Source organism: Callospermophilus lateralis, chromosome 2 (assembly GCF_048772815.1).
Source record: "Callospermophilus lateralis isolate mCalLat2 chromosome 2, mCalLat2.hap1, whole genome shotgun sequence".
NCBI lineage: Eukaryota > Metazoa > Chordata > Mammalia > Rodentia > Sciuridae > Callospermophilus > Callospermophilus lateralis.
Window position 1 is genome coordinate 207,045,963 of NC_135306.1, and position 284,300 is coordinate 207,330,262.

Consider the following 284,300-nt stretch of genomic DNA (forward strand, 5'->3'; position numbering starts at 1 on the left):
GCCCAGGGTCCCTCCCTGGCTCCCACTGCCTGGGCCTAACCCCAAGGTTCCTTTGACTTGCAAGACCTCTGTAAATCCCTCCTGACCTGCTTCCTGTTCTCTTTCCCCAGACCTATGGTCACCCTGACCTTGTCCTCCACCACCTGCTTTCCCTGGCATGCCCACTCCCACCCAGGTCATCTGCCTGTATGTCCCCCTCCCTAACTGCATCAACTTGCCTCAGTTTTGACTGTTTCTTACTAGCTGTGTGATCTTGAATAAAGCCTCTAGCCTCTCTGAGCTGTTGGATTGATGTGAACAATATCTGTCCTTGTTTGCTGCCTCCCTAGATACCCAGTATCACTCAGGGCATGGACCCCAGTAGGTATTATCACCTGCACTTCACAGAGAAGACCAGGAGAATCAGAGAGATTACATCACCTAGCCAAGGTCACCTGGCCAACACGGCTGCACCTGGTGTCTGAATGCTTTATGGGCCTCCATTAACTGAATTGTAAAATGGGGATAATACTGATTGGAGCTCCCCAAATGAACTCTTTCTAGATAGTCTGCCTCCAGCCACAGGCTCTGCTGAAGAGTGGATTGGTGAGGGTGGGGCATGTCAGCAGTCCCTAGGCCCTGGGATTGATCCAACCCAAGCTGGGCAGTTCCCCTGCCATTTGATGTTACAGCTCAGAAAGCCTGAGTCAGTGAGGTGGAAGGAGCCCAGGCCAGCTGGGGCTTGTGGACGGGGCGAGAGTGCAGAGAGATGCTGAACTTGGTAAAGGCAGCAGGTGCTCAACTCCTGGGGGTTCTGCCCTTTCCCTCCCCCAGCAGCCAAGCTCTGCCACATTACCCAGGGTCATGGACTTCCTCAGGCAGCCCTCTAGTGCTGGAATGGTGGGCCCTGACCAACCCCACACCAAGAAACCCCTGTCTGAGGTGTAAGCCGTGAGGACTGGCATTGTGGCATGGTCCTTCCAGGCCCTGTAAGACTCAGCAGTCACTTCTGCCACTCCATCTCCCACTTCCTGCACACATCAAAGTCCCACTACGGGGTCTCTTTGCCAGGCCCCCAGATTGTTCACCTTATTGTCACCTGCTGTTTCTTAGGCGGTGTGTGTGTGGGGGGCAGTTTCATGGGACCTGGGAGCCGCCCTCTAGGGCTCTCTGGTGTGAGTGACAGTGCTGTCCCTGGCAGGCAGCTCCAGCGCACCTAACTCAATTGCCCAGGTTCTTCCAGCTTTTGCCGGGTTGGGTTTTGGGGGGATGCGGAGAGTCCACAGGTACAGGGCAGTTATTTGCAGTGGTACGAAGTGAGCAATCCTCCTTGCCCCAGGCAGTTCGGGGGCAGGGATCCTGAGGTCCAGGACCTGGTCCTCACCTGAAAAGGGAACCTGGCGGGGAAACGGGCCAGATCATCAATCTGGAAGATGACTTGTGTGTCAATCCTTCCTCCAAATAAAAGGGACCCCGCCCCCCTCGCCCCGTTCTGTGTGTCTCCCCTCCCTCGTGAAGGTGGGGGGCCCAGCTAGAGGCATTCAGCAACTCCACATCTAGAGCCCACTTCCGGGGTTGCCACCTGCTCGGATACAGTGACCGCGGGAGGTGACCCCCTAGTAAAATGCGGCCGCCGAGAATGCGGGCATCGATCCCACCCCCTCTAACATGCTAAGCGAGCGCTCTGCCTCTAGAGCTAATTCCCCAGTTCGGGAGCTTTTCGCACTGTCGCTCACGTCACCACCGGTCTCCTGGCGCTCCTAGCCCCGCCTGCCGGCTGCCACCTCGTCACCCCATTGGTTCCACTGCGCCCCGAGTTCCACCGCCACGATTGGTTTGGCTCAATTTAGTTTTAAAAGACAGTGGCCACTCGGATTGGTGGTCCGAAGCGTCCTTCAAGCAGAGACCCCGCTGTTGCTACGGCGTTGGTTGGGGTACTCAGACAGGCTTCTCCCGATTTCTGATTTGTTTCTCAGACTCCTGGGTCCTCGAGGTTCCGGATCCGTCAAGTCCATGGGAAAAGAATGCGACCCTCGCGCTTGACTGACGAGGACTCTCACCCAATCAAAGTGGAGGCAAGGGAGCCGCTGGGCGACCCAATAGGTTGTGGGGGGCGGGAGAAGAAGGCCAATGAGCGTGGGCTCGGGGGCGGGGTCAGGCCCGCGATTGGCTGTGAGGCGGCCGAGGGAGGGCGGGGGGAACTCAAGGCCTGCTTGATACGTCCGCCATTTTGGGCGCTGCGCTGATGGTGTCGGTGAGCGCTTTTCCCGCCTGAGCGCAACTAGCGGCGGGTCGTGGGCACCTCCAGGTAATGGGGGTGGGGACGGCGGAGGGGGCCGTGGCGCGGGGTGCGCGAGCCGCGTGGGCGGGCGGGGGGTCCTCGGCCGGGCCCGGGCGGCGCGGGAGGGAGCGTCCCGGCCCCTTTCCCCTCCCCCCCGGAATTCGCGGCTCCGCGGGCCCGGGAGGCGCGGCGCCGAGCCCTTCCCCACGGCCTCGGCGGCTCCTGTCAGCCGGATCCCGGGCGGGACGCCGGGCGGCGAACTTCGCGCCGAGGTGACGTGCGCGGCCTTGGGCGCCGGCCGGGCGAGGCGCGCCGGGAACCGACTCCGGCCCGTGCCTGCGGCGTCGTCCGCCGCTCGGCCCGCTGCGCCCGGCCTCCTACCAGCCGGCGCCGGGCCGCCGCTCCGGCGGCCTGGGGAGCGCGTCCGGGCGAGGCGGCGAGTCGCCGGGGCCATTGTTGCACTCCTCCGGGAAACAAGTTTTGTGGGTTTCCGTGGGTTGGGAGCGCGCGGCACGCAGCCTGGCGCGGGGTCTGGGTGGCCTCCTCGCGGCTCCGGCCCCGACGTGCAGCTCGCGGTGGGCCCGCCCCGGGCCGCCCCGGCGAGTCGGAGCCCGCGGCGTGGTCCTCCTCGCGGCCCCGAGGACCTCCCTCTTAAAGAAGCCCATTCAAACTTGGAGCCCGCCGCTCGCTCGAACTTGGTCTTTGAGCTGTGGTGGACGGAAGGAGTCCCCGGGTGTCCCCGGCCCCGACGGCCTCCCTCAGGGCTCGCTGTCAGGTCCCTGGTGCTCGACGTGTTCTTTGCGGGCACGGGTACAGCTTTGTTTGTTTTGCTTTTACGCGAGGGGGCACTTGGGAGTTTCTTTCGGCCTCGCGGCACCCTTGTTGATGTTGCCCCACTTTGTTTAGTGAAGTTTACTTCGATTTTCCCTCAAGGTCATGTTGCCGATTGGCAGCGAGTGGGAAAGGGACTCCAGAGTTTCAGCCACAGTAATGTGCCTTAAGTAGCAAGCCCAATATGCGCTGTCAGTGGTGCCTTGAAGCTTTTTCAATCTGGAGTTCCAGCGCCTGGTTCAAATCTTGGCCTAATCACTTTGTAGCTCTGTGACCTTGGGCAAGTTTCTCAACCTTTCTGCTTCCTCTGTAATGTGGGAATAAAAATGTGTCCATTTCAAAAGTGTGTTCCAACAAATGCACATGTTACACATGTGTCTGGATATATATGTAAATGAGTTAGTACATGTAAAGCAAGTAGAACTGTACCGGGCACTAGAATCAGCTCAGTAATTAGTGGTTTTTATTACTAATTTAAATTTGGTTTTTAAATGTTTAAGTGTTTAAGAACTGATTCTTGGTGACTGTCTTTGTAAAGCTCTGGGTAGAGGCTGTGGATATAGCTCAGTTGGTAGAGTGCATGCATAAGGCCCTGGGTTCAGTCCCCAGCACCAAAATCAATCAATCAATAAAAGCTCTGTGCAGTTTAAGGGTCACTTGGACTGCAGGAATGAACTAGGAGTTGTTACCATTTTTTGACAAGACAGCTTGTTGAAAAATCATTAAATTTTTTTTACTGGGGTAATAAGTGGTGGCACTTAAGAATGTTTTCTATAGAGGTGGTTAAACACAAGCCATCAAGAACTGGACTATTTTTCATGTACTTCTGAGTGTGATTGGCCCCCATATCAGTAACTTTAGGGTTTCATAGTGTTTTCCTGGTTGTTGTTGACAATTGAAAGCTGCTATGTATTGAGATGCATATTTCAACTAAGATACAGGTTGAACATTCCCTAATGTGAAAGTCCAAAATGCCCTGAAATCTGAAACTTTGAGAAACTGATTTGAGGCTCAAAATTTTGGATTTCAGAGCATTTTTGATTGTTCATTTTTGGGTTATTGGTGCTTAAAAAGTTTTGGAGTTTCAGTTTTTGGAATAGGGATGTTTAACCCATAAAATCTGGGCAAATACTCCAAAATCCAGAAAAACAAAAAATCCGAAACTTTTCTGGTCCCAAGCACTTTGGAGAGGGATATTTGGTCTGTAGTTCAGGAAATAACTTGTTCTGAGTGTATGCTCTGGAGGCTATTCTGCATCTCTGTCTGGTCAGGGAGTCTAGAATATTTAACGAAGAGGTCTGCTTGTTTAGTCATCTAAACTCAGGATTTTAGTGCCTGCCCTGTGCTCTTGGTACTTGAAACTGTACTTGCTCTTCCCTTAGTGGTAGTTGATTGTGATATGATTTGCTTAGTTGCACTGGGGAAGTGTATTTTGATAGAGTGGGTCTTAAGTAGAGATGAGCATCTTGCTGGTGTAATTTATGCAAGGACAGGAAGAAAATTTTTGAGTTTAGAAGATAAGCTTTTATGTAAAGTATAGCAAACCAAACCAGTTAATTAGCCTCAGTTAACTAATTGAAGAACTGAGAACTGGCCTGTAGTTGGACAGGTGATTTTTGCCTCCCAGGAAACATTTGGGAATGTCTGGAGACATTTTTAGTTACTACTCTGGTGTGCTTCTAGAGGGTAGAGGCCATAGCTACTGTTAAACATCCTACAGTGCTAGGACACCCTCTCTCCAACAGAATTATCCAATCCCAACCTTGGTAGTGTTGAGATTGAAAAACCCTAGAAAGATGATGGACTTGTCTGGGATAGAATCATTTGGGACATTTTATGACCATGGATACTGGACTTCACCTCTGGAAATTTGTGGAAGGATCGAAAACTTAGTTTTATTATTTATTTATTTATTTAAAATATTTATTTTTTAGTTAAGTGGACACAATATCTTTATTTTAATGTGGTGTTGAGAATCGAACTCAGTGTCTCATGCATGCTAGGCGAGCACTCAATCACTGAGCCCCAGCCCCTGCCCCTGCCTGAGAACCTAGTTTTAAAAAGCTTCCTAGACAATACGGAACTGCTGACTGGTTTTACAACCACTGTTCTATACCATAGAGTTGAGGTACTGTGAGATACCTGATCCTTTGGGTGATCTGTGAGCTCTGTCTTTGGAGTACCTAGATCCTGCCTTGGAGGTTGTTTAGTTGTGGAGAGAGATGGTGTACATACATACTTTTTGAGGTGCCTGAAGAATGGATTTTAAATTAAATATTAGATGAATTGATTTTAAAATAATTTTGAAACTTTTTGTTTTTTTACTCTTGAAAACATATTACCATATTATGCTGAATTTAGCAGAACTGTCAGGTTAGGGCTTGCTCTTATTCTGGATAACCTTATGCTACTAAAATTTTTGAGTTTCATATCTTTTTTTTTCATATTTTTTAGTTATTGATGTACCTTTATTTTTTATTTATATATATGGCGTGCTAAGGATTGAACCCAGTGCCTTACACATGCTAGACAATTGCTCTGCCACTGAGCCACAATTCCAGCCCCATGAGTTTTGTGTCTGTTATCCTCATCTTGTCACTCAGCTGTCAGGTCTGTTTCTAGATCCCAAATCCAACTTTTTTTTTTTTTTTTTAAATACCTTTCCCCAGAGAGTTATCCCTGGATCAGTTTGCCAGTTTTGCTCTTTGAGGGAGAGAGGGATATACAATAAGTAAGCTTAACCTTTAACACAGTGACTGTGCTGGTTAATAAAGAAACTGGACTCTGACCCAGAAGGAGGATTTTTTTTTTTCCTCCTGGGGAGATGAAGTGCAGTAGTAGAGAGAGGAGCAGAGATTATTTTCTTGCCATACTTAAAATTTAGATTTACTAGCTTGCTGAAAGGAAGAATTTAGGATGAAAACTATACAAGCTATGCTAAATTGTTAATATTTGGACATATAATTTGGATATATAAAAGACAAGGTCATGGAGTCCACCCTTCCTTTTTTTCTGGGGATGGAGCTTGGCCTTAAGCATTGCTAAGAAAGCGCATCACCAGCTGAGCCACACCCCCAACCGATGGAGGCACTTTCTGATTTTTCATTGTGAAGTTTGGCCTGTTGTCTGTGTTGAACTACAAGTATATGTTGACTTCATATACTTCTAATCTTCATCTTTTTGATCATCCAGTAAATTGAGCCCTTACTCTGCCAGAGGGGTTCACTGATAAACAAGCCCTTAAGGACTTGCAGTCTTGGGGGAGAGGCACACAATTACAAAGTAGACCATTTCCAAAGTTTTTTAGGATTATGTAGTTGGCACTCAGTATCTCCGAGTTTTGCATCCTCAGGTCCACATGTGTGGGCTCAACCAGCTGTGGATTGAAAACAGTTAAAATAAATTCCAGAGAGTTCCAAAAAACCAAATCTTTTAAATTTATTTTTTATTTTTTATTTTTAGGTGGACACAATATCTTTATTTTATTTTTATGTGTTGCTGAGGATTGAACCCAGTGCCCCGCACATGCCAGGAGAGCGCGCTACCACTTGAGCCACATCTCCAGTCCCCAAAAACCAATCTTAAATTTGCCACAGGCATGAAACTTCACCGAATCCATGTGAATGAAGTGTAGCCACTAGTCACTTTGCTCATCTTCAATTTTTCTCCAACACTTGTTTGAGCATTGGTTTTGGGTATCTCTTGTTTCCTCTAGGGTTAGGCCTAGGATGGTTGTATCTGAACTGAATGTGTACGGATTCTTAATTCTTGTTATTCCCTAAGCAATATAGTATGACAACTATTCATATAGCATTTCTTTTGTATTAGTTATAAATAACCTAGAGATGACTTAAAAGCATTCAGGAAGGTATGAGGTTATATGTAAACACTGGCATTTTACATAAGGGACTGGAGCATCCTCAGATGCTGGTATTTATTGGCTCCAAGAATGGGAGTTGCTGGAACAAGTCTTCCCTAACACTGAGAGTGTTAGTTGCTCTCAGTGAAAGACTCTAGGGCCACATGGAAAAGAGATTCTGTTTATTGATTGGTTGGCTAATTTCATTAAACTTCGGGTAGTTGAGATTGCTAGAAATCTGGCAAAATAATAAAATACTTGCCCCTCCCCCCTTTTTCATTTGTACTAAGTGGTAACTTCGACTTGGTTTGGTGTCTTAAAAAATGCCATTCCAGGCCTGGGGTTGAGGCTCAGTGGTAGAGTGCTTGTCTAGCATTTGTGAGGCGCTGGGTTTGATCTTCAGCACCACATACAAATATAAATAAATAAAAGAAAGTTATAAAAAATGATAGAAGAATAGATTTACTTCCATGCTGGTGAAGCTGCTTGGTAATGAAAAATAGGGTCTAAGTTTATTGCTTCATATAAGTTGTCCAGAGATCAGATTTGAAACAGTGGTGACTGTGTGATTCTGGAGCCATCAGAAGGCTTCAAGGTTCTTGCTAAACATCTTGAACATCCTGAAATGCATAGTGCTGGGTGTGGGGATGGGTTTTTTCCCTGTTGCAGTGTGGATCTGGGCTGACTGGCAATTGTTTTTGTGCCCTTTGACTTTGCCTTAGATTCTATTGTATTGGAAGCCCTTTTCTTTTACTCTCATTCCCTCTCCTTTATTTTTCTTCACTGGGAGAGAGATAGCTACTAGATAGATTGATAACCAGTTTAATGCAGGGTTTGAAGGATTACAGACTGACATCTGGATTACAGTTAGATTGGTTAGATGGTGAAGACTTCTTATTATTATGCCTAACTGGGACATTTTATGTTAAGGAATTGGCAAAGAATAGAGGCTGTTGACTGCCTGTGTGTGTTTGTTTGTGTGTGTGTGTGTGTGTGTGTGTGTGTGTGTGTGTCTGGGATTGAACCTACCAGCGCTCAACCCCTGAGCCATGTCCCCATCCCTTTTTATATTTTATTGAGAGACAGAGTCTCTGCTGAATTGCCTAGAGCCTTGCTAAGTTGCTGAGGCCCGGGACCCTCCTCCCTAAGCCTCCAGAGCTGCTGGGCTTGTAGGCTTGTGCCACTGTGTCCAGCCTTACTTGTCATAGTTGGCTAGTATTGACCTGTTTTAGAAGTATCAGTGAAGATAATACATTTGACTGAATTTATACAAATAAGGTTTGATAGGTTCTGAACATCCGATGTAAGGAGGCGCTGATGTTGTACTTTTCAGTGCTTCTTGTACCTTAGAAGTCAACTGCCATGAAATTTGTCCTCACAGGAAAGATGAGTGAAAGATTTGGTTTTAGAATGTTAGCAGAATTAAAAGGCTTCATAAATAAGAGTGTGACTGAATGCTGAGTCAGACTTGGAGAAAGCTGAGTGCATTGCTAGTTGGAGCTTTGGGTTCCCTGTACCCGGAGGTAAATCTTAGCAAGAGTACTGGTAGCAGAGACATACTGTGAGAAGAGGGGAAAGGAGAGCTTGCCTGAGAACACATGGCATCTGAGACTAATCAGGACAGGTAACACTAAAGCACGCTCTACTGTGGCCTAGTAGGTGGACCTTGCCTGATGACTTTGGCTAGGCCTTCAGTCCCTAGATGAGGGCAGTGGTAGGAGGAACGTTGCTAAGGAACAGAACTTAAAAGATCATGGATACTTGGAAAATTTATGTCATGCTGAAGAATAGACTCGGAGACAGCAGAAATCACAGTATTTAGGTGATCCCTTAGGTGTGTACTGCTGCACAAGACCACAGTTTGTGTTGCAAGAGTGAAGTCACAGCTGTGTATCACTGAGAGTTAAGAACACATGGTTAATTCCTAATTGCTTTTCTTTTGATGGTAGTTCTTGTCAGTTGTCTTTATGTGGTGGATGAGGGGATAGTGACTCCTGGTTTTGTTTTGTTGACATAGAGATACCAAGGGTTTCTACTGACTTTGGACCATGAGCAGGTCTCATTTGCCTGTCGTTTGTGAGTGAGACTCCTGCCCCTTCACTCTGGAATGATCTCTTTTCCCATTGTGGATTTCTTATCCTTGCTTCATTGCATAACTGTAGGTGGATTCAACAGTCATGCATTTGGCATCTATCAGAGGCATAATATTTTGCTGCTAAGGTACTACCATGTCTCTGTTCTTAATTCCAAATATATTTTGGTAGTCAGGAGTGCCCGGGTTACAGCCACTGTGGTGGCATATGGCCTGTAATCCCAGCAAATTGGGAAGCTGAGGCAGGAGGATCACAAGATTAGGCCAGTCTCAGCAAATCAGCAATTCCCTGTCTCAAAAAAGCAAAATGCTTGGGGATGTAGCTTTAAGTTCTGAAGGAGAGACATGGAATATTATGGATCATAGAGAAACTTTGAGGGCTAACTAGTTGCTCTGGGGAAGTACAGGGTAATGGCGATTTTGGTGGAGGGAGGTTTTGGAGTGAACATTTATGTGCAAGGTTTTTTTTCCTTCAAATGATTATGTTATATACATGTTTTATTTCACATGTATGTATATATTTCTGGCACCTTGGATATTGTACAAATAACTCTTTGCTGTGAAGTCACATGTTATATAGAATGTTTTTTCAGCATGCCATGGTCATATGTGCCTTGAAAGATCAGTCAGTATGTTAGCAGATGATTGAGCCCTTTTGATTTTGTTCTTAGTATCCTTACACATTCCATACTGTGACCAAATAGTTCTATTGAGATCTGCAGATTTTTTCTGCAAAGGGCCAGTTGGTAAATATTTGAGGCTTTGCAGGCCAAATAGTCTGTGCAGCTCCTGGGTGGGCTGTGTGTGTGAAAGCAGCACAGCCAGTGTGTAAACTGAGGAAGGTAGCCATCTTCCTGTGGAACCTCACAATCTAAATAGGTGGTGGGCTGGATTTGTCTGTGGCCCATAGTTTTCCAGTACTCATTCTAACCTTTTTCAAAAATTTGAATATTTAGTGAGATAATATATTCAAGGAATATATATTGTATGCAGATATTCTTAAAAATTAAAACTGACAATTGTGTACCCACTGACTAGATTAAGAAATAGAATGTCGTCACTGCCTTTGGTTCCCTGTGCCACTTTCTTGTCTGCCTTCCTCTTTCTGAGCTCCTTAAGGCATTTTATTTTTAAGGCTTTACTTTTATGGTGGTGTCGTCTATGAGTGTACCTTTGTTTAATAAGTTTTGCCTCCTGTTAAACTATACATAGTGAGTCACTTTGTTCTGTGACTTTTTTCCTTTTCAACATTGTTTTTGGGATCCATACATTCAGTTGTTTGAGTACTGTGTCTTGGGTACTGTTCTAGTGCTGGGTATGTTAGCAGTGAGAAAAGCAGACAGAAGCTGGAGCTTTCATTTTAGTGGGAGAAAGACAATTAACAGGTGAGTGGAAGGTTCAGTTGCTATCTGGTGATAGAAGTAGGGAAGAGAAGTAAAGCAAGGGAAGTGGGTGAGTGGGCTGTTTGCAGATGAAATGCAGTGATCAGGTAGGCCTTGCTGAGAAGAGGTCCTGTGTAGAGGTGAGGGTTCAAGCCCTGGGCCCACGGTGGAGGCAGCTTTACAGGCAGAGGATAATTTGTTGGAGGGGCTCTAGGAGGCCAGTGTGCCTGGAGGCAAGTGCCCACAGGCTGGTAGGGTGGGTCTCCAGGCCTAGGCCTTTGTAAAGATTTTGTTATTTTCTTTGAGAGGGGAAGTCAGAGTTTTGAGCAGAAGTGTGACATGGTATGGTTTCTTAAAGGTCCCCCTGTAGCTGTGTTAAGAATAGCTGTCCCTGTACTGCTGGAAGGAGGCTAGAGGCTGTGGCACTGATCCAGCAGAGCGTTCATGGCAGCTTGGACTGAAGGGGAAGGGGGTAGTGTGAAGTGGTTGGATTTTGGATCCTTCTTGAAGGGAGAGCAGACAGGATTTGCTGGCAGATTGGGTGTGGGTGTGAGAGAGAAGTGAAGGATGATACCAGGAATTTTTGCTCACAGTGGGAGTTGCCATTTGTGAAGAAGACTTTTGGAAGAGCAGGTTTTGGAAGTAAGATCAGGAGTTGGGTTTTTTTTTTTCTTTTTTCTTTTATTTAAATATTTTATTAGTTGTTGATGGACCTTTATTTATTTATATGTGGTGCTGAGAATCAAACCCAGTGCCTCACACATGCTAGGCAAGCGCTTTACTATTGAGCCATAATCCCAACCCCAGGAGTTGAGTTTTGGACCTGTATAGTTTGTAAAGCTTTTAGAGAGCAGGCTGGAGATGTGTAGGATGAAGGTCTCTGGAGTTCAGGGGAGGGTTCTGGACTGCTGATAGCAACATGAATCTTCCATGTTTAGATGACGCTGCAGTCTTGAGGCTGAGCCAGGGTGCCGAGGAAAGGAGTGCCCAGAAAGAGCAACCTTGGAAGTAGGAGGAACCAGGCAAGTGTGGCAGCAGTGAAGCCTGGGGAAGAGTCCCCAGAGAAGTGGGAATCTGTGCTAGATGCTACTGCCCTAAGGTCCAGTGTGGTGAGGGCTAAGATTTGTCCCCTTGTTACCGCTTCCCCAGTGTTGAAGAATAACACCAGAGAAGCACGCCGGGGCAAGGTCAGAGTGGAAAATTAGAAGTTTATTAAAGGACAGCAGAAAAGACTTCTCCAGGAGGAAGAAGGGGACCCAAGAGATGGAATCCGTTGAAGGGTGGATGTGTTCCCCTTTTTATAGTTTTCGGTGATGGAATGTAGGTGGGAAGGCCCGAAGGGTGAAGGGTTGGGACACAGGTGGGCCAAAGAAGTAATCTGGGCACTTCCGAGTCAGCATCTTCAAGTTTGCTATTCATTAACATTTCTTTGGGATGGGCTATCTTCAAATCTGTTGGGGGCTGTTTCCTGGACTTCATTAATATTCCAAGAGTTGCTCAACTTTTCCTGAAATTCATTTTCAACATGGCCTCCATTTTAGATTTCACTCAATATTAGACCCAATTTACCTAACTACCTGACTGCCTAATTTTAAATCTGGCTTCACCCTGGCATTGGTGGCAGGGAAGTTAAGGATGACCATGAGAGCCTTCCCAGGCAGCGCAAGAAGGCCTGAAGTCGGGGATGGAGAGAGGAGGACTGCAGACACTGTTCTGTCAAGGGGGGTTGTCACAGGGATGAGGGGAGACTAGGTTTTGTTGTGATGGGAGAAACCACAGGGTTTTGTCATTTTGGTGGGAAATGAAGTAGGAAAGGTGACACTTGCTGGAGTCTGGGTCTTGAGAAGACATCAGGGACTAGACTGCCGGCCCATGTAGAGAGTTGGTGTCCATGGGTTTCTATGTGAGAGAAGGGAAAGCAGATGCGGGGCGGTGGAGCAGTGGAGTGCAGGGGCATTTTCTTTCCTGTTTTGTTTTTTTCCTCTCAGTGAAAGTCTGGAAAAAATTCTCGCCACTCAGTGAGGATGAGGGGGAGTTGGAGTGAGCCTGAGAATGAGGAGAGTGGGGATAGAAAAGATGTGAATGGGAACCAGGCCTGGTGGTGCACCTCTGTCATCCCAACAGTTTAGGAGGCTGAGGCATGAGGTCATAAGTTGGAGGCCAACGTCAGCAATGTAGCAAGACCCTGTCTCAAATTTAAAAAATAAAACAAAACAAACCCAAAAAACCTGATGATGTGGCTCAGTGGTAAAGCATCCCTGGGTTTTGTCCCCAGTACCAAAACAACAGTAGCAGGAATGGGTTAGCAGGTAAGGTGGGTAGGTGACCTGCCTGAGCAGAGTGGCCCCGAGTTGAAAAGCAAGACAGCACAGCTCTGTTTCCCTGGAAGCCCAGCATGTGGTTCTTCATTTATGGGGTTGTGGTTTTCCAAGCAAGAATGGCAAAGCAAGGGAAGGGTGGGAAGAGAGGGCCTTAGATGTGAAGTTTGTCCACAGTGACAAATAGAACTGCAGTTTATTCCTTTCCACTTTTGTGTTATATTTGAGGCTGACAGGGTCTCATTTTATTTGCCATCTTGTCATTGGCAAATAGGATTGTTTCCAGTGAGGGAGAAGGCTGCTGTCAACAATTGCTAAAGTACCTCTCCAGGTTGTAGGCTTTGGAGAGAATTGCAGAGTAGTGGGGTATCTACCCCTTCCATTTTGTTTAGGAGATGATGCAGCTTGTTTCTCTAAGCAGTTGTGTGGGATTCCACTGCCAACAGTGCTCATGTACAGTTCTACCAGCTCTTGGATTGTCAGACTTTTTTTTTTTTTTAAAGTTGTAGATGGACAAAATACCTTTGTTTTATTTACTTGTTTTTTATATGATGCTGAGGATTGTTTCATACAGACTGTTTCATACTTGACAATTTGGTTGTATTTTTTGTGGTACTGGGAATTGAATCCAAGGGTTTCTGCATGCTGGGAAAGTACTCTGAGCTACTTCTCCAGCCTTTTTAATTTCGTTTTGAGACAGTCTTGTTAAGTTGCCAAGGCTGGCCTCGAACTTGGGTTCCTTCTGCTGAGCCTCCCAAATCTCTGGGATTATAAGTATGTGCTGGGATTATAGGTATCTGAAAAGTTTATATACAGGTTAATTTCATATCCTTGGAGAAAAAACTGCCCATATACTTTGCACATTTTATTTTTATCTTTTCTCTGATTATTAATAAAGTTGAGCAGCATCTTGTATTTTTCCTGGCTATTTGAATTTTTTAAAATATATTTTTAGTTTTTTTTAATTGTAGCTGGACACAATACCTTTTATTTATTTATTTTTATGTGGTGCTGAAGATTGAATCCAGCGCCTCACAGGCGCTGGTGAGCACTCTACTGCTAGGTGAGCACTCTACTGATGAGCCACAACCCCAGCCCCGGCTATTTGTGTTTTTGTTTTTGTGAAATGTCTGCCCTCTCACACTATTGTTTGTGTAGTTTTTCTTAATTGTAATAATTCTTAAGTATTATGATTGATTTTTATTAATTATTTGTGCGACAAATACCTTTTCCCATTTTGAGGCTTATTTTTACTGTATTTATAGGATTTTAAAAGATGATGTTTATTAAAAGCGTAGAATATAAAAGTACAAAAGGAATTGGGTCCTTTTAGTCCTCTTTCTAACCTTCCTTCAACTGAGATAGATGAGTAAACCGATTTTTTATTTATAGCTTGTTGTTTTTTATTATTTTTTATTTTTTGATGGGGGGTGGTACCGGGGATTGAACTCAGGGGCAGTCAATCACTGAGCCACATCCCCAGCCCTATTTTGTATTTTATTTAGAGACAGGGTCTCACTGAATTGCTTAGCGCCTTGCTATTGCTGAGGCTGGTTTTGAACTCGAAATCCTCCTATCTCAGCCTCCCGAGCAGTTGGGATTACAGGCATATACCACCACACCTGGTTATCTAGTTATTTTTTTAAAGTTTTATGTTTTTTTCCCCCTCCAAGTTGTGCACATCTTTTTTTCTTAATGCTTTTGTGTATGTTTGGGAGGGGGGTACTGGGGATTGAACTCAGGGGTGCTCTGTCAGTGAGCTCCATGCCCATCTCTTTTTATTTTTTTATTTTGAAACTGAGTCTTGTTAAATTGCCTAAATTGGCCTCAAATTACAATCCTACCTCAGCCGGGATTATAGGTCTCTGTCACCATGCCTAACCCTTACACATCTTTTGTTAGATTTATTCTTTGGGTATGTTATAGCTTTTGTGCTATTGTAAATAATGTTTTTAAAAGTTAAATTTTCTTTTTGCTGGGAAATGTAAGTATAGTTGACTTATATTTGCTTTTACATGCAGTAACTTCCTCAATGTAATAAATGGCCTTTGGGCTCTTTTAGGGTTTTTATGTAGATACTCATCTCATTTTTTAATAATAACATTTTTTTTTTCTTTCTCAGTAATCCTTAACTGTAAATGATCTTGCATTCTAGGCCTGCTGCGCTGCTTGGGACAGCCATCACAGTGGAGAACATACATGGTAATGGCAGGCACCATTGTCAGCAGTTTCAAAGAAAATGGTTTCATTTTTCACAATTAAATGTGTGGGTACTTTTTCTTTAACAAGTTAAGAATGATAAAAGTTAGTCATGGTAGTGGTGCATGCCTGTAATCCCAGCAGTTTGGGAGGCTGAGGCAAGGGGATCAATAAGATCAAGGTCTGTCTTAGCAATTTAGGGAAACTGTCACAAAACAAGATTTTTTGTTGTTGTTTTTTGAACTAGGATTTGACCTCAGATGCTCTACCACTGAGCTATATCCTCCGTTCTTTTTATTTTATTTTTAAAAGTTTGAGATTGTCTGGCTAAGTTTCCTAGGCTGGCCTCAACCTTGTCATCCTCCTGCCTTATCCTCCCCAGGCTTGCTCCACCATGCCCTGTACTATTTAACTTAAAAATAATGTTTAGATGATTAATTTTTAGCCTTTGTATGTGCTTTTATATACTTATATGTCACCCATATTTGAATAAAGTAGTGATTTCCTTTTAAGTACCACTTTTAGCTGTGGTTCATAAGTTTTGCTATGTAGAATTTTATCTTTTAGGTGGGAATGTGTTCATGATTTCTGTTATGAGTTCTTCTTTGTTTTTTTTTTAATCCTTGTAATTTTTTTATACCTTGTTTTTATTTTTATGTGGTGCTGGGATCGAACCCAGTGCCTCACATGTGCTAGGCAAGTGCTCTACCACTGAGCCAGGACCCTGGCCCCTCAGTCTTTGTTATTGATTGCTAACTTACTTTGTGTTAAGATGTGTCTAATGTTGATTTTGATTCTTTGAAGTTAGTTGAGGTTTGTTTCAGTACTTGGTTTGTGATAGATTTTCTTCAATATTCTGCCTGTGTTTAAAAGAATGTTTCAGGTTTTAAGGTGACGGTTTTTCATGTCTACCAGATGAAACACATTCATTGACTTCACATTGACAATAATATCCTTAACTAGTTTTGCCTGCTTGTTCTATTAGTTATGCACTGGAGGGGTTGTTAAATTACTTGGTATGGTGGAAGATTTGTCAGATTCCTGTAGTTCTCAGTTTTTGCTTTGCTTCTATAAGTTTAGAATTTTTGAATTACCAGTGACTTACAGTTGGTCATTCTGTAAATCTTTGTCTCTGAGCATGTTTTTTTCCTTAGGGTGAATTTTGTCAGATACCACATTGCTATACCAGGTGACTTGATTGGTTAGTGTTTGCTTAAAATATCTTTTTCTGACCTTTTGCTTTCAAGTGTTTGTTTTGTGACCTTAACTTTTAAGATGTGCCCTTGAAAGTAACTGTATTGTGGTTTGTAAATTGATTCTAAATTGGTGAGTTACTGCATTTACATTATTTGGGATTGAAATATTTGATTTATTTCTATTTTCTTATGTTGTACTTTCTTATATTGTACTAACATGACTTTTTTTTTCTGTTTTTCTTATCTTACTTTATGTATTGTGGGATTTTTTTCCCCCTTAAATTATATACTACGTTTGATGGTAATCTTAGATATTTTAGATTTAGAACCTAGAGTTATCTAATATCTTTACCATTGTAAGAATCTTAGCATACTTTACACTTACACCAGGTCCCAATTTGTTTTCTATTATTGGCCTGTTTTCATTGGTGCACTTAAAATCCCACAAATTAGGCCTTTTTAAATTATCATTCTTGAAAGTCGGTGTTTCCTGATATCTGATTTCTGATGGAGGAGTGTTTCCCTTAGCACTTTGGTGGTGTTTCTTTTTCCATTGTTGCTGTTGAGATCATTTAGAAGTTAGTTGTCAGTTTTTCCTCTGTAGGTAATACCTACTTTCTAAGTGGTTTCCCATTTTAAAACTTTGCTCTCTCTTCCTCAATTTCACTAAGAATTATTTACAAAAAGATTTTTATTTCTTACACTTCCTCTGCCTGAGGATTGGTACATTTCTTCAATTAAAAAAAAATTTTCAGCTGTATATTGTTTTGATGTTGTCTCTCCAGCTTTTTCAGTTACCTTTTGCTGGTACTGTTTAGAACTTTCTTGTACCTTCTCACTTCATCTTCTATGCTTTATTTAAAAAAATTAAATTTTTTTAATATGGAATGCTTCACAAATTTCCATGTCATCCTTGCACATGCTGATCTTCTCTGTATCATTCCAATTTTAGTATATGTGCTGCTGAAGTGAGCACTCTATGCTGTTTTTAACGTTTTTCATTGTTTCATCTTTCCATGTTATCTTCAAGGGCATTTTTTTCCAACTCCATCTTTGGTTTTAACAATTCTCTTTTCAGCTCTGTCCAATTTGTATTTTATCAATTGACCAAGTTTAATTTCATTCTTTCATTCATTACACCTTTTATTGGTACTATGGATGGAATCCAGGGGAATTTTACCTTGAGCTATATTCCCAGCTGTTTTTGTGTATTATTTTGAGACAGGGTCTTGCTAAGTTGCTTAAGGCTTCACTAAGTTGCTGAGGCTGAACTTAGAATCCTTCTGCCTCAGCTTCCCAAGGTGCTGGGATTACAGGCATATACCGCCGTGCCTGGCTCCATCGGATTTTTAAATTTTTGATAAATTCGAATTCTTCACCAAGTCTGCTTGTTCTTTATTGGTGGTCTCTTATTCTGTAAGTATACTTCTTATAATGTGTTGTTTCAACAATATAGACCATATATTCTACAGGTAATACTAGTGTTTTCGTACTTTCTGGCCTGGTTTTTGTTTGTTTCTGGAAGCTTATTTCCTCTTTTATTTTTGAGATTGTGGTCACAGTTTATCATGTTCCAGTTCAACAGAAACATCCTAGCTACAGTTTTATCAGTGTTCAACAAGTATTTATTGAGCTCCTGTTATGGACAAAATACTGTCTGGATATTTAATATTTATCAAAGAATAAAATGGACAGTACTCCATGCCTTCATGAAGCTTTGCTTCTAGTGAACCTTCTGGGATAAGGATGGAGGTGACTAAGAATTTTCTCCTTGTTTTTATCATTCCAGTTTTTTCTTTTTAATATTTTTTTTAAAGATGTTGATGGGCCTTTATTTTATACGTTTATTTATATGTGGTGCTAAGGATCGAACCTAGTGCCTCACACATGCTAGCAAGTGCTCTACCACTGAGCCACAAACTCCAGCCCCTCAGTCCAGGTTTGCATTTCAAGAAACACTTTAATATCTTATTGTGTTTGTGTGTGTGTGTGTGTGTGTGTGTTTGTGTGTGTGTGAGAGAGAGAGAGAGAGAGAGAGAGAGAGAGATAGATAGATAGATAGATATGAGGATTGAACCAGAGAGAGAGAGAGAGAGAGAGAGAGAGAGAGAGAGAGAGAGATAGATATGAGGATTGAACCCAGGGGTGCTCCATCACTGAGTTACATCCCTAGCCCTTTTTATTTTGAGACAGGACCTTGGTAAATTGCCCAGGCTGACCTTGAACTTGTGATCCTCCTGCCTCAGCCTTTTGAGGTCCTTGGATTACAGGCATGCACCACTGTGTCCGGCCTTATCCAGGGTTTTAAGATGTCTGCCCAGAGTGCTTCTCATGCTGACCAGGCTAGCAGATATGTTTATTATTTTTAGGTTGCTGGTGTTATCTGCCAGTTTGGATTACTCTTTTGGAGTCACGCTATCTCTGAGTTACCAAGTACCAGATAGATGTTTTAAATAAGTATCAGTATTTAAGAAACTTTAAAAACAATAATAGAGGATTTTCATTTTGTTAAAAGCTAGCAAATATGAATGTTTCCTTTAATATGAATTGTTCCTGTGTTGATGAAGAATTTCTTAGATTTTCTTTTTATTTATTTTTATGTGGTGCTAAGGATTAAACTCAGTGCCTCACGTTTGCTAGGCAAATGCTCTGCCACTGAGCCCCTTTCTTCGATTTTCTACTCTTTTACATTAGTTAGCACATTTTTATTTCCAAAAATAGGAAAAATTTCAAGGATAATTACTGTTTTGAAATGGGATCTTTTGATTACTAGAAAACATTAATATGACCTTTATATATGGACTCCAGCCAAGTACAGAATACCAAAAACAATGTGGAAAGGGGATGCATGTCAACATAGATTATGAGTCCAGTTGATTTTGAGGAAATTCAGAAAAGAAGAGTGTGAAGGGGGTGGAAAGGACTGTCTTATAAGAAAGACTTTTTTTAGGGCTGGGGTTGTGGCTCAGTGGTAGAGTACTTGTCTAGCATGTGTGAGGCACTGGGTTCAATTCTCAGCACTGAATGTAAATAAATAAAATCCATTGACAACTAAGAAATTAAAAAAAAAAAACAGTCTTAACTTTGACTAGTAAGTTAAAAGGAGGCGAATCAGGAACAGAAGCTCCATTGAGGGACCTAAAGGTGTGCAGATTGGGGCTAGTGGTAGAACTCATTTGGTGACAGTTGGCAGCAGGCCCTGTAAGTTCTGGTGCCACCCTGCTTCTGCCATAACTTTCCTTGAGGAGGGGTAAGGGTTGGTGCTGGTATGAGCTGCTTTGATCCTGACTTAGTATCTTCCAGTGGAGCCAAGGATTTTGAAATACATAGGCGGCATAACTTTTTTCACCAGACTTTGAAAAGCAGAGTTTAATAATCTTTCAGGGTGGAAGAGGAAAGAATGAGAATGGATTATAGAAGATATGGGTTAGAGAGGGAGGATTAAAAACAAACATTGCTGGGCATGTTTGTGTCTACCCCTTGATAAAATCAGAGAGGGCCATTCCTGCGTTTACCATGCTATCAGGAATAGTTTTTCCCTTCTTGACATTAGTTGCTAGTTTTAGTTAGCTTTTGTATCACTGTGACCAAAATAACTGACAAGAGCAACTTAGAGGAGGGAAAGTGTTTAGGGGCTCAAGGTTTCAGAGGTCCTGTCCATAGATGCCACCTCCATTGCTCTGGAATCAAGCTGAGGCAGAGCATCATGGGGACAGAAGGAAGCATCATGAGGAAGAAGGCTTCTTATTAGCTCATGGCAGCAAGGAAGCAGACATGGGGATGTGTGTGACGGGTTATACCCCTAATGACGGACCTCCTTCACCCATTCCCCACCTGCCTACAATGACCACCCAGTCAGTCCATTCAGACTGGAATGGACTGATAGGTTACTGCTCTCATAATCCAATCATTTCACCTGTGAGTATAAGTGCACTAACAGGAGCTTTTGAGTACCTCATATCCACATTGGAACACTAGTTAAGTGTCTTATGTTTAGTTTAAACCTGCAGCCTATCATTGCTCACTTAACCTACCCTTCAGATCTGGTAAATGTTAGTTCTGTTTTGCTTGGGAATGCCTGCTAGTAAGCTGTCGTTTGTGCTTGATTCTTTACATGTTATTTTTTTTAACTCTTTATTCCTTTAAGATGTGTGTAGGATATTCCTCTTTTTTGTTTCCTGCCTTCCCTCTTCTCCTCTCCCTCCTCCTCCATCATCTTCATCTTAAAAGATAGAGCAGCAGCCTCAGGAAGGGAGGCAGTTTAGCCATGGTGGTTAAGAGAAACACTACTTTCTCTATATGCAAAAAATAGGAATGGTATTGAAGTTCACCTTTTCCTATAAAAAATAACTTTGCATAATTTGAATTTGTGACCTTTGTGTTTTCCCCCCTAGGTATTCTAGTGTCAGTCATAAATTGTCACAGAATTGCTGGTAAAGGCCAAAATGACTGTATAATAAATAATGAATATAGCTTTTTATGGCTTTGGCTGTGAAATCTTGAGTTGTAGGATACTGTGAAATTTTATTTTTTATTTCATTGTCCTTTTTCTGTTTGGGACAGAAAGTTGTAGCTTTTAAGAAACTTACTCAAGTACTAGGTGATAAATTTATTTTGGGGGAAAAAACAGAAAGCTAAAATCTCTTCTGATCACCTTTTCCTGGTTCATTTCCCATCTTTTGCTGATACTAATTTAAAACACATTTTTGCATGCTTATAGGTATATCTGCTTATAGGAAAAATGTAGTGCTGGTTATGTGTGTTTTATAAAAATAACTGTGTCCAATATGTTATATATTGATCTACTTCATTCTTTTTTTTGTATACTGAGTGTACATATAGCCTTTCCCATATTAGTGAGCTTTAGATTTTTGTTGTTATCACCAGCAATTTTACTTGCTTTTAGTTTGATATAAAAAATTATTTGTTTTTAGAATCCTTTAAAACTACACTGTTTAGTGTAGAAGTAAAATACTGTTATTAGCTGAGTTCTTTTGGTTTTTGTCCTTGCATTTAAAATACAACTGTTGAAGCAGTGGGGAGAAAACTTTTCTCAGAAAGCTTTTCTTTCTCCCTCCTGAAATGAGATTGACATCGATTTTAAGTGCTATTATAAATGGTCAGTCTTTAGCAAGTCTTTTTTAAAATTGTCATTAAATATATAACAAAATTTACATTTTAAACCATTTTAAAATGAACTGTTTCTTAGACCAATTTTAGTTTTACAGTAAAACTGAACAGGAAGTGCAGAGAGTTGCCATACATATTCTTATAACATCCCCTCATATCAACATCCTTCATGAGAATGGTACATTTCTTCCAATTGATGAACCTACGTTGATAACATTATTGTCCATAGTTTATCTTTTTGGTGGTGGGTGGTACCCGGAATTGAACTTGGGCAATACCCCCAGCCCTATTTTTGTATTTTATTTAGAGACAGGGTCTCACTGAGGCTGCCTAGCACCTTGCTTTTGCTGAGGTTGGCTTTGAACTCATGATTTTCCTGCCTCAGCCTCTGGGATTACTTCTGCGCCTGGCTTCCTCAGCCCCTACCCCCCTTTTTTTGGTATTTTATTTAGAGATAGGGTCTTGCCGAGTTGCTGAGGGCCTCACTGAATTGCTGAGGCTGGCTTTGAACTCAAGATTCTCCTGTCTCAAGTTTCCTGAGCTACTAGGTCTACAGGTGTGCACCGCTGAGCCTGGCCCCAGTCTTTTTTACTTTAAAATAGGGTCTCTCTAAGTTGCCTAGCCTGACCTCAGACTTTCAATACTCCTGCCTCAACCTTCTGAGTTGCTGGTATTACAGGATCACTCAAGAGTGGATTTTTACAAATATGTTAATGACATGTATTCACCATTGTAGTACATTGTAGTATCACACAGCATAGTTTCTCTGCCCTAGAAATCCTCTGCTCCAATAAGTTCGTTCATCCTTCCAACCTCTAGCATTTATTGACCTTTGTACCATCTTTATATTTTGCCTTTTCCATAATGTCATGTAGGAATTTTTTCAGGTTGGCTTTTTTCATTTAGTAATATGCATTTAGATTTTCTTTTCTTTCTTTCTTTTTTTTTTTTCTGATGGTACTGGGACTTGAACCCAGGGGCATTCTACCACTGAACTACATCCCTAGGCATTTTTATTTTATTTTGAGGGAGGGTCTTGCTGTTCTAGAACTTGTGATTTTCATGCCTCAGCCTCCCCAGGAGCTGAGATTATAGGTCTATGCCGCCTTTTCATGGCTTGATAATTATTTCTGTTTCTTATTTCCCTTTTTTTTCGGGGGTGGGAGGCAGGGGGCAGATACTCAGGATTGAACTCAGGGGCACTCAACCACTGAACCACATCCCCAGCCCTATTTTATATTTTATTTAGAGACAGGGTTTCACTGAGTTGCTTAGCGCCTCGCCTCACCATTGCTGAGGCTGACTTTGAACTCAAGATCCTCCTGTCTTAGCCTCCTGAGCTACTTGGATTACTGGTGTGTGCCACTGTGCCCGGCATAATTTCTTTCTTTTTAGCTTGAATAATAATACATTATCTGGGAGTGCTAAAATTTTTTCACTTAGTTAACTGAAGGACATCTTGGTTGCTCCATGTTGTGGATAAAGATGCTTTTAATCAGTGTGCAAGTTTCCAAAAAGTCTGTACCATTTTGAATTCCCACCAGTGCTGAGTGAGAATTCTTGTTGCTTCACATTGTTGTCAGCACTTGGTAGTTTATTTTGACAGTTTTAATAGATGTGTAGCAGTATCTTAGTATTTTAGTTTTCAGTTTCCTAATAATGTGTTGAACATGTTTTTGTATGCTTATTTCCATCAGTGTATCTCCTTTGGTGAAAGTATCTATGTCTTTTGCCAGTTTTCAGTTGGGTTATTCATTTTCTTACTGTTTTGTTTTCAGAATTCTTTGTATTTAACTGTTCATGAAATGCATCATATTTTTATCAGGATTGCATTGAATTATATAGAGATAAACCTTCCTATCCACAAATGTTATGTCTCTCCAGTTGTTTAGTTCCTTTGATATCTTTTATCAGAGTTTTATAGTTTTCCTTATATTTATCTTGTACATGTTTTGCTATTAATTTTAGTTTTATTTATACTTATTATTTTACGTTTGGGTACCAGGGATTGAACTTGGGCACGCGGCCACTGAGCTACATTCCCATCTCTATTTTATATTTTATTTAGAGACAAGGTCTCATTGAGTTGCTAAGTGTCTTGCTAAGTTGCTGAGGCTGTCTTTGAACTCACGATCCTCCTGCCTCAGTCTTCCAAGCCGCTGGAATTACAGGTGTGTAATTCCGCCACCGCTTCTGGCTATTTTGTTAGTTTTATACTTAAGTGTTTCATTTGGGGGTATGCTAATGTAAATAATAATTTTGTTGTTTTATTGAAACAGGGTGTCCTTGTGTTGCCCAGAAATTCCATACCTGCTTGTAACTCCTGGGCTCAGATAATTCTCATGCCTCAGCTCCCATTTAGCTAGGACTGTAGGCATGTGCCATGGTACTTGGCTGTAATGTGTTTTTTAAATTTCAAGTTCCATCTTAATTGTTGTATATAGGACCTTTGTATATTAACTTTGTATCCTGCAAACTTGGTACAATCCCTTTTTAGTGCAGGATGTTGTGTGTCTACATTCTTTTGGATTTTTTACGTAGATTATCATCTTACCTGTGAACAAAGTTTTATTTCTTTCTTTTGGATTTTGTATGTAGATGATCATCTTACCTGTGAACAAAGTTTTATTTCTTTCTTCCCAAGCTGTATAGTTTTAATTTTCTTTTCTTGTCCTATGGCATTAGTTAGGATTTAGAGTACAGTGTTGAAAAGGATTGTTAAGAAGTATTTCCTTTGCCCCATTACTGATCCTAATGGAAAAGCTTCAAGTTTCTGACCATTAATTGTGATGTTACCTATAGATTTTTGTAGGTATTATTTAACAGGTTGAGGAAGCTCCCTTCTATTCCTAGTTTTCTTAATTATTTCTCCTCTTCCTTGTTCATTTGCTGTTGTTCTTGTTGCTGGGGATCACAAGGGCCTCCTGCATGCTAGCATTCTGCTACTAAGCTATATTCTCAGCCCCTCTATTCTTAGTTTTCTGAGTTTTTATTGTAAATGTTTAGTGGATTTTGTCATATGCTTTTTCTGCATCTATTGATAGGATCATGTGATTTTTTTTTCTTCTCTAGCCTGTTGATGGATGGATTAAATTAATTGATTTTCAGATGTTAAAGAGAGCTGAGGTAAGTAATTGGTTGTGGTATGTAATTCTTTTTATACATTGTTGAATTTGATTTCCTAATATTTTGTTGAGGATTTTTGCATCTATGTTCATGAGAGAGATTGATTTGTACTTTTCTTGTAATATCTTTCTCTGATTTTGGTATTATGATAATGCCGGTTTCATAGAATGAGTTAGAGTATTCTCTATGCTTCTTTCCATCTTCTGAAAGAGACTGTAGAGAATTGATATAATTTTTTTCCTTAAAAATTTTGTTGGATTCACTGGTAAACCCATTTGGGCCAGGTGCTTTTTGTTGTTTTGAAGTTCATTAATTACTGACTCAATTTTCAAAAATAAATATAGGCTATTGTGTTTTATTTATTTAAGTTTTGGCAGATTATCTCTTTTAAGGAATTATTTTATTTCATCTAGGTTATTAAAATTTTGAGCATAGAGTAGTTATTTCTTTATTTTCCTTTCAATTTTCTTTCTTCTTCTTCTTCTTCTTCTTCTTCTTTCTTCTTCTTCTTCTTTTTTTTAATGGTGCTGGGGATCCAACCCAGAGACTTGCGTACAGTAGCACTGAGTTACATGCTCAGCCTCTTACTGTTCCTTTAATGTCCATGAGAAATGTAGTGATTATACTGTGTTTCATTCTGATGTTAGTAATTTTTTCCCTTGGTTAGCCTGGCTAGAAACCTATCAGTTTTACTGTCTTAAAAAAAAAAAACAAAAAAACAAAACCCTTTGGTTTTGTTGATTTCCCCCCCCCCCATTAATTTCCTATTTTTAATTTTATTGACTTCTGCCCTAATTATTATTTCTTTCCTTGTTTTTACTTTGGAATTAATTTGATGGACTTTTTCTAGTTTCTTAAGGTAGAATCGTAGAATATTGATTTTAGATTTTTATTTTCTAATATGTGCATTCAATGCTGTAAATTTCTAGCTAAGCTTTGGTTGCATCACATGGGTTTTGAAAAGTTGTATTTTTGTTATCATTTAGTTCAAAATGTTTTTTCTCTCTTTTTTTTCCCTTTTGAACCATGTTATATAGAGTATGTTATTACTTAATCTTCATGCATTTAGGGATATCCCCATTTATCTGTTTTTGATTTCTAGTTTGGTTTAATTGTGGTCTGAGAGAACATTGTATGATTTCTATTTTAAATTTGTCAAGGTTCGTTTTATGGCCCAGAATGACATCTATCTTGGTGAACATTCCATGAGAGTTTGAGAAGAATATGCTGATCTACCTGTTGGTGGTGGGTGAGACCATTGTATCCAGTTAATTAATGGTGTTGAGCCTTACTGATTTTTTTACCTGCAGGATTTGCCCATTTCTGATAGAGGGATGTTGAAGTCTCTAACTCTAATAGAAAATTCAAGCACTTACCACTGAGCTCCCCTGTGTCCCTTTTTATTTTATTTTGAGATAGGGTCCCACTGAGTTGTCCAGACTGGCCTTGAATTTGTGATCCTTCTACCATGGCCTCCTGAGTAGGTGGGATTAAAACAGGCCTGTGCCATCCTGACTGGCCTTCCTTGTGTATTTTGACACGGATAGTTACATGCACATTAAGGATTGTTGTTTTCTTTAAGTATTCATCCCTTTATTGTTATGTAGTATTTTTTTTTTCTTTTTTAGCTCAGAAAACTTTTCCTGCTCTGAAATCTGCTCTATCTGAAATTAATATAGCTGCTCTGCTCTTTTGACTAATGTTAGCATGACTTATTTTTCTCTATCACTTTACTTTTTTTTTTTTAATTATTTTTTAGTTGTAGTTAGACACAATACTTTATTTTATTTATTATGTGGTGCTAAAGATTGAACCCAGGGCCTCGTACATGCCAGGCGAGCGTTCAACTGCTGAGCCACAACCTAGCCTCTATCACTTTATTTTTAATCTGTGTGCATCTTTATATTTGGAGTGGATTTCTTGTAGCTTTTTTTTTTTTTTTAAATCTACTTTATCTATCTTACTTAGTGTACTTGGACCACTGACATTTAATATAGTTATTAATATAATTAGGAAACATCTACCATATCAATTTATGTTTTTGGTTTTTTGCCCTTGTTTTTGTTAATTTTTATTTTCATTAATGCATTTTTATTTTGGTAAAATGTGCACAAATTTGCTGTTTTAACTACTTTAAGCATATTTTATTTATTTTTTTAAATTTGTCATTCCTCTGGCTGAACATGGTGCAGAGTCACACCAGGAGTGTAATCATATATATTTATAGAGTAATAAGGTTCTGTCTCATTCTGCCGTCCTTCCCATCCCACAGCCCCACCCCTCCCCTCATTCCCCTCTGCACAATCCAAACTTCCTTCACCACCACCCCCCATCCCCTATGGATCAGCATCCACTTATTCAAAAACATTTGGCCTTTCGTTTTTTGGGGGTTTGGCTTATTTCACTTAGTATGATGTTCTCTAGTTCTATTGATTTACCTGCAAATGCCATAATTTCATTTTTTTCTTTAAGGCTGAGTAATATTCCATTGTGTATATGTACTACATATTCTTTATCCATTCATCTGTTGAAGGGCATCTAGGTTGGTTCCATAGTTTAGCTATTGTGAATTGAGCTGCTATAAACATTGATGTGGCCATGTAATTGTAGTTTGCTGATTTTAAGTCCTTTGGGTATAAACCAGGGAGTGGAATAGCTGGGTCAGATGGTGATTCCATTCCAAGTTTTCTGAGGAATCTCCATACTGCTTTCCAAAATGGTTGCACCAATTTGCAATCCCATGCCCATGTTTTTTGTTCCTGTTTTTGTTCACAATTTTTCTGTCTTTTGTGATTCAATCAATCATTTTGATTCCATTTTCTCTGCTTTCCTAGCATATAAATTAAGCTTTTTTTCTTTTTGTAATGGTAGTACAAATATATAATATTCCTGGTTCTTCCTCTTTCTTTAACCATCTTTGTTGCTCATTTCATAAATAAACATTAATACCAAAGCACACATAATTGAGGATATTATTGTTACTTTTATTTTGGACAAATTTACCTGCTATCAATTAAGAATAAGGAATGAAAAGATTTTGTTTTATTTTTGTTTGTTTCTTTTAGTTGTTGTTGGACACAATATCTTTATCTTATTTATTTTTTATATGGTGCTGAGGATCAAACCCAGTGCCTCACACGTTCTAGGTGAGCATTCTACCACTGAGCCATAACCGCAGCCCCTGAAAAAAAAATTTTTAAACCTGGTTCATTGTCCAGTGCTCTTCTTTTTTTAATATGTAGAATCAGTTTTATGACCTATATAATTTCCTTCTCTGAAGTACTTTTTTCAATATATTTTCTTGATTTTTTTTTCTTTATTCCTCCTACAATTTGAACAATAATTTTGCAGTGTATAAGTTGGTTTTGTTGTTGGTTTTCTCACAACCCTTTAAATGTTTTTCTCCATTCTCTTGCTTGCATGGTTTCTAAGAAGTATATAATTCTTACTATGTTCCTCTATTGATAAGGTGTGCTGCCTGACCCCCAGCACCCTTTTTTGGGCTTCTTGCAAGAGTTTTTCTTTAATTTTCTGACTCTTGACTATGATATGCCTAGGTCTAATTTTTGGCATAATTTGTTCTCTTGAGTTCCCTGGACCTAAGATTTGGTGTCTTGACATTAATTTGGGGAATTTTCTTAGTCATTTTTGGTTCAAATATTGCTTCTTTTTCTCTCCCCCCCACCCTTTCTGTCTGGGCACCACCTCGTGGATGTGTTAACAGATTTTGTAGTCATTCCTCAGTTCTTGAGTATTTTGTTTGGTCCCCACCCCCAGCCATTCTTCCTCTTTGCTTTGCAGTTTTGAAAATTAGTAGTCATGTCTTCAATGTTAAATTCCTTCTTCAGCTGAATCTAGTCCAGTCTCCTAATTGAGCCTGTTGAAGGCATTCTTGATTCCTGTCAGTGTTTTCTCATGGACTTTATCTCTGCTTTTACATTATCCTTCTCTTTTTAATGTGCTGTCTTAAGTTTTTGTACTAAAGCCTTTATCACATTAGTCTTGGTATTAAGAAACTTCTTGTGTGATATTTCCACCATTCCTGCCATCTGTGACTCTGGTTCTGATGCTTTCTCAATTTTTTTAGACTGTGGTTTTTGCCCTATAGTATGCCTTCTAGGTTTTCATTGGAGGGCGAACCCAATGCTTTTGGTAAAAGGACCTGTGATAAATAGACCTTTAGTAGTGTAACCAGTGGGGTCTGGAAGTATTCTATAAGGTTGTGACTAACTAGTTCTTAGTCTGTTGGTCAGCCAGTGGCCCTGGTCTGTGAACTCGGCCAGCATTAAATCTGCCCCCGTACCCTGCCATGTCTGTTAGGCTCTGGTAAAATAGTTTTCATTCTTTCTTTCAGTACTGATAATTTAACCCAGGGGTGCTCTACCACAGAGTTCTATCCCCAACCCCTTTTTACTTTTCATTTTGAAATAGGGTTTTGCTGAGTTGCTGAGTCTGCTCTCGAACTTGTGATTGTTCTCTCTCAGCCTCTCAAGTCTCTTAGATTACAGGCATGTATTCCCATGCCCTGCTCTGCTCTTTTTTCTCTTCCCTTCCCTTCCCTTCCCTTCCCTTCCTTTCCTTTCCTTTCCCCCTTCCCACTCTCCCCTTGAGATGACGCCTTGCCATGTTGCTCAGGCTGCCCTTGAACTCCTGGGCTCCTGATTTTCTTACCTCAGCCACCTTAGTAGCTGGGACTACAGGTATGCACCACTGTTCTTATTCACAGCTACAAAATCACTTTCTTGAGGACAGGTCTTATTAAAAACAAAATGCTCTGGTATATTTCAGTGCTCTAGAATCATATTCCATACTGTTTCCTTTTCTCCTTTCCCTGCCAAAAGCAAAAGGTGACCTTTCTCCTGGAGGTAAAAGCACGGGACCTTCTGTCACTGGGTCTCCCCTGGAGTTTTTAACCCTAAGTTGTGCACACAGTTCATTATAGCCTCCAGCAGTTAATTATAGTTCTTGTTTTCTTACCTTTCCTCCTCTGGCAGGGTGTGATGCTCCAGATCTGCCTTACTGTCTCTCCAGTATGGTGAGGTGGGCAATAAATAGCCTTTTTACCTCAGGTTTTTGTTTTTTTTTTTGACAGAGCTAAGAGTTGTTGGCTTTTATGCTCAGCTTTTTACTTATTGCTAAGAGGGAGTGGTGACTTCCAAGCTTTTAAGTTGTGGACTGGAAACCAGAAGTTCCATGTTAACTACTTGAAGAGTATGCAGCTCATTGGCATTAAGTACATTCACACTGTACTGCCACCCAACTCCAGGATGTTTTTCATCTTCCCAAACTGAAGCTCCATACCCAGTGAACACTGACTCCTCATTGCCCTTTCCACCCAGTTGGTGGCAACCACCGCTCAGTCTGTTTAGGAATCTGACTATTTTAAGTACCTCATGTAAGTGGAATCATGCAGTATTTGTCCTTTGTGACTGGCTTCAAGCATGTCTTTAGTGTTTGCTCCATGTTGCAGCATATGTCAGAATAGCTTCCCTTTTTAAGTTTCAATTATATTCCATTGTGTGTGTGTGTGTGTGTGTGTGCGTGCGTGTGTGTGTGTGTGTGTGCGCGCGCTGACCCATTCATCCATTGATGACACTACAGTGCTTCTGTCTTTTGGGTAGCAGGGAAAGATTGCTGTGAACATGGATATGCACATATCCCTTTTGGGGAGGTATATCCCCATAAGTGAAATAGCTAGATTATATTGCAATCTTTTTCCCCCTTTTTGAGGAATTGTCAAACTTTTTCTGTAACAACTGGTCTACTTTACTTTCCCGGTGCATTGGGGTGCCAATTTGTCCACATTAGTGCTTCTTTTTGATGTACAAAGGTATTCAAAGCACTATTGGTTGCTTAAATATTTCTGGTAACAAAATCCAGGAAAGAGTTTTCTTTGTCTAATTTCCAAATTCTGTGATGCTATATTTTCCTGCCTACCATTTTTGACTTCTCCTCTTTAATTTTGTTCCAGGCCCCTTTCACATTTTGTTCTTCAGCTTTTCTTATTTTCCACACTACCCCTTGGGAGAGCTCTGCTTTCAAGGCCCAACTGCACATGTGTACCTACGATGCTCACATCTGTCGTGAGCCCTGATGTTCTTCTCTCTTCTCAGTTTGAGTGCTTACTAAGTGTTTCCACCCATGCTCATTCTATTCCCAGTCAGTTACGACCCTAGTAAAGTAGTGTTAAGTGCTGCTGAACTTGAATCCCAGTGCTGCTAAACACTAGTTTTTTGATCTCTTAGTTTCAGTATCCTGTCTTGCATGGTAAGAGTTATTATGAAGATTATCTAATAGTTCACGTATTGTTTATACATAGTTCATCATACATGGATTATGGATGTATATCCATTACTATTTATCCTTTGTAAAACAGTTTTTTTAATATATATATATATATATATATATATTTTTAGTTGTAGCTGGACACAATACTTTTATTTATTTATTTTTATGTTGTGCTGAAGATTGAACCCAGCGCCTCACAAATGCCAGGCAGGTGCTCTACCGCTGAGCTGCAACCCCAGCCCCCCAGTTTCTTTTTTGATAAATTTCTTTTTAAACACCATGAGGTATTTTTATTTTTAAATCTTGTGTATCATACTGCTTTTTTAAAAACTACTACCCATGTACCGTGTATGTACAGTGTATCAGCAGTAGATGAATGTACCATGGTCCCATAATTCCCTCTCAATATTAATTAGTTTTTTAACTCTTTGTGGTTTGTTTGCTAAATCCCTGGATATTAATACCTGTGGATTTTTCACTAAGACTATTAATGAATAATTAGTGAAATGCTAAACATTTTCAGGTGTTGGCTTTCATTTGATTTCTCCTTGGAAGAGTGCTGTGTTTAGATCGTTGGACTGTTGCCAAGTTTCAACTGTTTCATTGTTCCCACTGGGCACTAAAAGTGACCCTCTGGGGTTTTGAAAGGGCTTCATTTTCATTCCTGTACTTTATCATCACTCACCTCTTGTGTGTACATTTCACAAGTCCTCCCAAATTTTTTATCAGAAAAGTTTGTTGCCATGTAATAATGGTTTAATTAGTTGATTTCTTAGACTTGGTGTTTTCAACTATTACAGGAGATAAATCAGATTTATTCAACAAATGTTTAAGTGCCTGGAAAGTGCCAGGTACAAAAATTTAAAGAACTGCCTGGCACATATGAGGTCCCCTGTAAATAGTAGTAGTTGTTGTGTAGCTCCATCTGTGGTATAGGGTTTATTTTTAACATTTTGGGAGGCACCACTATGGAGAAAGAAGTGTGCCATTTCAGAGTCCTGACATAGCCATTTCTTCTGATATCTGGGTCAATTAATATCTCTGTAACTCAGATTGTTGCCCCCCCCACCAAAAAAAAAAAAGAACTTCCATGATTATTGTGAAGTCCTTAAAAAACAAACATTTCTTAGCTTCTTTGTAAATATAGATTGTATCATCCTTTTATTGAGAAATAATACACATGCTGTAGAGTTCACCTGCTCAAAGCATACAATTTGATGTTTCTTAGTATATTCACAGATTTGTGTAACTGTTTCCAGTCTCCTAGAATGTTTTATTTTTTTCCGATTTTTTTTCACTTGTATATGCATATCCATGTTCACAGCAATCTTTCCCTGTTACCCAAAAGACATAAGCACTGTAGTGTCATCAATGGATGAGATCCTACCTCAAAATAAAAAATTAAAAAGACTGGAGATGTACCTTAGTAGTAAGCACCTCTCCAGTAACCAAAAAAAAGGGGGGAGGTGAGACAACTCGGGGTGGAGAAAATACTTACAAATCACACAACTGATAAAAATTAGTGCACAAAGTATTAGAAGAAACTCTTGCAACCCAACAATAAATACAACCCAGTTTTTTAAATGGGCAAATAATTTAAGTAGACAGTCCTCCAAAGACAGAAAAACAGTCAATAAGTATAACAAAAAAAGATCCTCAATCACTAGCCCTCAGGGAAATACAAATCAAAAACTACAATGACAACACTTCAGACACTATTATCAAAAGACACACTTTTGGTACATTATGGAGAGAATAATCCTCACCAGCAGCTGGTGGGAATGTAAAATGGTACAGCTACTCCAGAGAACAATCTGGTATTTTCACAAAAGGTTAAATAGAGCTACCATGACTGAACAATTCCAATCATTCATATATGTATATACTCAAGAGAAATGAAGACATATGATGACAGGAACTTTGTACACGAATGTTCACACCAGCACTATTCATAAAAGCTAAAAAAATCACAAATATCCACCAACTAATGAATGAATAAACAAAAGGCAAGGTTTCCATACAATGGGTATTATTTGGCACCAAAATAAAAGAGAAATAAAAGATGTACTAATACATGCTACCACACAGATAAATCTTAAAAATATTGATAGTGTTAATAGGCTAGTTACAAACGACCACATACTACATGATTCCATTATATGAAATGTCCAGAACAAATATGTAAAACACAAAGTAGCCGGGTGCAATGGCTCACACCTGTAATCCCAGCAGTTTAGAAGATAGAGAGTTCAAAGCCAGCCTCACCAAAATCGAGGCACAAAGCAACTCAGTGGGACCCTGTGAGCTGGGAATATGGCTCAGTGGTCAAGTGCCCTTGAGTCCAATCCCCCTTGCTCAAAAACAAAAAAGTATATTAGTGGTTACCTCTAGGGCTGGGGAGACAGAGAGAAATAGGAGTGTAAAGAATACAAGGTTTCTTTTCAGAGTAATGAAAACATTTTAGGATGGGGGCTGGAGTTGTAGCTCAGCTGTAAGGCACCAGTGAGGTGCTGGGTTCAATCCTCAACAACACATAAAAATAAGTTGCTTAGGACCTTCCTAAGTTGCTGAGGTTGGCCTCAAACTTAGAATCCTCCTGCCTCAGTCTCCTGAGTTGCTGGGATTATAGGCATGTACCACTGTGCCGGGCATCTTTTCAATTCTTGGTGATGTCATTGAAGCAAAAAACAGTATAACTTAATAAAGTACACATTTATGCATTATTTTTCTTTTGTCTCTTGTGTTTTGGTGTCATATTTAAGAAGGCTTTGCCAAATCCAAAGCTGCAATTTTAGTTCATGTTTTCTTCTAGGAGTTTTTTTTTTAATATATTTTTTTAGATGTTGATGGAACTTTATTTTAACATTTATTTATATGCAGTGCTGAGGATCGAACCCAGTGCCTCACACATGCTAGGCAAGCACACTACTACTGAGTCACAACCCCAGACCTTCTTCTAAGAGTTTTGAGGTCATTTTCAAGTGGTTTTGTTTCTTTGCATAAATAACTTCAGATACAGTCATTGTTATTGTTACTTATTATGAGATACTGAGGTGCAGGTGTTCATGAGTGACCTGGATTGTTTGCTCTGTTATGCTCCCCATAGTATCCTGTGTTCTCCATAGACTTTTCTCTTATAAACTCTGGACGTTGTTATATGTGACTTTATACTCAAGGTAAGCACCTTAATATGGACTCAGAGTAGAAGAATTAATGTGTCAAAGGTTGTATAGAGCCACAGGAGGCTGAGGAAGAAGGACCACAAGTTCCGAGCCAGCCTTAGCAACTTAGCAAGACCCTATCTCAAAACAAAAAATAAAAAGGTCTGGGGATGTGTCTTGGTGGTTAAGAGCACCCGGGTTCAGTCCCTGGTACAAAAAAAAAAAAGAAAGAAAGAAAGAAAGAAAAAAGGTTGTATAGATTTTAACACCTTTTGATATCTATGATGAGAAAAATTACTCCAGTTTTACTTTTAGTAGCTGTTTCAGCCAGTTTTATATTAAAGTTTTATGTTGTTCAATACCTAGTAAGAGTTGAAATTCACAGTAGCCTCAAACATCAGATTTCTAATTTAGGCAAATTAGCATCCAAATAAGGTCTACCCACTTTTTATTTGAAAAGTTTTTTTGGGGGGTGGGTGGGTGTGGTGCCAGGGATTGAACTCGGGGGTACTCGACTAGTGAGCCACATTCCCAACCCTATTTTGTTTTTGTTTAGAGACAGGATCTGAGTTGCTTAGCACCTCGCCATTGCTGAGGCTGGCTTTGAATTTGTGATCCTCCTGTCTCAGCCTCCCCAGCTGCTGGGATTACAGGTATGCACTATCACATCTGACCCATTTTTTAAAAATCTGTAGTTTCCCCATTCATGCCCTGCTCCTTACTATCTGTTTATGGAAACCTTGACTGTTCTGTGGTGTTTCCACAGTGTTCTCTGACCTCAGTTTCTTGTATACTAATAGTTGGGTCTTGAGAAAGTCAGTTTGTCCTCCGTCCCTCCTTTCTTCCTGCCTCCCTCCCTCTCGTACTGAGACCTGAACCACTAAGCTACACCTTAGCCCTTTTTATTTTTTATTGAGACAGGTTCTCACTAAGTTGCTCAGGCTGGCCTCCAACTTGTGATCCTCTTGCCTCAGCCTTCTGAGCAGCTGGTATTGCAGGTGTGTGCCACTGGCCATTACTTGAGGTGATTTCTTAAACCGATGTTGCTTCTTTGGTTGTGATCTTGCTCCAGAGATGGAATGTGTAGCCAAACTGAAAATTTTTAAGGGCTTCCAATCTAAATCACATTGAAATTTATTTAGATCTGAGTTGATCTATACTTAAGATGCCGGCTCTTCATTTTGGAATGCAGTTTCCACATTGTTTCTGGTCCCTTTTCAAGGCCACGTGTCAGTGCATTTTCTGTAGGGAGACCACTAAAACTTGTCATTTTGAGTGAGGTATGCCCTCTTTGGTTGTTTAAAGTGGTGCAAGGCCTAGTCAGCAGGGTCTCTTTTTTCCTTTTTCTTTTAAGATGAAGACTTACTGTGTTGTCCAGGCTGGTGTCACATTCCTGGACTCAAGGGATCTTCCTGCCTGGACCTGGTATGGTCCAAGTCTTGTCAGCTAAACAACAAACTTTGCCTGTTTGTCATCTATTTAGAGTTGATGACCTCATACTGCTGTTTGGAGTTGATGATCAGTGTTTTAAGGATTGATGATTCAATATTCTTAAGTTCTTTTCCGGCCATCTTAGATTTCTAGGTGTTCTCAATGTCTGTCTATCCAAAAGAAACTTCTGTGATGAAAATTTAGAAAAATTAATGACAGGGTGTTTAGCATGAACATTAAAGAAGCAGATGTTATTTCTTTAAGGGTATGTATATCCAAATGTTTTCTTAATTCCAGTTTTGTATTAAAAGTATTATTCAACTTAATTAAATTTTTAGTGTTTTGCTTTTATGTGAGTATATATAAATGACATCAACTTTTGGCCTTTACTTCAGTTGGCAAACATCTAGGTGCCCACCCATTGCCAGGCGCAGTGCTTTCTGTGCTTTGGTCATACCTGGTTAACGAAGGTGGACAAGATGCTGGTGAAGGATGCAGTGAAATGTTCAGGGCAGTGTCAGTAGAGATACAATACAAGTTGCATACATAATCTTAAATTTTCTAGTAGTCACATGAAAAAAATAGAGGGCAAAAAGTAATTTTAATTTTATATATATTGTTTATTTCAATATACCCAAAATATCATTTCAGCATGTAATCAATATGAAGAAATTAATGAGACATTTTCACTGTCTTTCTTAGTCTTTGAAATACACTGCATGTTTTATATTCATAGCACATCTCAATTCAAATTAGTCAGTGACTGCCACAGTAGATCAGAATGTTGTCATCATCATTGTTGTAGATCAGAATGTTGTCATCATCATTATTGCTGTCTGATTAAGCACCCAAGTAGAAAATGGCTTGGAGGGAATGAAAGGAGAACAGAGATAAGAGGAAGGTGAAGTTTTGATGCGTTGGACTGGTAGGGCAAAGAGGAACCAGGGCTGCTCTCCAAACTGTCTTTCATACTTGGGGTGTGCCTTTTACTGAGATGGGGAAAACTTGTTGAAGGAAAGGTTTAGTTGGGTGGACAATATGTGATGGGAGCCTAGGTTCTCTTTGGTGATATTAAATATGATATGCTTGTGTGACATTGAAGGGGAAAGTCTCTAGTAATTGGGTACCTGTGAGTGAAGTGCAGAGACTTCAAACTACTGGCTTGATAAATTTGGCTCTCAGTTGTGTTCATAGAGGTGTGTGTGTGTGTGTGTGTGTGTGTGTGTGTATAAAACTCATAGAAATGGCTTCATTTACTTAAAAACAAACAAACAAACAAACATGTTTTTAGTCTCCCCAGAGTTTGTTTTATTTGCTGGGGAAACTGTGAGTAAATGATGTGAATTTACTCCCAGCCAACTTGGAAGAGTATCCTAGGGATTGGCCATATCCTGGTCAGCTTTAGGGAGTCTGCAGGAAATATTCACAGTCCCTACATTATCAGTTGTGGAGAGGAGAAGAGGGACCCTCCAGGCAAGGAGACTGAGAAGTGGTCAGAGAGAAACCAAGAGAGTGGCTGTTCAGTGGAGCCAGCCAGGGTGATGTTTAATAAGGAGAATCTAGAGAGGACTGCATTGAATCCTGCTGTGAGTGAGGTTAAGATGAAGACAGAAGAATTTCATTTGGATTTAGCCCCATCTGAAGGTCATTAGTGACTTGAAAGGGCTGTTTGAGTTGATGGTATAGAAAGGTCCAGATTGTAGTAAGCTGAAGCGGGAATGCTGTCAGACAAAGAGCTCATTTTCTTATTTTTAAGTAACCACTACAAATCATTGAGAAGACCAGTCTAGTAGAAAAGTGGACAAAGGGCATAAGCACAGTTGGCAGAAAAGTGAAGTGGCCCTCAAACACATGGACGATGCCTGACCTCACCCATAGGAGTAAAGCAAGATATCATTGCTGTGGGTGTGGGACCAGGTGTTTGCATATTGCTGCTGGGAATGTGGCTTGTGTGCCCTCCATGGAGTTCCGATTGGCCTCATGCAACTCATGAGAAGTGCATATCCTCTTATCCAGTGATTCCGCTTCTGGGAACTCTGGCATTTTTTGTAATAGTGAAAATTAAAAAGTGAATGGTTGTCAGTGGTGGCCTGGTTTAGCCAGCAGTAAAACAAAGGAAAGTACATCCAATGTAAAACATATCTTCTTTGCAAAATGATTTTTGGAGTCTTTTCTATCATGCTATAAATCAAGTTTTTTGAGGGTGATTCCCCTCCCCTGTTTTAAAGATTGAGAAGCATACTGGTGGGTCTGATATAGGCCACAGAAGCTCTGTAGCAATGTGTCTTTGAAATGAGGTGTATTGAGCTTGTTAGTCGTTTTTGCTTGACCCTTCTACCTTTTAGCACTTTGTACATAAATCTTTGGTCCACATTCCTTTCTCAGGTACTTGCTAAGATGGTTTTCAGGGGATTCTGCTGTTGTATATATGTATCAGTTACACAATACAGGAAAGGGAGATGTGGAATAGCTACGGGCTTTATCTTACTGAATCTATAGCCACATCAAGAGAGCATCAGGTTTTGCTTGGTTTGACTCAGTGATGAAGTAAGCAAGTGTCTGATGCTATTTGAGAACCTGGATGTTGCAATGGGGATTATCCTGCACCCAGTGTCAGGCTCACTGGGGGTGGGGCCAGGGGAGGAACAACTCAGACCTCTGTGAGCTGTAAGTTCTCATACGGTTGTATGAGAACTTGCACAGGATTCTGTCTCTGCTGACCTTTGTGCAATTTGGTCTTCTTTAAAGATAGCAGTGTATTTATGTGTGGACTAAAGCAAAAAAAAAAAAAAAAAAAAAAGAAGAAGAAAGAAAAAAAAACTAGGCACATCCAAATAGACCACAAACTAGTTTCCCAACAGAGTACATTGATATTCTACAACTTCTCTATTATTGGAACTTTCCACTGTTCAGATTTTGATTAACTTAAGAATTTGAGGCTATAGTGTTGATGGATTAATTTTTTTTTCTTTATTTCTTTGATTATTCTGGTTTCCTTTGTAGTTTTTTTTACTTCTTAGATCTGTAAGAATGAATAATTTTAAGATTTGCATGAGTTAAGTAATCATGAGTTAAGTAATCATTTGGTTTAAATCTCCCATTTTACAGGTAAGAAAACAAGTTCAGAGAGAGATGACTTGCCATACACATATTGACTGAACTATCTAATTCAGTATCTACTCACCATTAAGTTGGGTGATGTGTGGAGGGATGATATCTTTATATTGTCAGGTTAAGGTACCTACAATCATTTTAAGGAAAATGTGGTTTTAATTACACCGCCACTCTTACAGTGAAGATTATTACTTTATATAATACACTAGTTCATTCAGAATTGTGGAGGTATAGTTGAACTTTATTATTTATTATTATTATAATTTTTTTTTTTAGAAAAATTGAGGCCTCTAGAGATGTGAACTTACTTGTCTGGGATTATAGAACATAAACATTTATTTTGTGCTTAGTTTTTTTTTGGGGGGGGGCATGGTTTACTAGGGATTGAACTTAAGGACACTTGACCACTGAGCCACATCCCCAGCCCTAGTGTATATATATATTTTTAAGAGACAGGGTCTCACTGAGTTTCTTAGTCTCACTGAGTTTCGCTTTTACTGAGGCTGGCTTTGAACTTGCGATCCTCCTGCCTCAGCCTCCCAAGCCACTGGGATTACAGGCGTGCACCATTGTACCCCGCCCGGTGTTTAGTTTTTATGTGAATCAGAGCAGTGATAAATAGTAGACTTTGTATGATTATGTATTTTATATGAGCTATCAGTGTGGCTATTTAGTGTAAATAGTTAAAAATAAACCAATTTTAAAATTCAGTTCCTTAGCCTTACTTCACCTCACCTTTGAGGTGCTCATTTACTATGTGTAGCGTGGTGAGTAGGTACTGAATTAGCTCAAGTCTAGAGTAATTATTTATGTGTGTGTGTGTGTGTGTGTGTGTGTGTGTGTATCTCTTGAGAATTTTAGAATGCTAAGGGTGTATACCAAGGCATACGATTGTGACTAAATTGTCAAAGATCATATTCAAAACCAGGAGCAAAAACTGAACTCTTAAGTTTGTGATGTTAATATAGCTGGTTTTGACTTGGGGTCTCTCTTTGTCAATGTTTCACCCATTTTTTTTAAGGACATATGAAAATTTTAATGTTATTTAGCTATCAATTGACAAATAAATAGAAAAATAAAGGTCCACTGATAAATTATAATTGTATATGTTTATGGATACAAAGTGATGTTATGATTTAGTAATATGCTGTGGAGTAATTAAGCACATTAACTAATATATTCATCTTCTCAACACTTAGTACTTTTTGTGTTTGAGAATATTTATAAACAGTGATTTTTAAATGTAAGTTACCGTTTATTGTGTTCACTATGGCATATGCTATCTCAAAGAAGGAAATGTGTCCCCCCTGTCTAATTGAGGCTTTATACCCTCTGTCACCTCCCAACTCCCAATAGTCTCTCTACTTTTATCTCTGATCACTTGGTTGCCAAGATGCCATATACGAAGTTTTGGTGTCTTTCTTGACTATTGTTCTCTGGATTATAAAATTTCAGCTTTCACCTCAAATAAAATTTGAGTGTGTACCTCAGCTGAACTAACATATATAGCTTGGTGATTGAGGGTGTGTTGTCATTTGTATCATGCTGTGCACCCTTGCCCATTGTTGTTACAGCAGGCACAGGTGGTTCTCTGGGCTTTTACTTTGGATGCTAATTTTTCTGTTTATGACTTGGCTCCATTTTTTAAAAAAAAACATTTTTTAGTTTAGTTGGACACAATACCTTTATTTTATTTATTTTTATGTGGTGCTTAGGATCAAATCCAGGGCTTCACATGTACTAGGCGAGCGCTTTACTGCTAAGCCCCAACTTGGCTCCATTTTAATACCAGTTTAGATCTTCAAGTATGCCTACAGTAATTGGAGTGTCCATTAGGGTGCATAGCCTGACAGTCCAACAAAATAAAATTGAACAACAAACCAGGTGCCAAAGTCCGTCCTTAGAGTACTTTACATATAGGACATTACCTTCAGAATGTGGCAGTATGGGTTTACCTTGGATGTTCTGAACTTTATACAGAAGTATTTTTACATTCTTGGTCTGATGATTTAAAAAATTTATGGTGCATTATAATTATATATAATAGTGTGATTCATTATGGCAAATTTATACATGCACATAACATAATTTGATCAATTTTATTCTCCATTCTCTTCCCTTTTACTTTGGTCTTCCCTCCCACTGATTTGATATGGTGGTTTTTGATGAATGGTTTAGAAACCTTGGCATTCTTGTCTTGATGTTTCTTCCCCTAAGCCCCCACTTTTTATTTTTATTTTTATTTTTGGTAGTACTAGGAATTGAATCCAGGGGCTTGTTACCACTGAGCTATATATCCAGCCCTTTTTTACTTTTATTTTGAAATGGAGTCTTGCTATATTGCAGAGAATGACTTTGAATTTGCCATCCTGTTGTTTTGGGAATAGCTGGGATCACAGACATGTGCCGCCATGTTCTCCTGGGCTTTTTGTTGGTGTTTCCAAAATTGGCTGATAGTGTTACCAATTTTATTTTGTTGGAAGATTCTGCTGAAGACATGGAAGTTTAATTTGTTTAGGTTGTATCTCCCAAATATGGATGTTTGTACAATTAACATTTTTAAAAAATTTTAGTTTTGCAGTATTGGGGATTGAATCCAGGGTCTCACATGCTAAGCAAGCAGTGAACCACACCCCCAACCCTTTTAAATTTTGTTTTATGACAGTCTCACTAAGTTGTCCAGACTGGCCTCAAACTTGTAATCATCCTGCCTCAGCTCTCAAGTGCTGATATTACAGGGGTTCACCAATATGTCCAGCTGTGCAAATCATTTTTGATGATTTTTGTATTCAAAATTTTGTGGATGAGGGCTGGGGTTGTAGCTCAGTGCTAGGACACTTACCTAGTATGTGTGCAGCACTGGGTTGGATCCTCAGAATCATGTAAAAATAAATAAATAAAGGTATTGGGGCTGGGTTTCTAGCTCCGCGGCAGAGTACTTGCCTAGCATATGTAAGGCTCTGGGATCAATTTTCAGCAGCACATATAAATAAATAGAAAAATAAAGGTCCACTGATAGCACCTTCATTTTTTTTTTTATATTTCTGTAGTTATGTCCATCTACAATTAAAAATGTTTAAATTTATTTTATTTTTTTAAAATTAACAGTGTGCTAGGCATTGAAGATAAAATGGTGACCAGGCCTTCATAAAGATGGATTATCTTCCCTCCCTGTTATCTTTGGTCTTTTAAGACTTGAGTGTTTTCAAGAACACGTATGAGGACACTTGTAGCTGGGATGGTTGGGATCCACATTAAGATGACACTGATCAGGATGGTCTGGCTTAGGGATTCCTGATGCTAGTAAGAAGTAGGGTTCCTTGCTTTGGTCCATCGCCTGTCTTTAACTGAGTGTTCATTTGTAGTCATGTGTGACATATGACATAAGGAGAAAATGTGTTCTCATATATGGTAGCTGTGGCTTTCTTTGAATTTGTACTAGCCGGGATATTTTGGGGTTTATATTAAAACTTACATAATAGCATAGAGAGCAGATCATTACTGCCTTTTTTCCTAAACTGAGTAAAGATAATAACTAATACTAGAATTGAAAAGCACTTGTCCAGTACTAACACATGCTTGGGTTGCTCCCATGGTTAGCTATTGTGAATAATGCAGTGTGAACATAGGTGCACAAATATCTCTGAGATCCTGCTTTCAGTTCTTTTTGAGTATAGAATCAGAAATGGAATTGCTAGGTCATAGCAAAATTTTTGTTTGGTAATTCTATCTTTAATTCTTTAAGCAATCAACATACTGCTTTCCACATAGGTGTTTCATTTTTATTTTACATTTCTACCAACAGCACACAAGGTTTCTGATTTTTTTTTTTTTTTTTTTTTTTGCGCATCCTTGCAGACACTTATTATTTTTCTTCTTCTTTTTTTTGGTGTTGAGGATGGAACCCCAAGGCCTTAGGCAAGCACCACCACTGAGCTTCACCCCGTACTTTCATTATCTTTGTTCTATTTTGTTTTTGAGAAATCTGAAACTATTCAGATTTTTTCTTCTTTTGGGAAGACCCGGTCTCTTCTTTATACCTTGGGTCAGAAATTTCATGGGGGATGTTTCTTGATGTGAGTCTGTTTCAGAAACTTTGGGGAATTATTTCTTCAATTTTCCTCTAATCTGTTTTTCTGTTCTCTTTTTTATCTTCCAATCTTTTGATTCAGTTCTTAATTTTTTCTGTGAAATTTTAAAAATTTCTAGGACTCTTTCATCTTTTTACCCTTTTAAATAGTATCCTCTATATCTGTCTAAGGGTATCAAATATTATTTTTCTGTTCTCATGAATTACTTTTTTCTTCCAATTTTCTGTTTGTTTTGTTGCTTTTCATGATAGAAGCTTTCTGGAGGTGTATGTAATCCTTGGTTTTTGTTCATGTTTGAAAGTTAAGGATACACAACAGAGAGAGTTGAATTATGTGGTATTGACATTCTTTCTCAGTGTTATATGCTATAAAAATGGCAGAAAAAGTGACAACACCTGGGTTGAAAAAGTTGACAGTTCTTGCCTTTGTGGGCATACTTAGCTGTTAGTTCTTCATTTCTATGTAACATCCTCTATTAAAGGAACTGGAACTCCTTGGAGAAATGGCTGATTTCAAAGCTGTGGCAGAGAATGTACAGAAGGAATCCGGAACATGTTGTTATGAGAGGAAATAAGAAAGTGCTAGAGAAGTATGAATAGCACACATGAGCCTGCTTGAAAGGACTCCCACAAGCCAAATCTGGGGCAACTTGAACATAAGAATAAATAACGATGCTAATAAATAAGAATCTTTGAATGCATACTGATACTGAAGTCACGAAAGAAAGAAAGTGTGGAGTTAGGAAAGCAGCTTTCTGAAGTTCGAATGACACCCAGTACATGCAGAAGGAGCAGTAGACTGCAAGTGCCCCTTCATGTTGTTGTGGTGTTTGTTGCCAGGAGGAATAAAACTACTGGATGAATGTTCTAAGAACAGTCTGTAAGTGTCTTCCTACAGAACACTTAACTAAGGAAAAATGCTTACTTTAAAGTGAAGAAATCTGGCAAATATCTTACCAAGTGGTCAAAATTACCACTTGTAATGGGTGGTATGGAAACAAAGCTTGGTTTCTGTAGTGTTTCTGTGAGAAATGCATAACCTTTATTCTTTACAGATGCTAGTGAATTGAAGGAGAGAATTGCTGAAGAACTGTGTGAGATGAGGAAGGAAAGAGCTGTGGCATCAGTATAGGCCAGAGGACTGTGGACTGTGTAGTCCCTATTCAACAGTCTACATGTTAAATCCCATTAAATTCCTGATTTTGTGACCTCAGTAGCTATGTGAGAGAATACCCTGCTCTTGGGAAATAGTCTTTGGAGGCTGTGAGGGTAAAGGGCATTTGACGGCATAGCTCAGTGACAAAGCACCTGCCGGGGATGCAGAGTCTGGGTTCAGCCCACAGCTGAGATGAAGGAGTGTGTGTGAGTGAGTGAGTGAGTGAGTGAAAGCAAGGGGCTGCAATGGCTGCAGTCACCCTCAGATGTCTGGGTGGGCAGTGACTTCAGTGACACATCTAGGTCAAGAGGCTTTTTGAGTGGCTGATTAGAAGCTCCATTCTTGGGTGAGGCTCACTGGCTTGACCGTGACAGCATTGATACCTTGGGTTTGGTGCCACAGGACAATGTCTAAGTCTTTGCTCTGTGGTTCACACATGGCAAGCCCACTCCCAGCTGGGCAGGGATCTCCCAGTTTGGAGAATGGTCTTTCAGCCTGTGTTCCTCTGCTGGTGTGGGAAGTCAGGAGAGGGTGAGATTTAAGAAACCACTAAATAACTTTCTTCAGTACTACTTCTCTTACTTTCTAGGTCCCCTCCAATTTTGTTTTCTTCTCCTAGTCTTTGTGGATTATGACTTTAAGAAAAGAAAACAAGCAAACAACCAAATGACAGAAACAGTCCTTTGCTAGAGTTTAGACCTTATATAAGCTCTTTTTTCATTCTTTACCCAGTGGTCCCTATTATGCATTTGCATACTTTTACATTTTAGAATGAGCAGTTTCTTAGCATGAATGATGTAGACCTAGTGTTTCCTTTATTAGTCTAAGTGAATAAACTATGAGCAATTTACAGACCCCTTTTCCAGAAGAGTAGATTATATCTTAGCATAGGTCAGCCCTGGATTCACAATGGAGGAGAAGAGTTTGATAGCTGGGTTTTCTTTTGCCATCTCTGGGAGTGTGGACCACCGTGCTGACAACACTCTGCTAGGAGCCTGTGATTGGATCAGCCTGCAAGTGGGCAATGAGGACGGTTGTGAGCAGTGTAAGAAATGATTGCAAATTGGCTCTTTGAAGGTCCTGGCACCATGAAAATTTTTTAGTTTTCTTTTTTTTTAATATTTATTTTTTAGTTCTCAGCCGACACAACATCTCTGTTTGTATGTGGTGCTGAGGATTGAACCCGGGCCGCACGCATGCCAGGCGAGCATGCTACCGCTTGAGCCACATCTCCAGCCCCAGAACCATGCAAATTTAAACACCAAATTTTGTGCATGTGGCCATTTTGGGAAGTCCATAACTTTACCAGATTCTTAAAGGGATCTAGAACCCTAACACAGAATGACTATCATGAATTACCTATGACAGTAATGGTCTTGTTTGTTTTGGGATGGTGAGACTGGGATCAGAACCCAGGATCTTTCACTTGCTAGGGTGGCACTCTTCCATAGAGTTAGACCACGCAATAGTACAGTGTTTATCCTACTGTAAATTTGTTGTCTGAGGGCTCCATCAGTGCGTAGTAGATATTTTCTTAGAATTTTAAACAGAAATTCTATTTTCCAGAAATTCAACTTTGCTTTTCCAAATGTATGTTTAAAAATCACATAACTGGTAAAATGGTTGGTTTGGTTGATCGGTTGGTTGGTTGGTGGTATTGGGGGGTTAAACCCAAGGGTGCTTTACCACTGAGCTATATCCCCAGTGCTTTTTTGAGACAGGGTCTCGTTAAGTTACTGAGGTTGGCCTTAAACTTGAGATACTCCTGCTTCAGCTTCCTGAATTGAAGCTATCACATCTGGCTAAAATGTTTTATTTTTAGAATTAAATATACTTCTTTTCGTTTTCACCTATGTTTGTTTTTGGTTTTGTTACTTCATTTTGTTTGTCTTAACAAGTATTTAGTATTTTTGCTTATCTTGATGGGAAGTTTGGAGTTGAGATGAGAATGTAGTGTAAATTTTATGGAAGAAAGGCATTAGATGAACAGCATTTTTCAAGTTGCCTTATAGACTTCATCTTAGAGGACTTCTAATGAATATAGTTTTCACAGTTTGAATCTTTCTGTAATGCTAAGTTGTATATGAAATGCCTTGTAAAATAATTTATATTCCCTCTCTCTGTAGTATTTGGTTGATTGAGAATGGATTTGTCTACAGCTGGACAATGACCTTAATGTTCTACTCCTGATAAAAGATGTAATTGTTATATTAGTTGGGGGGCATGTAAAGGAAAATTCTTTTAAACTCTGTTTTGTTGTTTTAAAGTATGGTGACTTCATAGCCAACCTTATGTGGGATAAGAATGTCACTAATGTTTTCATAAAATAAAGATAAGGGTATGTATTTTCTTCTTCACTTAATGATAGTGCTGCCATAGTATCTGTACTTAGTTCTGGGTTATTGCTCAGCGTGGGCTGAAAGCCTGGGTAGGAAGATGACAGAACCTTTTCCCTTTGTTCACATAGAAAAATTTCAATTAAGTACAACCTTTTAATTCTCTGAAGTATAGTTCTATGGGAATCAAAACCCTGAGCCAGTGTCTTTTATTGGCAGTTATCATCAGACCAAAAGAGAACATATGTGGTTATCTGCTGCTGCTGCTTCCTCTTCTTCTTCTTTTTTTTTAATAGGAGCGCTTCTGTTTCATACCATATCCCACTTTATTCCTGCTACCCTGCTAATGCGGTAAATTGGAAGACAGCTGTCGCCAGGAAAACCTGTAATGGGCAAGGAGCCACAGAAGAGAAAACTTTTCTTTTAATTTTTAACCTTGGTTTGAAAAGGTAAGACCATTAAGATCATTAGGAGTTTTATTCCATAAATTATAACAAGAAAAGCAATATTCTCCAGGAGACCCTGGAACCTAGGTGAACCAGTTCTAGGGCAGACGTTGGAAAGCTGTGTACATTACAGTTCTGTGGTGTTTTAGAAGTTAAATAGCAGCCTCTGTGGTTTGCTTTGATAAATCTAGGAATCTACAGAATTCAAGGGATTCCCGGATGCCAGGAGGGTTTGAGCTGAGTATGAAGTTAGGAGCAGCCAGGTCTGACAAGCTGAAGAAGGATGTGAAGAGAGTGCTGATAGAGATCTGAGACCCAGGCCACTGCTGCCAGGTCATCTCACTCGGGGTGTGTGTGTGTTTTCTTGTATACCAGCCAAAGGACTTTTGGTTTCTAGGCAGTACCTGTCTCCATTTGGATCCTAATTGCTGCCATTTTGAAACTTTTTATTGGAACTTAACTTTTTGTTAGAGAATTTTGCATATTTGACATTTGGCTCAGTTGGCATTTAACAGGAAGTCATACAGTAGAGAGCCCTTTGTGGGGTCATGCAAACATACTTAATCCAGCTTCATTATGACTGTTGCATCTCAAGGAGATGGACACAAACATTGAAGCCCCCACCTTTCAGAACTGCTAGTTCCAAGCCTTGCAAGTTTTAGTCATTTCTTACTGCTGCTTTTTCTTCCTGATGATCAGTTACTTAGCAAGCCCTGAGAGTTTTGCCCTACTGGGGACTGTTGCAACTGTTCTTTCTGTTGATTTCCACTATTCTGAAGCTACTTCAGGCTTTTTTATTACCTTAGGAGATCCTGTAAATTTTTTTTTTTTTTTTTTTGCTGTAACAGGTCTCTGCTTCTAATCCCTAGGTGAGTTTTTTTTCCTAGGCATGAAGAATGCCATTTTGTGTATGACCTCCCTGCCCCTCACAAAATGATCCTGCTCAGGGCTGAGATTGCAACTCAGCGGTAGAGTGCTTGCCTAGAAAGTGCGAGGCCCTGGGTTCGATCCTCAGCAGCACATAAAAATAAATAAGAGAAAGGTATTGTGTCCAATTATTCCCTAAATCTCTGACTTATTGGCAAAATTCTTCTCAGCAGTCAGATAATCTTTGGTTGCCATTGTCTCTTTTAGTTTGGTGGTCTCTGCATTTTCCTTTGGAACAGGATAAGGTATTACCTGACTTGATGTAATACTGCCAGCATGGTACAGTCTGCCCAGAATAGGCTAGGATGGGATTAATATCTCCCATGATCCTGGATATGGTTCATTTATTGCTATGTATTTTTTTCTAATATTGTTTTAGTTGTACATGGACACAATACCTTTATTTTATCTGTTAATTTTTTTTGTGGTGCTGGGGATTGAACCCAGTGCCTCACACATGCTAGGCAAGCGCTGTATCACTGAACCACAACCCCAGCCCATTTATTGCTATATTCTGAAGTTACTTTATTAGTCATATCATAATACAACTTTGTTGAACTTACAACCAGCTAAAATCTGAAGATTTTTTCTTTTACTTTTATCAGTTTTCTTATGCCTGTTTTCTCGCCCATCTTGTTTTTAAGTTTTTTCTTTCTTTTTTAATCTCAAAAGGACTTTATGATGGGTATAGTAGTGTTGCATGCCTATAATCCCAGTGGCTTGGGAGGCTGTGGCAGGAGGATTGCAAGTTCAAAGCCAGTCTCAATAAAAGCGAGGCACTAAGCAACTCAGTGAGACCCTGTCTCTAAATAAAATACAGAATAGGGCTAGGGATGTGGCTCAGTGTTTAAGTGCCTCTGAGTTCAGTCCCTGGTAACAAAAGTGAAAAAGAAAAGAAAAAAAGGATGTTACATTTATCCATGTTAAAGACATTTTTCTTAGTTTCATCATGCCCAGCAGTATTTTGAATGTTGAATCTGTTATTGAACATTAACTACCTGACCTGACTTTGTTTTTTCTATGTATTTTAACCTTTCTGTAGTTCAGTACTAATGGAGCAGCTGGCCACAAGGGTTGAGTTCCTCCTGAGCCACCGCCCAGGCTCTTCAGCCATCTTGTGTGTGAAGGGGTTCTCTACCCCATGTAGGCAGACATGTGGTTCCGTTCATGATCTTGTCCCCAGAGCCACTGGATTATAAGATGATTTCTGCCATTGCAGTCACATTTTTGTGACCAGTTTTCCAATTGTGTAGGCTGAGTGCACGTGCAGGCTGGCCTGCCATAGACAGGGAGGGTCATATTCTTAGTTGCTACTTTGGTGGATTACCCAACAGCTGTTCTCATCCTGGTCTGATGGAGGCAGTGTGGTGTGATGAGAGGAGCATATTCTTTGGAGCTGGTTAGTCCTGGGTTTGAGATCCCATTCTGGTCCCATATCTACTACCTGTGGTCTTTGGTTAGGTCATCTCACCCAGCCTTTTTAAAAATTTTTATTTTTTTGTAGTTGTAGGTGGATAGAATGCCTTTATTTTATTTGTTTATTTTTATGTAATGTTAGGGATTGAACTCGGTGTCTCACACAAACTGGGCAAGCGCTCTGCCACTCAGCTGTGGCCCCAGCTCTTACCCAGCCTTTTTTTTATATTTCATTTAGAGACAGGGTCTCACTGAGTTGCTTAGTGCCTCACTAAATTGCTGAGGCTGGCTTTGAACTTGCAATCTTCTTGCCTCAGCCTCCTGAGCCACTGGATTACAGGCATGTGCCACCATGGCTGGCCATCTTACAAGGGTTGTGAACTATCTAAGTGTATGTGAAACCAGGAACCCTGGAGTTTGGCAGCATTGTAGGTACTTAAAAATTGGTAGCCACGATTAATCATTAATCATGTTTCCATCTTCAGTAGAAAGTCACAATGTTAAGACAGATAATGTTATTGTGGAATAGTTAGAGTAGACTGAAGATGGTTTTTCATAAAAAACTTTAAAGACCATAGGAAATATTCAGTTCTCATATTTTTTGCTCTGAACTTTTATTCCTGTGCAGTCTCAACAGTTCATGATTGGACTATAATTTTCATGCCTGTTAGGTTGCATACTATACAGTAATCACAAAAGAAAGCATAACATCTGAGCCACATTCCCAATCCTTTTTGTATTTTATTTTGAGACCAGGTCTCACTAAGTTGCTTAGGACCTCGCTAAGTTGCTGAGGCTGGCTTTGAACTTGCAATCCTGCTTCAGTTTCTCGAGCTGCTGGAATTACAGGCGTGCACCACTGTGCCTGGTGAGGTTGATGGTTTGTTGGTGCTAGTCTAGGGACTGTTGAGACAGCCGAAATACTTAATTATGTATAAGCTGATCCATTTGGCCAGACAAGGAATTTTGATCATAATAGCTAAAGCTAAAAACAGTGCCTTATATATTGTTTTAGTACTGAGCCTCAAACCCAGGGCCTCACACATGCTAGTAGGCAAGTGCTATACCATTGAGTTACATTCCAGTTCTTTTTTAAAAAAATTTTTAGACAGTCTTGTTAAGGCTGGTCTCAAACTTGTGATCCTCTTGTTTCAGCCTCCCAAGTAGCTGGGATTATAGGCATATGCCCTTTCTGTTTTCTCATATAAAATTGGTTATTCCAAAATAAACTTGATTGTTAGCTCATTTTTTGTTTTTTCTTTTTAAATTTTTTGCCATGTTGGGGATGGGTCTCATGTACACGTGTATGCCACCACACCTGGCTATTTAAAACATTTTTGAGGGTTGGGGATGTGGCTCAAGTGGAAGTGCACTAGCCTGGCCTGCATGAGGCCCAGGGTTCGATCCTCAGCACCACATAAAAATAAGATATTGTGTCCATCTAAAATTAAAAAAAAATAAAAATTAAAAATTAAAAAAATCATTTTTGAGACCAATATGCCAGTTCTGTCTTCTCTTGTGGTATTGGTTATAATTCCAAAATTAATGTGATAGTATTCTCTCTCTCCCCCCTCCCCTCCCCCCTCCTCTCCCCTCCCCCTCCCCCTCCCCTTCCTCTCCCCTCCCCTCCCCCTCCTCTCCCCTCCCCCTCCCCTCCCTCTCCCCTCCTCTCCCCTCCCCTCCCCCTCCTCTCCCCTCCCCCTCCTCTCCCCTCCCCTCCCCCTCCCCCTCCCCCTTCCTCTCTCCTCCTCTCTCCTCCTCTCCCCTCCCTCCCCCATCCCCCTCCCCCCTCCCCTTCCTCCCTCTCTTTTTCCTTAGTTTGTAAAGGCAAAGTCCATGATGTTTGCACAGTGACAGAATTGCCTAATGGTGTTTCTCATAACGTGACCCTGTGGTAGGGTGCATGAGTATAATTCAAGCTTTCATAACGAGAATTTGTAGAGGAACATATTGTTGTGCTAAATTTAATGTGAACTACTTGACAAAAGTAAGTCTGGATTTTTCCAGGTTGCCAGTTGGCCTTTCTCCCTCCTTCCCTCCTCTCTAAAAAGAGAAGAGGTCTCTCTTTTGCTTTTGCTGGCCTAGAACTCCTGAGTTCCAGCGATTCTCCTGCCTCACCCACTGAAGTACCTGGACTGCATTGTGTGCATGTCACTAAAGTGAAGTGGATAAGATTATCCCTTTTTCCTTGTTCTTAGCATCTCAGCAGTGTATTTGACCAAGTATTTGCTTTCTGAGCTTTGTATATTTTCCAGGAGATTTAGAATTCCAAAGGCAAGCCATAAACTTATCTCATTTGATACCAAGGTGCTGTTTAGAAATGAAGAAAAAGCGAAAACTAGCCTTTGAGGAAGAGGAATCATGGTTGACACTGGAGGAAGAATGGCCATTAGTATGAAATTTCAAATGATGACCTTGCTTTTCAAAGTAAAGGCCATTTCAGAATCTTACCGACTTCTCTTGATGGTCCCTCTAGGCTGTCACGTGGTTGGACTCTGGCCTGTGCCCTCCTCTGCCTGTGCCCTCTGTGTAGGTGGCTTAGTGCGGCAGACAGTGCCCCCAGCACTCCCTCAGTAGTCTTTCCATTAGCTGCTGCCTTCGAATCCCACATGGCAGTCACATACCCATTTCTCTGTCTCTTCTCCTTTGTAGGAACACATCTGAGGAGAGCACTTGGCACAGCTGCTGTGGAATCTGCTGTCTGCTCCTGTTCTCAGTTGTTTCTGTGTGGTTAAGACCCTTCATTTCGTCTCTGTCATAGATGGTGTACTATCCATCTCTCTTAATTAGAACTCTGGTTCTGTCTCTGCTTCTGCAGCAGTCCTTTGGTGTGTGTGCTAGCGTTCATGCATAGCTCTCTGAGACCTGATCTGGCATTGCCAACTTATTCCTGTCATCTGGTCACTTCTTCTTGTCACCTGGTCCTTGGGCCATCTCCCTGCTGTGAATTTCTTAAGGCTTCTGGGTCTTCTGTCCTCTTTGCTTTCAGGCAAGTCCTGGAATACTTGATGCTTCTCTGTCACCCACCAAATCATGTCTACATGTTGAGTCTGCACTTAGACTTCATGACTGATGAACTCTTTTGGCTGGGCTCTCCTCCATAGAGCTTCTTGCTGAGGAATGAGCTTGGAGGTTGTGCTTCCTTTGTCTGTCTTTTCTGTTTTCAATTTTACTGTGTTTTTCAAGGTGGGGAGGGACCAGTTGGGTGAACACTGCTACTTAAAAAGCACCTATTGTTTAACAAAGCACATATTAAGTGGGGCTGATTCCTACTGTTCTCAGCCAAAATATCAAGTATCAAAGAAGTAACAAATGAAAACTGGGAAAGATACTTGGGTGGCACAAAGCTGATTGCTTTTGACATGTTCTTTGGAAATAGTGGCAGAGCAAATAAAATGAAACTGGCTCTAAGTTGTTTTGCCCTCTAAAGAAATTTAATTGTTTCTAGCAGATACACTGGTGTTTGATTTTAATTAGTGGGGGGGAGGTGTGAGCTTGGGTAGTTTTATAATATTGATTTTAATTAGTGGGGGGGAGGTGTGAGCTTGGGTAGTTTTATAATATTGACACCTTTACTAAACATGGTCTTTCTAGTTGTCTTATGGTCTTTTCCTTTCTTACTTTGTGATAACTACTTTCAAAGGCAGGCTCTTTTTACTTGTTTTTGCCTCTTGTGAAAATGACATTTCCCTGGCATGGAACTTTGCTATCAGGGGGGAGAGTTTATCATTAACTTACAACACCGAGAGGTGGCCTGCCATCATAGTGACTCTGCATTCTTCTATTTATAGATACTTTCCTCCCTGTCCTGTTAGCTACAGGCTGCTTTCAGCACAGCAGTAGCAATCACCACACCCTTCTTGAGTTCAACTCTTCATTTGGATCTTGCCACACTCTTCACAAAGTTCCCTTTCCCTGCATGTGTGAATCAGATTCTAGGAAAGTACTGAGACTCAGTTGTCTGAACATGGCCTGAGTGGAGGAGCCAGCAAGAACAACCCTGCAGTAGCTCGGTTTGTTCAATACATGCTGTTCCCAGCCTGTTTGTAAACTCAGCCAGAGGTCTGGTGTAACTGTGTCTGCTGCTTGTGGAGTAAGCAAGTTGTTTTGGATCCTAAGGGAGGCCATGAGGACTCAGTTTTCCCAGGATGAGTAAGGATTCTAGATCCACTCCCCCCCCGCCCCCCCCCCCACCATTGATCAGATGTCATTATTTCCCAACGTGTTTGAAGGGCCTGAGCATTTTTTATTCCTCTTTTTTTTTTTAAGATTTATTTTTTAGTTATAATTGGACACAATATCTTTATTTTTATGTAATGCTGAGGATTGAACCTGGTGCCTCACGCATAGTAGACGAGCGCTCCGCCTCTGAGTCACAACCCCAGCCCCTCCTCTTTGTTTTTGAGTTAGCTTATAAAATAGAATAAATTCTCAGAGACATGTATTTATTTTTATTTATTTTATTTTTAGAAAGAGAGAGAGAGAATTTTTTAATATTTATTTTTCAGTTCTCAGCGGACACAACATCTTTGTTTGTATGTGGTGCTGAGGATCGAACCCGGGCCTCACGCATGCCAGGCGCACGCGCTACCGCTTGAGCCACATCCCCAGCCCAAGACATGTATTTATTTTTAAATTTGACTAGTTTAATCTAAACCAGTAATGACCCAGCTGTATCCCTCCTTATTCAAGATCTAGCCTTCTCCATTATTTCAAGATAAAGAATGAAAACTTCCTTTTATTGCTATACTATCCTAGATATTAAAGGATGAGAAAGTTTGGTGGGGGGTGATGGTTGGTTTGTTTGGTACTCAGGATTGAATCCCAGATGTATTTTACCACTGAGCTACATCCCTAGCCCTTTTTTGTTTTGTTTTGAGACAAGGTCTTGGTAAATTGGTAAGACTGGCCTCAAATTTATGATCCTCCTGTGCTGCTAGGATTATATGCATGAACCACTGTACCCAGCTAGTTTTTTGTTTTCTTATGATTTTTTTTTTCCATTGAAAAAATTGTCAGCCTGGGTTGTTGTATTTTAAGAATATACATGATTTCTCTCATATGTCGTTAATTTATTATTATTATTTTTATTTTTTTAAAAGAGAGTGAGAGAGGAAGGGAGAGAGAGAGAATTTTTTAATATTTATTTTTTAGTTATCGGTGGACACAACATCTTTGTTTGCATGTGGTGCTGAGGATCGAACCCAGGCCGCACGCATGCCAAGTGAGCACGCTACCACTTGAGCCACATCCCCAGCCCTGTATCGTTAATTTGAAGGAAAGGGAAAATGTAGTTCATAACATTTCCCTATCTAGGCCATATTGGCCCTTCTGTGAAAATGTTGTTAATGATTAACCCAGACTGTGGAAATAGATGGGGGGACCATTTTAATATCAAGAGAGGGGTTTTGAACCATGATTGTAGAATAAAATTAAAGCTGCTCTGTGTAAAGCCATAGCCACTACCCCTGTTTTAATCTTGAGCATTTGAAAAGTGAGCAGTCCAAATTGCAACTTGCTAGCTGGGCACAGAGGCACACGCCTATAATCCCTGCTGCTCAGAAGGCTAAGGCAGAAGATTGCAGGTTCAAAACCAGCCTCAGCAACTAAGTGAGTCCCTAAGCAACTTGTTGAGACTCTGTTTCAACATTTTAAATTGCATTGCTTAAGGGTAAAATACACACTGGAGTTTCACCAGTTTTCTTTCATTTTTCTTTTTCTTTTTTAACCTTGGTTTTTGTTTCTATTTGAGGGTTAGTTTTTGTTAGGACAAGGTCTTGCTATTGGTGAGCTGTAGTGATCCTCCCACTTTGGCCTCCCTTGGAACTGAGGTTACAGGCACGCAGCAACCACACAGCTTTCACCTGCTATTTCTGCTAGGTAGGCCTTGCTTGGGTGATACAAGGAGCTAGTGTCATTCTGAGAGAAAGGGCCTCTGGGGAGGACTGAAAAGGGATTGGGATATATAGGAATTTTAGCATGAATAACATGTGCTCACATGCTTTTGTGTACATAAAATCATGTAAGGTGTGTATTTCAAAAATATTCCCTTCATAGAACATTTTAAGAAATACTATTAAAAGTTTCTGATACATTTTGAAGTCTTGGTCTTTCCCATGTGTTATTTGGGCAGAAGCAGCTGCTTCTCCTATTTTTGTGCTGTTTATTTGTTCTCCATATGTTTAGGTAACTGCAGCTCTTTAAACTGGAAATACACATTGTATTGCAAATCTGGCAAATGATATCAGATATTCTCTTTGAATTTGGAATCTTAAAGATTCTGGTGGGACCAGTCCTGCAATGTTATAGACTGATTTAGCATCATGGGTGTATGACCTGTGTAGTCTCACAGGGCCCCACATTTAAAAGTGCTTGCTTTAATGCTTTGCTATTGATATCTCAAAATTCATCATAATCTTTCAGTCTTTTTTTGGAATTTTGGAATATTTTGTTCTGGCCTAGCCAGTCCTGGGTTACAGGTATTTCAGGTAGACTGGAAACTGGAGGCTTAGCAGAATATATTTGCTCCTTAGTTGGATAGAAATTTACTAAATTTAAGCACAGCAACTTCGTATGGCAGTGAGATTTTTGAATTTGAAATTCATTAGACTTCTTCCTTGTCATTCTCATATTTGCTGCTCATTTGTTGGTAGGACCACAAGCAGTTCTGTTTCCAGGGAAACTAGTACATTCTCATGGTACATAACTTTAGAATGTTTTTGGGCCTCTGTCCTTTGGGGGAAAACCCACTAACATAAGCTTATCCAGAGGGAGTTGCTGAAATAAATAACACAGTTGCTTAGTATATTTTTCATGGTTATGTAAATATTTGATATGCTTACTGCAGTTTTTGAAGGTGAAGACTAAAATGATCCTTGGTCATTTCTGTGTGAGTTAAGTTGCTCAGCAGTGGTTTAACGAGATGACATCAGTAGCATCTGAGAGCCTGTTAGAGAGACAGAATCTCAGTCTGGAGCCCTGCTGTACTGAGGAAGAATTTGAACACTATTTCAAAACCCTGGGCTGGTTCCTGTGCCTTTGAAGACTTGGAAAGCTTTGCCTTAAAGCCCCCTGATGGCACTGTTGTCCATGTTTACTGAGTGGTAGCTTCTGTTTGCCAAGTGCTTATAGGTCCCAGCTGCTCATTGCTATCACCAGATGATTTGGTGAGGTATTGAGGTTGATGGCTTTCCCAGGGCCTCTGAGTCAGCCAGTGGTTGACCTGGCAATGGAATCCAGGTCTGTTTAGATTGGGGGTAAGTGTTTATTTGATGAAAACAAGTGATTAGAGGTTGTTTGCATAAACTAGTAGCACCCCTGCTCTCTATTAGCAGTCTTCTAGTGAGTTCTGTGGCAGTACTGATGTTTTGTTATACCTCTTTCAGAGGCAGGGGAACACTTTTTCTCCCAGGGACACATACTGCTTGAAAATAAAGGGACTCTGCCCCAGTTTTCACTCTGGGGAAGGTTTTGATATCATAAAAGTATTTTAATAGTTTCAGAGGGTCTTTCATGAATATGCTTGATCTGAGGTGAATTTTATTTTGTCCTACTTTGTGTAGGATGTCATTTTATTTTGTCCTATTTTGTGTAAGATGTCATTTTTCACTAGTCTGAAGTTACTAGTCTGATGATTTCTAAACAGCAGAGGTCATCCTCTGTGGCATCAAGTAATAGGTGATGCCTAGCCATCTGCTCCCTTAAACTTCCAGCCCCTTTGAAAAAAAGCTCATTTTCAAACTTTGTCATCTAACTTAATAAGACAATTCTAGGATTTTGAAGAAAGATGGAGGATGATTTGGTTTCACCAAACTCTTTTGTTTTGTTGATTGGTTTATTGTATGAATTAAATATCCCTAAATCCTATATAACTGTAGTTTAGGGCATGCATTTAAAGTATATTCATTTTTACCAAAGCATGCTTGTTTTATGTTCCTACTCTCTTAGACTTATAAATCTTAGAGTAATATTTTTTATTTTTTGTCTTTTATTTTTTTTTAATGTTTATTTTTTATTTGGCGAACACAACATCTTTGTTTGTATGTGGTGCTGAGGATCGAACCCGGGCCGCACACATGCCAGGCGAGCGCGCTACCGCTTGAGCCACATCCCCAGCCCAGAGTAATATTTTTTAAAGGACTTCATTTGACCTCAGTGCAGGCAGTTGAACTTTGTAGTTGCTTCTTTCTACTTCAAAGGCACAAACAGAAGCAAGGGCCAAGTCAGGAGTAACTAATTTACCAGTGTCATTTGTTTCCAGTCACTTGCTGTTTGGCTAAAAGGTAAAATACATACTGTTTACAGAGTCTACTGTGGCTTACATTTTGATTTTGAGTTAGTCGTATGCCAATATAAAGAACTCACTGTGGAAATGTCATTTTCAGAGTGTTGGGATTTGGAAAAAAAAAATGCTATTTTAGCTTAGGATAATTGAGGAAAAAAAGGGAATTAGTCATTTATTAGTTGCTTAAGGGGAAAAAAAAAGTTTCCTGGTGTTTAAATCTTGTGCTCAAAATAAGTGTAGTAAAACACAAAGTCACAGGTGGGTGAATGGAAGGCCTGGGTCATCATGTGGGTCAATCAGCTGGAGCACAAGGCCATGTAAGGATGGCTCTGCTGCTGGGAATGTTGCTCCAGCTCATTCCAGCAGCCTGGGCACAGTGCTAAGATTGGCAGGCAATTTTCTACCAAGTGGCAATTTGGGACCAATTTCATTCTTAAGGGCCCTTTTGGTCACTGTTATCCAGCTAGACGGAAAGAGTGTGGAGGTTTTATGGTTCATGGTACCTTGGAGGAAACCTGTCCTCCTGTTGTAGGCAGTTGGGAACTGCCTAGGCGAGTGCTCCAGGGGAAGAGTAGAAAATGCTTGCTGTCTGCATGAAGGTGCAGAGGTGAGAGCTGTGGGTGGCTTCAGGAGAGGGCAGAAAGCAGGTGTCAGTGGGGGCTTCTCCCTTTGGAGCAAAAGTGGACATCACATTTTTCTGTAAAGGATCCAGTAGTAAATATTTTAGACTTTGCAATCCACAGATGGTTTCTGTCACATAATCTTTTTTTTCTAAAACAACTCTTTAAAAACGTTAAAACTATTCTTAACTGGAAGGTTGTGGGTTGGATTGGGTCTGGGTTTGCCAACTCCTTAGTTTATTATGATTAATTAATTATCCAGTATTTATTGAGTTTCCTTTATACAGTTAAGATTTTAGAAATCAAGTTTTTACTGTTGGTAGATAAATCATGTTGATTCATATTATAACTATCTGGTTTATAGACATTTTTAGTTCTTACTTGATTAACATATCTTGTTTTAGGTAGCTAGTAGTATTTTATTGAATTTGCTTTTTTTGATGTTTTTCTTAGTACTTTTCATAATTCTTTGCCTTTATGTATAGGATCACAAAAAATAAAGACTTAGTACTTTTTAAATGAGATCAACTTTTTTTAAAGTCTTCAGGTCAAATTTTTAACTATGCCTTGTTTCTGACTTCATGTGTAGAATGTATCAGATTACTAGAAATTTGACATTCAGACTTGAGTTATACTCTGACCTGATAACACTGGACATGTGTATGAAAGTGTTTCAATGTATGTGGTATCATTATACCTTTATATGAGGACCTTTGTTTTGCTGAAGTATTTAAAATAAGTCAAATGAAGTAGTTGATCTGCAGACATCCTAGGACCAAAATATTCATGATGAGTTTTCATGATGAGACAAGGAGACCTGATATAAATGATTAGTTTTTTGGAGGGGATTCTTCAAGGTGATTTTGCTACTTAGCTAAACTAGAGCCTTCCTCTCACTTATATCCTTACAAGATGGCGCAGGTTAGTTCATGCTTAGAGTCTGTCAGCCAGCCAGGGACACACATGCTCCTGTTTCAGGACAGTATGCTGCTCAGGGCTCATTTAGTCATTGCAAGTTCTAATACTAGGTATGGGGAAGAGTGATTAAAAATACATTTATTAAAAAAGAGTTTGATTTTTAAGAATTCACAGATAAATGAGCTGCGTTACTTTGGCAGAAGCTTTGTAGATGGTATTGATAGTATTACTTTGTGTCCTCCAAAAAGGGACAACTTCTTTCCTTCCTTTTCATAGGAATGTATAACAGGGTTCACCCCTTGCCTCAATTGTATTACCTTTTGGTATCCTTTTGTGTTTCTTTTTTCTGTTTGTCAGTTTTACTGGGATAAGATGGCATGAAAACTTTTTTTTTCTTGCCATTTCCCACAAATCTGAACACAAAAAGAAATTTATGTCCGAGGTTTATGTCCACTGACCTTTTCCCCAAAATTCCTTTCCTGTTACTGGTATGTCATCTTTGCTCCACTTCTTTAATAATTGTAGAAGCCAGGTTACTGTTTCCTTCACTAGCAATAGCCTTATAGGGTGCCCTCCTGCTCCCATCCTGAAGGTTGCTTGGTAGCATGTGAGTATAGCCTCTATGGGAATTGTGCTTCTCCAGCATGTTCTGTGATGTTGTCTGCACATAATTACCAGCCTAATTACTAGGAGGAAAGAGATGGCTGTGCCTCACACTGTAGGCCCCTGCTTTGTGTTATCCCATGGAGCTTCTTGTCAAATGGCAGCCCCCTTGTGGATTCTTCTTGAGTGAGGTGTTGAGAGTCTCAGCTGGGTGAACCAGTGTGGCGGCTACTCATCTGAAAACAGTTATCAGTGCTGTTGCTACTAATTGATTGAGTATATTGCCATGTCTCCATGAAAGTACGTACAGATTTTTTAAACAGATGATTTATAATGCTCTTTATATTTCATGGTATTTTCATCTAAAACTTGTTTGTTACAGAGCTTTTTTGTGCTTCCTTTAAACCATCATATTTTGAATACTATGATCATATACTTACCAGTGAAGTCCAGTGTTCAGCAGCCCATCGTGTGAAGTGGATATGCCTTTGCAGATCTGGAGTAACATGCTTTGGTGTAGTTTTTCTTTTTTAATTCTGGATTGATCAGATTGACCAGCAGTGTAATTAAGTTTTGCTCTCTATGATCTCTATTGTTTAAAAAATTATCTGGGGGCAGATGTTCATGAGTGCATCAAATCAGGATAAGTTCCTACCTGAACTAATATGGGTAGATTTTGTAAAATATATATTTAGAAAAATACGTGTGCTTTTTTCATAGGTTATGACCTTCCTTTCCTTTACCGAGGACTCTTGTTAGTCCCCTGTGAATATGGGCATGCTTTTTTGGTGATGATGATAATGGGGACACTGACGGGGAGGAAGGGAAGCACCAGAAGATGCCAGGGTATTATTGATTGTGGTTATGTGGCATAAGTATGTCTCACAGGTTTAGGAATTCTGCAGTGAGCATCTTTGACAGATAGTAGTGGCTTTGAAATGGTCCTATTCCTATTGAAGACTTTGATTCTTGCAATCATCTTCTTACCTGTGGGCCAGAAGTAGCCTTTGAGGTCACCTCATCATAGTAGCCATTAGATTGAGTTGTGGGCCCCCTGTTCATGTTTCCATTTGTAACAACTGAATGCCCCCCTCCTTTTTTTAATTCTTTGTAACTTGAAGAAAAGAAACATGTTTTCCTTGTGTGTGTGTGTGTGGGGGGGGAGTGGAGGAGATGAACTGGCATTGTGGAGTGAATATTTTAAATTTGATTGTCAAAAGTGTTTTTCCTAGTAACCTCTGGTTCTTCCGGAGTTAGGTTCAAGTTTTTAGTTTCTATATTAACAATTGCACAGGTTTTATCATTTTATGATTTCAGGTTCTTTCATGAGCTGTCAGAGGCTAAAAGTGTGGGTTTACAGTGGTGATTTAATTTCTTCATACTCCAGGGTCCTAGTTAGGCCCCATCACTTGTCATTGGTTCCTGAAGACAGTACTTCTGTGTGAGAATGTGTTCTTTGCCCTTCAGGAATGGCTTACTTTCTGCCTTTCCCATCATTAAATTTCTGGCAAAGTGTGGATGAGTTGCTTTTACAGGTTAAGAATACTCCAGGTTTTTTAGCTTAGAGCATTTTCAAATCAACTTTTTTTTTTTCTTAAAAAAAAAAAAAACATGAAAAAAAATTTTTTTTTTGAGGGGGGGGAAATCCTGCCAGTGTTATTCATTAAAAAAGCATTTTATAGGTTCAGTTTAAAATTTATTTTACTTAGATGTGAGCCAAGTTGGCATTTTAGATTGTAAAACTGAACTGAAATTTGAAGTATGGAAAGTTAATATGCAAAGTTGAAATTTTATGAACTACTCTCTGCATTTTGTTTAGACCAGCATGTTTTGGAAATTTGATCTTCACTCATCATCCCACATAGACACACTTCTAGAAAGAGAAGATGTAACACTGAAGGAGTTAATGGATGAGGAAGATGTTTTACAGGAATGTAAAGCTCAGAACCGCAAACTTATAGAATTTCTGTTAAAAGCAGAATGTCTCGAAGATTTAGTCTCATTCATTATAGAAGAACCACCTCAAGACATGGATGAAAAGATCAGATACAAGTAAGAAAATTCAAACTTCTCTTTAGGGTGGGATTAAGTGAAGTGGGGATAGAAGATTATAGTTCTTGCTGTCCAAGAATCCCCTAGAGCCATTGTAGCCATTGGCAGAAGGTTATGGTGGTCAACAATGACAGGCATAGTGGGACACGTATAATTCATTCTATAACTAAGTTCAGCGCATCAAAGAAGTCTAACGATGATTGTTCTGAATTTTACCCAGAAGGTTTTGTGGAAGAGCAATGTGTTTTATAAACAGTGATGACCAGTTTCTTAAAATAGTAAGACAATTCAAGTAAGTATTTTCCCTACTTAGTTCTTAGTTTAGCAAAAGGAAATGGTGCTCCCTTTCCCCTGTTAGTTATGACATATGATGGGACCCTGAACTTTGACAGTTCTATTTCTTCACCAGTGTCTTTGATAGGAAGCCAGAGGTTATGTGACTCCCCAAGATCACACAGCAGGTCTGAGTTGGAGCTTGGGTTGTGATGAGCATTGCTGATACAGTAAAGGCTGACCTTCTGTTACCTGAAGATTAGGGCATGGGTCTTGGTGAACCTTAGCAAAGCTATATTTAAACAAGTGGCCCTACAGATAACTCTAGTGGAATTATCTACTCATTACTGGTCTAATCTGCTTACAAACAGAAAAAAGAACACATTAGAGCAAGAATCCTTTATCACCATTGCTTATAACACTTTTATATATATCCCTGGAAACCCTTTGTGAGTAGGCATGTTAGTATTGGATTTTGGTTATTTCTCCATATCCAATGTTAGTGAAACATTTGCTCCCTGTCCCCAGAAAACAGAGAACCTTCAGGAAGAAAACATTGACATACATTAAGTAAACTTAATGGAACAGGAAGAGTCATGGCCCCCACTCTGCCCTGCTTTTCAAGCATCTGTTATTTTCTTCTTGGGAAGATTATGGCATCAGGAAAATAGTACCTGTAAATGCCTTCAAATTGCCCGTGGCTTGTATTTCAGGGATGTCATGTTCTCTGCCAGCCATTAAGATTGATATGTAGGATTTACTGAAGGCCTCTAATCAGAAATCAGTGCCTTAATAAAGAAGAAAGAAATCTAATACTAGACACACTGTCATCCCTCAAAAGATAGACACTTTGCTTTTTTGGAATTCCTTCCACGGTGAAGTAGCACATGAGTGAGCACTGCCTGCCTTGTGGCTTGTCCTTGCTGGGATGCTATGGATTCTAGAGCACAGGCCTGTGATTGGGCCACCTGGAAGGAATATAACCCTCCCTTGGTACAAGCTTTGAGAACTCTGGCAAGTGGCTTTCCTATCTCGGGTCTCGGTCTGTTTCCTCACGAGCTGAATGGAGCTAATAGTTCTTTAGCTGCAAAAAGAGTAGGCATACGGTATGTAAAGTTCTTAGTTCAGCAAAAGGAAACAGTACTCCCTTTCCCCTGCCAGTTATGATACATGATGGGACCCTGAACCTTGACAGTTCTATTTTTTCACATGTCTTTGAGGATGGGAGATCAGATGTGCCTCCCTGAACACATGGACCCTGGATGTTCTGGGTAGTCCCATTTGGAAGGGACATGATGAGTTGGGCAGAACAGTACACTGCTGTGCATCGGCCTAGGCAGAGCCACCAGCACAATGTATGTGCCTTGGATGACTCAGACACCTAGATTAGCATAGAGCGGTTTTTCAGGTGGGATGGAAAACATTTTTAGGATTAAAATTGATTACAGTCATCTAAGAAAGTTTGGGATTTTATAGTGTTGGGATGATAGAGTGAATATTGTATTGGAATGACCCACACTAGCACAGTTTTTGTTGGATAAGTCCTTGGAGAAAAATAAACAGGATAAGATAGGCCTGCCAAAGGTGCAGTGTGGGAGGAGGGAGTTCAGGAAAGTCCTCATTAGGAAGGTGCCAGTTGGTCAGAGCCATTCAGAAATGAGGGGTTGCCATGTGGGAAGTTGGCAAGGGACATCCAAGCAGAGGGAGTAGCAAGTGCAGAAACCCTTAGTTTACCCCAGGAACCACATGGCAGCCAGAGAAGGGGCAGTCTCACTAATGGAGGAGAACAGGAGGAGAGAGAGGGATAGGGATGTGTTCATAGTGGTCCCAGACATAGGCCTCATGGAGCTACTGGGCTCAGTCAAACCTTTACTTTATCCAGGATGAGATAGGAAGGATCAGAGGGTTTTTTTGTTTGTTTTATTTAAAGATGGACGCATTATTTTATTTATTTTTTATGTGGTGCTGAGGATTGAACCCAGTACCTTAAAAATTCAAGGCAAGTGCTCTACTGCTGAGCTATAACCCTAGCCTCAGGAAGTAGTATTAAGCAGGAAGTAGTATTGCCAGACTTGGCTTTCCAGGGTCCCTCTGCCTAGGACCCTAGACCATGGAGAACAGGAGTTGGGGGCAGCCTGTTAAGAGGCTACAGAGATTAACAGAAAAAGATCTTAGTGGCTCAACTGGGGAGGATGTTCAGATTCCTGATGGACTCTATGAAGTTAGAACTGAAAGGGCCTCTTCCCAGTATAGGGTGGCAGGGGAAGGGCCAAGAATATTGAGGCTAGATGGCAGAGAAAGGTTAGGCATATGGCTTTGACCCTGTCAGGTTTGAAATGCCTGGTCAATATCAGGTGGAGACAAGGGGTAGCACCAGGTAGTTGAAGAGATCACCTACAGAACTGAGGCAGAGGGAAGGCTCAGAGAATGGAGATAAAGGCCAGTGGCTGGACCAGAGTTCCACACAGGGACTGAGGAGTCACCAGATGTAAGAGGAAAACCAGGAGGGGCTCCCACCCTGTCCACAGGCAGTGGACTTCAGAGAGGAGGGAGGGACAGTGGCTAGGTGCTGTTGCTCCCAAGACTCACTGGAGTTAACAGTGTGGAAATATGGGCCTTGGTGCATGCCCTTTGATGTGACTGAGGGGGAGCAGAGACCAATCCTCCAGGCAGGCTTCTCTGGTGGGGGTGGGGAGAAGAAGTGGTGGCTGAGGCAGGAGAGATGCTGGGTAGCTTTGTTCCATAGGTGACATGGAGATGATGAATGGAGATGATGGTGTGTGGGTGTCCTGAAGAGAAGGAAGGATTGTAGAGCAGGTGGGAGGTCAAATGGAGGGTGACTCCAGGAGCAGGGACTGCCCCCATGCAAGGGGGAGGAGGGGTGCAGATGTAGGTCAGGTGGGTAGGGCTGGTCCTCTAGCTGCTTCTCTGTTTTCATTACAAGGAAGAGAGGTTGGGGGCACTTGCCCAGGGTTGGAGTGGAGGGCACCTTTGGGTGCCTTAGAGATTTATTGAATGTTACGGAGGGAGGGAAAGACTAGCCCCAGCCTATCTGGAACCAGAACTTGGGCTTCCATGTAATGCCCACTCCACAATACACTCTTCTTGAGTAGCTCACACCTCTGTGTCACCTATGGAACGTGAATAGCTCCAAGGTGCCTTGTCTGGCTGTGGAGCTTCTGCTCAGAATCTGAGCACATCCAGGTGTAGGGTTTGCTGTCAGCTTGAGTCTGCTACCTTTTATTAATCTTTTATTTGCCAGTAAGTTTCACTTTGGGACAGTTGAGACGGTATATCCCTCACAGCCCCTCACAGGAGCATTTCTGCAGTTATTCATTAAATATTTAAATTACTTTATGCCAGGCCCTCTGGCCTGTTTGAATATATTATGCTCCTCCACAGGATAAGGATCATTGCCATACTATGATGAACATAGAAACTGAGGCACAGAGAGGTTAACTTGCTTAAGGTATACGCTTGTGAGTGTGGAGATAGAATTTGAACTAGATAGTGTGACTCAAAAGCTATAACTCTTAACCACTGAATTATCCTACCTGGGAAGAAGTGTATGAAATGTCCCCTTTGGTGCCTGTGCCATAAAGTGAGGGAGACTTTAATCGAACCATTCCCTACAGAAGTTTGTTATTTGGAAATGTGATCCTCATGCCCACACATCTGCCAGGGATGTTTTCGTCCTCCTCCAAGAGTTCATTTGTGGACGTTCTCATCCTGTTTAGTCGTTTGGCCTGACTGGAGACCCTCGGGGGTGCTGTGGCTGGTGGTGTGCTGCTGGTTGCTTCTGAGTCAGGCACCTCACATCAGCCAACTGTCAGCTTGCCTTGGATGCCTCAGGTGTGTCACACACTTACTTGCTCTCATCATGCAGCCACTTTTGGCTGTTTTGTCACCTCCCTGTCCTGGTCATTGAGCTTGCCACTCCTGGTGAGTAGTTGAGGCTATGGCTCTTGGCTCCTGATAAGGAGGAACATTGGAGTAGATAGAGATCAGATAGAGCACTGTTTGGAAGAGTTTCCACTGTGACTTTTGACAGCAAAGGAGAAATAGTGGTGGTGGAAGGAGTGAGTGGAAACCATGGCTCTCTTGTCTGTTTTTCAGAGTGAGTGGTCTGGTGGTAAGAAGCATGGAGGTGCTGCAGGCATTTCTAAAGCTTTGGGGTCTCTGGAAAAGCCAGAAGTTGTTGCAGAGCAGACGTCCTGGTGCTTTGGCGCGCGTGGGGGGGGGGGCTGTCTCCTGCTGAGTAAGAGAATAGCAAGAAGTGACAGTGAGCTGGTTTGGTGTCTGTACCAATTCCTAAAGATGGAGCAAGGCTCGGGTGGAGAGCATGGCATCTGTATGCATCCCACCTTGTAACAGAGGTTTCCTATTGTCCTGCTCAATGTATTCTCTTGAGATGTAATACAAGCTTAGCACTTGGCAGCCTAACAACAACTTTGTAATATCATTTGCACCCCATCTAAAAATGGAGATGGCCAGTCCAGGTACCTGCAGTGTGCCTTGTCATTTTACTAGGTGCTATGTTCAGCACAGTTTCCCAGAATCCAGTGGCCCTCACAGCCCCTTGTGTACTGTGCTGCTTCTGTGCCAGAGGAAGCTGCTGAAAGCTGTACCTCTAGCCTCTGCCCTCAGTGATAATTGAGAAGATCCACCCCTGCAGTGTGATTTCCCTTGGTTTCTTGAGTCCTAACGATGCTTTAGTTTTATAGGGCAAAATGTGTTTTTATTAAAACTTGTTTTAAAAACAAATTTTAGACAAAGTAGAAAATTTATTATAATCTAGAGTTTGGATAGAATTTATCAAAATGATTTTCTAATTCCCAGTAGATGATTTTGTTGTCTTTGCAAACTGTTGGGAAGCCTTCCTGCTTTGTGTTTTATTTAACGTAAATAAACTGTTAACATGATATGATGTCCTATTCTTCTAGGTATCCAAATATATCTTGTGAGTTGCTCACTTCTGATGTCTCCCAGATGAATGATCGATTGGGGGAGGATGAATCCTTGCTAATGAAATTGTACAGCTTCCTCCTGAATGATTCCCCTCTGAACCCACTACTTGCTAGTTTCTTCAGCAAGGTGCTAAGTATCCTTATCAGCAGAAAACCAGAACAGGTAAATACTGTTTTTTAAAAGGTAAGTATTAGGGCCACTCATTTTCTAGATGATCCCCAGTAGTGTTATTGCTGTAGTGTCCTGAGTTTGCCTTAAGTCCAGGTTCTACATGAGAATATTTTTAAGCCTTAAGCATTCTGAGCACTCCCTGACTTAACACTGATTTATATATTAATGAATGTTTCTCATGTGATACATTCTAAGTATCTCAGATCTCTCTTAATTTGTTAGCACACAAAGATTTTCTCTTTTGACAAGTACTTGGAAGCCTGAGAATACTGGTACCCATTTGTGTATATAGCCCTGTGGCTTGTAATCAAGCAGTGGAATATGTGAATGATGTCCTAGTAGCCCTGGTTGCTTTGTTTGGTTTGTCCCCCACCCCAACTCCTCACAATTTTATCACAAATAAAATTTTAAAAGCTTTCCCACAAATGTGATTGGTGATTGACTTTGTACTAAATAGTGATTCACTTTGATTCTAAGAATCTTAAACATTCAGCTTGAGACATCTGAATGCAGATGGACATGCAGCTCTGCAGCTTTTGTCTAGTAGTGCTGTCACCTCCCCTCCTCCTCCTCCTCCTCCTTTTTTTTTTTTCATTTAATAAAGGCTTTATTTTTCTTATAGGGAAAATATGTAGGCACATACCAGGAAAAAAAATCGAATTCACATTTATTAACAATCATTGAAGTAATACTTTCCAAAGTAATACATTTTGTAGACCTTATTTTTTTCCCCAGATATTTTATCTAAGAATTTCTAAAGCATTTCCTAATTAGACCCCATAATATGCCTATAAAGCAGGAACTACATTTTTATGAACTTGCTTAAAATTTTATTGAAATAATAGTCATTTTTTTTTACAGTAAAAACATTTTTTAAAAAAGCAACTGTCAACAAGATTCACTGGCTCAGTTACATCCACTAACTGAAAGAAGAATAAATCTTTGAATATATCACCAATCAGAATCTGTTACTGTACTGATTTTAGGAGGTTTGAGTCAGTTCCAGTGCAGAAATAAGGCCAAAGCATTTCTGTAAAATCATCAAAGTATAGAGAAGAGCTCTATCATCGATATTAAAGGAATCCTCTCCTCGTTCTTCTCTCTCTCCCTTTCTCCCTCTCTCCTTCTCCCCCCCCCTCCTTAATTCATATGTATTTAGGACTTTGATTCCATGTATCTCATATATGCAGTGGTTCTGCAAGTGTCATCCCTGAATCCTCAGTGTCACCTGGGAATTTGTCAGCAATGCAAGTTCTCGAGTTTCTGAATCAGAAACTCTGGGTGGTGGTGGGGAGGTGGCCAGCAACCCAGATGTTTGGGTCTTTTTTTTATTTGTTTTGTTTTTGCAATACTGGGGGAGTGAACCCAGGAGTGCTCTACCACTGAGCCACATTCCCAGCCCTTTTTATTTTTTATTTTGAGACAGGGTCTCGCTAAGTTGCCCAGCTGGCCTTGAACCTGGAGTCCTCCTGCCTCAGCCTCCCAAGTCAAGTGGGATTTCAGATGTGCACCACCACACCTAGTATCAGTTTGGGTTTTTAGTTGGCCTTCCAACTCAGCTCTGATGCATGCTAAAATTTGAGTACTATTTCTCTAGTGGACCTTGGTGTGAAAAAGGATTTGTTTACCAGTTCATTTATGGGAATAGATGCACAAGAACAATCAGAGCCTCAGATGCTCAATTACAGACTATGATATTTGTGTCAGAGTTGCAGCAGAGTAGGGGTGTGATGACGTGGGGTGAAAGTAGTCAAGCCTGGTGACCTTCATGATAGAAAACAGGCTCTGGTGACTTGTCCTTGCTATCAGCACACATGGAGGGATTGGAACTATTTTGGGCCCAGCATGTTCTGTCCTATGCCAAGGCAAAGTGGACACATGTTTTATTTTAGAAAGATGGTGTCATTTCTCCATAGGATAACCTTCCTAAGTATATTGGAAATACTATTCTTTTGCCCTAGATAATAATTCCAAACTGAGGTTTGCTCATACCGATTGTCTTCCATTTTTGCCTTCTGTTGAGACATAAAAGTAATGCTGGCTGTTTTAGGAGAATGCGAACCATCTTGTCACTCTACTGCTTCACTTCTCCTCATTTCTGTACCATTGGGACCCAAATCATGACCCATGATTTTCAGTGTGCATAAATTGTAGGGTGACAACCCACAAGATGTTTTGGAGCTCTGAGTGTTTGTATTGGCCTTGAAAGTTAGACATGCCCTTTGTGTGGCAGTGATGGCATGTGCCGGTGGGGAGAGTACCCTGTCACCCTGTTGCTCATTGTAGTTCTGTGCAGAACCCCTTGAATGATAATGAGAGGATTTGACAGCCCTTGGTCTTTTAGCTTCACAGAAAGGTCAAATGGGGATCCTCTGTCCTTTTGAGAATTACAAGTGTAGATAAAGGCATGACAATATTAGTCAGGTCTTGCAGCATAGGTAATGACAAACATTCAGTGGCATGATCACTAAAGACATTTTCCAGCTTATAGAGCAGGGCACAGCTGTAGGACTTCAGTGTTGCATGGTAGAACACCTCCTGGCACCATCTGTGGTACATTTTTGTCCTCACTGTGCTGCCCATAGTGGTGGTTGGCATGCCTTTAGGCTTCAAGTTCAGTGCTTTTGCCATTGAATCATGGAAGGTTTTGGTCACATGACTTTTTCTTTCTTTCTCCTTCACTGTTCTTTCAAATAACTACTGAGACTCGAGTGGTGTCAATAAGTCACTTCTTGAAGGTTTATGTCACAGTATTGTTTGGGAAGCAGAATGTGATAATCAATCCTGTATTTGTGCTTAATTGTGTAAAGCTGTTGTTGTTGTCATCTCTGATTACTATACTCCTCATGCAGGATTCTGGAAAGCCTGTGGCTTTTACAGGCTGAGATTGAATTGCAGGACAGCCACCTTTTTGCTCTAGAAGATACTTAACCTGCTTGAATGTTGGTTTTCTTATCTGTTAATCTTATTCAATCTCCAGCCACTGAGCTTAGTGAGATTCTCTGGCAGTAGCTGCCACACCGGGCCACGCTGCTCCTGGGATATATGGTAGGGTTTTGGAAGGTGGTAGATGCACACAGACAGGAATCAGAGGGCACAGAGAGCTCTACAGGGCAGGACAGAGCCCTCATTTCCATTACTGTTTCAACTTGCCTCGGCATAGCTACTCTCAGCCTCCTATCAGCACCCTTGTGTTAATCAGGTGAATTGCTGAAGTGAAATCCAGTCTTATAGCAGGTGAGTTAGTTACTTTGAAGTAGAAATCCTTATATTTTGAATTGTTTTATTTACTGGAGTATAATTAGGATTTTGAATATTCTGTAGTTTAGTGTTAAGTCTAATAAAATTGATTTATATCCATAAACTATAAAATGGTTAATTTTTTTTTTGTGCTCTTTATAGGACTGGTTTTTTTAGTACTTTTTAAAAAAATTTGTTTTTTTTTAATCCCTATTCTTTCAGAATTAACAAAGAAAATAAATAGAAATAAGATTCTGTTATATTGTATTTGCACTAAGAGATGAGTACTAGTTAAGGAGCTTTCTCCTAAGGGTTTGGAACATTAGCCAAGGTTTCCAGTTTGACACCTAATTTCTGACCCAGCACTTACTTTCCTTAGCCTAAAGTAGTGGCAGAAGTTTAGAGGGAGTGTTGATCAGTACTTAAAACATTCTCAGATTTGTAATTCCCACATTACATGTCGTTCCATATTTTACGTGTTCTCCCTCTAGATTGTGGATTTCCTAAAGAAGAAACGGGATTTTGTAGACCTTATTATAAAGCATATAGGAACTTCTGCCATCATGGATTTGTTGCTCCGGCTCCTGACATGTATTGAGCCTCCACAGCCCAGGCAAGATGTGCTGAATGTGAGTAGAGTTCTGAGCTGCTGCTGACCTGGTTGGGTGATGGTGTGGGCCCGGGCTGTGAATGCTGGGGGTCCCTGGGGATTGGTCACAGAAGATTGTCTGGGGCACTTGGGGACAGGGAAGGAATTTTCCAAGAAAGAAAGAGGTTGACATTTTGTAGGGTTAGAATTTAAGAGATGCCCTTTCCTTGTCTGTGGGACATGGTGTGTGAGCAGTTTTTTCCCCTTTGCAGGTCTGTATTTTGTGAGGGTGACGAGGTAGAACGGATTGAGACTGACAAAGCGGGGTCTGGTGGTAGGAGTAGAAGTGTCAGCAGTGTGTGCTCTATGGCTTTCCTGAGAGGATAGACAGGCCTGCTTCTGAAAGTTGGAATGTAGAGGTGTACTTAGGAGCGTGGCCTAAGGAAGTCAGAGATCGCGTGGACGTATGTTAAAATGTAGACAGATGGTGACTTTAGGATGTGTGTCTCCTGAACCGGTGAATGTCTTAGGTGGGATGGGGTCACTCATACTGAAAACAGGCTTCTCCTGGATGCTCCTTTGTCCCATCTCATCTGACTGTTCTTTATTCCTTTATCCCCCTCCCCTTTTTCTGCCTCCTGGAACCGTTTCCTAATCCATTTCATCTCTTAATACTTACCCTGGAACCTTAAAACTTGCTCATTTCACAGAAATGAGATTTATTGAAAATGCTGTTTTAAAGACACAGGAGGATCTGTGAGAGGAAGGTCTGTCAGGCATTGTCCAGGGTGGAGCAATCTCTGCTGAGGTGGGTGGGCATGCGTTTGTAGTGATGGGATCAGGGCTAGATCTATTGAGGTGACCCACTCCCTGCAATCACTATGGGGAAACCAGCTGAGTGCACTTAGTGGGGGTCTTGGGACTTGCCTGCGGGCAGGGGCCTTAAATTGGGAAACCTAATTTAGGCCTCTTTTCTCAAAAAGAGGTTCAGAATTTTGGGAAAGACTAAGAGGAAGGGGGAGGAGGGTCTTTTTCATGTTAGATCATTATAGGGAAATTGGATTTATTTCTTTGGCCACTTCTGGGTTGAATTTTGGAGTCCATTTCCAAAAGAATAAATGGGCTCTTCTCGAGGTGCGGAGGGGGGGGGTCAAGTGGCTAATAAAGGCACAGGTTGGGGGAAGGTTAATTAGAAACTTCTGAATGTCTTACTTTGATTTTGGATCCTGAGTGTGTGTGTGTGGGGGGGGGGCGGGGATTAGTCTAAAAGTGGGCTTGGAATGTAGGTGCTTATGGGTAGTTATATGGGGTTAGGCTCCAGGTCTGATGAGTTCTCCTTCAGGGCTCCTAGCTTCTCCAAGGTAGTCAGAAGTGCCCCTCCCACACAGGTATTTGGTGTCCTCTGTTTTAGGACATCACCTGTGAAATGTAGAAATCCATGTATGTATGTAGAAATCCATAATCTTGGGTCTTCCCCTCTCAGCCAAATCAGAATCTGCATTTGAGCAAGATTTCTAGGTGACTCGTGTGCACATTTTAAATATTTTTTTTTATGCACTCCTTTTGGTGGACATAATATCTTTATTTCATTTTTATGCAGTGCTGAGGTTTGAACCCAGTACCTCACGTGTGCTAGGCAAGCACTCTACTACTGAGCCACAACCCCAGCCCCTGAAGTACAAAGTTGGGCCTTTCCCTTTGTGCTGCCTGCCTAATAGCTTTTGTGTGCATTTTCTTTTGATATATCCTTCCTGGGGAACCAGAGATGTTATCAGGGTTTCTTCTCTGGGCAAATTGTATTTGGTTTCTTGCTCCGTGCCTCCCACCTAGTCTATTTCCCTTTAATCAGTGGGATTTTTTTAGTGGAGTTTCTAGATGGTGAGCTGCCTTTATATATGCTGTTTCAGTTCCTTATGGAACTAATACTAAGCCAGCTGGGTTTTTTGTTTGTTTCTTTCCTTTTTTTTTTTTTTTTTGCCATTATACATGAGCTCTCTCTTTTTTTTTTTTTTTTTTATTCTAACACTCTTCATAGTTTTATTCATTGCATTTCATGTAGCGACTAAGAAGAGATTGTTAGCATTGTGCTGGTGACTCTTTGCCAACATGATAGGGCAGATGAACTCTGATTCCATGGTGGCTTCACTGCCTAGCCCCTGTATTTCTTGAAGTGGGTTTGGTTTTGGAATCTAAAGGGCCCATTTTGTTCATTCTGTTTTTTCTTGACCCAGAAGCTTGATATTAAGTATGGCTCTTATCAGTTTTTCTGAAGCTAAGAACACATCTCTCTTACACAAAGTATGCACATTCCAACTTTCTTAACCCCCTCAACCCAACCCCTGCCAAAGTAAAACCCTTTGAATTGAGTGTCTAGGTGCTACCCCATGGCTGGAGATTATGTGGGTACTGTAGATTATGTGTAGATTATATAGGTACTGTAATTTGGGGTGTTGGCTGGTGTTCTTGGTTACTGTTAAAATAATATATTCACTGGCATTTTCCTTGGGGGACTTTTAATTTTCTGTAGTGTTCAAAGTCCAGAGAAACCCGTAACATTCTACTTAAAATGTGATGGATATTTCCAAGTGTGTTAATCTTCCTTGGGGCTTGAACAGGAGTCGCTCATTGCTATGATTGCTTCTACAATGTGTTTTGCAGTGGTTAAATGAGGAGAAAATCATCCAGAGGCTTGTGGAAATAGTTCACCCATCGCAAGAAGAAGATGTAAGTTCTCTTATGTGCCTATAAATTTGATTTTAAAAAATACAGGCAGTATTTATTTGAGCACAGAACATACTTGTTTGTATAGCCATGAAGATAACAGAGAAGGGGGCAGAACAGGCATTCCTTTTTTTTTTAATACCAGGAATTGACTCAGGAACACTAACCACTGAGCCCTATTTTGTATTTTATTTAGAGACAGGATCTCACTCAGTTGCTTAGCACCTTGTTTTTACTGAGGCTGGCTTTGAACTTGCCATCCTCCTGCCTCAGCCCCCAGAACTGCTGGGATAATCTGTCATTCTTGTGTTGACCGTTTTATAAATAATTTTACATTTTGCTTGAAGCCAGAACATTTCCAGAAATATGATACGGCAGGCCCCCGGGTTTCATGCTGAACCTGCTCCCTTGGTTACAAACCTCTTCTGTCCACACTTCCTTTTCTTGTATACCTGTTTTTAATGCAAACAATGTATTCATTTCATCCAGTCTGACTAAAGTTTTGCACTTAGCAGTATCTTGGTCACCATCATACCCTTTGGTAACTTTGTTGTTTTCTTCCTGATCCTGGACTTAATGTTCCAATGGATTTGGCCTTTGCCTGGATGCTAAAGATTGTCTTGGCATTGGAGCTTACAGACCGAGCCCTCTGCTGAGGAGTCACCTGTCATGACACAATTGGTGTGTCTCTCTGAGGTCTGTAAAGTTGTCACCTCACTTATCAGGCCAAGCCATGTGAGACTGCCCGTAGTTGACCCTTCCACCTACAGAGTTCCTTCTGTCCCATCATCATTTCCCCATAGGGTGATGCAGGCTGTGTCGAGAAGCCTCTAGGTTGCAGATTGGAGCAGGGCAAAGGAAGAAGTGCATAGCCAGAGGGTATTCACTTCCCAGAGGTGAATTTTCTGTGGAATTTAAATGGATCTAACTGCTTCTACTCTGGTCCATTTAAAACCTTTTGGTACCTGGAGTTTATCCTAACTAAGCTTTGAAAAGGAGTGTCACCTCCTCCTCATTTCCTCTTGGGCTGTTCAGTACATGCTCTTTTATAACATCTGTTGTTGTTGCCAGAATTGGCATTCTAACCGCATCCCTGCATAGACCTGTGCTGTGTGCTAAGGGAGTACCCCTGGGCTAGAACTCCTGCGTGGGGGCTAATAGGGTGCTGAGCTCTCCTGCTGTGGGTCTGTTGTTGCAGGAACACTGTTCTCACACATTGGAAGTGTGGCCACTCCAGAGTATGGTGAGCAGTGAAAAGCAGGGCCTGTTCCACTCTAGGAGTAATTTCTACAAACAAGGTCTATGGCACAACCTGATTGCTTAACAGGATATAAGACATGTCAGCGGGGTACAGGAGATATTGATAAAGGAAAATACCAGTTCTGCAGCAAGTCTTTGAGAAAGACAAAGCACTGCCGACTTCAGCACCTCCCTGCCTTACTCTGAAGAAAGTTGGTTTTGCCTTTGGACAGACTTGCTGATATTCATGTTTTGTGTTAAGTGATAGATTGCAGGTTGAAGCTGCACTGACCAGTTACTGTTCATCAAGGAGTGTTAGGCTCCTGATTCCAGTGGGAAGGTTTGGCGATCCTGGTGCCTTACCCCCTCTGCTAAAGTGGAACAGCACTCACTGTGAGCTAGGCTGTTTCACATGCTAGAGTGTAACGCATGTGGATCCTGAGATTTCAGAACTTCCCTGGAAGGCAGGCAAGCCCACTCTGCACTGCGAGATATAGTTTAGTGCTCTTACCCATTGGTGTCTTACTCAAAGTTGTATTTCCTGTTGTTTGAGGAGTTTTTTTTTTTTTTTTTTTTTTAAAGCTAGCATGTCCATGTGTTGATGCTGATGAAAGTGTGTTTGGGGAAGATGTTCTTTCCAAGTGTTTAATTATGGAGCTTCTCCTGGTCAGAACTCGAATCACATGTGCTGCACCTAGCAAGACAGCAGTGTCCAGCACTGTAAAGGAAAACCCCTCAGCCTGAATAGCAAGTGCTTACATTGAGCTCCTTTCCAGATTGACTTCTTGCTCATGGAAGCTTATGGACAGTGTTAATTTGTGTTATTTCTTAAGAAATCCACCCCCCCCCTTTTGCTATAAGGTTAACTTCCAACAGGTTCATAACTAAAATTGTACTTTCTTTCTTTAGCGGCATTCAAATGCTTCACAGTCACTTTGTGAAATCGTTCGCCTGAGCAGAGACCAGATGTTACAAGTTCAGAACAGTACGGAACCAGACCCCCTGCTTGCCACTCTAGAAAAGTATGTTTAAAACTCTGTTCTCATTTTTCTTAGTGGTGCTGTTTGATGTGTTACCTCAAGAGTGACTGATAAGTGAAGTATTCCTCCTGTTGGAATTGTGTCCTGAAAACACCTGTGGTGGTAAGAGGCAGGAAGCCTGCTTCTCATACAGCCTTTGTGGCACCCAGTAGAAACCCACAGGGGATGAAGGTGAACGAGTGACCTTTATGTGTAGACTTCGAACTTGTCACATGTGTAACATAGAAGTCTACAGAGCCACCCTAAGATACGATAGTCACATCAAAGCTGTAGTCAACACCTCCAGGAGCTTTTGATGAAGAATAGTCTTGGGTACATATGAATTTGACCCGTTTTAATTGGCAGTTTCTCAAGAAGATTTTCCTAGGGTTTACTGTCCTTGGGCTGACTAGGGGCGACCTGAACTCTTTCCAGATTGGGGTGATATTATTTCATATTTTTTTTTTCTGGAAGAACGTTTACTGTCAACATGTGCAGACATTTGACCTGCATCCAAACAGCTAATAGTTATATTAATAGAGTGTTAATTTAATAATACTATTCCAGTTATTCATCCAAAATGGGGAAATATATTAATAGGGGGCGACCTGAACTGGAATAAGTATTATTGTTTTGTTGTGAACCCACAGGTGCTTTACCACCAGGCTATATCTCCAAACCTTCTTTTTACATATTTATTTATTTAATTACTTAATTTATTTTGAGGCTGGGTCTCAGTAAGTTGCCCTGGCTGGCTTCAAACTTGGGATTTTCCTGCCTCATCCTCCCAAGTAGCCAGGATTACATATGTCCACTATTGTGCTTGGCCATACGTACTCCTTTTAAACATACAACACCTTCTACGTTCAAATCTTTAATATTATTCTTTAGATTGAACCTTCTAAAAGTCCCATTTAGGTTGGTTAAAAATATTGAATATTAACAATTTCATATTGTATACTACGTTGCTGTCCAGTAAACATAAAAGCCACATACAATTTCAATGCTTTTATATAAAAGTCTTGAAATCCAGCATGTATTTTACACTTAGCACATGTCAAATCAGATGAATTCAGTTGGTGGTCACATGTAGTGAGTGGCCTGTGCAAAGTGAACCCAAACATTGGACAGCGTAATAGTGATCTGAGTTCCTCAGGCCACCACAGCTCTCCATCTACACAGCTTTATTTGAGCCAAATGTATGAGCCAGAGAGCCATTGGGGTTCATGTTTCTGCTTGCTTTTGTAATTAAAACTCAGTCAATGGTAAGTTCTTGAATGAAGATAAGTATATGCTTATTATTTGTATCATGCAGTATTAAAGTAAATTTTCTCAAATACAAGGACCTGATGAGTCAGTGGCCCTGTGATGTCACCAAATAAAATCTCCAATGCACTTGGCAGTGGAGAGACCATCTCTCATTGTGCTTCCCACAGTCTCATAGGGAATGGGAATCAAACCTTCCATCTCCTGGTATGTTCTCACATTGTGATGGTTCTTTTATTGTCCATTGATTATGAAAAACACAGTGACAGAAGACTTCTTTGAGTTTAAGAAACCCTTGTTAATCATCATGGCATCTGTATATATTTAGTAAATACATTATATAATAATGTAAAGTATCTATTTAAATTAATTATTTCATAACAGTGTAGATGATTTTTAAACCAATCTTCTGGTAGTTTATAATACACAAATGAATTGCCTAATTCTGTGTTACAATGGCTAGGAGCCCACAGATGGGGTACTAATATGTGGATGAATATAAGTTTGTACTCATGGTTGAGTTTGAAATGAGCTGAGGATAAAGAGAATGGTAAAGAATGTGGTTAAGTGGGCTAAAGTGTTTAGTAATCAACATTTAGTCTGGGAGGCAGTCTGGGCTTAAATGAGTGCATTCCATTTAGTAGCTCTGGAAAATTTTGGAGTTCAAATATTCTTTATGTGAGTGAACAGTTATTTTTGGATTGGACTATATGTGTCTTTATCCCATTTGAACCAATTTTTTTTTTTTTTTTAAGTGGGTCTTTTCTGTGGCCACCTATGTAAAAACAGAAGCTAGGAGGAGCCATTACCCCATAGATAGGGTAAAGAACCTAGGTGGCTTCATGCATAAATTATTGGTGTTTATCCAGTAACTCTTGTCTTTTAAAGCAGAAAAGTGAATATATTCTCTCGTGTAAATAAATGCTTTTTTATCTAAAGAATGTGAAAGCATTTCCTTTTACCTTGTTTGATAAGTTTAGTCTTTTTGGTTTATGGTTTTCTCTGTATTTGAGGATATTTGTGTTTAGGTAAGACTCCAAATATGGCATATCCACTGTATCGTTGCAAGGTTTTGCTGTGTTGTTTTTTTCCATCACCAATTCTTTCATGAATAAGGCAGACTTCCAATTTGATGTAGCCGTGAAATGCTCAGGCCTTTTAGCCTATAACTTTAGGTCTTAGCAGGTGTGGAAGTGTGACATTGCTGTCTTACAGAAAGAGTGCTCTTGCTGTTGGATGAGGAAAATGTGGACAGGTACAGGTGTGTGCTCCAGTACCCTCCACCTGGAGTGAGCCACCATTTGAAGAATGTACATATATACTGTAGAAGGCAATCTGTTTTCCAGTGCACAGTTCCTGACCTGCATAGATTCTATAGACTTCAGTGTCTTGTGTGACATTTACAGTACTCTTGGCTATTGGTCTTCCAATCCGTTTTAGTGCTGCTCTGGGAGTGTGGGTCTGAAATTGACTTCCTGCAAGGGGACCCTCTGAAGTTAACATTAGATACCAGTTTTGTTTGCTTCTCCCTAATAGAGATTCTTTCTTACTTGCTGCCTGAGTCTGGAAAGAGATGGTTAGTGAAACTGATGTGCAGTGCAGTGAGTACAGCGATACCTTTGGATGTCTGGCAACTTTCCAGATGAGTAGCCAGGGACAATCTAGCTATGTGTCACATTTATAAGGGAGATCCTTCTCTTAATTCACATAGATTTGGAAAATTACTGAAATATATTAAGAAGTTTTCTTGGAGGGTATCCATTATAAATTGGAAGTACCAACCTTTATGTCTTCCATTGGTTGTGATCTTGCATATGAGAGAGAGAAGTGGAATGGGAAGAGCCTTCAGAGAATGCTTTTGGGGCAATAGGTTACCAAATTTTAACTACAGAGTAAAAGGCAGTGATTGATGTTCTCTTTTACCCATTTTAGAGCTTTCTTAATTCTGCATTCATACTTTTGTGGGAAAACATTTATGATTTCTAATTTGCTGTTTTGAAAAGTGTTCCTCCTTATGTGGAGGTGAGGCCTTCTAAGTTTTTTTTTTTTATCTCCCTCAGCTATCACCACCACCTTCATCTGAGCCGGAGGTGACATCCAGCCTTGCAGTACTTGTTGGTCTCAACAAGATTACCAAAGTGACACAGGGCCCAGATTATTTTGCTGGGGGGATTGGGTAGGAATCAGTAGCTATGAGAGTGGTATTTATAATCACAAACACTTGCCTCCCTTAATAAGTATATCAAAGTAAATTATGTGAAACAGAGATGCCCATGTGCAGTAAGCCCTTCTTGAGCTATTGTGTGACATGATGTTGCAGTCAGTGCATTACTGTTGATTTGTTTCCCTAGGCAAGAAACCATCGAGCAGCTTCTATCAAATATTTTCCATAAGGAGAAAAATGAATCAGCCATAGTCAGTGCGATCCAGATTCTGCTGACTTTGCTTGAGACACGGCGACCGACGTAAGCTGTCCTTTTATCATATGAAGCAATCCATGTTGTTTTTAAAAGCTAAGTTAAGGTCTTGGTAGATAAGTCACAGTAGCATGCTCTTGAGTGTCAGGTGCTGAATCTTCTGTGTGAATGATAATAGTTATAGGATTGCTGTGTATTATGGGGGTGCAATTGAAAAATGTGGTTTGATAAATGTTATTTACTAGCATTATTTAGACTCTAGTTATTTGGGTTTTATAGTACTTAGAAATATTACTGAAATAAAAGCTATAGTAGGCAAATCAAAACCATGGATAGTGGCTCAAACACTAAGTAGCATGTTTCTTGTTCATGAAAATTATAAGTGGGTGTTCCTGGATGGTGGGCAGCTCTCCTACAAGTGTTGATTCAGGGACTGTTTGCATTTCCTGATTCTTTCTGCAGATCCTAACTTTGGGTTGTTCTGGGTTTTACCTGTGAGGGTGCTGCAGTTTCGGAGGCTGGTTAAGAGAGATGGACAGTTGGCTAAGGTTTTAAGGAAAGATTTCTGCTGCTAGGTATTTCACAATCAGAAGTATAGAATGTTTTCCATATGTGTAGCTTCCTGTCCCTGGACCATTCTTTAGGTATGTGTTTTGTTACTCTTGACAGTTTTCTCCAGTGCTACTGCACTTACTTTTTGTCACAGTTTTCTAATTGCTCTTGGAGCAAGAGAACTTGAAGAGGCATGTATGTGTAACTATTTGGGAATATATGGTTTACAGATTGGAATTTTCCCTACCTCACTGCATGCATGCAGTGAACCAGGGGACATGAAGAGATGGAGAGTCTGCCCTTGGCATGTGGAATCTTTAGCCATCTAGATTTTTTATTTATTTGTATGTGGTGCTGAGAATTGAACCCAGTGCCTCACACATGCTAGGCAAGCGCGCCACCAGTGAGCCGAGCCACAACCCTAGCCCCAGTAAAGCATAATTTAAGTCATATAATCAAGAACTTTAGTTTCATTAATCAAATGGTGCAAGACTGCCTTGCTGCTCATGCTGTATCACTTAAACAGAGCACAGAAGACAAGAATAAAATAAAAAACAGAGGAAAATTTCTGACCAAAAGGAACTTTGGTCCTCACATGAGAACGATTTACAAAATACCAAGCAAGATCAAGTTTTAAAATAAGACTCAAATCTTAGCTTTATCCCGATAAAATTTCTGAATCCCAGGTGAAAAGAAGTCTTACAAATGTCTGGATAAGGAAAATAGGCTACTTGTAAATCCAGTCAATTGCCAGGCTTCTCATGTGTAAGCTGAATAAATATTGGCATTTAAGGGCACGGCTGTGAGCCCAAGGCACTCTGGATGTACAAAAGCAGAAGAGGCATTTTCACCCCCGTGGGAACTCAGTGTTCCATCTTGTGCTGTTCCTGGGGTACAGTTACTTAATGAGGACTTCACCAGAACCAAACAGAAAAATAAGAATAATGAGCTTAAGATAGGGAAATTATACTGGAAAGTTATGGTCAAGAACAGGTAGAGCCAAGTGCAGAGGTGCATGAATAGCCACTCGGGAGGCGAAGGAGGAGGATCACAAGTTCTAGATCAGCCTCGGCAACTTAGCAAAACAAAAAAGGACTAGGACTGTAGCTCAGTGCTAAAGTGCTCCTGGGTTCAATCCTAAGTACCAGAAAAGAAAAAAGAAATAAGTAGAGGTGTGTAAGTTAATATCATAAATTTAAATGTTAAGAATAAACAATTGGAAAAAAAATAAATAATTGAAACAGGAAGTCACATGTTGAAAAAAAATGAAGTGATTCCAGGTTATTTGAATAAAATTCATTAAGAAGGGGTAAGTGCATATTATGGTTCAGATCTTTAACTGTGGCAGCTGAGGTATGTTTTCATACATGATTTCTTCATCTTGATAAAATTATAGTTCAGAGAGATTTTTTAAAATAAACATTGGAGTAATACATTATTTAATTCCTGGAGTATCTGAGTGTATCTGAGGGTCAGCAGAGTGAAGAAACCCTGGGAGGTATGGATACCCAGGTGATCTGCATACACCTGCAATCCCTTCAGAGAGTACTGGGAGGGGGAGGGGGGCGAACGCTAGAGAGTGAGAGCCGCCACCACAGGACCACCTTCAGCAGTGGAACAGCAGCCTTGGGAGAAAGGCAGTTTTTCTCTAGGATCCTTCTCTGTTCTTGTCCCAGACTCCTAAGCCCCTGAGGAAAGGGAAGCAGCCCCTTTAACTCTGAAGACACAATGAAGACCATTTGTAATAGAAGAAGAGATCTGGGGTGGGGGTAGGGGGAGGGTTCTATCCTGTGGGAGAGGCTAGAACACATTTTGTTCTAGACCATGGTCTAGACCATTAGAGATGCCCTACCTCCACAGCCTAGGGACCCTCAGACTGAGGCCAAACCAGAAAAACACAGTAGAGCATCACCCCCTACCCTGTCCTTCTCCTCCAGGCCTCCAGGTATTAAGGAACAAGTAACAATAGTTTGAGACCATAGGAAAGGCTAGTGTGGGGAGGAGCCAGCTTAAAGGAAGATCTTAAGCTAAGGGTGGAGCAGACATTGAGGAAAAACTTGGCACATTGGCCCTAATCATAAATGCAAAGTAATTTGAGACAAAATTAAATTAGTGCACTGAAGGAAATCATAGTAACAATAAAACCCAAACCTAGCTCAGCTGCTGACTAGATTGATTCATTTGGACTCCTAGGAAAAAGGTGGATCCATTCTTGTATAAATACTGTGTCCACCAGTTTCCACTCTCCTACTCGGATGTCCGTCCATCTGTCAACCAAAAGTTATAAGATGAGAAGACTCCTAACAAAGTCTTGAGAGAAAGTGTTAATGTACCTCAACTCAAAAATGCTAGAACTGCCAGGAAGAGAATTTCATATAAATGTGATCAACATATTGAAGGCATGTGGATAAAGTGGGCAATATGCAAAGAGATGGGGATCTACAGACATGCTGGAAATGGAAAACAGTAGCACAAATGAAGAATGCCCTGAGCTTTTTGATAATCTTTGACATAACTGAGGAGAAAATCAGCACGGGATATCAGAAATGATCCATAATGAAATACAAAGAGACAAAAAAGACAGTGACCTGAGCAAGCCCAAAAGTAATGACATGGCATCAGGAACAAATACAAAATACAGCAAGTTTAATATTTTCTGATGAAACAGGACTCCTTGGAGAAATGGCTGTGACTAGGGCAGGAAACATACAAGATGAGTCTGGAACATCCTATAGCCACAAAAGATAAGGAAGTACTTAGACACACACACACACACACACACACGACAGCTATCTAAGGTAGTAGGTAGAAAGAGCTCCTCATTGCCAAAGCTGAAATAATTTGTGAAATAAAATAATATTGTATTATAGCCAAAATTATAAAATAACCTGTCTATAAATTCATAATGATATAAATGTTTGAATAAAATAAATGAGAAGAGATAAATCTCTCTCTCAGAAGATTTCCAAATAGGTTTTGTAGGTACTCCATCCTCAGGAGTTAGAATGTAACTTCCAACTCTGTAAAGTGTGAGTTGCATATAGTAACCTCTTTCAAGAGAGTGCAATATGGAAAAGAAGAATAAAAAGTACTTTCTCATTAGAGAAACCTGACAGACTGCCTGGGCCAGATAATCAGTCGACTGCACGTCATGTCATGTTGGCAGTGTGTGTCCCGGGTAGTATGCACTGAAGATGGCACTTTACCTTGTGGTCTTCCTCTCAAATACCTCAACCATCAGAAACTACCAGAACATCCTAATGGGGAGACATTCTGCAGACCACCTGACCAGTACACAGCTGTGAAAGTAATCAAAAAGCAAGAGGCTGTCAGAACCAAGAAGAGGTGAAGGAGACATATAACTTACGATGGTATCCTTGGTGGGATTCTGGAATAGAGAAAAGACATTAGGGAAAACTTAAGAAAATCTGAAGAAAGTATGGGTTTTATGTATCAATATTGATTTGTGAATTGTGATAAATATACAATTCTAATGTAAGGTGTTAATATGGAAAATTGGGTGTGGGTTGTGACTGTACTGTTCATACTTTTTATGTATAGGTAAAATTATTCTAATAGAAGTTGATGAAACATTTAGACAGAAAAATCTTAAGAGTACAGAAGACTTGGAAGACACTAGCAATCAACTCGGGCTGATTGACACCTAGAATAATCTTTCTGCAAGAGCAGAGTGCATATTCTTTTCAAGTCATATGGAACTTTCACCAAGTGTCTTAGTCAGCTTAGGCTGCTGTAACAAATTACCATAGCCTGGAGGGTTTACCAGACCTTTCTCAGGTCTGGAGGCTGAGAAGTTCAAGATCAAGACACTGATTTTTAACTCTTAAATTTATTATTTCTTTGTTTTGTGTTTAATTTGTTCTTTTTTGTTCTTTGGGTTTTGTTTTTTTGTTTTTTTGAAGGGCAGCTCACTCTTGTTTCTCTTCATGAGGGCCCCACCTTTATGACCTGATTACCTCCCTAAAGCCCCTTCCTCATACCTTCATCCTAGAAGTTAGAATTTCAACATAAGAATTTTGAGGAGACACAAGCATTCAGTTGATAATGTGGATATAGGCCAATTTTCAGCTATGAGACAAATTTGAAATAATAAAAATCATGCAATATACACCCTCTAGATCATAATGCACTTAAAGTATGAATCAATATAAAATTGATTTCTGAATTAGCATCAAATATTTAGAAATTAAAGAACACACTGCTAAATAACCAATGTCATAGAAGAAAGGAGAAGAAGAAAATATTATCAGATACTTGATATGGAAACAAAACATGCCAGAGTTTGTAGTATACACTAAAAGCAATAGAGGGAACTTTACAACATTAAGTGATTGTATTAGATAAAAAGGAAGAATGTGTCAGTAATTAAGCTCTCTCCTTAAAGAGACTAAATGATAAGCTGGATGTAGTGGTGCATACTTGTAAATCCCTGCAACTCAGGAGGTTGAGGCAGGAATAATACAACTTTGAGGCCAGCCTAGCAACTTGGAGACACTGCCTTCAAAAAGTACTGGGAGTGTATCTCAGTGGTATAGAGCCCTTGGGTTCAATCCTTAGTACCCCCTTCAAATAACAAAACCCTAAAGAACAAATTAAACACAGAACAAAGAAATAATAAATTTAAGAGTAAAAATCAGTGAACTTATAACTTAGTGAGACCCTGTCTTCAGATAAAAAGTAAAAGGGCTAGAGATGTAGCTTTTAGTGTTAGAGCATCCCTGGATTTGATCCCCAGCTCTGTGGGCTGGAGAGAGAGTGGGGGGTGGGTAATTCTAGAAGTAAGAAGAGAAAAATCCATGAAACCAAAAGCTGGTTCTTTGAAAAGATCAATGATAAACCTTTAACTAGCTTGAGTAAGAAAAAAATAAAAAAGATACAAATTAAAAAGAAAAACAAAAAACCACAACAGTACAAAAGAGGGCCGCCAACTGTTCTATGGACATTAAAAGAATAATAACAAATAAATGACAATTTAGGGAAAGAAGTAATTTAACTTCCTTAAACAAATGCCAAAGATCATTTTTGTGTTGCACATTATGTAAAAATTAACTCAAAATGGATGTAGAACTAAACAATGATCCTAAAATTATAAAAGTTCCATGAGGAAACAGAAGGAAATCCCTACAGTCAGACAGACTTTTCTTACATGTATCACCAAAAAAGAAGTAGGTGGTATTAATAGTCCCATATCCGTTAGAAACTGAATTCATTGTTCAAACCTTCAACAAAAAATTTCCTACTCAACTAGAAAGGCTCCATTGATGAGTTCTACCAAAGATGTAAGGATTTCACCAGAATGTAGAAGAGGGAACACTTTCCAACTCAGGTTATAAAGACAGCACCGCTCTGAGGCTCAACAAAAACAATATAGGAAAGAAAAGTGTACAACAAGATTCCACAAGAGCTTAGATGCAGAATTCCTCAAGAAATACCAGCAAGTCAAATCTAACAGTCTAACAATATATTGGAAGTATGACACTCAAGATCAGTGTATCTTGGGAATACACGGTTCTTGTGTCCTTCAAATATCAACAAACTAATAAAACTGATAAAGCCCTTCTATGAGAACTCCATTGGTAGCCTTTTGGGGGATGGGGACTGGGGATTGAACTCAGGGGCACTTGACCTCCGAGCCACATCCCCAGTTCTATTTTATATTAGAGATAGAGTCTCGCTGATTTGTTTATTAACACCTTGCTATTGCTGAGGCTCGCACTGAACTCGAGGTCCTCCTGTCATAATATGGATTATGAGAAGTCATAATCCATATCCTGTGATTACAGGCGTGTGCCACCGCACCTGGCTTAATGGTCAGAGACTGAAAAGCTTTTCCTCCAAATTGGGAGCCAGAGCCAGGATACTCACTGCTGGGATGTCTGCTCAGCTGCTTACAGGAGTCCCTAGCCAGTGTGGAAGGCCAGAGAGGAAGCTCATCCAGATTGGAAGAGACAGTGTAAAACTGCCACAGGTGTTGTCTTTGTAAAAATCCTGAAGAATGTCCCAAAGCCAAACAAAATCCTCTTAGATCTTTTTTTTATTTTTAATATTTGTTTTTAGTTGTAGTTGGACACAATACCTTTCTTTCTTTCTTTCTTTCTTTCTTTCTTTCTTTCTTTCTTTCTTTCTTTCCTTCTTTCTTTCTTCCTTCCTTTCTTCCTTTCTTTCCTTTCTTTCCTTTCTTTCTTTCTTTTCTTTCTTTCTTTCTTTTTCTTTTCTTTTCTTTTCTTTTTCATTTTCATTTTCATTTTTATGTGGTGCTGAGGATCCCAGCGCCCTGCACATACTAGGAGAGCTCTCTTCCGCTGAGCCACAACCCCAGCCTCCAAAATCCTCTTAGATCTAACAAGTATATTTAACAAGATTGCAGAATACAGAAGTCAATATTAAAAATGTACTTTTATTTCTGGTTACTAGCAATGAATAATTGGAATGTGAAATTTCAAAAAATAGACCCAGACAAAATGTACATATAGTTTAATGCTGAAAATGGCAACATTGATGAAATCAAAGCTGACATAAATAGAAATACTATGTTCATGTATTAAAGCATTCAGTGTTTGTTAAGGTGCCAGTTCTCCCCAAACGTATTTGTAGATTTGTTGCTGTTTCAATCCAAATCTAAATGAGGATTTTTTTAAATCAAGCTGATTTTAAAATTTATATGGAGATCCAAAGCAAATACAATAGATACAAAACAATGTTGCAAGAGAAAGACAATATTGGAAGGCTTATGCTCTGTTGCTTCAGGGATTATCATGAAGCTAGGATCTGGTGGTAAAAGAATAGACATACAAACTACTGAAACAGAACCTAGAGTGCAGAAGGAGACCTGCACAGGTGGGATTTGTGACAGGTGTGGAGGTAGTTCAATGAAGAAAAGGTAGCATCTTCAAGAGATGTTCATAGAACTATTGGATGTCCATGTGCAAAAAGGTTGGACCTCTGTAGGTTCCTTATGGATTATGAACGATGAATTTAAAGTGGATTCTGGAACTAAGCATTAATACTAAAGCTATAAAAGTTCCAAAAGAAAATGGAGGGGAGGGGCCCTGGGGATAAGAATGATAGGGTGATAATGTCTGATTCATTCTACTAAGCGCATATATAATTACATGACCTGTGTTACTCTACATCACATACAACCAGACAAATGAGAAGTCATAATCCATTTACATATGATGGGTCAAGATGCATCCTACTATCATATATAACTAATTGGAGCACAACAACAAAAGAAAAAGTTTAAGAAAAGTTGGGCTGGAGGTACAGCTTAGTGGTAGGGCTCATTAGGCACGCACAGGGCCCTGGGTTCATTCCCCAGCATTACCAAAAAAAAAAAAAAAACACTGATAACAGTCTACTTTAAAAAATAAAAAAAATGTAATTCTGCTCTTTGGAAAGTAAGACAGGTTGCCAGAAAATATTTACAGAGCAGATGTGTGAGAAAGAACTTACACCTAGAACAATAAAAAACCATATACAGTGTGTGTGTCTTTAATAACAAGAAAACAACCAAATTTTAAGGTCAGAAGAATTGAGCAGAGCCAGTTTCTGTGGTGCATATGCCTATATGTAATCCAGAGATTCAGGAGACTAAGGCAGGAGGATCACAAGTTCAAGACCAGCCCCAGCAATTTAGCAAAATCCTCTCCCCAAAGAAAAGGACTGAGAATGTAACTCAGTGGTAGAACATTCCTGGATTTAATCCCCAGTTCCCCCACCAAAAGATAAAAAAGACGTGAATAGAGAGCTAAAGAATAAAAGGCCTCTGGAGTCATGGCCTGTGGTAGATTGTTTGCCTGGCATGTGTGAGGCCCTGGGTTCAATCCTCAGCACCACATGTAAACGAACAAAAGATGCATTGACAACTAAAAATTGAAAAAAAAAAAAAAAAGAGACATATATGTGGGTGTGTGTCTGTGTATACACACACACACACATACACACATGCACGCATGTAAATAAATACATGAAAATTGACCAACATCCTTTGTCATTTATGAGATCCAAGTTAAAACACCTTGAGATACACATCCTTTGAAGAAGGATGCACATCCTTCTTTTGCACATCCTTTGAAGAAGGTATGTTTCCTGTGGCTGTAAACAAATGCCCTCACACTTTGTGGCTTTTAACAACAATAATTTATTCTGTAACAGTTCTGATTGCCAGAAGTCAAGATTGGGTTGAGCAGGGATGCATCACCTGGTGGTGCTGAGAGTGACCATTCCTTGCCTCTCCCATCTTCTAGTGACTCTTGGCATTGCTTGGCCTCTGGTCACTGCCTACTTTCGAATTGCCTTCTCCTCTAGAAGGACGCTTGGGATGACATTTAATCCCCCTGCATAATCTAGTACTCTCTTCTCAACAGCCTCCATTGATCACCTCTTCAAAGGTCCTTTTCCTACTAAGGAGGTGATCACAGGCTCCGACAACTAAAATGTGGGTATTCTACTTCGGGAGCCACCTTGCAGCCTTTTGCGGCTAAAGTAGCCATTGGAAGGAAGTGGACAGTGCTCAATGCTGGTAACACTGTGGAGCAGCTGAAGTCTCACACCTCATTGTTGGGCCTGCAGAGAGTGATAAAGCCAGTTTGTAAAAACATTTCCCATTTCCTGTAGACAGATATATTGCAGTACGTCACCCAAGTACCTACTCCACATTAAAAATGAACCATTGTTACAATGGAAAGTCCACAGGAGACTAGCCTAAGTGTTGTAAGAGCACCGTAGACACTGATTATAATAGCATGCAGGTCAGGGCTGGTACATAAATTGATGCTCAATATTTACTAATTGGATGAATAAAACTTATATGAATGATTAAGGAATAGTGTGTAGCTTAATGTTTTCTTTTACATAAATAAGGAGAGGACAGTTGTTCTAGAAATATGGCTAAGAAAATGGAAGAAAGCAAATATATCTATTCCTGTTATTCTATACAAAAGTAAATTTAGAAGAAAAAATTATTCACAAAATTATGGGGTTATAAAGGACTTTTGGACATCACCCTCGGTAGAAACTATAATGAAAGCCATATTTGGTTATATAAATTACTAAGACTCTTACATGTTAAAAAATGACTATAATAAAAATCAGAGGGCGTCTCTGTTCCCCCTTTCCTAATAGTTCAGGTTCAGAAGCTGTTCTGTGTGGCTCTCTGGCTGAGAATTGCTGTCCCGGAACTCTCTTCCCACATCAGTAGCAATAGCAGATCCACATGGGGTGCTGGCTCTGTACTAGGCAGTGCTCTCAGCCCTTGGGTTCTCATGCTTCTCATAGCAGTCCTGGGAGAGATGTTCTAGTGTGATCCCATTGTCCACATTACACAAAATAACTGGTAAGTGAAGAGGTGAACTTGGCCACAGGCCGCCTTGCAACAGTGGTTGCATTGTTAACCTGCTGTTTTCACTGTTATGGAGTCAGCACACCACGTTCAGGTCTACCTTTTCGTTTGAACTTCACACTCCCATTTTCATTTACTCCTGCTGTCTTCCCTCCTCTCCTGGAACTCTGTCCTTGGACCACCAGGGGGTGCATCCCTGCTCAACCCAATCTTGACTTCTGGCAATTTAGTTAAATTAGTTGGGATTTTGGAGTTAATTCCAGAGGGTCATAATGACAGTCAGTTGATTTTTTTTTTTTTTTCACGTAAAAGAGCAATTTTAATCTTTTAAGTAGTTCACAGTGTTGATTACCCAAGCAAGTACAGGTCTGTTTGTTAACAAACATCTCAAACTGGTGGGCAATATGATGTCCTCTGTATTTCAGGGATCTGATTGCTGTTTGCTTTCCAGATTTTCTTGTCAGTTAATGACAATGCTATCAATATAAGTCATAGGAGTTTAGCAGAATGTGGAGAAATCACATCTCTCACTAGATCAGTAGCCCTTTTTGTGTTTCAGGTTACATTCGCTGATCCTTGACAAAGTTTTAATACACCTTCTTTCATTTTATTGCACTTTCTAGCTTACTATCCCTTCTCCTTTTAGCCAGAGACATTGATGTCATCATTATCATGTAATTATGTAGTCATTAAGTGTTTGCCTACATGGTATAGGGAGCACCTTAAAGGATCTATCCTGAAATTGTAATAACTAAAGAAACCTTGCTTTGTTTCAAGATTTGAAGGCCATATAGAGATCTGCCCACCAGGCATGAGTCATTCAGCTTGTTCAGTCAACAAGAGTGTTCTAGAAGCCATCAGAGGAAGACTCAGATCGTTTCATGAACTCCTGCTTGAGCCACCCAAGGTAGGTGATCCATCTGAAGCATGGCTGGCTAGCCAGCATTGGGTCATTGCAGAGTCTGCTCCCTGGGAGTCATGGGACGGGCTGTGATCAGCACATGCAAGATAGGTTCAAAGATGTGTTGCCAGTCCTTCTGCTCCCGCACTAAATTGATGATTGAAATAGAAATTGAACTGAATACTTGTCTGCTTAGGAAACTCAGATTTTTGTTCGTTCTGTCTATAAATTCTTGGAGCCTTATGTTCCAATAAAATAAGCAATTTTTTTCTTATAGCATGTTCTTTTCACATCCTGAGGTAAAGTTAAATTTTCAGGCTCTGATCTTTGAAATTACATTTTCTTGTGAATAGTGGAGACAGTTGGGAACAAATGAACTTGTTTAAGAAATAGTGGGTTGAAGTTTCAGTGTGCGGCATGGAAAGCATGGGACCCGGGTGTGAAGTTTTCAGGAGGGACCATGTGTGTGCAAGTGTGGACAAGTGGAAACCTGCAAAGGAGGACATCAGCGGTATGTGTGTGGCCTTCTAAAATACCCAGTGGAAAACTGTGGTACGGTATCAGCAGGCCAAGTGATGTTCCTCCTGTCCACACCGTGCCTCTTGGAGTGGGCCACAGATTTAGATTAGGGTAAGAAGCATTTACTTCTGAAGTCAGATAAAGTATTCTGTCTTGTGAGAGTCCTGTTTCTGCACTAGTTCTCCCACATTCCTCCTTCCTTTTGCCCTGTATGTTTAGATCCACTGTACTGTACAGTGTGTATCTCTATGGCTGTCTTTTATGTGGGTTATTGCAATTTTAGAATACTTTTTTCTCGGTTCTATGTAAGATGGTTTCGGTTTAACAATTTGGGGAAAGGGGAAGCACAGAATAGGTGTGTCCATACTCTCTAGTCCAGCATCTGGATTGTCTCTTCAGATGTTCTCTAGTGCTGTCATTGCAAATTAGGAATTTCCCCTTGGCACTTAGACTTTGTGGAATCCTGCTGGGCCGTTTCAGCCATTGCAGCTACTGCAACACATCTGCATTCAGCCTGTGTTGGATGTAGACCGTAGTGTGGGCACTCAATCACTCTTGTGGAAAGAGCTTCTATTGGTGCTTAATAGTCAGTGGCATCCCTCAAGTCAGTCCTAGGAACAAGAAAAGGAGGGTAAAGAAAGAAGAGGGTTTAGGAGAGGAGAACATACAAAGGGAAGATGGAGGCAGGGGAAGGAGCAGAGAGAAGAGGTATATGGTGAAGGACCTGGCCTGTTTCCTAAGTGGCCCCTAGCTTCTCCCTAGGTGGACGAGTAGGCAGCATTTGATGGTTCTTGGCCATCAAATTCAAGACTGAGGTGCATTGTGTTGCAGCTTCTCTTTTACTTCAAGACTGAGCAGCTGACCTGATTTTGTTAAACCATGAGGAGTGTGAGCAGGCCTTGAGGGTTTTGCTTTCATCATTGCTGTGAGCACACAGTGCTAGGCAATGGCTCCGCCCACTATCTTAGGCAAAGGCTCCACCACTGACTTGCACTCAGCCACAGTGAAGCTTTGTTAGTTAACCTTACAATTCCCTCTGGAGAAGGGAGTGAGACATCTACTGGTCTTGTTGATGGACCTTCAGAAGGGGCATTGTGGCTGCCAAGAGTGCCATTTGTCACTCTTCCCATCAGACTTTTAACATTCTGCTTCTTCTTCTTTTTTTTTTTTTTTTTTGGAGTTGTAGATGGAAAGCATGCCTTTATTTTAATTGTTTGTTTTTGTGTGGTGCTAAGGATCAAATCCAAGGCCTCATGCATGCTAGGCAAGCACTCTGCCACTGATCTATAGCTCCAGCCCCCATTGCTTCTGTCTTTAGTAATTTCAAACTATAGAAATCTCCTTGATGGACAAGGACAAGTTTAGGTTAGTCATGTTTCAGGTTTATGACACAGAGGCATGTATTTTTATCATGGATTTGATATAGACTAAGGACTATGTTCCAAAAGCACTTGTAAACTCTTTTTAGTTTCTTAGATTTCTGGTCTGAATTTGAAATATTCTAGTTCTGTTTTTGTTGGTTCTGTATGTTTTCTGCTCATGACAGATTGGAATATTGGTAGGGGTACACTTGATTTCTTAGAAATTTATAGTTCAGGGAAATTGCTTGATTATTTCATCATCTGTTAAAGCTATGAACAGTGGCTTATTTTCTCCTAAGCCTAGAATTTAGTTTAAATTGTTTGTGGGGTTAACTGTGTGTGTCTCAGCATGTAGACCTTTTGCTTTTTTTTTTTTTTTTCTTTAACTGTATTTGATTGGAAATCTTTTCTTCCTCAGAAAAGTGTGATGAAGACTACCTGGGGTGTACTGGATCCTCCCGTGGGGAACACTCGGCTGAATGTGATTAGGTTGATATCTAGCCTGCTGCAAACCAATACCAGCAGTATAAATGGGGACCTTATGGAACTGAACAGCATTGGAGTCATATTGGTAAGATTCTTCCTCACAAGAGATTTGAATCGCCCTTGATATTCATGAATCTATAACTCAGCATTACAAATTGACAGTATATATCAATGACTTTCTAAGTCTTATAAAAAATTTTGAATGCTGATGATTGTTGAAGAGTCACTTATTGTTGCTGTGTGAAGAAGTGTACGATACAGCCTTCCAAAGATCACTAGGCCCTCCCCAGCAGCCTGATCTCATACAAATCATGCCTGCCAGTTGTAGCACTGGTTTCTGTTCAAAATTTGCAAAAGGATGAGCCGTCATCTTCTTTACATTGGGGTATATCTCATGGATCCAAGGCCATAAGGTCTTTTAGCTTGAGATAATTGTTAATCTCCTCTGAGACAGTTGTTAATCTGCTCATCAGTGGAAAGGAGGAGGAAAACCTCAGGAGTGATCTGGGCTTCCCAGGCCTCTGCATTTCCCCAGGCCATGGTTTGAGCTTAGAATGCACAACCCAGCTCCAGAGCCTGTGTTTATTCTGACCATTCTGCCACCCACACACAGCACAGGAGTCATGAGGGTTAACACTTAGCAGGTTTCACAAGGTATCTGGTCATAGCATACATTTAGCAGATTTGGGGGGGATGTTCCAAATGACGTATTAGCTCACTACAAGATTGGCGTTATAACATGTACCTTATACTTTCATATGCTACCAGGTATAAAGCTCCTGAATATGAGGGAGTTATCTGTTTTTCAGATCATACCCAGAGAGGGCATACCTTCCGTGGGTACTGAGTGGTAAGGCCAAGGCTGAAGTAACCCAGTGGCAAGCCAATACATACCATCAACCATGCCACTGTACTTCCTAGGGCCACTGAGATGTTTTCGAAACTGATTAAGTGACATTTTACTGTAGAACATAAAGTCTTCTGGATGTGTCACTAAGCCTGTGTTTTCATATTGAAATAGTTAAATTCAGCTATATTGTAAGTACATTTTGTGCTTATAGAAATTGTCTTTTCTTCTGTGATGTTTTTGCCTTTTCCAATACTAACATCAAGGGTAATTTGGAAAACCCTTATGCTTTTGGGAAGATCACGTGCTGCCACCTCTCATAGTTTTGCTACAATTCTGGGAGTTATTGCACTTGACATGGTGTCATGCACAAAAGCACCAATAAATACTTGTTGGATCAAAATGAAATTCTTATAAATCTCTTTGAAAATTTTCTGAACTTATGTCTGCATTAGTTGCTTTGAATACAAAGTACTTAATTCTCTGAGAAATTTATTCCTATCTTTTCTTCATATGCTTATTGTTGAATTGTGTTAGATTCCATGCAAATTTTGGAATGTTGCATGAACAAATACGTTGTTTATGCTGTTGAGTAGCATCTCAAACCACTTGAAAACAAATGTGTCCTATTCCTAGTAATTGGACCGAGGAGCACCATTTTTCCTTTAATAAATCACTATTCGGTAAAGATATCAAAGAAGTTGTTTAAACATTGTGGTAACTAAAGAAAACACTGTTTTTTCTTTTGTAGGACATGTTCTTCAAATATACTTGGAATAACTTCTTGCATACACAAGTGGAAATTTGTATTGCACTGATTCTTGCCAGTCCTTTTGAAAACACAGAAGATGGCACAATTACTGATCAGGACTCCACTGGTGACAATTTGTTATTGAAACACGTGAGCTTATTTGGTTTTCTTTAACTTCTACTGATTTCTCCTTATTGCAGTAAAGCACTTTAGTATGTGACATATTGAAATTTAAGAACAGATTTTATTTAGATTTCACTGTCATGTGTTCATTCACTTTTAATAAATGATAAAAAGTCATTAGATGAACTTTTAAAGAAAAAAAAATCTAAGTTGGCCTGTTTTTTTGGTAAAATTGAGTTTTTTAAATATATCTTTTGGATGCTGGGTTCTGTGGTGCACACCTGTAATCCCAGTGGCTTAAGAGGCTGAAGCAGGAGGATCACAAGTTCAAAGCCAGCTTCAGCAACTTAATGGGACCCTATCTCAAAATATTATTAAGAAAAGGGCTAGCGATATGGCTCAGTGGTTAAATGCCCCCAGATTCAATCCCTGATGCCATAATCAATCAATAAATAAAATATTATATATTTAATTATATTTTAATATTTAAAAAAATGTGTGTGTGTGTGTGTGAGTTTTATATCCCTTCATCCATCCATTGTCCATCCTTTGGAGTTTAAAAAAAACATAGAAATGTAAATACTTCAGAGAACTTCGAAATTCATGGCATTAAGAGTTTGGTTTCGGGCTGGGGATATGGCTCAAGCGGTAGCGCGCTCGCCTGGCATGCGTGCGGCCCGGGTTCGATCCTCAACACCACATACAAACAAAGATGTTTGTGTCCGCCGAAAACTAAAAAATAAATATTGGAAATTCATTCTCTCTCTCTCTCTCTCTCTCTCTCTCTCCCCCCCCTCTCTCCCCCTCTCTCCCCCTCTCTCACTCTCTCTTTAAAAAAAAAAAAAAAAGAGTTTGGTTTCTGGGGCTGGGACTGTGGCTCAGCCATAGTGCACTTGCCTGGCATGTGTGAGGCAATGGGTTTGATTCTCAGCACCATATATAAATAAATAAGATGAAGGTCTATCAACAACTAAAAATATATATATACACTTAAAAAAAAGAGTTTGGTTTCTGATGCTGAATACAGGCCTGAAAGTTTGGCAAGGCAAGTTCTGTGATGTTGAGTGAGACTTTTCTTGAGGTCTCTGCTCTGTAAAATATATGGTGATTTTACTGGTTAGTCTCAGATTTCTTCTGAAGTTCTGTGGTTTCATGAAGGTTTCTAGCTCATCCTTGGGTTACTCTCAAACCTGGAAGATAAGAAAGACTAGCTGGAAATAGCCAAGTACTGGGCAGCTGGACCACCATCTGAATGAAGCTGGCCTTGCACATCCACTGATGAGCTCACAGTAGCTGACATTGATGTGCAAGGTTTTGATAAGACATGCCTGTTTTTAATAACAGTGTGATAACTTCTGTACACATGGAATTTGTGTAGCTCAAATTTTAAAAGTACGCATATTGGTTTAGATTCTGAATTAAAAGCCATACTTCTAATTTCATTTTAATTTTGGTCAGGCTCTGTATTTTTGACCGAATTTTCCCAGCTACCATATCTTGTCTTTGTCTTAGGTCACGGGGTTTGCTCACTTGGGACAGCCCCGTGGCAGTGTGTTTCCCAGTACATACTCTTGGGGCATGGGTCCTGTTGATTCCTGCAGTATTCTGAGGATCTGAGGCAAACTTGTCCCCTGGTTGTATGTGCGTTGGCCAGTTTCCTGTAAAACTTGCTGCCCATGCACACACCCCTGTTCTGTCCAGCTAGTGATCTATTTTATTGTAAAGTTTCTATGTTTTGACATTTAAGTAAATGCTAACTAGAATATTCTTTTTCTTTTCTTTTCTTTTTTTTTTTTTTTTTTTTTTTTAGCTCTTCCAAAAATGCCAATTAATAGAACGAATACTTGAAGCCTGGGAAATGAATGAGAAGAAACAGTAAGTAAATTTTTTTCAAAAAGGATTGTTTGATTTAGAATTTGAAGACCCCCCCCCCATACACACACACCCTGCCCTCCTTAAAGAAAGATGAAATAACTTACATTTGTAACAGATAACATATTTTTTTATTCCCCCACTCCTGTCCCCTTCTCCTCCTCCTTAGTAGAAATGTTTGTGTTGCCTTTGGAACCCCTAGGCCTTTTTGGAAGTCTATTTTTTTTTTTTTTTTTTTTTTTTTTAGAAAAAACGTGGAATTGAATGATGAAGAGTCATGAAGTCAAGTCCTTGTTGATGGTGGTTAGCTTAGCATGTTTGTCTTACTCAGAGTACATCAGGTTCCCATTCTCAGTGTAGAGTTCAGTTCCTGGGTACATGGAACTAAAGAGGGGAAATTGCTTAATAGTTTTTTTCTTAGAAAATTTTTTGCTAATTACAAGGCTATGAGAAATGTTAGTTGATATGTGTAACGCAGCTCTGTCATAGCAGCTGTGTCTATAGTAGGCATTCCTCTGATGCCCTGGAAGCTCTGAGGCAGCTAGCATAGGGCAGGTTTGTGAAACACTCTTTAGATGCACTTCGTGTGTGTGTGTGTGTGTGTGTGTGTGTGTGTTTTAAAATAGTTGTATGTATTAATGGATTACTATGTGATAATTTGCATGTATGTGTGGAGATCAAATTAGGAGTGATCAGCATTTATTCATGCTGGGAATCTCAAACTCCATTTCTTCTGGTTATTTTGAGAAACGTGATAAGTTATAGTCACTCTGCCGTGTGCTGTAGCATACCAGGGTTCACTCTCTCTGCCCTCTTCCTGTTCCCTTTCCTGGCCTCTTGTGGCCACTGTTTGACTCTTGTTTGAGATTTTCTTATTTTAGCTCCTACATGTGTGAGAACATACAGTATTTGTCTTTCTGTGCCTGACTTATTTCACTTTTAAGATCATGGCTCCTATTTCATCCACATCGCCTCAGATTGACAGGATTTGATTCTTCTCATTGTGTGTGTATTTATCATCTTTTCTTTATTCATTTATCTGCTGAGAGACATCTTGGCTGTGTGAACTGAGCTCCAAGAAATATGGAAGTGGAGGCATCTCTTCCACAGCCTCATTTCATTTGTTTTTGGTAGAGTCCCGGTAATGGGATTACGGAATCCTATGGTATTTCTACTTGTCATTTTTTGAGGACCTTCTCTACTATTTTGCTAGTGGTTCCACTAATTTATGTTCCCACCAATTGCAGAAATACATTTTGCTTTTTTCCTTATGATTGCTGGCGTTTATTTGTGTGTTTTTGATGGTAGCTACCTCATTGGGGTGAGATAGTAGTATCTCCTTCTGGTTTTGATTTGCATTTTCCTGATGACTGGCAATGTTGAGGTTTTTTCCCTATGTCTGTTGGCCATTTGTGTGTGTATTAAGAGATGTCGGAATGGAACCCAGGGCCTTGAATATGCTGGGAAAGTGCTGTACCACTGAGCCACATCCCCAGGCCTGTTTGCCCATTTTTAAATCAGATTGTTTTGCCCTTGAGTTCCTTAAATGTAGTAGATATTAATCACTTTGTGGCTGACTAGCTTCTAAGTATTTTCTTCCATTCTGTCTCTTCGCTCTGTTCATTCTTTCCTTTGTTGTCCAGCTTCCATTTATCTTTTATTGCTTTTGTTACCACTGCTGTGCAGGTCTTACCTGCAAACTTTTGTCCAGCCCAATGTCTCAAAAGTGTTTCCCTTACATTTTTTCCTAGCAGTTTTAGTTTCAGGTCTTGCATTTAGGTCTTGGATACATTTTTAGGTGATTTTTAAGAGGCATCTACTTTCATTCTTCTGCATGTGAATCACCAGTTTTCCCAGCATCACTTTTTGAAGAGATTGTGCTTCTTTTTCAGTCAGGTTTATTTAGGTAAAATTTTCATGTGGCAAGATTTCATCCTTTTTAGGTGTACAGTCCTAGAAATTGTGACTAAGGCATGAAGTCATGTAACAACCACCATGGTCAAGACAGAATGTTCCCATCTCCCCAGAAAGCTGTCTTGTAGCCCTTTAAAGCTGATTTTCTCTAGGGAGTTTTCTTGCTGCGTAATCTCTACTTAGATTTGTCTGTATCCCCAGGAGAGCTAGGTGCCTCATGACAGATGTCAGCTTTACTTTGTGAGGTTTAATTTTTGAAGATTAACTTAAGAATTCGTAAACTAACAGGGTTTTGATTTGACTCTGTGTGGGAGATTGGCATTTAGTTTGTGTGGCAAGGGACTAGTGTGTGTAAACGTCAGACACATTATTCCAAACAGAGCTCCTTTTGGGAGTCCTATGTGTGGCCCATTTGATATCCAACCCCATCTCGGAGACCATCCCGTGCCCTTCCTAACCTTCCGTTCTTTCTTCACCGCAAGCACCTAAGTATCCTGTGTACTCCGCTCTCCCTGTGAGCCCATCCTCTGAAGGCCATCTGAAAGTGTTGCCCCCACTTAAAGGTGTCCTGAAGCAGATTTCCTGATGTGTCCTTACACCAGAGGCTTGGAACACTTTGGAAGCCCCAGTATAAAGCCTTGCAGAGATGGGCCTTTGTTCTTACCTGTGGGCTGTCCATAAGAGCACTTGGGTTTCTGGATCTTCTTTTTTCCCTGTACTGTATGCTCTACCACATGCCCAGCCCTTTTTGTTTTGAGCCAGGTTTTGCTAAGTTGCTCATGCTGGAGTTTCTGATACTTATTGTGGAACTAAAAGAAACTCTTAGCATATTGAGATCAGCCTTAGGGATTGTGAACATTAGGTGACCCCAAGCCATTTAAGATTTTCCAGCAGATACATTTTTTTCCTAGGCCAGCCTCCAAGCACAGGATGAATTTTTAGTGGCTTCTGAAAGGTTTTTCTCCCTTAAGAAAAATTGCTACAGTTTGTACCCCACTATCTGTAATATAAAAGAAAAATAAAATCTTTCATGGAGTTTAAAGGCTTGATACTTTGTAAAGAGGCAGAAAAATTATAGTGATGTGAAAAGTTTGTCTAAATGTAAAGGTGGATCATGGTTGGGAAGATTAGACCCCCTGGGAATAAAAAGGAAGGAGGACTAGGTTTATATGCCCATGTTCAAAGTGGTTTATTGGCAAGTGCAGGTTCACTGCCTGTCTTGGCCAACCCTTCAGATCTCCAGGTCTTACCTTGAGGAGTGCTACTTGTAGATAATTATTTCTGTCAATTGATAGACTAAAATTTAATGTCTTTTAGGAAAACAAACCAGCAAAATTCTTCCCTCCATTCTACTCTTACATTAGACATCAGTGAGAGGTACATTTAAGAGACTATAATTAGTGATTGTTTTGTATATTTTGAGGAGACTGTGCTGTCCTGAGGTTGCGTCTGTTCTTCCAGAGAGTGGTTCAGGCCTCCTGGCCCTTGCTGCTCAGGGACACTCTTGCACCCTCCACTCCTTGGTTTCTCCTTTTTCTCTCCATTGTCATTCTCTTTGGTGCCCTGTTCACAGTATTCACCAAGTGTCTGTCATGTGTGGAATATGAACATTTGTCCTTCCCCTTGTCAGGGCCGAGGGAGGAAGACGGCACGGTTACATGGGACACCTCACAAGGATAGCCAACTGTATCGTGCACAGTGCTGACAAGGGTCCCAATTGTGCTGCTGTGCAGCAGCTCATCAAAGGTGAGTTCTCGCAATTTGGGTTACATCTTTGTGGGATCAAGGGTAAATAGAAGTACTTGGTAGCATTTTTAATAGCTGTTTGTGGAGTTTCTTCATGTTTTACAGATTGGGAGATTTAAATGTGGGTCTTCACTGTTCTTCTGTTCAGATTTCTGCCGTCCTTCTAGTAGGTGCTGGCTGGCTTCAGCATGCTGGAAGTGTACCCATTGTTGTGGTTAAACATTGCTCACTAAATTGTTTAAACTTTAGAGTATTTTGAGGTCCCCCCAAATTATTTTGTAGATCTCTGTCTCACCTATGCTTTAAATTCCTTTAACTGGGATACTAAGGCATTTGTCAGCATTTCTTCCATATCTCCATCTTTAAAATGAGGGGTTTTGGCTCCTAAAGGACACTTTCCTCCCTACTATGTAAATTTAATCAGCTTGCAATTAACTTGAAATTAACTGCAAATACCTTTTAATGGGAACCCAGGCCCTGAATCCTCTTCAGAAAGGGAACCTCAGGGCTCTGTGGGCTCTGGGCTCCTGTCCCAGGAGCAATACTCTGAGACTCCACTGAATATGTGACATGTGATGTCTGAAACAGTTACTTCAGAGTGAGCTGCAAAATTGTGCCTCCCAGTGTATCCTATTTTTCTCTTACAAATATTTGTTCAAGAGGCTGTTGCCTATTGCATGTGCACTAAAAGTTGTCACCCAGTAATGAATCCGTTCCTTCTCATAGTTTATGTCCTTATCAAGGAGAAATGTCATGCAATTAAGTTTTCTAGATTATTTTCAGGGAAGTTGTGGCTGAGTGATATGTCTTGTGCCTGTGTGAGTATGCATCTGTGGGTGGGTAAACCAGAATTGTCAGATGACCCGCTTAGTGTAGTTAGACCTCCAAATCATAGCCATGGTTTTGTTTTATATGAAAAGTAGTTGTATATCCTTTTTTCTAAAACTTGTCTAGAAGGTTGAATTTCTCCATTGTAAATGCATTCACATGTTAGCTCAGAGGCACACATTGTCTTAGGAGACATTGTCTAGGCATAGTTTGAGAAGCTAGTCGGGTCCCAGGGTTGGTAAGTCGGCATGACTGTCCTCTCCCATCCTATGGGTCATTGTACTGATAATGCTTTTCTTTTCTCACTCCAAAGATCTTCCCGACGATGTCAGGGAGCGATGGGAGACATTCTGCACAAGCTCCTTAGGAGAAACAAACAAGAGGAACACGGTAGATCTAGTACGTTTTACAAGGTTGCATTTCTATTTGTTCTTAGTGCTCTTAAGTCTTTCCCATTTATTCAGAAAAATGTAAAAGATCTTCCATTTGGCCCAGTAAGCACAGGCCACAGATGAGTATATATCTCTCTCTTTGGAACAGAAGTCAGTATTTCTTGCTCATTGTCTAATTGGCTCCTAATTACCTGCTTTGGATGACAAAAGGGCTCTAAAAAGCCACCAATTTCTACTTCTCATCATTTCCTTCCATACCCTGCTCCCTAGGCACCTCAATAGCAGCCTCTGCCTTTTATTCTGTGGGGTTTGTGTCTTGTTTCAGGTAACTTTGGTGCTTAGAAATCCTAAATATTCCTGTGGATGTTTTCTAATGTTACTAAGTTTACTCTCATTTTTGGTAATTCCCAGTGGGGGAAAATTTTGTACATGACTTTGAAACTCTAGCACTAAAACCCTTAACAGAATTGGTACTTTATAGCCAGGGAATAATGGCACTGATAATTTCTTAAAAATTATATTGGACTTTGGAATGTATTTTTGTTTTTTTAATGCATTAACTTTTAAGGTAAGTATTGCTTTGTTTTTGCTTTTAAAGATAACTAAAGCATTTTCTTTTGTAAGCATCTGCCAACTGATGAGGTGGCAGCCTTGACCTAGGAGTAGTGCTGTCCAGCATTTAATTTGTCATTTGAAATTCAGGTGTATTCTTAAATTTCTAGAATATAATAACACCTGAACTGTTAGCTTTTCAAGTATCTGGTAGCCTTGTCTGTTGAGAACATAACTGAAAGACAAGAGGGAAGCAGCTCTGAAAGTAGCTGAGCAGCCACGAGCTGACCCATCTGGGACCACACTCCCTCAGGGGTCTGTGCCTCTGACTCAGTGGACTGCCTGACAGATCTGGTTAGCCTTTTCCAGTCTTGACAGTGGTAGGGTAATTGCTTTTTAAGGTGGATATAGTGGTATAATTAGGAAGTATGAAAAGTTGTAAGAGTTATGAAGTAGACCTCACTATAGAAAGAGAGCTTTGTGGGACCATTTAATTAAAATGAGCCCAAGGGCTTATGGGAGCTGCATCCCATCAGAGAAACTGAATGTTCATGCTGATACTCTGTGGGTTGTCAAGAAAAGGTTAAGGTTTTTGTAATTGTATTACCATTTTAGTTAGTTTTGGGTTCCTTTCACTAATCAAATTGATTCAAATAATTTAAGCTGGACTAGTTACCAAAATATCATCTGAGTGTTCTAGGTAGTCAGGGTTTTTTTTGTTTTTTTTTTTTTTTTTGTACTTTAAAATTATCCTCCAGTTCTGTGAAATTAACCATTTCATTTTAGAGGTTCCCATATTAATTCCTTATTAACAATGCAGGCTAAATGGAGTCTCCTTTAAGGGGATTTTTTTTCCTTGTTATCTTATGATAAAGGAATATTTAGAAATGTTCTGATTTTGTTTGGGAAACTCTTTCTTTTAAAAGTATCCTTTGAATTACTTCAGAAGAAGAAGTCAAAAGTGTCCAGTTAACTTGTTATCAGGCTTTTTAAAAAGACTTCCATCTTGGGTGACTCAGCAGATTCCTCTGGTGAGCAGTTCTGTAGTAAAGGAGGACTTCATTGTAGTCCAGACAACACTCCGACCCCTCATGTCGCCAGTGAATCTGCCGTGTGAGTATATAGATGCGTGCATGTCCCCATGGAGGGCACAGACCCACAGCACCCAGGACAGGTTCAGCCCCTTCTGAGTCAATCAGTCACAGGCATTTACACCTGTGTTGGATGGAAGGTCACCGTGAGCTCCATCCACCACTCAAACTGGAGCACAGTTCTCCTTTGCAGCATCATACTTGGCCTACATGTAGATATTCAACATAAAATGAAGTAGGGAGAAGTTGCCTGTATAACAGATAGGTCACATTTGTGGAGCCCTGCTACATTGCTGACATGTAATGAGTTAGCCCCACTCTCCGATCTTGCTGTCTCTTGAGACAGGTTGGTCTCCAGACCTCTTCAATTCTTTGGTCCCAAAGCATAAGTCCTTCCTGGAGGGAATTTTGCTTTGTATTGTTCAAGGGCTGCTGATCTTCCAAGTGTTTGAAGATAACTAGGTGTTAATCCTAGGTCACTAAGGACATTGTAATTGCCCTCTCCAGACTATGTTTTTTTGCCCAAAATGCTTTCTAGCTGTTATCTCTGTGGGGTTGGGAACTGTGGGAAAATAGGTATTGTGAATTAGACTGTAAATACAACTTGATAAATACAGGAGGCTTTACTTGCCCGAGGAAAAATAACAAGGAGAATGCCCACACGTGAAAGTAGTGAAAAAAGCACTTGCCCTTCTAACATGTTTATCATGGACTTGGCAGCTGGGTAGTGGATTGCTTATCCCTGTCTCTTTACAAGTAGAAAGATCACATCTACTGCCTTTGCTTAGTTGATTTTAGGATGGCTCACCAACCTGCCTGGCGTTTATTTCAGCTTGAGTTCATATATTGGTATGTTGCCCCGGCTGGTTCTTATTTTTCTGTTCACAAAAAGGATGCACTCATTTATATACTGCATACTTATCTGTCATGCAGGGTCCTGGCCCAAGGACCTTTTCACTTATGTAGCTATATCAGCCCCCAGCTATGGTTGCTTATAGTGCAACATTTTAATTAAACCCTGGGATATTTGAAGTGCTTTAGTCTTTCAACCGCATCATGCCAAAATGTGTGCATGGTAGATTCGTACATTGTCGTTATGTTTTTATGTTGGGGGATTTCTGTAAATTTTGTGTTTTAATTATATGCAAGGACTTCAGTGTTTTTACTAAGCCCCCAAACTATAAAAATCGGCAAGGATTTAGATAGATAATGAAGGAAGTTTTGTACTAACTTCAGAAAGTTGAGTTTCACTCTCTGCTTCTCTACAATGGGGAAAGTATTAGTCCTTTTTTTGCCATTGTTGACAGTGTGTGGAGGTGGTGTAGAGAGATTGGAGCACACACTGTGACTTGCCTGGCAGGAGGTTCAAGTGGAAGCAGATGCTGGTGTCACCAGCCTTGGAGTGGGCAGATGCTGGGCCTGCAGTGGGGCTACTCGAGTGGTGAGGAGATGAGTCTGAGCTCCCACTGCTCACTGATGGGTTTCAGAGCTTCATTGTCACATCGTGCTGGGGGTTTCCTTGGCAGTCCCCATGAAAGGCACCTATTTAATCTTTCTTCTAACAGTTAATAAAGCTAAAATTTTTATTGTGAAAGATGGCAACACCTCAGAAGCTCTCTTTGCATGGCAGCAGCAAGTGGGTACTTCACTTCCAGTAGTATATCAGTGTGGCCTGAGTGTTGAGCACTCATTGGGTTTTTTTTTTTTCCCCCATTAATGGTTGTTGATATCTGTTCTTCAGAAAGGTTTGAGTGCCTTCTGCATGCCAGGCATGGAGGGTAGCAGTACTAAGAAGATTGGCAAGGGCCCTGCTTTGAAAGACATAGATAAGAAATGAGTAAGGTGCACAGTGTCATCTGCATATTTCAGATGACAAATGCTCAGGAGCAAACATAGGGAGGGAGTTAGAGAACGTTTAGACAGATGTGCAGATGAAAATAGATGGTCAAGAGACTACTGGTTCCCAGTGCCCATGCGCTGGTATCAGAGCACCAAGGGAGAAGATAGAAGACAGAAGGCCAGAGAGGCACTGAACAGCCAGAATGTGTGTACCCTGTTGTCCACAGTAAACACCTGAGATTTTATCTTTTTAAAAAATTTTAGTTGTAGATGGACACAATACCTTTGTTTTGTTTATTTAGTTTTTTCATGTGGTGCTGAGGATCAAAACCAGTACCTCACATGTGCTAGGCAATCGCTCTACCACTGAGCCACAACCCCAGCCCTGGGTTTTTAATCTTAATGAAATGAGAATCCATTAGGTTTTGAACTAAAAAGTGATGTACATTTTTGAAAGATCACTGTGATTGCTGGTTGAAAACAGAGTTAGAAGCAGGAGACTGGCCAACTGGCTTGTTAGCATTAGTCCAAGGGATGGGTATGGTGGTTCACTGATAACGGACTCACTGTAATGGACTTGCACTCACGGTAATGGGCTTGCTGAGGAGCGAAGGGATTGTGAGAGATGTCATGAAGGTAGGGGGCAGATGTGGGTGGCTGCAGGACACACCATGACCAAAGATTTTAGCCAAGAAGAGGAGTAAAGGTGGCACTTGCTAAGATGGAGATTTCTCAGAAGGTGTGGTCCCACAGTGCAGCTGAGTACCTCTGTCATGTGGGAGCTGAGTGGGGGAACTGTTTAGGATTCTGCATAGCAAGTTTTCCCCCAGGTAAGCTGTGGTCTTTCCAGTCTTTCTGATAGTGCATTCAAACTGGAATGGCTCAGGTAGACTCGCACCCTCCCTCAACATGACAGAAAGGTGTGTGCATAGTGTTGCTGTAACTAAGAGTAACTTGCTGAGGAAAACTAGTTTGCTCTTGGGGAAGATCTTGTGAATAGAATAGAATAGAGGGTGTCACTGGATCTGGCGCTTAGTAGTTGTTCTACAAAACTTTCCTCATCTAAATTGGTGAGCTAATGAACTCTGGTTTTCTGGTTAAAAAAAAAATAAAAATCCAAGTATGAAGATGTATTGCATCCTGCTTGCACCCAGCTAGGAGCAGCCAGTGGTCTTGTTCTTCCTCCTTCAGTGCGTCTGGCTTGTTCTATGAGTTGTTCTGTTTCTGTGCTCCACCACGAAGTTGCACTTCTCACTGCACGTTGGCTGAGCATGATATGCGCCCAAGGCGACTCTGAGTCTGCTTGACTGCAATTGTCCCATAAGGTGACAGCTGCCTGGACCAAGCAGCATCCCATACCATGGGCTGGGTTTTCCTGGCCATCCTGGTCCTGTTTCCCCAGCTGTTCACTTAAGTTGCTGTGGACTCAGGCAGGCACCCTTCGTTGACAGCAAACTCTGCCTCTGATTTCATCAAGCCAGACTAACAGTTGGAATGTGAGGGTTCTATACCTTTGGGGGGGTTGGGGAGAAGGGGACCAGGTCACTGCAGATATCAGCTTATTACAGCTGCATTTCACTTGGGCTTAGTGTCTTTTTACCAAAGATGGTCAGACAAAGCAAAAGGAATAATGTAACCTTTAGGCATTGATTTACTGAGAATTTCAAAAGCCATACTTCCTACAGACCTATGTGGGAGGGTACACTGGGCTTCTTGAACCAGTGTGAGAGCAACTTTGAAAGCAGACCAGGCCAGTCTCTGTAATTCCAAGCTGTTAGGCATAGTCTTAAGAGTTGGCAGTTGTCTACTGCTAAGCATAGTGTCATTCTCTGCCCAAAACACTTCTACAAAAAATACAGGAGAGATAGCTCATCATTTCTAGAATTTTATAGACTGTTCATATTTACCACTTGCTGTATAGCAGTTACTATTATTAATTCTGTACTTAGTCATTTGTATATCTTATTTCTAATTGTTAATACATTTTCCCCTAATTTTGTATGACTTTTATGAATTAATAAAAATCACTTATCCATGAGTTGGTGAGCACATTTGTTTTTCCTTAATTTCTAAGAGTTGATTGTGCATTCTGGGGTCTTTATGAGCAAGGAACTGTTGACTCAAAATCAAAGTTAGTGTTTATGGACAGTGCTTTTCTTAGTGTGGGCAGGAAATTCAAATTTAAGTGAAATAGTTATTATATTTAAACCCCACCTTTTTAGTGGTTCATTAGTAATCCCTGGGGATTGCAGTTTTGCCTTATAGGCCTATCACATCATCAACTATTTTCGTATTTTATCTGCACCATTACTTCAGCCTTTCTTATTAACATTTAATTGGCAATAATTATTAAAGTAACCACTTAAATGGAGTGACTCGGCTCCTTTTTGTATCTAATTCCTGGTGATGCTGGTGATGAGGAGTGAAGGAACCAGAAGTGGGCCACAGCAAGCCAGGAAGCCAAACCGCGTGTCGTGCCCTTGCTGGTTGGGTGGGTTTGACAACTTAACTGTTACTTTTTTTTCTGTTACACATTGAGAGAAAAACTAAATGTGATTTTTTTTTTTTTCCGTAAAAATGCTGATACAAATGTCCAAAACTTTCCTATGTTAAATAGTTTTTTACATTTTTATGCATATAGGTTACAACCTGCCATATTCATTCATCCAGTGATGATGAAATTGACTTTAAAGAAACGGGTTTCTCACAGGATTCCTCTTTGCAGCAAGTGAGTCATGCCTAAAGCTTTGCTCTTTATTTTTATTTTAAATGCTTAGTTTAGTTGCCATTTGCAAATCACCTTGGAGTCAGATTATGTATTAGAATGTGATTTGGGTTATTAGTTAGGCAAAAGCATTTACAATAGTGAGGGGTTGGGTACATGAAAGGTAGGTTTATACTGATTTATTTCTAGGGAATGTTTCTTACCTGATAACAGTGAGTGAATTTTCAGGAAAGTTGAATAATGCACCGTAGAGCAGCAGTGCATGCCTTTTCATTAACTGAATAGTTAGCAAGTCATATCACATATGCATATTACACAGACCTCACAATAAGCGAGTTGTTGCTTAAATAGATTCGTGTAATAGAGACTTGTCGGTAAGAATAATAGAAATAAGACTTGAAAAATTTAAGTAAGAGTGAACTTTCACAACATCCCTGCACCAGATGACTCTTTAAAACAATTCCCTGTTAATGGTATGTTTCTTTAAGTGCGATATTATAGTAACATACAAATTAAGTTTTACTTGAAGTAATTCCTTGCCACCTCTATCCTTCTGCCCCCCAATTTGACTCCATTTATCAGCTGCTTTTAATTTGGGAGGAAAAGCAGGATGTAACTAATAAAGCAACAAATGATTTTACTTTCCTGCTGGTTATCAAGTTTGGGAACTAAAAAAGAAGCTGGTTAGCAAGTGATGACTGTTTTATGGGGAAATTGTCCTGAACTAGGATTAGATGGTCTTGGCCTGTAAATTGCTTTGGTATGACAGCAGAGTTAAGGAGACACCTTCCCCATTCTGCACTGAATGTTGCTTGGCTTCTTTTTCCTCCGTCTCTAGGCTTCGTCTTTTACCAGGGCCTGGAAAAGCATCAGGGGAGAGTTCCCTTGTCTTTTGGCATGCCTTTCATGTTCCAGTGTTTCTGAGGCTAAGCAATCGTTTGGTTTTGATACAAAGGTAGTTTAGCATTCACCGTTCCAGATAGATCTCAAGTGGCATGTCCACACTTGGTTGGCCTCCCTGTTGCTTGACACGGCTGCCCTTTGGTAGCCTGTCTTCTGAAGTTAGAGCCAGAGAGTAGCAGGCCTACAGGGAGCACTGTAGAGCATCAGTGCATGCCTTCTCAAAAAGTAGCACCTTGCTTTCATGAAGCACTGATCAGCCAGGTTGGCCCACTGTGGCTGGTTGTGAGGCCTCATGCCTATAAGCAGTCCTGTCTTGTCCCCAGAATTCTCTGGTATTTACCCCAGGAAGCTATTTGATAGTGGTCTTTCTATTGAAGCACTTGCAGAGTACCAAAATAGTCAACCAGTCATGAGTGCTGTACATTGCTGTACCTCTGGAATGAAGCTTGGTGGTACTAAATATAAATTGTCTTGGTCGGATGCCTGAAACATCTTAAAATATGCTAGTAAATTTGGAACTCCCAAATTCCAGAATTAAGAAAAAGGATGCCCTGAACTGTTGTTGTTGTTGTTTTTAATGGTGCTGGGAGATCAAACCCCCAGGTCCCAGCACATGCTGAGCATGCATTCTACCCCTGAGCTATGCCCCCAATCCTGGAATTCCAGCTACTAATTAAATGTAGAATTGATTAATTTTAGGCAACTAGAAAGTGAGTTTGCTTATTTCTCATGATATGTGATTCCAGAGTCATAATCAGTTCTGAAGAGTTTTCTAACTTTTTGTTTTGTTTTTATTGATGCTGGCTTGTATATAAAATAATCCAAGTCATAAAACTGACTGAAAGGACCCTCATCTAGTTCCTGCCCAGTCTTGTGAATTTTATTCACACCTCATAAACCTCTAGAAGTAGAAAGAGTATCATTCTTTTCAGATTGACAGGCTTCCATAAACTTTTCTTTGTATAAAGCAGCTGTGGGTCATTTGAAAATAAGAAGTAGGATCAAAAGCATTATTTATTTAGTCATTTATGTTGGGGAGAGTGCAAGTCTAGGTTAATTTGATATCATCATTATCATTTTAAACAGAATATTAGCATGTGTAGCAGCTTAAAATTCTCATTCACATGTGAAGTTGAGCCTTTTGTAGCCAAAGCCCCCAGGTGTAGAGAGCCCAGTGAAAGTCATTTTGCAAGTGAAATGGTTATTATATTTAAACTGCTCCTTTTTTGTGGTTCATTAGTAATCCCTGGGGATTACAGTTTTGCCCTACAGGTGATGTTCACATGTCACCTTGTGAATGCCTCACAGTGTCCATGCTGCTGCCTATACTGTTCTGTCCCCATCCCTTTTGGGTTTCCTAATGTCAACTCCTTGATGCCCATTCTCCTGGTTCTGTCTCTCAGAGGTGTGAAGGGTGAGGCCTCTTCAGCCTGCAGTGTTTGGATAATTCAGGCCCACGCCACAGAAGGGCTCTGGTGATGGTCTGACACTTCTTCCACCTCATACTGCATCATGGGCTATGTAGGCAGTCAGCTCAAAGTGAGATCACAAGCTGGTTTTGTGACTGGATGGCAGTACTGGTAGGAGGTTTGTGTAATGAAATGGATGGCTCACTTCTTAGTGTCTTTGGATAGTTCCAACTTTGGCCAGGTTGACAGTCCTAGAAATTGTACTAATTGCACAGCTGTGTGGTGCATTCCAGATTTGGAGTTCTCCAAGTTCCATGTACTTTCAGTACACCCTTAAGTAGAATACAGTAGCAGTCTTCACTTAGTGGATTTTGCAGCTTTGATGGCTTTATCAGTAAAATCAGGTTTGAAGTGTGGAGTGCTTTGCTGGTTGTCTCTTCCTAGAAGCCACAGTAGACCCAGAGCTGATGGAGATGCCCTCTGAGATGCACAGGTGGAGTGGTGCAGACTCACACCTACAGAGTGCATATGGGCGTCTCTGTGCAGGTGTGAGTGCATTTGCTATGCACTTATGCACTTACTGTCTACATTCTGATGATGGAGTAAAAAGACAACTGGGAGAGAACCTCACCCTTCTATGACCAAATGTTGCCTTCCTGGTAGAATGACATTCTGGTTCTTTAGCATGTCTTAAAAGTACCAAGTGTAAGAAATAATGGCTATAATTGAGAGGAGTTGGTTTCTTTCTTTTTGATTTAATGGAAGTGAATGTTGCCTGTCATGTTTACCTTTCATATGCCCAAAGTTCAGCTTGTCATCCAGAACTTGTCCGCCCTCTTCTGCTTTCAACCAAATTCCCAAGGCTCAGTTTTCGTTTGCACTCCATGCTTTACCCCATGCTACAAAGCCACCTCTGCAAATATAACATGATTGACTGTCCTGTAGCCAGCTGTCCACTAGCTCCATGCCCCCATGTGCTCACATAATGTCATTTCCGTAGGCCAGAAAGGGGACAGTGTGGGGGTTTGTGTGAACAGGGTGATGGTCTTGTGTGAGAGGCAAGTGAGGTTTGGGGTTCTCTGTATCTAGCCAACAAGATGCAGCTCTTTCTTTCTTTCTTTTTTTAAAATACTTTTTTAGTTATACATGGACACAGTATCTTTATTTTGTTATTTTTTTTTTTATGTGGTACTGAGGATTGAACCCAGTGCCTCACATGTGCAAGGCAAGCGCTCTACTACTGAGCCACGATCCCAGTCCCAAGATGCAGCTTTTTTTCAGACCTAAGCAAAAGATACTTTCCAAAGCCAAATATAAGGTTTGTTTTTTAATTACCTTCCATTTGGATTATCTCTGCCATAATTCCCTGCCACCAGAATGAGCAATCGGGAGTTAATTGTCAGGGCATTTCTGTAGGATGCATCTGCAGGGTAGACTCAGGGCTGTACTCAGCTGTGGACCCTATAAGTCAGTTTGACTTGGTCATGGCTGCCTCCTTCCAGCAAGTGGCCACAGAGGTGAAGCTCAGGTCAGCCAGCCACCCCTCCGGGGCTGGCCTGTGGGGGACGGCACCTCTGTCCACTGGGCAGCACACACATTGGTTGGTATGTATCCTGTTGGTCGTCTGGGTTAGAATGAGGAGGTGGCACTTTTCTTGGTGTGTCGTCGTTCCTGACTCGCTGTTTCTGTCTGCTTCCTCGGGCGTGTGTGAAGAGTGTAGGCACTTTCCATGGAGCCCATTAGAGCATTCCCTCATTGTTCAATTAAGAAAGCACACATGAGCCGGGCACCCACTAGGTAGTGATGTGAGGAGGCCTCTGACATCTTAGGCTTTCTTGAGTGCTTTCAGATGAGCTTGAGAACTTTCTGTCCTCTACATAAGGTAGGTAGTGTAGAAGTCAATTCTGTCTCACACTCTGCCCAGCTTCTGAGACTTCAGTCTGTTTTTTTAGAAAATGAACTGTCCCTGAACATTTTGTTTGTAGGATCATGATATTTTTCATCAGTCGTTTTTGCTGTGGTGGATTGGGTACCCCAGGGATGGCAGGGAGGGTGGGTGGGTGGTCGGTGCTTGTTGGGTCTTAGGGTAAAGTTGGTGTGCTATGAGATGGCTGATGCACCTTATAATTTCAGACTAGCCACCAGATCACTTCTCAGACCTCTCCCTAAAGATGATTGACAACAGAGGACAGTGTGGTCACTCAGCATTTCTCACAGTGACTTGTGCAATAGAACTAATTGTGAACCAAATTTCAAACATGTTTGGCAAAATGTGTCTGAAATTATTTGATTAAAAACAAACACACCAACTTTTAAAGCCATATGGCTATGTAAATAAAATGATTTCTAAAACACAAATGGGCAAATAATATGTAGAATGTCATTAGAATCATTATATCACTGTCACTGGTCCTGGGGTTGCCAGGCCTTTTCTGATTATCAGATGCAACAAATGACGTCCAATTTTATTGACCAGTTTGGCTTCAACGATGAGAAGTTTGCAGATCAAGATGACATTGGCAAGTGAGTATGTCTTCCTTTTGTCACGGTCACTGCCTTTCTCTGTGAGACCTTTTTATGATTGTGATGGATGCTCTCCCTGGTGGCCCTTTAGTACCAGCATATCCAGCTTTAAGCTTCAGACACCCAGGGCATAACATATCACCCCAGGAAAGATGCACCACCCCCAGTGCTTGAGCTCTATCACAAAGTTTGTTTTTTTGCTAGATTATCATTCTTCTGGGAACCCATGCCCTTATTCTGTTCTTCTAGGTGGTGTTAAGTAGAATTCCCCAAGTAAGTAGTCCCTGTGCCTCATTTCCTGTCTGGAGGCGTACTCATGAACAGGCTGAGCAAGGCGGTATGACATTCCCAGTATGGCTGGACTGGCAGGGGTAACTCTGCCCTGTGTGTTTTCTCTGCTCTCAGGATCTCATCATAAGGGACTTTTGGATTCTTCCTGGCAAGAGCCAGACAGTTGCACCACTCATTCTGTAATCAGGATGAGAGAGAGTGAGTGAGAATTATAGGTATGGGAAAGAATGAGACAATAGAACATGTATAAGTGACTCACAGGTGCAAATCAGTGCTCTAGCCTCTGACCTTGGGAAAGGACAGCTCTCTGTAAACAGCATTTTGGAAATAAGTTTTAGAGCTAACTGAACAGAATTGAAGCATGTAGGATTTGAATCCTGGGGGGTGTTGATTGTGCCATGAGCACACAGTGCCTGCTGTGTGGCCTTGGCGGCAGTCAGTTCTCAGTCATTTGTTGAACTGCAGCCAATGGAGGCTGTTGTTTGTTACAAATTGCAGTTTACAGTATATGAGAAACTAAAATATTTTTATAGCTTTTTATGTGCCATAAACACACAGTATTGACACAGTAGAGCAGAGGTTCCACTGTAAACAGCAGGCTTTGAGGGCTGTCGGCTGCCTTAAGGATTGGCTTATCTCAATCCAGGAAGAGCGAGAACTCTCCTGGAGAGTTACATGTTTAGTCCAGGAGCTTTTACCCTGGCTTGTATCCCCCACCTCACCTGAGAGCCTTCAGACCCCTACTTGACCTGTCTGGACTCAAGGAGTGTTACTTAGGAATCCAGATCTCTTTAAAACTTGTTGTTTGGAATAACAATTGATTAGAACAGATCTCTTAAGAATTAAAAGCTTCATCTGCTCAAGAATTGCATTTACAGTTTTATTCACTGTGAATGTTTTCCTGCCTCCTCTTTTCCTGGCTATGCTTTTGGGGATTTCCTGTGATTGGTGTGGATTTAGCTGTAACTGGAGAAAGCCTGATGCCTGTCAACATTTCTCGACTTTCAGGTTTTAATGTAGTTTTTCTTTGCGAAAAGAAAGTTTTTCTTTTTTCTTGATTGTATTAGTATGGTTCATGGAACTGTGGTTGTTACCATGATGTCAAATTCTGTCGGAAGGCTTTTAGGTTTCCTAGAGGCTATGTCTCAGATTTCCATCCCACCCCTGGCATCCTTAATGCCAAGAGGGGTGCATAATTTATACAAGAAGATTGTTTTGTTCAGTTTTTCCTTTAGAGATTTTGATGATAATGTGAATGCTTTGAATTTAGGAAATTTCATGAATACTGATTCTGGGAGCCTATAGATAATTAACAGTTTTCACACTTACATTCTTTTTACAGTGTTTCTTTTGATCGGGTGTCAGACATCAACTTTACTCTCAATACAAATGAAAGTGTAAGTATGAAAATTTCCTGTTTCGAGTAACAGGGCACATGATGGGTGGAATTGAGTTTTGTTGGAGCCCGGGTGTGGTTGCCACGTGCACTAGTACCCTCTATACTCCTGGAGCCCACAGGTCAGATTGACGTCACACGTGTCACCTACTCTAGAGGGCTGCCTAGCCCTGCGTATGAGGTTGCAACCCTGGCTTAAGTTGTGACTGCGCTCGTGAAACCAGGGTCACTTTTGATGGCAGCATAGACATTTGGCTTCAAAGGGAAGGCTGCAGTTTGTCTCCTTTATATTACCAGGAGAGAAACTTGGGTTGGACCAGGGCTCACCTCTCATCACCAGGCTTCTTGGAAAACCCAGGTGCAGCCGCCACTGGAATGAGCAAAGCTTTGATTTTAGGGTGATTAGCATGAGAGACCACTGGTTTCCTTGCTGGTGCGATGAGCTAGAAGCAGCAGCTGATTGGGACCATGCCACTCATCACTGTGAACTGGACTGGGAGCTGCAGAGGGAGCATGAATCATTTTTCCTTGTTGGAAAGATCTGGGACTGCCTCTCTGGGGCAGGAGGGAAGTTTAACCGCTACGGAGCTTCGACTAGGTGAAAGTGGGTTTGAGAGAAGTGTGTGGCCAAGCCACTTGCAAGCAGGCTCTGCATATCTTTCTAGGGTTTCTTGTTACTTACACAGAAGTTGAAATTAGATGCTTACATTTTATTTTGGTGTGATAGACACTGTATTTTTTTAAAAAAACATTTAAATTTATTTATTTTTTGTAGTTGGACACAATACCTTTATTTTACTTATTTATTTTTATGTCGTGCTGAGGATCAAACCCAGGGCCTCGCCTGTGCTGGGCAAGCGCTCTACCGCTGATCCATAGCCCCAGCCCCTAGACACTGTTTTATAAGGCAAATTGAAAAATCGCAATTCATGTTGGTTACTTGGGGGAGAAAACGATTAGATTTTAAATTTTTCTTCTTTTTCTCACTCTTGGTTTTATTTAGGGTAATATTGCTCTGTTTGAAGCGTGTTGTAAGGAGAGAATACAACAGTTTGATGATGGTGGCTCTGACGAGGAGGACATCTGGGAGGAAAAGCACATTGCATGTACGCCAGAGTCCCAGAGGCGATCCAGGTGAAGGAGGGTTTGCTGTAGCCCTGATTGCATGCAGCTCGTGTAGCAGACTAGCGGCCATGGTGAGGAGGAAGCCCCTGTGAACACAGGGGAGCTGGTGCTGGTTCTCCTCTCTGTAGTGCCGTAGTCACAGCCACACACTGGAAAATGCTGCAAGTGTCCGATCAGTGTGTCACTTCGTTCCTTTGACTAAGTAGTGTTCCCCCAGTGATAGCAGCAGCTGAGTTATTATTGTCTCAAGTCATTTCCAAAGGTTTATCTTGAAAGACAGGGTCTTGGCAGTGGATACCATCTAGGTCCATCGGGTCTTTTTTTCATCACTCTTGTCACAAAAATCTGAAGAGATGCTGCTTCTGTGCTGCTTCTGTGTGCTGGCAGTTCTAGTTATATGAGTGTCATCATCGGGGCCTTCATAGAGCTGAGACGGGGATGAAGAGCAGTAGCTGAACTTTTTAAAATTTACTTATTTTTTTCATAAGTAGTGTTTTTCCCATGGCCTAAAATTCAAAGGGAACAGAAGGGGTATAGAAGGAAGGTAAAGCTCCTACCCCATCTCCCAGGTGTTGTTGGAGCTGCCTGGTCCCTGTGTGTGCTGGCACTTAGGTTGCATCTCTCAGTGACTGCCACAGATCATGGAGGATTCTATAATAGCTTAAGCAAGGAAGGGTATGTTGTTCTTGTAATCTAGAATTGACCTGGAGTCTCATTTATTCCTGCTCTATTATCTTCTGCATGTTGGTTTATCTCCTGATCACAAGATAGCTGCTGTAGCTTTAGAGCCAGACAGTAAAAGGCAGGTGTCTTTTTGGTGACCTTTTTTTAAAGACAAAGTTCCAGTCAGATTTGTTCGTTGCCATTTACTATGAGGTTTTGGTCCTCATGTGGAGAGGTGTCTCTGAGTGGCCTTGCAGAGCACCAGGTGTGGAAAGGGCAGAAGGACATGTGGTGGGAGACATGCCTGGCGGAAAGCCCTTGGCCCCCAAGAGAAGCACAGGCTGAGAGGGCAGGGTTGTCTACACAGCAACTCTGTGGAGGTGAAATTGATATACACTAGGCTGCATGCTAAAGAACTGTGCGTGTGACCCTTTTTGAAACCATCACCCCAGTTAGGACCATAAGCTTGTCCTTACCCCCAAACGTTCTTTTTTCTTCTTCTTTTTTCTTTCTTTCTTTTTTTTTTTTAAGTTGTTGATAGTCCTTTATTTATTTTACATGGTGCTGAGAATCAAACCCAGTGTCTCACACATGCCGGGCAAGTGCACTACCGCAGAGCCCCAGCCCCCCAAATGTTCTTATGCCCTTTGTAGCCCTCCTGTTTCTGAGCCTTGTCTGCTTTCTTTTCCTTTAGATTAACTTGCACTTTCAAGAGCTATATAAATGAAGTAATACATTTCACACTTTTTATCTAGCTTTTTTCACTCAGAATAATTATTTTGAGGGCCATTGTGCCAAGTAATGCATCAATACCTTTTTATTTTTTATTGATGAGTAGTATTTATTAATTGGATGTACTAGTGTGTATCTTCTTTTCCTGTTGATGGACATTTGCTTTGTTTCTGGTTTTGGATTCTGTCACTTTAAGATGGGCTGCAATAAGTTCAAGACGTATATACTACAAACTCTAGAGCAGTCACCAAAACAGAGCAGGAATAATGTTAACAAGCCAAATAGGAAATAAGATCATAAAAAATTCCAAATGAAGGCAGCAAAAGAGAGCAAAGGGTGGCTGGACAAACTAACAGTAAGATGATGGTACTCATCATGTTAACTAAGCAATCCAGAGACCCCCCACTAGAGAGCAAGGGTTTGGGGATTAGCTTTGTGGCAGAGTGCTGGTACAAGAACATGGGTTCAGCCCCCAGCACCAGGAAATAAAAATAAATGAAAGGTAAACACCTGGATTAGACTAGAAAACAAAGCCTAAGTTCATATGCCTTTGAAACAGTCAGACATGCAGACAGAAACAGGTCAAAGGGAAAAAGGTAAACCACACCAATACCAGTAAAACAAAAAGCTAGGAAATCTCCAAGATTATTTCAAAGGGAAAATACAATAACAAAGTGGTCAATTCATGAAGAAGACGGAGCAGACATAGAGTTGAACACGCAGAAGCCATAGACTGTTTAACAGTTACAGCACTGTCCCCTGAAATGTTCCACTTGCACATTTCTAAAGAAGTCTGCCCAACAGCAGAATACTCAGTCCTGCAAGTTGGTGGAATATTTAGCAAGAATTGACCATGTTCAGAGAATAAAGCAAATTCCAGTAAAGTCTAAAGAGATCATGTCATTTTTTGATCAACATGGAATTAAATTAGAAATCAGCATCAGAAAGATCTCTGGGAAACCTGCAAATATTTAGAAACTGAGTAACACATGGGTGAAAAGAAGAAATCAAAGGGAAAATTTCCACAGTACTGTGCTTAATTTGGGAGATGAAGCTAAAACTTTACACAGAAAATTATTCTTAGCACTAACTGGTGTATTAGAAATGAAGAAAGAATAGCCTCAGCTTCTACATAAAGAAACTAGGAAAAGAGCAAATTAAACCCTTGTAAGCAGAAATAACTGATACAGAGATTAGAGTGGAGTTCAGTGAAGTACAAAACAGAGAAGCAGTAGAAAAACTTAGTAAAACCAAAAGTTGTTCTTCAGGAAAATCAATAAAATTGATAAACTTCTAGCCAGAATGATCAGGAAAAAAAAGATGATGTTAGTATCAAGAATGAGAGAGGTGACATTAGTCTACATTCTGTAGACCTGGAAGATGTAAAAGATAATAAGGAAATTATGAACAACTCTATGCCAATAAAACCCAAGTGATCTTTTAAAGATGCAAAGTACTAAAACTGAAGCAAAAAGCACCTAAATGATCCTGTCTATTAAAGGTGTTAAATTTTTAGTTTTAAAACTTACCACCAGAAAGTAGAAATTCCAGTTCCAGGTGCGTTGCTGTCGAATTCTACCAAACATTTTAGAAAGATGCTAAACCAGTTCTTCCCAGAAATTTTTGCCCATCTAATTCTTTGAAGCCCCATTAGTGTAGCAGATTACCAAAATTTGGCATTCTTGTATAAGAAGAGGAAAGTAGCTAGTAGTTCTCCTGAAAATACATATAGAAACTCCTTAAGAGCATAAGGAAATCAGATGCAGTAACGTGTCGTGACCGAGGTTAACTCCCAGAATGTGGGATTGCTTCGGCATCTTAAATTTTTTTTGTGTGTGTATGTCGGGGGCGTGGACATTAACCCAGGGCCTTGTACATGCTAGGTAAGCACTCTACCAAGTTATATCCCCAGCCAGCATATTAAAATCTGTCAGCGAGGATGTGTTATAAAATGATCAGTGTCCATTCGTGGTAGAAACTCAGCAATTAGAAGCAAAAGGAAATTTTTTCATCCTGATTGAAGTATGTAGAAAGCTGCTGTTGGCATTACACCTAGCAGTAATGACCAAGTAACTTCCCCTAATAGCAGGAATGAGACAAGAATTTCTTCTCATGCAGCTTTGCTTCAGTATTATCCTTCACTGCTAGCTAATGCCCCAAGTGGGAAAGAAGAGAGGCATCTAGATTGTAAGGCAAGAAATAAAACTGCTCACAGACAACATGACCATTGATACAGAAAAGACTATTGGAATAATTCAAATGCATTTAGCAAGGTTGTGTTTGCAAGGTCAATATAATTGTGTATTGTATGACTGAAGATTTGAAATTGAAATTACCAAACAGTGCTTTTCATAATGGCATCAAAAATATTAAATATGTTGGGATAAATCTAACAACGTGTAAAGCGTGTGCACTGAGATCCATTAAATGTAGCTAAGACAAATATTGATGAATGGAAGACTCAGTATTGTGCAGGTGCCAGTTCTCCCAGGTCTACCTGTAGACTAAGCACGATTACTAGCAACATCCTTCTTAAATTGATATGGAAGTACAAAGAACCTAGAATATACAATAGGACAGCCAGGTGACTTTCATAAAGAGCAGCAAAATTGGAGCACTAGCACTTGATTTCAAGAGGCAGTAATGGAGACATTGTGATATTTATAAGGAGATGGGGAGTGGGTCTGTGGACAGAATGAAGAGCCTGAAAACAGGCCAGTTCGGCTGTGGATGGGTGTGCTGAGGCATTGCCATGGAAGCAGCAGTCAGTCTCAGCAAGCAGTGCTAGGATACTTGGACATCCATGTTCAAACCATTTCTTAACTACAGACTCACAGTAACACAGTGGATCTTATGCCCCCAACGTAAGGCAAGAAATCAAATCTGCTAAGGAAAATGTAGAAAATCATGTGATCTGAGTTCATCTTAGATATGTCTCTAAAGCACAGTACATGAAAAAGATTTAGTAAGTTGAATGTCAAATTTTAAAACTTTACAAAATCTTCACAAGACTCTCAAGGAAAACACTGCACACTGAAAATTCAAGTCATGAATTGGATAAAGAATTTGCATGCAGAGTTAAGACTCTTTACCCAATTAAAAAAAATACACGTCAAATTTTTAAACGCTCTAAAAATGTGAAAAAAGTTAAGAAAGGACAAAATGACAAGATAACACATGAAAGAATGGTCATCATCCATGGTCACTAGGAACGTGCAGCCTACCCCATGGTGGGACACACTGCCTGCCTGTTGGAGCAGCCATCTAGATGGTGGTCTGCACCTTCAGGGACCCCAGCTGGGGAGCAGTTGCTGACTTAAGAGTGAAGTTCCACCTGCACAGCCACATGACTTCCCCATGTCCCAGCGAGGCTGCCTATAGGCAGTGACAAGGTGGAAGCACTGTTGATCTTATTTTGTTAGGTGACCTTTTGCTTGTACTGGATGCTGGTGGCTGCTAAGCAGCATTAAATATTTCAGTCCTTTTTCTTTCTTCGCAGCTCGGGGAGTACAGACAGCGAAGAAAGTACAGATTCTGAAGAAGAAGATGGAGCAAAGCAGGACTTGTTTGAGTCCAGTAGCGCCAATACAGAGGATAAAATGGAGGTAGACCTGAATGAACGTAAGTCACTTAGTTCTTATGTGTTAGTTGTGATGTGTTAAATTTATATTTTGAAAAATAGGCAAAAATCACAGTCTGTTGTGTCTGAAGTGGCTTCTGAATGAATAGTCAAGTTGAAGCACACCTGGTGGTATGAATCCCTTGTAGATTTAAGTTCTGGCACCCGGCCTCCCAGAAGGAACAGGTTAGGCTTTGGCCATGGGTGTTATTGTCCGGGTGAGTCTGGCCAGAGGACTTTGTACCTTGGGAAGTCCCCCCTCAGCCTCCACAGACCTGTGCTGTAGCAAAAGGGGAAAACCACAGGCTGGCAGAGATGAGGAAACATGTTTTGTGGAATCATAAATGGAATAGACCAGAGAAAGCAACATAATGCTTAAGCATCTTTAAATGGGTTCTTCACAGTTATTTATGAAACTTACGGCCATAAAACTTGTTCAACTAAGAATCAGTCTGCACCCTTCTACTTACCAAAAAGAGTTGACTTACAAACACTGCTGACTTATAAAATTTGGGAAAACCTTCATGGGAAGGAGTCACTCAGCTTGACAGTGGGCTTTCCCCAAGCCTGACCACCTTCCTGTTGCTAGGAAGGCCTTCATTTCCTTGGTCCATTATGGGACCTCAGAGCTGTCATCCAGCACATCTGCTCTCGAGCCAGGGAAGAGAGGAGGGTTGCCCACCAGCCCCTACATCTTTCCCGGTTCAGGTCAGCTTGCCTTTATCCAGGACTTCCTGGGCCCCAGGTGTAGCCTCTCCCTGGCTATACCCCCAACACGCAGGACCTGCTGGGAGAGCAGAGTACTGGAAGAGGGAAGCTCATCGCTGCCCAGCATCTGCACAGACCTCCCTGAGGGTGTGGTGCTCAAGGACAACTAGGAATTAGCCAGTTTGAAAAACAGAACAACTAACAAGAAGGCACTGAGACCCAAGCTGCTTAATGTACTTCAAGAACAGGATGAGAAGGAGAGAGACAGTAAGGCCAAGAGCCAGGTCCAGAATACTGTCTTGAAAGTTCTAGGGACCCTGAGGATTAAACAGGCATTTGTGGCAGACTGTAAGAGCTAGACTTCCATGCTGGGGACAGGAACACCATTGAGCTGCTGATATATGTGAGAAATAGAAGAGCTGGTAGGGGTGCAGAAGGAGGTGACAGGGCCGATACACCCTTGTCTTCTGGTCCAGAAAGGTTGGTTTAGTGAAGGCTGCTAATGTACACTCACAGACTGTGTGGCAGATCCCTAGAACTGTTTCATCTGACCAAACTGAAATCTGGTGCCCACAGAGCACTCAACCCATTGTCCACTGCCTCACCCCAGGCACCCCATCCTACTTTCTGAAGCTGTGAACTCGACTGCTCCAAACAGCTCCTCTGAGTGGAACGACATGGTCATTCTCCCTTGTGGGTGGTTTATTACACTCATTGCAGTATCGAGCTTCATCATGTCCTAGCATGTGTAGAATTTCCTTGTAAGATGAGGAAGAACATTTCAGAACTGGTGCTTTGAGGGGCTGGGGTGTGATAAAGGACTTGGAGGAGACCACACACTATTGCACTGTGACTCTAGAACTGGGTGGGGATGGGAAGAGAGGAGAACACCCGGGCTAACTCCCTGGGTGAGCACAACAGGACCCCAGCCATCTGGCGTCCCTGCTGCTTGGGCAAGGCTTCTTTTCATCAGATCTCTGAGTGCACAAGGAGGGCTGACCTCTGATGTTTTGGGGGCTTGTGAACTGTGGAGAACAGTTTCTCACGTTAGACTGGCTCTGGGCTACCTGGGAAGCACTGTCCCCTAGATGACAGTGGAGAAGTACTGTTGAGTGAGTTGCACGTGAGTGGAGCTCTGGTTCTAATGGAGTGATTCCTGACTCGGCCTGAGGTAAGCAGGCAGAAATACCTGTCAGATTTGCTTTTTTGAGGTTTGAGGTGAGACTTTGAAACATTCAGGTATTATCCCTCATGTGTCGCAGAGCTCTGCCATACTCACACAGATTCAAGGACAAGACATACCAGACAAACCCCAACTCAGTTCCTTGTGGTATAGACAGTCCTTGTCTGAATTGAACAGTGAGGAAGGAACTTGGAAAGCTTTCATTTGCTCAAAGTCCCAGAAAGGTCTCTCTCTAAAATTGGAATGTTTCTATTTGGTACAGGTACATCTCAATCATCTGTTCCTGGGACAAGCATCCCAGATGGCCAGCAGGTCCCCTAGCATTTCTTCCCGACAGCCTGGAGGCTTCTGACTGTGGTAGAAAACACCCTGGTGGAGAGCAGGGCTTCCCACAGGGTTTGAGGGTCTCTAGACTGTGAAGAAAAGCGCTGGGCACAGGCAGAGCAAGCAGAGACCTGACTTTACCTGACTTCATTGAAGGGACACTGAACAGACCTCTGGTTAGGCCCAGACTTGGGTAGCAGGCACAGGGAGCACAGCTGAGCAGCCCCAAGCCTTCAGGCCAGTAGCTTTCCCACTGTGTGAGCTTATCCACAGGGGACTGCAGCCGGACCTGCACTGGGAAGCATCCTGGGTGTGTCCAACTTACTACAATTGCATAAATAGTATGTTCTTTTTTAAAAATAGGCTTATTGCTTTGGAAGTTATTTACAGAAAAGTTGCAAAGATAGTCCAGAAGGTTCCAGAGACCCTTCAGCTGCTTTTCCCAGTGTTAATAGATTCTTGGAACATTTGTCAGAACTCAGAAGTTAGCATGAATACATGTTTTATGTGTGGCTTTGTATCCTTGTGTAATATTTCTGTTGGAAAAACCTCTTAGGAATGAACCTGCTGGCTGAAAGGAGAATCAGTAATGAGGCGGTGTTGTCATGGTGTCCTCCAGGTGACTGCCCTTCCTAGGCCTCTTAGTGGTCAGCTAGAATTCCCTTTCTCTATGGCCCCCATCTTTCTTTGTCATTGCTAATCTGTTAGGAAAGTATCTTTGTCTTTTTCTTTCTTGTCTCGCCTCCTCTTTTCTTTCTTTGAGATGGGATCTCTCTTTGTCCAGGCTTGAGCTCCTTGGCTTCTTGGCTTGAGCCATCTTCCTCCCTCAGCTTCCAGAGTAGTCTGGACCGTAGGCACGGATACTGCACAAGAAATACTTTGTGTTACACCAACCTACTGAAATAGTCTCCAAACAAAATTTTTTGCCTTGTTTCAGCACCCAGCTGGTCGGCCAACTTTGATGTCCCGATGGAGACCACCCATGGCACTCCGTTAGACTCAGTGGGCTCTGATGTCTGGAGCACAGAGGAGCCAATGCCAACTAAGGAGACGGGCTGGGCTTCTTTTTCAGAGTTCACGTCATCTCTGAGGTGAGTGAGTGTGTGCTGTTTATTTCCACAGGAATAATAGTGTTCACTCCTAACCTATGTTCCTTACCTTCACTGACCTCTGAGTTGAAATAGTACCGTCAGCTAGATTGGAAGCCAACATTGGGGAGGTACTGACAGCTCCATCACAAGCAAAGCAGTCATCATCTTCCTTTACTCTAGGACCAATTGGGAAAGGGGGAGCTCTTGAACAAGTGGCCTGGGAAGGTTTGTTCTGAGCCTTGGCAGGACATGCCCAGGGATGGATGACAACCCTGTTGGCTTTTCCAGCTCCACAGAGCAGTTGACAAGGTTGAGAATAAGAATGAGCTCCTTATGGCACCTTTGTGTGGAATGTTGCTACATAAAAATGCAAAGTGTATCTTGAATTCAGTAGTTAATAGGGACTTGTATCCTGTGTTAGCCTTGTTATTTGTATTATTCTGCAAGACAGAATCATCTGATTGTATAATTTTCCTGAGTAGCATTGTCAGCCTTTGAGTATCAACCATGGATTTCAAGTCCCATTAGACTTGCTAAATGTTTTCTTCTGTTTATTAGGAAAAAAAACAAAGAATAATCTCCATCACCCCACTTGAAAGACTTTATTGCTTTCCCTATCCTAAGCACTTGCTGATAATGCAGAAGATAGGAAGGCAAACTCTGAGCCCTCAGTCACTATCCTAAAAGCAAAGGCCAGCCCGCAGTGTTCCGTAGCACCTCTAGTAGTAGCACTGAGCTCTTCCAAGCTCCAAGTGAGATTCCAAGTGAAAATGTCTCCAAAGTAGTAGTTCTTTCATCAGCCCTGCTCCAGCATAGGACCAAGTTCTTCCTGCCTGCGGGGAAAGAGCCTGTGGTTACTTAGGAATGCTTCTCTTGAACCCTGCACAGCAATCTCTGGGATTATTGGAAGCAGATTCACTAGCCTTCTGCCCCATGGCTTGGTCCCCTGGTGTTTCTTCCTGTGTTTTTGTAGTTCTGACACTGAGTAGCATTAAGATAGCCCATGCCTCCAGGCAGTTTGCCTGGAGGTTAGTCAGGAGTTTTGTGAAAATGCTCGATCCAGTAGACACAGAATTGAAGCTGTAGGAAGTCTATCACCCAGGCCTTAGGAGCCTGGTGGTTACTGTGGGGCCTGTTTCTAATTCCCTGAGGGCCTGGCCTTCTAAAGCTGTGCCCTCCTACCCTCCTGCTCCTCCAGACAGCCACCTGTCTGACCCTGGAGTGTGCAGCCCTGCTCCTCCTACAGAGGCTGACTGACTTTATTCCACACTTATTCTCAGAAGGTTTTTGTGAATAATGAGGTGGCTGAGTTAACATCTGAATTTTCTAACATCTGAATTTTCTCTTTTCTGAAAGCACTAAAGATTCTTTAAGGAGTAATTCTCCAGTGGAAATGGAAACAAGCACTGAAGCCATGGACCCCCTGACTCCCAGTGTCACTGCCTTGGCTGCACAGCCAGAGGGTGAGCGCAAAGTGGGGCCAGCACACATATAGCAGACTTAGGCACCCAGACTTGACTCAGTGTTGGACCTCACAGGACCAGGAAAATAAGAGAGTGGCCCTGATGTCCACAGGGCACCCAAGGAAAAGAAATTGTGTATGTTGTTCCAGACCGTAGCCTGTTGATTTTAGCAGTAAGAGGTCTATAGATTGTCAGACCTGTCCGTGTACAGGTGAGGCCCCTGAGGCCCAGAGCACAGGACTGCCTTGACCTCCAGCACCTAGGACGAACAAAACCAGAAACTGATGCAGATATGTCAGGCCTGGCCCCAGTCATCTCTGGACCTGTTTGAGGCTGTGGGACTGTTTATTTTGCTTTCACCTTCATGAGCAGATAAAATGGTCATAGTGTCTGAAGTTCCCATGGTTTGCCTTATTTTTTTTTTTTTTAATATTTTTTTAGTTGTCAATAGACCTTTATTACATTTACTTATACGTGCTGCTGAGGATCCAGCCTACACATACTAAGCAAGTGTTCTACCACTGAGCTCCACCTCGGCACCATGGTTTGCCTTACTGCTCAGAATGTTCACAGATGTTCCTTGCAGCAGGTGTGAACCATTTGGGCTTCCCCCCAGGTACTGGGGACACAACCCAGGGCCTCATACATCCTAGACATGTATTTTACCCCTGAGCTACACCCCAGCTGTTTTTTAAAATTTTTATTTTATTACAAGACAGGGCTTCACTAAGTTGCCCAGGCTGGCCTAGAACTTGCCATCTCCTTTTCTCAGCCTCTCCAGTAGCTGAGATTACAGGTGTGGCCATCGTGCCAGCTTCTGAACCTTTCCACCAATGACTTGGGTTTGGGGAGGTGGGGGTATGATGGGGAGTTGGGAGTGTGGGAGTATGTAGAGGGAACAGAGCATGAGTCCTTGGAAAAGAAAGATGATGCAAGAAGAGGCCCCCAGAAGCAGGGGCCTGGGGAGGACTAAAGCCAGGGGCTAGTGTGGTTTTATTTATCAAGCTCCTAAACATTTGAATAGGTAGCCACAGTCCTTCAGCTGTTGTAAGTCGCCTCACTGGTTCCACTTTATGGGTGAGGATATTGAGGCACTGGTAAGGTTCCTTGCCCAAGGGTTTCACATCCAGGAAGTGGCAGTACTAGGGTTGGAATCCAGGGCAGTCTGCCATTCACTCAAGTTTATAAACACTACAACTTACAAAGGGATGACCAGAATAGCACAAGAAAATGACAGTAAAAAAGGCAAGAAAAGGCTAGGACCCAAGTGGATAGAGGCAAGAACTGGTGACTGTGTCCTCTGCCCCATTCTGTAGAGTGGGACTATCGGGAGCACCAGGGTTGCTGTGTGAAAGCCAGGTCAGAGGTGGACACAGCTGTGAAGGCTGTAGGTTTCTCACCAGTTCTCCAATGAAGAAACTGTGGCTCGTGACCCCAGTGGCCCGTAAGAATTCAGCCAAGCAGCACCAGACAGACATTCTGTCATCATCCGCAAGCAGTAGATGTGACACGGGCAGGGCCCTCTAACAGAGGGATGACGGTTCCAGGTGGGGTTTGATATGTGTGACCATCAGCTGTGTACTCTTTTCAGCGCCAAGCAGTGTGGCCATGGAAGCCAGCTCCGATGGAGAGGAGGATGCCGAGAGTGCAGACAAGGTAACTGAGACGGTGATGAATGGTGGCATGAAGGAAACACTCAGCCTCACCGTGGATGCCAAGACGGAGACCGCAGTCTTCAAAAGGTAACTGGGCTAGATGGTCCGTCCTGCATCAGTTGGTTGGAGAATGGTTGGGGAGAAGCCCCAGACATGGAAATGTTCATTTGATTGAAATGAGTGTTGAGACATTAACTTGAAGTCGTCCTAACATCTTCATTAAATTCATTAATCTTAATGAAGAGATGGAAAGTTTTAGGCTCCTAAAATGCCCTTCTCCCTGTATGTGTTTGCGTTCAGAAGACTGTATTTTGAGTCTAGCAGATTGGCAGTTACGGAAATTAGCACACTTTTGACTCCTGGTAGAAATTGACTTGTATGGAAGCTGTGGAGCTCAGGCCCAAAGGCTCAGTGTCATACAGATGGGACACTGTCTCCAGATGTAATGCAGTCATTCTAATTCAGTAGCAAAATTGTAACTTTTTAAAAAATTATATTTGGAAATTAGCAACCTTACTTTCAAACTTACGGATCCAAAAAAGAATCAGAATGGAATTTTAAAGCTGAATAATGAAAAAACTTCAGTCAGGCATGGTGGAGCACACCTGTAATACCAGCTACTTGGGAGGCAGAGGCAGGAGGATGACAAGTTTGGAGCCAGCCTCAGCAACTTAGCAAGGCCCTGTCTCAAAATAAAAAAATAAGGATTGGGGATATAGCTCAGTGGTGGAGCATCCCTGTGTTCAATCCCCAGTACCACAAAAAGAAAAAAAAAAAAAAGTCTTCTTTCAAGTTTTACAGACTGCAGCTAAACCAGTGCCTAGAACTTTAGTGCCTTTTTTCTGCGGCAATTCTGAGAGGTTGCAGAGGATGCTTCCCGGTGCTTGCCATGGCTGCAAAACAAAACCGTATGAGGGAGGAAGCTCAGTCCTGACCTGATATCACATGTGCACGTATGATCGGGGCTCTCAGGGAGGAACTGCAGCAGTCCAGAAGTGTGTTCTGAGGGCCTGACCATAGCTGCGCCACCAGGGTGTGACACGGGGGGGGGGTTGTTTGGACAGAAGGATATTAGAAGTGATCTGTTTGCAGACAGTTACTGCTTTTGTCAGTGCTGCCCTGGGGGTCTTGGCAAACACAGCATCAAAAACCAAAAGGAGTGAGGGAGTGAGGGTGGACATAAACAGGCAAAATGATCATTGTTTATAGAATATGATTTTCTACCTAGAAGATGAATCTACAGACACGTATTAGAATTAATAGGGAAGTTTAGTGCGTTTACTGGTTACAAAGAAAAATCACTGTCCTAAACAATATGGGGTATTCTAGGTTTGCCTATTTGTCCTTAATAAAATGTCAAATCTTATGTGTAAGAATGTGACCTTAGAGCTGGGCTTGTAGTTCAGTGTAGAGCGCTTGCCTACCATGTGTGGGGCACTGGGGTCAATCCTTAGCACATATAAAAATAAATAAATAAAATAGTGCCTTGTGTCCATCTACAACTAAAAAGACTGTAATGTGAAAAGAAATTAACGAAAGTTTATTGGAAGACCTAAATATCAATACAGAGATTTGCCATGTTCACTAATGGAAATATCTTTGGCATTTCTCAACAAATTATGAATTAATAAAATTTGTGTCAAGATCCCAGCACAAAGTTGCACGAAAATTGTGATTATAAAGACAAAGCCTGCAGAGAAGAGCCAAGGTTACTCCGAAGGAAAAAGGTGAAGGCATCCCCACGTTGGACTCCAGGACTTCCTAGTAAAGACTGTCCTCAAGGAGCCGACGCATCCTGGCAGTCATGCAGAGACTCCACTGCAGGGACGTGGTGCACCTTGGAGTGCACAAATGAAAGGGACTGTCGATTCTGGAGAAAAGTGGAATTGGGTCTCTTTCTCCACATGAATATGAAAGGTGGAACTGCAAAACTTGAGGAAGACAGCATAAAAGAGAGTTTTGGGGATGGGGTGGTTTTTAAACATAAAAGGCCAAATCATAAAGGAAAGTAGTGATAAATTTAATTCCTAATATCACAAAATGAAGAGATGAGTCACAGCCAACAAAAAATCAGCCAGATATAAGAGAACCCATATCAATAAGAATGAAATACCTGATTTTAAAGATGTACAGAGGATGCAAACAAGCACCTGTCTGGAGGAAAACTAGGGGCAGAGCAAACCCAGTGTGATGCCTAAACACATGGGGCCTGTCAGTTACAGAAGTAGTGTAGGTAGTGCCAGTTAGGCACTCAAGGCCATTAGTTTCTCTCTCAAGTTGCCCCAGAAAGAAGTAGTGAGAGTCCTGCCCAAAGAATTGAAATCTTCATTCCAAATTAAGGATAATTGCAGAAAATGATCAGCTCATGTCACTTAAAAGCAAACTAAATGCAGAAGTTATGTTTAAGATATTGCTGGGTGCAGTGGTGCAGACCTGGGATCCCAGTGGCTCAGGAGGCTGAGGGAGGAAGATCGCTAGTTTGAGGTCAACCTCAGCAACTTAGTGAGATCCTATCTCAAAAAAATAAAAAGGGCTGGGGATATATATGACTGTGTAACTCAATAATTAAGTACTTTCAGTTTTAATTCCCAGTACCACCACCATCATCACCCCCGTGCAAAAAAAGTTGTGATATATAAGTTGTGGTATACTGACTGAATCCCAAATAATTCATAATGATTGGCTGCAGCTTATCCTAGAAGGCAAGGATGGTTCAAGCTTACATGTCCGAAAAACCTGTCCTTGCAATCTTCTTACATTAGACTTTTAAAAAATTACTTTTTTGCTCAGATTTCATATTTATACATGATTAAAACTCTGAGCAATCCAGTCACAGCAGTGAATTTCCTATGTAAAAATTAAATACCAAAAAGGCACACAGCACTATATTTAATGAAGAGATTTTAGGTGCATTCATTTTGAGATAAAGACCAATGATAAGCTGTCTCTTATCATTGCCAGGGTGTAAACAGTCCTGGAAAAGGAAGGAGGCAGAGGTATAGATGAGGGTTAGGAGAGGAGTAGTAAACTGTGGTTATTTACAGGCGTAATGGTGAGCCACAACCAAGTCAGTACAGACCTTTGTAATTACTAATTCAGCAGAACTGTTAGTTACAAGGTCAGTTTTAAAAATCAGTTGGTTTTTTCTAAATCAGTAATACGCAACCAGAATGGATAATAAAAAGCAGAATAACCACAAAATGTATTGGTCTATAAATTAAAGAGTTATTTTCATCCAAATCTCTGTAGAGAAAACTTGAAGCTTCCTTGGACAAGTGGGGGCAGCAGTGTACACACTGCGGTGGGACAAGGGTAGGGCCGCAGAGTCGTCAGCCACCACCAGATTAGCCTTAATGTTTAATGGAATCTCAGTAAAAATATCTCTGGGGTTTGGGGAAGAAACTTGTTAAATATACTCTAAAACTTCATGGAAAAATAACATCCCAGAGTTGCTTAGATACAGAAGGAGTAGTTGAGTAGGAAACCCACCCTTCCAGACATTGAGTTGTGCTGCAGCCAGCTGTTCAGACAGTGTGATGTCATCATGCACATGGACAAGAGTCAGTGTGGTAGGAGAGGGGCCAGATCCTCCCAGGTTGGGCCTCTTCCCGATGTGATGTGGCCAAAGTTGCCTGGTAGTTAGTGGAAGAAAAGAAGCTCTAACAAAGTACTTAAGGAATTCTGTTGATGAAGTACTCTAGACATTTGCTACAGCAAATTGAAGAAAGGGGCATATACCTGAATCAACAAGATACTGGCATTAGGTGTTCAAGGAATTCCCAATAAAGAAAAGGAAAAAAAAAAAACTTAAATCAGAAAATGGGTAAAAGATGTCGGTTTACAATGAGTAAACAAAAAGACTGACAAAAAAATGAAGAGATGCCCAAAACCACATATTATCGGAGAATGTGCGTGAGAAGAGCCCAGCTCGTGGCACTTCCTGCTAGAGCAGCTGCAACTAGACAGCAGGTGGTGCTATGGACCCTGAAAGGGGGGGCGGGGGCTGCTGATGGGAAAGCAAATTGGGGGCCACTCTAGATAGAAGGGCTTTTTTTTTTTCACTAGAGTTTTCCATCCCAGGTATAGAGTTCTGAGAAATGCCTAGCAGGCCTGCTAGGGACCGGGGACAGTGACCGCACTGCAGCACTGGGCTCAGAGGCCTGGAGGTAGAGGGCACTTTGGGCTCATTGCTCTGGGAAGCCAGGCCCTTTGGTCGGTGCTCACTGTGGGCACCGGGCTGTACCTGGAAGGAGCAGGTGGAACTTACAGACATGTTTAGTCTAGAGAAAAGTACAAAAAGATGTTGGATTCAGTGCAGGTTATATGCTCGTGCACACATGTAATGAAGATGCATTTTATAATCACATAAGAATCATTGCTTCTGGGACAGGGAATAGAGAAGAAAGGGGCAAAGGGGAATGGAGAAGGAGGTTTGAGAAGAAGAAACCAGGGGTTGGGGATGGGACTCTTGTGGTAGAGCAGGTGTTTAACATGGGTGAGGCCTGGGTTCCATCCCCAGCACCACCGAAAAAGAGAGGTAATGACCCATGTAATTCAGATTGTTACAAATCATTAGATTTCAGTTAATTTTTCTACTTATAAATTACGTGGAACCATCTGAAAACTACCTGAGAAATCATTCTAAAATATTAGGTGTCTTATAAGCAAATCCAAGCCATGGCTGTTAAGAATGACAGCCCTTCCTTAAGGGGACCTCTAGCTATTGCCACTTTAATTGTGTACAAAATGGGAATCCCCGACAGAGCGGCCCGCTGCATATTTCCCACCCTGAGAGGGGACCCTTATCCTCCCTGCCCACTCCCCTCAGCCCGGGACCTGGAGTCTGCTTTCAGCTGCACTAGCAGCTCCTCAGGGTCCCACTTTTCCTTCGTAGTGTTCATACATTTCACCTTTGTTAGAGGGAAACTCCCAACTCTCCCCCGCCCCAATACTGGAGGTTGAAACCAGGGGTGCTCTTTATAACACTGAGCTATACCCCCAACCTTTTTTATTTTTTATTTTGAGACAGGGTCTCACTAAGTAGCTGAGACAAGCCTCAAACTTGCCATCCTCCTGCCTCAGCATCCTGTGTCGCTGGGATTCCAGGCGTGCATCTCTGCACCAGGCTTTGAGAAGTCTTTAAATGTGGCTCAGGCAGCAGGGTGCCCTCCTCTCCTGACCAAGGTTTCCAGCCAGTGAACAGATGGAGGTCCGCCCTCTGGCGGCTTGTTACTGATGGGCTCAGCCCAGGAGCACAGGTTGAAATAAAGACTCGTTCCTTCAAACAGGTTCTCTTGACAGCCTTCACCAACTCTGCAGTTTTGGTTAAGTGCAGGCGTGGACGTAGTCCCCCGTCCCTCATTTCTAGGAGTATTCTGAAACTCTTGTACATTTCTTTTTCTGTTTTGCACACTGGGCTTCAGAGTGTTGAAATCCTACCGGTATGTACGGTGATGCGGGGCCGCTCTGTCAGACCAGCCACATTACATCGTCCCTCTCTTGGTTCCCACCTTTGTGTGCCCTTTCCTTTTGTGCTTCCCCTGTCACCGTCTGTGTCCCTGTGACCCTCCCACCCTGAGCATGCTCAGCCCCAGGGTTGCCGCCATGGCAGTCATGACTTCAGAGCCATTTGCATGTGACCCCATCCTTTGGCACCTAGACGCTGTCCCGGAGGTGTGTAATGTGCCTGTGTCTCCTCTCCTGCAGTGAGGAAGGAAAACTGTCTACCTCTCAAGATGCTGCTTGTAAAGAAGTGGAGGAGAGCCCTGAGCCAGCAGAGGCCAAGTGTGCGGCCCCCCGGCCCCCCAGCAGTAGCCCAGAGCAGAGGTACTGCCTGCACCCTTGTGTTCTTCCCAAGCCCCGCCTGGCCTTGCTCTTGTCCTGTGGGAGTCGGGAAGGGGTTGGCACCTAGGTGTGGACTGTAGGGTCATCACAGCCAGGCCCAGGCCTTCAGCAGTACACTTGGCAATAATCCTTTCATTAGTCAGGTGACCCAGCAAAGAACCTGGGAACAACACTTGGTCTCCTCACCCGAGGCCAAGAGCTGCCTGGGCGCGGAGATTGGCAGTGTAGCTGGCTCTTGGGCACCTCCTGGGAGTGGAAGGCTTGCTCCGGCTACACAGCTTTCTCAGGAGGCCCCAAGTTGAGAATAATAACAGGCCCCTCTGGGAGCTTTAGTGGCCCCTGAACCGCCAGGTGCAAACAGCTCTGGGTGACTGTTTCCCACATTTGTGCCCATGTGACATGCAGGGGACTTCCCTTATTATTCTCCACCCCTAAGTGAATCCCTGTGTGGTCTTGTTTTTTTCAAAGTAGTGATCTTGTCTTGATTGACTGTGAAAATCCCACTGCCAGAGCCATGTGATTTGGAATGTGATGCTTTCTTTCTAGTCACCTTTTGCTTAGACTGAGCCAGTGGCCTGAAGGAATAGGCCAAGCCAAAGCATCTGCCGCCAAGGGCCAGCGTCCGGCCCATTCGCACGGCCTCACAGGTAGAGCCAGGTGGCCTGGGATCGCACCGGAGCTCGCGCCAGAAGATGAGTGAGGATCCCCTGGACCACGAGAAGCTGTGTCTAGCACGTCCCAGAGTTAACCTTTTGATTTCATATATCTAAGATTGTATATTCCTCCTTTCAGAAGGAATAAAGTGACCTTTAAAGCAATTTCTAAGGAGTCATACTTTCCCCCTGGCCCTGCTGCCCCTAAATTTTCTAGGCATTCTAAGACCACACCAGCGGGAGCCAGCAGGGGGCGCCCTCGGTTCTGCATTCAGGGCAGGGCAAGCCCTCTTTACTGTTCTACTCGCATAAATTTTAGCTCAAATGAAGTTTGTTTTTGTGCCTCTGAAGTTTTTACATACAAAGGTAATTACGTGAGCTGCTGGAGCAGGATGGCTTTAATGAGGGCTTTGGGAAGAAAAGGCAGGGTCACACTCCAGCCCTAGGGGTGGTTCAGTCCCAGGTTCTTCTAGGGTTCAGAGAAAGTCAGTCTTTTTCCTGGGGTTTTGACTATGAGAGATTTTGTTTGCTTTCCTTCCTTCCTTCCTTCCTTCCTTCGCTTCCCCCCACCACCACCACCGCTTTTTGGTTCTATGGGTTGAATCTAGGAGGTACTTTGCCACTGAGCTATATCCCCAGACCTTTTCATTTTTCTTTGGAGAGTGGGTGTTGCTGAGGCTGGCTTGGAACTTGCAGCCTCATGCCTCAGCCTCCCAAGCTGCTGGGATTACTGGCATGTGACACCAAACCCAGAGTTCAGTGGGTTTTTGTTTGTTTGTTTGTTTTTTCTCATTTTGTTCTGTTCTGCTTTATGGTCTTTTGTGAGTCTAATTCCCAGTCGGGGTCACCTCTCTAATTTCTACCTGTTAAGTTACTTTACATTGAGGAATTCCTGGGAGTTAGAATAGTTAGGGTCGGCCCTGGCAGTTTGTTCTTGGTTCTCTGACATGAGTGGCCCAGGAGGCTATGGGGTCATTTCCTGGCTGTCCGGTGTACAGAAATGTTGGCTTCAGTGCAGCCTGCTTGCTTTTCTCTCTGGCTAGAAACATCAGGTATGAAGAGTTCTCCTCTCCAATTACAGGATTGAGGTGGTGGCAGAGAATGTTGGGGTGAGCTAGTGAAGGAGGGGACACACTGGCGTCCCTGGGTTTGTCCATTCATCCATCCTTCATCCACCACAAGATGGTGGTAGCTGGAGGGAAGCCTGAGCAGACAGACACCAGTAGCCTGGGGCAGAGGGCAGGTGCCTGGGAGGACACTGGCTGCAGGAATGGGGACAGGAGTGCAGCTAGGTGAGAGGGCTGTCTGAGCAGATGGCACTGGCACCAGCGTTAGGACAGGTGGAGGGTAAGTACGGCGATGCCTCCCATGTGTTTGAAGGGCCCTGCCCCAGCCTGGTCCTGGGGTCCTGTGGATCTGGGGTGTGTGTTGCCACAGACCTGGCTTGGCTGCTGTTTGTCAGGCCTGCTGTGTCTGTGCCAGCGGTGTGCCAGCTGCTTCACACACTTCCCTACCTGTGAAGCCCTGTGGGATAGGGGGAGAAAGCAAAACTGAGAGAGTTTAAGAAATAAACTTACGAACACATGGCTTTTGGGTGGTGAAGGCAGGATACGTACCCAGTGTCTGGTGCAGTGAGACGACGTGTAAGCCGATGAGACGGCTCTGGAATGAGACGGCTGTAAGTAGATTTGTTGCTGTGTGTGGAGCTGGCCCCGAGCTCCCTGCTGTACTCACAGGCCGCAGGACTGGAGTCTGCCAGCTGAGACCTCAGGGCTAGCCGGAAGTGCCTGCGCACCAGTTTTGCCGCTCTCAGCATCCTTCCCAAGTCTACTTCCTTAACTTGGGAAGAGCCCTAGAGAGTTTGCCCCTCCATTTTGTGATTTTGCAAACTCGGATCTTCAGCCACCACTTTCACACACTGTCCCACCACTCTTGCCTCCCAGTTGTGAAGCTGACATTTGCTCTGTGGGAATGTGTTGTCCGTGTGTTGTAACAGATTGTTCTGTTTACAAACTTTTTTCCCTCTCTCCTTTTATTTTTCTTTGCCATTGCAAATGCTGCAGAGTTCCACTCTGTGGGACAGATAAATGCTTTTTGGAGGAGAAATGAACAGAGAGCTCCCGTGGGCTCTGGGGGCAGCGGTTTAGGACCCTCCACCCACATGTGTGGGTTGTCCTGAGAAGTGGAGGAGGGCAGCTCCGTGGGCTCTTGAGGCCCTGCTTAGATGCACTCCCCACCCTCAGAACTAAACCAGGCTCACTTCCTCCCATTTCTGCTTCACGTGCCTCAGATGCCTGTCTCTTACTCTGCAGGAGTGACCAGCCAAATGTGCCAGGTGACACGTCAGTCAATGGCCCTGTATGATGGGTAGCGTCTGCTGCTGCTGACTGAGGACTGCAGACTGCCACCACCCAGGGGCTCTGGAGGGGTCCTCTGGAGCCACCAAGCCGTCACTGCTGCACTCACTCTGCAAGGGATCAGGACCAGCAACCTTTATATTCTAGATTCTAAGACATTGTACAGAGAAATTCAGAAGTGTAAAAATATTGCACATTGACAAATACCAAGAATGTCTGCGTATGTTTATATTGTATTGTTCTAAATAATGGGTAGCCTGTGAGATGAGACCTTGCTGCCCTGTGGTGATAGCAGTACTACTCTAGTTAAATGGCTGTAAGAATAGTTTTATAAAAGTGAATACACAGATCTATTGTATTTGAAACATAACTATTTGACAATTATTAGTGTGACCAAAGTACTAGGCAGTTTTCATACATTTTTCACCTTGTACAAAATTCTGATTCCTTTTCTTCCAGGTTGGCAAGGAGCTGTGGAATTGAAATCCCTCTAGGTGTTATTTTGGTTGTTCTAACTTACAAAAGTGATTTTGAGTAAGAAATATTTGGTGTTCTTTTTATAACCAGTTTTTGATTGGTAATTGTTTTCTGTATTGTTTAAAATGGATCAAAAATGTAAGTCTATTGGTAGAGATTAAGTATTTATTGCCGCGACTTAGTTGATAAACCGATGTTCTTGTGAAGCCATATGTTCTGTTGAAGTCTTGTTGCTTGAGATGATCTCCTACAGGAAAAGCACTAGAGTCCTCGGAGTGTACATGGCTGTGGTTTGAGGTTTTTTTTTGGGGGGGGGGGGTTGTTTTTGTTTTTTTGTTTTTGTTTTTGTTTTGTTTGGTAGTTCATCTGCCTTTTAACCCATTCACCAAAATTGACCTTGTTAACAAGCATCACCAATGACCATTTCAGAGCAATCTGCGTATTTAACACACTTAAGTCATGTTAGGCGAGTCCGTTGAAAATGCTCGTGCTGCTAATGGAGTTCGAGTGCGTCATTTCACAGGCTAGTGTTTTAAAAATAGAACTCAATCCGGCACCTGCGCATGTTACCTGTTTTACTGTACCTTGTGAGGTTTTCACTCGTAAAATTCTAAACCAGTGTATTTTTTTAGAACTGGTTTGTGTATATATATAGTGATTATGGATACTAATTCAATGTAATTTATAATTTTCTATGTCAATATAAAAATACGTCACAGCCTTCTCCAACAGCTGAAGCAATATACTGTATATTGCCATATCGTCTGGTGAAAGGGTTAAATCACTTCACCTCTTGCACTTTTAGATGCAAATCAGTTTTTCATTTCTGTAATAGAAAATTATTCACGTATTTTTACATCATTTGTTTTTCCTGACCAGTATTTAAAACCAAAAGGATATTCTGAAAAATGGCCAACAGATTTTTTAGAAACAGCATCCCAAGCAGCGTGCCTAAACATTACATTGCATACGGAAATAAAAGAATCAAATGTCTGATGCCTTATTCCTTATTTGCTTTTCATTTTCAATAGTGTGGAAACTCCTCCTGAGGTTTCCAAGGCATGCCTAGCACACCAAGGACGGGGTCAGCAGGAAGCCCTGGGCTGGTCATGGGGGTGTGGGGGCGGCTGGCGTGGCCCGGGCACTCCACACCAGGACCCTCTTTCTCTGGGAGCTGCTCTTGGGGGAGACTGCCCTCCTGTGTTCTCTGGAGCCCGGCACCAGGAGCGGACGGGGCTCCTTCCGCTTACCTCAGGGATGCCTTGCTGATGTGGCCCAGGACCTCGGGATTGCCCCAGCCAGGCTTTGGCCCTGTTGGTGGCGCTCACGGCCCCACAGCTGGGTTTAGTTGGCTTCTCCATGCCTCCCGAGGTCACACAGTGTCCTTCCATCCCACTTCCTGCTAGGGAAGGAGCACAGGATGGTGGTCGGGTCTGCTCATCTTAGGTGCAGGGAAGGGGTAGGCAAGAGGAGCCGGGCCTGCGGGGTCCCGGCAGCCAGCCCAGGGCGGCAGCGAGCTCCCGCTCCTTCAGTTTCTCCCTGGGTTCTGTGTGTTGGCCATAGGGACTGCAAGACTAACGTGTCTACAATACCTGTGTTAAAAATGACAAAAAATAAAGCCTGATTCTTTTTCTAGACCTCTTGTGCTTTGTGTGGGCTTTATGACCAGACGGTGTGGGCTGCAGGGAGAGAACCCTGTTGGGCTTCAGTGGGTTGCCACCACCCTCCCCATAGTCCTAAGCTCCCATGGGGGAGGAGCGGGTGCTGCTGCAGCTGTGACCCACAGGTGCTCTGGGCGCTCTCCGGCCCATGAAGAGCGCTGTGGCGACTCTGGACTCGCCTGTCCCATCCCGGTTTGAAATGCTGTGCTTTTGGAGCTCCTTGTTCCTCATCCTCCCCCACATGCAGAGGAAAGTGTCTCCCCTGGCTGGCGTTGGCCTTGGCCGGTCCCCTGCACTGCCACCCCCTGGGCACATTGCCCTGCACACCTGGACACAACAGCCTGCCTCAGGCACTCGGCGGGGACCTGGGCAGGTTAGCTGCAGCCTCCACTGCTTTCTCTGCCATGGACGCAGAGTAGTTCTAAGAGGGAATGTACAATAGAAGTTCACTGTTAACACCCCAGCCCCTGAAAGTCACCTGTTGGCCTTCTGAATACTCACCTGGATCCTGTCGTTTTATTTCAAACCTCCACCTCCAGAAAACTCGGGTGCTTTCACTCCAGTCAAGGATTTGGTGGCTGTCCTGCTTTGGGGTGCAGGACCTGTATCCCACATGCCATATCTGGCCCTCCACCTAGGGTGGAAAGATGAATCTGGCTCTTACTGCACGCCACCTACAAAAGTTAATCCCATCAAGCACCTAGGACAAGCTTCAAGAGGAAAACACCTACCCTTTGGAAGGGCAAAACTTTCTCAGGACACGGATAACAAGCCTCAGAAGGGAGGCATTTGGCCTCCACTGAAGTGAGGACTCTGGCCTTCAAAACAGGCAGGCTATGCAAATAGACGCGTGTATTCCTGACAGGACTCATTCTGAGTCTAGAGAAAGCAGAATCCCCACTTCACACATTGCGAGAGACTTGGGCACACAATCCATGAAGAAGAGGCAACCTGAGTGGCCAGTAAGAACATCAGGGCTTCCAGCCCGTCCCTGGACAGTGCCACTTAGAACCCTATGCAGGTGCCACCCCCTCTGGCTAAGTGGCTCCGCCCAAAGCACTGACACCCACACTGATGAGAACCTGCAGCCATCGGGATGTACCTCTCACCCCCTGTGATGTGGCCTGCCACCTGGGGGAGCTGTTGAGCAAGTCCGTTTCCTGTTGGTTTTCTGGCCTCTTGAATTAAGCATGTTGCTGCATTGTAACTCGGCAACTCTAGACATTCACATAATACAGTAGCTCCACTGATATCCTTTGTACAAGTGTATTTATATTTGCTTTATTCATTAAAAAAAAAACTGTTCAGCTAGAAAATGGATCACAGATTAGGCACATGCTGGAATTGTACTAGGGAGTAAGTGGGAATGAACTGATGGAGGCAGCAGTGTGTGCACATGTCTGGGTTTGTACATCTCAGTGTGAGAGACGAAGGACACATAGGACACCTCTGTACAAAGGGCTTTGGGATGGCCGGGGGAATCTCGGGGCAGAAATGAGAAGTGTCTTCTGGAGGGGAAGAAGGAGGTGACTTCTTGGTTACTGACCGAGTTACAAAGAACAGGTTTATTTGGGCTTCCAGTTCAGATCCAAGATGTGGAGGACCACATCTGACCAGGATGGTCTTGCTGGCAGAGTCCCAATGTCACACACGGGAAAGGGGGGAACTGAAACCTCTGTTCTTGTGTTCCAGTGAAAGAAAATCTAAAGTCAGACACCAAAAGCCATACAAGGAAAACTTTACCATGAGTGAAAGTAAAGTAAAAGCAAAGTGAGACTTCAGCAGGGTGGGCCGTCTCCACCCAGAGAAGGACAGAGGAGACGATGCTGTGTCCAACTTGCTTAGCAGGAGAGCTGGGACCACCTGTGTACTCTGCCCACTAGGTGTTCAACTCCTTCATGTTGGGAGGAGGAGTTTTGACCCTAGCTGGTCCCCTCTGGAACTGTCATGGTGCCATCCTATTTAGGGGGCTTCATCTACAAGTCAGTCCCATGCTAACGTGGGCACTGGGGTCAACAGAGTGACCTTAGAGCCCCTGTGCTACTAGACAAGTGGAGACACTACAGCCGTCATCCCTAGCTCCATGTCACCCTCAGTGTCACGAGTTGGTCCTGCGAATCCTTCTCTTGACGTATTTCTCATTAGCTCCTTTGCTTCTGCTGAGTTTTTACATCTTTGCTTTCTCAGCCACTTGGAGAGTAGTTTGCAGTAGACCTGGAGTACTGGTGGAGCACTGTGCCCTGGCCACCCCTCCACCGCTCGGTGCACGGCCCACGGGCATCACGGCATCACGTGGGCCGAGGCCAGGAGCATGTGTGTGTGTGTGTGTGTGTGTGTGTGTGTGTGTGTGTGTGGTGTGTGTGTGTTTGTTTTCCGGTCTCTCTTCTCCAGAGACCATCTGATTCCATTGTGGTGGATCAACCCTGGTGACCTAATCTGATTTTAGTCACCCTTAGTCACCTCCCACCGCCATGGGTTCATCCTGCCCTCCTTCTCCTCTCTCTGGGGGTCAGCACCCTGTTCACACCACAGGTGGGATCAGTGAGGGGCGTGGGAAGTCGGGGAGGAAGTCTGCATGTCTTGCTCTATATCTAAAATGCATGTGCTTTACTAGATGAGATTTACACCTTAATTTCTTTAGGAGGCGGATGTGGCCAAGAGAAAAACAAATACTGGGTCTGGGGCTGTGCTCAGAGGCAGAGTGCTTGCCTCGCACATGTGCGGCGCTGGGTTCCATCCTCAGCACCACATAAAAGTAAATAAGCAAAATAAAAATATCATGTCCATCTATAACTAAAAATTAAAACAAAAATATTGTTAAGATGAACACGTTCCCTTCACAGGATGACCAGAGAACGAGTAGTTTGCAGTAGACCTGGAGTACTCGATGATGTATTCAGCAGACAACCTTTCAAAACAAAAATGCTTTCAGAAAAATGAGAACTGATTCCAACACCAGCAAAAGGAAATCTTGTCAAATGGAACCAGCAAGAACCGAGGTAAAAGAAGTCAGTGAGGACGGGGCCAAACAGTGTGTGGTGAGGGGTGAAAATAGGGTTGAATTAAGACAACGGCGCGAGGGGCAGAAAGGAGTGAGCCCTTTGCCCCTGCAGGTCCCGGCATCATCCAGTAGTCAGACAACCTGGTGGGGGACATGCGGGACTCTCTGGGGTAACCCCTGGGAGAACGTGTGGCTAGCAGGTTGATGGAGAGTGGGACAGAACCACGCCTGGCTGTGGCAGATGCGGAGGTGGGCTGCGCATACTGCCTTTGAAGAAAGGACTCGTATCCATCCTCAAGAGATGAGTGTAGTTGGCCGGCCCCAGCTAGCACCTCCTTCAAGGTCTGCCCCCTTTCTAGCCTTAGACATGCTCTACTGGCCCTGAGCCAGTGACAGCAAGAAGTGATTTAAGGACACAGCCATTTCTGCCAAATATGGGACTTCTCTGAGCACCCGTGTTTGTCCCAGAGCTCCAGCCGTCTGTGGTGCCGGAAGACGCACCAGGTCCACATCCTCATCTCTAGCTCCAACCCTCATATTTTTCCCCTTTCAATCATAGAACTTGCTCCCCAATTAATCTTCTGTATTTCTAACTCTGTCCAGGGTCCGCTGGCCCAGCTGGCGGAGAGATGATGATCCAGGAGAGCAGGTGGTGAGATGAGTTTAGGGACTGGCCCACTCATTGCCTGGCTGGGATGGAGCCACCATATGCTAGGGTTTAAAGGACACTACCTAAGTCAGGAGGGTTGCCCTACCTGCAACCCCAGTGACTCGGGAGGTCGTTGCCTCCCGACTTCCTGGGGAGAATTGTGACTTCTTGGGCTTCTCTGTGTCTGTATAAGGGGTCTGCCTCTCCTATGCATGAGAAGACAACTAGAAGTTTCTCCCATAAGACCATAGTTGCCCTGCTCAGGGACATATCTCCCCAATCTCCTTTTCTTGGCTTTGAAGGGTGGAATTAGGTTAGGTCGCAGCGTGACTCTGTGTGAGGACCTGTTGGGCCTGCAAGGATGATTGACAAGCGCTGGGAAATACCCCAGGGACTGGATGCTGAGAGGGCTCCGTCAGGGGGCTCAGAACCTGAGAATGGGTAGGACGCCCTGGCGTGGGGCACTTGATGCCCTGTTAAGAACTCCAGGGGATGGTGCCAACCTGCTCTCAGAAAAGCTCTGGAAAGCAGTAGTCGATGCTGAGAAAGTCCTTCATGGCCACAGGCGGGGCAGAGATGGCTCATGGCCGCAGTCTGTGAGACCGGAGCACCCACCTGAGCACTGTGTTCCAGGAAGGTCCAGAGGGCTATCAGGAGTGCTCTGGTGAGGAGCTCATCAGCACTGCACCTTTCACGCTTCAAAGCCAAGAAAAGGAGATGTACTGAATACCACAGAACCTGCAGATTCAAAGACTAGGAAATCTAGTGATGACCTCCTCTGCAGGCCGGGCATGACTGTCAGATGGCTAGCTTAGAACTTGGCTGGGTGATACTAATGGGCCTGGGAGCCCCAGAGTAGTGGGGGCTGAGCAGCCACACCAACCCTCAGGAGCCAAGGAATCGCAATTACCATAACAACTGAAAAGTCACAGTGACTCCTAGTGACAGGAAGGGGCAGTGGAAATGGTCAGCAGGCGGCATATACCTGGAGCTAATATAAAGCCCGCAGAGAAAAGCAATCTGTCCCGTGCAAGATCCTCAATGAGATCGTTAGCATATTTCTTATCAGAAACATTGAAGGTCACAAGGCAGTGTGCCAAAATATTAAAAGCGCTGAAAGAAAAATTTAACCAAGAGTTCTGTATGCAGCAGAAATGTCCTTCAAAAAATGAGAGGGAAATGGAATGCCCAGAGAAACCAAAGGTGTGAGGGACTGTTACAAATTCCTAGAAACAAAACAAAAGCACAAAGAGGAAAATCTGAGTAGATCAATAACTAGTAAGGAAATCAAATCAGTAATTTAAAAAAATGGTCTCCCAACAGATACAAACCCTGGACCTGGTGGCATCATGAATGAATTCTGCCAACATTTAAAGAAAAAATAATGCCAATCTTTCTCAAACTCTTTAAAAAATCTTAGAAGAAGGGAACATTTTCTAGCTCATTCTATGAGGTCAACAATACCCAGGCATTGAAGCCAGGCAAGACATGATAAGAATAGAAAGCCACAGACCAATATTTCCTTATGAGCATTAATGCAAAAAAACTCAACAAAATACTGGCAAACAGAATTTGACAGCATATGAAAAGGATTCTATACCATGAAATGGGATTTATCCCTGGAATAAATGTATCATATTCAATGTATGATATCAAATGTATGAAAAATGAAAATGTATGAAGATTGATCAAATATAATGCACCATATTAATAATGTTAATAGAAGGGAGGGTGACAGGCATCTCAATGGATACAGAAAAGGCATTTTACAAAAATCAACACAGTTTTATGTTGGACACATTTGATAAACAGAATAGAAGGAAACTACATCTCTATAATAAAAGCCACATATAAAAATATCACATTTAGTGGTGAAAGATGAAAAGATTTTCCTCAAAGATTAGGAACAAGTCAAGAATTCCTTTTTCCACTGCTTCTATTCACCAGAGTGCTGAAAGTTCTAGCCAGAGCAGTTAGGCAAGAAAAAGAAATAGGAAGCACCCAATTTGGGAAGTAAGTAAATCATCCGTTTCCAGACAATATGGTTTCAAATATAGAAAACCCTTAAGATCCCTCCTTAATCTATTAGAACTAATAAATGAATTCAGCAAATTAGTAAGATACAGACTCAACACACACAAAAAAATTGGTGGAATTTCTTTATGCTAAAAATGAATAATTTGAACAGGAATTATAATAATACCTTTTATAAAATACTGAGGAACTACTTAACCAAAAAGTCAAAGAAAGACAAATGATAATACATCCTATGTTCATGGATTAGACAATAATAACAGTAAAATGTCAATACTACTGAACACAATCTACAGATTTAATGCAAGCCCTATCAAAACCCCAATGATGTTGTTTGCAGAAATAGGAAAACCCATCCTAAAGTTTGTATAGACTCTCCCAGGGACCCTGGAGAGCCAGGACAGTCTTGGGAAAAGAAGAGCAAAAAGTGGTGAGATCAGATGTCCTGACACCAAAACCCACCACAAAGCTACTTTAATCCACCCTGCACGGTGCTGGATGAGGACGGCCTATCAGTTTTTAAGACCCTGGCCATGGAGAAATGATTTTTAACAAAGGTGCTAAGACCGTTGTCTTCAACAAACTGTGCGGGGAAGACTAGATATCCACATGCCAAAGAATAAAGCTGCGCCCTTTCCTACAAAAATCTGAATGGATCAAAGTCCTAAATGTAAAACCTAAAGCAATGAAGCTCCTCGGGGCGGGGGGGGGGGGGAACGGGGGCGACAGCCTTGCAGCACTGACTCCCTGGACTTGACACCAGAGGCACAGGTGGCCAGGGCAGATACAGACAAGTGTTGAGAGCCACAGCCGAAGGGGCTCCAGCAAACTTTCAAACTGCCAGCTGATGATTGGCTCACAGCGGCCCCAGCAACACCTAGCTGATTGGCTCCTCTGTGGAGATGCTCATTGAGCTGTTTCCCTGCCCTTTCAGACTACCAGCTGATGATTGGCTCACAGCGGCCCCAGCAACATCTAGCAACATCTAGCTGATTGGCTCCTCTGCGGTGATGCTCATTGGGCTGTTTCCCTGCCCTTTCAGACCACGGAGCTGCTCATTGGGGGACTTTTTTGGCTCCGCCCATGCGACCCAGCCAATCGGCCTCAAGAGCAGGAGGATTGTGGGAGGAAGAGGCTGGGTTGGGGTGTGTGGCTTGTGGGAAGCCGGTGGTGGCAGTTGGGCTCTGAGGGTTTTTTCCTGAGGAGCTGTTTTGTTTGGCGTGTGTGGTTCTAAAAATATAGTTAGTTTCTTTTGACAAGTGGCTCCTGAATTGTGCCCAGCCAGACTGCGGCATTTGGTGGCTCGCACGGGGAGCGACTGAGGGTAAGTAAACTGCTCACCCCTGAAGGCAGGGTGAGAGGATGGGGAGCCATTTTAAGATCCCTCTTTTGTTTTGCTTCATTTTTGTTTTAAGTTGCCTGTCCCTGGAGATGAGTAAGATGGAAGAAAAACCACTCACATCTGAGGAAAAACCGCTTACATCTGAGGAAAAACTATTTACGTCTGAGGAACAGATAGGGAGAAAGGACGGATGCACATGTCAGGAGGATAGAAAGGCTATAATGATTTTTTGTTGTTCCCTTTTTGTTTCATTCTGTCTCTGTTTTGTTTGGCGTCATCTTGTTGGGTTGTATTATAGTAGAAATACAGAATTAGAAATTAGTAAAAAACAAACTGAAAGAGTGTTAAGTAAATTGTTAGAGGAAGGAGGCATCTCAGTAAAATCAAGAACAGTCAGGGCATACGTTGATACAATGCAAAAATGTAGCCCATGGCTTTTTAAGGAGGAGTTGTTAAATATATCACAATGGAACCATCATGGTGAAGATTTAAAAAGAATAGAAAAGAACAGCCCAGGAACTCTGCCAGTTGGTACATTGACATTGTGGGCGTTGGTATCTGGTTTGCTTAGTCCAAAGCCTTCAATTCAGACAAAGGTAGAGGAAGGAGAAGACATATTGATTCAAGTAAATGAGGAGGTCTCTCGAGCTAGTCAGAAAGAGGAAAAGATTCAAGTAAAAGAGAAGGTCTTTCGAGCTAATCAGACAGAGGAAGGAAGTTTAGAGCAGAAAAAGCCATCAGGGGGCTGGGGCTGTGGCTCAGTGGTAGAGCACTTGCCTAGCATGTGTGAGGCTCTGGGTTCGATTCTCAGCACCACATACAAACAAATAAATAAAGGTCCATTAATAACTAATAAAAATATTTTTTAAAAAAAGCCATCAGGGGAAAAGTTACAACAGGAGACTGCTACTAACACCTTTCTATCACCAGAGGGCTTAAGTGTCCAACCAACAGCACCACCTCTACAGGAGACTGCGACTAACACCTTTCTATCACCAGAGGACGTAAGTGTCCAATCAACAGCACCACCTCCATATGCTGAGAGGCCCCCAACCCCCGCAGTTGATAGATGGGATCCTGAGACAGGATCTCAAGTATTAACATGCCCTGTATTTGAGGTAGGAGGGCAGCGAATTTACCATGCTTTAAATTTCAAAACAGTGAAGCAGCTAAAAGAGGCTGTAACAACCTATGGTCCTCAAGCACCCTTCACTGTAAGCTTGGTCGAATCCTTTACCAACTTGAACATGACGCCAGCAGATTGGGCTAATATGTGTAAAGCTGTGCTAAATGGAGGACAATACCTGTTATGGAAGGTTGCCAATGAGGAATTTTGCAAGGAGAAGGCTAGGCAAAATGCAGCAGCTGGTTATCCTCAGAGAAATCTAGATATGTTGTTAGGAAAGGGACCTTATGACGATCAGCAGCAACAAATTGCATATGATCCGGGTGTATATTTACAAATTGCTGTAGATGCAGTTAAGGCATGGAAGACTTTACAAGGACATGGAGGTTTACAAGGTCAATTATCTAAGATAATACAAGGAGCTAATGAATCTTACGCTGAATTTGTAGATAGGCTTATTCAAACAGCTACCAGAGTTTTTGGGAATACAGAACAAGCAATGCCATTAATAAAACAACTGGCTTATTACCAAGCGAATCATTGGTGCAGAGATATCATTAGACCATGGAAACATGAAGATTTAAACACATATATTAAATTATGTAGAGACATTAATGAACAAGAGCAAGTCATGGCAGCTGCAGTAAAACAGGCTTTAGATGCCAGAGACATTAATGAACAAGGGAAAATTGTGGCAGCTGCAGTAAAACAGGCTTTAGATGCCAGAGACATTAATGAACAAGGGAAAATTGTGGCAGCTGCAGTAAAACAGGCTTTAGATTCCAGGCCAAGAACATGCTACAATTGTGAACAAACAGGACATTTTAAAAGGAATTGCCCCATAGGAGGAGGGTTTAACAAAACTAGGTATCAAAGGAGTAAAATACCGGGTATTTGCCCACGATGCTGTAGAGGGAGACATTGGGCTAATGAATGCCGTTCTCAAACCACCATAGAGGGTACTCCATTATCAAAAAACGAACAAGGACCAAGTGTTTATCCACGATATCGTGGAGAAAGGCATTGGGCTCCATTGCCAAAAAATGGACAGAGGGGCCCAATGCTCCGGGGCCCAAAACCACAAATATACGGAGCACTGGAGGAACCCAGCAACCCCATCAAAGTAGTGCCCAGGACACATTGTCCATCAGATCCCTCATCAGACAAACCAGAAGGAGCGCAGGGTTGGACATCTGTGCCTCCGCCAGATCAGTACTAACTCCAGAGATGGGAGTTCAAATCATTCCCACAGGGGTGAAAGGACCTCTTCCCAAAGGAACAGTAGGCTTATTATTGGGACGCAGCTCTTCTACTCTAAAAGGACTTATGATAAGTCCTGGGGTAATTGATCCCGATTATGAAGGTGAAATAAAAATTATAGCCAGTTCTCCAAATGGTATATCAGTAATTTCACCAGGAGATAGAATAGCACAGTTACTAATAATACCAAGCCTACATGATAAATTTTCCAGTCGTGCTGTAGAAAGAGTTTCCAAGGGATTAGGCTCCACAGGTGTAGATTGGGCTATGCTGTCTTTAAATTTAGATTCTCGCCCCATGCTAAAACTAAATATTCAAGGACATGAATTTAACGGGCTACTGGATACAGGTGCAGACCTTAGCATCATCTCTCGTCAAGAATGGCCAAAACATTGGCCATTACAACAAGCCACTCAAACGCTTCGAGGCCTAGAAGTGGCGACTAATCCCCATAGAAGTGCAATGGTATTAGATTGGAAGGATCCTGAAGGATGTTTAGGAACTATACAGCCATATGTATTGGATCATCTTCCTATAAATTTATGGGGACGAGATGTCCTAGATCAATTAGGTTTGACGTTAACAAATAACATCAATCCAAATGCACCCACTATTAGGGCTAGACAAGGTTTTAGGAAAGGAAAAAGATTAGGAAAACAAGAACAAGGTATAACAGCACCAATACAAATAGATCAAGGAACAGACAGACATGGGTTGGATTTTCAGAAAGGGCCACTGAGACAATAAAAATTACTTGGAAATCAGAAAGACCAGTATGGGTTTCTCGTGGCCCCTGACTAAAGAAAAGATACAAGCAGCCCATGATCTGGTCAAACAACAATTAGCGGAAGGACATATACAACCTCTGTATCTCCCCATAATACTCCCATTTTTGTCATCAAAAAGAAATCTGGTAAATGGAGATTATTGCAAGATTTAAGAGCCATTAATAATGAGATGGTTATTATGGGACCTGCTCAATCGGGGATTCCTCAATTGTCTGCTTTGCCAAAAACCTGGTATGTTTTAGCTATAGATATTAAAGATTGTTTTTTTTAATTCCAATTCATCCTGAGGATAGTCCACGTTTTGCATTTACTATCCCTGCACTGAATCATGAAGGTCCTGATCAGAGATATGAATGGAAAGTACTCCCTCAAGGGATGGCTAACAGCCCAATTATGTGTCAAATTTATGTTAACAAAGCAATCTAGCCACTTAGAAATCAAAATCCTGAACTACAAATATTTCACTATATGGATGATGTACTATTAGCACACAAAGCTAAAAACACATTGCTAGAATGTTATGCCACACTTACAAACTTATTAAAAAATTATAATCTAGAGATAGCAATAGATAAAGTACAATTAAATTTTCCAATTAATTATTTAGGAGTTCTATTATCCTCAACCATGGTCCGTCCACCAAAAATTCAAATACGAGTAGATCAACTCAAATCATTTAATGACTTTCAAAAGTTATTAGGAGACATAAATTGGATAAGGCCTTATCTAGGTATACCAACAGGAGAGTTGGGACCTTTATTTGATATCCTAAAAGGTCCATCAGATCCAAATTCACCCCGAATGTTAACGCCTGAAGCAATAAAGGCATTAAAAATCATTGAAACATATATGGAAAGTATGCATTTGGATAGAATTGATATAAGTTTGCCTTTATTATTTATTGTACTACCAACAAAAAATATTCCTACAGGAGTATTTTGGCAAGAAGGTCCATTATTATGGATACATTTATCTTATTCTCCTAACACTATTCTTACTAGGTATCCTAAGGCTGTAGGACAATTAATACTCAAAGGAATAAAAGCAGCAAAGGGAGTGTTTGGAATTTCTCCCAATAAAATTATTACTCCATATACTATGAATCAAATTGATGAGTTAGCTAATGAATTAAATACTTGGGCAATAATCATGTGCAAATCTAATGTTTCATTTGATAACCACTTACCATCTAATCCTTTATTGTCTTTTTGGTCATCACATCCTGTAATTTTTCCAAAAATTACAAGAAAAACACCTATCAGGAATGCTCCAAATATATTCACTGATGGATCAAATAATGGTACAGCAGCAATAGTTACACCTGATCAAACTTTTACATTTTAGTACCCAAACAATCAGCTCAAAAGGTAGAGCTTAAGGCAGTATTACAGGCTTTTGTGATGTTTAAAAATTCTGTATTTAATTTATTTTCCGATAGTCAGTATATAGTTAATGCTATAGTATCCCTTGAAGATGCTGGTAGGATTTCCCCTTCCTCTACTGTTTTCTTTTTGCTTTCCACTATACAAAGTCTAATCTGGGACAGAAAAGATCCATTCTTTATAGAACATATCAGGGCACATACAGGATTGCCTGGAGACCTTAGTTTGGGCAATGATTTAGCAGATAAAACTACACATGACATACATATTTTCTCTACACTAGAAGAAGCTACAAATTTTCATAAAAGGTTCCATGTCAATGCTAATACTTTACAAAAGCGTTTTAAAATAACTAAGGAACAAGCTAGACAAATAATAAAACAATGTCAAAATTGTGTGACCTTTTTACCACAAGTTAATCTTGGAATCAATCCTAGAGGATTGATACCTAACCATATTTGGCAGATGGACGTCACACACTTTCCAGAATTTGGAAAATTAAAATATTTACATGTTACAGTTGATACTTCTTCTGGTATTTTGATGGGCTCCCTTCATGCCAGAGAAAAAACTAAAGATGTTATAGCTCATTGCTTACAAAATTTTGCCACTGTGGGTGTTCCAAAACAGTTAAAAACAGATAATGCCCCTGGTTATACTTCTACCTCTTTTAAACAATTTTGCTCATCATTTGGCATTACTCATATAACAGGAATCCCATACAATCCACAGGGACAAGGCATAGTTGAAAGAGCTCATCAAACTATTAAAATGTACTTATTAAAGCAAAAAGAAGGAATTGGGAAGGGGTATATATTCCCCAAAGATAAACTTAAAATAACCCTTTTTACTCTAAACTTTTTAAATTTGGATTCATCAGGGCTTAGTGCTGCGGAAAGGCATATGTGTCCAAACATGTACATAAGCCCAAGGTACTTTGGAAGGATATTCTAACAGGACAATGGAAAGGTCCTGATCCAGTAATTGTCTGGAGTCGGGGGTCTGTTTGTGTGTTTCCACAGGGAGAACAGCAGCCGATTTGGATTCCAGAGAGATTAACTAAGGTCCTGACCCAGTGATTTCCTGGAGTCGGGGGTCTGTTTGTGTGTTTCCACAGGGAGAACAGCAGCTGATTTGGGTTCCAGACAGATTAACTAAAGCGATTTCTACAGACCAAAAAGAAGATGATTTAGCTCAAATCCATAACAGCTGATATCCAGAACTCCAGTTTGGTTATTCTTACATCTGCGACAGAACCAGAATGCTTTTTTCAATATCTATTTTATTATTGCCCTTTCCCATATCATGAAGTTCTATTTTGTTTTTTGAGCTCATACAGACCTAGGTTAATGTTTTGCTGATCAGTTCTATTTTTTGACTATAGAGTTTTTAAACATTGCAATGGAGATTTCACCTGTAAAAAGTTATAAGGCCTTTACTATTATGTTATGTGTCATATATATTATGTGTGCACACTTGTGTTTTGTGTTATATGTTTGAATGTATGTATGTCCATATATCATATATGATGAGCGCTCATGAAAAAATGGATCCAAATAATTTTTTTTTTCATTCACGTGATTTAAATGATTTAATTTAAATTGGGTAAACAGCTGTTGAGGATTGTTTTAAAATGTGAACAAAAAGGAGGTTAACAGATCTGTTTGTTTGCGTGTGTGGTTCTAAAAATAAAGTTAATTTCTTTTGACAACTGGCTCGTGAATTGTGCCCAGCCAGACTGCGGCAGACAAGTTGGACTTTGGGAGCATTTTTAAATGGTGGCGTCAGAGAGCCACGATCAGCAGTGGAAGAAGGCAACTTAGAAGGCGGGAAACACTCACCAGTCATCTGTCAAACAAGGGACCGAAGCCAGCCGTGCAGAGATCTCCCAGCCCCACAACAGGAGCACTGCCCGGTTCCAAAGCACACAAAGGCTCTGCACAGACTCTTCCTAGGAAGATACCCGAGCAGCCAGCGAGCACCTGAAAGATGGTCCTGCCACTTGTCCCCAGGGAAATGCAAATCAGAGGTGCCCACTCCAGGCCCTGCCAGCCGGGATTTTCTGTCCCCAGAGGGGGTTGCCTGCCAGGGGCAGGACAAAGTTTTCTCTGGACCACCAGCCACAGCCTGTGTCCAATCACACCTAGGAGCAGAGCTGGGCAGCACCCTGGGCCCAAGAAGAGTGTGGTCACTGGAGTCCTCGTCCTTAGGGATGAGCCAGTGCCAGCAGATGACAGCTGAGAGGTGGGGACACTGAAACTGGCCAGTGCAGGGGAGGTGAGAGGGACCTGTGTTCCCACACTGCTGTGTGGCAGGGGCTCTGGTTTGTCCTGGGCATCTCTGTGGGGCCTGGAGCAGCTGCCTGCTGCATCTGTCTGGAAGGAGGATCTAGCTGCGTGGGACGAACAGTGACCGACACCTGTGACTCAGACTGCCCCCAAGAGCCAAGAGAAGCGTGGCCAGGGGAAAGCTTCCCGTCCTTGGCCACTCAGGCCACCTCCAGCTTCTCTGTGCAGCCCGGGGTCAGGCAAGGCAGTGAGGCCCAGGCCACTCTTGTCGGGGCGCACCCAGCCCTGAGATGAGCTGGCGGAGCACGTGCCGGGCCGGCCTGGCCAGGTGGCTGCCCTTGTCACTGTGCGCTGCTCCTGGCCGCACTGGGGAGACGCTCCGTCTGGAGGGAGGTTCTCAGGGGGCAGTGTCCTCCCCTGTCCTCTCACAGTCTTGCTCCTTGAACCTTTTCGCACTCCTGGCGCCCTCTCAGGAACTGGGATGATATATTAAAGAAGGACACAGCCAGGGCTCAGTAGTGGGTGGTAGATTCAAACCCACATGTCTAATTAGTTAAATACACGTGGACTAAGTCCTCCCACTAAAAAACATTGTGAGACTAAATAAAATGCCAAGTGCAATCACAGGCCGTTACAGGAGACCAGCAAATACGAGGCCCCAGAGGGCTTTCCGGAGGGAGCCCTGTGCAAACAGAGCTGCAGGCAGCTCCCGCAGCCCCACTGCTCTAGGGCCAAGCAAATTCAAGGGAAGGATTTCCAGAGCAAGACACAGGTGTTTCACGATTTTAAGAGGGTTGCCCCAGGAAGGTGTCTCTTCATTCAGGGCGTCTTCCTCTCTCCTCCGCCTCCGAGCGCCTAATTTAGAGCCCATCCGACCATAAGACCCCTCTCCTCTGATGTGGGTTCTGCTGCTCCAGAGTCTGACTGCAGAGCCAGGGTGGGGTGGTTTGGGGATTCACTCCTCCAGCTCTTCCAAGTGGCCCTGTTTCCTGGCCCCCACGCCGTCACATTCACGTCCATGTTCATGTTCCCCCCAGGGGCCACCCGCCTGTGTGGTCTGAGGATATTCTGGACGTAGCTGCCAAGCCCGGGTCAGCCTGCTGGGTTCTGCTTTGCATGGTGTGTGCCCTCTGGCCTGACCATCCCCGGGACTTAAGTCCCCTGAAACAGACCCCAGAATGCCCCTGGGACGTATGACCGTCAAGTGGTGTTTCGTTATAGGACCTGCAGTCACTGGTCCCAGTGCTTCCCTGACCCTGATGTGAACACCGGGTGACGGCCTGCTCTGCAAAACAAGTCAGCGGACAACCGGCCGCCAGCCCCGCTGGAGGGGCTGCGTTCACGGGGGCTGGTGTGGACGACGCTGTCCAGCTCCACGGTGCCTGGCTTCCCCTCTCCTGGTCCATCAGCGTAGGTCCCGGCAGTAGCTCTGTGTTACCACGACATGTCCTCAGGCGGGTCCTCCGAGGTCCTCACTGGTGGCTGTCCACCTGCTGGCCCCAAAGCTCAGGATGAACCCCGCGTCCCGGGGCTGGGGACCTGCTTCACGGAGGAGACCCCCGGGGTCAGGGCTCCACGTAGCTTTTCTGATGACATGACAAGTCCTTTCCCATCGTCTTCCTCGCCCCGTGTGTCCAGCTCCGAGTCGCTCCCTGGTGTGTAGGGTGGCGCCCACTGGTCCCTTCCGTCTGGCTGATGAGTCCACCCTGGATTGGGTGCCTGCCCGGGAGTGGGCTGGGTTTCTGGTCTCATTTTTCTGCAAAAGGCAGGATGGTCAGTATTTTCAGCTTTTCTGTCACAATTACTCAATCCCACCACCGAACAGGAAAGCCGCAGCAGCAGGTGGAGGTGGCCCGGAGGGGACCAGTGAGCTTTGGGGTAGTCCCTTTACCCGGGAGGTAGCTACTGTCGCACTGAATCTAGGTCCCGGGGCTGTGGTCTCGTTTGGATTTCACTGCTCACCCGTTTCGCTTGCTCTTTGGTGTGAGCAGAGTATGTTTTAGTTTCCATTTTAGAACTTGTATTGGCCGTTAAGTGACCTTTGGTGACTTCCCGAGACTACGATATGAATCTTCAACTTACCAAATCAGAAAGTGAACGTTGAACCCCCAGGTGGGCCCCATGCACCCCGCGAGGGCCCAGTTCCACCGCCATCCTCTCCTGTTGTCATCGATGTCACAATGGCTATGTATGTCACAAACCTGACAAAGAGGAAATCCCTTTTGCCTTAAAAGTCACATAACTCTTCTCAAGGGGAGGCAGAGGTCATTTATTTCATTTTATTTATTTTTCATTGAGGGGAAAACGCATTATACGAAGGCAACCACTAAGGGACACAGTCAGTGGCAGCGCGTGCTTGGGGCTGTGGTGTCCTGTCACCGCTGTCTGCTTCCCCATTTCCACAACCCCAAAGGAAACAACTGGCCATGGGCAGAGGTGCGGGGTAGGCACCCACGGGGAGCAATACAGAAGGCCCACGCCGTCTGCCCGTCTCCACACTTTGTTCACCAGGTCACTCACCTCGATTCACTCTACATCAAGAGAATGACAGTCCTTGTGCTGGGCACTGCAGTGGACATGATCAATCTGCAGCAAACAGTTCTAGGTTGGTTCTGAGCACTGCGGACACCCTCAGTCCTGACAGGCTCCTGACAGACGTTCCCTCTGCAATGACCAGACTCCACTCTGAGCTGTCAGGTGGGGAGAAGTGCCTTGTCTGTCAGGCTGTGCCTGAAGGCCACCCTGGAGGCTCCCTCTGTGCCAGGGGACACTGCAGTTCACTCTGGGGCTTCAAAATGGAGTTGCTTAGGCTCAGCCTCAGGCCATCCTTACAATGACCATTGACCATCGTGGTCTCCCGGCCCTTCCTCCCCTCCCCATCCCTGGCCGCCCCCCACCCATTTGCTTCCTGAGGATTTGCTGGTCCTGGACCTTCATGCCCAGGAGTCGGGCACACCTGTCCTTTCCCATCGGCTGCAGTGTGTGGCCATCGGGCCACGTTCCTTTCTCCAGCTGAGCCGGGCTCCCCTGCAAGGACGTCCTCCTGGTGAGTCCATTGGTTTGGACACGAGGGTTGTTTCCTCACCACGTGGCTGTTGTGAGCAATGCCACGGCAATCGTGAAGGGGGGTGGCACCAGGCAGAGCAGGACAGCGCAGGCCTTCTGCCTCCTCACTCCTCATGGCTGCTGCGGACCTGCCTGCGGCCCTTCATCTCAGCCCAAGGCCTTCCTTTTTAGCTTCTGTTGGTGGGAAGCGGCCAGTGAAGGACTCAGGGAAGGGGGCTGTCACCCCGGTCGGTCGTTGGTGGAGGGCCCGTCTCCAGGAGGGTAGTGGTGAGAGGAACCGGCCAGTGTCCCCAGCGGCCAGGGACGGCAGGCCCAGCCTGGAGAGCAGATCAGGGCAGCACCAGCAGCACCCACCCCGGGGCAAGAAAGGGTCCATTCTGAAGGCACCCTGGACAGAGGCCAGCCTGCCCTGCCCCTCCTCCCTGCCTGTCTCCCTCTAACCGGAGGAAAGGGAAGCCCCTCTTTCTCTCCGAGGAGCCTCAAAGGCGCTTCTCGGTCCCTGGGCTGCCGGCTGCACCCCAGGAAACCACCCCCAGGGATCTGACTCCAGCCTCCAGTGGCCCTGGACTTGGTTTGCAGGACCAGAGGCAGTGCCCACCTTCAGTTTCACAGGATCCAGCCAGACCTCACCCGCCCAGGTGTCCTGAGCTCTGGGTAGAGAGGAAAGGCAGAGACCACCCCAGGGCCAGGTCCCTGACAAGAGCTTTATCTAAACTATTATCTAAACTTCATTTTCGCAGGCTTTCCCGGGGTGTCAGAAAGGCACACCTGTGACCGTGTTGCTGATTTAAACATCATATTGGCTGCCAGGCCCTTTCTTTCTTTACTGTGACTTTGTGTGTGTGTGTGTGTGTGTGTGTGAATCCTTCCTCCAAATCTTGAGCCTGGTCCCCCAGGCTCACCCAGTGCTGACAGATGCCAACCCCTCCTGCACACCACTGGCCTGGGTCGTCATTCTTCATTCCCTGTTCTCACTTTGAGAAAAGGACCTGATTACCGAGTGCCAGAAAACAGGGTCCTTTTGTGAGAAAAGCCCAGCCCAGGTGGGATCCTGAGAGCAACAGTGGCTGCAAACAGATGTGACCCCGGGCCACCCACGAGCGCCAGCCGCCAGGCTGGTACATGCTCTGACTAATCGCGACTAATGTGTGCTCTGCCAATTAGCCTCATTAGCACCGGCGACGGAGCCCAGGATGGCATTACGTTAATTACTCCCCGCGTGGAAGGGCTGCTTTCTGAAGGGTTATGTGGCCCAGAAATTAATCCTGACCTCCTGCCTCGTAGCCATCTCGGGAAAGACGGGGACGGCACACAAAAAAACAGAGGTGAGGAAGGGGCTGGTGGGTTCTACTATTATCTCTCCCCTATTTTATTTTCTCTGCTGAGCTGGACCAGGGCCATTGTGCGCTTTTTCTGAAATCCATGCAGAGGAGGCGAAATCACCCACATTAGAGCTCAGCCGAGACATTAGATCCATTAGGCGGCGCGCAGAGGCGGCCCTCAGCTCAGCTTTTGTTCCTCCTGGGGCTCTGGAGGGGCAGCCTCAGCACAGCGGGCAGCTGCCTCTCTGCCAGGCCCCCGGCTCCAGGGTCCCCCAGTCCCTTGGCACCATGCTCCAGCCAGGGTGCTCCTTCCAGAGAGCGGGTTGCTGCATGCTGCTGCCCCAGTCCACATCCCCCGGGTCCCACACCCAGGTGGCAAAGTTGTGTCCTCCCGGCTGAGGCTCACAGGGGTCCCGTGTGCACTGCTGGCTGGGACAGCAGCTCAGGGCTGCAACAGGGCCCCCCCCCCGGGGGGGTGCGGGGGCGAGGCACCTCCCACCCGCCCTGGCCACTCCAGGGCCTTGGATGGTGGCCTGCTCCTGGCAGTACCTCCCACCCTGTCAGATTCCTGCCAAACAGTCCCTCATTTCTGCAGGTGCCTCTCCTTGTGGACGTGGCTGGCCCCCACACAGGGGCCAGTGGGATGGGCACAACCTTGACCTCACATCTGTCCAAACTGCAGCTGGCTCCTGCTCCGGGATGGCCCTGGGGACATCATGGACCATGCCTCCACAGAGCTGATGTTCCAGAGCGGGCAGCGGACACTACACACACAGGGAAAATAAGGGCGAGACAAAGAGATGGACCTCCCGTCGGCATCCAGGAAAAGGCTCAGAGGAGCAGAGGAGGGAGGGAATCGGGAAACCAAACTTCTGACCTGGCCACAAGGACAGCTAATGAACAGCCCCTAGACACGAGCACCCACAGGGACTTCCCCTGGCACCACAGACCCTCACCCCCACTCCTGTTCCAATTAAGATCAGAAATCACCCCGCCAGGCACGTAAGGGCACAGCTCGGCTCAACCCCGGACAGCAGGCCCCTTCCTTGGCAGGAGCCGCGCCTCCCCTCCACACTCTAACCAATCCTGTTACTCTGCTCTCACCTGCGTCCAAGGATCTAATTCTCTGAATTTGCAACACAAGACCCTACCTGGCGTCCCCCACTCCACGTGGCAAAGACACGTGTGCTTGTCAGCCGCCCAGAACCACGTCTGCAGCCTGACCTGGACCCCAGGGTGTGTTTCCTAAGGGTCTCTCAGTGAGTTTCCTGGGGGCACACACAGAACATCTGGGGTCCCTGGAGCCCTCACCCCATCCATTCCCCTCCAGCCACACTGTCCAGAGTGTGGACTGACCCAGTTCAGCTGCTGCCCGGCTCTCCTGGGTTCCCTGGAGGGGAGGCTGCACCCTGGGCTCTGCTGGGGCCCCGCCTGTGAGGGGCACCTGGTGAGAAAGTTCCGTGGCCAATGTTGTGGTGTGAACTAATCAGTAAAATCAGTAAGAGTGTAAGTTATAGGTTATGGATTAGTATAAATACAGATTATAAATGTAAGATTTTGATAAGTGAGGTAAGACAATTATAAAGCAATACGGGCCATAGTCAGGGCTAGGACGGCATTTTGCTGCCTTCTATAAAAAAAAAAAAAAAAACTGTTACAAGAGCTGTTTCTGAGAAACTGAAATGAAAGCTGTTTTCTTGTTTATTTTTCTGTTCTTGCACCCCACAGAATGTACCCAACCCAGGACATGGCGGTCCCGGTGAGCTACGTCCTGGGCGTTTATGGGTCTACATGACTTTAGAGCGTTTATGGGTCTACATGACTTTAGAGTAGATTGTCGTCCCCGCCAGGCAGAAACTCGGGGTGCCTCTTGTTGGGACGAAGATGCCACTAAGCTAACTGCTTTTCTCAGCTTCTGTAGCTTGCTTGCTCCCTGGGAAATGCCAGTTCTGTTTTGCTTCTGTGACTGGCTTGCTCACACGACGTAAGCAAGCCACTGAGTCCTGGTTTCGTCCCTATATTCCCGAGACACAGGCCAGGGGCTGCTGTTCCCCATGGAGTTTCAGTCTCTAGGAGTGGGTGACAGTCCCTGGCCAGGTAAATGCAGCTCTCTTTGGTTTGAATTGGGACGCAGAGTGCGTTCTGAGGCGGCTCCCTGTGACGGTCAACTTTCAGAACGCAGCCTTGCGCCCTACCGGGGTGTGAGATCCCACGGTGGCCATTTTACCACCGCCCTTCCCTTGGCACACCCCAGTTTTAAACTCAGACAGTTGTGTGGATCGTGACCCGAGCTGCTCCTGTCCGCAGGGGGTGGTGCCTCGCCAGGGGTGGACAGGCAGCTGGGGCGCCCGGCTGTGCTGCTCAGGGGGTTCTGGAGCGGCCCCCCCTGCAGAAGTCAAGTCTGCCTTGCGACCCCCCAGCGCGGGTGTGAGTGCCGGCAGCACCCCATCTCTAACAGCCTGGGGCTACAGTGGCCTGTTTCTGCTGGTCCTCACAGAGTTCCACAGAACACACACACGGCCACAGTGACTTTGCCATCGAGGTGGGTGTGGATATGTGAATTGCAGGGAAAAAATTGTATTTCCGTCCACGTGGCTCACTTAGGTGGCTCCCGGACTCCAGCCTGATGTGACGATTTCACTGATGGGCAGTCCCTCCCTCACCTGGGCTGCGTGGGCTCTCGCCTGCTCCTGCCGGCCCCCTGCCTCCCTCTCTGTCCCTCCTGGCCCTGGAGGCTGCTCAAGGGCCAGGGCTGTGTGCTCGGAGGGCAGGGGGGGGCTTTGGGACGTCTCAGCGAGGGCTCAGGTCAGTGTGCCTCAGGTCTACGTGTGCACCCTCTGCCTCCCACAGATCAAGTGGCTACACATGTCCAGTGGACGTCCTGGGGACACCGCTGCTGCCGTCCAGCAGCTGCCCAGGGCTGACCACTCAGGGGCAGTAGAGTGGAGCCTCACCTCCCTGTCCCTGCTCAAGTCCCCTCCAGCCTGAGGCAGCTGTGCTGCTTCCCCGGGCTGGCCCCATGCTGGCCAAGTGGGCATCCCTGAGGACAGGGCTGCGCTGAATTCTCTCCAGAAGCACAAGGGAGGACCCTCCTGCCCCAAGTGCCCTCCCTCCCTGGCCTCTCCAAGCTAGTCTGGGGCTGACCGTGGGTCCCTGGCTTCCTGGTCTTCCAGGAGGCCATGAAGCTCCATCGGCCCTGACCTGACAGGCAGGATCCTGGCGGTGGAGGTGGTCTCCGGGCAGACTGAGCCCTCCTCACCATGGCGTCCCTGCTTTGCCCAGCAAGAGCCAAAGTGCTTGGTGGGGGCCGCACAGTCCTGCTGCTGCTCCTGCTGGGGACACCAAGTCCCAGAACAATTAGCTCTGTTCCCTCTGGGTTCTCGCCTCACGGAACATCTCTGGGGGAACGTGCAGAAAACAGGCTGCTCGGAGTCGTTGGAGGGGCTGGTGACGGCAGGAGGGTGTCTCCGCATGAGGCCACTGCCCAGCAGAGGGACGCTGTGCTGGACGGGAGCCCTGCCAGCCAGGGTCACCTCGGGAGAGTAGCTCAGGACCCCATCAGAGCCCATGTCCTCAGGGGGCTCTGCCAGCACTAACTGGCCTAAGGTGTGTCTCCCCAGAGACGGGCAGTGAAGCTGACCCTCAGGGGGACAGCCCTCGGGCCTGGCTCTGAAGGCAGCTGGTCTCTCTCGTCTCCCCAGAGAAGGACGGTGAGTGTCTGAGGCCGGCTGGTCCCTGAGAGCTGGTCACGTGAGGACGCTCCTGCCCCTGGTGTCCACCGGCAGGAGAGAGAGAGCCAAGGTGTCCTCTGCACCAGTCCCTGAGGGTCATCTGGCCCTTGTGGAGTGAGAGGCTGAGGACTCTTAGATCCACGTCATCTGTCCCCTCATGACTTGGGCTGGAGTAAGAATCTATCCAGGGGGGACCTGTGGCAATGTCTGGAGACATTTTTGGGTGATCCTTGGGGAGCAAGAGGGTGATGGTTAATCAAGTGGGTGGAGACCAGGGTGGACATCCTACCCCACCCAGGACAGTCCCCACAGCAAAGGGTGACCAGCTGCAAGACACCCTGACCTGGAATTGCGTACCACTTAGAATGAGAATTGAAAGGGCAAACTGCAAATTTTTAGAATCGGTCATGACTCCCAGCTCCTCAAAACGAGAGAAACGTGAGTCGTCAAAATGTGAGTCGGTGCCGACTCACACTCCTGACGCGCCTGGCCACTCCTGTCTCCTGTCACAAGCTATGCGTCAGCCTCTCTGCGGAGGACAGAGGGAGGGTGGTCTTTCCTTCCATGTGACCTGGAAGGTCTGGGTCGTGACAGGTGTGGAACCCCCCTCCCCCGCCCCCCGCAGCCTCCTGGGAACTGATGGGACCAGGGACATCCTCAGGCCTGAGATCCTTTGGGGAAACCCTCCCCGTCTCCCTCCGTGGCAGGAGCCACCAGGGATCCTGACTCATTTCATGTCACTCAATTCCCATCAAAAAGAAAAGAACTCGCGGTGGGTCTGCCCCAGGCTCCTGCGCTGGCCGCCAGCTCCTGGCTGGGAAGAACTTCTGGCGGGGCTCTGAGGGGGCGGGAAGCTCTGCCTGAGGCTCCCCATCCCCTGGCCTGGGAGATGTTCCCCCAGGTCCTCCTGGCTCCACCTCCTGCCCCGCCTCCCTGCACCAAGCCAGCGGGCCGCACGTTGTCCCCGGACAGGGGCATTTCCGTGGGGGACAGCCAGCCGCAGCCTGCTCCAGAAGTGACTTGAGCCCTGTAAACAGACCTGGGTCAGGGTGGCTCGGAGGTAGGCCCCACAATGATAGGTCCGAGTCCAAGACATCTCGGACCTAGACTGGGCCACTAACCGAGGACCCTCTGAACCTGCGAACGGGACATTGATTGGAAAGACGGTCCTCGCGGTGTCATTAGTTAAGATGAGGTTATTGGGTTAGATGGGCCCTAGGTCACGTGGGGGAGTTTCGGATGTAAACAGGGACAGACACAGACAGGTGGCTGGGAGTGACGGCCACAGCCAAGGCAAGAAGAGGGTGGCCAGCTGCCCCAGAAGCTGGAGGAGGCAGAGAGGGGACCCTGGGGCCTGCAGGGGAGCACAGCCCTGCGACACCTGGGTTTCAGCTTCTGGCCTCCGACTGTGGGAGGCCAGAACCCTGTCTGTTGCTTTAAGCCACGTGGCTTGTTGCCATCTGTCACAGCAGCCAGAGCCCCCATGCCTGCAGCCCCCGGCACTGTCACAGGGACGGGGACAGCAATGCGAGTGGAGTGAGCCCTCATCCTCACTGATTACACTGAAAATGTCTGATTTTTGCCAACTTCAGGTGACTGTGTGAACACACTGCGGGACTCCCGAGGGGCGCGTGACTTGTGCTGAGCTACCTGGCTTTGGGGCTGGGCCCCTCCCCAGGATGCCCGGCCCAGCCCCCCAGGACCCTCTTAGAGCTGCTGCATGCCTCCCCCAGCCTCCCCAGCCTGCAGCCGGGCTTCCCTGGCTTCCTGATGATGCAGCACCAGGCCGGGCAGGGTGGCCGGGCCAGCGGGGCTAGGCTGCAGGCAGTGGTCATGGCAGGACACGAGCAGCCTCAGACACAGACACGCTCCCTCCCCCACAATGTCCAGGCGGGGTCTCCAGACTCTCCTGGTGGCCGTCGGGAAGCCAGGCCCCAACCCACTGAGCCAGGGGAGGACTGTGCATGGAGGTGGGGGTTTCCAGGAGGAAGGGCCACAGGGACCCTCAGCACAGAGTGGACACGGCGCAGGCACCCCTGCCAGGCTGGCTTCTGGGCCGGAGCAGCCCTGAGCCAGACCACACCACACCTCAGGGACCATCAGAGGCCCGAAGTGTCTGGCTGGCCTCTGGCCACAGCTCCACCCAGCTGGAGGCACGGGGTGGGCAGGACCCGAGCAGAAGAAAGAGTCAGAGGTCTTCAAGTAGATCCTGGAAATACAGCGAGGCGCATCCTGGACCAACAGTTGGAGTCAGAGCCGCAGCAGAAGAGCCAGGGGCAGAAGCTGTGGGTGTGTGGGTGGGAGGGGGGGGACGGAGGGAGGAGGGACAAGGAGGAAGAGCCAGAGGAGGGAGCCCCCTGTGGAAGGCAAGGGCAGGAAGTGGGGGGCAGAGACGGAGACTGGGAGAGGGGCCGTCCCTAGGGAAGAGCCCTGATGTCCATCCTGAGCTGAGATCCACCAGCGTGTGCAGCTGCCGAGGGGCCTGGCAGCCCCCAGCTTGCTCTCTAGACAAAGTTTTATTGGTACACGGTTCTGCTCACGCATTTCCATGCCACCTGTGGCTGGGTTCACGCGGACCACAGGAGAGCTGCATGGCAATGCTGGACACGGTGTGGCCCAAACTCCAAAATGTCCGTGCTCTAGCCCTTTGCAGGAAGCACTGAAGAACTTTGATTTAGAGGACTGCTCATCCCAGAGGGCTCACTGGGCACCTGAGACTCTGTCCTTCACTAGATCCAGCCAAAGGATGGGAGGCGGGGCCTGAGGGTCCCCTGTGGGCTGACCTTGGTGGCCCGCCCCCCTCAGCACGCTGAGCGCCATCTGTGTATAGTAATAAAGCTATGAAGACTTTTGTGGGCTTTGTGAGCCGTCACTCAGAGGTCAATTCTCTAGAATGTTCCCACTTGAGATCCTAATTCCAGCAAATCATCACGAAATGTGTTTTTGATGGCTTGGAGCGGAGCACAGATCCTATTAGGTGACGCCAGGGCAAGTCCACATGTAAATCTCCACTGCCAGCCCTTCAGCGTTTCCAAATACCAAAGTCACCCACGAAGTCAATAAGAGTCCAGCTGAGCTGGGTAGAGACACCCCAGGCCGTGGGCAGCGGGGACCCCTTGCTGGGACTGCGACCCTGACAGCGCTGGGCAGTTCCTGGGGGCAGAGGGAAGAGCTCATGGTCAGAGGAAGGAGCCTGCCCCAGGTGCAGACACGTGGGAAGAGGGAGACGCGGCAGCTGCTCCACCAGGCTCCTTCCTCCTGAGCCCAGGAAAACAAGCCACCAGCCCAAGTTCCAATGACCCAAATTACTGATAATTTCAGCTCAAATTAGGCCACTGTGTGAGGTGACAATGGTGCTTTCCCCTGTTGATGAAAAGCAGGCGGAGTCCCATTGTCTCCTGCAGACCAAGGAGGCCAAGGGGGGCCTCCTGCTGTGCCTGGCCCACTCCTGGGGGGCTGGGCTGTTCCAGGGGCTGTGCGGACCTGCTTCCCCAGGCGGCTCCTAGAGGAGGGGTCCCTGCTCAGCCACCCTGACGCTCAAGCTCACAGAGGGGCCAGCACTGCCTGGGGGTTCCCTGGGGCAAGGGTGACCAGCCCCCAGTCTTGGCCTTGTGTGACCAGGGTGGGAGGCAGAGGCACAGGGACTGGGGCAGGAGGCTTAGCTGAGCACAAGGGACAGATGTGGGTCCCCACCAACTCCACTGTGGGGTGGGGTGGGAGGGGACTTTGGGAGCAAGTAGACTGCATGAGGTCATGAGGGAGGGACTCTGGTCAGGTGGGATTAGTGTCCTTACAAGAGAAGTGCCAGAGCTGTCCCCCTCCCTCTGTGCCTCCCTCTCCCCACAGGAGCCTGCAGTGAGATGTGACCCCACAAGCCAACAGAAGAGGCTTCAGAATAAAACCCACCTGCAGCACTTTGACCTTGAACTTCCAGCTTCCAAAAGTTGGAGGAAGGCACACCCAGGCCCCTGGGTCCTTGGTATTTTGTCATAGCAGCCCGGGGTTAAAACACTGGGGAAACCAAGGTCCTGGGGCCTCCAGGCCAAGGCCAGTGTCTGGAAGGCACCAGGGAGAGGATGGGGGGGAGTGGGGGGAGGGAGCAGAGGCGGGAAGAGAGCCCACGGGGGCCTGGGACCCCCTGAGGGCCGAGGTGCAGGGATCTGATGAACCCCCAGGCCTGGGTTCCCCACCCAGCACGTGGACACTGGGGTGACGATCTTTGGGGTGGGAACAGGCCCGGGCACTGTGGGATGATCCACAGTCTCCCAAGCCTAATTGTGACCCCAATCCAAGAAGGGCCCCCTTTGGAAAGCTGGGGGTTCCAGGTGAGCAGCCCCCCAGTGTCATGCAGCGGGGGGGCTTGGGGACCTGGGCAGGCTGGGGGCAGAGGGACAATGCCTGCCTTCCAGCTGGTGGCCCAGTCCTGAGACCCGGGGCTGCTCTGCCGGGGACCTCAGGGCCCCCCACCACCCCTGCAAAGAGCCCTGAGCCCTGGTGGGGGCCACCCACTGTGAGGAGGGAGGAGGTGGCCTTGGCTTTGATGTGCCGCAGTAGTTCTTCTGTTGAGAAGGACTTCACTAAGAAAAGGAGGGGACGGAGAGAAGCCATGCGTTCAGGGGACCGGGCTTTCTGTTTGTTTTAGGAAAGTTCATTTGTGATAGATCATTCAATCAGGAAATCTGCCAGGCGTAGTGACGCTTTTTTAAAAGGGCAGAAATAACCTAATAAGTCAAATTTGATTTGGCCGCTGGAGTCTGTGTTGAAGGGCTGACGTGGCTGAGCCGGGGAGGAGGGGTGTCCACGGAGGGTCACCAGGGGCCAGGACAGGATGGAGGCTTCAGGGCCAGACTGGGCTGGGCAGGAGGTGCCCCAGGCAGGGCAGTGCTGGACGGTGCCCACTCATGGGGAGAAGAGCGAGCCACCTCTGACCCACGTCCCCACGTCCCCACGTCCCCACGTCCCCACGTCCCCACGTCCCCACGCAGCAGAGCTCAGGCTCTGACCTCCCTGGCCCCAGAGCTCGCCCTTCTCAGGACACTCAGAGGCCTGGCAGGGTGGGCGGGAGGCGGGTCCACCCCAGGAGCAGAGGGAGCCCGAGGGAGCACAGCGGAGGCCCCACAGGGGCACGCACCACGGCACACACGCATGCACACCCACGACTCCACAGGCTCTCGCACGCGCTCACGGCTGACCCCCCATGCATCCCCATGGCACCACCCACCGCACACTCGCAGGTGTGCACACGTGAGGTGTGCCTGTGCACCGACAGCAGACACGCTGGAGCACTTCCCGGGCACCCACAACCCACGCACGCTCACACACGCTCTTTTTTTTTTCCACACACGCTCTTGCACATGCGTCCCTGCACAGCCGCACAGGGGCACCTGGGCCCAGCTGGTGCCTCTCGGGGACCAGCCCAGCGGTGGAGGCTGCAGCAAGGGACAGGCGGGGAGGGACAGGCAGGGAGGGACAGGTGGAGAGGGACGGAGAGGCCTGAGGAGTAGCAAGGGAAGCTGGCAGGGCAGGAGAAGAAGCCAGGAGCCCAGGGGCCTCGCAGGAGGACCGTCCTGAGGAGGGAGTCCCTGGGGGCTGTGCAGAAGGAGGTGTGGCCCTGGGGGCCCTGGGTCAAGACAACTCTGCAGAAATGCAGGCAGGGAGCAGCTGGGTGCTGGGCACCCCGACCTGGGAAGGTGACCGAGTGGCACAAGGACGCCCACTGCCATCACTCTGGGCTCCTCAGATGGATCCCTCCCAACTGGAAAGGAGGAGGAGATGGGACCAGGAGGTCGTCCAGGCTTGGGTTGTCCTTCCCATGTCCACGTCCGTGTCCCCCCAGTTCAACATGGTCCCTGCGTCCTTAAGGACAGGGGACATTGGAAAAAAATCAAACTTAACCAGCCCCAAGAAAAACCACCCCCAAAAGATAAAGACCCAGAAACCACGCTGTCCCTGTGCCAGCGCAGGACCCGCCGCACTCGGGCCTCTCGGCGACACGGAGCAGGCATCTGTACTGGGATTTTCAAATCTAAACTACACTGTTCATTTAAGAACCCGTCCATCACAGTGACCTAGAAATGCGACTCAAAAGAGCCGGATAATGTCATCAACAGGGTCACGATGCCCTCATGCTTCTCTTGACAGGCACAAATATGTATAATAATCAGAAAGCATTTTTGATATTAAGTGGCCCGGCAGCCTGCAGAGGTCACTGCGGGTGACGCTGGCGTTACTCACGCCCGTCGCGGCGCAGCCCGCGGTCCCTGTCATCAGTGTTCCCAGCTCGCCTGGAAAACGAGAGAATTTAGAAGCTGGGTTTTGAAATTTATCAGAAGATATTTTTGGGGGGAAATTATTTTTCTTTGTGGACTCTGTAAAGAATCATCATATTCTGGATAATCATTCTTTCTGGCTATTTTCACTTCAAAATAGGAAAACAAAGTACATAACATAAAATATATTGCTTTCTACGTTTTTAAGTGCACTGAATACACTCACGGTGTGCAAACAGCACCACTAGTCATTCCCAGAACTCTCTCTCTTCCCCAAAACACCGGCTCCCCATTAAACCCTCACTCCCACTCTCCCCCCCCCCCCCGCCCCGGCAGCCGCTCTGTCTGCCTCTGTGGGTCTGCCTGGGAGACTCCTCGGGCAGGAGGTGGGATCATGAAAGATCTGTGACTATCTCGCTTAGCACCATGACCTCAGGACGCCTGCAGGTCACAGGTGTCAGCGCGTCCTTCCTGGTCGAGGCCGAACAATATTCCATCCTGTGCCTGCACCATGTCCACGGACTCTAGGGTTGACGCCACCTCTCTTGTGTCATCAACAGTGCTCTGAGGACATGGTGGGGCACCTCCAGGCGTTTGTGGTGATGCAAGGTGCTGGAATCAGAAGTTGGCTTCTCTCAGGACCGGTTGGATTAAGACATTGCGCCATGATTTTGAGAGTCTTCAAGATGTTCATGGTCTTTGAGCAACAATTCCACTGTTGGGAGTTAATACAGCAAGAACCAGAGGTGAAGGAGTCCAGAGCCGTCACCCCAGAAAGATGGCTCCTGGTGTCTGACTGTTTCAGATTCAAGGTCTTTGGAGACCAGCACACACTGGAAGCAGCTTGACTCTGATGCGCCTTCTGAGCTTAAGACCACCCACTGGGGAGAGCTGATCACCTGCTGTCCCCCTGAGGGGGACACTGCAGGGAGGACTTGTAGCCACACTGGGGTGGACTTTATCACAAGACGTCACCTGTCTCCGGTTCATTCAAATCCCAAAGGGAGTCGTTTACAAGCTAACTCTGTTGCCCCAGCCCCTTCACCTCCCCTGAAACCACTCACTTCTCCCCTAAAGTGTCGTGTGGTCACTGGAGAAGAGGAGGGGACAAGCCACATGTGCCTGAAATGCCCACTCTCGGCCCCCAAAAACCTGCCAAGTTAAGGGACAATGAGAGCAAGTCCGGGCCAGAATGTCCAGATACATATCTCCAAGGATGAAGCACAGGTTTCTCTCAGGGTGCTGGGACTTAGCAGGTCAGCGCTGTCTTAGGAAGCTGCCACGTCCTTGGGATGCTGGTCAGACACTGGGACAAAGCAAGCTGAGCTGGTGACGTCACTGCTTCTGTGACCTAGTCTAGGAGACTTCTCTCCGGGTGTGACTGGTGCGGAGCAGAGCACCATGGAGAAGCTAAGGCTGGTCCAGCCAGAGGCCACTGGAGAGGGCGCCGGGAGGGCCGGGGGCTGCCTTGCAGGCGCTGCCTGTCCACCACCGTCTCACATCCCGTCTCCAGGGCGGTCTTTGGTTTCTTGGCAACCGGTCCCACTGCCCCAGCACAGCTGGGCTGTGGACGGTACCGTGTGGACACCCCACCTCCCTGTCCCCTTGGAGGAGGGGTTCGGGCCCCCCTCTCGGGCTCTTCCCTGAGTTCCACTCGCACCTGGCTCCCGTGATTCCGCACGCCACAGTACCGCAGGCCTCCCCCCTGACCTGCCGGCCGTTGGCTTGTCTCGGTGAACTCGGCTGCCGGCCCTCAGGGGCAGAGGCTTCGGGACCGAGACGCGTCCTCAGGTGTGGCCGACCCGGGGCACAGCATTCCCTCTGCCCAAGCACGTTGGGGTGTGAGTCAGGCCTGCTCCCCGAGTGCTCTTGAGATCACACAGCTGTTTATAAACTACAAACACTCAAAACATCAAAATTAAAACAAGCTGCTGAAACTTACCACCTATGAGAAGAGCGCTTCCCGCAGCCTCAGGAGGAGGGGCAGGTGAGAGCCGCCACAGGGCTGGGGAGGGTGAGGGGCCCTCCCTGAGCCCCCCCCTGGCCTGGGCTTGTGCCCCCAACTCCCCGGGGGGCAGCTGCACCTGTGATTTCCTCCCTGGGGTTCCACGAGGACAAGAGGCCTCCCCCAGGTGGGTCCCTGCAGCACCCTGTCCATCCCCTAAGGCCCCCACCACTGGGCACCAAGGTCCAGTAAGAGACTGGAGACTCAGTCCCCAGCCTTCCCACCTACACACCCACTTTGTCACCCAAAAATAGTTTCTTAAAACAAAACCAAACCCTCCACCTGGCAGGAAGTTTCTGCAGCGGGATGAACTCCAGTCCACAGTGGAGTCTGACTCAGCAGGGGTGCCCACCAGCAAGCTCTGAGCCACCGGAACGGCCTGGTGGCTCACACAGCTCACTGCCCTCCCTCCCCCAGGACCCACCGACTGGAGCACAGCGCGCACCTAGGGCCAGGCTGGGCCTCAGAAAGGAGAGGACAGACAGGAGTCCCAGCAGTGGACCAGGGCCCACCTGTGGGAAGGTGGGCAAAGGGAAACCTACCCACGCCGACCGGAGGAGCCGAGAACCGCACCTAAGACAGGTCGCCTGGGGCCGGCCGTCGTGAGCCATTTATTTTCTGAAGTTGGTAGATTTACTAAAATCAGGAGGAGTTTACGCATCTCTGCACCTGTTTTCAGGTAGTTGGAAGTTGTGGCAGTGTGCGCACCAGCCGCCCTGGCTCTCCTCTGGGTCCGACGCACACGGGAAAAACCACTCTTCACGGCTGGGGGCACTGCCATGACAGCCCGCCAGGCGCCTGTGGGCGGCATCGTGTGAAACAGAACGCTTTTCTGTTTGGATCTAACCCAAAACTTTTGAGATCCAAATTACCCTGAAGAACAGTGAAAGTGTTCCCAGGGCATATTAAATCCCACGTTAAGCACTTGCTGTATACCTCACAGGTTCTGCATTTCTAAGGAGAACAGCCTGTCATTCAGAGGCTGCCCAGAGCCTGGATTAGATCATAGTTCCTGGGTCCTTTCCGCTCTAGAGTAGATTCTCCAAATGGCTTCGTATCCCTGGAACAAGTGGGTCAGGCTGAGGCTCAGGATGCAGCGACTGCCTGGCACACAGGGGGCCCCAGCACTGCAGAAACCAGACCAAAGCAAAAGCCAACACTCCTGCTAGACCGTCTCTGATGTTGAACCACCTTTGCCTGAAGCAGGACTCTGTGCTGAGGACCCTGGGGGACACTCAGGCCCGCAGAGACTGGGAGGCCCGGTCACCGGACGCTGAAGGGAAGAAACACGTTTGAACCTTGGAGGCCGGCACATAGGAGCAGCGTCGGGGCCGGGCCCACCCACCACATCCAGGAGACAGCCCGCTCGGACAAGGGAGCCTGGCCACCTCACCATTCTGAGGACAAGAGGCCTACTTCCGTCCGTCCGTCCGTCCCTCCCTCCCTCTCTCGTTTCCTTATAAAATTAATCCCTGACTAGCTATAGGTTAGGAAACTGGCCTCAAAGCCTGACCAGATCTCTCAGTGGCATTTAAAAACAATATCAAACAAGCCAGGCACGGAGGTGGATGCCTGTAATTGCAGCCACTTAGGAGGCTGAGGCAAGAGGATCACAAGTTCAAGGCCAGCCTCAGTAATTAGTGAAACTGTTTCAAATAAAAATTTAAAAAGGGGTTTGTAGCTTTGTGGTAGCATATTTGCCTAAAATGTACCAGGCCTTGGGTTCAGTTCTCAAAATAGCACAAACCAATCAGCCAATCCATCAAAACCCCCAAAGGGTTAAAACTGTCCAGAACACAAATCCCACCCTCCAAGCCTCTGAGGCAGCGAGGATGTCACACACCCCGTGAGGGTGCAGCTCTTCTGTTGAGACAAGATGTCCTTTCCATCACCTCATGCTCATTAAAGGGAACCTGATGTCACTTTCTTCTTTACGGATGGATAAAGGCAGCAAGGAGGCCAAGCCAGAGGCCACTTCTCCCCAGAGGGTGCCAGTGGCCTGTGGCCCTGTGGGTCCTTGTGCTGTGTCCCACCTGCTGGGCAACTGTCTGGCATGCACGCGGCCCCTGCTCACTTGGCCGCCCCTGCAGTCAAGACAGGAGCATGGCGGGTCTTCGAGCACCAGCCATTTCCTGTGGTGACAGCATGGCCTCCAGGCTCTGAACTCGCTGGTTAGAAGGCTGAGCTGCCTTCCGGGATGAGGGCCCTGCAGACAACACCGACCTCTGGTCTTCTCCCCTGACCATGGTGCTGATGGGCCTGGTGGAGCAGCCTGGACAGCCGCTGGCCTGTGGCCCGCTGCAAGGTCCACTCCCTCGTCCACCAGCCGGTCCTCATCCCGCCTTCCGGAATAAGACCACGAAGCCATGTTCTTCACGTGCTGAGGTCCCCGGGCTGCCTGGACCTAGGAGGCCTGGCCCTCAGAGCCCGAGGCAGCCCGACGCACTGCCTTCCTCTGCTCTGGGGAACCCCCCTCCCCTCTCTTCAAGAACTTTCTTTCTGGACATTTTCTTCTTGCCGAGAACATGTCTTCATTGCCACACATCGTTTCTTGGGAAGGGAACATCCGAAGGTGATTTTGAACTCTCTCGGGGAACAGGCAGCGAGGCGAACAGCCAGCCCCGCAGATGAGTTATTTCCACAGGAGAAAATAAGCGCATCTGCCTTTTCCCTAGTCACAGCAAGACTCTGTCATCTTCTTCATTGTGAAGCTCACTGCTGTTCTTACGAGCTCCTTTATCAAACTGAAATCGTAAATTGAGCGTAAATACCCTAAATTGCATGAAAATCCCGCCTGGATGATATGAGCTCAAAGACACAGGAGACCACCCTCATCGTGATGGTCCCACGAACATGGATCTGGCTGGCTTTCAGGTCCTTCCCAAGAGCCTGTTTCCATGTCCCCGTGGGCTGTGTGGGCCTGCGTGACAGGGCTGTCATTACAAACCCCTCCAAGGAGACAGGGGAGATGCCCCCAGGCTGGGTCCCTCTGTGTTGGGGACCAGCCCAGCCTGCTCTGACACTGCTGTGGGGGGATAGTGGGGCTTCCTAGGGCCTGGGAGGGCTGCCTGGAGCCTGGCTTGTGATTCCCTCCTGGAATGCCCACAGCTGGCCCAGCTCTGGCTCCTTGCCTAGAGCTCAGTCCCTGCACCATGAAGAGAGCGCTGGACCCTCCCCCTTCCCCAGAGCTCAGTCTTCCTCTGACTCACCTTTGATGCAGGCTGAAAGACACAGGGGGCCAAGGGCCAGGCACGGAGAGGCCAGGCCCAGGTCTCTCTGGATCTTGGAGCCCTCCTCCCCTCCTCCCCTCCTCCCCTCCTCCTCTCCTCCCCACCAGACACCTTCCTGCTCCCACTTCCAAGCTGACCCTCTTTCTCAAATGAGGCCGAGCCCTTACGCTGCCAGACTGTGGCCCCCAGACAGCTGGCACCCCAGGGTCTCACTTGCAAAGAGACACCTCAGCTGGGGAGAGTGGCCGGTGTGGCCTCCAGGGTATTGTAGACAGGAGGCCAGGCTGTCCTCCTCCTCGGCAGGAGGAGAGGCACCTGGGTGTGGGTTGGCCTGACCAGCCCAGGAACCACCTTCCTGCCCAGGCTCCGTGCGCCTGGAGGGTGAGGTGGTGCTCAAAGGTTGGCATGTGTCAAGGGGCACTGAAGGGTGGACTAGAAACCCTGCAGACCCTTCTGGGAATGGGGCTCAGGAAGGGCCACGGTCAGAGAGGACAGCAGGGCCTCCCCAGGCTCCAGGGCCTGAGGTCAGCGCAGGTGGAACTTGCCCCTGCACCCGCTTCCTGGCGCAACTCCGACCCCCCAGCTGAAGCAGAGACGCTGGCTGGAGACCTGCATCTCCTGGGCGGCGCGGCTCCGCGGCTCCGCGGGGAACATGAAAGCCGCTGTCCTTTGAGTCTGGCGGAGTCTGCACCCGCCTTTGCTTTCCTTCATCTAGGCAGAATCAGCTCGTCTGGGGCTCTGGGTGGCACCACGCCCCCTGCCTGCCTCTCTCCACCAGGCCTTGACCACCTGAGATGTATCAGCTGGGGCATCGGTGCCACCAGGCTTGGCCCCTTCAGGTGAAACCCCTCCCAGGGGCCTCGGGGACCCAGCCCGTGTGGACCCCTTTCTGTGTGCCCACAGCATGTTCCCCAGCCCCACCTGACTCGGCAGATTCCCAATGGAGGAGAGGAAAAGGCCTCGTCTCTGCCCATGTCCTCTTCTGTCCCCACACCTTGGGGCTGGAGTTGCCGTAGTCCGGCTGCAGCAAAATACCCGGGGGGTGATGAGCAACTTGTGTAGATCGATACAGCAGGAGTGGGAGCCTTTTATTGTAGGACAGGAGGGGTGTATATACATTCCACACAGCTTATCTTAGTTAACATAAACTAGATACAGCCGTCAACCAATCAGGAATCTCCACACTTAATGGCTCGCTGGCGTCACCTCACAAACCACTCCCCCTGGCAAAATGCCAGGCGCCATCCTGACTTGTTTACAGACCCTAACATGGAGTGACCACCTGGACCCTTCCAGGGGACATCTAACGGTTCTGTCCCTCCTGTTCTGTTCTCATGAGGTTTGGTCAGGACTGAGGGCCCCTACCCTGGGCCTGGCCAGTCCACATCTTCTCACTCTGACTTGGAAAGGGGCACATGACTCAGTTCAACCCAATGACCCACCCATGGACCATCTGTGAGAGGGCCGAGGAGAGACGGAAAGATGGGGGCCAGTCAGCCTTGGACAACCTCGAAGACCAGGATAAAACCTTTGAACTTGATCCTTGGAGAATAACGGAGCCAGAGAGGCTGCCTTTCATAGTCAGATCTGCGTTTGGAAAGCTCGAGTTGGCCGCGCCTGCCTGGAACTGGGGCTCTGCCCACTGAGCGGTGGGTGTGTTTCTTAACACCGGCATGTCCAGGCTGAGCCTGCAGCTGCTTTGATCAGTAGAACATGGCAGAGGTGACACCCGTTTCCTGGCTTCTGCTTGGAGCTCAGTTGCCATGTTGTGAGGAAGCCCAAGCAGCCACAGGAAGGAGAAGGGCCCTGGCCACGGCTTGCAGTGGCCTCCAGCCAGCACCACCTTGCCGGCCATCCAGTCGACTTCCTCCAGTGTGGATCTGGCAGCCCAAGTTGAGCTTCCCAGGTGACATTGGGCAGAGCCATGCCTGACCAAACTCGAAATCATGAGCGAATGAACATTGCTGTCTAACCCCGTCTGCACCGTGACAGGCTCTGAGGGAGAGCTCTGCTGCTCTCATCCTGGGGGAAGAGCCCTGGTGGGCCTGAGTGGGGGCCAGGGCGGTGGCCAGGGGAACCAGGTTGATAGCTGTTCCCGAGGCTTGTTTCCTGCACAAACCCCAGGGATCTCCTGGCCACTCCACCCCACAGCCTGCACTTTGCAGTTTCCCTGGTGACGCAGCTGAGTTTAGGGGGCCAGCTGTCGGTAGGGGGCTGCTGTCTGGGCTGCTTGCAGGGTAGCTGAGCTCCCGGAAAAGACTATCCCTGGCGACGGTAATTGGCAATGTCCTTCCTTCAGGAAGACAGCCTCACTGTCCAAATATAATAACAGGGTTTGAGAATTCGATTTTTCCCCCCAGGGTCACGATGCGTCCTGTTGTGCACGTATCCCAGGGAGAGGGGCAGAGGAGAGATCTCTTGCCACTAAGGATCTGTTGACGGGATTTTTTCTTAATTAGTGCTTACTTCCATTTTTATATCAGATCTACATCTTTAAAAATATATTCGGACCACACAGGCTTCTCCATTTCCTGTGGCCCACACAGCTGAGCGCCTCGGTCCTAGAGCACGGGCCTCCCCCCTTCCACCTGCCCCAGCACCGAGGGCTGCCCAGCAGTACAGGGCTCTGGGCTTAATTTGAGTTCAGATAAACAAAAAGAGCACCAGCATGGCTCAGGACATTCTCGTACTCAGAAACTGCTCGTTGTTTGTCTAAAATTCAGCTTCACCCGAGTTCTGTTTGCGTCTGCCTGCCTGCACCTCAGTCAGCTGGGAGGCCGTCCAGGGTGAAAAGGGGCCCGCAGCGTGTCGGGAGGGACACAGAGAGAGGTGAGGCTCGGGGCAGGAAGACAGTTCTTGCACATTGACTGAGTGAGTGATGGGTGGAGGTGCTGGTATTGGCAGAGTCGTGTTCTACCCACGGATGTGGAGGGAGCTCAGCTCCTGTGTCTTTTATGTGTAGATTATATTTCCACAAAAGATTTTTAAGTGCTTATACTTTTTGTGGTCCCTTAAAGTGTATCAGGTCCCGGGGAAGTGGCAGGAGGGACTGGCCAGCCTCTCTGCAGGGCTCAGGCCTCTGGGTGGAAAAGCCCCCAGTGCCTCTAACACTGCCCCCCCAGCCTTGGACCCACTGGCCACCGGCCCTCTCTGGAGGCACCCACATCCCATCAGCCAGATGGACTCACATATGGCCTGGGGAGCTGCCCGGGGGCCGACTCTGGGCCAGGAAACAGGTGCAGCTGCCCAGGGCCGGCATGACTCACCGAGGGCCCCTACCCCCACCACAGGCAATGGGCCAGGCAGGGCTGCCAGCGTCGCCCCTTCCCTCCGGGGCCAGAGAACACCCTACTGGGTGAGCCACCCGAGGGTGCAGTGGAGTCCCAGACTCCTGACCATCAGGGACAGTCCCTGGGGAAGCTCATCGCCATGAGCCCACCCCTGGAGCAGGCCACAGCAGTCCCATGGCCTCGGGGGGAGGGGCAGCAACGGTGGTCTGCTTGGGGGCCTTGGTGGGCAGAGCGTGTGGAGCGGGTCCTCTGTGGGCGCGGCATTGGGAGTAGTCGTTTCCCTGCCCCAGAGCCCAAGGGCAGCAGGCGCTGGGCTGGGGTGGCTTGCTGAGGGGGGCCGAGGGGGCTGGGGCTGGGGAGGGGGGCACCGCCCTGTAAGGCAAGGATGGCTCGAGCCAAGGAGCCCAGGACTTGCAAGGGGCTGTGAGAACCAGCTCCCACCCACTCAGCTCAGAAGGTTGGGAGAGCTGAGCACCCTGCAGCTGTGTCCAGGAGGGGCCTAAAGTGAGGCCCAGTGACCACAGCGTCGTGGGGAGTGTCTGCTAGCCAAAAACAGACCATGCACCTTTGGGAGATGGGGACTCTGCCTTCATCGTGCCTGAGCCCATCTCCCTGGGAGGCTATGGCTTCAGGGAGAGGCTCTGTACCCCAGCTCTGTGGCCTGTGGCCTATTTCAGGGTCAGGATCCAGACTGGGTGCATGCTGGGATGGCTGTGGCCATTCGCCTATACACATGAGACATGTACCCAAAGAATAGACCCGCTGACCTAAACCAAGGCCCAGCTGGGCTTTCCCTTGAAGGCCAGTACCCACAGCCTCTCCAAGGCCGCTTTGCCAGGGAGACCCGGGGAGGTGTGGAAGAGAGAGGTCAGCTGATCCTGGTCATGGCCCTGCTTTCAGATTTTACAAAGACTGGCCACCATGAAGCAGGTGGCCTCTAGGGCCTCCCTGAGGCAGAGCCCACCCGGGCCTCCCATCTGCCCTCCTCTCCAGCCTCACAGCCCAGTTGAGCACATCGCAGTCCGCAGTGGAAGACCCCATTTCAGAGCCTCCTGTGTGGCCGCGGCTGTCCCCCGACAGCAAGACTATGCAGAGCTAAGTGAGGGGACTTCTTCCCCAAAGCGGCTTGCAGGAAAGGCGGGGTTCTCTTGCCAACCATCCCCAACCCCCTGGACCTTGTGGTCCCCACCCCCCTCTTCTCAGCTTGCATCCCAAACCCCAGTTCCTACAATCTTAGCCCCTCCATAAAAGTACCCAACCCAGCCAGGTGCGGTGGTGCAGCCTGTAGTCCCAGCGGCTCTGGAGGCTGAGGCAGGAGGATGGTGAGTTCAAAGCCAGCCTCAGTAACTCAGTGAGGCCCTAAGCAACTTAGCGAGGCAGGCATTTCTGTGAACCCATCTACCCAGGTCACAGTGAACTGTGGAATACACACGCAGAAACACACGGACGGACAGTTACGTGACTTGAACTTCAGTCAAAAGTGCCAGTCTCTAGGGGTAATTCCGGGGGCTTTTATCTGTGACCACTGTGTTCCTGGAGTGAGGCTGGGTGCAGTGGGGTGAGCTGGAGACTATGGGAAGGGAAGGCTGGGGTCCCGGGGGAGCAGGATTAGCTCAGCCAGCCACCCTCCCTTTCCCAGTAGTGATGACGTCAGTGCCACCGGCAGGTGGTGCACATTTGTCACGTCCCCTGCAGGCCTCACCCTTGATGAGCCCATCTTCTCCAGGCGCAGCTCCTTACCAGCACTGGGGGTGACACCAGTGTTGGCCTGTGTCACTCACTGGTTCATAGAAGATTTGTGGAGGGATTTGTGTGAGGCGCTGGTCAGCATATCTATTATTACGTGTATGAGAGGAAACCCCAGCTGACATTGGCTTACCTAAAAGGGAAGAGCGTTTCTCTGTCAGGAAATAAGCCTGGAGGTCAGCAGCCCAGGGACCTGGGCTCAGGGTTACCCAAGACCTGGCTTTCTTGGTCTTGCTGTCTGTCATCTGAAGCCAACACCTTGAGGTCCAAAACAGTTGCTTGACCTCCAGCCCTCATATCCACATTCCAGGAAGTAGGAAGAAGGAAAGGAGAAGGACCAAAATGAGGCCCACCACATGACCCCCTCAACTTGGAATGTGTAGGGCTCTACTCTTCAACTGCCCACTGCTGCTCCCCTGTCAGGCCCAGTGGACGTTCGTATAATTGGTGCACGTTGGGGTTTCTGCGGCTGCTTTCACCCTGGGCTAGGGTCATGCGAGGGTGACCTCCCATGTGGGGACACAGCCAGGCACCCTTGCGGCCCGTGCTCTTTCTGGCCGTCAGCTGCAGACTGTTTTTCCTAGTGGTGGTGGCAGGCGTCTGGGGGAGGCTGATCCAGCTCGCAGGGCGGGGGCCCGAGCTTTCTGCTCGATTCCCATTACACTAATGGTGACCCATTTTGTCTGCCACACACTGGGCTGTCTTGAAGATGACAGGTTGACAATGACTCCCGTTGGGTCACTGCGGAGCGAGGAGCCCATTAGAACACTGCGCCGGGAGCTGTCATCCCAGAAGTGCTGTCCTCGCTCGCCCAAGCGGGTCTGCCCTCGGGGGGGGGGGGGGGGTCCCAGCTCGCCTCCCAGCTCCGCCCCGCGTCTGTGCCCACCGTGCTCGGGCCTTGCAGCCCAGCTCCCGGCCACCTTCCAGATCTGCCCAGAATCCCCCACCACCCAGGGAGGCCTGGGGACCGAGCTGCCACCCCAGGAGGTGGGAGAGGCTGGCACGCGGGAGGAGGTGGCCTGGGCACGTCTGTCCTGATCATGCTGCCTGGCGGCGCAGCACGGGCTTTGAAGTGGCTTCTGGGGACGAGAGAGGATCTGCCTAGGACCCCATAGGACTTTCCATGAGAAACGGGGGACAGGTGGCTGAGGGTGGTTCTTACTGGTCAGTCACTTAGTCTTAGGAGAGGTTCTCTCTGTACAAAGCCAGCCCCCACTCGGGGCTCATGCGACCTTCCTGACCCAGCCTCTGAGAAGCTGGGGCTGCGGGCTGCGCCACCACCGCACCCCGCTTTGGCTCTTCTTATGAATGCTCTCCCTCTCTTCTTAGCCACGCGTCTTTCTAACAGGAAGGCGCTCACCAGACAGACCCTGGGTTTCTTTTAAAGCAAAAAGGAAACAAAAAGAGTCCAACTCACGAAGGAAGGCAGCGGAGGGCCAGGACTCAGCCCAGGGACGGCACCTGCCCGGCAGGTCAAGGCCCTGAGCTCCGACCTCGGCCCTGGGAGAAAAGCCAGGAAAGCCGAGGAGAGCTGGACAGGGTGCTCGGGCAGGCGGGGCACCTGTCCCTCAGCCACCCCGAGGACAGGCTTAGAACCTCTGCCTTTCCAGACAGGCTCCGAGCCTCCTGTTAAGGGAAGCTGAGAAAAATGGGTCCTCGAGATCTGGCAGCCTGGCAAGAGGGACCTGACAGAAGGAAGGTGTCTGAGCTCTGGGACACCAGGACAGGGTGACAGCAGGACTCGCCTCCAACCAATCACCGTCAGTTCCTGGGAGATACCTGTGGCCCGAGCCCCTGCCAGCTCCCAGCACCCCTTCAATCAGGGACACACAGGGCCACCTCTCTGCAGGTCACAGGGAGCCACCCTGTCGCCACATCTCAGCTGCCCCTCTGCCCTCCACTGTCAGGGCCCTCACTTCCTCTCCCCCCTGGCAGGAAGCCACTGTGGGGTTAACTGTGGGCTTCAGAACCAGCCTGGGGGTGGAGGCCAAGGCCTGGCCCCTCCCCTGCCGCCCAGGCTGTGGGAAAAGGACTGGGAGTCACCGCACACCTCGAGGTCATCCTGCCCCCACCCGAGCCCCCTGCCAACCAGCATGGTCCAGAGTGGGCACTTGGCACCCTAGGCCAGAGCCCTGTGCCTTTGAGCCCTGTGCCTTGACCAGATCCTGGGCCACACAACGTCCTTTTTCGCCCACGTGGAGGCTGGCAGGTCTCGCCAGGGGGTGCCCCAGCCATGGGCACAAGGTTCTTGAGACCAGAGAGTGGGAGGCACTGGTGAACGGCCTCGTCACCGTTACCATTTGTCTTGTAACCCAGTGACCCTGGGGTTCCAGATGACCACTCTGAAATTCGGCCTGGTGTGGGAGAGTGCGTCCCCTTGCCAGCCGAGGGGAGTGTGGGGCGTGTTTGCAGCGTGTTCCCCCGTCTCTAGGCACCTGAGGTGGCACTGGACTCTCCTGGTGTCTGAATAGGGAGGACAGCTGGGCTTCCCTGTGCACCATGGTCCCCTGAGCCCCCACTCAGGAAGTTTTTGTGGGTAAGAGGCAGGGCTTGTTCCTGAGGCTTCTTCCTGCTGCTAGGCCCACGCCCACCAGGGGCCTGGAAGTCTGAGCCTCCCTCTGGGCTCCACAGGTTCTCAAGCACCACTAAACCCTCGAATCTTCCAAATGGACCCAGAGCCAGCAGTGGCTGCTCCACAGGGCGATGGGCTGTCCAGGCCGGTTGTGCCCTGCCACAGGAAGGGCCTACTGCAGCCCCAGGTGTCCAGTCCTCTGGAGGTCTCTCCCAAGGGAGGCTGGGAGGCTGCAGCCAGAGCTCCGGGGTCCCAGGATGTGGGGCAAGGGCAGCGGGCTGAGGTGGGACGACAGGGGCGGGCTCAGCCACCGGGCCGGCCGCGTGTCTGGGGGTGTCTCCCACGGATTCGGGGGTTCGTTCCTGCGGACAAAGGGGCTCTCCCGCCCCCTCCTGTGATGCGGGCTCACAGCGCTGAGAGCAGCGGAGTTCCGGTCACTGCGTCCCCGCGACTCCCCGGGGCGGGGGCGGCGCTGGGCGGTGACGTGGTGGCTGCGGCTCCCGCACGCGCGGCATAAATAGCGGCGGGGCGGACTGCATCACGTCGGGGAGCCGGACGCGCCATGCGGTGAGCGCCAACCCGCGCCCAGCCCCGGCCACGCGACGCCCGGACCGACCCCGCCGCCTGGGAGCGCTGCCGGACCCGCCCCGCCGCCCTTCCCGACCCTCCGCGGCTCAAGGTACCCGCGCTCGGTCCGCTTGTGCCCCGCGTCCCCGCCCCGACGTGCGCCAACCTGCCCCGCTTCGCCCCGCTGCAGATGGCCAGAGGCAGCGCCCTGCTGCTCGCCGCGCTCCTGCTCGCCGCCGCGCTGCCGTTCACGCTGGGGCTCGGGCCGCCGGTAAGTACAGGGGACAGGGCCCCCAGGGCGGGAAGGGGCAACCGCCTCAGCTCCAGCCCGGGGTGGAGGCTGGTGCGTCCCCTGCCCGCCCGCCTGGAGGTGCGCGTCCCGGCGGAAGGGACCCGGAGCTGCGCAGGTGAGCGGAGCGCGCTGGGTGGGCGCCCGGTGCGCGCTCTGGGTGCCCGCCCGGCGGCCCCGCTTCCCGGACAGCGCGGGCTTAGAAGAGGGTTCGTCCGGCTCAGCTGAGATGAGCGCCACAGCCCGCGCCGGCTGGGAGCCCAGGAGGCCGAGTCGCCCTGGGTCAGCGTCAGACCAAGGGCTCCCAGCCTTTGTTCCATTGGCCTGGAGAGCCCCGCTGCGCCCCGGTCACCTTAGCTCCGCGGGCCGGCCCCCCTGACCCTCCTTTCTCCCGGTTAAGGCAAAGGAGAAGAGAGGCTGGACCCTGAACAGCGCCGGCTACCTCCTGGGCCCGCGTAAGTGAGGGACAGCCCTCGGCCTATGGGGTGGTCGGTTAATCCCGCTCCCTGGAACCTGCTAGCCGGTGGTCCTTTTCATACATGGATGTCCAGTTTGGGCCACATAAAAGGAGGACATTTACATGACACTGTGAAGGGACTGGGCCCCCACCAGCTTAGCCAGCTCCTTAGCTCCACGGATACCCTCTCCCACTCCCAGGGAGGCAGCCCCAACCTGAGCCGTTTCCTGGGTACTTCATGACCTCTGGGGCCCAGGAGTGCTAAGGCCAGCTTAGGAGAGGCGGCTGGCAAGCCCTGTCAGAGCTCAGGTCCTCGGCTGGGTCGGACTGCTGCGAGGACACCTCCGGGTCAGGCCTCTGTAGCTCAGTGCCAGGACCCTGCCTCCGGGACAGTGAAGCAGTCTCCCCTCAACTCGCCCTGCAGACGCACAACCCCCCTGGTTGTGTAGCCAGGACCTCGTCCCCTCCTGAACAGCCACACCCAGCCCCTCTGCGCACCCCTCCCACTGGCTCAGCTCCACGGAGCTTCTCTCCTGGACTCCTGTGACAGCATGGGAAGCGCTCTTCTTGCCATCACAGTCCCCCATGTCAGCCCCAACACCCCGTCTCCCTCCCTGCCGCCTTCCTCTCTCTGGCTCCACTCATCTCCACACGCTGCCAGAGAGGTCTTCTGTTGTCCTCATGGAAGGTACCGGCTGTGCACCAGGCTGTCCTGCATGGCCGGCTCGTTGCATGCCCCCTTCTTTTGGGTAGCACCTGTATGAGAGTGGGCAGATGGCCCCTGTCACCAAGCGTCCCCCTTCTGTGTTTCCACACTTTGCCTTACTTTCAGTCTGGCTGTCCTTTGGGGGGAGGGCATGATCAGTGAGCGGTCAGTGCTCTCTCCTCTGCAAGCAGATGCCATCGACACCCACAGATCCCTTGGTGACAAGCATGGCCTGGCTGGGAAGCGGGAGCTCCAGCCCGAGGAGGAAGCAAAGCCAGGTGAGAGCAGCGCCCCCCCCCACGCCCACCCTCCCAGGGGCACAGAGTGTGGTCAGGAGCAGCTGCAGGGACCAGGGGGCTGGGCTGAGGGGTCTTCTAGGCCCAGCCCTCCATGGCTCCAGAGAAAGCACTGGGGTGCCCTCTAGCCCTGGGTTGCTCACTGCCCTTGCAGTGCCCAGATCCCTGACAATGGGTGACAGAAGGTACAGGTGACCCTCTCTGTTTTCTAGGAAGCCTTGACAGGTCGCTGCCTGAGAGCAATATAGTGCGCACACTAATTGAGTTTCTGACTTTCTTGCATCTCAAAGGTATGTGAGAGAGAATTTTTTAATATTTATTTTTTAGTTTTCGGTGGACACAACATCTTTATTTTTATGTGGTGCTGAGAATTGAACCCAGCATCCCGCATATGCCAGGCCAGCGTGTTACCGCTTGAGCCACATCCCCAGCCTCGAAATGTCACAATTTTAAAACGCCATTTTTGGCTGGGGGTGTGGCTCGGTGGTAGAGCACCTTCCTGGCATGCGCAAGGCCCTGGGTTCCATCTCCTGCCACGCACACACAGGCTCTCTCTTAGAACACCCGACACACAAAGTGGATCAAGAAAGGGCTCCACCCGCCGGGTGTTGTGGTATCCCTGCTGCTGGGAGCTGAGGCAGAGAATCACCTGAACCCAGGAGCTTGAAGTCAGCTGGGCAACACAGGGAGACATTTTAACAAGAAAAAGGAGGGCTGGGGATGAAGCTCCGTTGGTAGAGTGCCTGCCTAGCATTCCAAGGCCCGGGGTCCAGCCCCAGCACCACCAAAAAAAAAAAAAAAAAAAAAAAGAAAGGAAAGGAAAACAAACCCAGAAAAACAAAAAGGAAAAAGAGAAAGGGTCTCGTACATTTATGCAAAGCCTTTCCTGGAGTGTATTAGGGCTACAGGGACAAGACACTGATGCTAGGAGTGCAGCACAGTCACAACACTGCCCCTCAAAGCGTCACCAGACCAACATTGCGACCTGGAAGAGAGGGGCCTTTGGGTTTAGTTTGCTCCACTGGATCCATCATAGTCTTTGACATGGTGACAATTGACCTGTCCCTTAGAGCAATAGCAAGCCTCAAGCCAGGTGCTCCAGAGGCCGTCTAGAGCACAGAAAACTCATGGGTCATGTTCAGATCACAGACAAAAGGCTCTTGGCCCTGTCTGGCCTTAATGGGACAGTCACCGGTCAGAACACACTGCAGTGGGGGGAGGAGCGCAGGAAGAGGCCCGAGGCTCCGAGCACTAACACAGGGAGGCCAGCGTGGGACCTGGTGGGGGACAAGGATGGACCACTTGGTCTCTCCAACAGAGACGTTTGGTGGTTGACTTCTACAGTTGTTCTGCTGTGGATGCAGTGTGGGGGCTCTCTCTGCTCCCTGTTCGGCTGAAGGACTTCTGGCAGGCCTGGGGAGAGGGGGACGTTGGGGCTGCTGCTCATTCCCTAGCACCATCCAGGCACAGGGAGGGTGCGGAGGAGGACTCAGTGGTGTGTGGTGTTTGCAGGCTCCAAGCCATCAGCCAGCTCCCGCGGTAGGGCCCAGGGGACTTGGGGAGCAGGCGGGGTCTGCATGTCGTCGTTCTGGTTTGTTTTGCTTTTAATTTTGTAACCTGGAAAGCCCTTTGTTAGGAGATATCGATTTCCATTGCCCGATAGGAATTATACTTCTTTGCAGCCTGAATTAAGAGCCGGACAGTTTCAGATGCATTCTGAGCCCAGGTGTTAAGAGGCGGGAGACAGAGGGCTTCCTGCCCTTCCTGCCGTGTGCCAAGGCCGGTTCTCTCTTGTCCGCTGCCTGAGCGTGTTTCTTCCCTTTCCAGAGGCCGGAGCCCTCCACAGCCTGGCCGGCCTCCCACCGGAGGTCTCCTCAGAAGACACAGAGCAGTCCTGAGGCGCCGTCACCCTCGAAGATGAGGAAACTCTGCCCTTTTGTACAGAGTGACCCACTCTGTGCTCCGCTTCTGTGCTGTGCTGCTATCATTTAAGATGATTTGGTTTAGGTAATTGTTCTGAGCGACAAAATAAAAAATAGCAACTGCACTCGTCTGGTTCTTGAGCTTTGGTCTCTGTTTTACCCACACTGCGCAGCAGATACAACCCCAGAGCCCAGGCACCGTGTGGAGAGCATCTCTGCGTCACCCCCTATTGCATGTCCTAGTACTGAGTCAGACGTGATGACGGAGGAAGTCTGTTACTGAGGGGAACAAAACACAAGCCCACAAACCCCCGTCCTGAAGAGCTGCTATTTAGGGACAGGCCAGGTTGGATGAGGGTGACAGGGTGGCTGTCAGTGCTGTGTGGTGACAGCCGGCCAGCAGGGGTGAGGGTGAGGGGTGTCAGCTCTGCCCCTGCCTGGCTCATTGTCATGTGGGAGAGACCCTGCCTGGGAGAGTGTGTGGGAGCGGGATGGGGCCTCTGGGGACAGCTGGAGCCTGTCAGAAGGTCCTGGAAGAAAACAGGCCAAGAGGAAGGGCCAGAAACCTTCGAGGACAAACTTGCAGGCTGGGGGGCTGGGAGGGGCCTTTCCCTGGACTCAGGCCCTAGTAGCCTGGTGGGTGGGAGGGGACTGAGGAGCCCCAGGGCCTGGTGGCTCACCCACTGCTGCATTCTTCCTGGGGACTCCCCCACGTGATGGCCTTGGGCAGCCACATGTGAGGGTAGACCCTACCTGGACCTGCGTGGAGGGCCGCGCAGCGTGCTGCTGTGGGCTCAGGAGCGCGCCTGTGGACTCCAGACCTGCCCTCGCCCTCCCCTGGCCCGTCCAGTCCCAGCTGCTCCCCACCCCCCTTGCTCTGTGCTCCAGGACCTCATCTACCCTTCGACCTCCAGGCTCCTGCACTTCAACCAGGTGTCCACTCCCAACACCCAGGCCTGGACGCTGGACGTGGGGCCTCCTTTCTTCTCCTTCACATTTAATTCTCTCCAACTTGAGCAGCTACTGGGGACACCTGCACTGCTGCCCCTGCTGGTCCAGGACAGCCTGGGCTGGCCCTCTCACACCAAGCTCAGCCTGGGCTATCTGGTGTCTTGCCACGCCCATGCAGGGGCCTGTCACCACGGAGCTGCCCCCAGCCTCCTGGCTCAGCCCTCAGGCCAGGACCCACTGCAGCTGCTACCCCGCCCCACCTGCTGGAGGCCAGTGCCCACGGCCCTCCTGATGCCTGGCCAACTCCTTGAGGACCCCCAGGACTCTGAGCCAGAGTCCCCTTGTAAGGGCACCCTTCCTGCTCCAGGTTCCCAGTAGGTCCCTAGCCACCTAATGGAAGGCTTGTCACCCACCTCTGTTGGCTGGTTGTTGCCTCACCACATTGGCTCCCTGGGGAGTCAGCCACTGGGCCAACAGTGCCCAGCCCGGGTTCCTGCAGAGCCCTGCTCCTGCCAGCCACAGGCCTCTGGCAGATGGTGGGTGGTGGACTGGTAGTGCCCACTGTCCAGAGGCCTCCTTCTCCCCTTCCAGACCCTTCCTTCCTTTTAGGAATCAGAAGGAGGGAGCCAAGGGGAGCGGGGCCAGGGTTAGTGGGGGTGTGGTGGCAAAGAGATGGGTGAGGTGACAGTTCTCAAAGGAGCCACAGAAGGTGACTTCTTTACTTCCCGGGGAAAACACCGAGAGCCAGCTGCATCCCTGTGGGACAGTCCCCTGTGCTGAACTCTGTTTCTGCACCTCAGACCCAACCAACGCACACTGAAAATAAAGAATTTAAAAATGCAAATAAAAACTACACTCTACCAACAACTGTTGACAAAGCTGCATCTTGTGCTAGGAGTGACCTAGAGAGGACCGAGGTGCAGGTTATGTGTAATCACCTCGCTGCTTTAGACTAGGGCCGTGGGGCGGGGAGGCTCCTGGCGCCTGCGTCTGCCTTCACCCAGGAGGCCAAGGGGGCTTAAAGGAGGCGGCCTGGGTCAGAACCAGGCTCTGCTCGTGGCTCACTGATGTGCCGCGCTGGCCCCGCCACCAGTCTCCTCCACTGCCATTGCATGGCGCCAACCCGAGTGTCCTAGCATTCAAAGTGACCAAGGCGGCTAAAGAACGCAGAAAAGGAAAGAACCCGACTTCACTATGTCTCAGGGAGGCTATTTTTTAGATGCATGTATTTCCAATTACTAAGTTAAATATGACAATTGAAGACTTTGGAAATTTTTATTAATTTTTACGTTTATAATAGAACCAAAAGAGTCAATAACCAATCTTACGTGCTGGCTTCTGCAAACTAATTACTCTAGCCGAGCTTTACATTTAATAATAACAATAATTCTGGAGAAGTTAATTGGATAATAGAGCTTTTCCTCAATTTGAGTAGAAATGTATGAGAAACTAAATACAATTTGAAGTCCTGTGACTCAGCCCTCCTGCTGCTAGCCTGGCCTGTGGGCCCCACCTGCCTGTCCTGGTGGCTTTGGAAGGCTGGTGACCCTGTGAGTCTTGGGGGACCTCCACACTGCAGATGTGCTCTGAGGTGCTCAGTGGCTCCTCAGAAACTGTATGTCACACCATAACAGCTCTCTGGAGAATTTACTTCTAAATCATTTGAAAAACAAAACACACAAACCAAAACCAAAACCACCCTGGTTTTTCCTGCAGGGCAGCCCACTCCCTGGAGAGAAGACTCCTGTGCCATGCCTTCCTCAAACAAGGCGCCCTGCTGAGCCCCTCGGGCAACTCTCCAGGCCTGGTGCAGACCAGAGCTCCATGAGGTTTTATTTTATTTATTTTTTGGCATCAGGGATGCTCTACCACTAAGCTACATTCCCATCCCTTTTTATTTTTTATTTTATTCTGAGACAGGGTCTCTCCAAGTTGCTGAGGCTGGCTTGAACCTGTGGTCCTCCTGCCTCAGCCTCCCAAGCTACTAGGATGACAGGCGTGAGCCACCGCGCCTAGCTAAGAGCTCGGCCTTGTTTGGCTCGTGTGGCCGCAGGCTGGCCTCTTGCTCCTCCAACCACCTTTCTGAACCAGAGCTTCCTCAGAATGCCGAGGTACGTGTTTGCATGCACTCAGGGCTTGCTATACTACATGGTACTTGACTCGATTTTTAACCCCTTGGACTTAAACTCGATGCGGAGAATCTGCGACAAACATCTTCCGAATTCCTCCAGGATCATCTGCTCCGCCAGGCACTCGGAGCAGTGCTCCTTCTCCGCCTCCTCGCCCTGAGCCAGCAGGCAGGCGCAGGTGGCCTCCACCACCTCCCAGGAGATGCAGGAGGAGAGCCGCCTGCAGGAGGAGGGCAGGGGCTGTCTGAGCGCCTTCCTGCTCTGCAGAATGTGGCTCGCCATGCCAGCCTGAAGTCCCTGCTACAATCCATGCTGCCTCTGGCCAACGCACAGGGCGAATTGGGAGGAGCAACACCGGCAGGCCAATCTGCCTCACTCTCACACCCGCTCCTGACAGAGTCCATATTTTTTCAGAATTTGGTCCACCCACCCAACCCAGAGGCTCCTGAGCTGCGCTGTGGGACACGAGGGCTTGGCAGGGCTTGGGGACATGGGACTCTCAGAACAGGGACCCCAGGCAGCCGATCAGTGTAAGGAAGGTGGCTCCACCAATGCCTGGCAGGGTGCCTGCCCTCCTCCCCATAGGCCATCGGGAGCTACAGGATGCATGTGGCCCCGAGGACATGCCACGCCATGCCCACTGTGGCCTCACCCTCCACACCCTGTGAGACTTGGAGTCACTTCCCACTGAGCTGCACCGCCCACCTCTGAAAGCCTCCAGGATCATGCTGGGCTTTGGAAGCAGCAAGCAGAGACCGTCCAGCTGCTCGCAGCCCCTGTTGCCTCCGGAGGGGGCTGCTGGGTCAGAGCAGCTCTGCACCTCGCCTCTGCTGTCCCCACCTCTGCTGTCCAGGCGCATGGCCAGGGGAGGCGCTGGCCCTGCTGGTGGCCCTGGCCAGGCCTTTGCCTTGTGCAGAACAGGGCACCTCCAATGAGGCCAAGCAGGACAAGCAGTTTTGGCAGCAGGGCTTCCAAGGAAACCTAGTGGGCCTCGAGGGTAGGCGCCTCCCTTCCTCCCGCCCCAGGCCCGCCCTGCGGACGCTCGCTCACCTCCCCAGCTTTCCGTTGTCCTCCCAACTAACCTCACCACCCTGTGGGTTCGGGGTACCTACCTGTCTTTTCTGAACCTCGGTAGTCCTGAAAATCTAGTTGGTGACAAATGATGGCTGCCTTCAAGATCCGCCACCTCCACGTAGCTTGGCATGTTCGTCAGCGTCTTTCGCTCTGGGCTCTCCTCGTAGTTTTTGCAACCGACGCATTTGCAAATAGAAGAGCACATGATCTTGGCCTGGAACATAAAATGCTTCTGTTTGGACTTTAATAATATTCTTTACTTATATTCGATCATGTACAATCCACAATTTTCATACCAAAAACCCAACAGATGTCAAGAGGAGTGAGCGCTGTGGTGCTGTGCCTGGGAATACCGAGGTGCAGCCACCGTGGGGGCTCACCCTCCTTTCTGCACTGCAGCCCGGCAGGGCTCATCTGACTTTTCCAGGGCCTTCACTAAGTTACCCAGACTGGCCTCACACTTGCAATCCTCCTGCCTCAGCCTCCTGAGACTACACATTGGGACTACAGGTGTGACCCTGAGCCCAGCTCTCCATCTGACTCTTGCTTTGCACAAAGCCTGGTCTGGCTGGTCTGTGACACCCCAGCTCCACAGCCTCCCCTTCACATGGAAGGCATGAGGCAGGCCCTGCTCCTGTGCAGAGGTGAGTCAGTGGGTGAGAAAGCCACCGGGGCAGGTCTGAGGTCAGGGGAGACCCGACCTGCTTGCTGCTGGGTGCACCCCGAGTCTGGTCCTTCCTGGTGCTGTGAGCTCAGGAGGGTGTCTTCCAGGTCCACCTCCCTGCCCATGCAGCCTTAGGCCGAGCTGGCCCCATGGCTTTTAGCCTCCTCTGCTGCAGCCCTGACCTCCCTCTGCTCCCTGCTGCTCAGAGCTGCAGCAGGGCACCTGTGCCGCCTCCCCCACCTCTGGGCATGGTGTCAGGATGTTCTGGTGTCGAGGCTGCACTAGACACTTTGCCTGCACGACCTGTGGGCCACTCTCTGGCATGGCCTCAGCCTATGGAGAGTGGGCTGGGTCAACGGAGGGAAGGTGGTGGGCAGTGAGGGCACTTGGCTGCAAGGAGTCCCCGGATGGCGCCACTCCATGTCTGCAGCGTCTCCGACAGGTTCTCAGAATCCTAGCTGGGGGCTGCTAGGTTGCCCTCTTGGATCTTTCAGCGTTTCCCAGAATCAGGAGGGTTCTTCTTGAGCTTGGGTCTGGGCCTCACTCTGTCAGCTGGCTGTCCAGTTCTGGTCTCTGAGGGAACTAAGAGCCAGGGAGAGCCAGCCCAGACGGCGGCCTGACCAATGGAAGCCGGGGATCACCTAGGCCCCACGGGAGCACTCTGGCCCCCGCTGTGCTCAGGGGAGGAGGCACAGCTCCCTGGGACCCATCAAGTGCCAGGCCCTGGGTGCTCCAGCCCCTGGGTCTCCAGCCCCTGGGTGCTCCAGCACGTGGGTGCTCCAGCCCCCGGGTGCTCCAGCCCCTGGGTGCTCCAGCCCCTGGGTGCTCCAGCACGTGGAGCAGCTGGCGCAGAGGACAAAGCCCAAGGTGGGCGAGGGGCGGACACGGCCCAGGGGCACCCAGGTGAATGCCCAGCGAGGCCCCCGAGGGCCCAGGAAGGAAAGGCCAGGAGCTCTCTTGGCCGGCCACGCACCTCATAGCACTCGCAGTAATTCTTCAGGCAGCCCGACCGCTTGCAGTTGCAGCCCTTGGTGTGCCGTGGCTTGGCGTCCCCCAGCTTTCCTTTCCCGATTTTTGGTTGGAACGCTTCAGGATTTCTGTCCAGACAAGCCTACGACAGAAACGACAGAAACGGAGACGCCATCAGGAAAGCCTCCGCCAGGCGCCCACACTGACCCCGCTGCTGCAGCAGCCCGGCTGGGGTCTGGCTGGGCGCCTCTCCCTCTGTGGGGGCTTCCCAGGCGCCCGCTGCCCTCACAGTCACGCCCGCAGACAGCAGAGAGGCCAGGAAGCCACGTCCCTGCTCCTCTCCACAGGGACATGTCCGCTCCTCCCCACAGGGACCAGGGTCCGAGAGCTCTGGTTTCTCTGGAACCTCTCGGCACCAGGAGGGAGATGCTGACGCCGCTGTTTTCTTGCAGATGAAGCAGAGGAGACACGGGGCAGGTAAATAACACGCAGCAGGTGTGGAGGCCAGGCCAAGTCCCGGCCACTCCAGAGCCCAGGTCTCAACCGGGGGCTCTTTGTATTTTCAAAGGAGCGTGATTGTTGCTCTCCGCAAACACTCAGACACCACAGAAGTCCCAGCGGAGGTCCTTGTGCCCTCCCTCCTGGGTGCGTAGGACACAAGGCACCAGCACCTAGTGTGGCAGCGGCGGGCCACCGCACAGCACCGCCCTGGAGCGTGCGACTTCATACAGACATCTTGGTCACGACCAGAGTGCACAGCAGCGCACATCCCTGCAGGTGCAGTGTCGCAGGCCTGCGCACCCCTGTGCACCCACCCAGCCAGGTCGCAGGCTGCCCTGTTCCCGTTGCTGCACCCTGGCAGAGGACAAAGCTCTATGGCTGGACGGCTCTGTCTGCTCGCGCTGGGCTTCACCAGGGCTTCATCCTCTCATAGCCAGCTTCTCTGTGCAGCCCCCAGCTGGACGCATCGCTGCTGCCCTCAGCTGCCCTGGCCTTTCCACCGGTGTGTGGATTCCACTGCAGAGTCTACCCCGAGGGTCAGGGTGCTTCCAGGCTGGGATTTGTGAGTACGGCTGCCCTGAGATGCTCGTGCAAGTCTTGGGTGGACATTTACACACATGTCCCTGAAGGAAACGGCTAGGCCAGGCCATACAGATGGTCAGCTCCACCAGATACTGCCCAGCAATTTCCCAATTCCTATCACCAATCCACATTCCTATCAGCAATGCCTGAGAAATCCAAGGTTCAAAGTAAATTTTTTACATTTTAATTGTAGATGGTGACCTTTATCTCTAAATTACACGTGGCTACCCTGAGGCTGACAAGTGTCTTTGTTACCTTCTGTCCAACAGACCTGGCTGATCGGAATCAGGAAGGTATTTCTAGGTGGTTTATTCATAGCTCAAAGAGGGGAGTTAAGTTATTTGAGGAGTACCATTTTGTTCCACTGGCTCATGGTGGTCTCCAGGCCCAGTGGCCGGACCTCAATTTCCCCAGGAAGTGCTCCTAGAGCTGGTGTCCTTCCTGTCCCCCTGATTACCTGTGTCTGTAAATGGGGATAAACACAGGCCCCCGTCTGCAGCAGGGGGTTTGGGCCCCAGGAGGTCACATGTGCCTTCAGAGGGCATTCAACTTACAAAGGGCCAGGGCCCAGGGTGCTCCTCAGCCCTCTCCCTGGAGGACCCGCCACTCCCCTGCACCTGCACTGTTTCTACGCAAGCTTGCCTGCCCCACAGCATGAGCCAGTGTCAGAGCCCCAAACCAGGACCAGGGCACAGGTACCCGCCTGCAGAGGAGACCCACACTGGGTTTCCCAATCCTGAGATTAGGAATCTCTGCAGATCATTTTGGGAATGTCTCAAACACGTTTTTAAGATGCCTTACCTTAATGGCTTTAAAGCGTTCAATTTCATGTCGCAAATTGTTGCAACAGTTGTTACAATTGCAATTATTACAAAAGTCCCCGCTGGCGAAGCAGTCACAGTACCTGTGAAGAAAACCGCAGTGTGAGTCGGTGCACCAGTGCACCGTGGTGAGAAGCAGCGCACACGTGCAGGCTGTGGCCAGGCTCTGACCTAGGGGATGCCAACGCCTTTTTACAGAAACTAGATTGGCTGGGGTGATGCTCTGCCATGTCTAACACAGGAGAAAGAAACGCGTTAAAGCCATTAGTATCACAGCGTAGGATTTTGCAAGGCAAGAGGGCTCCGGGAAGGTGCCTGTTGTCAATCATTTCTGGCCCCGAGTTCCCTCTGCCGCTTTCCCAGGAGCACAGGGAGTTGGGGAGGAGAAACACCAAATAACACAGAGCCGTCTGGCCACCAGTCCTCCAGGCCCATCTGCTGGCTGCAGGTGGGGGTGAGAGTCCACAGGAGGAGCTGGGCTCCGTCCCCTTCATTCCACATCCATAACCAGGAACTGCAGATGGGAAGCACAGCGGGAGGAGGGGCGGGCGGCGGCCTGTGGTGGCACATCTTCAGGTTCTGTGCTGGGGCTGGAGAGTGGATCCAACCGGCATGGAGACCAGGACCCTGCAGCCCTGCCCACAGCTGACCCTCGAGAGGTGTGGGCCAGCTCGTCAGCCACTCCCTGGCTTCAGCGTGACCAGCGAAGGGGGGCAGGACTCCTTCAGAAGCACTTCAGCTCGGGTTTCCCTTCAGCTCTGCCCCCAGCTCCTCAGCTGCCTGATCTGGGCCATTCTCTGTGGGCCTCGAGCTGTGGAATGGAGACCAAGGAGCCTTGCCTCAGGGCTGCGGCAGATCAGCATGGACTGTGCAGGCGCCCAGCAGCGGGCGGACCAGCTGTCACAGCATCTCTGCGGCGGGATTCCTAGGCACTGTGCTTTTATGTTTATTATTTTCATATTGTTAAACTATTTTTTAATGCACGTGAACCCAGCAGGAGAGTTAAGGAGAACCCTCGGGGCCAAGAAGACAAGGACTGTGACTCTAGTGAGCTCTGGAGTGGCTTGGGCTGTCCTGGGGCACCTGCAGTCTCAGGTGACCCAGAGTTCGGCTGGCCACAGCCTGGGCATGCAGGAGAGAGAAGACAAAGGCTGGGATATAAAAGTCCAACTTAGGCCAGAGGCTCCCATGGAAACAGGGTCCTGGGATGGTGGCCTCCGGGGGGGGGGGGTGACTTAGAAACAAACTTGCTGCACAAAAGGCCCATGGGAAGGTTCCCTCCTGGGGACAGGGGACACAGAGCCTCTGTGGGGCCAAGAGCACAGGCAGGTGTTTCAGGAAGACAGAGAGAAGGGAGGGAGGGAGGTGGAAATCAGAGGCTGAGACTCCACAAGTCAGAGGAAAGAGCTGAGCACCTGCCTCAGGAGCCCTGGAGGGGCGGGGGAGGGGGGGCTCCTGGGGCGGGGCGGGGGAGGTGACTGGGCTCAGTGGAGTGTGGGCTGAACTCTGCCTCGGAGACCCTCAGCCCCCAGAGCCCTCCTGTCCCCACCCCCTCGCTCTCTGGGGTAAAGCCAGGAGGGGGGTGCTGTGGGGCACAGGAGGAAGAAACTGACATTGGGCCGCTTCCTTTTCCCTCTCCGCCTCAGGCCTCTAGCCCTGGAGGACTCTGCCCAGCCCCAGGGGAAACGCCCAGGCAGGCTGACATGAGGCTCCCAAGAAGTCACCCAAGCAACACTGTGAGCCTCGCCAGGCCCCAGGGCTCTCACCACGAGCAGAGGGACCCAGACATCACATACTGTGAGGACAGACAGGCCACGGAAGCAGAGACAAGGAGACTTGGAGGGAGGGGCATCTGTGGCCTTGAGGCCTTGAATTCATTAAACAAGCAAATGATCTTAAGAGGAATGGTATGTTTTTAAAATCTAGAAAATAAAGAGCAGTCATGGAGACGCACAGCTCGAGGGAGGGAAGGTGAGGAAACCAGGACGGAAGAAGAAGAAAACAGCAGTGAGGGAAAGGAGGCGGGGACAGGCCAGAACCCAGGCTCATCAGACAGGATTCCAGAAACCCAGAGCGGGGCGCGGGAGGGGGAGCTAGCCGGTAGGAGTGGAGAGGAAGGGAGCCTGCCAGGCCTAGGCTCCGCAGAACAGACAGACGTAGACGGGCAGTGCCGAGAGGTTCCCTGCATGCACCCAGAACAGAGAGGTCTGTGCAGCTCCAGAAAGAGTGAGGCTGGCGGCCTCGCAGGAGGCTCAGACAGAGGAGGCAGGCCCGGCAGGGTGGCCAGGCCCCCAGGAGGCTGGGGAAAGGCCCCAACTGACCACCTGCTCCCAGCCCAGCCATCTTCTAAGCATGGAGACAGACTGGGACGGTGTCAGACCCGGAGGCCTGAGGAATGGCTCCCCACGCCCAACAAGGCCGGGACCCAGGAGGGAGACACAGGACCCAGGAGCCAGGAAGCCGAACATGGGGACCTCCTGGTGTGGCAGAAGACGTGCGGGGGGTGGGGGGGTGGGGGGGGTGGGGGGGTGGTACTTGTGCCCTGGTCCTGGTTTGGGGCTCTGACATTGGCTCATGCTGTGGGGCAGGCAAGCTTGCGTAGAAACAGTGCACTCTTGGTCCTATGACCTCGAGCACTCCTCTGCTACATGGACTCCCACAGTGGGGCACCAGCCACCTCCTGGCTGGGAACTGAGCACTTGTGTCCAAATCCTCCTGCGGCCTCCCTGCTGGCCTCCCTGCTGGCCTGCTGGACCTGCCCCCAGTCCTGAACAGCCTCCTCACTCGCCCTCTGCATCTCCTTAGGGAGCCTCCCTGGCTGCACTGCCCAGCCACCGTCCCTGAGGTGCTCCTGCTCATAAAGGCCTCCCCAGCTAGACACCGACTGCTGGGCGGCAGGGCCGCAGCTGTCTCGACACCTGTTCCTGAATCACAGGCTCTCCAAAGTGCTTGTGCTGTGACAGTGAGTGAGCAAGCACAGCTGCCTGTCTGCTGGGACCAGGCCCTGCTCTCCCTCTCCTTCCCTCCACTTTGCCATTGGGCAGAAGCTTCAGGCAAAAAAGGGCAAAGAAAAAACAGAAATTGAAAACACAAAATGAAGTGGAGCCAGGCACTGCTGTGGCAGTGCAAAAGGTGCCCTGTGGGGAAGACAGCATGCAGTTCCTCAAGAGGTGACACAGGCACCTCGTGACCCTGCAACCCTCTTGGGCATGCACAGAAGAATAGCAGATGGGGCTCAGATACACGCCACCTACAATCAGGGCAGCAGCACTTGTGGCAGTCAAAGGTAGGAGCAACCCCGTGTCCACCCACAGCAGGTGACAAATGCAGCCTACACATGCAATGGAATATTACTCAGCCTAGAAAATGAATGAGGCTCTGAAACATGCTTCACCATGGGTGACACCTTAGGAACACTAGCTAAATAAGCCAGTCACAGTGGCAAAGACTTCATGGTTCCACTTACATGAACTCCTTCGGACAGGCCAGTGTAGAGATGGAATGCAGAACAGTTCCCAGGGCTGGGAGCAGAGTTTAACAGGCACAGGGCTCCTGCTTGGATGCTAAAAGACCCTGCAGTGGGTGGTGGCAGAGCTCCACAGCACCTCGCCTGTCTTCACAGCCCCAATCACACACTTTAAAGTGTTGGAATGCTGAATTTGATGCAGTGCAAACCTCCCCACAATTTTTAAAAGCCAGGTGCAGACTAGAATGAATGGAATCGCTGCCATTTGAGTGAAAAAGAAAATCAAAAATGTAAATATCACGACTCCAGGAAATGAAGATGGCACAGGTGAGCCGGCACATATTAACCCCCAGACAAGGAATGCCCATGGATCCCAGAAGTGTTAAACACGGGGACCACTAGACCTGCCTTTTGTTCACATTTGGGTGTCTGTTCAGTTTATGGTGCTGGGAGTCGAACCCAGGACCTTGAGCATTTTAGGCCATCTTAGCACTCAACTATATTCCAAACCCATATTTGCTTTCTTAAAAATCCAGCGGTAGCCAGGTGGGGTGGTGCACGCCTGTAATCCCAGCGGCTCAGGAGGCTGAGGTAGGATCACAGCAACTTAGCAAAGCTGTAAGCAACCTAGTGAGACCCTGTCTCAAAATTTAAAAAAAGGGCTGGGATGTGACTCGTGGTGGTTAAGTGCCCCTGGGTTCAATCCCTGGTATGAAAAAAAAAAAAAAAATCCATCCGTATTTACCTTGCAGAAGGCACACCTAAGCAAAAGGACTACCACACAGCAAGTGTGGAAACGAAAGGATACATACAGTGCGCCTTGCTGACACCAGCCACAGAAGGCGCGGGTGCAGCCCTCCACAGCAGAAGGTGCTGAGGCCGGTGGCTTGGGACATGGAGTCAATGACAGCCGTGGAAGGACTGCAATCACGACGTCCATGTCCTCTGCTGCAGAGGTCCGACACACTCCCCAAGTGGGATCACAAGGAGAAATAGGCAGATTCACTCTGAGAGGTCACTGAATACTTTTATAAGAAATAGATAAATCACACAAAATTGCATAAACATTTCTTGGGACTCTGCTAAATAAATAGATAAAAATTTTTAAAACCTCCCCCGATCAATGGCAAGGATCTGTATCCCAGAGCATTGGCTGTGGGAGGGAGGGCTCATTTATTTAAATCTGAACTTATAATATGCTCGGCCTGAAAAAAAAATTTAGCCCCAAATTTTAAGCCGTCCAAGTTGGAAGAGCACCGAGCTCCAGGCAGAAGCACACACATTTTCTCTGAAGGAGTGTATCCTCAGGCCAAGTGTATCCACAGACACCGCATGCAGAGTCTAACCATGAACTGCACATCCTAAGTCCCACAGCACTTGAGGTAGGAAGCCTAAGGGTGAAACTCAAGACAGGAACCAGCACCAGGGGCTTTGAATACCAGAAGAACAAGCCGTAGAGCCTGAATTACTCCATCTTTTAAATGTAAAAGAAGGAACTGAAGCATGAATAAGCAACAGGAGATACAAAAAGCATCACCAGCCTCCACCCTCCATCCCACCAAGTGCTGTGGCAAAGAGCAGTCTGGCTAATAGAGGGACACAGCCCTTGAAGAAGTGGCACCAGGAACTGGCCCCACCTTCCATAGCAGCCAGCTGAGGGCAACAGAAACTAGAGACTAGGAAGGATTCCGCCCAATCCCACCCAGTACCTCAGCAAAAATGGAGCTAGAATGGAGGGATTAGGACAGAGTCTGGACTTGTTTAAAGTGGACATGTGAGCCAATTAAAATTGTCGTGAAGAATAATCTACACCCATGGTATAAAACCAACTCCTACTTTTGGAGTGCTCAGAAAAGAGGAAGAGACCCCCTAACACCAGGGCAGAGGGCTTAATCTCTTACTGAAATTATTGTCCAGAGGTTTACAAGTTAACACGTCACTTCCTATCTCAAGAAATCCTGTTATAAAAGTGGGGTTTACATTTGGTGCCTTAATAAGCTAATTATGAAGAAAATAAATGTTTAAAATATATAAAAATTGAGAAAAGCCCCAATTGCAACCCCCTAGGCTCATGACCTGCCCAGTCCCCAAATCCTGCCAGCAGCTAAGGAGTGTGGCTGCCGCCCTGGACACCCTGGACGCCCAGACCACGGCCTCTTGCCCTGCCGGCCCTCCTCAGCAAGCGGCACCTAGAGCAGCCTGGCCCTGGTGTTTGAGAGGCCCGGGGCGTGCACCCAGTCAACCTAGACACCACCACTACTGTGCACAGAAATCAGTTTCGGAAACGTCTGGATTTCACCCACGCGTGCCCCCACTTCATGTCCCTCAGTGCAGCTCTCAGGGTCCTCAGGAGCCCTGCAAAGGAAACACCAGGGGTCTGTGGTTCGGCTGCAGACACGGGCCAGGACCCGCTGCCCTCCACGGTGGGACCAGGCTGGCAGGCACACCAGACAAACCAAACCCGCAGGGAGAGGGCACCCAGCTCAGGGATCTGCCAGGCACGGCCAGGCCACTTCCTCTTCAGCCTCCTGTCTCCTGCAGCCCCAGTGTGGCTTGACAGTCTGCCCTACCACCCCTGGAGGAGCCTCCTGGGAGTTGGTACCCCTGGGGGAGATTTTTCTGAAAAAGATTTCAATATAGAGTAAACCAATTCATCAGACTTTAGGAAATAGGATGTGGACATGTCACAGTTAATGCTCAACCAAGATGACTGACATGTCCAGCCCCTGCCAGAGGGGCCAGCGCTGTGAACCAAAGTCCAAGAAAGTCCACACCCTCAAAGGGTGGGCAGGGCCATTCTGAGGACAGCACCAAAAGATCCACACCACGCTGCTGCCTGGAGCCCAGGCGGGCGTTGAGGATCAAGTGCAGCACGGCACGCTGGCCACGCTGCTCCCCTGCACTGTGCTCGCTCGCTGCCTTCTAACACCCTTATTTCATATTTAATAAGGAAGGATTTGTGATTACTTACAATTTCAGACACTGGGATTTGGTACAGTTACATGGCTTTTTAGACTTTGAGTCCCATGAACTAAGAGTTACTCTATAAAGATTAAAAAAGAAAATGTTTTCAGAAAATGTTACTCTGTGGAAAGAGAATTAGCTAAGCAGCTGGTGCTCTGAACAAACACTGAGACTCCCAACCAGACATTGCTAGGCATTATCTATTGGTGTCTGATCATGAAATGATACCGTTCGACAGGTATATCTAGGTGGTGACACTGCTCGCTAGCTCGCCAGACCCACTGGCGCTTGCCCAGGGATCCGGTGGGGTCAGGGAGCAGGTGCCTGCTTCTCTCCACACTGGCCAAGGACGCCTCCTAAGCCCTCTCCCTGACCTGAGTGAACCTCTATTCTGCGCGCCCTCCCCCCAGCAGTCTCCCCGTAGCCTGACACCAACAGGACGCATGATGAGGAACCGTGGGTAAGCCTCGGCTGAGCTTCACGCCAGGGCGGGCACCGTGGTATTACCAGCAGCCGCAGGCGCGTTTCTAGTCACAAGATCTCCGGGGACCTCCCTGACCACAGGCAGGGATCAGCCTGGGAATCGCTGATCCCTGGGGGGGACGAGCCCCGCTCTGGTGCACCTCTACTGCTGCTGGGCTGGGGGCAGGCCCTGCTCGCACGGGCACTCCCTGTGGGGACTGGGGATGCCAGACATGCCGAGGTCCAAAAGGCCATGGTGAAAAGGAGGGTCCTCCTGACATGGGTGTGTGCCCTGTGCACTGGGCACCGTGCCTCTTAAGGTCATGTGGAGGGTTTATCCCTGCAGGCACAACACCTCCTGGCCCAAGGCCGCCACAGGAGCTAGAGCAGCACCAGCAGAGCAGGGCCCTGGGCTCTGTGGTCACGACCTGGCAAAGGCCCGTGCCCTGCCTCCTGCACTCTGGGCCCTACCCTCAACCCCCTGGAGAGCTGCCTTTGCCTCCAGCTCTGGCCCAGTGTCCCCCCAGCTCTCATCTAGTCTGTCTCACTACGCACCAGCCAGGTCCCCTCTGGAGCGCCCTCCCACTGTAGACCGTGTCACTGAACGCTGTACTGTTTGGTATTCAGCTAGTGTGACCCCTTGGTGATTCTCATGGTGCTGGAAGTGGCAGGGCTAGCTATTCTGCCCCCTGGCCAGTCCACCTGTGGGGCAGACCTGGGCCTGCTCAGAGCAGGGGCTCTGACACCAGCTTCAGTGTTCCTGCCCTGGGCCCTGCCTGATCTGCCCTGAGCTGGGTGCTGGGGGGGGAGGCGCTGGCACTTCCTGTTCAGAGGAACCAAGCTATTTAGGGTGGAGACATTCCAAAATGAGAAGAGTCCTACAGTGTCAGGAGGAGGCCACCATGTGGTCAGCGTGGTGATGAGTGCTTTATCCCTTCCACTTGCTGAGGAATCCACCAAATAACCGGGACACGAGACACAAGCAACTGCACATTTAGAAAATGCAGGATGGCATCTAATCTGCTGTCATTTCATACTGATCATAAATGACCCCAAATTCAGGCAGGCTGGTTAACACAGATGGAAGGAGTAAACTGGCTCTGTTAAGGAAGGAGTGGACTTGGCATCAGCTTTTAAGGGTGTGATCTTCTTGATTGTTGGTCAAAAGAATGCCTCCCCTAAAGCCACAGGGGACCGGAAGGGACCGGCCAGCTGTCATGAAAACCAGATGGCTCTGACAATATTTGACCACCTTCTTAGTGCCAACCTAAAAATCAGAGAGTCAGAAGGAGATCTGGGCAGCTCTGCCTCAAAACAATTATAAATGGACTACACTGCAAGGAGATCACCCTCCGTTTAAGGAAGAGACCCCAGAGATGCAGGCTCCTGGGTGTTCTTTATGATGATGCTCAGTGTGTCCCCAAACCCACAGCATGAGCACGTGTCAGGACCCACCTTCATAGCCTGACTGGCAATTGGGTCACTAATGCTACATAGAGTGACAGGAGATGGATTTTATTAATATGCTAATAAACCGTTAGTGAGTTAGCAGTCACCTCCCAATTCTAAGGAGAAGCAGGTGGCCCAAGCCAACCTGCTTCCACATCATCTCCAGGTTAGAGCGGCTGGAGCCAGGGGGATGACAGTGTCTTTTCTGAAATCTGCAGACCCAACGTGCCCTGGTCGTCTTGTGGAGGTTGGAAGAGGCATCCAGAGAAGCGTCGAGAGGGAGAGTGAGAGGGTCGCGGCTGGGAACTCACACGGAATGAAGCGCCAGCTGCAGCCCTCCGACTGCCGCAAATGAACCTTGGCAGAGATCCCAGCACACCATGAGCTTGCGCATGCTGAGACAAAGCCATCAGCTGATTCAGGGGAATGACAGCAAGTCAAGTAATTATTTGCAGGAAAACAAACAAACACAAAGCTCATGTTTCTGACACATCCTTTAAACAGGGAAAGCTTCTGTGGCCTGCACGATTACCTCGAAAGGAAGAGAAGTGTGTGACTGGTTGAGAAAACCTAATATGGAGGAGGAGAGGAGGATGAGGATGAGGAGGAAGAGGAGGAGGAGGAGGAGGGGGAGGGGGAGGAGGAGGAGGAGGAGGAGGAGTGGGAGGAGGAGGACGGGGAGGAGGACGGGGAGGGGGAGGAGGGGGAGGAAGAGGAGGGAGAGGAGGAGGGGGAGGAAGAGGAGGAGGAGGGGGGGGAGGAGGAGGAGGGAGAGGAGGAGGGGGAGGAGAAACAGAGAGAGCTGTCCCGCTGTGGGGACATATGGGCTGCCCGGCAGCCAGCCTCACATGGCCCGCAGTTTTGAGTATGCGCAGCTTAGAAGCATCAAATTTCCTGGATGTTCCAGAGGCACCAAAGTGCACAGTGGCGCAACACAGCTCACCGGATGTCTCCAGGTCTCAACAAGCTACAGTGAGCCCCCTGCGGCCTGTGACCTCCAGACCGTCCTGGGCAAGCCAGGTGCAATGCTGGCAGTGGAACCAGGAAGCTGCTTGGGTCATCTTTGCTTCCTCAAAAACCATTAACAGCCGCCGAGACAGGACAGCTGCCATAATACCAAGCACATCCTCACGGGTCCCCAGCACCCAGAGAGGGAAGCGTGGAGACAGGCTCCCCAGTCTCCCCTTCCCTCAGTGAAAGTCCTCGCAGGCTCCGCACAGCAGTGCAACCAGCTCCAGAGGCAGCTGCTTAAGCTGAAGCAGCAGGTCCCTGGGCTGCCGTCCACAGCAGAGGCACACATGTGGACCAAGTCCACTGTCTCCAGAGCCCCTCCAAATGGTCCACTCAACAGCCTGGTGCTCCAGCCCCAAACAACTGGCCTCAGGCTTTCCAAGGCCAGGACTGCTCACTGTCTGAGGGAGGGACTTGTGGGAGCCCAGAAGGCACTAGAGCCAGGTCTGCCTTTCACAGTGTCTGACCCGCTGTCCTCAAGGCCCACATGAACGGCTGCCCTGACTGTAGTGAATAGCTCTTGGAGGCAGGAGCAGACTGACCTCCACATCAATACAGGACCCAGAGAGCAGCCACGGTGGCTCAGAGCACAGGCTTAGCCCACAGTTAGTATGTGAATGTGAACTTGACCACGTGTTTCAACCAGCTTGCTTAGTTTAACTTGGTACAATTACAAACACAGCTTTAAAATGGCGAGATAAGGACCTGGCTAAGTGCAGACCACGTCCACCTGGAGATCCTGAAAGCAGGACCACAGAGCGGCACCCACTTCCCACCAGGTGGCTGGCAGAGCCACTGTCCATGTCAAGAGGCTGCCGCGGCATTACTTGCATTAATGATAGCAAAAAAGAAACAGATCAACATGACCAGAATCTATGTGAAAAATAGACTTGGCCAGAAATGGCCACAAGCTCTGAAATAGCCACACAGGACAGTGGACAGCACAATGGAGAGAGGGCGGTTGCCGATCCGCCTTTCCAGCAACTCCGAAGCACAGGTGTGCAGCAAGCTCGCTAGCAGTGCTGCCCGATGCAGCTGACTTCCAGGGGCCATGAAGGGTGCAGGCAAAGCTAGTCCTATGGCACAGAAGGACGTCCCAGATGCACACGAAGCCTCTTAGACTGACATTAAAGGAAGTACCAACTTATTGCTTTAATCCTTACCCAGCCAAAGCGATTTTGGGTGGTCCTGGAAGAGCTGATCCTGTGGGGAAAGCAGGCCCAGTAACTGCCGAGGGGCGGGCCCCGCTGTCCAGCTGCAAAAAATCAGAGGCAAAAGTTCTTGGAATTAGCAGGTGTGTTCACAGCACCCACCAGCTCCACACCTGCAAGCTTCTCTCACCCTGGGTCTCTGCCCACTCCTTCCCAGCCCCTGCCACGCCTTGTTTCCAGACAAATCCAGTAATAGGCTGAGGCCATCTTGCAGGCCTGCCTGGACGCAGGCCCCGTGCGCACGAAAGCCCCAACCCGGGGATGCAGAGAGAAAGAAGGCAGGGAGGGTAGGGGCCGCAGGGGACAGCATACAGCTATCAGTTGGCTGCCAAGGATATTTCTTTTTTATGAAATATCAGTTTTGAAGTAAAGTCCATTACATGATCCATTAACTGAGAGTATTATTATTTTTATGTTTTAATATATACATAAAAGATTTTGATATTTGACATCTCATTGGCAACCACTAATTTTTGTCTGTTTAAAAAAATATTTAAAGGCCAGGTGCAGTAGCCACACCTGTGACACTAACTCAGGAGGGAGGCTAATGCAGGAGGATGGCAAGTGCAAGGCCAACCTTAGCAACTTTGCAAAGTTCTCAGCAACTTAGCAAAACCCTGTCTCAAAATAAAACTGAAAAGGGCTGGGATGTGGCCCAGTGATCAAGTGCGCCGTGTTCAGTCCCCAGCACCAAAACGCAAAAATTTATAGTCGGTCCTAACAACCTCAGAAGCAGCAGGCAGGCTCTGGGTTGTGTTCTTCCTCCCATCCCTCACCAGGCGAGGGGCGACGGCAAACCACCCCTGACCCCCTGCCCTCTCATCAGAAACTTGAAGAAATGAGTTCTAGATTAAGTTAGGGTTCTAGATGAAAGTAGGTTCTAGATGATTTGAACATCATTGTTTACATCCCCTCCCTGTCCCTCCATCTTCCAAAAATGAGCTTTCTTCAAGAAGTGCAGCAATGGAAACCACACGTCTTATTCACCCCTTTGCCTTTTCTCTTCTGCCCCCTTCAGCTGTGTGACATCGAAGCCTGTCAGAGCCAGAAGATGCAGGGAGACCACCCTCCTACTGGGCTGTGTGCACCCTCCCCAGGGTCTCGATTGGGGGGTCAAATCCCCCTGGGGTGGGACCTGTGGCGTACTTCCCATCTTGCACCACGCTCAAGCAGTGAGAGTCTAAGGAACGGACAACTGGGAGTCTGGCAAGGAAGAGAGGGATTCTAGGACACAGCAAAAGTCCTGCTGAAAAAATTGTCCCTGAGATAAGAGGTCGGGGGGGGGGGCACGGTGGGGACAGTAATCAACATGGTCAGGGAAATACAGGAAGGAGGGGGAGCTGTGGTGACGGGCGTCTGTGGCGCGAGATCTTGGGGTGGAAGAACATGCAGGCTGCCTTCCTGACTGCTGGGAGCTGGGGCTGCAGTGGTGGTGGGGGCTCCCTCAGTGCTCACCAGCCAGGCTGGCACTCCTGTGTCCGGCACTGCCCAGAACCCTCTTTCTCCTGGCCTTGACACATTTGCCTAACTGCCTCAGGTCACGCACCCGCTGCTGGCCATCCCAGCCTTCTCCCTCCTGCCCAGCGTCTCCACTGGGTGTCTGAGATATCCCATTTCCCTGTCATATGGGCTCCTGGGCTCACCCTGAAACACCTGTGGTAAACTTTTCTCGGCCGATGGAAACTCCACACATGCTTCCATTGGTTCAGGCTGAAAATTGGCAAATGGGGTACAGTGCTGGCCTTGAGGTGGCAGGACAGGGGCGCAGGGATTACGGAGATGGCAAGGAGCTGGGTCCACAGCTTCCTCCTCCCTCCAGAGCCTGTCTATAGTAAAGGGATCCAGTGCCTACCAAAGGGTTCACTGTTGCTTTCTTGGGCACTGGGGAGCGAACCCGGGGCGCTTAACCACTAAGCCACATCCCCAGCTCTTTTTATTTTTTGTTCTGAGACAGGGTCTCACAAAGTTGCTGAGGCATTGTTCACACTGTTCCGCCTGATGGGCAAGTGCTGCACCACTGAACCACATTCCTAGCCCTTGCTGTTGATTTTTAACTGTATGATACATTATGGTTCCTGAGTAACTTCAACCACAACAACTGAAATTTCAAGAGACATTAATGCCCAACTGTACTTTTGTATTAAAACAACGACTCACTTGTTGTGCAATGAGATTTAATTTTGCTGGTACTGGCAAAAATCTTCCTACTAAAGTAGTCATTGGCTTTGGGACATCTGTAAGGAAGACAGTTAAAGTTAACAATGCACACAGTTGTTCCTCTTCCGCTTGTGTGCGGGAGGAAGGGCAAAATGTAATATGGCTTGATCATGCATGAAGTTATTGAAACTTAGTTTGATCCTGTTTGTATGTTTTTAATTCTATGAAAATTTTCAGGTCAATCTTTGTTGTGATTGTTTTGTTTTCACCTATTATACCCTTTCGTTTATTTTTCCATCATAAAGTTGCAGGAGCGGAGCCTCAAGGGTGGTCCACTGTGCTAAGGAAATGGTGCTACAGCCCAGGTTCCCAAACTGTGTGCCAAGGTGTCTGGGTGTGGCAACAAGTTGGCCAGGGCACTAGGTGGATGATATGTTTTAAAGAAAGCCCAGTGACATCTGTCCAGCACCATATCAACTATGCTCAATGTGTGTGTCTTCTTCTCTTCAAATGGTTACTAAGTTGCTAGAAATAAATACTTATTAAGCTATTTGGACCAAATTCTTTTTACTGGAACTGAAAGGTATTTCTTTGGCCTAAAGGTGCTAAAAAAGACCTTCCTGACAGTGAGGGTGCAGCAGAGCTCTGTGTCCTGAGCCTGGGTGGAGAAGCCCGCGTCCTCCCTGCCACAGCCCTGCAGGCTGAGCACACTTCCTTTCCTAGGCCTCCGCATCCTTGGTGGTGACTCAGGGGAGGGAGAGCAGCTTGCCAAGCCGCCTGCTCGGCCCCTCCCTGCCCCTTTCACTCTCGTTCCAGCTTATACACGACAGAGGATAGGATTTTCACTCATCACTTTGTACCTGACTGTAGATAATTATTCTGGTCTTGATGCTGGGGAACCAAGTGAAGGGCCTTGAGCTCTCTTGTGCCAGAATGCTCTATGCACAGCATCTGTGCCCCCCCTTTCAACTGACATATCACCTAAAATGAAAAAGAGCGGTCAGATTCCATTCCTCCAGGAATCTAAACCTAAAAGAACTTCAATCAGAAAAGAGCTTTAATCCAGGGTTGAAGTTTTAGGGGAAGATGGGAAGCTACACATCTGTTCTGTTTCTTCCTGTTCAATAGCTGCTCCCTAAAAAGCCCCCCCAGAGACTTCTCTGCGGTGCTTACCAAGTGCCAACAGAGGGCCCGCCCTGTCTCCTCCACTTTCTGACAACAGAGACTTGTTTAAGAGGCCTCACACTGAGCTCCCCTGCCCTGTCCTTAACTGCACATCCCACATGAGTACAGACTGCTCATGGAACCTGTTCCAGCTGGACTTGGCTATCCCCGTCATGTCCTCTGTTCTCTGTGGCCATGCCCAGGTACATCTGTACAATAAACGTAGTTCTATAAGCAGTTATTTCCTGCCACATGCACATATTATTACTTAACAAGTGGTTGGTTTTTTAAAAGCTCCTCTTATTTACCACAAGGACAGTTTTGAATTTTCTAAGAACTAGAGAATCTTAAAAAGCCACATGGATCTTCCTGGGCCTGGTTAGCACTGCCAGATCCCCATTTGGATTCTGACACTGATGAATCCTCAGCGAGCCGGGTCGGCCCATTAATCTCAGGATCGACAGCGCTCACTGAGCACCCACTGTGGTCCAGGCCAGGTGGCACAGACACAGGCACAGCTTCCTGTTACAGGAGAAGGGGCCCAGCCCCACTAGGATGCCAAACCACAGGGCACCCAGCTCAGTGCCTGACCCCTGGCTCTGCGTGGGCTGACAGACTTCTGGTCACTCTCCTCAAGAAACACAGCAAGGTCCCAATCCTTGTTTGCCTGGCTAAGATGGAGTAAAAATGGGGATCCTAGAGGTTAGGAGGTGAAAGGTGAATGCTCCCGTGGACATTGCCCCTTGGCAGATGAGACAACCAAAAGCGCTGGTTCAACAGACAAGTGGAGTCAGAGATAGCGGGCGGCATTTACCAGGAGCCGGCCATCCGCGCCTTTCTTGGCATATTTACCATCGGGCCGGAGTCTTTCTTGCGAGAGCAGCTAGGGGCATCCTCTGTTTCTTGGGATGACAGGAAGGTGCAACAGGACTCCTGAGCAAGAGGACTCTGGAAGGCGGCTTCCTCGGGGTTGTCACTTGCGACACTGCCACCCCCTTCCTTGACCTCGACCTAGAAGAGCAGTGGTCATTTCAGAGAAGACACGGGGCACAGCACAGAAGACCTAGATTGGAGCTCTGCGTTAAGTCACGCGTTAAACGGCCTCCTGACCACAGTGGCTCCTTCCTCCCTGGGGCTTCTAAGACCACTCACCCCCACCCCACGGGCAACGAGAAGGGGAGACGGCATCCGCCAGCCTCACCTGGGGCTGAGGACCCAGAGGAACAAAACCGTCTGTCTGTGCCGTGCATGTGGCGATGGGAAATGAAGTGCTGCTTCTGCTATTTCCAGAGTCCGCTCTAAATGACCAAAGGGCCCCACTGGGTCTGGCGCCTCTCAACAGCCCCTACTCCACTGGAGTTGGGAGCCCTGTGGACCGAGGGTCACCTGAACCGCTGACCCTCCTCGGGTGCCTTTCAGCATGCACCTTAGGCCTATTAAACCATCCAGTCAAACTGTTTTGCTTTTTCCTCACGAAGCCCAAAGTACTTGTGGTGTTTTAGTATTAGTATAATGTATTTATCACTGGTAATGTTTTAAAAGTAATATCTTAAATTTAAAAGTAGCCCCTTCCTGCTGTAGTAGTAAGACAATAATAAGAAACAGTGAGCACTGGAAACCAGCCCCAGCTTTTGATTCTATTCTATTCCCTGTGCCCCGCCTTTTTCTTTTTTGGCTCTGGGGATTGAACCCGGGGTTCGCTATCACTGAGCTGTGTCTCCAGCCTCTTTATTTTCTGAGACAGGGTCTCACTAATTTGCTGAGGCTGGCCTCAAACTTGCGATCTCCTGCCTCAGCCTGTTGAACAGCTGGGATTATAGGCCAGAGACACCAAGCTGGTCAGCAGCTCTGTTTCAAGCCATCCTTGTCAACTCAATGACACATCCGCCAAATTACTAGAAACAGGGAGAAATAAAGTGGCATTACTGAAAAATCAAATGAATTTTTAAAAAGTTTAAATGTCCCAACGGTTAAAAAAAAATTACCCATCACGCTTGTTTCAAAATTGGGAAGATTTTAAGTTTGTGAAGAGAACAAGGTGGGTGGGGAGATAGGGCACATTTTGCATGGCTCTCATCCACCTCTCGCCCTGCCTGCCCAGGCTGCTTATCAGAGCCTAGGTGACCTCCTCAAACACCAGGGGGCAGGGGCAGATCGTAAAGTCCTCCAACAGGTCGTGATTCTAGGGTAATATCACATGAAATCACCAACAGGGAACGGTCTCAAAATGTTGAGTGCTGACTCAAGCTTGGTCTAACCTAGTAAAAGCAGAGGTTCAAACAACAAGCACCACATACTGGCAAATACTTAGCCCAGTAGACTAGCATCTAGGTGTAGATCTTAACACATACAGGAAAGTTTAGCTACATTTCAAGTTATAGCCTTAGTTAGACTCTCAAGTTTTATAGACATACAGAAATATTAAAATTTTCTTCTGCTTGCTGTGTTGGGGAACTTGCCATGCACATCCGACCTCCCACATTTAGATTTACCTCCCCCAAACCAACCAACATTTATGTAGTAAATAGTTAATCTCCTCAGCCCTGTGCAACTAATATCTTAACATACTTCAGCAAAAATTATTCATATTACAGCAAAATTCCACTTTCACAGAATCTAAATGAAGGTCAATATGTGGGAATGAATCTCCAGAAAAAAGAAAATAGTAATTCACTCTGCATATTTACTGGAAAACAATTCCATTCAGTTTAAATGATAAATATATCCCTGTTCTTTTTCATTTTATTAATGAATCAGGAAATTGTCCATAAAAAATAAAAAATGAAAGTTTCTCCTTTGTCAAGCCAACAATCTGTTAAATTTGGATGACATTAGAAGATTGTGTCACCATCGTTAACATCAGCTAATTCTCTGCCCTGCCCTGGCTCCACTTGGAGAGGGAGGGTGCCCATCTGGGAGCAGCAGGCAGAGGTGCTGAGACTCCCCAGCTCTGCTTGGTGGCAAAATGGGTTTCTGACGTTTGGAGCCAACTGCAAACAGTGCTGAGGGAGGCCTTGGCCCTGGGGCTGGGGGCTCCAGGGTTCCTCTGAGGACAAACTGAGCACTGTAGGAGCCCCAGCCTCTGCCCCACATCTTCTGGAGACTGAGGAGCAGTGAGTAGGACAAAAGAGAAAAGCAGAAAGTGAAGCTCCGCTGTGTGGCTTATGACAGGCTCAGTCATCTCAGCAGAAAAGCCCACTCTAGAGCTAACTGACCTGTGTGAACATGTGAGGTATCCAGTATTCCAAGCCGGGTCCTTTCTGGGACCAAGGTGAATTTGTTTCCTTTGAAATCTGACTCATTTAGTTTCAGCAAGAAGAAAGCAGAAAATTACCAGTGGCTCTTCTTTGCTAAAGAGACCCATGCGTTGAGAATCCGCAAGATTTAGACTCTGATCTCTATCACATAAGAACCATTCCTCCTCCTCAGAGGGAACCTGGATTCTAAGCTCAGCAAATGGATACCAACTCTGATTCCCTGGTGTGATTGACAAGTCTGCTGCATTCAAAGAAAAGACCCTAAGGTGAGATTGGGTTGGGGCTCGGTGCTAGAGTGCTGGCCCAGCCCGTGGGATCCCCAGAACCGCAGGATAAAACCCAACGGACACAAGATGCAGACACCTGAGCGCCCTAAGTCAGGCTCCCTCCCCAAAGAAGCCGGCAACAGCAGCGGTCAAGTTAACCCTTCTCTGCTCTTCCCTCTCCGGAGACGTCTGCACCTCCGGGCCGCTTTGACCCAGGGCACAGTCACCTGTCGGGATCAGTGACTCCCGGGGATGCTACGGGCCAGAGGGACTCTTGCTGTGGACCCGCGCCCCCGGGGATGCGTTTGGACTCGGTGACCCGCGGGGCCCGCCCCCTGGCGGCTCTTACTGGAATCACCCGCACTCCGGCGCCCAGCGGCACCAGCGCCGGGCCGCGCGGCGCGGGCAGCAGCGAGGACAGGACGTGCACGCTGTAGGCGGGCGGCGCGGCGTCCTCCGGGGCGCGCAGCTCGGGGAGCCCGGGGAAGTCCCCGAGCAGCGCGGCCTGCACCTCGCCCGGGCAGTCGGCGCCGGGCGGCGGGCTGAGCGCGCGCAGCAGCGGCTCGGCGGGGTCCGCGGCGCCCAGGTAGGCGTCGCCCAGCACGGGCAGCTCGTCCTGCTCGGGCTTCACCCCCACGGCGGGGCTCAGGGCCAGGCCCTCCGGGACGAAGGGCCGCTCCGGGCAGAAAAGGTCGGTCACCATCTCATCGTCCGGGCCGGACATGGCGCCCAGCAGAGGGGCCTCTTCCATGGCGACAGAGGGACGCGGGGTCGGGCATCGCCCCTGGCCCCACTCCGGCCGCGCACCTGGAACGAGCGGCCAGGTAGGGCGCACCGGCCACGCCCTCCGGGGACGCCGCAGCCCGACAAGGACCGGGGCTCGGGTCCGAGGGGCGCCTGGTCGGGCCGTCCGGCTGCGGCGGAGCGACGCGGTGGCCGGTGCGAGCCGAGCGCTGCCTCGCGCCGCGGCCGTTGGCGGTTGGGAAGGGGCGGGGCGGGGGCTGACACCTGGTGGGCGGGACCGGGCAGGGGCGGGACCAGCGCGGTGGGCGGGGCCAGGTGGGGGGCGGGGCCACCGCCCTGCCTTCGAGGGTAGGAGGCTGGAAGAGCGCTCTAGGGATCCTCGGACAAGGGAACGGATGTCTGAGTAGATATAAGTGAAAATCAAGAGGCTCCATTTAGATACTTTCCTGAGTTAAGCACAGGAACCCGGGGACATCCACCCGGCCTGCTCCAAGGTCACTGCCTGCTGCATAATTCTCTCTATGGGCATAGCAAAGAGACAGACAGTGCTGTAGTAGACAGGATTAATGTTTTATTAATGATCATCTACATTCACACCATGCATTTCTAAGATTTACATCCAAGAGCACATTGTATTTACACGCAATGGACAGATCAGGATAACCAATTTAAACCATGGCTGTGTTAAGACTCTAGTTTGTTCCAAATTACATTAAATACATAATACTCTCACCTCCCCCTTTTGACATGTACAATTAAAAACCCACTCTTCCTCCTTTTAAGGAATATAAAATTGCATTGATAACTGCACACCGATTAGCAACAAATACATCTGAAACATATAAAACCTGAGAGATAAGCCCAAGTGTGTCTGAGTGCTAACACGTCTACACTCGGATTCCTGTGTGGACACATGGAAACGACTGCTCAGGGGTCACCAGCACACTACCTGGGTGACTCTAGAGGAGGCTTCCGTGGCTGCTGCCTGCTGGCTGTGAGCTCCACAGCCCTGGGCAGGGGCAATTTCCCCCAGACCCACTGAATACCACAGAATGGGGCTTTGTTTACTGTAATAGTTTACTGTTCTTGTTTTTGCCTTTTGTTTACATTCCTTCTTGAATTTAAGAGGAAAGGGTCTTTGGCCCATGGAGGTGGGATTTCTACATTACAAAACACACAGAAGTAAGACATGCACATGTCGGGCAAGTGCTCTGTCTGGGCAACTGCCCAGCCCTTGCTCTTTGTCGCTGGAGTGCAGAAGCAGGAAGGGGGAGCCCGGCAAGGATAAAGTGGTCAGAAAAATAAATACACGATTTAAAAAATGGACCGCGAAGCTCGTGGCGACAGACCAGAGGCAGCGGGATATCCCCATGATGCTTTGCATCTGCACTCAATACTGAGGATGACCGAGGGCACAAGTGCTCTGGGTTGTCAAGCAGGCGCTTCCGGTGAAGGCACTCCTACCCGAAGGTCAGGCTGTGAACCTAGCACCCACCACTGGGCCACTCTGGTCTCTCATCAAAGTGACCGGGACTGCTGTTCCACCCCCCTCTGGCTCCTTTGGAAATGAGGTCGGGTCTTCTGTCCAACCAGGGGGGATGAGAAGGCAATCCCACTGGGGTCCCAGACCAGGAGTCCTGACCACGGAGGTGTTGCCCTGCCCTCCCCAGGTTCTGCTCCCTTAGCAGTGGCACCGTCTCGCCAGCAGGGGGAGCAGCTGGCACCAGGCCTCCTTCTTAGCTACCATCTGACCATCCATCCCTGTTATTCTGTTGCCTAACGATGGCAGGAAGGACACCCATGAGGGGAACCCAGCATGGCTGCTCCCACGGGGGAGTTGGTCCTCTGGGGTGGGGACACTGCAGCACTGACCTGGGGTCCTCTGCGCTCAGCAAACTGAGGAAGCTGCAACATCCCCACAAGTCCACCCAGACTCCCAATCCCCACCCACCCCCAGAGGGCCTCCCACTTTAAGGCACTGGGTTTTGGAGACTTGAAAGGTCAGTAACACGAAGGAGGCTGCATGGGGCTTGCTTCAAACACAGAGATGCAAACACAGATCAGCAACCCAGACAGGACACTTACCCACAGTGACAGAGCCGATCCCCCAAGCGCGGGTTCTAGTTAGTGCGCGACCGTGTTAGCTGCAACTGTTACCACTGCCGACCTGAACCACACACTTTCTTTTTACAAATCAAATGTCTGAACTGCTGTGATGACGTTGAACGCCTCAAGTACCAGGTCCTGGGTCACCCCGAGGGGCGTGGTTCCATTTCTCAGGTGTGTGAAGTGCTACCCACTCCCCTCCACCCACCCAGTGGTGTCTTAGTCCCTTAATAAGTACCAGCTGTGGCACAGGCTCTGGGGTCATGTGGAGCCTTCCTGAAGCCAGGACCTGGGGACAGTGGGTTACGCGTCACACGGTACCACCCACCATGCTGGGGAAACAAAGCAACAAACCCTTTTTGGGAAGGAAAATTTCTGAGTTTTCTAAGAGCAATTTTCGTCCTGAACTACGCCCAGGATTAATCCTATTCTTCGTTTGGTTTGTGGAGAGGAGTCCACGATCCTCCAGGGCGGCCCGCGGGGCTACTTCTTGGAGTTCACCGTGAGCCTGAACAGGGCGATGATGTCTGCCATGGCTTGCTTCAGGTGTTTCCCGAAGCGGTGGGAATCCTTGGGTTTGAAAGCAGAAAGCAAACCACGTCAAGACGCAGAACCCCCCACACTTCAAGTCTTCACGTTTGTGATCTGACTCCACCCGTCTCTCAAATTCCTTTCTGCCAGTCCCTGAGCTGAGCCAGGGAATGCCTGGAGCTGCGGTGGGTGCAGCCTGAGGCTTCCTGGAGTCCACACACCGTGTAGAACACAGTGCCCCTCTCCACCGCCAGCCAGCCTGCTGGAGGGCGCCTCCTGGGAACCTGTTTGGCTCTGGCCTCCGGATGTTAACTCGTACCTGGCCTGCCCTACAAAAACTGTCCACCTGCCAGCCGCCACCCACGAAACCCAGTGAAAAATGTGTTTTAAAGCCAGGTGAGGTGGTGCACACCTGTCATCCCAGCAGCTCTGGAGGCTGAGACAAGAGGGTCGAAAGTTTGAGGCCAGCCTCATCAACTTACAAGGTCCTGTGCAGCTGGGTGAGGCCCTGCCTCAAAACAATAAATAATAAATAAAAAGGGCAGGGGGTGTGGCTCAGTGGTCAAGTGCCCCTGGATACAATCCCTGTACCTCATCCCTCAAAAAAAGTACTTTGAAAGCCAGACGGGCATATGTTCTAGAAGAAGTAAAGGAGGGGGCAAAGGGGCAAGACCCAGGGCCACGGCCTCTGCCACCAACCACAGCACAGGAGAAGCTGGGTGTGAGCAGAAGCCCGTGGTCCCCAGAGGGGACTGCTGGGCCCGGATGGCACTTGGTGGCAGCGCTCTGGACACTAATGTCCCACTCTGGAGAATGACCAGCCCCAAGTTACAGAGGGATACCAGCTTCTTGGAAGCCTCAGATGTCTCATGGCAATGAAACTCCAATGGTCAGTTACCACCGGGCCACCCAAAGAGGGCCATAGAAACGCGCAGAGCCGCAGGGGCCCAGCTGCTGAGGGCGACCTCAGAGAGGGACTTGAGGACTCTGAGGGAGGGCCAGGATTTCCCACGGGACAGGGATCAAAGCTGGTTTCTTGTACCAGAAATCTGTTCGTCTTCAGGGATGCCACTCTGTGGTCATGCCAACAACAGTCACAGCATTTCCCCTCCACCCTGTTTCCTGTTCCTTGATAAACTTTATTATCAGTACTAAATTCCTCTTATTTTAGTAAAAAAAAAAAAAGTCAGTGAACATGGCATTGCTGTGGGGCTGCACGGACTGTGGAGAGGAGAATCTGAATGAGGAGCAGATGGGCCCTGGAGGAAGGCGGCCACGGCCCCCCCAGGTTAAGAGAACCTGAAATCCATTTACACAAAAACACCCAACACAATAAAAACAGGCCGCCACCGAGTTGAGGAGTGTGGCAAAGGCGAGCCGCGCGCGCACTCCCTCCGCACTCACCGTCTCGGGGCTGGAGAGCTTGGAGGAGACGTGGAAGTGGATGAAGTTCTCTCCCACGATGATGTAGGACACGCCGTAGCCATCGTCGGCCACCTGCAGGACAGAGCGGACAGAGCAGCGTGAGCGAGGGCCTCCTCACAGTCCAGCCGCCACAGCTGCCCGAGGCCGTGGACTCCTGCAGAGGTGACCAGGGCCTCAGGACCAAGGCGGGCTGGAGGGTGGCGGAGGCCAGCACGTCCCTCCCTTTCCATCAGTGACACCTGGGGCTGCACCTACCGGCCCGAAGCCCCCTCCACTGGACACGTATTCTGGGTTCCTCTCAAAGTCAAAGAGCTCCACCTGCTGCTGAGGGGTCTGGCTGGTCGACAGTCGCCAGGGCTCAGATAAAACCTGGGGAGGGAAATAAGGAGATGTCCAAGGGACGCCATCCAAAGCCTGTCCTCACACCTCCCGAGGGAAGGCAGGAGAGACCTGCTCTGCTGGCCAACAGACTGGACACTGAAGGCGGTGTGGCCCGGGCAGTGTCTCCCTGATAGGATGCAGGGTGCGGGCGGCCCCGGACTGGGCAGGGGTCACCAGCCAGCGGTCCAGACAGAGGTGGCAGAGTTTCGAAAGATTTAGAATAGGGGAGTGCTGTCAGATTGGCACCAGCTCCCAAGAGCTGAAGGGTACACCTTCAGGGGTTTTTCGAGCTAGTTGTTAAATACAAGCCACTTCTAAAAAATTAAATTTTGCATCTGGGTACAGTGGTGCACGTCTGTAATTCCAGAGGCTCAGAAGGCCAAGGGAGGAGGATAGTAAGTTTGAGGCCAGCCTCAGCAACTTGGTAAGATCCTGTCTCAAAACATAAAAAGGAAAAAAAATAAAATAAATAAAAGTTTAACAAATAAGGCCAGAAAAAAATAAGCAAAATAAAAAGGACTGGGGATGTGGCTCCATGGTCAAGCACCAATCCCCAGTGCAAAAAAAATAAATAAATTTTACAAATTTTCAATTAATGAAATCCTACTAAGGACAAAGGTGACAGACCCTCAGCTCCCCGCTGTCACGTGTTTTCCTGTGATCTGGCTCTGAGGGTGTTCACATATTAAGTCAGGAAGGTAAATCCAATAGCAAAGCAAGTTGCAGGGTTTTGGAACTGTGGTGCCTGTCCCCTTGTGTGACAGCCGTACCCTGGGCCCCATCTGCCGTTCCGATGTGCAAGGCTGCACTGGTCACTAGGTGAGCTGCCCTGGGGGCGACTTACTTCCTTAAGGAAAGGAGAGTCCACGGCCAGGTATCTGGACACCACGTAGAGGCAGAAGAGGTGGCGGTCGATGCCAGCGCCGGTCATGGCCAGGCGGTACAGGTGCTGGTGCTTCTCGGAGGCCACCTTGAACAGCCTGAGCCTGTGCTCCACCTGGGCAGCAAGGGCAGCTGTGGGTACCTGCTGCGCTGAGCCAGGGCTGGTGGTGGCCGAGGCGTCCCGCTGGAGCTCCACTGACCACACCCTCCCCAGATTCCCCCTGGACAGGGCTGTGGGGTCGGGGGGCGGTCAGCCTCCCGGGGCCCACCCGCAACATCTCCTGCCACACAATGAGATCGCCAAGGGGGCTCTGGCTGTGAGTGCCCACTGTCAGAGGGCACTGTCCCCAGGTCACCCTGGGTCTGGCCAATAATTCTGCTAAAATGGCACTTCTGGGGCCTTTGGATCTGACCCAAAAGGGCCACTGCAGGTTCCTCTGGGCTCTGCGATGGAAGTCACAGGAGCAGGCTCGCCCGGGGTCTGGCCCCACCTCACCGCAGGGCCTCCCTGCCAGGCTCGCCTTGAAGGCGTCCAGGGACAGCTGGAGCCCCTGCCCGACACCACCTGGTGGGGTCCCCTCCGTCCATCAGAGGTAATCACTTGCGCTGTGGGGCCAAGGGCCTGGGCACAGAGCTGACCACGGCCCCTAGCTCTCCGGGCCCAGCAGTCGGCTGACTTCCCCGGGGCCTGTCGCTGTCTCTGAGGAGGGACTGGTGACGCCTCACTGGGCTGCTGTCGGGGCTGCAGGAGATGCCACTCAGAACCTCAGCCCCCACCTGGCACGTGGCTCCCGGGGCTGTGGGTTCTAGTGACAGCTCCAGCTGGCTCCCGGCATCCCCCTGCTCCTCCGCCTGTCTCAGGCCACTCTGACCATCTCTAGCTGTGAGTGACGAGAAGCTCTGTGCGTTCCTGTTGTCACCTCTTAGTACTTCCGGCTCCCCCAGGACGGGGAGGGGATCAGTGTGTGGAGGGGAGAGGCTGTGCATGGGCGCCGTGTCCCGGGCAGGCTTGCAGGGCACCGTGTTCCTGGCACAGCCCCTTACCGTCTGGCTGGGGTCCACCATGGCCAGCACGAAGTTGCAGGACTCTGTGGTGCAGGAGCGCACGGTCTCTGTCCTGCCCTCTCGGAACAGCCGGGTCATGGAGGCCTCGTACGTGAGGCAGAACTTGCCCATGTCCTGGGGAAGGAGAGCACCTTGTACCAGGGGGTGTGGCCGGGACGGGGGGGGGGGGCAGGGCGCAGGGATGGGCTTCCGGGTCACTGGGTGCAGCGGGCTGTGTGGCTTTGAAAGGGCTGGAAGGAAACGAGGGCCAGCTGCCCAGGTTTCCACTCCATGAAGTGACTGGTGCTGTGACCTCTACTCAAGTTCCCGTGCTGACCCAACCACGCGTGGATGCTCGGGAGGGACTAGTGGACAGGATCTGCAGGCAACGTCGGAAGTGCTGCAGGGGCTCAGGGGCCCTGGGGCTGGGGGACAGTGGGAAGGGTCCAGGAGGGGGAGGGAGTGGGGCAGGGAGGACGGCGGGAGGGCAGGAGGGCAGGCCTGGAGTCTGGAGCTGGAGCCACAGCAGTGCCCGGGGCTGGCAGGCACAGAGGGCCCTGGAACGCTCCTCCTCTGGACGAAACACCAAGGGTCACCCCTTGGCCATCGGGGGAAGGGGCTACTGGCAGGTAGAGGGTGAGGAACGGCACTGGGGGCAGGGGAAAGTGGTCACCAGGGACTCTGCAGCCAGTTGGTGCCTCCCCAGGATGCAGATGTGGGGCTAGGCTGCTGGTGCCCCCAGGCCAGCTCTGAGACCACAGGACTCAACAGGAGGCAGTTCGTGACCGTCATCCTGGCATCACAGTACCTTGGCACTGGCCCGGTGGCCCCAAGGTGACAGACCAATGCATCTCCAGAGGCTTGCATGGGACAGGTGGACACTGGGGGATGCACCTGGGCAGGGTGGGGGGCAAAGGAGCTGCACTTTCATGCAGAGATCCAGACCCTCAAGTGACCATGCCTGTGTGTGGCCACCACCCGGCTGGCAGAAGGTCGTGCTGGGACCCAGCAAATCTCAAACTGAGCGGCATGAAGCACGGGGCCCACCAGCACAGCCCCGCGGCGTCTCCTAGGGACTGGGGACCAGAGCAGAGGAGACTGGGGAGGGGGACGAGACCGCTGGGACCCCTGGAGGGCCCACCATCTGGACATGTGCCCAGGCAGGGGCAGGTCGGAGCCAAGGAAGACCCGAGCCCAGGGCCCAGCATGGCAGCCGCCCCCATCCTGGGGCACCCGGCTCCCATCAGTCCCCCACCGACAGCAAGAAAGCGAGTGGCCCCGGGTGAGGGGTGCAGCCTGAGCACCGCCTCCCACACACACGCTGCCCAGCCCGAGTGTCCTCCAGGAAGGCGCCAAGTGCCCTCAAGGCCCTGTGATGAGCCACCAGCCTGGCACTCGCGTCTTTCCTGCGTTGGTCATCAGATCCCCCTGGCTGTGGGGGTCCCATGCTGTGCCCTGGGAAGCAGGAGGTCCCAGGTTTTACCAGGCTCCTGACCTCAGGCCGCTGCAAGGGCTTGGAACAGAGGGGGGCGGGGGCGGGGCGGGGCGTGAACTGGCCTGAATCGTCCAACAGGGTGAAGATGCATGAGGTACAGAACCTCCCAGCGCCAGACTTTAAATGTGAGAATAGTTGGAGAGCCACGCGGTGCACCTAAACAGGGTCATCTAAGCTGGAGGAGGATGCGCACACCTGTAACCCCAGTTTCTCAGGAGGCGGAGGCAGGAGGATCGCAAGTTTGAGGCCAGGCTGGGCAACTTAGTGAGATTCTGTCCCCAGATAAAACTCCCCAAATCAAAACAATAAAAACAAATAAAACTTAAAATGGCCATCTAAAAACACTCTCGGCAGGTGCACTGATGGGCAGGGGGCCCGGCTTCTGACCCATCAGAGTGCCCACTGAGCCCGCTGCGGCCAGCGCCCAGGGAGGGCTGCGGGCACCAGGGCCACACCTGCAGTTCCTAAGGAGCAGCTCGAAGGTGGACGTCTGCGGACACTGACTCACTGGGCCTGAGGACAGGCCAGCAGGCCCCACAGCAGGAGGCTTCACCTGGCTGCGCGGCTCTGGGCCCAGGAGACCCTGCAGGTCTGGGCTGGAATGGCGACCTGCTGGGGTTCTGGCTCAGATGCCCCACGCGCTCACCGCAGCCACCTCCTCTGTGGAGGCACATCCTGGCCCTGGGGGTACTCTGGCCAGCTGGACTGACCACAGCCTGCCCCAGGAGAGAACACTGCAGCAGAGGAGATGACCATGGACTAGCAAACACCCGCCACCTCATGGATGTCAGTCAGTGACAGCTGGGCCAGCTGGGCCCCCAGGCTGGTGACAGTGCTCCACGTGCAACCTCAGAAGGCCCGTGGCCCCGGACGAGGGTGACACGCAGCACTGTCCTCGTTTTAGAGGGACCTCTAAGCGGGAAAGGTGTGAGTGAGACGGGCGCCCTGCTCTGGACCGACAGATCTGGTTTCACGCTTCACTTGGTAGCCTCGGAGATGCCTCCAGGGACTGGCCTCGCCTATCTGGCTGGACGGCTGGGCTTCTTTTCATTCTTTATTTTTTGGTCTGGAAATCGAACCTAGGGGAGCTCCGCTCCACCTGACACCTCCAGCTGTTTTTTTCTTTTTGAGACGGGATCTAACTGAATTGCCCAGGATGGCCTCAATCTTGCCATCCTCCTGCCTCACATCTCCTAAGTCCCTGGGACTCCAGGAGGGCACCGCTGGGCCTAGCCTGCCCAGGACCCTGGCACAGTCCTGTCTGCTTCACAAACCGAGCCTGGGGCCCCGGGTCTTCGTCTCTGGCTTCCACTCTGCTTCCCGCCTGGCCGTCGGTATTCGTGAGGCTGACCATGGTCTGATTCTGCACTAGGCCTGTTTACCGAGTGCGCTGCTCAACGGTGAAAGTTTCCTGTCTTCTGGAGTCACAGATGTCCCTCGCCCCATCGTCCTGTCAGCTGCCAGCGGCATCCTGCTCTCCCGGCCTTGACAAGGGGCTCCACATCTTCCCCTCGAGGAGACAGCTGGACACTACCCCACGAGGGCATCTGCCACACTAAGAGCCCATCACCACGCCCCTGACTGAGGGTGCTCATCAGGAGGGGACGGCAAGTTTGGAATGTCCTCAACTGCCGAATGCTGTTCCGGCTCTTTCTGTGACCTGGTAATGTGATTCGGCACCGTCCGTCCACTCATCCAGCCACCTTGCCGCTGCCGCCGGCTCTGCTGTCCTCGTGTGGGCGAAGCCATCTACTTACAGCTGACGTGGGGTCTCCGCCTTCACCCCTAGAACTGCCAGCTGCTGCTCCTGCTGCAGGAAAGGTGGGTTCTGGACAGGCTTCCTGGTTCCCGCCGCAGCCTGGCCACAGAGGCCCTGCCGGCTCAGGCTGGTGGCCAGCGGCTTCTGGCCCCAGGGTCCCCAGGGCTGGCACATGGCTCTCACTACCTGGGCAGCTTCCACCCTCCCCAGGTCTCTGGGCCCACGAGGTGGCTCTGGGCGACGTCTCCCCTCACCAGGGACACAAGTGGGTCAGGGGCATCTGATCTCATCTGGGCTTAGCTCTGTCAGTGTGTTTCCTCAGGAAGGCGGTCACTTCATCAGGTCCTCACACGACCAGAGGCCCTCGTAGGCTGCACCCGAGACGTCGCTTGGAAAAATCAAGCTCCGTGGTTGCTTTATCCTGAGCAGCGTGAGGCTGCAGCCAGGGCCCTGTGCCCTCCGCTCCGCTGCCAAGCCGTGCCCAGCCTACGCTTCAGGAGCGCGATGGGCTTTATCCAGAAGGTGAGCATCGGCTAAGCCAGCCGTGGCCCTGTCACAGCTGGTCACCTCTGGGGGTGCCTCGTCTACTCTCCGGCAGGCAGTCATCTCCTTCACTTTAGCTGTAGAAGTCGAGCTTCTAGGCCTGGATGTGCGAGCCGCTGCTGGCTGTCCCCTGCCACAGTGTCACACTGACATGTCCCCAACCTCTCTGCACCTCGTTTCCTCACCTGTGCGAAGGCCACCAGTGGGAGACCCCAGGGGCCTATGATGCTCTCAGGCCAGTGGAGGGCACAGAGCCAACTCAAAAGTCAGCTGTCCCATAGGGACACCACACACCGTCGACGTGACTCACAGTTCACCATAAAGGGCTCAGTTAAAGCAGGGCCCACCCGAGCTCCACGGCGACCTGGAGGGCCCCATTCTGGAGCCCTCCCCCCAAAGGGCAGAGTCCACTCTGTCCCTGCACCGGCTGCACCTGCCACGCGGAGCCAGCATGTGCACGCGGGGCCCGGCCACAGTGCTCCAGTGGCCGCTGGGTCCCTGCTGTGGAAGGGGCTGTCAGAGGCCAGAGGGGAAGGGGTGCACCCTGTGTCTCCAGGGCCTGTCAGCTCTGTCCTCGTGGAGTGACAGGCTCCCCTCTGCTCATCTCCCCAGCGCCTGTCTCCACGCAGGACCCGCGACTGTCGAGAGGGGTCTGCTGAACTCACCCCCAGGGCCCAGTGGACACGCTCCGGGCGCCATGGTCACACCAGCCCAGAAGGCTGTGCCTCTGGTGCCAGCGGCAGCTTCCTGCCTTGGGGAAGGAGCCCGGGGCGCCGGGCACAGCTCGGCCTGGCCTACCTTGTAGTGCGCCAGCTGCAGGGCCAGCTGGATGAAGGCGTCGGGGCTCGTCCGGCATTTCTTGATCATCCCTTTACCAAAGGCGTCGAACGGGAAGGAGCAGATGTCCACATCGTTTGCCAGAAGATTCGCGCTGTTCAGGGACGTCTCTATCACCTCCTGACACTGCAGGGAGGGGAGAAGACCACTGCCTCAGCGGGACGCAGAGGGACACACCAGGTCCCGGGAGCCTCCGCCAGGCCATGGGTGTCCCCGGAAGGTTGGGACCGTTTTCTAGCAGCTTCTCTGGATAAATGACCCAGAAGCCCCCACAGGGCAGCAACCCAGGGCCCTGGGCCCACCCCAAGAGCAGTGGGGACTGCAGCCGGGTGGGGTCTGGGCACACAGGTGGGTCTGGGCTCCGGGAGCCCAGCGAGACCCCATCGGGCACCTTAGTCCGGGCTTTGTGTTACACAGCCCAATGTTGGCGTGTGGTGGCAATGGAGCAACCCAGGACATAAGTGAACGGCCGTGCAAGGGAACATCACGCAGCACTGAAGAGAACGCACTGTCACACAGGGGAACAAGGAGCAGGAGGCTCAAGGGCTATGCCACAGCAAAAGCCACCCAGTTGGAAGGGCTGCCATCAGCATGACCCAACCACAGGACCCCCGGAAAGGACTGGAGCTACTGGGGCTGGGAGGAGGGACGGACGGGGGGCCAGGGGATGGCCAGGCAGTCACTCTAACCAGGTGGGGCTCAGATGGTGGGTACAGGGCAGGCGCAATAGCAAGAGTCACCCTGGTGTGACAGCGAGAGGGACCCAGTGTGTCACTGAGTGACCCTGATATGACACCAAGGGGCCCTGGGGGTGAATGGCGGGCTCCAGGGATGGACATGTGCTGGTGGAGGGAGGGTGTGGGGCTGTGGGAGGGGCGCGGGAACCCGTCTCTTCCTCTTGATTTTGCTGTGACCCTAAAACAGCTCTAGAAACATAAAGACTAGGGCTGGGGTCGAGGCTCAGAGGTAGAGCGCGTGTCTAGCACGCATGAGGCACTGGGTTCGATCCCTAGCACCTCATAAAGCAAAAAAAGACATTGCGTCACGTATAACTTGAAAATAATTATTAAAAAAAATAAAGACTATTTAAAAATGTTTTTTTGCAATGAATGAAAAGTGGCCTGATCGGCTCCCAGCCCAGGGGCTGCCAGAGGCCACACCTGTGCACCACCTCACACCACCCCGGGGCTTGGAGACTCCACGGTGGCCAAGTGCTTCTGGGCCCTGGTTCCTTCCTGGACCACGAGAGTCTGGACGGCGCTTTCCAACCTAAAACTCCTTCCCATCTAGAATATGTCAGCTCTGGGTTTGGTTGGGTTTTTATTCTTTGTTGCCCACAGGTTACAGACACCCAGTTAAGTCAGAGCTGGAATTTCTCCAGAAAGCTTCAAATGAAGAGGGACACCTCCCGTGGCAGCCCCGGGCCCTGGTCAGCTCCCCGGAGTCAGGAGCACCCAGGGCCTGCGTCTGCCCACCTCCCAGCCCAGGCCGCGGCAGTGACACCCTGACTTACCGCGTCCGGGATGTCCCACTGCAGCCTGGTGGGGCAGGGGATGCTGGGGTTGGGGTCCCCTTTGCAGTGACCGTCCTCCGTGTACCCCAGCTGGAAGCAGTCGGTGGCCATGACGTACTGTGAGGAGGAAGCAGGCGCTGGAGGGTGGAGACCCAGCCTCCGCCCCCCCCATCCCCGCTCAGCACTCAGTCCCAGGCCCCGACCCGGGCCACACAGTGCCCTCTGCAGTGACCACCGGCCGGGTGTCCTCAGTCGGTCCCGGCACCACTGCCGAGGATCCATCCCTTTGGGTGCCCGCTGCAAGCTCTGGGTTGTGCCCGTGCCTCTGACTGGCTATGAACGGGGTCCCCATGGTCCTGGGTCTCACTGGTCTGCAGCGCAGGTCCCAGCCTCGGGGCGACACCCACCCACGCCGTAGGCTCGCTCTCAAGCCTGTGACTCGGGCAGCCAGGAGCACGGCGCAGGGCAGGGGCTGGGACGGGTGCGGGCTCTGTGCCCTCCCTAGGCGCTCCCCACCTGGCGTCTCCTCGTGGCCTCTGCCCAGGAGCTCCCGAGCCCTGTCCTTCTGGGATTTTGCTGGTGACCAACATGGCCTCCAGTCCCTCTCCCCTGCGGGAGGCTAGGTGGCACCAGAAGCCCAGCCCCCGGTCCTGCCCTGTCTCTGCTGTGGCCAGCCACCTGAAGCCTCCTGAGGGCTGCCAGCCTCTGCCAACCCACGAGCACACCGACAGGGTCACCTGAGACGCGGGGTTTCAGGAGCCGCGCACCAGAGCCAGGGAGACCCCACGTGCCTCGACCAACTCGGGGGTCACTGGCTGCAGTCCCACCAACTGCACGGCTCCGAGGGGAACAAACCCTGTCCCTCTTAGAGCCAGTCAGTGCATGCCCAGGGCTCAGAGAGGTGCGTCCCCTCCCTCGTCTGGAGGCCAGGAAGGGGCCGGGGGTCCACAGCTGGTCAAGGTCACACAGGTCACAGCAGAGCAAACCCCAAGCCACTTGAGCCTCTTGCTAGTCCAGGCTCCAGGTAGGGCCTCTGCGGTCATCGTCCTCCCCTCAACCACTTTTGTCCACCTGCTGTGGTGACCGCCACACCCACGTGTGCACAGCAGGAAACTGGGCCTGGGAAGTGAGTGCGTCCTCCATGTCCAGCTCCTCTGAGCCGCCACCAGACACAGGCAGAGTGTCAGGGCAACTCCAGGCGGCAGCTCCTCAGGGCACACTGCGCACCACACGGCCGGCATGGCGGCAACGTCCACCCGTCCTTGAGGAACGCAGCGCAGCACATGACCCGCAGCTGCACTCCTGGGCCCAGGCTCAGAGATGAGGGCGCTCCCAGCAGCACTGCCCGCAAGAGCCCCCGTGCACAGACACGCGCCCTCCCACGGGGCACACAGAGGCGCCCTGGTGGCACCGTGGAGTTCTATGCAGCCACCAAGAGGAACAGCTCCCCATACACGCCGTGACCTGGGTGACCTGGACAACGTCACATTGAGGGAAGGCTGGACACCGAGGTCCACGTGGTGCCCAGAATGGGCACATCCCCAAACAGGGCCATCAGGGTTACTGGGGTCTGGGGAGAGGGGTGAGGAGGCTTTGGGGGAGGATAACAATGTCTGGAATTCAACACTTGGTGAATGTTCCAGAAACCACTGACCTGTGAACTCAAAAAGGGTGGGTTTACGGTTATGTGTTATATATAAATTTAAAAGTGACCAAAAGAGGGCTGGGGCTGGGGCTCAGTGATGGGGCGCTTGTCCAGCACGTGTGAGGCACTGGGTTCTGATCCTCAGCGCCACATAAAAATAAATAAAATAAAGGTACTGTGTCCATAGAAAATAAAATAAATAACAAAAGTGCCAGGTGCAGTGGACATGCCTGTAATCCCAGAAGCCTGGAGGCTGAGGCAGGAGGACCACAAGTTCAAAGCCAGCCTCAGCGATTTAGAGAGGTCCTAAAGAGAGATCCCGAGTCTAAATAAATACAAAAAAGGGGTGGGGGTGTGGCTCTCTGGTTAAGCACCCTGGGTTCAATCCTGGAATCGAATAATAATAGTGAATCATTTTGAAGAGAATTCTGTGCTCAGGGAACTTGCCTTCTAGAGTCGGTGGTCCGCCAGGTGAGGTGGTGGGAAGGGAAGGGAGGGAGCCACCTGTACGCATGCTGGGGCTCCTGCAGCCCTGAGAAGCCCAGAGGCAGGTTGCTCAGCCCAAGCTGGGCTGCACCTGGGCTCCCCAACCTCCCCCACCCTCACCACAAGAAATGCACCAGGAGCAGACAGGGGCTACCTCCGCCAGACCTGTTGCCGATGGCCACTGCATGCTTGGGTCAGCCCCACCTGAATGCAGCACCAGGCCTTCACACTGAGAGCCCCGGCCCCTGGCCCTTCTGTCAGCCGGACAGTAACAGCTAAACACCACTTGTAGTCGGCCTGTCTGAGACTGGACCTCTTCATCCTGACCTTACTCAGAATGCCTAGAAAAATCAACCTGACCTCACAGATATCCTGCAGGATTCCCTCCCTGATGACCGTGCCCCGAGTGAGCCAGGCTGCCTGGGGTGCAGCTTCCCTACTCAACAGCAGCTCCTGCGCTCAGGGTCCTCTGAGGCCCCTGGAGCAGGACCCAGCAGGCTGCACCATGAGCGCTGTGCGTGGACTTGGGGTGGGCCTCTGCCGCCGTGTCCAGGGGCGCCTGCTGCATTTTCAGCTGACAGGCCCTGGGCTTTAGTGGGCCTCTGCAGGGGCCTGGCTGCTTTCCCCCAGGTGTCAGGGTCCTGGGGCCACACGCTGCGGAGAAGCTGGAACGCCTTGCTTCTCCCATGCTGAAAACCACCCGTGGGGCGGCTGCTCAGAGGTCAGCGGAGAGGTGAAGGGAAGCAGGACAGGTGGCCCAGATTAGGCAAGGGTGAGGTTCTCCGGGGGAGGGGTGGGCTGAGGCCCCAGGGAAGACCCCTGCCCCCAGGAGGGTGGGACAAAGCACGGTTCCAGGGCTGTGAGCTCCACACGAGGAAACCAACAGGCACCATCTGGAAAAAGGACTGGGACCCGAAGCCTCTTCACAGACGGGAGGGCAGAAGGGCGGGCATCGGTGCAGCCTCCCTGAGAAGCCCACCCACCAGCCTCTAAGACCAGAGCTTGTGGGCGGTCAGCAAGTCCCGGGTCCAGAGCATCTCGGATCTCCTACTTTCAGGTCAGGGACGCTCCACCCGAAAGGTCTATGCAAACATTCCAAATCCCGGAACACTGACCGTGAAACGCTTGAGGTCTCAAGCACTGTGGGTAAAGGACGCTCACCCGCAGCACGCGGGTGCCCTGGCGAGTCTGCCACGCGGTCTGCGGTTCACACACGTTTGGGGTAGACCAGGAGCTGGCCTCTGGGCGGCCAGTTGAGACCCCCACGGCTGTGCCTGCAAGGTCCCTTAATTCCACGTGGTTTGCCACAGGAGCAGGGGATACAGGATGCAGAAAGACGGCCTCTCTGTCCACGCGGACCTCCAAGGGGCTGCCTGCTGTGGACGTCACCCCAACTCATGACAACAGGTGAGCACTGTCCCCTCCGTGCAAAGCTACTGTGGCGGGGTCCCGAGTGCAGCGCTTCTCTGAGCCAGAGCCTGGCAGTGAGTTAAGGCAACAACCTCCCCCTGGCTCTTTCATGCCAAACACGAAGCAGTTTGAACAGTCGGAGAGCAATAACCAGTTTTTAAGCCCTGTGTATTTACACTTTTCTTTTTCAGGGCTAGGGATAGGGCCCTGAGCAGCTGAGCACACGCTGAGCTGCACTGAGCTGCACCCCAGCCCACACTGTGTTTAAATGCTGGGCTCAGGGAAAGGATGGCAGGGGTTTGGTGGCTTTAAAACAACCTGGTTGGGCTGGGGATGTGGCTCAAGCAGTAGCGCGCTCGCCTGGCATGCGTGCGGCCCGGGTTCGATCCTCAGCACCACATACAAACAAAGATGTTGTGTCCGCCGAAAACTAAAAAATAAATACTAAAATTCTCTCTCTCCCTCTCTCTCTCTTAAAAAAAAAAAGTATTAAAAAGAAACCTGGTAATTTTAAGAATGAAAATGATACTTTTCAATAATATGCAAGCTGCCTTTTTGGGGTGGGGGGGGGTCCAGGGGCACTTAACCACTGAGCCACATCCCCCGCCCCACTTATTTTTTATTTTGAGACAGTGTCTCCCTTACTTGTTGGGGCTGACTTTGAACTTGAGATCCTTTTGCCTCAGCCTCCTGAGTGCCTGAGATACAGGTGTGCACCACTGTGCTGGGCAAAACCGCCTTTTCATAAACAAAATTTAGTACGCTTGCTTCTGTTTTGCCTAAAACTAGGAGAGGTCACCATTTCAGAGCCTAGCTGCAGTCTGGACCGGGTTCTGCCCGGTGGCCCAGGGCCATTGCTTGACCCCACAGGGAGAGGCACTCTACTGACTCCGGGCTCCTGCTGCAGGAGCAGACCCAGGGACCAAGCTCGTGGGCTGGGGGTTCTCCCAGGCGGCCTGGTCACCTGCGCCTGTCTGTGCGACAGCTGCCAGCACTCACCTCCCACAGGTGGCCCACGATGGGTGCATCCGCCCAGGAGTGCTCCGCGTTGATGCCCATCTTGCCATTCTTGAAGACGATAAACGTGATGGACTTGTCAAACCACCTGTGGGACCCACATGTGACCATGGACTTCATGTCCACGTGACAGCGGTGACCCAGACCTGCAAGCTGCTTCCCTCTGGACAGCCAGCGGCTCTGTCCCCACCCCTCAGACAGCTCCAGGGGAGTAGGGTAAGGCACCAGCAGGACCAAGGCGCCCGTGGCTCCCCGCACCAGGCTGAGGACACGTGCTCATGTGTCCTGGTGACCACAGCAGGCCAGTGGGGAGACGGGGGTCCCCCTCAGCCAGAGCTGGTGGGCCTCACTTCTCAGAGAAGGAGTGGAGGACCCAGAGGGCAGCAGCCTCGCAAAGGTCCTGCAACCCGCAGGTCAGGCCGAAGCTGACTCCCAGGTCCGCCCCACCCTGTGCCGTCCACCCCTTCTGCTCCAGGCCAGGGAATGGGCGACCACTACCCCTCACCAGCACCCCCAGGAAGGCCTGGGGCCTGGTGAGGGGGTCTGGACCTGCCAGGCTCAGGCTGTGAGCTCCCTGAGGTGGAGGGCAGAGACTGAGCCGCGCTGCTCCAAGGTGGACCCCGGGGGGGGGGGGGGGGGGGAGCCCACACGGGGGGGGGGGGGGGGGCGCCGATCTGGGAGGGAAGGACGGTACCTGTCGAAGCACTTGCCGTGCAGAAGGGACTTGGCGTAGCTGTCCAGGGACGCCTCCGGGTCCTCCTGCCTGTACCCCTGCTCAGTATCGTCCAAGGTCACGAAGAACGCGGCTTTCTCCACAGTGTCCAGAGACTGCTTGTTTTTCCCACGTCCAAAATAGTCCTGGCGACACTTGGCCCAGGGTACTCTGTGGTGACAATTAAATAGGGTTGGGAACAGCTGTGCCTGCAGCAGCTTGGTGACGGCCCTTGCATGAGATGTCTGTCCGGGACCTTCCTGGCTGTCTCCGCAGAGCTGCCCCGTGTGCTGGAAGGAGCTCACTGTGGGGAGACCAACCTTGTAAGTGACTGAGTCACACTCCCCGGCTGGGTGCTGAGGTGCTCAGTCACAGAAATGTGGCAGAGCTTTCCCCACCTTCTTGGGTCCGAGGGTCGGTGTCCCCTGCATGGGTGTGTCTTGCTACAGCCCCGTGGGTGAAGCTACGCTCACCTGCTCCTTCATAACCCTTGCCCTGTTTAGGGTAGAACCTTCCATGGAAGTGCCTTGTGTGTGTCCCCTCCTCTTACTGTGCCCTTGGGTGTGGCCTACCCAGGTGTCAGTCAACCTGCTGACAGTGGACATCATGAAGATAGACTCAGCCCCCTGAAACCTGACCCCTTGCCTCATTTGAATAGCTTCTCCTCAATAAAAGGGGTCAGCGCTGCTCTCGCTCTCTCTCTCTCTCTGTTCCTGCGGACCCTTAAGGTCAGAGGAGCCGTCACAGCGACCCCAAAGAAAAAGGTATTTGTGCCTCTTGTGTGGTTATTTCGTGCAGCCCAGTCAGCCCAGTTCAACTGGAGTGACCCCTGAGCCTTTTAGTCGTGAGAACAGAAACCCGGCAGCTCCCCGTCCCCCTGTGTGGCTTCCAGGGCAGGGCACGAGCCTGGCACGTGATGCTGACGCACTGAATGTCCACGGAACAGGCCCGGCGCAGGCTGACCCAAGCCTCATGTCTGGCAGGGCACACACATGCCGCGCTGCCCGGCCCCCCCCACCCTCCCCGGGAAACATCCTAAGTAAATTCTGGAAGCAGAAGACCCTACAGAGTCCAGCTGCGCCCGTGGCCACCAGCTGGGAGTGGAGCCTGCCACCATGGAGCAAGGCAGAGCCACTACGGCTCGGTCCCACTAAGGTGCCACCACAGCCCCCACGGAGCAGACCCGGGTGAGGAAGAGCACGGGGCAGCGCGAGGGCCACACACCTGTCCGCCGCGGTGAGCGCGGCCAGCTTGGCCTCCCCGGGCTGCGGCTCTGACGGGTCGTCCAGGACCCTCTGCATCTGCTGCTCCAGCTCCCGGGGCGTCAGCAGCCTCCCGCTGTGGTAGAGCCAGACCTTGAAGTAGCGGCCGCGGTGGTACACCACGATGTGCCTGCTGTCCTTGACGTGCTGGATGGTGTCTGGACGGGCACGGGACGGGGGGACCGGAGTACGGGTCAGGGCAGCAGCTGCGCCACCCGACCCCGCCAGCGGTGCCCGGCTGCACGGCTCCTCCCAGGTGACGGAGCCCAGGCGGTGGCTTCTGCAAGCCTCGAGCAGGGGACACCCAGAGCCTGGCACCCCGCTGGGGTGTGGCTCTAGGCAAACTGCCCGGCCTCCCCAGGCTCAGCTTCCTCATCCAGGAGCGCAGTGACGCGTCCCCAAAGCCGCGTACTTCGTCCTTCTGTGGCTGGGCCTCAAGCCCACTCAGGGCCCGCTCAGGGGGACACATGGTCACAGCTGAGGGGCCACAGGGACTGGCGGGGAGGACGGGGTGAACCCGCCATCAACAACAGGGCAAGTGCCAGGAGAGGTGGCCAACCTCACCTGAGACATGGCCAGGGCCCCCCAGGAAGGGACATCAGAGTCTGGAGAGAGCCCCAGCACCTGCCCCACGGGCACGTTCTGAAGGGGTTTCTGGCACCAGGGACAGGGAAGCCCCCTGAACTGGCCGAAGGGTTTCCACCAGCTACAGGGAGCAGACCCCTCGCAGCAGAGACAGGACACGCGGCACCGCAGCTGTCCAGGTCCACCCGAGACCCGCAGGGGCAGCGAAACACCAAGAGAAGAGAAGGTCCGGGAGGGGACGGAAACCCTGCCGTCTGCAGCTACGGTCGGCCACGAAGAAGCCCAAGCCAACTGCCTGCCGCGGTCCAAAGGAGCAAGGCTCCTGCCAGGCGGGAGCTCCGTCCAGGACCCTACATTTGTTTCCTCGGCTGCCGCCAGGCCGCCAAGGTCTCAGACTGGACGGCCTGGGAGACAGCTGCTTTAAAGAGGCGATGAAGGTACAACGAGGCCACCACAGTGACCCCAAGCCAATGGGAATGGGGTCCCTGTAAGACACACAGGGACCGTGAGAGGGCACAGGGAGAGGCCGCCATTTGCCAGCCCTGGAGAGGCCTTGGGAGGAACCGGCCTGCGGCACGGGATCCTGGCTCCAGCCGGCTGAGGACAAATTTGTGTAGTTTCAGCCGCCACCTCTGTGGTATCTGTAATGGCAACCCCAGAACACAGCAGGCAGGAGCAACAGTTCGAAAATATACTCAAAAGGAACAGAACGAGGAACCTTGCCAGGCGCGGTGGGGCAGCCTGGAATCCCAGCAGCTCGGGAGGCTGAGGCAGGAGGATCGTGAGTTTCGAGCCAGCCTCAGCAACTTAGTGGGACCCTAAGCAACTCAGGGAGACCCTGTCTCTCATACATACTAAAAAAAAAAAAAAAAAAAAAAAGGCTGGGGATGTGGCTTAGTGGTTAAGTATCCCTGGGGTTCAATCCTGTGCCCCACAAAACAGAACAAGGAACCCAGGAGCAACTCCAGCCAAAGACACGCAGGACCCCACAGGAGAAAGCACAAGAGTTTACGAAACCATTTTTAAAAAAAGACCCAGACAGAGGAGGAAACCAGGACTGCGGCAGGTGGGCAGACGGGGTAGGGGCGACTCTCCGCCACCCCATTCCACCTTCCAAGGCCATTCCAACAAGACAGCCGCGGGCAGCGGCAGGCTGACGTCTGGACAAGACCGCTAGGGAAGGAAGGAGGAAAGACTGAACGAGGCCCAGAGTCAGCCGCACACACGCCCGAGGCAGCACCGCTGTGGGCGCTGCCCTCCCCACGTGAGGCCTGACCGCGGCCAGCCACGTGGAGAGCAAAGTCGGAGCCACAGCTCACACCACACGTGGGAGCCGAATCCAGGCACCTGGAGAGCCACAGATAAACACAGCAAAGACAGATGCTTGTGAAGGAGGAGAGAAGGGCCCCTAGAGACAGGAGTCCCAGAGCAGGGACCCATGAACCAGTGTCACCCAAGTTTTAATACTAACGTACTCACTATGAAAGATGGAGACCTAGTGCTCTAGAAAGAAGAGGTGACTGGGGACGGGGACGGTGCATCGGCTTCCCCAAGTGGCTGCACGTTATGCCAAGACCCCCACTTGGCACGAAGAGTGAGACATGCCACCCATTCTTTTTTAATATCTGTTTTTTAGGTGTAGTTGGGCACGATATCTTTATTTTACTTATTTATTTTTATGTGGTGCTGAGGATGGAACCCAGGGCCTCGCACGTGCTGGGTGAGCGCTCTACCCCTGAGCCACAACCCCAGCCTCTGCCATTCTTTTTTTTTTTCTTTTTAAAGTGCATGAGACACAGGAATAAAAACGACCAAGGGCTGGTGGGGGGGTGCATGCCTGTGATCCCAGAGACTCGGAGGCTGAGGAAGGAGGATCAGGGCCAACCTCTTAGCAAGACCCTGCCTCACAATAAATAAAAAGTTCTGGAGGCTGGGGTGCAGCTCAGTGGTAAATGCCCTGGGTTCGATCCCTAGTGCCCCCGCCGCGCACAGAGCTCGGAGGAAGAAGCGAGCAGTCAGCACGGCCAGCTGCTCTCCCTGGAGCCTGGTGTCGGCAGGAGAAGGACGAGAGGATCCGAGCCTGCGGGGGACGTGGGCAAAACCGCTGGGAGGGCAACCTGTCAACGCCAATGAGGCTGGAGACGCCCGCCGTCCAGCCCAGCAGGTCCATTCCCAGGGACCCTCCCTGCGGGCTGGGCAAGCCACTCCCAGAGGAAGGCACGGATCGCAGCAGTCCGCGGGTGGGAGAGAGAGCGCGAGGGACCTGCGATGTCCTGGGTCCTCACAAAGTTCCCCAAACTGTCAACCATGAGGGGCTGGGAGGCAGCTTGGGGCAGAGCACCCACCCGGCACGGGGGAGGCCCTGGGTTGGCTCCCCAGCACCAAAAACCCCGAAAATGTCAACAGTGAGTCTGGCACGGTGTCAATAGTGATTTGTCTTCTTTCTACATTTTGGTGAAAATTCCATTCTTCACCTAAAAAGTTACTGAAGGGGGAAAAAACCCAGAATGAAGGGGCCTAAGGTAAGCTGCAACAGTCGAGCCTGGGTATCGAGAGGGCTGGCCCAGACCCCTGCTGATACCAAAACCCACCCGGCTCTGTCCCTTTGCACAAAAGCCATGCACGCGACCCCTCCTCCTGGAGATTGCACACCGCCCCGGGGAGTGTGAGTGGCTCAGCTTTGTACAGGGAAACTAAGGCCCCGTGGCACCCAGGGCACACCAGCCCTGGGTGGCCGGGCACTCAGAGCTTGCACGCACACGGGCTGTTGTGAGGCTCGGGCAGGACGATAGCCTGCTGGGGTCTCACGGGCCTGCTCCTCGGGCACCCATGTCCCCCCACCTGCACCTCCCCACCTGCATGGCTGGGGAATGGAGTCTCCCACACAGCACAGTGTGAGCACTGCCCAGGCGGCTGACCCTCCCCGTCACAATCAAGGCGTCCTGTCGGGGACAGAAGATTCCGCGCTACCCAGCAGCTGGTGGTAGATGCCCACCCGCGGTGCAGCTCCCCAGCAGCACAATCCACACAGCAACAAGCCCCACACACACCTGCAGCGGGGCCCGAGGAAGCCCAAGGAAGACCTAGAAATGGCGCTTGAGGAGACGGCCCTCGCCAGAGACCAGAACCTGGGAGCAGGCCCACTGCCCCGCCTCGCGGACTGCGAGGCCCAACTCTCGGGAAAGGCCCTGCCCCCCGGTGGGGCCCTGGCCCTCCTCCTGGCCCTCTCCTAATCCAAGCCAGAGGTGGCAACTTCTGGTTCCCAAAGGGAGCTGGCAGGCCCCACTCACCTGTCTCCTCCCCGGGGATCCGGGCAGTGTTGAACAACCGCTCCCACTGCGCAGAGCACAGGGGGACCGTGGAGCCCAGGAGACGGATCTGCAACAAAAGCGTTTTTCAAACAAACAAGCAAACATGCCACAGGAGGTTTTAAAGGAGCCTGTCGAGACCACACAGGTGACCAGGGCCGTGTTCTGGGTCCACCCTGGGTTCGCCCAGTGTCTTCCCGTCGTCCCCGGGGCGGGGGCCGCAGGGGGCATCCTGCACAGGCCGGGGCACAACCTCCTGCGGCTACCTCGCAATAACACATCCAAACCCGTCCGTCCACTCTGACACTCAAGCCAAAGGACATCTAGGGAGGACACGGTCTCTCCTGAGCAGCTCGCGCAGCGTCAGTCCCTTCAGAAGCCAACAGGGCAAAACCCAGCACTCAGGTACGAGAGATGGAGCCTCTCAGGGCGTCCAAGAGAGAAGCCCCCAGATATCGACCCCACGAGGGCGAAAAAAGACAGATAAAAGGAGTGCAGACCTCCTCTCCCTCCGCACAGAGCCCTGGTGACCATAATGAATCGGAAGGACGGAGAGCAGGTCAGGAAGGAGCAGGGGGCACTGCCGGTGACGTGCAGACTCTGTCCGACCGTGGTGATGGTGCAGGGGTGCAAGGGACTCGCCAGACCCTGCCCTCGAAACATGCCCAACGGGCCGGGACCCTTCGTTTTGTGTGTTCACTGCTATGGTCTGCACTGGGATGGAACCAGAGGTGCTTTACCGCCGAGCCGCGCCCCCAGATTGTCTTCTATATTTCATTTGGAGACAGAGTCTCGCTGAGCTGCTGAGGCTGGCCCTGAACTCATCATCCTCCTATCTCAGTCTCCCCAGCCACTGGGAGCACAGTGGCACACTACAGTGCCCAGCCCGGGCCCTTTGTGAAATTTGAGACAGGGTCTCACCAAGTTGCCCAGACTGACCGGGACCTTGTGGTCATCCTGCCTCAGCCTCCTGAGTCGTGGTGTCACAGATGTGTGCTGCTGTGCTCGGCTAAGGGCCTTTTTCCCTTCTTAGTTGTGGATGGACGTGACACCATTCATTCACTCACTCACTCATTCCTTTTTATGCTGAGGGCCAGATCCAGTGCCTCACACACGCCAGGGAAGCGCCCTGCCTCTGAGCCCAGCCCCAGCCCTGCCAGGGGACCTTCCTGAGGCAGTCGGTCCACTCACCGGCTTGATCTCCTCCCGGTCCAGCTTGCGGCGGTACAGCAGGATGGCGTGGATGGTGTTGCCCGCTCTCGCGGCCTGGATGTGAGTCGGGGTGAAGTACACCATCTCCTGAGGGGGAGGCGACGGCAAAGAGAGGGTCAGCTCCACCTCGGCCTCGAGGGCCCAACCACACCTGCTCCACCTGGGACTCACGGTGGCACCGCCTGCTCTGGCCGGCTTTATTTTGCTCACGAGCCCCTGAGCACCCCTGGACGCATTATTTTGTCCCTATGTCCTTGCGGAATGCACAGGAAGAAAAGCAGAGCCCAGCTGACTCAGCCAGGAGCAGCCAGACAATCGGGAAGTTTCCCCGAAGGAGAAGGAACCCGAGGTTGGAAGGGTCATGTCTAGGGCGTGGCCAGCTCGCCTGCGAGGCGGACTCCCTTCTCCACAGATGGAAGGGCAGAGGACCAGCTGGGCACTGCTGAGCGCGGCCTGGCACTGCAGGAAGCCCGCGTGGGGGAGACTGGGGAGAGAGCACGAGGCTCCGCCGGCACTTCTGCTCCTCAGTCAGGAAAAGGAGAGAAAGGAAACGTTTCAAAAGAAACAAATGAAAAGAAAAAGCAAATGACAGAGACAGCGATAAGGAAGAGAGGGAGGAAATAAAGGAAGCGAAGAACAGAAAGGGAAGGAGGAGGAACGTGCAGCCGGTCACCGAACAGAGGCCTGGAGCCAAACCAAGGGGCCCTGGGACAGTCCTCCTCACGTCCACAGGCAAAGGCTGCGGCAGGAAAGCTCGGCCCCGGCTCCTCAGCAGCTGCCTTCGCTCGGAAGAGGGCCCAGGTCAGCACCTGGTGCAAGCTCTCAGCCAAGCCACGGGCTGAGGCCAGGTGCAGGCAGGGACATGAGCCCGGAAGGCGAGTGAGGCAGATGTCATCGAGCTGAGTTATGCAACAGCGGCACTGGTACGGGGCACGGAAGTCCTGCTCGCGGGAAGCCTGTATTTGCAATCCAGACTTCTCTGCAGCAGCTCAGCACCTTGAGCAACCTCCCATACAAACGGATGCTCACGTGGTCCTCGGGGTGGAAAGCAGGCCTGGGGTCCCCAGGGGGTGAAGCCTTGGGTGGGGGAAACAGGAGCAGGGGTGCAGCTCCTGAGCTCACCCAGCACCCAGCAGAGCCCTGACGAGGTCACCTGTGCAGGACGCATGCTGCCCCACAACCCCATGGACGGCAGCCGGCTGGCGGACTCACCATGGCGTAGTAGTTGCTGTTCACCATCAGCGGTCCCCGTCCTCGCAGGTAAATATACTCCTCCCACCAGTCGCTCACCTGGCAATAAAACAGGGACAGCCACAGGCTGAGCAGGAGCCACGGCCCTGGACGCCCATGGTGCTCGCTGGCAGACTTCAATGTCTCCCGGGGCCACTCCAGAGCGTGGAGCCCCTAAACCAAGAGACGGCAGGACAGTGGGAACCGCACTGTCTCAAGTTGAGACCCAGCCAGGAGGTGGGTCACCTCCATCTCTCAGATGTGAAAACACAAGTGGCAACGGCCTGCTGACCTGCTCTGAGTAGCCAGCACTGTCCAGGCAGAGACGCTGCATCCCACCCAGCACCAGGAGATAAGATCCCAAACTGCCCCACAGATGGCTTCCCCCTCCCCGGGTATCCCGGAAGAGCCCGCATCTCGCCAAGTGCAGAGCTCACGCCCAGAGCCCGGCAGGTTGGGAGGCTGAGGCAGGAGGATTCAAGGCCAGCCTGGGCAGCTTAGCAAGGCCCCCAGCAACTGAGCGAGACCCTGTCTCAAAACAGAAAGGAAAGGGCTGGGGACGTGGCGCAGTCTAGGTTCCCTCCCTGGTTCTGACTTGGCACCGGTCAAAGCCACGGCCCTGGACTAGAGGCCTGTGCGTTATCTTGTTCTCTAAAATTAACGACCCGATGTCACCCAAGGAGCGCTTCCTCAGCACCCACAGACACTGTCCCACCCGACAGTGGCCCACCCAGCCACAACGCCTGACTGGCACCGTCCCCTGCTCCTCCTGGGTCACTTCTGACACCTCCTCTTGCACATGAGTGGTCCTCAAAGCCTGGGCTGTGCCCCCTGCTTCATCCCCAAATGTCTCCCCTGGCCTCCCCATCTACGAGGAAGCTCAGCGGGTCCTGGCGCAGACTGCCAAGACGCCACCCTGGAGCAGACGCCAATGGACCGGGAGCTGGGGGGACCCAGCCGCCTCCCAGCCCTGACCCGAGGGCTGCGAGGAGAAGCTCCAGGGGTCAAAGGAACCCCACCAGGGGGGAGGAGCAGGTGGCCGGGCAGCGCGCCCCGATGCTGCAGGAGGAACAGCTCCGTCCCTCCTCCACACACCTGCTCTGAGGCCAAACCATCACCACATCTGCGCTCAGGTCCTCCGGGGTGAGCCCGGTTAGTCTATACTGTGACTTCAACTCTGTCACCCCTGGCCCCTAAATCTGTATTTTCATATGGAAAAACTTCATCAAGTTAATGTTATGTTGCCAGGTGTGGTGGCACACACCAGTAAACCCAGCAACCCAGGAGGCTGAGGTAGGAGGATCGCAAGGTTGAGGCCAACCTCAGCAACTTAATGAGACGCTAAGCAAATTAGATCCTGTCTTAAAATAAAAAGGGCTGGGAGCTGGGTACAGTGGCACACGCCTATAATCCCAGTGGCTCTGGAAGCTAAGGTAGGAGGATCCAAGTTCAAAGCCAGCCTCAGCAACTTAGCAAGGCCCTGAGCAACTCAGTGAGACCCTATCTCCAGACAAAATACAAAGAAGAGCTGGAGAGATGGCTCAGTGGTTAAGTACTCCTGGGTTCGATCCTTGGTACCAAAAAAGAAAAAAAGAAAAAGAAAATAAACATTATGTACATAAATACTTACATAATTTGTGGCCCACCAGGATTTCAACTTCAAGTACCACTGTAATTTTGGTCCAAGGTTGACAGCAAAATCTTGGGCAAGTGCTGTCATGCGCTGGAAGTCCCCGTCCTTCATGAGAGGCCTCACGGATTCCAGATACTGGTTAGCGAAGGAAACATCGGTCAGTTACACTTGGGCATCTAGGCCTGGTGCCCCCCTCCCCCCGGTGCCTACAGCAGTCACACTGTGTTCAAAAGACTGTAAAACCTTCCCCCAGCCCCCAAAGTTAACCCGATGTCACCCAAGGAGCGCTTCCTCAGCACCCACAGACACTGTCCCACCCGACAGTGGCCCACCCTGTAATCCGGTGGTGAAGGATGCTGGGGGTTAAGGACAACTAAACACTTAAAACCCTTTCATCCTTCAGTAGCTTAAAAAGTGCCCCAAATCCTGAATCACCACCAGTCCACCAGGGTCACTTCTACAGCGTCAAGGTCACCGCTTGGCGAACAGAGATCTCAGGAGAGTCCCTTGTCCATGACTTGGCCTGTCATCAAAGGTCTGTTTCCACCTACGCCATGATGACCTGGGGTGGTGCCCGTGAGATGGGGGAGAGCCAGGCAGGTGACAGGACAGCGCTGTCTCCACTGTGACAGGCCCAGGCCACGCTCCAGGGTCAGGGTCTCAGCGCACAGACACCCAACAGGCACTGCTTTAACAGAGCAGACGCTGGACGGAGGGGCACCGGGGAGCAGGGCACTCGGGCACTCCCCCTGCACCTACGTGAGCAGCTCACTTCCCGACTGTCCCACTGGGGCCAGAACAGCCTTGGGAACGCAGGGCCCAGCTGAGCGCTGGAGGGCAGGGCCTGCCTCTGAAAAGGGCCGGCTGCTCCCATCTGGAGGCTTATTCCAAGTGCTTTGGTGAGACAGCAACCGCGCCGTGCGGCAGAGCCTGAGTCACGCAGGGCAGGGGGGCTCGGCAACCGCCGGCCTGCAGAGCCCTGGGCCCCTCCACCAAAGGGTGCTGCGGTGGGGTGGCCTCAGCCCCCACACAGGGGAGGACTCAGGAGAGCACAGATGGGAAGGGACCTGCCGAAAATAGGGACTAAGTCACTGAACCAGTGTCCAAACCTGACTCCCAGAAGTTTCCAGCTTAAGACAAGAAAAATCGGAGCCCTCATAGACGCTGGTGAGGGTTTAAGCCGTGCAGCCGTCTATGTAGAGCTACCCTCCATCAGCAGAGGACACTCCTCCTCTCCTGGACATAACCTCAGGCCAGCAGCAACCGGAAAACAACAGGCTGTCCGTGGACACTCAGCAGAATCATGTGCCACAACCAAGTGGCGGCAACCGCTCAGACGACCGTCCACGGAGGGCGAGCTGCCGTCTGCCACACCAAGGAACACTCTTCAGCCAAAGAAGGAACACACACCCGCAGGCCACGCATGGATGGACCTGAGGTCACTGGGCTGGGCTGGGGGCAGCAGGGGCAGCGCTTGCCTAGTGTGCGCAAGGCCCTGGGCTCTATCTCCAGGACACAGAAAGAAGTCACATCTCAGTGGACTGAGCCAGGCCGAGGAAGGCACACCCTGTAAGACGGCACTTATGTGCAATGTCCTGAATAGCAGAGGCAGAGGCAGAAAGAGGGACAGAGGCCACTAGGGCTGGGGGAGGGCAGCGGGAGTCATTGCTTAGGGTCATCTGAGACCACGAGAGAGTTTGGCTACAGACAGAGGTGAACACAACCAAGTCACCGAAGCCACACTCCAGAAGGAGAAGACAGAGACTCGTGTCTCACAAGTGTGCGTGCACACACACACACACACACACACACACACGTGCAACATACACATGCTACGTTTGAGACAGTTACGTGAGACTCCAAAACCTCGGAACTGCACGGGGGAAGCTGTACGGATGTACGCTGTATCTCGGGCCGTGGCGGGGCGCAGGGGCAGAGCGCTCGCCTGGCACACGTGAGGCACTGGGTTTCATCCTCAGCACCCCATAAAATAAATAAATAAAATAAAGGCATCGTGTCCATCTACAGCTAAAAACGTCTTTTTAAATAAGTAAATTGCATCTCAGTGAAGCTGCTGAAGGAAACAGCCGCCCCCCCCCCCGCCCCGTAGTTTCTCTATGAAACGTGAAACCTTCCCTGAAACATCTCAAGACTCAACCTCACAGCAGACCCGATGCCAACGGCCCCACAGGGCACAGTGCTGCGAGCCAATCAGAGCAGGTGACGCCACCTGACTCAGAACCTGACGCACCCCTGACCCCAGGACGGCCGGCCACACCCACCCTGCTGACGGTGTCCTCCACGGCTGGGACAGGCAGGCGAGGCAGAGACGTCTGGAAGCTGTAGAGCATGGGTTTCCGGCCAGAGAAGATCTTGACCATGCTCTGAAGGAAAAGGTGACATTTTAAAGACATGGCTACGGGGAAGACCCAAGGCCGGTTCCCGCGTGGACATGGCCAACAGTTCGCGAGGGCCTGCAGGGGGTGCTTTTCCTCCAGGCCACGCTCTGGCCCTCCCTCGCTGGCCGTGGCGAACACCCACAGAAACCCAGAAACGCCAGGCTGGACCAGTATGGAGATGCCGCTGCCCGTGTCCCACGGGGTCAGCTGGGGCCCAGCCCCGCCGGGCTGCCACATGCACTGTGCCCGCCTTCCCCTGCAGCCCTGGTGTGGCGCAGCTCAGGGTCTGGGAACAGGGGCTGAGGTCAGCCCTGGCCTGGCCCAGGAGCCAACCCCGGGGCGGGGACGATGCAGTCCCCTTGTCCCTCAATTGGAGGAAAAACCCACGCCCTCCCCATGGGCCCTGGTGAAGGGCCTGGACCTGCTGGAGGTCACCTCATGCCGACAAAAACAAAGGTGCTCCCAGGGCGTGGGCGGCGTGGCCCCAGTGCTGAGGCACCACAGGACTCGGCTTGGCCCAAGTGCCACCTGGGGGATGTCAATCAGCCACAAGTGCCACACTAAGGGGACGTTGATCAGCCCCTCGAGGAGATATCATCTGGCCACTCTGCGTGGGCCACCGTCTCCCTCCTGTCTAGGTGTCCAGCTTCCCTAGCAATCAGAGAATGTGCAGCCAAAGAACCAAGCCGATGTCCTGGGGAAAGTGGAGCCCAGGGGGGTGGTGGGCACCAAGGTGACCCCCTGGAGGCCCGAGCAGCAGGCCCAGCCCACGGCTGGGGCCGCCACATGGTGACGGAACAGAACAGTCAGGTGCCGACCGCCGGGCAGATGAGCAAGCAGCGCCCACACACTGATTCCTAGTACATCGTGGAGACCAAGGACAGCTCCAGGGGACCAAGGACTTGGAGAGACTCTCCCTGTGACCAGGTTCAAGAAAACCATTCAGGACGCTGCAGACAGTGAGGATCAACCAAGTTCTGTACTAAGCACCCAGCTCCAAAGACCCAGGTTGGGCTCAAAGAGCCTGGTGCCCACGGACCCAGCAACAGGAGGACAGGCACACAGGGGCCTGTGGTGGCCTACAGAGGCTGAACCCCAAAGAGGAGGGCTGTGAAGTCCTAAGACGAGTCCCACTGAGGACACGAGACAACTGAGCTCATGCAGACAGTGGAAGGGCTGCCTCTGGACAGAGGTCCAGGCAGAGCTCAGCTGCTACCTGTGGAGATGCTGGGTCCGGGCACGGCCAGCAGGGGTCACTAAGGAAACCCCGAGTGCCCGGCGGCACGGTGGTCGGGAACGCTTCCCAGACCCGGGCGGGGGCCTGAACCAAACCTGAGCAAGTCCCCACGGAGCAGGCGGAGCTGGGGTCAGCAGTGAGAGGCCTGCCCCCGGCCTGCAGGGACGGGCAACCTGGGGTCAGGCAGGGGCATGCCATGTGCCGGGGGGGGCGTCCCTGAGGTCCCCTGAGGCCACGTGCTCTCACCATCCAGATCTTGGTGGCTCGGCTCATCTTGCCGTGCTCCGCGAACATCCAGCCGTGGTAGGAGAGCAGCACCTTCAGGGAGTAGCGCATGGTGACGATGAGGGCCACCCAGAGGCCCGTACTGAAGAGGACGCCGCTGACCACTTTCTTCGTCTGGCTGGTCATGCAGTTGCTGGGGGGACAAACCACACAGGATGCCGAAGTGTGGGTGGGGGAGGGGCGGCAAGACGGGGAGAGCCACGGGGTGAGTCACGGGGCAAGCCACGGGGCAAAGCTGCTTTCTAGGGGCAGAAACGGGAGAAGGCCGCCCGCCTGGACCAGAGCCGCTCCTCGGGAGAACAGGGAAGACAACTCAGGATCCCCTCCAAGACTCAAAGCCAGTTCCTGGCCAGGACCTCCGCACGGCCCTGCACCCAGCTACCGGGAGCCCGGGAGTCCAAGACCCGCCTGGGCACCCCAGAGAGACGCCATCCCTTAAAACAATGACCGCACATGTGCCTGGGTGGGCTGATTTGGGCCCCCTGGGTGTAGGGAGCCTCCCAGGGGAGTCCCCGGGGGCAGGAGCCCCCCAGGGGAAAACCACACGGCGGGGCGGGCGGGCTGAGGTGCGCACTGGGATTCCAAGCCTTTTTCTTCTGCTCATGATCATTTTTTCCCACTCAAAGGGACCTTTGGATGTTGCTATTACTCACACAAAATCATCTGTCACAACAACCACCGCTGCCGAACGTGTTCTCTGACACAAGGAGGCTGATTCACAGGGGGGTAGGGAGGGGAGCAGGGGAGGACAGACGGCCTCTAGACAGGACAGGGGTGGGGGGGCAGGGAGGGGGCAGGGGGTCAGCAATGATGGTGGAATGTGATGGGCATCTTTATCCAAAGTATATGTATGAAGACACGGATTGGTGTCAATGTGTTCTGTATACAACCAGAGAAATGAAGAATTGTGCTCTAATGCAATGAGAATTGTAATGCATTCTGCTGTCATACATAAATAAAAAAAATTTTAAAAAACCAAGTACTACCTGAACTATCAAAAGAGCTTGTTTTTGGTCTAGATAGAATATTTATCATGCATAAAAAATGACTGGATCCCATACGATGATCATTCAAATCATATGCTGAAAAACAAAATGTTTCCTTTGAGACAGAAAAGGTTGTGCTTCACGGTAAAAGTGGGACCTGAAACACGAGATGGTGCCGCCCCTCATGAGGACTGAAGTCGAGGAGATCCGCCACTCACAAAATAGCCACATAGTGTGACTGTGAGACTCGGGAGAGTTAAAAACAAAACCGCAGATACTGCAAGAAAAAATACAGACGAAATACAGCTACTTTGTGGTTTTTAGTGTTAGTTGCTTAGAAACTGCAAGATATTGAAAAAAGGTGTTTTTCAAAAGACAAACAATCTCCACAACCTGAACATATCCAATGTTTGAAGCCATCAGTTTAACAATGTATTCAACAATGACCCAGAAACAAATTATCTTCAAGGTGAAATACAAATTTGCTTAAAAATTTGTATTTTTCTATAAACTGTCAAATCTAGTGTTCAACTGTAGTATTTACTTGAAAACTACACAATCTTTTCTGATAATCTGATGTATAAGCAAACCTAGATTTAGAGATTTAAGAAGCTATATTCAAGATTATTTATATCTTAGATTTCTAGGTACTACATTACTATATTAGAGGTTCAATTCACAAAAATCAAAGAGTATTTTAGCATGAATAAATAAATGACACATTCAGTATATTTTTTTAATACCGGGGATTGAATGTAGGAGTGCTTAACCATTGAGCCACATCCCCAGCCCTTTTTCACTTTTTGAGATACAGTCTCACTAAGCTGCTGAGGCTGGCCTCAAACTTGCAGTCCTCTTGCCTCAGCCTCCAGGGTCACTGGGATTACAGGCGTGCACCACTGCACTCAGTAATATGCTCAGAATTTTGTCTACATACACAGAGGTACCTGGATGGCCAAGGCTCTCCTGGCAGGCTGCCGAGGACGAGGAGCCACAGAGATGACACCCACATGGTTCAAAGGCCCGCACTTGGGAAGTGGCAGCCTGGGGCAGGGTGTGCAGCTCAGGGAAGGGCGCCTACCTAGCAGGAATGAGGCCCTGGGTTCGCCCCCAGCACCGCCAAGAAAGAAAAAGCAGCAGCCTGGGTCACTGGAGCCCCCCAGGACGTTCCAGAACAGTACTTGGGGCTGGAAGATGCTGACCCTCAGCCTGGCCTTTCTAAATCTGGACCAGGGATGACCCAGTTTACCAAAATAGGGCCAAGAAACAAATCTTATAACGGCCAGATTACGAAAGCCTGTAAAGAGCTGGCGGATTCTAAACCGAGCCCAGGTTGGAGAGTCCGCCCACGTGAGGGAGCACACTAAGTGTCTGACCCCAGGCAGCATGAAGGGAGGCGGGCCAAGCTCTGGCCAGTCGTTGACTGACACAAGCTGTGAGCTGTCCCAGGGCCACGGCCCCCGGCTGGAGGAAGACAGGAGGCAGGCTGGCCACAGGCAAGGTCTGCCACGTGCTCTGGTGATGACAAGACAGCAGCAGTCCCTACCACGGCTTCCCAGTGCCCTGGCAGACAAGGAAGCTGGCCGGGGCCCAGGCCAGGCGTGTGTCCACCCAAATGACTGGGAAGGTTTATCTATTGAAGGCATGAGCCAGCCCTCCTGCTCACTCTGAGTGTCCGCTTAGGGAGCAGGCTGAAGCGGACTCCTGCACGGACCACTCAAAAAGCAGAGGCCAAGAGCCGGGCACCACTCAGTGTCCTGGGAGTACCCATAGGGCCAGGCTGACGCACCTCATCGCGCACTCTGTCAGCACAACCAAATCAGTGGTTTGCTGAGACTGTCCACCTGTGGCCACTTGGGGTGGAACCGGGGCCTTGCGCAGGGAGGAAGGCGGACCTGCAGGCTGAGCCCCAACCCTGGCCACACTGGCCGGTTATTTTCTTACCCCTTTCTGAGGAAACAAGGGCCAGGAGCCGGGAGACCATGAAGGAGACCCAGAGCTCCGCTTCAGCGTGGCCCGCCCCCCACCCACTGGGGCACTGCACTTCCACACGTGCTGCTGGCCCAAAGAGGAGGCCCGGGCCCCAGGAGGACCTGGGTCATTACTCCTCTGGTCACCGGCCTACAGTGCTCCTCCATAAAAACAAGCAGAAGCCGAATGGAACGCCTGGTGGGGGACAGCCAGGGACCCTTCCTGACACCGCAGGGCTGTCAAACCCGAGAACAAAGACGTGCGTTCAGGTGCTCGGGTGCAAGGCACTAGGGCACCAGGGACCGAAGCCCAGGTGTTCTGCATCTGAGCAGGTGGACGTCACTGAGGCAGCTGGTTGTATTGGGTTTGTCTCTTGGAAGGTTCTGGTGGGAGGGAAGGCTCCGAGGGACACTGAAGGAAACACAGATTCAGAACTAGGCAGAGCTGGGCCTGGATCCCAGGGACCCCACGCACTACCTCTTTCCCTGACCCTGAGGGGACCCTGCATCTCTGAGTATTTCCTTGTCGGTAGCAGGGGGACCCTAACGAGAGGTCACTGTAGCACAGGGTCTGACCTGAAGACCCCGTGTGGGGTCAGGATCCTGTTGGGAACTGGGCACACAACAGACACCACAGGTGGCTGAGAAATGCGTGCCAGGGCTGGGCTGCGGCTCAGGGGTCAGCACTTGCCCAGCATGTTTGAGGCCCTGGGTTCCGTCCCCAGCACCACAGAAGGAAGAAGAGATGTGTGTGGAATGTGGCCGCAGGAGACCCCGGGGACCGAGGGGCTTTTTCAAGAAAATTACGGACTCACACACCAGCCTGGGTCTTATTTCTTGGTGGAGCAGAGCCTGTTTCCAAGCGCCTAGAAAAATCTGACTCCAAGTATAGGCCTGGCGGGGGCTTCCGGGGGGGCGCTAAGCCACCCCAGAGGGAACTAAGAGCCGAGGTGCCCCAAGTGCCCCATGGCAATCAGTGCAGGAACCCCGAACCTGGGCTGCGCTGACCACAAATGTGCAGACGTGGCCACCTGGAACCAGCCCTGGGCAGAAAGTCCCTGTGAGGACACTGTGGGCTCCGTGCGCGGCCACTGAGGGGCCCCAGGCAGACAGACACCTCCAGCAGGGACCGGTCCCCACCACTCTTCCCACCCAGGTCCGCAGAGGAAAGGCCACAAGGTCCCAAGCCCCAGGGGAACCTCCACTCCAGCCCAGGAAGTGGGAGAAGCCAACCTGCGAGCAACGGCTAACGCTTCCCTCCCGCGGAGCAGTGATGGTCACTGCATCTGAAGGGACAAGGCACGTGGACAGTAGGAAAGCAGCCTTCTAGACGGCTGGAGATGGGGCAGGGTTACTCACGTGGTGTCCAGGGTCTGGTTGATTCTTGCGATCATCCCCAGGGAGGGGTCCACTTTGAGGTACGTGGAGGACATCACGCCCACCACCACGATGAGCCAACTGGAGGGGCTCGCGGGGAACACGCCGGTGATGATGCCATTCTAGACAGACAGGCCAGCCGTGAGCCACGCCCTCCAGGGCCACCACCACGGCACCCCGGACGCCGGGCACTCGGGAGGACCTGGGCAACCGGGCGCCCTAGCGCTAGCCCGTCACTCACAGCTGCTCCCCCCGCGTCCAGTCTTCCTCAACTTCCCAGCCAGAACCTTCCCTGTCACAGTCCCCAAGAGGGACCCAGGACACCCATCGCCCCAGGCCCTAGCTCACCATACAGATGCCAGGTTCCTCCCCGTCTGGCTCACAGCTGGTGAGGGACTTCCCTGGGCCACCGTGAGGTCCTACCCCAACCTGCTACTGCCCAGGATGCCCGAGCCCCCAGCTGCAAAGCCACCCTGCACTGCTCCCTGCGTGTTCCAGGAGCCCTCGCTCCCCGTGGGGAATCTGCTGGAGAATACTCCGGGGGGCAGAAGGGGGCGTTGAGGGGAAAAGGATCCCCTGAAATAAAACTGGCGAAATGTGGACCCCGAGAAACCAGGAGGAGCAGCAGGGGCCGCTCTGCTGTATGTCTGGAGAGCTCCAATTAAGAGACGCTCTCCGGCTGCAGTGTCTCTCGGTGGCACAGCATTTGCCTACAAGCACGAGGCCCAGGATTCCATCCCAGCACCTCAGGAACCACCCCACAACAAAGCCTCTTAGGAAGGCGTTGGTTTGACCCAGAGAACGAGGTCAAAGTCCCAGCAGGGTCTCAACTTGCTCAGAAGCCACAGGCACCCCCACAGGTCAGCAGCATGGATCTCCAACTGCCCAGAGGAGGAAGGTGCTGGAATAAAACGCCTCCTCTTCACCAGGGCAGCCCAGCCCCAGATCCACACCGAGGCCTGCGCCTGGCGCAGCCCTGGCGGCCCTGGTGGCCCCTGGTGCAGAAGCTGGCCCGTCTGCAGGGTGTACCCTACGTGGCTGAACCTGTACCACTCTTGTCGCTCTCAGCAAGAATAGTGCACCACGTAAAAATAACAAATAAAATAAAGGTAATGGGCCCATCTACAACTAAAAATGTAAAAAGAACCAGTGGGCCAAACTTGGCTGCTCCCACAGGCGGCCCCCCACCTCTGCGGTGCTGGGTGGAGCACCACCAAGCCACCTGGAGCCCAGGGACACCCGTGCAGCAGGGCTGGCTCCAGGGGCTCACTGGCTGACCCCTGCTCTAGCTCAGGGGGTCTTCCAAGAGCCCCCTCACAGAAGGATGCCAGGAAGCCACGCTCTGGACAGTGGGCGGGGGGCAGGGCTGGGCTCCCTCCCGGCTCCATGTCGTAGCCTGAATGTGTTCGAATACACGTTGATTCCCGGTGGGACTTTTAAAACGTGAAATAACAATGGGCTGGGAGTGTGGCTCAGCGGCAGAGCGCTTGCCTGACGTGCTCAAGGCCCGGGGTTCCAACCACATACCGCAAAAAAGAAAAAGCAAAAAATAAAGAAACCAAGACCCCTACTTTACAAGGACTAAGTTCCTACTTGCTTGGATAACCGTGGCTGAGGACACGTGGCCTGAACTGGGCTGGGATCTCCATGAGGACCCTCATCAGCAAGGCCAGCTACTAAACTCACTGCAGTATGGAGAGACCTCTTCCCAACAAGACACACAGGATTCCGCCTCAGAGCAGGGGACAGACGTGTGTCCCAGTCTTGGCTTGGGCTGCTGTGTTGGGCCAGCCACTCCCCTCTGAGCCAGCTGCCCCACCTGCCCTTCAGTAAGCCGCTGGGCTCTCCCTGCCTCTCAGAACGTGGCCAAAAATTCAGTCCACTCATATATCTGTGCGGGGACTCCAGGGACAGGAATCCAGTGCTGACCACCCGTCTGAAACACTAATTCTCCACTGGCACGCGGACAGAAGGTGTCAAGAGAACTTAAATATCGGAAACCTTGAATCGGATGAACTTCTTCTTCCAGGAGTGGAGTCCCGAGAGACAGATTTGTTTAAGGGCTTCATGGCTCAGGCGGAGGTCGATCCCGTCGGGAGTGACGGTGAACTGGAAGGCCACAGCTTGGTGAGCCTCTGCCATGTCTGGAGGTTATCTGGAGGACGGGAAACACAGTGGAGCACGTTACCAGAGGCCGGGAGGGCCCCCACGTTAGGGGACAGTGCTGATTTCCCTCCACCCCGCCTAACGGACTTCACGCTTTTCATGAACAGATCCAACTGTGCCCACCCGTGACACCATCGTGCGACCAGCATGGTACAGTCGTGGCCTTCACTGAGAGGCCCAAGATGACGGCGGTGTCCTGGTGCCCCTGTGCCCTGCCTGTCCCAGGGAACCTTGCCCCTGCCAGTAGCCAGCCCAGCCAGCAGACACAGGGACGGCATGGCAGGAACAGGCACTCTCCAGCCCTGGAGGCAGCCGGAATGCACCGAGTACCCACAAGTGCGGCCACAGCGGCCTTGCGCCCTGGTCTTCAGGCAGGGACACAATCCAGTGCCAAATGCCTTTGTCCTGTTCTGAGAAACCACCCCAGCTCCCACACAGCACCCAAGGACTCCGTGGGGATCACTCTCAGAATCCCCCAAAACACGTGCCACCTGTCACAGGACGGAGCGGGCCTCCTCCTCCTCCTCCTCCTCCTCCCCCCCCCTCCTCCTCCTCCTCCTTCTCTCATCAGGAAGCACTCTGTCCCAGACCCGCACTGCTCCATAGCTTCCCTGGTGGCCTAAGGAAGGGCTCTCAGAAGTCCACGGTGGGCCAGGTGCAGCGACACACACCTGCAATCCCAGTGACTCCAACTCTGGAGGCCGAGGCAGGAGGATCCCAAAATCAAGGCCACCCTGGGCAATTTAGCTAGACATCATCTCAAAATAAAAGGGTTTGGGATGTGGCTCGGTGGCAGAGCACTTGTCCAGCATGCACAAGGCCCCCGCCACCACCCCCAAAAGACAGGGTGAGAGAAGGAACCCTGGTCGGCCGCCCTCACTCCTGCCATCATCTCCGACTGACATCCTGCCTGCTCGGCACACTCAGAAGCATCACCCCTTCCCTGATGTCCCCTGGCAGGCCCAGCCTGCTCCTGCTACCCCACTTCTGAGGGTGTGTGGCCTCCCTGTCTCCCCCCAAGCTGTACACCACAAAGCACTAAATGGATTAAAAAAAAAAAAAAAAAAAAGGCAAAAGGAAAAATCCATCAAGAGCCACAGTGAGATCTACACTGGGTGTGTGTGTGCAACCTCATTGGTGACTGCTGGTGCTGGCTGAGCCCGCTGAGGCCTGCCAAAGGCCACCAGGAGGACCTACCAAAACCAACAGGTGGCCACAGAGGTCCAGCAGGCTTAGCCTTCAGCCATCAGAACACAGAAAAGACTCCACGTCAGCGAGTGCTGGAGAGGCCCCGGCTCGTTCATTTAGCAAGGATCCGCTGGCCTCCTGCAGGCAGCACTAGGGGCCCAGACCCCAGCAGAAGTGCCCCCCAGGCAAGAGCAGCAAGGAATGGTCAAGCAAGTAACACCTGAGAGCGCTGGGGTGCAGGGAGGAAAGCGGGTGCCGGTCAGAACTCCCAGGAGCCCCTGATGCCCAGGAGCCCTCAGGACCAAAGGCAGGTGGCCCACCTGTGGCCAGTGAGCAAGGACAGGAGGCCGGGTCGAGGGCACAGCTCCTGGAGGCAGCTGGGTTCTGTGCAGGGGCTTCCAGGAGGGGCACCTGCTCCCATTTCTGCTCTGGAGACCCTGAGCCACCATAAGGAGCGAGGAGGCAGAGGGGAGGGGAGGCCAACAGACACTGAGGCTGTCTTGCACAGGGGAGGGCAGACGGCCTGGCCCTGGGTGGTGGACCCACTAGGCGGTCTTCGGCTTCGAGGCAGCTGGGCTGGGCGTGTCGAGACGCACCCCAGGGACATACCCCAGGGCCTTAGCTCCAGCCACGCGTGGCAGTCTCCTCCCCAGCAGGAAAGGGGCTCAGTGTGGAGAGAGTCTGAAGTGTCACCAGGGGCCGCTGGGCAGAAATCCCGGGACACAGGTGCATCTGGCAATGAGGCCAGGGTGGAAGACACACACCTGGGAAACAGACCCTCTGCGACCGCTGTCTCCTGGGAAGAGCAAGCTGGCAGAGCCACACCGCACTCGGCCCCACCTCGGCCTGGAGCAATCTGCACGGGACCTGACAACACTGAGTGCCACTCAGCAGGCGGGACACAAGCTCCCATGGCCCGGCCAACTGCGAAGCCATGCCCTCTTTTTCTTGGTGACACGGGCATTGAGCCCAGGGGTGCTGCACCACTGAGCTGTGTCCCCAGCCCTTCTGTTTGAGACAGGGCCTCATTTCGTTGCCCAGGTTGGCCTTGAACTTGCCATCCACCTGCCTCAACCCCCACTGCCAGTCACCGGGACCCCAGGCGCGTGCCACCACGCCCACTTCCATGTGCAAATCTACTGAGTGCAAACCCCGCCCTCCCCTCCACCCGTTGTAACACCCAGTGCTTTAAGTCATTTATGATGGTCACACTGCTTCCTGCGGCCACCGGGGAGAGCCCAGTGTGACAGCCCACAGTGGGTGGGTGGGAGGGCAGAGTGGCCCAGACACAGCAGCAGTGACATATGACACAGCTTTGCAAAGTCAAAGGGACCCGCAGGCTCCAGGGCCAGCCCCTCCCTCGTTGCTAACCAGGGCCGGAGAGTCCCTAAAGTGACCCAGGGGCTTCTTCCTCAGACAGACACAGGGGACAGGACCCACATAACGCCACCCACCCGCTCCCCAGTGCCCCCCAGGCCCTACAGGGCAGAGGGCTTGGCATTGGAAAACCCTGGGAGAGGATGGTCCGCGGGTTGGTTTCAGGCTCTGGGCATCGCTGCCAACGGAAGGCCAGCCTGCCCCCCACTGGCTCTCTGAAACAAGCTAAGGGACCAGCAGCCCCATGTGCCGGCCTCAGCGTCCAGACCTGGGCTGCTGAGGAGACCTGCCCCACAGACCAGGCCAGGCGGGCACCAGGGCACCAGGCGGGGCAGCGCTGGGTGGGTGGGGTGAGGTGGGAGGAAGTTAGTCCTGACTTGGGGAGGCTCCCCGGGCCCTGGACGGCCGTGGGCTGTACAGCAGTCTGACTGTCCTGAATGCTCAAGTGACCACACACACAGGGCAGCAGAGAGGCTCCTCCACACCCCTCCTGGAGCCAGCAGAAGGGCGTCCTGCTGTCCCCCTCAAGATGCCCACGGCTCGTCTTCCCCTGGCACACTGAGCGTCCGGGCTCCCCACCCCCTCTGCCTGTGCACATGCCATGTGTGTGGCCCACCTGTGGCACACACTCGCGTCCCCGAGCCTGCCTGTGTCCGGAGGTGCCCCTGTGGCAGTCCACGGCTCTGGCCCTGCTGCCCCACGCCCAGGCCCGGCAGAATCCAGAGTGCCCGTCCCTCCCCAGGGGGTGTTTTCACCTTTCAGCTTCACAAACAAGGAGCTGGCAAGTGACCTGTGTGTGGCGGAGCATTATCCTTATCTACGGGGTGGGGCCCAGAAAAAGGGACGGTGCCCCCTCCCCGTCTGTGCTGCCCCATCTGCTCTGCCCAGGGTCCAGCTTCCTGTGACCAGACCATCGTCCTCAGTGCCCTCACTGAAGCCAGGCCCACCTTCCAGTGTCCCTGGCTCAGCCCCCAGGCTGCCGGCTCACCTCCCGGGGCCACAGGTCAGCCAAGGAGGCGGTCAGCTCAGCCGCCTGCCTGTCCCTCGCTGCCTCCCTCTCCAGTCTGCAGTGCGCGCCTTTCCCCTGGCTGTGGGGCCTGGGAACAGGTCGTCCCAGTGTGACCTGCCTGTAGGTCCCTCCCCTGCCCGCCTCTGGCCACCTTTCTGTAAGGCAGGAGGCCAAGGGCACCAGTGCTGGCCCCCCCTGAGTCCCAGCCACACCATGCCCAGGCTGGCACCGTGGTCGTGGCTCCGTGTCAGCACAGCGAAGAGAAGGGCCCTCAGGGACAGCGGCCCGGCGGCTCCCTCAGGCAGGCCAGCTGTATCTGGATGCTGGCCACCTGTACCGGCTGGCCGCTGCCTCATCCCTTGGTGCCCAAGGCTGCAGCTCCCAGGGTTTCAGAGAGCACACTGCAGGACCTCCCCCACCTCCTCCTGCCACTGGGGGGCCCTGCCGGGCCCCACCTCCCAGGGCACTTGGGGGTCCGGGGCGAGAGGAGCCCCACTTTCTTCTTCCTGCTGGCTGAGGTCACCAGATGCACAGACAGGGCCACCCTCACCAGCTCATGGTGCTGGAGCTGGAGCCCCCAGAGGCAGCAAGACTGAAAACTGACCGCCCCTCCCACAGGTCTGCGCCCTCCCGGCTTTCCTCCCACTGACCGGCAGCGGTGCCTGCTCACCAGGGCAGCCAACCTGCCCCTGCCCACTCTCCAGGTGCGCTGAATCCAGCACCGGACCCTGCCGAGACAGGAGGCATGATGTCCCCCCCCCGGGCCCCGGGCCCCACGCCCCACAACAGCTGGCCCAGCCGGGGTCCAGCCTCCAGGACTTCCCAGAAGGCCTGCCCACAGCAGTGTGCGTCACCCTCAGGGACAGCTGTTTGCAGCCCCCAGTTCTGAGACACTGGGCCCAGCGTGGAGAGAGGCAGGGTCCTGGGGACAAGGTTTCAGCATGACCACGGGATCCAGCCGGGTGGCAGAGAGTACACCTGCACTCCAAGTTCAAGGATGGCCACCGGCAAGAACAAATAAACACTGGAAAGAAAACTGAGAAGGAACCACACACAGAGGCCGGCGAGGGCCTGACCTGCCGCTGCCCTTCACCTGTGCCCTCCAATCCTTGAGCAACGCTTCCAGAAATATTCTAGCCCTTGGACTGGAATTCCAAACCAGGGACAGAGCCATCGCGAAGCACCCTCTGGGCAAACAGGCTGACTGCTCCTCCCCAAAGGCAGGCCTGGCAGGTGGCACAGGAAGGGCCCCCAGGGACTGTCCCTGACACAAGGCCACTTCTCGCCCTGTGTCCTCAGACTGGCTTGGGGTGAAACCAGCAGTGGGTGCTGTGACAGTGACCAGCAGCGGCTGGGAAAGTCAGAAATGCATCCGACAGGCCAGAGGCAGAAACCCCTCCGCCGCGGGGCCTGGCGCGGCGGGTGCAGAAGGGCCTGTGCTCACCGCAGGGCCACAGCCATTTCTGAGACTCAGGCGACACCTGGGCCTGGCTTTCGCCTCTGCCCCTCAGTCCCTCCATGGACACGCACCCCGGGAGGCTGCACAGCGGGGTCCGCCCACCCAGAACCCCACCTGAGCAGGAGCTGTCACCCTCCATGCCCGGAACCCACCTGGGCGCCCTCCGACCCCCGGGCCCCTCTGTGCCTTACAGCAGCCTCAGGGAGAGACTCACCGCGAGGTCCACACGGAGCCTTAAGCACCTTACAGTAATCGGCTCCCAGAGCACCGCCAAGATGCAAAATAAGACCCCGGGCAGAGAAGGTGACCTACTTGTCACGACTTTAAACTTCACCTCTCCAGCTCAGGGGTACAGGCTTCAGGGTATCCCCCACACTCCCCAAGCCGGGCTCCTGGCCACCTCCACCTCGCCAGGCCCCGGGTCACAACCCTGTTCCTGCTGCCGTTCCCCCCTCCCCAACCCAGCTGACGACTCCCTGCTCCTGGGACCTGCCCTGGCCGCCCCCAACCCACCTTGCCAAAGCACAAGAGTCCTGCAAGTCACAGCTGGCCACTCGGGAGTTCAGCCTCCCAGGAGCTTCTCCAGAATGCCACGCTTGCTCCTTCTCTGAACCAAGCCACCAGGACCTGGGACGCGTCCTGCTCTGCTCCAGCAACACTGCCTGCACCCTCACGTCCCCGCCTGCCGCCTGCCTGAGCCACAGCCAGGGCACTTTGCTGCTGGAACGTGGCCGCTGGATTCCTCTTCACAGAGACCTCTTCCCTCAGGAGCCAAGGCCGCGGATCCTGACACTGGCCATGTGGGCACCTGCCACCCTCATGCCAGGCCCCTGTCCTGCAGGCGGAGACCTAGTCCCTTGGAGTGGCCGCTGCCATCCTTGAAGGCCCCGGTGGAAAGGAGAGGAAGGGCAGGACGAGGCACAGTGCCCTGCCAGGAGAACTGGGGTGTGGAAACGGCCTGGGTCTCGTAAATCCAATGTAAACCCGCTACAGGACAACAGGCTTCCAGGAAAATGGTCTTTACAGCAACCAAATAACGTGCGTAAATTCCATGCTCGCCAAAGTGTTTCAACACAGCCCGGCAGTCAGCACACAATGCAGACAGGTGGGTGGGGAGGTAGAGGGAAAAACAGGTAGGAGGAGGGATGCCACAGGGGGCACAGGTCTGTTTCTGTGCTTTTAACAACAAAAATAGAATATATAGGAGGGTGTGATGGTGCACACCGGCAATCCCAGCCTCTGGGAGGATGAGGCAGGAGGATTGTAAGTCGAGACCAGCCTCCATAAAATAGTGAGATCCTGTCTCAAAATTTAAAGAATATTTTAAAGTGGGGACTGGGTATTTAACTCAGTGGCAGAGTTCTTTAGCATGCATGAGGCCTGGGTTCAATCCCCGGTACTGAAAATAAAAACAAAAAAACCCCAGAAACTTCACTTTACCAAACTACCTGGCACATGCTGGACAATGGCATATTTTTTATTAATATATTGACCTGAAACACTCCCTAGAAGCCTAGGCAAAGGTTACTACTGTCACCCACTGAGTAATGAGAAAGTAGGAGGTTTAAATGTCAGAAACGTGCCCAGGGTCACAGCCAGCACGCTGCGGAGCAGAGGATGCCCCGCGACGGGCATGCGCCTACCTACCGAGGTCGAGAAGGGGCTGCTACACAGATCTATTGAGATTCCTGAAGTCACAACACATGTGGAACCAGGTCACCCCTGTAACCAGAAGGATGCATCACAGACGCCAGTAAAACTACAGTGACATCAGACACCTCCGTGCCAGCTCCACAGTGATTCCTGTGTCCCGCCTCCCCTCTAGGATTGCGTAACTCCTGGGCACACGGGACCGAGCTCTGCCCTCCACTGAAGCCCAGTAGCCCGTCACCTACCTTGGCCAGCAGTGAACAACGTGCTGGGCATCCCCCAGGAAAGGTCAGTCACAGGGTGGCCGCCAGCTGGGCCCAGGGACAGGCCTGCCTGCCTCCCGGGAGGAAGCTGCAGCAGGCGGCCTGTGGGGAAAGGCAGGGCGGCTACCTAGGCACATCCCCCTAGTGTGGTGGCCCCCGGCTCCCTGCTGGGGGGGGAGGCTCAGGGGAGAAGGCACACCCATGCCAGGCACGACCCCCCAGGGTGACTCAGGCTGGCTCCTGCACTGCTACCCAGAGACTCCTGGAAAGGGCCAGGATCGCTCTGGAAAGCTAACGCCTGCCCAGGGTTGTCCCAGGACGGGCCTGGTTGTGCAGCAAGGGCCAGGCCTCTTCTGAAGTGGGGAGCAGAGAAGAACCGGCAATGATGGGAGGAAAAATAAACCCCCAGCTCCTGCCGGCTGGTGCGGGAGGGAACACACCCTCCGCACTCCCAAGAGTGTCCTTCCTCACACGCAGATGTGCGTCTCAGTCACCGTGATCTGGAACTTCTTCAGAAAGTGAGTGCACACACAGAAACATCCCTCCCCACATCTGACGGACATGCCTTGGGAACAAGGACGTGGGACTCAAAACTCACCTGATGTCTGAATGGGTCTCGGGTAAAAGAGGTGAAAATGTCTCGGTCTGTTTTCTGTGGCTATGACAGAATACCTGAGACTGGATAATTTGTAAAGACCTTTATTTGACTCACAGTTGTGGAGTCTGGGAAATTTGAGATCAGGTAGCCTAATCTGACTGCGTGGGTCTCCTGCTGTCATGAATGAGGGCAGATGGCATCTCATTGGTGGGAGGGTTGTGAGAGTGGCAGGTGGGCACGTGCAGAAAAGAGGGAGGGGACAAAGGAACTCACCCCTTCATAACAATCCCCTCTGGTGAAAACTAATCCAGTGGAATGAGAGAGGCTAACGGGCTCTCAAAGGTCCCATGTCCAAACACAGCTACACAGACCACATTTCAATATGAGTTTTGGTGGGGACAGCCACATCTGAACCACACAAAGGAGCTTCCCTTACAAAGTTCCATGACTGAGCATCCAACATTTGCATGATTTAAACTGACCCTACATGAACTTCCTACAGTGAACTTCCTGCAGAGACACACACAGCACCGCACCCACGGCACCGTAGAAAATCCTTCACGTTGATAGGGTAAATAGGAGGGGTGAGTCCATGTGAGAAGACACATCCTCACGGTTTTGTCAACAGCTCTCAGAAGCAACACAGCTCCCACCCACCCAAGGACTGTAGAAATAAGGCAGACTCAAGTTCAGTGCTCATCAATAGGACACACACAGCAGCAGGAAGTGGTCAGTCAAATAAATACAGAGAAATGGGATCTTAGCAAAAAAGAATGAGGGGAAGCCACGCAGGACCACACTTCTATAAAACACCCAGCCAGGTGCACCAGCCATGGCTGTGATCCCAGGGACTGGGGAGGCTGAGGTAGGAGGATTGCAAGTTCCAGGCCAGCTTCGGTAACCTCACAAGGCTGTGTGAATATTAGAATTGAAGAAAAGGCTGAAGCTGTAGCTCAGTGATAGAGTGTCTCTGGGGTTCAATCCCCAGTTAAAAAAAAAAAAAAAAAAGGAGAGAGATCCCAAACCTCTCTACCAGGATACTGTTCTCACAAATGTCCCTAAAGCTACAAGGACGATCTCATACACACATTCCTCACCTTTGCATACAAGGTGTAACTGAGAGCAGAACACAACTGTGTCCATAACACCCACCAACAGACCCAAGGCTGGCTGCCAGGATCTGTGTTTATGGAGGCTCCAATCTACTGGGTTGGGGGGTGCCCAACAAGCCCACAGCAGGTTGAAAGGTCTGCAAGAGGGAACCACGTGGAACCTGTGCTGCTGGCCGCCCCCCTGCCACTGCCAGGATGGCAGGCACTGTACCACCCTTCGCCAGTCCAGGAGGAGATCCAAACTCAATGCCAAGTGCAGCTTCTACTGAAGTGGATGGCTTTCACGCCACCGTGCAGCGCAGCCCCGCTCAGGAGGGGCTCCCCAGTAGTTCACATGCACAAACTGTTTCCACGTCTGGTCTCTCCTTGGAGCCTCCTAGAACTCACTGCCCCTTAGATGAGGGAACCAAGGCCCCGGAGCTCACTCGGATCTGCAGTTACCTGAGTCTGGTGCGTGCTGGGCGTCCCCCAGCTGCCAGTGATCTGGAGCAGTACAGGACAGGGAGGGACAGCTCAGATCTGGGTTGGAACTCCAGCTCTACCACTTCCTCAGACACAGGGTCTTGCACAGATGTCATCTGCTCTCGGCCACCGTCCCTGGCACACCAGGTGAGCCCAGCACCCCCATCACACAGAACCACAAGAGGGCCGCGTACCTGCCCGCCTGCGTCAGGTCTTCAACGCAAGAACATGCGCAGCACCTTTCCAGTGGGGGCTGCGGGTTGCCCACGGCCCTCAGAACCTGCTGGCAGCTCCCACCCGGGGCCAGACCTCCCTGCCACACTGGCTGCCATAGCCCCTTTGCTCACGTGGACACTCCACTGCCAGCAGTTAGTCGATTTCTTCCAGCACACCTTCATGGTCCCCCTGAGTCATACGGGGTGTGCGTGGCGAGGAGGAGAAAAACGCAAACCTCTGGGGCGTGGGACTTCTCCAGGACACTAAAGAAGCTAACGCTTGGAAAATTAGAGGTGACTCTTTACACGAAAGAATAATAATTCATAAAAAGCCAAAGTTTGAGCTACGGCATGTGACTATGTCTTAGAATTAAGGTTAACACATGTGTTGCCTTTTTAGTTTGGGGTGAGGTATTCTAAAGAGAGGGGTCGCCCAATGTCCCTGTCCTGGTGACACTCATGACCCAGAATGCTCTGCATGAAGCAACTGCCCAAAAGCCCAAGAGCCCAGAGGAAGCCAGCCCTTGGGAGCAGAGGGTCGCTGCAGAGCTGGCGCCTTGGTGTGGGGAAGGGGCGGGCTGCTGGTCTCGGGTCCAGAAGTCCTGACCACATGAAGGAAGGTGCCCTCCCAGGAACTTCCAGGGGTGCAAACAGAACTCACAATGCCCCCAGAGGGGCCCCATGATGTTGCAGCACCCAGGGGAGAAAGGGAGCACCCACATTCTGTCCTTCCTCAACAAAGGCCTGCAGGCCCGCCCTGGGTCGTGGAAACACGGAGGACAGCGGGTGTGCAGGAGGAGCAGGACTTAAGTCCCAACCACAGGTTGGGGGTCAGGGGACAGAGAGGCTCCAAGATAACCCTCAGGATCCAGGAACGGGTACCATAAACCCCCAGCATCAGGAGTCTGTCCCACCCCTCTCCTTGTTACCTTGTTACCCTGTCCCATGGCTCTCAGGGAACCAAACAGTAGCCACTGATGTCCCAGACTGCCAAGATGGCAATCACCCCAGTGACGGGGACACTTGGGTCACGGCAGTGGACTTCATTCTTAACTTTCAAAAACATTCCTGGACGTAAGCACAACCCACACAAAAAGAAAGGCAAAGGTGGACACTGCTCAGAACTGGGTCTGCCACGTTACCCAAACAGGGCATGCTGGCCTCAGCCTGTGGGAACCCAGTGTCCACTCAATATTTGCACAGGGTTAAAGTTGAAGGTTACAAACAGCAACAAATATTTGAAATAAACAAGTGGAACAAATTCCGTACTTGCATTAGGTAACAGATGTTTTTAAAACCAAATTGTCTAGACAATTTCTGTATCAAAGAGCATGTTAATGCTGGACATCTGTGCACTGCACTGAGGGGCTACTCACACTCTATTCCCAATTGGGCCTTTCTAACTCTGCACCACGTGCCTGTATTGCTTATTTTTAAAACAAAAAAATCCTTGCAAGAAAAGATCAAGACTGGCGTAAACCAGCCTAAGACGGTTGAGGCCTGAAGCCTGATTCAAGCCTGAGATGATCTTTCTTTTCCAAGCCTCGTGCATGCTAACTAAGCAGTGCTCCACTTCTCAAGTACACCCCCTCCTTTCTTTTCTTTATTTTTTTGGGGGAAGGGGGTCTGGCTCTGTTGCGCAGGCTGGTCCTGAATCCTGGGCTCAAGAGAACCTCTAGCCTCAGCCTCTGGAGTAGCTGGGATTTGACGCGCGGCACTTGAAACATTTCACCTTGGAATCACCATTTTATTCTTAAAGCACCAATTCTTCCGGGAAGTTCAGGCTTCCACCAACCACAGAACTCTGGCCTGCCAATAATAACCATGCAGAGTGACTAAACAGTTTTCCAGCAAAAGCAAAAAATGCAAACGATCAAAGTGCAAAGCGGGCACCGTTTCTGCCTCCCAAGGCGCCACCTTCCCACCGCCCTTAGATTCCTGCAAGACGTTCGTTAGAGCGCCTGGAGCGCGTCCTCGTCCTGGGAAGGGCACCGCCAGCCACTGCGGCTGCCAAGCCCCGCCCCTTCCCCCACCCGCGGGCAGGCGTCACGTGACGACTGAGAAAAGTAGGGGAAAGGTTACCCGGAGCCCCGCCCCCGGACTGGCGCGTCCGGGCGCTCAGATCCTGTTCCACCGGCCATGCCCACGGAGACCTTCCGGAGCGAGGCGCGGGTGGCCGTTGCCATCCCAGCGACAGCACACGAAATGCAATGCACCTCTCCGGGGGTAGGCCGAGCCCTGCGGTGTTCAGCCCCGGGATAGTTACGGGATAGTTACGAGCTCCGTTTGTCAGATGCCGCATCCAGCAAACCAGCCACCTGGCACTGTGCCCACACAAGCCCAGAGCAGGTCTGAAAGGGGTTCACTGCGAAGCCCAAGTAAAACTTAACGGTGTTTTTATGAATGAGCACGGGGCCAGTATTGGGTAAGCGCTGGCCAGTGCCCCAAGACTCCCTGCAGACCCAGTTCTGACCGCTCGGTGACCACTGGTCTGGGGCCACGGCCAAGAGCGCAGCAGCAGCAGCAGCAGCAGCGGAAGGGACGCTGGTTTAATTCCCTTCATCTCCAGGTTAAGTGGCTTGTTTTCGGGGGCCCTGTGCATGATGCCAATAGCCACCACTTCAACACAAAGTATGTGCGCTCCTAAAACCTGGCCCCGGTGGTTCCAGCGTCTGTAAGATGGAGTTCAAGTGCAAAATCAAGTCCAGCAATGCTTTGTAGGAAAGAAACAGCAATTTACATGTGAAAAAGAGCCCACTGGCTCCTGGTATTAAGACAAAACCAACCCAAAGAACCGACTCTGAATGCTGATGGTGCGCAGACCCCCTTAACCTAGCCGCTGGCCTCCACCACAGCATCCTCACCCGCATAGCGCCTCGCGTTTCGCTCACGTTTCTGACTTCCTTACTCAGGCAGCTGGTCTTCCGATAATTTGGAAAAGTGGATGTTGCTGGCACAGTGGGAAGGCCTATTTTTTTTTTTTTAAATTCACTTAGCTTGTGGCTTTGACGGAAATAAACATGCTTGAATATCTGGAATGACCAGAAACCAGACGCCCGTGGAAGAAAATGGTGTAATAAAATACACGTTTCAAAAGGTTGAATTCATTTTCATTTTGTTTGGTAACTTAACAAAGTTACTACTTCCCCTCTAAAATCTGCCCTTCAATATTTTACTTCATAGAATCGAGAGGAAACGACCACCTGCCTGGAGCTGGGAATATTAAGTTTGTTCTGCATTTAACCCAGTAATTACTTGTAAGGTTTAACTCTTGTGAAGGTTACTAGAAAAATCATCCCTCCTCTTCCTTGCCTTGGGCTTTAACGAAAGCCAGGCACCGATCTACATCACAAAGCCGCTGACCCTCGGCCTGCCCCAGCAAAACGAAAGGAACCGGCTGCTGGCTGCCCTGCGGTGGTGCGGAGCAGGGGGCTGCTCCGAGGGCCCGACCGCGCCGTCGGGCTCCAGGGCCAAGTTCGCCGAGGCCTGGTCACGTGTCGCCCCCCACCCTCCCAGGTCGGCCGCCTCCACGCCTGGCACGACCTTGGGCAACCTCTCCGCACCCACCTGCCCTTGACCCCTCTACGCACAGTGGAGGGTGGGAGGCGCTCACTCGTCGGAGCCCGGACCTGAGGACCCCGTCCCGTTCACTCCGGCCTTGGCACCGAGCGGAGAGTCCCTGCGCCAAGGGCGTGTCCTGACGGCGGCACTGACGGGGAAGGGGTGGGCGTGGGGAGAGGGGCTGCGGGGACCCATGCGGCGAGGGGGCGGAGGCAACCCGCCCAGGGTCCCGGCCGGGCATCCTTCCCGCTGTAACACTCTACCTGCGCGCCGACTGACCGACCCTGGGTGGACCCCAGACCCAATTCATTCGCGAAGTCGGGAAGGGGAAAAGGAGCTGGTGGCCCCACCTCTGCCCCGGTCAAAGGCATCCCGCCGAGTCCCGGGAGCAGAGCATCCCTCCCGCTGCTTCTCGAGCCTCGGCCGCCGGCGGACCGACCCTCGCGCAGACCCCAGACCCAATCCCATCACGGGCTGGGGAAACAGAGCGACGGTAGACACGGGCCAGCGGCGCCACTGGCCCGGGGCTGGAGGTGTCCTGCCAAGTGCCAGGGGCCGAGCATCACTCCCGCTGCGGGCAGACCCACCCGCGCGGACCCCAGACCGCAGCCACTGCGCCAGGTGGGGGCTCAGCTGTGTCCCGGGTGGGAGCTCTCCGCGAGCCCCGCCGTCCGAGGACCGCGCTGGGGTTCCTCGCCTGTCCACCCGGCAGCGGCCCCGCGCCCGCGTCCCGGCAGCCCTCGCGCGCCCCCCGCCCAGTCCGCCGCGGCCCGCAGGGCGGCGCCGCAGCCTCCCCGCGCGCGCCCGCGCCCGGGCCTTACCGAGTCGGCGGACGGCGGCGCGGCGGCGGCGGAATGAGTGAGCGGCCAGCGGGCGCCGGAGGCGGAGGGCCGCGGGCGAGGCCGATCGCTCCGACGCCGGCCGCCGCCGATTGGCTGAGGCTGCCGGGCTGCGGCGCGGGCGGGCAGGCGGCTCCCGGCGCGCGGCGGGCCGGGGGCGGGGCCTGGGCGGGGCGGGGCGTCGGGGCGGGGCGCCGAGGGGCGGGGGCGGCGAGGAAACTGAGGCCGGCGCGTGCACGCCACCGCAGCCTCTAACAGCGCGGGTCCGGGACCAGCCTCCTCGCCTCGCCAGCCTCGGCTTCCTCTCCTGTAAGACGGCCAGCTCCTTAGGGCCGTGCGCATGAAAGCACTTCGCGCCGTGCCCGGCTTATCATGCCCGCGGCTTATAGGCATTGCCCCGTGGTCCTCCAGGCACCCCTGCGGGGCTGATGCTGTTTACCTCCCACCCCTTTTTACAGACAAGGAGTCCGAACAGAAAAAGGATGACTGACTTGCCCAAGATCCCACGGCTGATAAATGAGAGCCCGCGCCGCAGTTCGGACCTCACTCTTGGAGCCAACATGCTATGGGCTCCTCCTCATCCAGCGAGGCCAAAAATGCCTCTCTTGCAGGACTTTGGGAAGACCTGGGGAAACAATTGGGGGTTAGGGGTGTAGCTCCGTGGTAGGGGCATGCTCAGCAGGTGCGAGGCCCTGAGTACCATCCACATCAAATAAATACAATCATCACTATTCCTGCGTCTAGAACATGATAGATGCCGGGAGCGGAGTGACTGAAGCCCGGTGCAGTGTGACCCCTCCGGAGAGGGGCCGGGTGTCTAGCCGATGTCAGGCTTCTAGGTTTAGGGGACAGGGAGCCGAGGGACAGCCAGGAGGGGGCAGAGCGGACATCAGCCCGGTGAGCCACCTTCCCAGGCTCCTACTGCTCCTGGGCTCGAGCTACGGGTTCTGCATTCAGCAGCTGCTCCCTAAATGCACTGATTTTTTTTGAACAAAACCTGCACTCTCAGAGGTCTATCACTCCTGGTGACGGAGACTGCGTTTGCCTCCATCTTCCTCTGCGGCCGTTAAGCTGAAGGGTTTAGAAGAGAAAATGAAAGTTCTGGGTTGAGCCTGGCGCAGCACCGCCCCCCGCTGCAGCTAACTGTTGCTGCGTGTTCCACGCTCATTGTTTCCAATGAGGGGAAGACGATACGTTGGTCACTGTGGTGGACATAGTTCTCTGTGGGGGCACATAGACAACCTGCTCCTTTTACCGGCTGGGCAGTACTTCTTTAGATGATATGCTGTGATGCATTCGACCGGCCCCCAACGGACATTGAGTGTCCCCCCTTCTGCATCGCCGCAAGTGCAAGTGAAACTTACGAAGCCATTGGCGTCCTTCTCTGAGCGCCTGGTTCTCCTGGAGAACCGATCCCTAGAAGTGAAGCACCCAGGCGCGTGCGATATTAGGGTGCCACTTGCCTGTCTGTTTCCTAACATCCATCCCTCCGTCTGCGCCTGGGAATGGGCCTGGATTCAATGATCGACTCTTGGAATCTTTGTAAATCCTAAAAGGGGAAAAGTACGGGGGAAATCTGAGCTTCTTCTCATTTGCATGTCTTTGAGATTGAAGTTGGAAGTTTCCTCTCCTGCTTATTTCTGGGCCCAAAGAGGCAGGTGGCCTGGGCTAGGGCACAACTGCCCTCCTCTCCTTACTCGTGGGCCTTTGCAGCTTGCGCCATGAAAGCTGGATTGTGCCGCTCACCTCAAATGCCCTTCCGTCCTCTCCCTGGAACCCCAGCGATGGCAGGTCCCCGCCTCAAGGTCACTTCCTCCCTCACTCCGTGCCCTAGTGCGCGCCCCGCTCGGATTGGCCCCGCGCCCTGTCTGTTGCGAAGGCTCTGCGTCCTTGACGGTGCGCCCCTCCCCGAGCTCCGCCTGGGTGCCACCCGCAGGCTAGGCGAGGCAGGGCGGGGACGCCGTCCGTGGGAGCGCCGCGGCGCTGCGTTCACCTGTCCCGGGCTGGACGCGCGGTCCTGAGCCGTGCCTGCCGGCAACTCGTGGGCGCCAGGGAACCTTCCTTCTGCCCCCGCGGCCCACCTCTCTCCCCGCAGACTGCAGCTCCCAGGGACAGCTATTAATAAGGAGCCAGTGAACCTGGACCCTGGGGAGCTGGAGTCTTCGTTCCTGGGGGCCAAAAATATCCCAGTATCCGACTCCGAAACTAGAATAATGTTTCTCAAGCTCTGTTGGGGATTTTTTTTTTTTCGAATTCTTTCCCGATTTTAATCAAATATTGTGCCTATTGAGAAGACATTTTTAAGAATAAGGAAACTTAAAAGATGCATGCAATATTTTTTTTTTATCACTAAGAGATTTGTTTTTCTTCTAAAAATATCTTTTTATGAAAAACTTCAGACTTTTAAAAAGTTAATGAGAATAGTGAATAAAGGCCTATACAACCAAAACTCAGGTTCAGCGATTTCCCAGCCAGGGCTCCCATCCACTGTTTCATATTCCTTTTGAACCTGGGGGTCTCCCTATGTTGCCCATGCGGTCTTGGAGATCCTGGACTCAAGTGATGCTCGCCTCTGCCTCCCAAGCAGCTGAGACTACAGGGGCTTGCCATCACACCTCAGTCCCTGCTGATTATTTTAAAACAAATCCAAATATCCTATTGGTTTTCTTATAGATTCTTTAGTATGAATCTCTAAAGAATAAGGGTTTGGGGTATGTGTGTGTGTGTGGGGGGGGGGGGTTTGTTTGTTTCTTTCTTTTATGGTGTTGGGGACAAAATCCAGGTCATAGGCAGCCTAGGCAAGTACCAAAGTGCTCTACCACTGAGCTACAACCCCAGCCCCAAGTATTCTTTTTTAAAGCAAGTGCAATGCTAGGGTCCTACTTAAAACAGATGCTACAAAGTGTGTGCACCTGGCTGGCCTGCGAGGGGCACGCCTGGCCCACTCTCTCAGGCCTCCTCGGCTGCTGGCAGGTTCTGATCCCAAAGTCAATCTTTTTTTGGGGGGCGGGGGAATTGGCTCCCAGGTCCCATAAGAAACAATGTTGTAATCTCATAGTGCTGCCCTTCCCCCACTTCCCCAAACCTGGAGTCCCCTGAACTTGAACCTTGGTTTTGAGTACATGGTGTCGGTTCCACGTCAGGAGGTGTTTGCTCAGCCAGCATCACCAAGGCCCCACGAGGACAAAGCTGGTGACGCAAGGCAGGCCAGAGGATCCAACACAAATCCAGCACAGCGATCCAACAACAAACCCGTTCCTAACCAGTAGGCGGGCCCTGTACCCCGCTGAGCCCGCAGCTGGATACATACCCAAGGGACCTTGGAGAATGTGTCCTGTCCAGATGCCCTTCCTCCTCCCCTCAGGGACAAGGACCCCCTCTATTTCTTCTGTGCCTGGTTTCCAGTGCCCAGCACCCTGACAGCCCCTGGCAGCACAGGGGTCACCTTCCTGAGGAGGCTGCATAGTCAAGAAGCAAGAGCAGAGGCCAGGAGTGGCCATGTGGCCCCTTCATTGTCCCCTCTAAGCCTCAGTGTCCTCCCTTATTTATTTATTCATTCATCCATGTATTTTGCAGTACTGGGGATTGAACTCAGGGTCCCATGCATCCTCAGAAACACTCTATACTGAGCTACATCCCCAGCCCTTTCTATTTAATTAATGTATTTATTTGGCACTGGGGATTGAACCCAGGGGTGGTTCACCACCAAGCTGCATCTCCAGCCCCACTCTTTTATTTATTTATTTTTGAGACTGAGTCTCACTAAGTTGCTTAAGGCCTTGCCAGTTACTGAGGCCGGCCTCAAACTTGTGACTTAGCCTCCTGAATCGCTGAGATCACAGGCGTGTGCCACCTGCCTGCCTTTTGTATTTTATTTTGAGATAGGGTCTTGCTCAGTTGCCCAGGCTGGCTTCAAACTCCTGCCTCAGCCTCCCAAGAAGCTGGGTCCACAGGTGTACGCTTCCACACCCAGCCCACTTGCACAATCTGCTTGAAGAGGACACGAGGAACTGATGGGAAGTGTTGAGACCGTTTCCGGGCACACAGTAGGCACCCTATGTGCAACAGCTATGATTATTATTTTCCCTCTGTGGAGCCCCTGTTTTTAAAAACCTCTGTCTATAAATAGTACAATTAACGAGGGGCCTGTTTATTCCTTGTTTATTAATCAGAAACAGACCCAGGCATCAGCTGGAGTTTATGATCAGTAGGTCGTTATCTGTTGCTTATCAATAAGAATGGTGACTGCTAAGACCTGTTTGTCATGCCAGCCAAAAGCAAAAGGGTTGGCTGTGTTGATCCACATAGGTGAATTTAGACACATGTGGCCTTCCCTGAGGCCCTTCCAAACGGCCAGAATAATTCAGAGGTCATCATTATGTCCCCACCAGGGCAGACCTGGAGAGTGGGCACCAAGAGTGGCATGCGGGGCTCAGAGCCTGCAGTGACTTAGTGGATTCTGTTGCCTGGTTTACAGCCAGGCCAGCCTTGTCCGTGACTGCACTGCAGACAGCTGGACATTGGGACCCAAGGGACCGGGAGGATATGACCCTCCACTAGCACCTTTTTAGCAGGTGTCTGAGCACCCTCAGAAGAATCTTGGCAGAACCCTCCCACGTCAAGATGTAAACCTCCCCTCGGCAGGCACGGGTGGAGGAGGAGGCAGGGCAGGTCACACTTGAGTCATTCTAGCTTTTAAGTTTGGGTGGAGCACTGAGCTTTTGAAAGCCCGATGACAGCTACAAATCCCTTCCCCAGAAAAACACATGCACATGCAAGGAAATGAGTAATTTCAGTCATGGGCTTTCCAAAGCGTGCGTTTACGCTCCTGCCCACACAGTGAAGAAAACTTCTCCCGAACTTGAAAGCAAAGGGCTGGCGGACGGAACGTCCTCGCAGGGTTCCACTGGCTTACAGACCCATCCAGGATTAGCTCGTGTTCTAGGGAAATGGATGTCTGACAGGCTCCAGGGTCCAGGAGGTCATGTGGGAACGGCAGGCTTTTGTCCATCAGACCCTAAACAATTCCTGATCAATGGAAAAAATACGTATTCCCCAAAGTCACGATTTATTGCCCGGCAGGACATTTAACGCCCTGTAGGACATCGGCCAGTTTCCGAGGCACTGTACTCCAGCTCTCTGTCTTCCAGGGCTTCTAGACTCAGCTGCTAGGGTCTTCCTTTGACTTGCTTGGCCATAGGAGTTTGAATCTCTGACATGAGCTCAGTGTATCTCAGTCACATTTTTACCTTGTGGGAAATCTCATTCGACACACATTTCCAGGTACAAGAGCAGGAAACCCTTTTGTTTTCTTCTGTTTCCTTCTGTTGGCAGGTGCTGGGATGGAACCCAGAGCCTGGCATGTGCTGGCTGGGCACTCTGCCACTGAGCCACACCCCAGCCTTTTCCTTTTATTTTCACATTTTGAGACAGGGCCTCACTAAGTTGCCCAGACTGACCTCAAGCTGGCAATCCTCCTGCCTCAGCCTCCCAGTAGCTGGGATTACAGGTGTGCGCCCAGCAAGAAATCACTGGGAGAGCTGTTCTGTGTGAGCTAGGGGTGCTCAGGAGTGAGCAGGGATGAGTGGCCTCTGTGGGTCCAGCGCAGCCTCTGACATTTCTGCAGCACAGTTGGGGGAGGGGGGGCTTTGATGACAGTCTAGGTACACCTACAAACCCCCAGGACTGGCACAGGCCACTCAGGAAGCCACGGGCTGAGTTTTCACAGACTCACTTTCCATGTGCAAAAGCTCTTGCCCTCTGTTCAAATTTGAATATTTTCCTTTTCCTTAAAAAAAGAAAAAAGAAGACCCATGACAGCCAGAAATCTCAAAGCCCGAGAAAAGCTCAACGCACCAGTTTTCTGTTCTTCCTTTCCTTGCGTGTATACGGGGGAGGGTGCTCTATGGTGAAGCTACATCCCCAGCCCTTTTACTTTATTTGGAGACAGGGTCTCGTTAAATTGCCCAACCCAGGCTGATCTTGAGCCTGAGTGGCTGGGATCACAGGCATGTGCCACCACAGTCTGCTGGGACCCCCTGGGTTATGAAGGAGGACTGTGGAGTGAAATAAATGAGCCCATCCGTGGTGTCCCTTCCCAAGAGTGGAAGAACTCTTAAGCCCCCAACCTCCAGCCCCTCTCCCATCATTAGGAAGTTCTGAAGTTCACTGGATTAGACCCGGGGAATGAAAGGAAGCGGGGTGGGAATAGGAAAGACAAAACTTTCCTCTGTTCATGCATGAATACACGACCAGTACACCTCCACACCGTGCACAACCACAAGAACGGGAAGTGGCACTCCGTGTATGTATAGCTGTCAACATACGCTCTGCTGTCATGTGTATCTAAAAAGAACAAATAGAAAATGACTTTAAAAAAGTCCTGGGCTGGGGCTGGGGCTCAATGGTGGAGCGATTGCCTTGCACTGTGAGGCCCTGGGTTCAAGCCTCAGCACCACATAAAAATAAATAAAGATACTGTGGCCATCCACGGCTGAAAAAAAAAAAAAAATTAAAGACCCGAGCCAGCCTAAATCAACTCTTTTCTAGTTAAAAACCCCTCTCTCTTCCCATTTCTCCCACCCTTTTCTACCAGCCACAAAAATGCCAGAGTTTATTTTTCTTTCCTTGCCCCTATTCCAGTCTCACTCTTCTACCTTGGCAAACACCTCAAAAGTCTGAGCCCATCACTTTCATTCATGTCTAAAGCACTTATTGAGCACCTGTTGGGTACCTGGCACAAGCCAAACATGATTGCAGAATGGGAGGTCTGGAGGCCGGTGTGGGCGGCGTCCTGGAGACAACACATGCTTCCCAGCCTCCACTGGCCCCATCTTGTCCTGCATCTCCTCCTCCAATGTCACTCTGGTCCTGAAACCAGAGGGTGACCACTGTCCCTTCTCAAAGGCAGGTCCTGTTGGTCTCCCTGCTGCCCCCTCCTCCTGGGAGCTCTCTGCCACTCCCTGGGTGTCACCTCTGCCCCTGGCTCTTGCCTCCCCTGGACCTGTTCCCAGATGCCTTCCTGGTTCCCTTTCATCTGCCCCCCAGCTCCGGCTCAGATGGGGTCCTGGGCTTCTGGTCCTGGCCTGCCGCTGGCACCAGCCTGGCTCTCTGCCGGTCCCCACGTTGCTCCACTGGCTTCTCCACACCATCCTCCCCCCAGCCTCATCAGGACCCCACCCCTGGCTGGGCAGTGACTGGATTCGATTGCCTCTGGGGCCGAGTCACCCACCAGCAGAGGTCAAGCTCCAGTGACCAGCCTAGTAGGACCACAGGAGAAAAGTGGTGTGCACCAGACCCCTTCTGAAGAAAGCAGCAAATAGACACCAGGGGAAATGAGAAGCTTGATGGACGTTTTAAACACTTATTTTACAGTGTAACATAGATCTCTGCAACAAGGAATTGCCAGAATCTTTTTAGTACATGGGGCCTGGAAAGACCTGAATCCAGCCCTGGTCTTACCCAGATTCATGCATTTGTTCTTCCCTTCATTGTTTGGCAGTTAATATGTCGAGCACCTACGATTATGTGTCCTAGAAACTGGGGCTCCCAGGGAGCAGAGCAGCCAGCCCGAGCCCACCCTCAGGAGCCTGCATTCTAGTGGGAGAAACAAGCAAGACATAAAGAGACTCATGTGAAAAGAGCAAAGGAGAAAATAAAGCAGAGTGGGAGAGAGTATGGGTGGGAAAGGGCTGAAGACTGGTCTATACGTTCAAGGGAACAGAAGCTCCTGACGTGGGATCCTCGAACAGATCCATAGCAGGGCCTCAGAAATATTAGCTGAATGACAGATGGATGGGTGGATGGATGGAAGGACAGACGGATGGGTGGGTGGATGGAAGGACAGATGGATGGGTGGATGGATGGAAGGACAGACGGATGGGTGGGTGGATGGAAGGACAGATGGATAGGTGGGTGGATGGAAGGACAGATGGGTAAGTGGATGGATGGAAGGACAGATGGATGGGTGGATGGATGGAAGGACAGATGGATGGGTGGGTGGGTGATGGGTGGAGGGGGACAAAACAGACTAAGCTGCCTGGTGCTCTTCCTTCTGGCCTTGCCTCCCCAGGCCCTCACCCACCTCCAAGTCTGCTCCAGGAACCTCTAAACTGGCTCCTGAGGGTCCTCCTTCATGGTCACCTTCCATGTCTCAACACCTTTGCAGTCTGTGGCCTCCAGGTAGACAGATCTACATAACTTGTCAGGGCAAAATGAGATGAAATGTGGAGACCCTTGTTCAAACCTATTAAGAATTTTCAGACAGTGACAGCAGAGCATTAAACCAATTTTGGGACCTTCTAAGCTCTGGCCCTGGGTGACTGCACCAGTCACATGTCTGTGAAGCTGGCCCTGGCTCTGGGCAGGCCAGCAAGAGCTTCCAAGATCTGCTCCAGAGGGAGCATCCCGCCTGGGCGAATGGGCCTTCCTAACTGTGCTGCCTGCGCTCAAGACCTCACTCCACCTCCTTCTGCCCCCTGGGCGCCTGTTCTCTCTGCCCTGAACGTCACCTCCTTCATGCCTTCCTGTGTGTGCGGTGCAGCTGTGGAGGAGGTGCCCTGGGGCAGGTGGGGGCAAACCTGAACCCAATCCCGGCTCTGGCAATCCCTTTCTCCCGGCCTCCCACAGGGCCCCGCCCCAGGACACTGCCTTTCTAAGTCCCGAGCGCCCCCCTCGCCCACTCCAGGTCAGGAGCTTGGCAGGGCCGGATTTCAGGGGCCCCGAGATTCTCCAATCCACCAGAACTTTTGCGCAATGGAGAGGAGGGGATGGCTAGGTGCTGCTCGCCACCCGGATAGACCACTTGGTTCCTGGAAGGCACTGACCTTAGGGAGGCGGGGAGAGCTGGGAGTTTTCGGAAGTGGGAGTGGGTGGGTGGGGGAGGTGACAGTCCCCTGGGGCAGGAGTGGGTGGAGGTGGGGCGGAGAGCAGACCCCGCAGCCAAGAGAAGCAGTTTAAATTTCAAAAGGTCCTATTGCCCCGTTTCCAAACGCTGCAGCCCCCCAACTGCCTGCACGGGCGCTGAGGGCCTCCTTCGGGGTCCCCGCAGCCCTGGGGAGGTCCTTCCCCCGGGTGAAGTGGCGTGGGGGAGCGGGCACCCGGATGTCCCCGGCTTCTCGCGCTCCTCTGGGCGCCCGCAGTAGCCGGGGTTGGCGTCCAGGGTCGCACGTGGCCTCTGGGGCGCTCCAGGTGGAGGAGGGAGCAGCGGGAGGAGGGCGGCGGTCTCCGCGGGGCTCTCACCCCCCGCCCAGCCGCAGGTCGCTGCGGGCCCAGGAGTTAGCGGGAGGCACCGGCCTGACTGACCCGTGTCACCCCGCAGTCACCCTGCGGGGATGTGAAGTCGCCCCCTGGCCCCATGCGGCGTGGGGAGTGAGGTGGGGTCCCCCCCCCCGCCGGGGTATCACACCAGCCGGACGGGGTCGGGGACCGGCCTCCCAGAGGGCCCGGGCCCCCAGGGCAGCGCTGGGCTGCGGGCGGGCTTCCCGCGGGTCCCGGTCCACACCGCAGCTCGCCCGGCGGACCCGCGCCCCGCCCCGCGCCCCGGGACGGCCGACCCGTCGGGGCGGGAGCAGGTGCTCGCTTCCAGCGCGGGCTGCCCAGCCCGTCCGACTTAAGGGACCTGACCTCTGGAAAACAGGAAACGCCCAGCCATGAAACGCAGGCCCGTAACCTCCTGGAGTCTCCTTATCTGCTCAGCGTCCACTGCGTTTCCTTTGTCTTTTGTCTGGGCCACTAAGGCTTTTTTTTATTATTTTTTTTTCTGATCTTGTGCACATTTATAAGATGAAAGTCACATGGAATATGAATAAGCTCTTCTGTTTCCTTCCATTTTATTTATTCTGTATTTTTATTTGGCTTGATGCTGGGGACCTCGGAGGGCCTGGCGCGTACTGTACCAGCGCCTTATCAGGGAGCCACACCCCAACTTCCTACCAGTTTTACTCAGACCTTTGCCAGAAATCCTGAAGGCGAAGATCAGCTCGGGCCTGGTGGCTGCTGCCTTCAGAAAATCTAGTGTCACTTTTAAAAATGTTGTTTATTTATTGTTATTTTTTCAACGCTGGGGACGGAACCCAGACCCTCCTGCGCTGGGCCAGCGCTCACCCTGGAGCGTTCCCGGGCCTCCCGCCGCAGTCCCAGAGCTAACCGCCTTAGCGAATCCGCCTAGTTTCTTGGCGCTTGAGTGTCGTGGTCCTGATCTCACAGAGGATGCTAAACACACAGCAGAAAGGAGCTTGGCAAGGGCGGAGGATGCAAGAGTGAGTCTGGCTTCAGATCAGCTCCTCTCTGAATTTCATGGCATTTGGGCCCCAGTTTCCGCAGCGCGAACTGAGACGTGCCCCAGTGCAGCGGTGCGGGGTTCTAGCCAGGAAATTTCACCATCGGTGGCTCGGGTTAGGACTCCTCTCATCCGACTCTCAAGATTATTATGAGGATTAATTGAGACCAGGTATGTGACTTTTTGGCATAGAGTAAGGGGTACATTGGAGGTGGGACATTTTATTTTTGTGTGTATGTGTAGGAAATATGTTTGAATCATGAGTAATTATCAAAAAAGTATCCAAAGGCTGGGGTTGTGGCTCAGGGGTAGAGCACTGGCCTAGCACTACTGGGGCCCTGGGTTTGATCCTTAGCACCACATAAAAGTAAATAAACAAAATAAAGGTATTGTGTCCAACTAAAAAGTAAATATTTAAAAAAAAAAAAAAAAGTATCCAGAGGACTGAGGGTGTGGCTCAGGGTAGAGGCATGCCTAGCCTGCATGAGCCCTGGGTTCCATCCCCAGTAGGCAAAAGGAAGCCTACCTCCACTCTTGCACCACCTGACAGTATCTTGTGCATCTTTCTTGAATGCACTTAAGGAAATATGAGTGCATATGTGTGTCCTTTGTTTAAAAAAAAAAAAAAAAAAAAAAGCATGCTCTACCTTGCTGTGTGCTTGCCTTCTTAAATGTATTTATGTCTTGGAGTCATTTCCTCTTCAGTAATCTGGGGCTTCCTTGTCATTTAAATTTATTTATGTATTGCTCATACTGTTTTATTTTACCACAGTTCGTTGTCCCCTGTGGCACGTGGGTGTTGCCAGGCTTTTGTTCTTATAAACAGCGTTGCCAGGAGTAAGTCTGCACAAAGGTCGACTCTCCACCTGCAGGTCAAGGAAAGCGGATCCTGGGGTGTGATTGCCAGGTCAGGGCCATGTGCAGACAGTGCAGGTATATGGTGAAGTTGTCGTCTGTACTTTCATCTCCAGGAAAACAGAACCGACAGGATATTTAGATGGAGATACAGATAAATGAGAGATTATCAGGCACTGACACACCCGACTGTGGAGCCTGGCAAGCAAGGCCCAAGACCTGCAGTGGCCCGAGAGATTCGGCAGTTGCCGCCTGAAGGTTTGCAGCTCCAGACCAGGGAGGGCCGGCTGGGAGTCAGAGTCCAGGAAGGGACAGACGCCCAGCTCCCAGGCCTCTTGCCAAGGGAGGGGCCAGCCTTTTTGCCCTATCCAGGCCTTCAGCTGAGGTGGGTTTTCACTTTAAATGTTGCTCTCACCCAGAAATTTCCTCACACTCCCAGTAGTGTTTGACCAAGAACCGGGCGCCCCGCGGCCCAGTCAGGTGGATTTATCCAGCGCACCCTGCACGGGGTTGTCCTGGTTTGTGGTCACCCCCACCCAGGCATAAGAGTGCCATTCACAGGGTCTCAGATTCAGGTGCCAAGGGACTGCGGATGTGGCTCAGTGGTAGAGCAGTTGCCTAGCCTGTGTAACCCTGAGTTCAATCCCCACTACGGAAGGAAGGAAGGAAGGAAGGGAGGAAGGAAGGAAGGAAGGGAGGGAGGGAGGGAGGGAGGAAAGAAGTAAGTTTCACTACCCTGTAAGAAACCACCTGTCATTAGCGGCTGCCTCCCATTTCCCCGAGGCCTCCAGCCCAGGCGACCCCTGATCTGCTTCCTGTGTCTGTGGGAAGGGGATCGGAGGCAGGCAGTCCCCAGGGTCGGACTTCTCTCCCTAAGTTGGTATCTGCACCCATGGTGGAGCGAGGGTCTGGCCTCCTTCCATTTCGAGGTTCAGCGTGATCAGCCACTTTGGTCTCTTCCTCTGTGAGTGGAAATCTGGCTTGTTCCCACTTTGCAGTTATCATGGATAACGCTGCCCTAGGTCTTTGTACACAGCTCTGTGCACACCTGCGTTTTGAGGTCTCTGGAGTGTAATTGCGGAGACTTCTGAGGAAATACCAGAGGTTCCAGGTCGCTGAGCGATTTAACACCCCGCCCCCACGGGAGCCAGGGGTCCACCTTCTCCACATCCCACTGACGCTCGTTGATACCTCGGGTTGTTGAATTATTGTTGTTACCTGTTGTTTTGATTCCAGCCGCCTGGGGTGTGAGGGTGTTTCATTGTGGGTTTGAGTTGCATTTCCCGGTGACTAACCCGCACGTGCTTAGGAGAGCGCTTATCACCACATCCAGCCCCCCCCCCCCCCGTTTTTTTCTTACTTTATTTTGACTCAGGATATCACTAACTTTCCCAGGCTGGCCTTGAACTTGCCATCCTTCTGCTGTACCTCCCAAGAAGCTGGAATTACAGATGTGTGCCACTAAACCCAGCTTTTTTTTTTTTTTTTAGTGTAAGTTTTTTCTGTAGTCCAAGGTGCTATTTTTTTGTGTGTGTGGCTTTGAATATTGTACCATAGATAAAACTGTCCCCTCTATTTTAGAAAGAAAATTTCCTTTCTCTTCTAGTACTTCTATGCTTTCAGATTTTACATTTAAAACTTGGATACATTTGGATTTTATCCTGGGTATGATGTCAAATACATCCACCTTTCTTCTTTTTTCCAAAAGCTGTGCTGGGTGTGTTTCTGCACCCTGAAAAGAAGGATTTTGGTCAGATGGCCAGGGGGCCCAATAGGAGGAGGTGATTCTTGCAGAGAGAGCCATGCGTAAGGATGTGACAGAAATGCAGATGAAGAGGGCTGCAGGAGTCAAGGTCCCCAAGGTTGAGCAAGCATGTTAGGCTATTTTCTGTTACTATAACAAAATACCTGAGGCTGGTGCTTAATAGAAAAGAGGTCAGAAAGGAATGCAGAAGAGGGAATCATTTCTTGGGGTGCAGCTCAGTGGTAGAGTACTAGCCTGTCATGTGCAAGGCCCTGGGTTCTATCCCAGCACAAGAAAAAGGGGCAATAGTGTGGGGTGAGCATGCTTTAATCCCACCGACTCTCACTCCTTGGCTGAGTCTTCTAAGGACATGCCCCTGACCTCACTTCCTCCCTCTGGGTCCCCCCTCTTAAAGTTTCCTTGAAGGTAACCGTGGAGTCTGGGTCATGCTATGGGTCTGACGGTGCTAAAGGTGCCTTGCAGGTGCGAGGGAAAGGCAGCTTCCCACTGTTCTGCAGAATGGTGTAGGAGGCCATTTCCCCTCTTCATCCACATTATGGATATTGAAATAGTAACATTTGCCATTTTATTAAATATTCTGGAAGCAGGATTTTTCGGGGGGCACTAAGGATTGAATTCAGGGGCGCTCGACCACTGAGCCACACCTCCAGCCCTATTCTGTATTTTATTTAGAGACAGGGTCTCACCGAATTGCTTAACACCTCATTTTTGCTGAGGCTGGCTTTGAACTCCCGATCCTCCTGCCTCAGCCTCCTGAGCTGCTGGGATGACGGGCGTGCACCACTGCGCCCGGCTGGAAGCAGGCTTTCCAATAATTGCTTTTCCCCACTCCCCCACTTCAGTCCCAGGGTGGAACCCAGGGCCTTGGCATGAGAGGCACACGCTCCACCACTGAGCCACACGCAGCCCTCTACACGGTCAAAAACGAACGAAAAGCGGAACCTTCTTTGTGGAAGTAGAGTTGACCTGCAGTAAGACACCTATTTAGAGTTTTGATGTCTGTCCACACCTTTGAAGCCATGACCACAATCAGCATGGTCCACGTCTCCACTACCCACAGCTCCATTGCCCCGGAACCTCCGACCCTCGCCCCAGGCTGCAATGCCCTGCCTCTGAAGGCGAGTGCCTCAGGTGGCCATCCTGTGCACCTCCCTCTGTCGGTGGACAGCCATGTTGGTCTGTCTGGCTGTTTCTGATGCAGCTTGCCTGTGGCTGATTCTTCTCTCCAGGCAAATTCCACCAGAGGTTAGGAACGGCCGACTTTTGCAATAACTTGCAAACACCTCATCACAAGGTGCAGTGGCCACCAGGTTCGCTTTTCATTTGGTTACCTTTCAGGAAAGCCGTGTCTCTCACCGTAGGCTCGCTCTCTACACACGCCTCCGTGGTTTCCGCCTGGATGCAGAGCTGGTTATTTTTGGAAAGGCACTTTTGTGGCTGGGGAAGGAACCCACATACCTCTTGACGGGATGCCAAAGCACACAGAACCTGGGTGGGGTCTTGGCCAGAGCAGGCCTGGGGCCCTCCGAAGTCCTCCCTCAGCTCAGCTCCTGTCCGGGGTCTTCTGAACCCAGAATGGCTCAAGCTGCAACTCCGCAGGCTCCTGTGAGCCAGACAGGACCCTCAGGCACTGGGCTCTTGGGAGAAGGAGATTTCAGTTTCCAGGAGGCCGAGGCAGAACAGCAGGCCGCAGAGGTACAACCTGTCAGAGCTGGCCTTCCTGCTGGCTGCCCTCGCTGCCCAGGTGTGGAAGGTGAGGAGGCTTAGCGAAGGTCAGGTGCCAACTCAGACCCCGTGGCTGCTGGGTAGCTCAGTGTGCAGTGCCGAGCCCGCAGGGACCCAGCCGAAATCAAGCAAAACAGAAGAGCTTCCCAGGCCAGCGAGAGAGGAAACCAGCGCAGCTCCGCTCAGCCTCAAGGTCACTGTTGTCCAGCGGGTGACCACAGGTGACTCAGGACATAATTTGGGGGAAATGGAAACGCATTTTTAAATTTGCAGGCCAGGTATTATTCAATGGTATCATTCATATACTGGAAGCCAACTCCCAGTGTGTTGGTATTGAGAGGTGCCTTGGGAAAGCGGTTTGTACCCTCGACAAAGGGGCCAGAGGGAGATCTCTGGCCCTCCTGCCATGTGAGGGTGCAGCAAGGAGCCCCGGTGGGAGCTGGGAGTGAGTCCTCAGCAGAGGATGACTCTTCTGGAACCTTGGGCTCAGACACGGAGCCTCCAGGACTGTGAACAATAGATTTCTGTTGTTTAATGTTTACTTGTCTCAGGTATTTTGTTACGGCAGCACACTTGGACTGAGGCCTTTAGTATGTATGTGTCAATGTGTAGAGTTTGGGGCTGGGGATGTGGCTCAGTGGTAAAGCACTTGCTTAGCATGTGTGAGGCCCTGGTTCTATGCCAGCATGGGTAAACACACACAGGCACACGCACACGCACACACACACAGTAACTATTACATCAAGGCCAGAATTGCACAGCTATAATGACTTAGATCTGGGTAAAGTAGGATTTTAAGTTATTTTAAAATGTGAGGGAGGACAGGGCTGTGGTTCAGTGGTGGAGAGCTCGCCTGGCGCTCATGGAGCCCTGGGTTTGGTCCTCAGCACCACATAAAAATAAATAAGTAAAATAAAGGTACTGTGTCCATCTACAACTAAAAATATCTTTTTAAAAAAAAGTGAGGGAAAATTTTAAATATTAAGTAATAACATCCATCCTGGTAGGTTGCAGCAAAGTCATCGAGGAAAGTAAGTGGGGACAGTGGCACAGCAGGGTCTTGCTGCTTCCCCTTGACCTGGTGTGATGGTGACCAGGTAAGACGCACCCTTGCAGGTGGCACCTTGAGGTTGCTGGCACTCACCCTCAATCCTGCGTGCCCACGCGCGTGCCCATACACACCTGTGCGCGGTCTCACACGCCCGGACGGGCACTCCTGCTGGGGCATCAGGACAGGCCCTGCCCTCCCGGCCTGTGCCAATCCCAGGCTCCCCTCTCCCTAGGTTCCCGTGGCCAATTGGGAGGATGGGGTACCCCGAGAAGCCTGCAGGAGAGGTGCGGCATTTGGGGGTCGTGGGAGCCCGCCTGCCTCCTCCAGCTGGGTCAGCAGGGTGGCTTTGTCGTGCAGGGCACTTGTGGGCCAGGAGGCGGAGTCCTCGCCCTGCCATGGCGGTGCCCGCAGGCCCCTTCGGCCCCCAGAGGAAGGGGTCCCCAGGGCTCCCCCTCCCCAGCCCCCCTCCTTGCTGATCTCCTGGGGACTGCTCTGGCCGTGCAGCCTGATCCCCGCCCCCACCGACCGTCCCCTGCTCCACACACCTGGGCCATGGTTCCAAGCCCTGGGCCTGTCCCCTGTACCCGTGGGTCACTCACTTCTTGTTGCTGTCCTGTGCAGCCTGGGCCCTGCTTCCATCTCGACTCTTCTTTTCCTCTTCTTTCCGAGCTCCTCTGAAGCCAGGGTCTTGTACGGCAGGAGGAGCGATCCATTGCCGAGCTGCATCCCCAGTGTCTTGATTTTATTTTGAGACAGGAGCTCACGGAGTTGCCTGGATCCAGTGTGGACATTTTTTAGAGTGGGAGGCTCGTCAGGTGTGGTGGCACCGCTGTGACCCCAGCAGCCCGGGAGGAGGCGGAGGCAGGAGGACGGAGCTCAGAGCAGCCTGTATGTGTGTGTGTGTGTGTGTGTGTGTGTGTGTGTGTGTGTGAGATGGCAAGTCCCAATGACCCACAGTCAGTTGAAAATACTGTGCTCAGAAACAATTTAACTCCCTCATCACTGAGCAGCTCACAGACCTTACCCATTAACTCTCACGTTCTCAATCCTGTGAACATAATAGATATTCCAATGTTATTTCAAAGTTACCATCAGTGATACATTTGTTGTCAGGTTAAGTTTTTGTAAGTGTCCCACATCTAGGACTATGGGATAAAATGGGTTTCATGTGCTCAGAACAAGTACATAGCCTACCGTTGGAGACTCAGGAGAAAGTATCAATAGCCCAGGAAAAGATCAAAATTCAAAGCATATAGCCAGGCACAGAGGCATAAGCCTGTCTTCCCAGTGACTTAGAAAGCTGAGACAGGAGGATTGCAAGTTCAAGGCCAGCCTCCGCAACTAAGCAAGGTTCTAAGCAACTTAGTGAGTTTCTTTCTCAAAATAAAAATATAAAAAGACTGGGGATGTGGCTCAGTGGTTAAGGGCCTTTGGTTTAATTCCCAGTACTCCCACTCCCACTATCCCCTGGGAAAAAAAATTCAAAGCACAGTTTCTAAAATCAAGTTGCTGTCACACCTTTGCAAAGTGGAAATATCATAGGTAGAACCATCCCAGGCTGAGGAGCACTGTAAACTGAATGTGTTTCAGCAGCCATACATATCCTAATACGTGCTGCTGTGGAACTTCTGGTTTCACTTAACAGTCCATCAGAGCTAAGTGTCAATAGAGCCGGTTCCAAATTGAGTTCCCCCCAAAGCCAACCTCAAGATACGGATTTCAGGGAAAGTTCTGGGTCTAGGGGATGCCCTCAGATCTGGGGGTGGGAGGTGGGGAAGTGAGAGAGCAAGGAAAGGTCAGCAAGACCAGGTCAATTATTGAACAGGTCACCAAAGTAGGCAGCGGAGCCCAGCCCCAGGGAGAACCTCTGGGAGACATGGAGGCACAAGGCTTGTTCTGGCCCCTTGGGGACAGAATGTTCCAGTCTTCACCCTGCACCTCAAGGGCATCATGACTGAGAGCTGTCCAGGGGGCTCACTGCCCAGCATAGCTGCCCTGCATGGGGCTGGAAAAAGCCCTCAGGCAGCCAGCCCCGGGGAGGAGAATGCTGGCCAAGCGTGGAGTGGGGCGCTCCAGGGAGCCTCCTGCCGGGCTGCAGTCACCTGGCCCTTTTTATTTTTTCTGTGTGGCTTAAATCTTTTTGTGTGTGTGTGCTGATTAGTGATACATGACAGAAGAATGCAGTTATGCACTTTGATATCTCCTACACAGATGGGGTATCATTTCTCATTTTTATGATTGTACCTGTTGTAGGATCGCATCGGTCACGCAGTCATGTATGTACCTAGGGTAATAATGTCTGTTTCATTCTACTGTCCTTCCTGTCCCCATGTCCCCTCCCCTCCCTTCTCTTCCCTCCAACTAATCTAAAGTAACTCTGTTCTTCCCTAGTGCGTCCATTGTGAATCAGCATCCGCACACCAGACAAAACGTTCAGCCTTTGTTTTTTGGGATTGGCTTATTTCACTTAGCATAATGTTCCCCAGCTCCACTATTTACTGGCAAATGCCCGAATTTTATTCTTCTTTAAAGCTGGATAATCTTCCATCAAATATATACACCACATTTTCTTTATCCATTCATCTGTTGAAGGGCACCTAGGCTGGTTCCGTAGCTTGGCTCTTGTGAATTGAGCTGCTCTAAACATTGATGTGGCTATTATCACTACAGAATACTGATTTTAAGTCCTTTGGGTGTAAACCGAGGAGTGGGACAGCTGGGTCAGATGGTGGCTCCATTCCAGGTTTCCTGAGGAATCTCCGACGGCTTTCCATAGTGGTTGCACCAGTTTGCAGTCCCACCAGCAGTGTCTGAGTGTGCCCTTCCCCCACATCCTCGCCAACAGTCATTGCTGCCTGTGTCCTTGACCCGTGCACACCTGGCTACTTCCTGGGGTAAATTCCCCTGGCCTCCTCTTCTTATTATTATTCAATTCATTCTGACTGGAGTGAGATGGAATCTTAAGAGTAGTTTTGATTTGCATTTCTCTAATTGCTAGAGATGTTGAACACTTTTTCATATATTTGTTTCTTTGATTGTATTTCTTCTTGAAGTGTCTGTTCAGTTCCTTTGCCCATTTACTGATTGGGTCACTTGCTTTTTGGTGTTGAGTTTTTTGAGTTCTTCATATATCCTAGAGATTAGTGCGTTATCTGAGGTGCATGTGGTGAAGATTTTCTGCAATCTGTAGGCTCTCTCTTCACATTACTGATTTTTTTTTGCTGAGAAGAAGCTTTTTAGTTTCAACCCATCCCATTTGTTGATTCTTGATTTTATTTATTGTGCTTTAGGAGTCTTGTTAAAGAAGGCAGACTTTTCTTCCAGTAGGCTCAGGGTCTCTGTTCTAGTGCCTAAGTCTTTGATCCACTTTGATCTGAGTTTCATGCAGGTGAGAGATAGAGGTTCATTCTCATTTTGTTACATGGGGCTTCCCAGGATCCCCGGCACCATTTGTTGAGTGGGCTATGGTTTCTCCAGTGGATGCTTTGGGCACATTTGTCTAGTATGAGAGACTGTACTGTGTGGGTTTGTCTCTGTGTCTCCTATTCTGTGCCGTTGGTCTTTGTGTCTATTTTGGTGCCAATGCCAGGCTGTTTTTGTTACTGTGGCTCTGTGGTATAGTTTAAGGTCTGCTATTGTGATGTCTCCTGCTTCACTTTTCTTACTAAGGATTGCTTTGCCTATTCTGGGTCTTTGATTTTTTCCAAGTGAATTTCATGATTGCTTTTTCTAGTTCTCTGAAGAGTGTCATTGGGATTTTAATAGGAATTGCACTAAATCTGTACAATGCTTTTCATGCCATAGCCATTTGACAATATGAATTCTGCCTATCCAGGAGCATGGGAGGTCTTGCTGTTTTCTAAGGTCTTCTTCAATTTCTTTCTTTAGTGTTCTTTTGTTTTCACTGTAGAGGATTGTTAGATGGATTCCCAAGTATTTTATTTATTTATTTGCGGCTACTGTGAATGGGGTAGTTTTCCTAATTTCTCTCTCAGTGGGTTCATCGCTGATGTATAGGAATGCGTTTGACTTATGGTTGTTGATCTTATAACCTGCTACTTTTCTGAATTCATTTATTAGTTCTAGAAGTTTTCTGGCGAATTTTTTGGATCTTCTAAATATAGAATAAAGTCATCAGCAAATAGTTCTTCTTTACCTATTTGTATCCCTCTAATTTCTTTTTTTGGTCTAATTGATCTGGCTAGAGTTTCAAGGCCGATGTTGAATAAAAGTGGTGAACGAAGGCATCCTTGTCTTGATCCAGTTTTTAGAGGGAATGCTTTCAATTTTTCTCCATTTAGAGTTATGCTGGCCTTAGATTCAGCATATATAGCTTTTGCAAAGTTGAGGTATGTTCCTGCCATCCCTAGGTTTTCTGGTGTTTTGAACATGAAGGGTGCTGTATTTTTGTCAAATGCTTTTTCTGCATCTATTGAGAAAATCAGATGATTCTTGTTTTTAAGTCTATCAATATGATGAATTATGTGTATTGATTTCCAAATATTGAAGCAACCCTGCATCCCTCGGTTGATTGTGGTGCACTATCTTTTTAATATGTTTTTGTATACAAGTTTCCAGAATTTTCTTGAGGATTCTTGCATCTATGTCCATCAGGGGTATTGGTTTGAAGTTTCCTTTCCTTGATGTGTCTTTGTCTGGTTTTGGTATCTGGATGATTTTAGTCTCATAGAATGAGTTTGGAAGGACTCCCTCCTTTTCCATTTCATGGAATAATGTGAGGATACTGGTGTTAATTCTCCTGTGAAGGTCTTGTAGAACTCAGCTGAGAATCCATCTGGCCCTGGGCTTTTCTTGATGGCAGGCTTTTTTGTTTTTTAGATTTTTTTAAAGATGTTGATGGACTATTATGCTATTTGTTTATTTGTACACAGTGCTGAAAATCGAACTCAGTGCCTCACACATGCTAGGCAAGAGCTCTACCACTGAGCCACAGCCACAGCTCTGGTTGGTTGGCTTGATCTGTTTGAATTTCATACGTCCTCCTGACTTAGTTTGAGTAGAGCATATCCTCTAGAAATTTGTCAGTGCCTTTGATAATTTCTTTCTTTTTTCTTTTTCCCCCCACAATATCTTTATTTCATTTTTATGTGGTGCTGAGGATTGAACCCAGTGCTCCATGCATGCTAGGTGACCCCTCTACCACTGAGCCACAACCCCAGCCCCTGTTTTTGGTATTTTCTATTTTATTGGAGTATAAACTTTCAAAGTAGTTTCTAATTATCCTTTGTATTTCAGTTGTGTCAGTCATGATATTTCTTTTTTCATCACATATTTTAGTAATTTGAGTTTTCTCTTCATTAGCACAGATAGGTGTTTATTGTTTTTTTTTTTTTTCAAAGAACCAACTTTTTGTTTTGTCAATTTTTTTCAATTGTTTCTTTTGTTTCATTTTCATTGACTTCAGCTCTGATTTTAATTATTTCCTGTATTCTACTGTTTTGGGTGTTAATTTGTTATTTTTCTAGGGCTTTGAGATGTAATATTAGGTCATTTCTTTGTTGACTTTTTATTCTTTTAATAAATGAGCTCAATGCAATAAACTTTCCTCTAGGCACTGTCTTCATAGTGTCATAGAGATTTTGATATGTCACATCAGTGATCTCATTTACCTCTAGGTATTTTTATTTCATCTTTGATTTCTTCTACTAACCATTCATCATGCAATAGTGTATTATTTAGTCTCCATTTGTTACAGTAGCTTCCATTTTTTATTTTATTGTTCATTCATAATTTCATTCCTTATGATCTGATAGAATGCAGGGCCTTAGCTCCTTTTTTATTTACTTTTTGTATTTACTAAGAATTGCTTGTGGCATAAGATATGGTCTATTTTAGAGAATGATCCGTGTGCTGCTGAGAAGAAAGTATATTTGCCCATTGATGAATGAAATATCTTAAATATGTCTGTTAAGTCTAAATTATTGATCATATTATTTATTTCTATAGTTTCCTTATTTAGTTTTTGTTTGGAAGATCTGTCAGTAGTGGTGGAGGCATGTGAAATCTACTCAGTATTCTTGTTTTGTGGTCCCTTTTGATTCTTGAAATTGAGAAGGGTCTGTTTGACGTACACAGATGCTCCATTGTTTGGGGCATAAATATTCACAGTTGTTACGTCTTGCTGATCTATAATTCCCCTAAGTAGTATGGAATGCCCTTCTTTGTCCCTTTTGATTAACTTGGGCTTGAAGCCCACCTTTACTGGAATGAGGGCGGAGACCCCTGCTTGTTTGCACTTCCCACCCTCTCACCTCAGTCTGGGGATGTCTTTGCCTGTGAGATGAGTCTCTGGAGGCAGCGGATTGTTGGGGGATGTTTCTGAATCCAGGCTGCCAGGCTGTGTCTTTGGATTGGTGAGTCCAGGTGGTCAACGTTGGGGTTGTTGGGAGACATGATCGCGTTCCCTGTATTCTGGTTTATGTCTGGTTTTGATCTGACTTGGTCTCTCCTTTGGTTGGCTGTTTCATGGTGTCGCTCCTCCCGTTTTTTCCCTTGCTCCATTCTTCTCATGGAATATTTTGCAGGACTTCCACGTGTGAATTCCCCGAACTCTTGTTTATCATGGAAGGGTTTTATTTCATCTTCAAATCTGATACTTAATTTTGGGGGATATAAAGTTCTTGGTTGGCATCCATTGTCTTTCAGAGCCTGAACTATACTATTTCAGAAACGCCTCGCTTTGAGGGTCTGGGCTGAGAAATCTTTGAGATCCGAGTTGGTTTCCCCCTGTATGTAATCTGTTTTGTTTCTCTCACAGCCTTTAATGACTGTATTTGAGTCATTCTCAGTATGATTGGTCTTGGTGGGGGCCTACCAGGACTTTGTACATTTGGGGTCCTATAAGCCTCGTGTATTTGATTTTCCACTTCATTTTTGAGGGTTGGGAAATTTTCTGATATTACGTCATTGAAAAGATTGTGCATTTCTTTGGTTTGTATCTCTGCTCCTTCATCTATCTCATCAACTCTTAAGTTGGATCTTTTCATGTTATCCATAATTCTTGGATGTTCTGTTTATGGATTCTTATCTTCTCTGTATGGTCAGCTTTATTTTCAAGATTATATATTTTGTCTTCATTGCCTGAAGTTCTATCTTCCAAGTGGTCTAGTCTATTGGTGACGCTTTCCATTGAATTTATAATTTGGTTTATTAATTCCTTCATTTTGAGGATTTCTGCTTCTTTTTTTTTTTTTAGAATCTCTAATTCTTTTTTGAGATGATCTTTCACTTTCTGTATTTTTCTTTGATTTCACTTCTTATACTATCCTTTACTTCAGAGATCAGCTTAACTATGTACGCTGTGAACTCCTGACATTTCTTCTACTGTGCTGTCAGTGGATTCAGTTATTGGAGCATCCTGGTTGGTTTGTTTTTTCTTGTTGTTTGTGTGTTTTCCCTCCTAGCAGTATGGATCTGGGGCTCTACAGAGTCCACCCTGTAGACTTGTGTGGTCCCTGAAGTTCTGCAGGTCTTCGCCTTTGAGGGGGAGACCAATGTGAACAACACCCATCATAAACAATATACAGCCTCAACCCTAAAGCTCCCACCTAAGGTTTCTAGGGCTGACTTTCAATAAACAGAAATGATGAGTCCAATCACTGTCTACAAGATAAACAGAAGATTTGCTGAAAGGGTTCACATTGCAAATGGTGGACAATGACAGAAGTAGTGCAGGACATGATGTTCCCGAGGGGGAAGAGGAGCCAACAGAGACTGTCTGTTGAAGTTAGAAGAGAATCCAGGAAAGTAGACAAGTGAGAGGAAGAATACTCACAGCGACTCACCAAGGAAAAAATAAAAAATCTAAGAATACAACAAAACTGCAAAACACCGGTCATGTATCACTGTCCTCCACAAACTGACACCTAAAAAATACCTTGCTCCAGATATGGTAGAGATGCAGGAAAATAGAAAAATAAAATAAAATAAATCTCAATGGAAAACTGAGCTGCCTCTGCGTCTGTCTGTTCAGAAGTTTCTGTGCAGGACCCACAGGTTGTGAGCTCATCCTCGGCCTCACCAGGCACTAAACAGAAAGACCAAGGGATCCTGGGTGTGTCTGCGCCCCCTGTGGGTTGGGCATGGAGCACGGGCTCAGGACAGGGCCCTGGATGGATGATCACGCAGCGATGAGGGACACACTGATGCAGAGGGACACACCGAGGAGGAGACCAAATGATGCAGAGAGAGAAACAAGGGGCTGAACTCACCACTGACAGGTCCAGGGACCACGGGGTGGGGAGGCTCAGTGATGGCCGGTGGCCAGCTCGGGGGAGAGGAGGGCTTCAGGAAGAACCCCTGAAGGTCCTGTGGTCCTTAGCTACCCAAGGCCTCCGACATCTGAAGAGTGACGTCCCTTTTGCCAAACAGTGTGATTAGAATGAGGCCAAAATGCACCAGAGACTCTGGCGCCCGCCAACTCCACCCAGTGAGGATGGTTTTCACAGGGATGGGGTCAGAAGTCCCCAAAGCTATTGGGACAGGAAGTGGTAACAGTAATTACAGTGATTTATTAAAAAAACACATAGGGCTGGGGATACAGCTCAGTTGGTAGAGTGCTTGCCTCACACGCACAAGGCCCTGGGTTCGACCCCAGCAACACACACACACACACACACACACACACACACACACACTCAAGCTGTGTTTTGGGTACTGGGGATTGAACCAGGGGCACTCGAACATTGAGCTATATCCCCAGCACCTTTATTTTATTTTGAGGCCGGGCTCACTAAGTGGCCGAGGCCGGCCTTGAATTGTGATCCTCCTTCCCTCTGCCTCCCGTGGCTGGGCTTACAGGTGTGTGCATCTCACCCAGCCAGTCATTCCTTTTTCAGTTGCTCTTACCTGCCCTTAGGGCGTCTGACAAGAGGATTCAGGTTCGTCCTGTGGTGGAAGTTTCTTCTGAGAACCAGGCCCAAGTCAGGACCAGGCGCCAGGGCCGTGTGGCTTGGCGGAAGAGCCTCGGGCTGCCTTGGCCTGCCCTTCACGTGCAGGCTTGCCTGGGGCGGCCCTGTGACAGGGCAGGCCACCAGGACAAAGGGGAACCAGGTCTCCAGGGAACCAAACTGCACCCGTGTGGAGCCCACGATCTAGCCTGGCTCGCCTCCACGCGTGGGGCTGGGCACACCTTGTGGATTGGGCTCAAGTTCAAGACAGACGCGAGACTGGGCCTTG

The 284,300-nt window shown here is 48.7% G+C and overlaps 4 protein-coding genes, 2 long non-coding RNA genes and 1 pseudogene across 34 annotated transcripts; 4 read left to right on the plus strand and 3 right to left on the minus strand.

Moving 5' to 3' along the window:
- Window positions 1–2,186: 2,186 nt before the first annotated feature.
- Ppp6r3 (protein phosphatase 6 regulatory subunit 3) lies at window positions 2,187–137,054 on the plus strand. 21 transcript variants are annotated; one of them, XM_076847728.2, is made up of 27 exons: window positions 2,187–2,287; window positions 14,898–14,944; window positions 23,336–23,438; window positions 24,340–24,393; window positions 25,554–25,638; window positions 61,003–61,235; window positions 66,452–66,638; window positions 70,379–70,516; window positions 73,135–73,200; window positions 75,346–75,458; window positions 79,073–79,186; window positions 89,832–89,961; window positions 92,254–92,406; window positions 93,920–94,069; window positions 95,853–95,917; window positions 99,459–99,574; window positions 100,716–100,801; window positions 106,918–107,004; window positions 111,739–111,836; window positions 113,470–113,524; window positions 114,527–114,657; window positions 119,543–119,664; window positions 122,815–122,968; window positions 124,325–124,431; window positions 126,023–126,173; window positions 131,793–131,912; window positions 134,896–137,054. In XM_076847728.2, the coding sequence occupies exons 5-27, from the start codon at window positions 25,618–25,620 to the stop codon at window positions 134,945–134,947; spliced, it is 2,649 nt and encodes an 882-aa protein (XP_076703843.1). In that variant the 5' UTR covers window positions 2,187–2,287; window positions 14,898–14,944; window positions 23,336–23,438; window positions 24,340–24,393; window positions 25,554–25,617; the 3' UTR covers window positions 134,948–137,054. The 21 variants fall into 21 exon arrangements, with proteins under 21 accessions (XP_076703843.1, XP_076703844.1, XP_076703845.1 ...); XM_076847729.2 differs by having other exon boundaries at window positions 111,757–111,836; XM_076847730.2 differs by having other exon boundaries at window positions 111,790–111,836.
- LOC143393175 (U6 spliceosomal RNA) lies at window positions 17,014–17,113 on the minus strand (annotated as a pseudogene).
- A 41,882-nt stretch (window positions 137,055–178,936) lies between the features above and the next one.
- Gal (galanin and GMAP prepropeptide) lies at window positions 178,937–182,422 on the plus strand. Its single transcript, XM_076844848.2, has 5 exons — window positions 178,937–179,017; window positions 179,436–179,490; window positions 180,390–180,476; window positions 180,707–180,784; window positions 182,322–182,422. Exons 1-5 carry the CDS (start codon window positions 178,937–178,939, stop codon window positions 182,390–182,392), a joined length of 372 nt encoding a protein of 123 aa, XP_076700963.2. The 3' UTR covers window positions 182,393–182,422.
- Window positions 182,423–184,628: 2,206 nt separating this feature from the next.
- Window positions 184,629–208,751, minus strand: Tesmin (testis expressed metallothionein like protein). 2 transcript variants are annotated; one of them, XM_076844850.2, is made up of 10 exons: window positions 207,864–207,936; window positions 207,207–207,341; window positions 204,844–205,002; window positions 203,688–203,808; window positions 202,828–202,904; window positions 200,623–200,714; window positions 190,088–190,190; window positions 188,208–188,345; window positions 186,609–186,784; window positions 184,629–185,716 (listed from the first exon to the last, which is right to left on the minus strand). In XM_076844850.2, exons 2-10 carry the CDS (start codon window positions 207,291–207,293, stop codon window positions 185,512–185,514), a joined length of 1,158 nt encoding a protein of 385 aa, XP_076700965.1. In that variant the 5' UTR covers window positions 207,294–207,341; window positions 207,864–207,936; the 3' UTR covers window positions 184,629–185,511. The 2 variants fall into 2 exon arrangements, with proteins under 2 accessions (XP_076700965.1, XP_076700964.2); XM_076844849.2 differs by lacking the exon at window positions 207,207–207,341 and having other exon boundaries at window positions 207,864–208,751.
- Window positions 208,752–209,973: 1,222 nt separating this feature from the next.
- Cpt1a (carnitine palmitoyltransferase 1A) lies at window positions 209,974–259,540 on the minus strand. Of its 8 annotated transcripts, none has more exons than XM_076847733.2 (19): window positions 259,410–259,540; window positions 245,530–245,683; window positions 243,511–243,650; window positions 239,157–239,328; window positions 237,557–237,658; window positions 235,272–235,409; window positions 233,624–233,701; window positions 232,391–232,498; window positions 231,182–231,269; window positions 227,269–227,464; window positions 226,027–226,215; window positions 225,315–225,420; window positions 220,775–220,891; window positions 219,223–219,387; window positions 214,628–214,762; window positions 213,546–213,698; window positions 212,576–212,689; window positions 212,300–212,392; window positions 209,974–210,934 (listed from the first exon to the last, which is right to left on the minus strand). In XM_076847733.2, the coding sequence occupies exons 2-19, from the start codon at window positions 245,668–245,670 to the stop codon at window positions 210,848–210,850; spliced, it is 2,322 nt and encodes a 773-aa protein (XP_076703848.2). In that variant the 5' UTR covers window positions 245,671–245,683; window positions 259,410–259,540; the 3' UTR covers window positions 209,974–210,847. The 8 variants fall into 8 exon arrangements, with proteins under 8 accessions (XP_076703848.2, XP_076703854.2, XP_076703852.2 ...); XM_076847739.2 differs by lacking the exon at window positions 259,410–259,540 and adding an exon at window positions 259,176–259,278; XM_076847737.2 differs by lacking the exon at window positions 259,410–259,540 and adding an exon at window positions 258,595–258,661.
- Window positions 259,541–259,646: 106 nt separating this feature from the next.
- Window positions 259,647–260,158, plus strand: LOC143393090 (uncharacterized). The gene is made up of 2 exons (XR_013090444.1): window positions 259,647–259,736; window positions 259,886–260,158. It is a non-coding gene; the product is annotated as an uncharacterized LOC143393090 (long non-coding RNA).
- An 8,880-nt stretch (window positions 260,159–269,038) lies between these two features.
- On the plus strand, window positions 269,039–275,006 carry LOC143392003 (uncharacterized). The gene is made up of 3 exons (XR_013090305.2): window positions 269,039–269,877; window positions 270,678–270,946; window positions 273,665–275,006. It is a non-coding gene; the product is annotated as an uncharacterized LOC143392003 (long non-coding RNA).
- Window positions 275,007–284,300: the final 9,294 nt, after the last annotated feature.

Excerpts from the sequence above, each read along its gene's own strand:
- Ppp6r3 (XM_076847709.2), top strand. The coding sequence starts at position 25,618 with ATGCTGATCTACCTGTTGGTG. Across the intron at positions 89,962-92,253 it reads TCCTGCTTGAGCCACCCAAG|AAAAGTGTGATGAAGACTAC; the intron begins GTAGGTGATCCA and ends TTTCTTCCTCAG. Across the intron at positions 124,432-126,022 it reads CTTGGCTGCACAGCCAGAGG|CGCCAAGCAGTGTGGCCATG; the intron begins GTGAGCGCAAAG and ends TACTCTTTTCAG.
- Gal (XM_076844848.2), top strand. The coding sequence starts at position 178,937 with ATGGCCAGAGGCAGCGCCCTGCTGCTCGCCGCGCTCCTGCTCGCCGCC. Across the intron at positions 179,491-180,389 it reads CGGCTACCTCCTGGGCCCGC|ATGCCATCGACACCCACAGA; the intron begins GTAAGTGAGGGA and ends CTCTGCAAGCAG. Across the intron at positions 180,477-180,706 it reads CGAGGAGGAAGCAAAGCCAG|GAAGCCTTGACAGGTCGCTG; the intron begins GTGAGAGCAGCG and ends TCTGTTTTCTAG.
- Tesmin (XM_076844849.2), bottom strand. The coding sequence starts at position 208,265 with ATGGAAGAGGCCCCTCTGCTGGGCGCCATGTCCGGCCCGGACGATGAG. Across the intron at positions 205,003-207,863 it reads CCGGAGTGCGGGTGATTCCA|GTCGAGGTCAAGGAAGGGGG; the intron begins GTAAGAGCCGCC and ends CTGCTCTTCTAG. Across the intron at positions 188,346-190,087 it reads AACGCTTTAAAGCCATTAAG|GCTTGTCTGGACAGAAATCC; the intron begins GTAAGGCATCTT and ends TTTCTGTCGTAG.
- Cpt1a (XM_076847733.2), bottom strand. The coding sequence starts at position 245,670 with ATGGCAGAGGCTCACCAAGCTGTGGCCTTCCAGTTCACCGTCACTCCC. Across the intron at positions 239,329-243,510 it reads AACCAGACCCTGGACACCAC|CAACTGCATGACCAGCCAGA; the intron begins GTGAGTAACCCT and ends TTGTCCCCCCAG. Across the intron at positions 226,216-227,268 it reads GCGCTCACCGCGGCGGACAG|AGTACCCTGGGCCAAGTGTC; the intron begins GTGTGTGGCCCT and ends TTGTCACCACAG.